The sequence below is a fragment of the Poecile atricapillus genome, chromosome Z (genome assembly GCF_030490865.1).
Source record: "Poecile atricapillus isolate bPoeAtr1 chromosome Z, bPoeAtr1.hap1, whole genome shotgun sequence".
Lineage (NCBI taxonomy): Eukaryota > Metazoa > Chordata > Aves > Passeriformes > Paridae > Poecile > Poecile atricapillus.
This window is the reverse complement of record NC_081289.1, coordinates 88,461,378-88,749,735: the sequence shown is the minus strand read 5'-3', so window position 1 is coordinate 88,749,735 and position 288,358 is coordinate 88,461,378. Positions and strand designations below refer to the sequence as shown.

Here is a 288,358-nt window from a genome sequence, read left to right as displayed (position 1 = left end):
TCCCATCTAAAACTCTGCTGAAAATCAAGACCTGTGAGCAGAAGGAGGGAGGAGGTAAGTTTGGAATTATGATGCTTGTCTTTCCAACTCCCTCTTCAAAGTGATAGAGCCCATCTTCCCTGGACGGGGCTGAACCTGCTTATCTATGGGAAGTAGTCAATTAATTAATTACTTTGTTTAACTTGTGCACACACCTTTTTCTTTACCTATAAAACTCTTCTCACTTTTACCTTTCAGATAGTTTCTCTCAGCCTGCTGAAGGGAGTGAGCGGATTTGTGAGCTGATTTGATAGCTTGGGTTAAATAACAAAAAGACCTGTTTACCTTTGGTAAAACGTCATGTGATAAATGTCCAGTAAATTCAGAAGTTAGATGGGATAAAGCAGCCCATTTTTCTTCTTTGAAATTGTCATCTCTTCCGAAATTTATACTAATGTAGAAATGGGTGGCATTCAGAAGATATAATTTCTGTTCTGATGTAACATTTTAAACATGTTTACTTCTACTTTAATGGCAGCTTTCATACCAATATACCAAACATACCAAACAGTAGTAAGTTTAAAATTAGGACAACAGCAAATTTTCAGCTTGTATATATTCAGCTTTGTCTTTTTTTCCTTTTTACTCATCTTTAAAACTCTGATTCAAATCTGGATGAAGGAATGACAAACATTTATAGCTAAAGAGACTCTGAGCAGTGTGGACTGCCATGGCTCCTTGGAAGAGGGAGGGTGTAGGATGAAGACACAGAGTGCTATAATACCACTTTAGTTCTGAACCTTCATATTGACAATGGGAAAAGTTCAAAAAGGAGAATTCTTTGGGAAAGAAAAGACTCAGTACAAGTAGGAATCCCAAGCACAGAAAGTTCTCAAGATCTTGAAAGCAAGTTCAAGCATAGAAATAAATATAGTGTTCAACCTGAGATCTTGGAAAAGGCTTCCAGACTAAAAGGCATAAGCAAGAATGAGAGTTTGCACATAGAAAGATACTAAGCTAAACAGTGGAAAGTTTTAAGGTTTTAAAGTTAAGATATAGAAGTAAAAGTAAAGTTAAGTATAGAAGTTAAAAAGGTAATAAGAAGTTTAAGGTATAACAAGCAGTTTTGTGTGTCATTATATGATTGGTTAAGAAAGTCGACACTGCGGCAAAGACGTATAAAACAAAATAATTAACTATTGGTGTGAAAGTAGAAACATTCTTTTGTGGCATTAGTTTATTGGCTAAATAACCTCTCAAAGACCTTGTGACCTGCAGTCTTGTGACCACTCACCAAGAACATCTGGTGAATGAGGTGAAGACATCCTCGGCCCTTCATGTCATGAGACTGTAGAAGAAAAACAACAAATCATGCTTTAAAATGTCTTTCAATGGTTCCATCTCTCTTGCAAAGTCCTGGTAAGCACAGTAGCCAGAAGATGCTACATTCAACCAAATGACACACTGAGCCAAATGATCATGTCTTGTGTGTAAACCCTGCTTTTCTTATTTTCATTGCTGCTTTGTTATGCTATCAGATGCTAACACTTGAAGCAAAATGTCCCATTAACATACTATAATTAAAAGTTTATTACAAGAGAAAAACTGTTTAGAGTCTTACTGTGACTTTGAAGCTGATATTAAATGCTTTCATTTAAAATTAGTCATCCTAGAAATTATATAGTTATAACATTATTGACTTCGTTACCAAACAGAATACAAGGCAACACAGAAAGGAAAAAAGTGTATTTTGAGTGTCTTTGTCAATTTGTCTGTGTGTGTCATGCTGGTCTTTAATTAAATAGATGCTGCTTCTGCTGAAGGACCTCAGCCTCTGTATCAAAAAGCTGCCTTAAACTGGCAGATATTAAAATCCACACATTTGCTTCAAACCTTGAAATCCTTTGGCACTTCACAAATCTTAATCTTTTAGCCTTTCATAGAAGTCTGTAAAATTCATCATTTGTACGTTTTAAATAAATTTATGGCAACCATTCTGTTTAGAGTATGACTATAGATAGATGGACAATAGCTCTGGAAAATCCTGATGCCTGTAGGAATTTTAGGTCTGTATTAGTATCTGGAACTGCCATCTCTCCAGCATAGCAGGAGATTTAGCTGCTTGTAAGTGATATTTAGTCCCTTGCCCTCATACTAAAATTCCTCTCACACTCATCTATTCCAAAGGCAGTAGTGCTTGAAAATATAGGGTATCAATGCCTTCTTTAAAGCTATCAGACTGTTCCTAAGCAGCAGTCCTATGAATTCTCTGCTAAGCAAAATTAACTTGACATCCACATTATTCTGAAAATACTTTTTTCTTCCTTTCCTGTGAATTTTATTATGTAGCATCTGCTTCAGTAAAGAAAAAAAATATACTCTCTTAAGTTCCTGGGTCAAAATACCAGGAATGTGAAGGTAATTGCACAGGGCTTGCAAAAATATTTACAATACTGTCAATTAAAAAAAATAAAAGTATTTCTTTTCATTGTTTTTTGAGCTGCAGTAGTCCAAACTCAGTTTTAGCATATTGGAGTAATATGTTCTTTGTCATTTTTAGTGACTAGCACTTTTACTATAATACTTGCTTTTTTATGTCATTTTGTTTATATTTTTTTTTTTTAATGAAGAAGACACAGATATTCTTCATATAATCAGAGTAAAAGAAGACATCACTTAAGTTTTTTCCACGACCTTTCATACTTAGAGCAGTACAGTGCCAGAGTGATGAAAAATTTCAATTTTTTATGAAATTCATAAGCTAGCAGGACTTGCTTTAGAAATGATTGAAAACTGAAAAAAGAAATTCTGAAATTTCCATGGGATAGGATATCTCTATATTCTCAACTTTACAAGGACTAGAGCACACTTTTATGAAGCAGTATGTGTATGAATATTTCTGTCTGCATATGATAGGAGAATGACAAATTTCGTGAGAGGATGGGAAGTACATTAACAAAGTGTCACATTTTGCTTTGTTCAGGTACAATACTGGATGTCATACTAACAGTTGTGTTATCCTCTCTTCCTATACATGGCCAGAGCTGAACCCAAGGTGATTATTGTTTTTTGAAATGGAAGTTTAAGGATAAAAATATATGCTTTATATTTAATATTAATAACCATAACATTCTAGAGTGAATTTACCTACTGTGCTGTGTTAAAGAGGGTATCGTGTGACACAGGATTGAGGTAAGATTGGAGAAAATTGCGTAATTTTGAAAAAGTTTTATTTTTTGTGATCTTTTCACCACTTCTGGAAATTGTGAACAAATATTCTGCTGGAATACATTTTCTTCAGCTAGTAAATTTATTTATGCACGCTCAAATAAAGGTTGTGTTTATAAAAACGGAAGGATTATTTTTATAGCAAAATATTTCAAAAGAGAAATTCTCAGTTTTTCATTAAAAGAGCAGTTTGTCATAAGACAAATCTTTGAATTACCTAGACTTGGGATAATATTGATAAATTGTTACAATGAATGAATCTTTTAAGGAAATTATACTTAATATAGTTTTAACTCATCTTTTGAGCTTTTCCTCACAAATAAATTGAGTGGACAAGTGCCTGTAATGTGGAAAGGCATTTAAAAATTCATTCAGATTAATAAATTCTATCTTTTAATCGTACATCATTTTGTGGTTGCAACGTCAGAAAATATAAAGATGGGGTATCATAAGAAAGAGTAAATTGATTTATAATTCCTAAAAAAAGCTCCTGAAAAGAAAAAAAAATCTATATATAGAGATGAAATGCTTTTAGATACAGTTATTGCTGATCATTTATGACAGGAGGGGAATCTTTACAGGTGAAGTAACCACAGGAAAATTGCCAAGCCATCATGTTTTATTAAATGCAACCCCCAAAACCAAGTCCATCAGTGTTTTTGCATGTGACAACAAAATCTCTTGCTCTGAAAGTATCAAGAAGCACTCAACAATGAATATGCATTTGAGAAATCATGGAAAAAAATCTGGGTAATTGCCATAAAATTAGAATTCAATCATAAGAAAATCTGCAGACTGACAAATTTTATTAGAAATGGAGAAGCAAAGAGAATGTTTAACCCTTACATGTTTCTCACATTCTGTCTTTAGATGCTTAAAATACTTCAAAAAATGTAGAAGAAAGGGCAAGCCATTGAAAAAAATAGATCAGCAGTAGATCAGCAGGTCTCATGCAAATACAACCATGCAAAAATATAATTGGAATAATTCTATTTCCTGGTTGGTGGGCTTAGAATTGCTACTCCAGAAGAAGCTAAGTCTGAAACAAAGTAAATGTCTAGACACTAGACAATTTATGACTAGAAGAGTTTTGTTCTTCAGTGAGCTACATTACTCAGCTGGCTTCGCTAGTGTTTGAAAAAAGTTATATCAAGAAATTACAAGAGAGGCAGGTAGATGTCTTGAAATAACAGAAATAGCCAGGGGTGACAAGGAGTTGTTCCATTATTAAGCTGTGAAATGGCTTGAAATCTAGCCCATGATACATCAGGGAGAAGTCAGGCTTATTGGTCTTTTACCTTGGCTGCAATTTGCAAGTTAAAAAGATGCATTAGGAGCATTAGATTGTTTCTACATTAGGTGTTTACATTAGGGTTACAAGCTGCTGCGTGTTAGAACATGAGATAACTGTTCAAGCATGTGTCTGTCATTACTGCCTCTTTTATCCTTCAGTTCTGCCCAGCCTATTTCTGAGGTAAAAAGTGTCTCTCTGACTGTAGTTTTACTGAAGCCATCCCTTACCCATGGCAATAGCAGTGACATCTTCAACATGAGCCCTTATCTTGGCTTCTTCATGCTTGACTGTGAATGTGACAGGTACACCAGTGAGGGCTTGGAAGAGAGATGAAAAAAATATATTCAAGATTTTGCATCCCATCATTATGTTCACATAGCCTTTACTATTTTGTAAGTGTATAGATAAGAGAAGTATTGTGAGAGTACCCAAATTAATATTCTTTTAACTAATGTACATCACACAATGGTAGAAACCACAGCAAACAGAGATTTGTGTCTTCTGCTTTTAAAACCAAATGAAATGCTATCCTGCGTAATTTTGAAAGTCAGTGAAACATAGGCTGCTACGTAACACTGATGTTTCTAGCCTTTGAGCTTATCAGTGTTTATTTTCAAGTTCATAGCAATTAATTATAGCCATATACTCAGACCTTTCTGCACAAAACCAACATTTTGATTAGCTGGTCTGTGGTTCAGAGCAATAGATTTCTTAAATTTTGTTTTAAATCTCAAGAGAACAGGTTTTTTTTCTTTGTCTGTTGAATTGCATATAGTAAAAACTTTCAATGTTTTTTTCATCCAACACAATGAATATTCACTTCAAGATTTCTTTTTTCTGGTGTAATGCCACAATATGAGTTAAAAATTCATTTTGTTTTCACAGCTGTTACTTTCTTACTGGATGAAAAATCTTTTTAATGATTCTTTTTTATACAATAGACATAAATTCGGAAAAATAGTATTTACTTGAAAATGTAAATTTTCAAATCATGATGTAACTTATGTCACCTACACTATTCTTGTCCTACAAATTTCTACTAAAAAGTCACTTCTACAATGACTGTCCATCTACAGAGCTGTGTCTCCCACATTTTCCCAACACATCAATTTCTTCTCCCTTTTCTCAGAAAAACTCTTTACCAGCCTTTACACACCTCCTCACACTCCCATCTGTCTCCTTTTTTGGGTGTCAGTGTTCTGTGACTGGTTTGAATTAATCAGTTTGTTTGCCAACTACTGCACGTGGCTGCCTTTTTCAGGTGATGACACAAGTGTCATTCTTCATGGGAGCAATTACTTTGAGTTTTCTTAATTAATCTTTTGAGTTACATAAGAGAGGAAAAACTTAATAATTTCCTTTCAGTGAGAATTTTTGTTATCAAGAAGATGAAAGAGTATGATTGAATAAAGTATGCTGCTTTAGGAGGACACGCTAAGAGGAGTCCTCCACTGAGGAACTTTTTTGCCCGTTAGAAATAAATTAGTAACAACAGTTTTGTTTTGGGTGTTTTTTTGCTTTTGTTGTTTTGTTTCGTTTGGGGTTTTTTGCAGTTTTTGTTGGGTTTTTTGGGGGGTTTTTGTTGTTGTTTGGTGTTTTTATTTGTTTTTTTTTATTTTTTTTTTTTAATTCAGTTTAAATTACTTTGACATTAAAGAGAGTTGCTGAAAGAATGAACTGATGAGGGAATTGGGGAACTTTTAGATACCAAATCAAAGATAAAGCTTTATAAATAGTTACTTACAGGAAGTTTTTTGCTAAACAGTATCAAGTTTTCAATAAAAAAAAAAAAAAATTAGGTGCCAGAAGGATAGGAACAAAAGTGTGAATTTATTTGAGAAAGAAAAGACCTAACACAAAGTAAAATGAAGAAGAAAAGAGAAGGCAAAAAACACCTCAGCATGGCAGTAATTGAGGTAAAGGTCAGGTGATCCAGAAGCCCCTTGAAAATAATAGATCTTTGGAACACTGATAGCCATGTACAAGTCAATGTGGAAGAAAGTACCACTGAATAAATTAAAACTCTTCTAAGAAGAACTGCCAAGGCAAAAAATCACTTTTTGAACAAAATGTGTGGTTTAGATGCATTTTCATCTTACCAGTTGTAAGTAAATTAGGCGTAACGTAACAAAATAAAGGGGCTATGAATAAACACAATTGTTACCAGATGCTCAGTAACAGTCAAAACTTAAGCTTGATTTGAAGGAAGCTGAAAAAGATTGGAGAGCAAATAATAGTACATAATTTCTCCCATCTACCTGAAACAAGTGCCAGCAGAAACAGCAGCCTGACAATTTTACCCGGAAGGGATTAGTTTGGGCTGCATTTCGTAGACAGGATGAGGCAGAAAAATAGCTACTTATGAATCTGTCAGCAAAGTCAAGTTTTTTATTGGAGAAAAAATAGCTTAAAATAATTTCCTCATGGTTAGATGCAAATATATTTGCTATATATTGGAAATACAAATCCAGGTCTTTATTTGTGTGGAAAGCAAAATCAGATGGAGAGACTCATTGAATCAACCTAAATTCACATCTGCAAGGATTCTTACTATGGATACCTTGTCTCCATCAAGGAAATTACTCACATCCTGTTTGATACATTTCACTCCCCTTGGAGAGCTACTCTATTGCAAAAGAACTCAATGAACTATTTTATTTCATTATTAAAAAAAAAGAGAAAGCTCTCTTTCCCCAGAGAAAATAGATGAATAGGAAATACTTGTTTTACGTATCTAGAGTAATATAGATGATTAAGGGTTGGGGTTCAGGAAAATCAGTTGGCAGATATTAGACAAATAGTGAAAAGTGAAGTAGATTCTATTCCATCATGCAAAAGGGTGAGCAATATAAGAGATGTACAGTCTTAAATGCAGAGAATGTGGGATAACAGGACAGAAGAAGGGAGCCATCTCTAGTCTCATTCATACAAAAAGAAATCATTACCAGACAATACTGAATCCTATGGACAGAAATGGTGGATACTGGCTTGTTCAAGAGACATTATTGCATGCAAGAAAAATTTGCCATTTTTAAAAGAGTTTCAATCATAATTTCAAATTACCCCCACAGATTTTCCAGGGAAGGTACATATTCCTGCACATTTTGTCTCCAAGCAACTGTCTTTCAAAAAAATATTTCTTAGGCTTTCTAAAAATAACTGTAACCCGATGTCAGCAGACTCCTAGAAGTCTGCAGGGTACTTTCAGTTGTAAGTTTTTCTAGCAAAGGCTTAAAAAACCAATCACATGCTTCTTTAGCATACTAACTTCTGCTGGTATGAGTAGTGGATGTTAGTCAAATGATATATAAGCTTTGTGGCCTCAGGTATTTTTTTGGTTTGATTTCCATCCCTTCTGATATTTCAGTGCAAGTTTTCAGAGATGTAGTGTTAAATGAAGTATTTTCTAAGATGGTTGTTCTGTATCTTTTGCCAACATCATAGAAAAAATGTTTTTGGGGAAAATGTTCCTCTGAAATATTTTTTTAAATCAATTTGAATTACTCACAGATTTCATGGTAGAGTTGAATCTTTTGGTATTGATTACAGTATGGTACATAATTGAGAAGTTTATGGTTTTGTTATATTAGCTTAACAATAGGTACGTCTGTTCCAGAAAAATTCCAGTGGTAAAAGCAAATGCAATTGTTACAATGAATTAGAGAAAAAGCAAAGTAATACATTATTATATTAATATTTATTGGAGAAAGAAATGCCAATGTCAAACCTAAAGCTAGAAAATATTGGAGAAGTGAACGCCTTCTAGACCTCAAGAAGAGTTTGGACAACACTCTTAACACACAGTATCAGAATGGGTGATCAATTCAGTAATTCTTGGGGCTGTTCTGTGCAGGGCCAGGAGTCGGACTCACACATCAAGGCTGATCTTTGTGGGTCCCTTCCAATTCAGGATATTCTGTGATTCTATGATTCTGTAGCCATGTAGCGGGGTAGACTGCTTGTCTGCCCAGCATGGGGTTGTTAAAGCTCTTACTCAGTTTTAGTTCTGCTGTTCCTGAATTCTAATTTGGTATTGCCTGTCCTTGGCTGGTAAAGTTCTGTGATAACATGGTCGACAGTGCTATTTCAAACGGGGTTATTTCATGTGGCCAAATATGGTTTCACTTCAGTTCAGTGAAGTCAGTTGCTCTGGGTTGAACAATTTCAGTTCCTACCGTACTGGAATGTATGCAGGCCTTTGACCTGTCATGTTACTGTCCTCTTAACATACTAAGTTTCACATTGTTTAGACTGCTGTAAAATAAATCGGTAAGCACATAGCCTTTCCAGATAAAAAAGTTCCAGGTATTTTTTCAGGATTCAAAACAGAAATCTTGGATATGAGTGGGACTTCAAGAATTACCCAATTGCCCCACACCATTAAAAGAATCCATGTAGAAGGCATAAAAAAAAAATTAAAAAAATAAAAAAAAAAAAAAAGTGATAATCAGAAGTATGAATTGATTTAGGTGTTAATGAAGTCTGGTGGATTTTGCCATTCTGCAGCTGATACCTTCAAAAGAGGCAGTACTGTTAGCTGTATGATTCCTCCTATAAAAAGGCGGATGTTTTAGGCAGAAAGCGTGACAAAACTCTGGAAGAAATACAAGCACTGAAACAGAAGAGAATGCTTTCTTTCAACATAACCATTATTCAGATCAACAAAAATGTTATCCTTTTCTTCCTTTACTAAGATGGTAACAAGATGTTCACACAAAGATGCAATAGAAATGTGGTTGCAGAGTTAACAGCCAGGTTGAACAAAAAGAAATAATAATATTTCCTAGTATTTTAATGTTTCCCGTATACCTTTTGATTATCAGAAAATGAAGATGACTTTCCATTTCTTTGTGGCTTATGAACTATTGAAGTCCTCATTTCTTTGGTAGAGCTGTACTGAATTTTCAGTGTTAAGAACTCATATCACAGTTGTAAACATGCATGAGCTGTAAAAAGAACTTTTAACTCACAGTAAGCACCATTAGAACACTTAAGGTATCATATTACTGGTTTTTATAGCAAACAAACAGAAAAATTTTAACAAGGAAAATAAAAAAAAACACTTAAAAGGAAATTAACAGGTGACTGTGCTTAGGCAGTCTCTACAAGTACTACTGGGTATTTTCAGTGATAAGAACATGACCAATCCAATAGTTTACTCAGTTGCACTGAAAAAACTGTTCATTTGTTACAGAAGGGTAAGTCTATGCTTTTGCAATTGATCCTGCTTCTTGTGCTTTGGTGTTGGATACAAACCTCCATACTCTTCTATTTTTTCATATTTCTCTCTTTTCCTTAGCCATTTCCTTAGCACAAATACATTAACAAAATAATTATAGTAATAAATTATGTACTCTTTGTACAGACTGTATGTTGCAGTTGTTATAGGCTCTGTAATTTAATTACTGTAATGTCTTGTGATTATCCTGTAGGCATCAGCCTCCTGTTTTTTGCCGTTTTCCCAATAAATAATCCAGCTGGCATGTATAAGTAGAATACATCAGCAATAAAAATTGATAAAGGAAATGACAGTATTTATGCTAAGCATAGTAGACCCACATTCCACCTTCCTTTCATTTTCATTTCAGACTTCAAATTCCCTCTTTCTTCTGCTGCACTCCACAAAACACTCTATCCTGCTTGTAAATTCTGACTCCTGGCAAACTCATCCCTTCAATACTCAGGTGACAGAGTAAAAAATTCAAGACAAAATTCGAGAAGACTTTTTGTCTTTCCATGATAATTTTTACCATGTCTACATACAACAGAAGGGCAGTAAATTCTGCAGTTAAATAGGAAAATTTGTAACAGGAGGTAGTTTGACCATACACAATTGAACATCTTCCACTGGAGCAGTAAAATTTAATATCCAGTATCCAAAGACATAAGGTATAAAATAGTAAGCAATTGAAAAAGAATATACATTCTAGAAATTACACTAAATATATTTTAAAATTGTGTTTCTACAGAGGTTTTTCTCTTTGCAATAAGTTTTTTTCCTTTAAAATCTGATGCCTTTCACAGGTTTGACAACTTAACTGTATGGTAGAGTAGGGAAGTAACACTTTCTCTTAATACACTGTGACATGGCACCAGAGTCCTGGCTAGCTGTGATGTTCACTCCAGCAGCGTGCCAAGAATAGGATGGGAATGGCCTGGGATGATGATGATGATGATCCCCAAGACCGAACCTCTAGAGACAAGTGCAGCCACTTGGTCTACAGTGGCTCTACCCAATATCAGGGTAGAGGCAGAAGGGAAGAGGAAGGCTCTTGATATGAGACTTCCAACAGGGATTTATTTAAGGACGGGGGAAAGGAAGAGCTTTGTGTTGGAAGAGTCGAGGGATCAAAGAGCCCCGAGCACCTCTGCACAGGTGTTTTTGTAGTGGGAGGTTTCAGGGCGTGGGTACAAACAATCAACCAATGGGTAGCCCAAGGGGGAGGGATGAGAGGAGGGGATTACAATTCAGGAATTAATGGGGATAAGGGGGAGGAGAGGGCAGGTTACATGGGCCAATGGGGCCTTGAAGAATAGGGGATTTCCAAAGGGGAAGTACAATCAGGGATTAGCTCAGCTGGGGATCGATGGGGAAAGGTCCAGAACAAGGGGCAGGGTTACAGTGATAGATAGGGAAGGTGCTGGAACAAGGGGCAGAGTTATAATGATGGGCAGCATAGTGGAGGATACAATTCAGGGGCAGACCAGCTCTGGGGGAGACACAGGTGAACACAGGAATAAACCATTAACAATAAAACTATTAAAACCATCACAGGTTACAACAGAGCTGTATTGAATGCTTAGAGACAGAATGGAACATTTTCCATATAACTGCGCATTGAGTCTTGGAAAAGCTTCATTAAGGCACTTAATACTTCTTTTGAAACCATGTAGTCAGTTTATTCTCTGTATGGCAATTAATTTGTGGACCACAAATAAGGATGCAGTAGAATTCTTTCAAATTAAATCTTTGTTAAACAATTTCTTTCTGGTTCTAGTATATCACACAACTGTTGAAATAAAATTAATTTATCTAAAAATGCCCCTTGTATGAACTCAAATAGCTCCACTGTCCCAACCCATGCCAAAGTACTCTAGATTAAGACTCTTCAGGAAAGAGACTAAAATATGAAGAAAGGGGGAGGAAGGGACAATCTGTGTGTTAAAAGTAATAACACTTCATCTGCCTCTTGCATTTCTTTGAGTAAAAAAACCCATTCAGAAAGGCATAGCTGTGACAGCATTCTAGCTGTTCCTGTAGTAAATTTTTCCTCCTTGCAAACAAGATATGCACACTCCAGTGAAGGGAAAATAAAATATAAACATTAATAAATGCTACAGAGAAACCTGTGGGGATGGTAGCTCTTAGGACAAGTTAAATATATACCTAAAAATGTGTCCTTAAATATCCAGTTTGGAGATGTTACAGCTAATGCATGGTGATTTCTTAGGATTCTTAGGATTAGAAACAATAAACAAAATAATAAACACAACAATAAACAAAATAATAAACAAAGCTCCCTTTTGTATATTTTTTATGCTACAGCAATAACTTATAGATGCATGTTATTTACAAAAATGCTTTAGTTTTGCTTTTAAAGAAATTCCACAAAAATTTATCAAAAATATTGTGGAGAGCACAAAGGAAATATCTTACTATAAGAAAGTCTGGTTTTTATAACCTCCGCTGCATACAAATCTCTACTATTCTCTTAAAAAAAAAAAAAAAAAAAGAAAAAAAAAAAAGTCAGAAACATTCCACAATTTCATCCATATACAATTTTGTCTTCCTGAAAGTCTTTGTGCCATGCATGAGCAAATACCAGAGCATTTTAGCTAGTGATAACAAAACCAGGATAGGTATATTTAATGAATTAAAAACTTGTAAAAAGAAATAATCAGATTACAATAATAATGTTAAACAAATCCACTGGAATTTCAGTGATTAAGGGAACATTGCCACAAACATAATCACAACAGTTATTTGTTCAAGTCCTAAGCTGAAGATACCTACACTGCATTTTTCAGTGAGTACCAAAACATTAAGCAGATATTTCAGAAGATTCACCCAGAAGAAAATTTTATTTGAAATGTTTGCAAAATACTGAAAATTTGATTTTTTAAGTTATTGAAACAGGAAACAAATGTACCATGTTATCTTTATGTCCACTTTCAGTTAACTTAACACATAAAAAAATTAAGTAGATTATTGCAGTGAATAGATTTTAACATGTTTATAAGGTGGTTTTGCCCTTATGATTTGGGGAAAATAAAAATAAAAAAAGTCAACCAACCAACCAAGCAACCAAAAACCAAAAAACCCCCAAACAAACCAATCAGAAAAAAATAATCAAAAAAAGCAAATTGAAACCCAAAACCCCATCCTCAAATTGCAAATAACAAGCGTTTTTGCAGAACCAATATGTTCCATGAATGAATCAAAAGCTGCAAAGAAAGCTCCATTTTGTGAACCAATTGCCTGCTATAAATAGGTCAGGCAGATATGGTCACAAGTCCCAGCAGCTGTTCCCTACCACTTGAATGTAGAACATAATATTCTCAATCTAGACATAAATGATGGCTGACTTTGGAACTATAGCAATCAAGCTAGACTTATGTTCAGTACTTATCAGTGCCATTTAAAAAATTCAGTGTCTGTGCCAATCTGTGCTTGAATGTTGGAAGTTTTTTATAGAGCTAATGCTTAGGTACAAAGGTACCAGTGCATAACTGTGGACCCCTTTGGCTGAAGCAAAGCTGGGTTCTCATTCTGCATTTTAAAGTCTTTTACTAGGTGAAAGGGAGAGTTTTCTACATACTTTTCAACTATTATCAATTAGAAGCTTAAAGTGTGAGTATTTTGTTCATTTCCAATTCTTTTCCCTTTTTTCTCAGAATGCTACACTTGCTGTTACCGGCAAACATAAAATAGGCTGGAAAAGTAATTTTGTATTTAATAAGAATGAAGAGTTGAGGAGAAGCTATGATGACAACAAAGTATCAAGCAACAAGCTTTTCAGAAAGCCAATTACTATGATAGATAACCTTGATATTTAATTATAGAATAATACATAAATAGTGCTTGCATTTTTTACTGTAGTTCACTCTCTACCCCCATGTGGCGATTTCTAAGCACCATTAATTTCAAAGTTATGTCAATATATTAGATAGATCTATTAATTATCACTTAAGCAAAATCAGCTAGGCTAGAGCAGACCTGCATTTCATGAAGGGATTTACTTGAATCATACTAGTCTGAACATGTGGCATTCTGTTCTGTATTTAAGGTTATTGCTCATAACCAGTCTGCCCTTCTGGACCACTATTCAGAATTTATAGTATGCCCTCAAGAAAGGATTTATCTTTTCTAAGGTCTCTGCTGTTGTTGTTAAGTCACAGTGGATAAGTAAACTGTTGCAGTATCTGTTAAACAGACATGCTGATTGGTGTTGACATCATTTTATAGTTATAAAATACATATATATCTGAAAATTTTATTGTTATGAAAACAAAGAAGGCCAACCATAACAGGCCCTAAACTGGATATAGAAAAGTCCAAAGTTTCAAAGTATAACAGTGCTTGTACAAAGCTATTTGGTAGAAATTAACTTTAGTTCATTGTCCTGCAAATTGGTTGTATTATCAACTAAGACCAAACAAATTTATTTCCAAGAAAACAAAAAAGGCTAGTAGTATATGGTATATGTCAATATATGTAAAATATTTGCTTGTAAATTAAACCTATAGATTTTCTAATCAGATCTGTAGAAACAAAAATAGTGGGAGATGTCTCCCAGTACTATGCACCTAACTCCACTTATAGTTTCTCTAGTATTTATGTGTCAACATAAATACTAGAATATTATAAATATTATAGAATATATAAATACTAGTGGTACTGAAACCCAGAAATTAAGTGGTAAATACAGGTAAATAGAGGTAAATACAACCAGCACACAATTCAGCAGTTTTGATGGAATATACTCAGCTCTCAACTGAACTAATGACTTTTATAATATAAATCTCCTTAAACATATCATCTTCAGTATTGCTTCTTAAGAAAGAGAAAATTCTACAAGTAGTGGTTCTGTTGGAGTCTGAAAGTGGTTTTTTTTGCAAAAAGAAAGGTGGAGATATTGGAGTCTGAGGCACAGAGTGTGCCCTTTTCTCTGATACCAGGCTCTGACATCCAAGAAAACACTGAATTTCATATAACATGAAATTTATGGGCGTGTTTTCATGGTATTACATGAAAACAACTGTTAAGTAGAAAAGCTAAAAGTGTGTGTAGATTAGAGAGTTTTCTTAAGTCACTGGGTGAAAAAGTTAAAGTTTAGAGTTTAAGCTAGTTTAGAAAGCAGAAGACAAGATGGAGGATTTAGGGTGTTGTCTCTTTTCCTTCTTTCTTCTTCATCTTCTTCTTCTAGAGGTTTTTGGGTAATAGTAGGTGATTGGATAGAAAATGCCGTAGTGCAGCACACAGATGATGGGTCATTAATAAAAATAATACACGTGTGTATTGTTAATTGGGTAAGAATAAGTATCAAGATAAAGAAACTGTGTAGTTTGGGACCATTTAGTGCTTATCAAGCTGAAGTAAGGCATATGATGGTGGGCTGAACTTGTGCAAAAAGGTCTGGGGAAGGTCTGCCAAGTTTCTTGATAACATCCTAATAAACACAAGAAACAAGATCCTAACAAGCTTTAGAGTTTTCTTCCTGACCCGGAAAACTGAGATAAACGGAGCTCCCTGTGAGGGAGTAACCCGAAGGAGCTCAGCTCAGAAGAGACTGAGAAGTGCAGCGATAAAGCAGCAGAAAAAGTTAAAGGTTCCTGCACAGATTCTTTCCTTATGAATGAAGTATGAAATGAAACTTAAATGAACCCCAACTACTCATGGCCCAGGAATGACACAAAAATGATATTCTGCCTCTGGACGAAAAAGTAAACTTGGCACTTGAAGAACACAGAAGTGTGCAAACATTAATCCTCATCCTTGTCTTATGAGTTCCATGAATATCTTTTGAGAGAGCTAAGATGCAATATCAGGGTATCTTTCAATACATTAATTTACGAATGTTTACAAATTTTCCTGTCAGTTTCTAGTACTGTTTTGCAGGCCTTTAAAACTAAACTTATTTCACAAGAAAATAATTAATTCAAGGAAATTCTCTTGAATCTAATTTGAGAGTTGTTTATAAGAAAATATACTTCAGAGATATCATGTCTTATTTGTTGATTAATGAAGACTTTTAAAATAAGAATTGAAAGCAGTTTCAGGCAGCATTGAAGGGTCAGCATGCTTCAATAATAGGACAATGTTTTTTAAAATCTATCTCCTCCTTTACTCCACATTTTGGATTTTTGTTCTACCTCTTACCTTCTTCACCCCTTCCTCCTCCCTCTCCTGCCCCACTTCCCTTCTAATTGCCTGCTTGTTTTGTGATTTGTTACTGATGGTTGAAATAAATTTATATTGCCTAGACAAGGACATTTCTTTTTCAAGCACTCCTAAAAAGATTTGAAGCATGCAGAGAGAAAAAACCATCTTTCAGATCATTGTACCAGTCATAAACCAATGGATATATATACATACATTTTTACAATTTTTTGAATCCACTTGCACATTTGAAAGATGTGCTGATTTGCAGCATTTACAGAGATCCACGCTAATTACTGTAGAAAGGAATTGAAATATCTGGCAATGATACAATGAATTACACTTGAATTTTTCAGGGATGTGAAACATAACTTAAATGATTTTGGACATACTTATAGCCTTAGATAAAAGATCAAGGAGTGAATACACAAATCTATATGGAGAAATTTATTCTCTTCTATATGCCAGTATTCTTGCCCATTTAGACTTTGGCTTTCCAGAACCATAAGCAAGGGAAGCTGAAAAGGTTGTGCTGATATCCATTAATTCTGGAAAGAATTCCAGTGTGATTTTTTTCCTTTCTGCAAACCAGTGAGAAATCTAGCAAGTATTCAGAAGTAATACATTTAAACAAAACTGAATAAAAAATGGGTATCATCATTCATTACTTCTTTTCTTTAATGAAAGATGTATAGAGCTGCTTATTTTTATTTTTAATTGGTATTGTTAATTTGAATTTTCTAATTGGTTTTAAACAAAGGGAAACACTGATAACATAATTCTTACATGGCTTCAATACACTCCTGCACATTTTATACAGAGTATACAAAAGTAAATTAAAAAAATAACCATAGCATTTCAGTTTGCATATAGCACTCAAGCAGTAGAGGCAATACTTCTATGCATTTAAAACAAAAAACAAACAAAAAGATTGAAAATGAATATAATGAAAAAAGGCTTCTACTCTACATGTACGTACAAAAATGTCACAGTGCATTCACAAAAAAATATATGGAAAAACCCATCTGAATCAGCTTTTTACAGACAGATATTTGAAACCCTGGTGTCAAAAAATCTGTCAAGCCTGAAGAGAGGGCAAGAGTATCTTGCTCAGTACTGTACCCTATTTGAAAGAATGCATAAATAGACACTAATATGTGATGATATGCTCAGTGGCCAACCTTAGGATAATCATATACTAGTTAGTAATAGCTCATATCATCAAAATATAATCACTCATTCCACCTGCTGTATGTCCATGACAGATATTAGAATTAATGATGACTTAAGGGAATAAAACACATAAGTGAGTCTATGAAAAGATTAGGAAATGCCGTAAGTTTTACATAACCAAGACTAGATTTACTTTGTAAGAATGAACCACGATAAGTAGCAAAGCAAAAAAGAAAAAAATCACAACAAAACAACAAGATGTGTTTAACACTATATAGTGACGGCTTATGCATTCACTGAGAGAGAATATTCCCATCTTTCAGCTCAAAATGTTACTCTGTCTTGGTGGTCAAAAGAAAGGACTTGCAACAAGCTAAAAATGGAAGTAGAGTTTTATTATCACTTTGCTGAATAAGTGGTTGCGCAGGAGGAAACCAAAAGAGGAGGCAACAGCATGAGAAACTATGAATGCTAAGCTGTTTTGTCATTAGAATAAAACCATTTGTAGAAACAAATTCTGGCCTGGTCTGTCTCTGAGTCTTAGACTTTTTTTAATGTAATCACTTTTTTTTCTTTTTTGGCTTTTTGAGGGGAGGCATGTGTACACATGTGTGTGTGTGTGTTGTTTGTTAGGAGCTTCTTTTATTAACTGCAGCTTCACATTGCAAGTCATGGAAAGACTCCAAGACATCAAACAGATGACTGTGCCACAAATGTCTGGAGTTAGATTGCCCATTTTTTACAAGAAGACAGGAGGCCCTAGAATTTCTAAGTAGAGCAAATTCAAAAACCAGTAGCATAATCAAAAGATGTTGGGAAAAAAATATAAAAATACTCAATCTAACTAGAATCACAAAACTAGTTTTCTATTCTCTAAATCTTTAAATGGTCAGGTACAACAGGAAAAATAGTTCTTCAAACATGTCAGAATACTGTATATATTTTAAAAAAATCATTTATCAATTTATTTTTAAAGAGGATGATGATATTGCATTATGAGAGAATAGAAACATAATGATATTATTATAAAACAGTTTTCTGCCCCTTCAGTCTAGCTATTTAAATAAGTTTTTAACTAAGAAAATTATAGTACCCTGAAGGAGGGCTAACATTTTCCCCTCATTTAAGAATGTTAACATTGCAACTAACTATATCAGCCAGTTCGACAATTCCTATGAAGCCTGGGCAGAAAGGCAGAGGAAAGAAGGATGACAGAACTTTGTCTCTGGATCCAACTGATGATTTCATGGCATAAGAAGAATTAAAAGTTAAGCTAGAACCAGTGAAAACAAGTTTGCCATATAAACATGATACTACCCACTGGGATAAGAAACACAAACACTCTTAATTAATTAACCTACCATATTTTCAGTATATCACTGTAAAAGCCAATGTGCTGGTTTCAGCTGGAGTAGAGTTAACTTATTTCACAGTGGCTGGTATGGGACTGTATTTTGGATTTGTGCTGTGAACACAGTGCTGATAACACAGAGATGTTTTTGTTATTGCTGAGCAGGGCTTACACAGAGACAAGGCCTTTTCTGCTGCTTGTAATTCCACTCTAGTGAGGCATTTGGGGGTGCCTGGGAGTTTTGGAGGATACACAGCTGGACAGGTGACCCCAACTGCACAAAGAAATATTCTAGACCATCTGACATCATGGTCAGTACATAAAGTGGTGACTTAATTCCTTCTTTTGCTTTGCTTGTGTGTGCAGCCTGCTTTCCCTATTAAACTGTCTTTATCTTAACCCATGCTTTTTCTGGCTCTTACCCTTCCCATTTTCTCCCTGATCCCACTGATGGGGGAGTGAATGGGCATCTGCATAAGTCTTGGCTGCTGGCTTGGCTGGGGTTAAACCATAACACCTAGCTTTACAGAAATTGCTAGCATTGGAACTGTCTGGTAGTCAAGAGGATTTCAGCAGTTGGAAGATAGACTCTCATGTGATTGTAAGGTGAAATAACAGTTGGGTAATTTGAAGACCTCATCAGTGTGTGAGTGTGACAGACATAACAAAATCAGTGTTCACCAATAGTGCTTCAGAGCATGAGAAAAAGGGGAGTTATTTCTGCAAGAAAAACATCTCTATTTGCTCCTTGCAGCAGTGACATACTGGTTTTCTATTATGATCTAAATACCCATGTTAAGTTTTATTGCTGTTCTTTCTAATACAATTTCCCTGATGCAACAATTACATAGGTCAGATGTTTCAAAAGAAGATGAGTGTAAATTACTTACTGCAATTAGAAATAACCAGCCCACACAGAAAATTAGTTTCTATGCCAGTGAAAGGTGGCTTTAGTCCCAGACACACAGCATATGCAAAAAGATAAGACAGAAAAGCATACAAACTCGTACAGAATATCAGAATAAATATTTCCTACCAGAATGCTCACATTACCTGAGGGCTCAGCTCACTTTAAGCCAACACAGATGCTTTTCCTTGAATTCTTCCTGTGCAGTCCCACATTGTTGTGTTTGCCAGCGCCAGTATTCATCCATCCAGACAAAGAGATGGATTTGAGGATTAATCTGACTGAAAGGTCTTGGTTTTTTTCCTTCATCAGCTTAGTTTATGACCAAATCAATTTCCTATCAAGCTCATCCAGCAGCTGCATGAGCTCCTTTTAATGGCAACGTACAATTATGCCAGCATAAAGCAACTGCAGAGCCTCGGAGGACTAATGACTCTTTATAACTGAAGAAAATGAAGATGACCAATGAAGAGATGACATCTCTCTATCGACTACAATAATGGAAAATAGCCCAAGCTCTTAAAATGGATGCCCTCATATAGACTGCATGAATGCAGTCCCTACATATAAACATCTCTCCCTCTTTTTTGGATTCCACGTGGTTGACTTTAAAAGATGTAAGCACTGATTACCACTATTCCATTGAAAAATGCATTTCCACTTATCAAAGAAAAATCAATGTCTTCCACTTTATCTGTGTGGGATCTTATTTTTTAATCATGAAAAATTAGTGAATAATACAAAGTTTACAGCTCTTCATTACCATGTTTGGAGTCTAAAAATATTTCCTCAACAATAAAAATTTAGTTGTGGTATGAGGATGACTTTAAAAGATGCCGGTTTCCTCACTCTTCCTTTCTGTCAAAAATCCCTGACATGGACTTTCCCAGTTGTGTTTAGAAGCTAAGTTAAGCAGATTTATTTTTTTACTCTGAAAAAATATGTAACCATTTCTTGGACTATTTCAAATCATTTTTAGATTATTTTGTCACTCTTACTTTATAAACCAGATAATTCTCCCAATCTTTCTTCCTTCCTTAACCTACAATTTTCTAGGAAGACTAGGCCTTCTTGAGCTAAGTCCCTGTATATAGAACATTCTGTCTTTCTTCCAGATTTTCCAAATATTTTAACAGTTGTGCCAAATTTCTTTCATAGAAAGGGTGTATTGTTCTGTACCTGTGAAAAACAGGACAGAAAAGTAACACATCCTTACATATAAATTTTCAATCCATCCTTCAATTAGTCTACAGAGGACTACCTTGATCTAGGTCAACAGTTTTCTACTCATGAAATCCTATAGATCTTACCCAGACTAATCCGGAGAACTGGTCCAAGTAGTACACAAACATGTGTACAGGAAACAGTCCATTTTAACCTGATATGAAAAGCCTCTGAAAATAAAAAAAGAAGTAAGCAGTGGTTTAAATAAACAAGCACGTATTTTTTACTAAGAGCAGCATTATCACTAGGACAAAACTACTGTTAGCCTATACCCTGACTACAAAGAGTATCTTAATCAGTCTACCCTTATTTTAAAATTATTAAATACTGAAATATTTTTATGTGTCAAAATTCATGGGTACAATAAAGTTTGTAACTTTTCCTTAAGTACTTTTTTGTCTAAGGTTGAAGAATATAGCAGAAAACAGAAGTTAAATTTGACGAATAAGTAAATATTTTTCTTTGCAACCCTAATAGTACTTTCTCCTTTTTGTCAGGATCTAAGTAGAATCTATAAGCAGGGCTCCTGGAGGGAAAAAAGAGTTAAAAAAAACCCAAACAAAACAAGAAACAAAGCAACACATAAAATATAGGTACATTGGTTTTTAAATAGTTAATATAATTAGTAGTCAGTGACACTACTGCACTCTATGTCATACACTCTAGCTTCTACACCTAGGAAGATCCTTCTTTCTGGAAGGAAATGGAATGTTTACCCAGGGCATGGAGAAAGCTGAGTTACTCAGTAGCATTAGGCTTCACCAGGAAGCGGTCCAGACACACCACCCTAGTCACAGAAGACTCAAAGGGACTGAGAGAGTGAAGAACCTCCTCCTTCGGAAATCAAATTCAAAACCATCTGAGAAACCTGAAATTCACGGAAACTGATAAGATGAATGCACAGGTCCTGAGAGAACCTCAGGCTAAGCCACTCCTCATTATCACTGAGCAGTTTTGGCAGTCTGGTGAAGATTCCACCATCTGGAAAAGGGGGAATCATGCTTAAAAAGAATGCCCTGGGAAACTACAGGCTGGCCGGTCTCTCCTCAGTGCCTGGCAAAAACATAAAATAATTTAGATTGCAAAAAGCTTTAAAATGATGGAGTCCAACTGTTTACCCAGCGCCACTCTCTTCATCCCTAAACCATATCCTCAAGTGTCATATCCATGTACATTTTGAACACTTCCAGGGATGATGACTCCACCACTTCTCTGGTCAGTCTGCTCCAATGTGTGATCATCTTTACAGCAAAGAGATTTTTCCAAATATCTGACAACTTGAGGCCATTTCCTCTCATTCTGTCGCCTCTTAGTTGGGAGAACGACCCCCACCTTGTAACAACATCCTTTCAGGTAGTTGCAGCAATGAAGGCCCCTGAGCCTCCTCTTCTGGCTAAACCCAAACTCCCTGAGCTGCTCCTCATGAGACTTTTGACCATGGAGCTGATCCTCCTGAAAACTCTGCTAAGACACATGGAAAGAACTAAGATAGTGATTGGTGACAGCTAAAGCAGCTTTACTAAGGGCAAACCCTTTAGGATGGAAGACAGCTCTATGATCACTAAGTCTAACCGCTAACCTAATCATGCCAAGTCCACTTCTGAACCATGTTCCTAAGTGCCATATCCACACATCTTTTAAATACCTCCAGGAATGGTGACTCCAACAATTCCCTCAGTAGCCTATTCCAATGCTTTAAAATACATTCCGTGAATAAATTTCTCCTAATATCTTTGTCACGGTTGAAAAACAGCATGGCTTTCTTTGACAGGGTTACAGAGAAATTGATGAAATGTACCTGGACTTGCAGAAAGCATTTGATGCTTCCCTGTGCACAATGCCCTTTGTCTCTAAATTGGAGGGGCATGGGTTTGATTGGTGGACCACTAAGTGGAGAAGAATTTATCCGTCACACTCAAAAAGGTATGGTTCAATATCCAAATGGAAGCCACTGACCAATTACATTTCTGGGGGTCATTACTGGTACCAGCTCTGCTCAATATCTCTGTCAGAGACATGGCCTGTTGGGCAGAACCCACCATCAGCAAATTTGTAGATAATACCAAGCTGCAGGATGCCGTCAACAACCTTGAAGGAAGCAATTCCAGTCAGAGGCACCTTGAGAGGTTTGAGAGGTGGGCCTGTGTGAACCTAATGAACCTCAAAGACAAGAGGTCCTACACCTGAATAAAGGCAATCTCAAGCCCAAATCAGGCTGTCAGGAGAATGGATTGAAAAATGGGTTGAGAAATGGATCCCTGAAAAGGACTTAGCAATATTGCTGCTTGAGAAGCTCAGTCAAGTGCACCCACAACCCAGAAAGCCAACTGCATCTTGATCTGCAGCAACAGAAAGGTGACCAGAGGGTTGAGGGTGGTCTGCTCTGCTTTCTTGAGACCCCACTTGTATTAACACATCTAGCCCTGGGGCCCCCTACATAAGAAGGACTTGGACCTACAGAAGAAAGTCCAGAGAAGGCCACAGAAATTCTTGGAGGCGTGGAGCACCTCCCCTATGTAAACAGGCTGAGAGAGATGGGGCAGTTGGAGATGAGAAGATGGATGATGGAGAAAAGAAGGCTTCAAGCAGACCTTAGAGCAGCCCTCCAGAACCCAAAGGGGACCTGCAAGAAAGCTGAAGAGTGATGTTTTATAAGGGCACATAGTGGCAGAATATGGGGGAATAGCTTTGAACTGAAATAGAGTAGGTTTAAATTAAATATAAGAGAGAAATTTTTGACTGTGAGGGTGGTGGGACACTGGGGCAGGTTACCCAGAGAGCTTGTGGATGGCTCTGCCCTGCAAGTGTTCAGGGCCACACAGGATGTCAATCTGAGCCTGGCCTTGTAAAAGGTGTCCCTGTCCATGGCAGGCGAGTTGGAACTAGGTGATCTTCAAGATTCCTCCCAACCCAAAACATTCTATGATTCACCCAGTTTAAGATACTATGGAGTAGAAAAAGTTTAATAAAGTCTTAGCTGATTGCCTTATGCAGAACTTTGAGAGATATGCAGAAAGTCAATAGTTTCTGATTCATTACAGAAAGACACACATTACCTGTTCTCAGAAACAATAGGAGAAAAAAAAGAGACAGCACTTGAATAAATGGAAAGAAAAAATTCAGTGCTTCTATCTGAAGTTATTGGAGGCATGTATATTCCCTTATACAGTGTGTTGTCCTTTAAGATCACACATTACACACTCATTTACAAAAATAAAGTTGGCATAGTATATCATTCACTGTTAGATGTCTATTTCCATTGATGCCTTCAGCTGAATAACACCTTGTTCCACAGATGGTCCTACTGCAGAAAGTAGTCCTACTGCAGAAAGATTACCCATTTAGTGTGAAAAAGGGCACTGGAATATCTCACTTATTAGCTGCGAAAATTCCACAATATTTTAATTTATGTTGACTTAATTTAGTAATTCTATGCACAAAATTAAAAGGTAAGCAGAAAAGCTATATTTCTTTCGAATGCATCAGAAGTATTGCAGTTTAAGATCTATATTTGAGTATGATTTGTTACATAGAGGTTTATAGACAGTATCTACAATTCTTCTCTACAGAATAAAAACAGTACTAACAAAAATCCATTATATTAGAAAAATCCCTGAATGACTTGAAGATTTGAATTGATTTTTATTCCTAAAAGAATAGGAAATTGAGCCTAAATATTTACCTCAGTTCATAAGGCATTTATATTTTGAAACAATTTTGTGGAAAACATAACATCATGCCATCATTGTTCAGAAGTTTCCCTACTCTAAGGGTCACACAGACAAGAGCAGCAGCTTGCTTGGGCAAGTTATTTATCACACAACTAAAAGAACCTGAAAGTAATAATTTTCAGGTGTATATGAAGGCCATAATACAACTATGACAAATTGTAAAGCTACCTGGAAATACTCTGAGCAGCTTCTGTATAAACACGATCTTTCAGTAAATATGTATTCAGACATTAGATCATCTGAAGTAATAACCATTATTGACAGCATTCTGCTTTCTAAAAAAATCATTAATTTACATGAAAGCTTTAAGGCACGTAGAGGCTTTCCTAGTATATTCTTCTGAGAGGAACTGGTTTACATCTGCACTGAAAAATAAAAAGTTACTATATTTTGAAACATTATCAAATTAAGTAAAATTTTTTAAAAGTTTTAAAAATTTTTAAACACATGCACAGTCTTTAAATTTTCTTTACAATGTAACGATTTTTAGCATCTCTCGTATTACAGTGTTAGACTGTAATCTGACTTTTTGTCAAATCATGTCTATCACTGAAGCAACACCAATGAATAATGGTCATTTCTGAGAAACACAAGATATTTCATGTAAAATAAAAAAAGAATCCAAACTGTTTTCTTCATATATACAAATAGCAGTAGGAGTTCCACATAATTTAACAAGACCACTTGGAAAGTAGACCAAATAGGCATGGTGCTGTTGAATCTGAGAAAGTGTATCAGGAATTTAATATATTTTGAGCATCACCCTGACACTGTGAAACAGTAGTCTAAGGATGTATGCACTCTTGTCAAACACAGCTTTAGAAATTCTGTCAGTAACAATAGTTGGATATGCAACCACTTATAAAGTACATATGGCATCAAAAAAGATAGCAGTAATTCTGCAAAAGGAAAATGTATGCACAATTAAGAGAAAAGTACTGTCTTCACTGTTATGTATTGCAACAATATGATTTGAGGTGCTAAATATTTCACTTACCTCTCTTTGGAATGGGATCCACTATAAAACACAACTTTCTAATATTTTGTTTGGTCTCCAAGTTTAGTCTGCTCTCTTGTACAGATTTACCTTTTCCTGTCCCCATTAAAAGCACTGTCATTCAACAGTCATCCACATTTCTTTTTTCTCTTTATGAAAACTGGTTTTCAAAGTTTAACAAGTATTTATTCATATAAAATAAACTTATAGTTTTGTGATAAGTGGTTTGTAATCAGAATAGTTGCCATAATTCTGATAACTATAAAAGCAAGTTGAGAGATGTCAGTGGAGCTAGCACATCCTTGCATAGATTTTTTTTCAACTCCTTTTATTTAAAGAAAAAAATGAATAGTGCCCTTTTTCAGTACAATACACAAGATACCTATGTAACATATTAATAACATGCTTTTAAAAGAGGAAACACATCCTTATTTTCTCTGCACTCTACTAGAGCTGACAACACAGCTTTTATTTTGTATATTTTGGTGTGTCAGTGTGATGACTGTTGAAAGAACAGAGGTTGTGGTAGATAATGAAATTTATCAAGGAAGAAATTGGAGAAATTAAAAGAAATTAAAAACTCAGTAAATACACAGGAGGTTGATGTAAACTGCTGTAAAGGTACTAATCAAGCTACCTGTAAAATAAAAACAACCTAGAAGTAAACACCTTTTTCTGCAATTATTGCCATAGAAGAACCACTTCAGTAATTGAAAATTTACTTTGCCTAAGGTCTCTTTTCATGTACCTCCTTACTGTAGACTGTCAGAGTCAGAGCAGATAGTACTTGTAGCTCCACAGATCACAGAATGAACAGCTTATTAATTTAGATATATTGAATGGTTGCTTAGAATTGTATATTGTATACAAGAAATGGTATGAAAATTATTCTATTCCATAGATAAAGAGCATGAATATACATTAAAATAATGACAAAAATAACAGTGAAAACTAATACAGCATGCCAGAAAGCAAACTCAGATACCTCAGATAAATTACTTTGACTGCAAGAATCACACACATAAAATCGTACATCAAATATTAAAATATTTTACAAAGAATATCCTGTTACATTACAAGACAGAAAGTACAAATATAACACAGAGCCCAAAACCACTATTGATTTTATGTTTCTGGAAATTTAATAAAATTGCAGGCCTATAAAACCATTAAGTATTTCTATACTCGCAGATTATCCAAACCCATGGCTCTGCTGGTAGTGTCTTATACATCTATAAATTTCATGTACTGATTTATGTGGCATAACTGAGTTTCTGATTACAGAGATTATGACAGGCAGAAAGCAGTCAGTCTTTCTTTAAAAGAAGAGGATTTTTGAAGATTATTTACTCAAAAATTTTTGTAAGAGTTTAGTTAAATAATGGGCACATTCTTTTAAATAATTGGTGGGTTTTTTAAAACAATACAGAAGAAGAGCTAAAAATTATCACTTTTGACTAGTTTGAAGTTGCAATTAATTGAGGAAATTTTTTTATCATCCTCTGTTAAAATCACTTTTTCAAGATAAATGTAGGCCCCAATAGCCATTTAATCAAAGATAAGATGCATATTCCCTTTCTATAGTCTGAAGGATCCAGTTCTTTTTTAGAAAAAAAAAAGGTGTGATGAAGAAAAAATTCTGAAGTCCCTGTTTATGAAAGTCAATCTGTATGTTGCTTTTAGATAAATATTATTTGTCAGAATTTGCTCTCCAACTTTATCTTGGGTTTTTTTTTGTTTTTTTTCCAGTTTAATAGCAGTATTACCTTTATATTCTTATCCCCTTTATGGAATCTACTGCTGTAGTAAACGTCAGAATAATCAAAGCCACAGGAAAATTTAAGGGGAGATGGAGTTCCTTGGAAACATAAATATTTCTTATGCCTGCAGCGGAAACAAAAAGTGTTGGATCAGCTGGCAGTTTCAACTTAATTAAGTTACCCAGATAGAAACTGAACAGAAACTTAACAGAAGAGTTTTTAAAACCTAAGAGGAATATTAGCAGAAGAAGAAGAGCATAACCCCAGCTTTATCGTGTATCAGTGAGCTAAAGACAGCATCATGTAACATATGGACACTCCTCAACTCTTTCAAACAGTGAAGAGTACAAAGCCCAGGGAATAAGGAAAAGAAAGCAGAGTTTTATACTCAAGATAGCTTGTCTAATCATCATAAAAACTGGGAGAGTAGTGAAAATATCAGACTCAGTGAGAAAAGTTATCTCTCTTACTGAAAGCAGGCAACAGCTCATGGGTTAATACTAACTGTAAAGGGTGATGAACCCAGGAGAGATCATATTTCCCCATACAGAAATACCTGGCACCAGACAAATAATTTGTTCCCTCTCCAAATATCCTTCTTCATTATTATATAGAACTACTTTCAGAGTGATTCAGAGGTTGACACACAATGAGTCCTCAGCCTTGAGAACAAAGAATCTCACAACAATCTTCCATTCAAGACAAAAAAAAGATTCCAAAGCACTTCATGTTTTTAACAGAAATGAGTGTGCAGTGGTTTGGAAATTACCTTTCAGTAAAATATCTGACATCTCACAAGATAAGATTATGATTTTGCTATAAACATGGAACATGCAAGGTTATTGTCTTATGCAACTTTGCATAAGAAAATTTAACTCCTGGTTATTGGTCACACAGTAAGAGCTGTAGATCCTTTTATCAGACCAAAGATTTCTCTCATTTTAGGTGTTTGAAAAAGGTTACTAAAAGAAACTACCAAAGGTTGGCTCTTAGAGTTTTTCTTTAGGAAAAAGAGAAAGAGGCACTTATCTATATGAAATCAGTCTTGTTAGCTTACAGATGATTTAAGGTTTCTTATAAAAGATTTAATTTTTTACCCATTATGAAAAATTCCCTGCTGCTGCTTTGTCCCAACTGCATGATAAGTTAGCAAAGCATGCATTTACCATCTGCTTTCTTTGCTGACTAGGGTCAGCACTACAGGTTATAATTTGTTGGTTAAAACTGAAATTTATTTCCTAAGTTGCAGAGAAAAGTTGCAGACAAGGTCATTTTGAGCATATACTCCACTTCTCACATTGTAGTCTGGGGCCAAGAAAGCACTTCTCAAAGCTCATCCTAATAGTAGCATATCAACTGAAGCACTGAAAGTGAAAACACATACCAGAAACATTAACTATTAATTCACAGAAAATTTTGTTAAATTTTCTGACCATATAAATTTGGCTTATTTTCTTCCACTATTATCACTGTAAGAGGACAGAATATACATGGGGAGAACAGACCTTTCCTGGCACGGCAAACCAAATAACATATTCCCTTAACGCTTTCCAGACTTTCCCCATTTCCATAACACTGTCTCTTTGTTCATTATCTTTTAATTTCCTCTCCACTACAGGACAAGGACATAAGTTTCAGGTTCTTCAAGAGTGTATTTATCTGAAACCTTAATGAATGAGGAAAGAAATTTTTGCCTCCATTTACTTTATTTTTAATTTTACTCCATGTACTTTACAGCTTTTACCTGTTTTGAGAGTTTCACTGCTATTCCTATGAGAAGTTATGCAAAGAAATCACACACTGTAGAGTGATTTCAGTTATGTTAGAAACTTAAACATGTTTAAAAATTAATAAAGAATGCAGATTCACAAATTAAAGTAATGATTTAACATATATGATTGTGCACAACATAATGATGATATAATAACATAATATATATGATAATAACATATAACCTAATAAAAATAATAAAAATACTGTATTAATGTACAGAGTGTATATATTATATATATATATAATTTATTATATAAATAAATAATAAAAACACTCTAACAGAGTAGTTGAAGGAGGACACTTAATATTTCACCCAAATGTCACAGTTTGGGGGTTGGGTTGTTTTTCTGGTTTCTGGGGTCAGTGTGTACACATGTGTATGGTTGGTTGGTTGCCTGGCTTTTTTTGTCCAATCAAAATAAAACAATATATATTCTAGATCCATGATTTTTCAGGCTCTTCTGTGTAATTTTAATAGGATAGAAATTACTGATGATTAAAAAAAGCATTAGGAACATCTCAGCAAGGGTGGCAATGAATAAGTGTGGCATCATTCTGCTCTCAAATAACAAAAAACTGATGAGGTTTTCAAAGCTGTCTTTGACAACAGAAGCACAACAAAAAAGGACTGTCAGGTCATGAAATGCTTTTCAAGAGCTTGAGATAACCACTAAGACTTTGTACAGGAAAAAATGTCACAATGTACAAGTTTACAATGGGATTTTAATTTAAGCATTACATTGTCTTAAGAACTGCAAAACCTTCACACTGTTATCTTCACTATTAGTGATTTGTGTTTAGCCAAGAGCCTCTGAAGCCAGCAAAGAGAACCAAAAGAGTGAATAAGAGCATGTTTGTTACAGCATTAATACAATACAGAATTATTGTAAACAATAGGGATCTCTAACAAATTACATTCCTCCCTGAGGGAGGTGGGGATGTTTAACCTGATTGAAAGGGGGTGATGGGAGCAGAGGAGATGGCCTTGAATTTTACCAGAGGAGGTTTAGTTTAGGTAACAGGAAAAAGTTCTGCACCCTAAGGGTAGCCTGGCATTAGAACAGGATGCTCAGGGAAATGGTATCACTGTCCCTGGAAATCCTCAAAAATCCTGTGGATGTGGCTTCTGGGAAAACATCTTAGAAGTGAACATGGTAATGGAAGGTTAGTGGTTGAAGTCATGAACTTACAGCTCTTTACCTACTTCAATGATTCTATAAATCTATGAAATATCTCAAGACTGCATTTTAAAGTAGGAATGTGATAAGGACAGACTTTTTCTCTACTTTTCACCCAAAATCATCAAAAGTAAACTTTCCTTACTTCCCATATTTCAGAAATGTTAATTTGACAGGCTTTCTAGTGTAAAATACTAAAACATGACTTATTGAAGAAATTCTGTAAATATTTAGGTACAGATACAATAATTTACATTGTCTGGTTAACTAAATATAACTAATTTTTATCTAATGATATCTAAAGTTCCCTTGCTTTACATACCTTTGAGATGTGGCCACTATGTTTTTTTCCTTTTGTACAAGAACAAACTCATTTAAAAACCACTGTTTTGTAGCAAAACAGAATTAAAGACTAGAATCAGAACTTCAGTAATCACAAAAAATATCTTGAGAAAAGCCATAAGAGTTCAGAGTAGAATTTAATCTTAATTAATAGCAATTTTTGAAGTTCAGTTGCCAAAAAAGAAAAGCTACATATGAACTAACTGAAGTAATTCTAATTAATAAAGAAACTGAGAGAGCAAGGTAGTCTGATATTCTGTAACTATTTAAGGTCTGTCTTTTAAACTTTAATCGTAGGGCTCATTCACGCCTCTAAAAGGAAACATATATTAAAATGTTTTGGGTATTTTCTTCTTAAATTCAGCATATTGGTTGGGGTAGAGGGAGTTTAAAAGTTCCAAAAGTAAACAACTTTAATGAGAACATACCAAACTCTTCTGTGAACTACTAATACTGAAATGATCAGAGGTAAATACCCCTAATGCACACCATAGCTGAGGAAATTTCTTCCTCGTTACTCATGCTGTATCTCAGTTGGGATAAATACTTTTTCTCTCTCTCCAACTTTAGCTTAATCACCATTTCTGATGATGCCAGCAAAAGTGAAAATTAAATCAATTTCCAATTAATAAATGATGAATATCTCATTGTTATGGCATTAGTTGCAGAAAAAAATTCTTCATTGGTTATAGAAAACTAAACTTCAAATTGTAAACCACCAGAAAATCTGTTTCCTTTCAGCAGTCCAATTTTTACTTTGTTTTACTTATTATGTTATTATTTCTGCACTTATATAAAAAATTCAACATGTTGCCTAACTTGGGATTAGAGCATGCACACCATGCAACTTCTTTCCAGTATATTATAAGGTAGCTCATCAATGAGCAAACTTTTATTATCTTATTCAAACCTGGTTTTGTTTTTTTTTTTTTTCTGAAACCATAATTTTTAAATTATGCTTCATACAATTGACAAAGAAATGCAGCTTGTATTTAAGGAGTTCAAGTACTGCAATCTTTACTAGCTTAGATATCTTTCAAATCATTAAAATTATTTAAAATGAGGAACTGGATTAATAATACACATTAGTCCTTTCTCCAGTACTTTCACACATAAGCCAAGACCACTTAAAGATATAACTTTGGATAAAATCTCCTTTGGTTTCAGATCCTGGTGAGAATATTTTCCTGGCCAGGTATTACCTTACTGTGATTTAAATGCAGGAATACCTTCAAATGGAATAAAGCTTTCAAAAAATAACATCAAAGAAAGTTAATTCTCCCCAAAATAATTTAAAAGCATATTTAGAATGTCTGGGCAGTAAAACCTTTCAAAAGAAATGGGTTATTCCTGTCGCCTCAGCTGGAACCATCAGTTTCAGAAGCAGTGATAATAACATAATTTCACAAAGAGCAATAATAATGTGAATTTTAAGTTAAAATAAATGTTACTAACTCTTTCTTGAGAAGACAGAAATGAAGTGCAAAAGCTGAGGCTAGGACATATAACACCACAGAAAAGGTATACAAATTGTGAAGGAGGTTGCCTATTTGTATTTGCTTCAGTCCCTGCCTATTCAGCTTGTCAGAATTGATGTGAGGGTAAATTACTCTCCTACATTTTCCTTTGTGTTTCTTTCTAGTCACAAGAAATCAAGATGTCTTCACATATAAAAAATATATTGACTCTGGTTTTAAAACTATTGCCACTCAGTGAGTAGAAGTTTAGAAGAAAAAATTCTTTAGCAAGAAGAATATTGTCTCTACTATATTCTGTACTATCACTGTGTTCACATATTTTACACAGAAAAATAAACAAGCAGGGAAAAAAATGTTCTCATTATTTCTCCTAATTTAAAGATTTCTAGTCCAATGTGTTTCTTTAGCTGGTTCTTGAGTACAGATTCATTCCACTCTTTCTTGACCTTTTCTATTTACTTGTTAATATAACTTAAAAATAAATGGCTTGATTAATTCCTAGTATTTTTTTACTTGTTGATCGTTATAGTCATAAAAATCAATATTGGTCCATTATCAGGGTCAGAAAGGAAGTAATGGTGAGAAGGGAAGTTCTTACTTGCATGAATAAATTAATGAAAAAGCAGTAAATGCAGAACAAATATAAAAAGGACAATATATTTGGAATATATACAGAAAAAAAATCCTAAGATCTTCAAATTAATTCAATAAGGAATTGAAAGTAGTTGCACATTTTCAGATAAAGACTATAGGTTTCACAGAGAAGAAAAATACAGATTTCAGCATCAAATCTTCCTAAACAAGTAATGAATGTGTAATTTGGTGTAATGAAAGCGGAATAAGAGTAGCAAGGGAATATATTATATATTTTCATAATTCCATAGTGTTCATTGACAAATAATTAATTATTCTTTGAAAATTATTTTTTAATTCTATTTTCTTTCTTCTCAGTTTTAGGAAATTTAATGAATACTTAAGTGATCTGCTACTTACACTCTGCTTATTTCCACTCAGAAATAAAATCAGAATGACTTAGGTTTTTGAAGATGGGATTGGCTGCTGACATATAGCTTGAACCACAAGCACAATGTTGATGACTTCTCAATTTCTTCTTCCATCCTCAAGAAGAAGAGAGAGAGGTTAGAGCTCAGAAGACCCCCTATTTCCAGTCTAGTACAACACCTGAACAGCTTTTGTGGTAGAATTAAGGTTGTAAATAGGTTCACACAAAGCAATCCAATAACAGGCACTCCGTTCCATCTTCTCCTTGGTGTTATCCAAATCCTCAGACCCTTTCAAGCTTTCTCTGCCTTCTTTCTGCCATTGCCATGCTCGTGTGAACCAGCATGGATGTTAATTAAGAAGCTAAAATAGAAGAGAATCAACTCTGTCTAAACTAACCCTGTCTAAACCATGGACTCATTCAATACTGGTTTAGCCACTTAAAACATTCTGGCTGAGCACCAGTGGCTCCATAAAGCAAGTGCCGGGAATGTGCAGCTCTCTCCAGGAGCAGACACATGAACTTTCCTTCAGAAGGCACAGGAACTTGTACCCGGAGCAAGTACCTGTTATTGAACAGGTATTCCTGTTCAGAAGGCACCCAGAACTTGTACCTGTTATTCAGAAGATTGCATCATGTATGGGATCAAAAAAGGAGCTGAACAATCAAGCTAATGCCCACATTTCGCTGTAATAAGATATTCTGAAAATGGTCAGACACCTTCAATTAGGAGGAAGCAAGTTCTGTAACAATTAATCTTTTTTTTTTCAATTGGTAGGATTAATCTTTTGAAATGTGTTTTTAAGTCAGGAAGTTAAAATTCACAGACAAGAATACCTTCATTCAAATTTTTATGTCAATTTGTAAGTAAACCTGTAATTTATAAAGACATCACTGCATCATCTTATTTCTTGTGTTTAATGCATTCCTCCTAAAGAAGGTAGTATTTCAGAGTATGAAGTACACTAAAAATAAAGGAGAAAAATATATTAATCACTGCTGCTCTTCTCCCTTCCTCCACTGCTGTAGTAATACTAAACATTTACCTCTGCTCCATTGCACTAGTTGAGGTACCCTACTGCATTTAAAGACTATAATGAGTCCACTTCTGAAAGTAGTGGTGTCTTAATGCAAATAAAACTATGACATCTTCCACATGATTTTGCTTATAAGTTTGATTTTGATTTTAAACCTCCCTCATCTTAAGCTAGAATAATCTCAAACAAATAAGGTAAAAATATTAAAAATATTAAAAATGAGGCAACAGCAGTTCCATAATTTTTTGCTTTTATTAAAAATGAACATATTAAAGTTATATGTAAAATATATTTAAAAATAGTGTTAAGTCAAACACTAAGAATTTTGTTTAAAGACTGCCCAAGAAGATCTATTTGATATTCTAATAGGATTAAAGATAGGACATTCATGATGCTGGGATCTTAGCATGCAATAATTTATTAAACAACTCTATCACACAAAGTCAAATTAAAATAATTTGTAAAAATTTTTACCCTATATGCCCAAGGACTTCATATCAGAATGAGTCTGAGTAATACTCATTAATAATAAGGTTATGAATAAAGTTCAAGATAATATTTAGCTGTTTCCTGCATGTAAAAAATTCTGCCAAAGGAGATGGATCACAAACCCCAGATGCACACTCACACGAATGGAGAAATCTGTATCATTGCCAGTTATGTCTCTCATCAATTTCAAGTCACTGCTGATCATGAAAATGACAGCAAGTATGACAATGAATGGCAGTACTGTGGAAATGATGAGATGTAAAACGGTTTGTAAAGGGAATCTTTCTCCCAAAAGTGCTAATTTTACATACTGGGTTTTTTTTTTGTTAGCTGATATCCAAATACACACACACTCTTCCCTTCATTTGTGATTTGCACAGCGTAAAAGAAGAGGGAAAACACAAGAGAAATACAGGACTGAAGGACAAGTGCAGCCTTCCACCATGAAATTTGATGTGTAACACCGCACAGAGCAAGTGGAAGAAAAGATTTTATATGGAGATTTGCTGTTCCTCTAGAGTATGTTCTATTTTTCCTCCCTTAAACCCTCTAAACAATATGCTAACGAAGCCAGAGTCCCTGGTTTTGCAAAATAGTATTTAAACTGTATTAAGGAACTCAGTATAAAAATCGATAATGTTTTTCTATCCCCCCTGTATTTTTACAGTGTTATATTTCTTATCAATGCCCTAAATATATTGCATATATCTGTCAAGATAAAGAGACTATATGATATGAATTTTGTCAAGTGTACTTTGACAGAATAACATAAATTATACATAGAAATAAGTAGCTTGTAAAAACTAATACAAATAAAAAATCTGTATCATCTGTCATCAGAAAAAAATTAATTCCACCTCAATTCATCCTCATCATGAAGGAGGCAGAGGGGGAAGTGAAAAAAGCCATTACACAGTAAATTACTCAAGATTCTTAGGACCAGAGAGAGATACAGCAAAAAACATACAGAAGAGGCAGATGAGTAGTTCGTCCACTTAACTGGTAGCAAGAGAGTTCTGAATTACATGCTCCTCAAATAATTTCTAAGCTTGTTTGCTCTTGAAATTAGTATAATGAGAGTTTAAATTAGGACATAAACAACCCTGAGAGCAGCTGGTAGACTGAATAAACTCTATGTTCTTCCCAAATGTCCCTATTACCAGAGTATCATCTCAAGAGAAACCACACATCTTGAATCACTGGCAATTTCTCTTCTGTGGCACAGTACAGAGCCTGGTAGCTTGCCTTCATTCAACCTGAACCTACAGTGGAGTTATTAGGACACTTTAAGAGAAATTATGAGTCCATAACGTGGCTTTAACCAGGAGCTATCCAAGCTGATTTATTGTACCTACCACTGCATCCTTCCAGACCCATACTTCAAATGAACGACTGAGGCCCTACTTCCTGGTTACTTGTAATAACAGGAGTTATGGACCTGGAGAAGAGATCCAGGCTTAGAACTGCAGAGGTGGAAACGTCTTCCAGAAATTCTTAATCAGGGACCAGATGGTCAAAAAATCTACCCTACAAGAGTAGATTTACAGTGAAATTCTTCTTATCAGTTTAGAGGTCAAAATTCATGTACCTATCATTCAGCTCATTCCAAGCTTGGGAATATGAAGGTACTATGACTTTGGAGCAAAATACTTCAAAATCAGTGCTTCTGAATTTGTAAGTTTTCAAGTTCAAACTCTAGGTCATGTTGATTAGAAATGTGTTTTTGTTCTGAGAAAATTCTTTATAGAAATAATTCTTATATATAAAAAAATACCTTTCCCTGTAGATGTGTATTACTCGCTCTAGTAGAGTGAGCATGTTCAGTACTCTTCACATAAGTGGTGTTTATTACAGTTCAATGTAAACCCACTTATTGTATGGCTGTTGCTAATTGCCGTCCTTCTCTTTCACTTAAAGTAGGTGTTCAAGGGATCTCCAGAGCTCCTTAGAGCTAGAGCCCCTATCCTCCAATGCCAAAAAATTGCTCTTGTATTACAGACAAGATATATGCTGCTGCTATGCTAATAGCTTCTCTTATCTATTTCAGAGTATACTGGCATGTTCCCAACTAAGTAACATCAAAGCACAATGTTAACATCTACAGTATGCCTCATGGGAGCTTGACACAGCAAATCTCTTCCGGTTCCTGGGACATTTTAAGTTACTGGAAAAAAAAAAAAAAAAAAAAAAAAAAGAACTGAAGCCCAGCAGCTTTCACATCCAGTGCTTGCCCTCATTTAAAATAGGATAGTTTATGTATCTATTTAATTCCAACTGAGGAAGAAAGCAAATCAAGCTTCTCATCTTCCCAGGTCCTCACTACAATTCCCATCCATTAAAATTTCTTGCTATTTCTTACCTTTTTGGCTTGCATTTTGCCTCGATCTTCTTCTCCCTGCTGCGCACCTCACACCAGACTGCCTTTCTGCAGCACCACCAGCTGCTGCCCTTAAGGCACCAAGCCACAGGCAACTGATGGCTCCTACCTGTCTGCTAATGGGAGGTAGGCAGAAAGGGAGGGGTCAGTACAGATCACTGCCAAGGCAGTGATTGCTGCCTTATTGTGATGAAACCACTTTCTTATTGTTTTTTCAACATTGCAGTGATGCAGGTGTGTAAATACAGTACAAGTCTTCAGTTATATTTGAGTCATCATAAAGTGGAGCTACAAAATTATTACTGGGTGTGAAATCTTCTTTATGGCAGTGTAGCAAAATAACCTGAGTTGATAGAATAGGCATGATAGAAAGCTGACCCAACATTAATAGCTTTATAATAGTTTTAGTGCTTAACCCCAGCACAACAAAGGAGGCAGGAAAAGAAAGAAGCTCAGACAAAAGTTTTCAATATCAAGAGAAGGAGAATACCTACTTACTCTTACTCTTACTCTAGTAAGAGTTTACTAGAAATTTGAAAAGTGAAGGAAAACACAGGAAACATAAAAAGTCTTAAAAGGAACTACTTTGTACTTCAATGTATTTTGTAGTCTAAATACTTTGATTACCACTGATTTATTAAGTTTACTCTGAATGCATAGTTGATACATGCTGTTATTGTGCCCTATATCTCTCATTCATTAATTAATCATTATTTAGACCAGTATTGTTTCCCTACGGATGCAAAAAATGGTCAAAAGCATGTTGTATATACTTCTTCCTCTACTTCATAAAGAGTAGCAGTGACCTAAATTAACTGTACTAAGACTAGAATTCTCAAAACAGCTTCATAATGCAAATAAGTTTTTTCAAGTTTTATTTGTATCAGCTATAATTGCAAAATTGCAACTTTAACTCCAGCAATTTTTATTTAGCGCCACATGCACGTGCTAAGTTGAATACCATTAATACTTCTTTTCAGCTTCTTCCATTTGTCTGTCATTCTAGTCTGAAGAGTACAGTATTAAATTATAAACCAGGTGGGTTTTCTTCAGACTCACTGTGGTCTTTTGGTAACTTTTATGGTAATAACATGTATAATAAGTATCTGAATTCCTAAATCTAACAGCAGAACAAGTCACAGTAATGATGCTTATTTTAGTTTTTTTTTTTAATTTTTTTCATGGGTCTCCACTTTCAGTTTTAGCCTGGTCTTTAGAGATGCCAAACATCCATTGACTGTGTTCACTTTATAGTACAAAAATTGGTGGTACACCTTCTATTAGGAGCTTTCAAAGTTCCTTTCACTCTCTTTCAGTTACTTTCATCGATTTTAGGGCACTCACAGAGTGAAAGGAAGATTTTGGCTGAGCCTGACGTAGAAAATGAAAACACTTAATAGAATCATAAAATCATGGAGATTGGAAAAGACCTCTTATATCACCAAAGTTTAACCCAGCACTGCCAGATCCACTACTGAAACGTGTTCCTATCTGCCACATTTACGCACTTTTTGTGCACAGTCCTTCCAGGGATTCCAAGTCCACAGTTCCCTAAGCAGCCTGATTCAATGCTTTCTGTGAAGAAATGTTTATTTCATATCCAATCTAATCCCCCCGGTACAACTTGAAGCTGTCACCCTCTCACTTACTTGGGAGAAAAGCCCTGTTCCTACTCAGCCAGACCCTCCTTTCTAGTAGTGGTAGAGAGTAGTAGAAAACAATAAGTAATAAGGTAATAATAAGGTCTCCATTGAGGCTCCTTTTCTGCAGGCTAAACACCCCCAGCTCCCTCAGACACTCAGTTCACTCCTCATGTGAGCCACACCAGTGTCAAGCACAGGGGGACAGTCACTGCCCTTGTCCTGCTGGCCACACTACTGCTGATACAAGCCAAGATGCCCTTGGTGTTCTTGGGCACCTGGACACATGGTAGTCTGTATTTCATCTGCATTCTTTCCCAGAAGAACAACAGCGTGTCTGTTATTTTTTTTTTAAAGGTTTCTTGTTATCTGAATACTAAATAAATGCATTTAACAGATCTAAATTTGAGAAAAATATGCTTTCATTTTAAATAGATAGTTTGAAATTCAGTCAGGTAGGTGAAGAAATCTTTTTTCACCTTCTCCCACCTCTAATTATGCGATTCATAAATAATATTTTAAATGACAGACATAGTTCATGATGGATTCATGCTACTTGTAAAGAAAAAGGTAAAAAGAGCAAAGATGTAACATCTAGACTATTCTCTCATTAAGAATTTGCATAATTATAAATAATAAACCCATAAACTAATAATTTTTGGGGAAAGAACAACCACATGACCTTCTCCTCACTGTCTTTTTCGTCAGTGAACTGTAGCATACCCTTTATTTTTACTTACAGTCTCAGAATTCAAACCTTAAATGTATCTCCAAATTTACACTGCAGATTTTTGATCATTTCACTCTTTCTTTTATCTAATAAATACCAAATCCTCTGTATTGTCTCAGAAAGAGAAACAAAGAAGATGAATATCACCTATATTTTTAAAGTCTTTATGTGTGAGAAATCAGATAATAACAGTTTACAGGAAGTGGTTTTGGAGAAACAAGGAAGGAAAATTAAACAACATCATCTATCAAATGAGGTAACAGATTTTTTCCCATATGAAAATTAAAATTTCATATAGTGCATGTGATGATACAGAAGTTCAAGAAACCATATTATCTATAGTCTAAGTGGAACTCTGTCTGATAAATCTCAATTAAGACAAAGCTGGAGTATTTTATATATATATACATACAGACAAGAAATGGATGGAAAACTTAATTTCCAAGATCCTGGATTTAATAAAGGTTTTCATATATTTTGGAACTGTGTTGCCAGGGCTGGATAATCATACAATAAATTTTATCATCAATCTTAACTAGAGAGTGATTCTCAAAACCTGGCCCCTGGGAGCAGCAATGAATAGAAGAAGATTTCTGCTTATTTGGGAAATCCATCTGGATTGAGTTTGAATTGGTCCATATGACAGTTTCACAGATCTTCAGATTTTTAAGATTTTGGGAATTCTTTGAGCTTGGGATTCAGCAGAAGGGAAGATACCCTAGTTATTGGTTTCTGTCTTGCCATTATTTATAAGCTTCCTGTCTGCTTCCACTGTAGTAAAACCACTGGCCATGAAGATTGTGAGGTTAATTTTTGTTTTCTGGAAATCTGCACAGATCTGTAGTCTAATGAACAGCAGAAGCCATGCAATAAGAAATGTTGGTCTGAAGGTTGGAGGTTTTGCACAGTATTTCCAGTGCAAATGAAGAATTGATTCTAAATCACTTGATAATGTTTTTGGAGCAGTCACAATGAGTAGTTTGATTCCAGTATTGTCAGTGGCAGTATCAGATTGAGACAACAGACTGTCAAATATACAAAGCTGGATGTTCTCACTGGGTATCAGGAAGGAAAACTTTAACTTACTGTTAAAGTTCCCGAGATAATTCCTGTTGGCCTGTGTCTGAAATGGAATAGTGACAAGGTATATTGTGCCCATTCTCTCCCAAGTAACAGTTTGGTTGGCTGAGGTGTGCTTTTCTCTCTACTGCATGAACCAGAACATTTAGAAACTGAGAGCCAGAATAATGATATTTTATAGAAATGGCAGAATGTAAACCAGCAGTGATGGTGGAAGTTCTTTGTGTCAATTTAGTTTGAATTTCAATGATTTTTGATTTGTTTCCTTTATTGTAGTACCTGATAGTACATTCCTTTATGATAGTACCTGACATATCACTACTTTGGTTTGAGACTAATTTTTTGTCTTATTTCTGTTCCTTAGTGTTGTTCTTCTCATTTTCTGAGCTGGATTTTTTAATGTGTTTTTCCCTCTTCCTCCTGCGGGAAGCACTCTTCAAATCTCTATCCGACACATTGAACATTGGACTCACAAGAGAGCTGGGAAGCGCCTGGAGCAACTGAATATGGTCACTCAAGTAGAAGGGAATACACTACAGCAATAGGAATGCCATGCCAGGATTTAGAGTCAACTGATATGACTAGCATTTATATAGTATTTCTTCTGACAGCTGGTGCCAGTGACTGACTTCCTAATTATATAATTAGGGAAATTTTGTTTTGAAATGTTTTAGACCTGAGAGAAAATATAGAAAATAAATCATGTCAAAGCTATGTACCTTACTTAGTTTCCATCTTTTGTGATGCAGCTTCGGCTGCTAGCAGGTTTCTCTCCCATAGAGGAATGTATTTCCACAACATTTAGGAGATTCAGCAACCGACAGCAGTGTGTTCACAAAAAGGAAGCTGAAATAGAAAATAAAGTTATAAAACATGCAGAAGAGCAGAGATGATTGTGGTCAATGACAGCAATGATCATTTATCAGGAAACCAGGTCTGGTACTGGTCAGTGTAGAAGGTAAGATTCAGAGGTGTATGCCATGTGTATGTGTCTGAACTGTAAATGCCCTAGCTAGTGTCAGGTCACTAGCTAGCCAACTAGCCAAATTTTTATTTAAATGGTAGTCTGAACTAAAACTGATGTGCAGAATTAACAATGATGGTCACACTGAAGAAAGCAGGAAGACATCATTGTTGACATGGACACAGCCACATTTCATGCTGGCTTTTAGTGATAATTAACCCTGTGTGAAAAAACTGGAGAAAGGGACCAAGTTTACAGTGGTAGGATATTTTGCTGCTAGAAATAAAATTTTAAAAGGCATATACCAATATGGCTGAAATAAAAAAAAAAAAAGCATAAAAACTATTGCATATTGGTGCCCTTCTCATTCATCCACTGTGTTTGTAGTCAAGATCTTAGATACGTAATATGTATGAACACATTCACTAGGCAGGTTTCACTCTCACAGGAAATAAACATCTAGTAGTAAAATTCTTGAAATAAATTATATTTATGAATAAAGTAGTATTGCAGTCTTTCTTACAGTTTCCAAACTAGCTTTGAGTGTTTGTCTTTTTATCAGTTTTTAACTGATACACTTTTTTTCTCCTATAATAGAAACTATCTTTCTATAGCATTGATGTTTTTCATGGTTAGTTGCATTTATCTGCTAACCCTCTAGAAAGTTCACCCAGAAATCAGCCACTCTAATCTCCTCATTTCTGAGGATTCCAATATGGTAGTCCTCCCTGGGTGCTAAACAGTCCAGAGATGTCGGGGTAGGTGTTCAGCAGACTGCATGTTACCCTGTTTTATTCACAATTAATTATGAGGAGTGTCTTCTTTGTAAATATTGAAGTTATTATTTTGGATCACATGTTTCAAGTCTTAAAATCATGATAGTTATTAGACATTAACTGGACTTTTGATGCTATTTGGATTCACTGAGTCAGCCTTGAGTTCTCTCTTCAGGCAGTGAAATGCATACTGAAAAAAATCCCTTTGGGAAAAATGAGTTTTCACATCACATTTTTTCTTAGAGTAACTACAAGATAATTTTATAGTCATCTGTACTTCAGAACTTTATCTGGTTGACTAAAATTATTTTTCTTTCATTTTCCAAAAAAAAATATTCTGACTTCAATCAAATAAAAGCTCAAAAATATTGAAAATGAAATGTCTTGAGAGATTAGTTAAAAAAGTTGAATTCCTTCTATTATTTGTCAAAATAGACAATTCTTATTACTTTACTTACTAAACATTGTCATCTTGTGGCCTGGGAGATATTTTGTGGTTTGTCAAACACCAGGAAATCTCTTCAATAAAAACACACAAATGGAGGAAAAAACAATAATTTAATTATTTAATTAAAAAATAATTAAAATTTAATTAAAAAATACTTCAAACCTATGTCAATAACTAAACAAGGTTAAGAGCTTCAAAAACATGACTTATGTACATAAGTGCAGTATATATAGGAATTATTGAAGTAACTGATGTAATAAGTTTTTGCATCCACACAATCTTATATATTTGTAAAGTTTCAAAAAGAAATAACAGTACAGAAAGAGAAGAAGAGTGCTCTGCTATGGATCATTATGGTAAAAGGAATGGATGAAATCACTTTTAAAGGATAAAGGATTGTGATATTCACACTGATGATGTAGATTACCTCCTGAATAACAGTGCAATCTTGATGCTTAGGAAATAGGGAAAACCTTGCCATCGGCAAAAAATGGGTGGTCTCTTTTGAGGTATGTAAATTGAGAAGCATTACAGTAATATTAGAGTTTTACAATCTGAAAATTATAAGTGAACATTAAAATATTTATTGTATTCAGTTAGGATGTCAAACTGTGGCAAATGTTTCTTGTACCTATCTGAATCCTAACTTTTCTTTATAACAATGGCTCATTACCCTTAACAAAATTGAAGAAGATTTAAAATACTATTTTTGGACAACTTAAACTGATGATTGTATCAAAGCAGCAGTTTATCTTTTTGTACCAAGGTACTTTAAATACTTTTTTTATGAGTTCTCCAAATGATGGAAATGCCACAAAGCCAGATTTGAAGTGAGGACAAAGGAGTTAGGCAAGATAAATGTACCGGTAAATATCCTTTTGGCAGATTCAGTTACACTTTATTGGAAAAGGGTTTGGGAATTTGTCACTTACTCCATTTAGCTTGCTCAGTTTTGATGGTACAGGTTGCTATTGTGTTGTGCTGCAACCAGATGAAAATTAAGGAATCACTGCATAGGCTTCATGAAGCACCGAAACTAGATGTAATTTTCATTTATTTTTTGAAATTTTTTAGCATTTTAACTTCACTGATCCTGTTTCTAATGGACTAAAATGTATCAACGCACCATTTAATGAAGCCTCTGGATAATAAGGTATGCCTTTTACTTGAAAGATGTTTTTTAAATAAATCAAATCAACCTTTTAAATACATTTTTCACAAAATATATCGAACTGTACATAAACCTTTCAGGAAATAAAATGTACTAGATCCTTTTTAATGCTTCACTGCACCATGAAACAGTCATGTAAGAATTTCTCTTGGGCATTACATAACTTATTATAGTGATAAGTTACACAAACCTTCAATGTTCATAAATATGAGAAAGATAATTTAGATTTTTTTTTTCTGGGTTGTAGTTTCTTAATATTTTGAAGCCCCAGAAAGCTCAGTATTGGTTTTACATATGACTGAAGTAGGCAGCTGTGTGTAACTTTATCTCACACACAATCCTGAGCATTTTAATAGAATGAGTAAAACTTAACTTCCCAAGTGAATTTTACGTCAGAAGTACAAAATAGCTAGCAGGCACAATTACAAGTTCTATCATGAAAGTTGTTTAAGATTATTTTATTTTAAAGCTACTAATTTTATGAAGGAGTTTTATTTATTCCCCAGTCTTGAACAATGCCTTTTATATATGTTCCTATATTTCTTAAATGTTCAGAGTCAACACTATCCATATTAGAGTCAAGAAGTATCTCACCATTCTTCGTAGTCCACATAGTGGAAAACAACTGCAGAAATTATCTGGATTACATTCCTGTTCCTTTCCAGAATCTGATCTCCTTGTTTCAGGTAGCCTTTGCTTTTTACACAATTATGACTGCTTCCAACATGGTACGTATTGTGAAAATAAAATCCTATTAAGCTGATCTCCATCTGTCCTTTTTTTTTTGTTTGTTTGTTTGTTTAGGTTTTTTAGAAGATTTTATAGTTTTGAAAAAGAAAAATATTTCTTCATTCATAGAATTTCTGTCTCAAAATCTGTCTCTCAGGTCTCTAAACTGCTAGAAAGAAAGCAGCAAGTGTCAAAGAATCTCAGAAAGATTCTAAACTTTTGGAGCTAAGAATGTTGATTTTTGTACATTTGTTCTCCAAGTCACTTTACATGCTGCAGATGGAGCAGAGAAACAGTCCAGATGTACTGGCCTCCCAGCAAATAAAATAAATATGGTGACATATTGTTTTAGTAATTTGTAGTGTTTATCTGGATCAAGGACAAGGTATGTGCTAATTCTCTTGATGAGGAAAGCCGTGAAGTTTCATCACAGCCAGATAAAAGGATGAACTTCACAGTGGTAAGGAGGTGAAACTTGTTATGCTGAAAACAACAGCTACTGCCAGGCCAAAGGTGATTTTGATGTTATTTCAAATATTTTGGAAGGTGGCATGAAATAAGTGATTTGAACACAGTCTACAACGTTGCTTTATTTTCTGTTTTTGTTGTTGTTTTTAAAAATTTTATTATAATTATTATTGTTTTGGACAATTAGCTTCAGTAATTCTGCAGTTGAAATTCACCAGTGCTGTTTATACACATAAAGATGGTAGTTAGTGCACATTCAGTAGAGTGACTTCAACATTAGTCTATAGAATTTTTAATAATCTGATATAATTTTTAAGTTGCCCAAATTTTCCTCCTTTCCTCCCAAAAGTTACAGTGTAAAATTTGGGTAGTGATAGCTACCACTACCACTGGAGCTTCATCCAACAACAAGTGGATTAACTATTTGAGAGTTTTAAATTTGGGGGCAGATTTTATTTTCTTAGAGTGTGTTTCTTTAGTACTGGAAATATCTAAGGTAATTTTGAAATGAAAAGTTACAAAGAGAGTCATAAAATATATGATTCTTCTGCCTTTGTATCACCTCATGCATTTCTAGTACTTTCACACTTTGAAGATTATTTTAGTTCATATGGTATAAAAGGGAGTTTCTACATGTAGTTTCATAGAGAGGAAGGGTAAAAATGTCTCCAAAATACTTCCAAGAGTTTTCTTGCTGACTTGTATGCATATTTTCAAATTTTTTGTCACAAAGAATATCAACATGATTCAGCAGTACTGTCTTTAGTTAATATTTCTGCTTTCCTTATTTAGTCAGTGGATAAGTATCTTCAGGGAAAATTGTCTGTTTATCCTCCAGGGGCTTGATCTGTTTATTTCTATTTTATTATGATTCCTTGTATGTTGAAATCTTACCAGTCTCGTAAGGGAGAAAGAATTTATGGAAGTTTTCCTAATTAATGTCTTAAGTACTTCCAAAAGGGTATAAAAAGGTCTGAGGAGCCTTTACTAAAAGATAGAAATTACATTATAATTTCTGAAGTGTAGCATCTTAGCAATTTTCAACCATTATTTTTGGGGAAAAACAAAGTTCATTATAGTATGCTTTTGAGCGTAAACAAAGAAGTCTGGCAGTAGGTCAAGATTTAATTCTACTTTTTTTTAATGCTTAATCTTCTGCCCTCCCTCTCTGAGAATCTGCAAGAAAATAAGCCATGATCTTCACACCATGGGCAAAAAATGGAAACTCCCTTTGGGCAGAAAATATGATAAAGAACTCCTTGAGGAAAATGTGATGAGTCTCATATTTTGTATTTACTGGCAATATACATATTTCCTTGACAGATGAAATATTTCCTTTCATGCCATTTTGAGAACCTGGCATGTAAATTACTTAAATGCTTGCTTAATTTTCTTAGAGCCATTTGTAGTACCAGCTCCAATACAGTGATCTTAGTGGTATTGTGTGTGTCATAAAGAAACAGATAGAGATTAATTATTTTCTGGAAATTCATTTTACAACTAAAGCATAAATAAATTGATTCTCAAAACTATTTATCATATTGAATTCCTTTGCAAGTGTTTCAGAAACTAGTATTTGATAAAAAAACTTGGCTTGTATTCTGTTATTCAATTGGGTAACATTTCATTAGCACCTATTTTTATATTCAGTTGAGTAGTCTTACTTATAATTCCATTTCAAAGAGCTTTTGTGAGAACAAGAGGTCTATGTACACAACACATATCTACAGGTGCCTAAATTCATGGTTTTTAATTCCTATAAATTATTTTTAAATCCATTATTTCATCCCTGCAAAAAGCTGTAACATCAAAGACATTGTGCTCCAACAATCTACAGGAAAACTAACAACTGTGTAGAATTAAGAATGCAAGCCTTTTTTCAAAGCCCCAAAAGTGTAGGGAACTGTTAAAAATAAGTTTAGGTGGCCTTGACCAGAACATAATATTATTTACAAAAAAAATCTGACCTTACAAGAGTTCAGTAGATACTTTAATTTTGAAACTTATTAACTCAGAGGACTCTCCAGCATAGAGTCTTTCAAGACAGAAAATTTCAGATACATGAGCTCCTATTAGTAGTTAGCAAGTGAACTGTCCAAAGAGAAAATAAAAATTACCTTGCATAGGAACATAATGCAACCTTTTAATTACATAATTCCACACCTTTAAGAGAGGAACACCATTTGCAATTGTCTACCACAAGTGATACAGTTCAATGCCACACGTTAAGTTTTGACAGCATTTTATTTAGCTAAAATTGGCATGGTGTGAAAGGTTTCATCATCATGTTGAAGACACAAAGGGGGACCATGAGCTGCATAACTTTAATCCTACAATGGAGGAAAAGCAGACAGTGCAGACTGGAGAAATCAATGAAGGTTTAGAAATCTTTGCATATGAGGATACATTTATTTTAAATACTGAAGTAGCAGATGGGAAAATTATTTTCCCTTATGTGTGAGATATGTGATGGGATATAATTATAAAGTGACAAAAAGTAGTGTGGCATTCATAGAGTTAATAGAAGACAGAGATGAGTATACAAAGTTAAAGAATAATATTGGGGGGGGGATTTTATTCTAAGGTGCAGATGTCGTTAAGGAGATGAAATAAAAAAAAAATAGATATTTTAGTATTTTATCAGGATGTCTTATTAAAAAAAAAAAAAAGCCAGACAAAATAAATCCTTGTACTAATAGTCATTAGCCAGAAGGAAATACATCTGATAGAAATGAGGATAAATGATCATAATTTGTGTCAATCTTGGGAAACAAAATAAAAGCAAAGCTGAAAATGCCATTAAAAACCTAGAATCTGTAGCCCCATCTATTGGCAGACCTGAGAATGCTTCTTATTAAGATACAATCTCCACATACAGCTAAGATAAAAGAAAATTGAGAGAAACCTGATTGTTTGGACACTGGTGAATGACTAACCACACTGGTACTATTCATCCCACCCTGCCTCTTTTGAGCCTTCATTAGGAGATGACGAGAATTGCTTCATTAGGAGATGAAGAGAATTACTTCATCTCTGCCATTGAAGAGAAGAAACAAGTAATGCTGGTGTTGAATTCAGACTAAACATTCTTGCACGGAACAGGAGAAAGTTAAGCCACATGTTCATAATAACTGACCTCCTACTAGGGAAGACAGAAGAAAGGACCAGGATCAGGAACCACTGGGAACAGTCTAATGATTTGGAAAGGAACTTATACACAGTGTAGGGCCTAGTGACAGCAATCATATACTTGTACCCTTTGTGGTTCCACCTAGACAGAGGTCTCTCTACCCTGGTAAGATAAGAGCAAGTCACTAATCTAAAATAAATCAGAATTTAAATTGGTCACTAGAAGTAATAAAACACTGGGGGCAGGGGGTGGAAATAAAAGGTGAAATAGACTAACATTCTGTTTATGTAACATTCAGTCTTTATTCTGTGTACTGCTTTTGATAGTACGCATGATCTTGGGTACCCTGTTAATTATTTTTAAAATCATGTTACCTTTTGAGCTTTGTGCAGTACTTTCTAGAATCAAATCAACTGAATTAAGCCAAAGTCTCTTTGGAGGTGTTGGCATTCTGACAGGCTGTTCACTGGGTTTAGTATGCTTCAGGGACATTGAGAAAGTATACCTGCTGTTGCTCCTGCTTCTTCTTTTTTAAGACATTGAATTTTATTTCAAAATATGACAGACTACAAAAAAACACACAAAACTCCAAACAAGAAAAGCCTCTCTCTTTTCCAGGAATGTCAGCTAAGAGCTAAGATACTTGTATGCAGTCTATGGTCCAATTAATATTAAAGTACTATATAAAAAAATTGAATAGTATTCAGAATAGAACAACAATATTAATAAAATACATTGAGTAATTAAGCCCTAAATACCATCTAGTTTGATGTTTACAGTCCTTTTCCTGTGTGTGTGGACAGAGATGTGGGATAAATACAGGTCTCCTGTACACTGAGCAGCTGTCTAAACCCATAGGCAAATCATCCCCCCTGAACATTTTCCTGACTAATGTCAAAACTTGGCTGATCATTCCCATTTCCCTTTTAATTTTTTTCTTCCTGGTTTTGCATTTGTTAAAATTTTCTCACTAGAAACAATGTGTTTTATTCAGAATAATTAAAAATTTCACTTTCATAAAGAAGGAATTCTTAAAACTATTATTTTTTTCTTAAAAAGAAATGGAGATGGATTCATGAGAGCTTAGACTGAAAGAAATCTTTCCTCCACTCCCAATTTTTCAATTCAGCCCTGACTTTTTTTGCTGGTCATTCCAAGTTCTCTCAGAATCATCTGAGTCACTAAACACTGCCTACATAGATGGTAGGAAAGAACTACACAGCAAGCAAGTCCACAGGACTCATGAGTCCTCAAGTTAGAACCACACTTTCTAAATATATTGTGAACAACAGTTACTTTTAATTCTTTTACTGGTCTCTGACATTACCATCACAAACGGTAATGTCACCCTAAATCCTTTCATCTTGCTGCTGCTAAAATGTATTGTGCCCAAACATTTGTTTTGGCCATTGTTCTTCTTACTTGAAGCAGTGCTGCACAAAAATGAAAATAAAAACACTTGATTAGGGTCCAAACATGTTCATGTTCTGTAATCACATTTAAAATTACTATAATATACTTGCTTCCTTCAAGAAAATCTAACATTTTAAAATATTAAAATGTGACAGAACAATGAGGAGAAAGCAGAGATTTAATAAGCTAAAAGAAAGTGAAAAATAGCATGCTTGCAGGCAAAATTTTCTATGAATTGCATTTTTTTTTTAGAAAAAATGAGAATGAGAAAGTCTAAGGGCAAAAATTATGGCCTGATTATGTGAGGTTCCACATATAAAATAAAAAAAAAATAATCAGAATTACACATAGTAATCAACGACCCATATACACAGTATACTGTATACACAGTGATTTCTACTTTCAAGATTTCTCATATGGAATTTCATTATTATGTAAGTTCTCAAGAGAACAACAAACAAAAATACGTATAAGGAATAATCGTGCACACAGGGATTACAGTGTGTAAAGAACCACTCTGTGAATAGAACTACTGGACTTAAAAAAATAGCTTGAATACAGTACATATGTTGTGACATTTTATACACTAAGAAATACTGACAGAATAAGACATTATTTAATATATTTAAAGAAATGTTATTTAAAATATAATTTGTAATGATAAATTTTGAAGCACAATCAAATATCTTCTTTTTCCCCATTTTTTATCAATGCAACTCACAAATATTTAATATTTTTCTGGAGATAACGGATCAAGTATAATGATAAATGGATAGTCAGCTGAATAAGTGGCACATCAGATATCAATAGCTGCAATTACTGTCATAATACTATGACGTTTTGCACTTAAGTCTTGTCCCTAATTTTCCTGTATCCAAAAATGGAATCATATTGGTCCAGTGTATAAAAGGAGGCAGTTTGGTTCACCAAACAAGATACTTTAAAAACATATCTCAAAGTTCAAAAAAAAAATAATAAAAAAAGAAACCTCTATATAGTAAGCTTCTACTAGCTAAAACCCTTTTTATCTCAGAAAATCAGTGAACTTGAAAATTCAGTAAATATACTTAGAAAATATAATAAAACCTAAACAAGATTATTTACAGCTACAATTCTATTACATGACATCAAAACCTTTTAGCAAAATCCTAAAGGAAAAAGATTATTTTTTTTAAATCTGACAAAACAGAGCTCATTTCAAAAACTGATTAACCTGAGTTGTGTATATACAAGCTGTAAGAAAAAAAAAGAAATAATAGGGCAAACATTTCCAAAAACAGCAACTTGAGATCCAAAGGATTCCTAATACTCTCAGTTTACCCAGATCTGCCCTTTTTAGCAAAATTATTTCATTGCTCTTTTAGGGTTCTCCAGGACAAATGGGGAGGGGGTGGGGGTAGAAAGAGATGTGGAAGAATGTATCTCTGTAGGATGCTCTTTCAGGTGAACCTTAGGAATGTTAATTTGTTACGTAAAAGACAAAAGAATTTATTTTGTGACAGATAGCAGATCATGTCTTTGGTGTTTATAAAGGACCTAGAATTTAGGATCTGTTTTCACAGGACGAATCATAAAAACAAGGTTGCCTTACTATTGTCTTTGCTCTCTTTTACTTTTCTAACTATGGCAAATTCCAGAGCCACATACATTCCAGAACCCTGTGCTCTGTCATGCCAGAATTCTCAAAATTTTCTTTTTCAGGCTCTGAGATTAAACTCTGATGCCAGTCTCAGAAGGACTGCAGAACTGCATTTTTGACTTCTTCAGTTTATTTTTTATAAGTTTGTATGAAAATTTTATGTTTGGATTGTTGATTTTTTTTAGATGTTAAAACTAACATCTCCCAAAAGCCATAAAGTTCTTCTACAAGGGAAAAAACTTTTTTCTCCCATATTATAAAACTTTTCTTATTTCTTCATTTTTTCTGCTAGGTAACTTGCTTGTGTTCAGCCATCTAGAAGACACGAACAGTATCTTCAGATATTGACCTAGAGGTTTTCAGGACAATGTCTCCTGTCAGGATGTATGAGAAAGTCTGAAGATGACACATCTTTTGTTTGGGAAGTCTGGTCAGCTGGGCTCTTCCAATTTCTTTTTTAAAGATATCTCACTGCTCAAGATAGGGTAAACTTGTGTGTATAGTGTAATGTAATGTGCAACGTAAATTGTAATCTTTAAACACTAATCACTCTTTCAGTAATTCTGAATCCCTACATTTCCAGATCTCCCCCCATGCCTCTCGAGTATTTCTTTTTCATTTCCCAATTAAATCATCTTTCCTTATTAATATCAGTAATTTTTTCAACTTTGGGATTTTTAACTTTTTCATGTTTTTTCTACTCATAATTTTAGACATAGAACTGTTTACAGACTAGTCTTTATTAATATTTCAAGCACTATGGAGCAATATGAGTCTTCTCTAAAAAAGCTACCTTCCTTAAAAAAAATTCCCTTTTGGATGGATAAATAGTGATTTATCATGCCATGTGATAAATTTGGAAAACAAATACCTTAGCTATTGGTAAATTAGTAATATTGACATTTGTAACTCCCTTCAGAAACAGTAAAAGAAATCCAGTATAAGTGTTATCTATTGTATATAATATTCCAGTCAATTTACTTGCTCTTAAGAAAAGAACCCTATGTAACAGTTCCACTGAGGAGTAACACATAAAAAATGTGAGATCAAACTCAACTATCCAAAAGTTGCAAATTTCACAATATCTTAATCAGCTGGAAATCTTGTAGAAGAATAATAGAAGTATTATCAAGCAAACTAAGATGTATAAGCTCAGTAAATTTATGCTATTAAATCTTCTCAGTAAGTGAAACTTCTGTTTAAGAATTTGTTTCTTGAAAATTTTAATAATGAAATAATTATTTTCAGGTCATGTACATTTTATTTTAGGTATTCATCACTTTGTCACTTACGATGAAAATTTTTCTATTGAAGTTGTGGAAGATGGAGGAATTTTTTCATTTTCTTTCCTCTCTCATTAATCATTCTTTCTTCTGCTTGATCTCCCACAGATTTAAACAGAATAATACTTGGTGAAAAACAGTGATTTGGGCACTTTTATGTACAGCTTAAAAAGTTCCAGCCAATTAATAATGTTTATGTTGACACAAAAAAGGGAATGCTTAGAGAGGACAAATCTTAAATATGTAAGTTGGTCTCCTGCAACAATAGAAACAATGCACATATAAGACCAAAAGAATTCAAATACACATGCTATTTTGTGATTCAGCTCATAAGAAAAGCTGTATGACTTTCTTCCTCAAAGCATATATTTTTATAAACCATTTGAATATGGCAAAATATAAGCTTAAAGAATGATGGTAATATGATCTGAGGTTCTTGTTTAGCACTTCAAAATATTTCTTAGTACTTTTTCAGTTTGCATTTTTCTGTTGTTGTTGTTTTGTTTTGTTTACTAGGGTATGATTTAAATAATCACTCCCTGGAAATTAGAATGAAGACTTTTTCCATGAATTACACTCACTTGTGACCAGGCAATGTGTTTATGCATGTCTGGAGAGATCATCCAGTATTTTATGGTATTGCCTTTACTGACTTTGTTCAATAAATTTTTTAAACCATTTTATCCAGTAATTTTGGTATGACTGATTCGTTATACTCTCAAATTGCATTATTTCGTGCCTGATAATTTATTTTATTAATTATTGAATATGTTGAAATTACATGTTTTTTCCCTCTCAGGGATATAGCAGGTTTTAATAATAGAATGCTTAAATAAAAAAAAAAAAAAAAATCTCACAAGGGAAAAAACATAGACATTGGACTAAATCTGTTTAGAATAAGGACTGTTTTGTTTCAACCTTTTGTTTCAAGAAGCCAAGATTGATATAGTTAGTATAGCTTTCAATTAGCTCTTAATATAGGTTATAATTACCAAACATGTAATGTAATGTAATTGCAATGTTAATGAGTAAGACTCTCAGAAATAAGTTATATTCAGGTAAGATTTCTTTACTTCTTTCAAAATTTGTATATGTGACATAAATTATCTATATTATTATCATATTTTAAAAAAAGCATATCATGCAAATGTTGCATTACAGTGCTGGCAATTTGTGAGTGCAAGTCTAGTAACAACTCTAGACTGTGTCCCAAGCCCCTTCTTTGTTCCATTTGTCATCCAAGATACTCCTTTTCAAGAAAACCCTCAACATTTAACTCAAGAGTCTCACCAAACCCTCACTAACGTGCTGAGGCTAGTTTCTTAGCTCTCAGACTCAGTAATGACTGAACTGCTCTTCCAGGAAGCAGTTACATGGAAAATCCTCCAAAAACAATGTGCCGAAGTTGCTAGGACTGTAAAGAAATCCACTTGCACATACATGAAAAAAGAAATTCCTGAATATATGCATATCAAGAACTCCTAAAATGTTACTTCAAGAGAAATTATGGGTAAATGAAAATTTAATCCTTTCCAAAGTTGTAACATGTCAAACTTTCCTATTTTAGTCATACAATATTGAGAGACTCTGACTAATATTTACATTTTAAAAGCATAGGAATTGATTCGAAATTTGGAGTGGATATCAAAATAAATAAAGAATGCTAAAATGTTAAATAAATAATCTAAGGCAGAATCTCTTCCACTTCAGCTTAGTAGCACCCCTACAATCACAACACATTAATAGTCATGAACCAGACACATTAATAGGCAGAACTTTTTGTGGATTTTATGAATAGAAAAATTCTGTGCTTGACTAGTTGACTAACATCAAAAAAATAGACTTTTTTTTAAAAACAATTATACTTAGTATACATTTGTCTTCTCTAGTTTTGTGCTGGTTTGACTTTGTCTGAATGCCTGGTGCCCACCAAAGGTGCCCTAACCCTTCTCTCCTCTGTGGACAGGTAAGAGAAAATAAAATAAAATTCTCGTAGTCTGAGACAAAGACAAGGAGAAATCACCCATAAATTAATGTCATGGGCAAAACTAATTTATTTACTCCAATTTACTTATCCAGCTTGTGGAAATTAATTTTCAATCAGATCAGAACCAGATAATGAGAAAACAAATCTTGAAAACACTTTCTCTCAATCCCTCCCTCCTTCCTGGGCACAGCTTTATTCCTGATTTTCTACTTCCTCCTCCCAGTGGCATGAAGGGATGGGGAATGGGGACTACAGTCACTTCTTCACACATTGTCTTTGCATCTGCCTCCCCATCGTTTGTAGGTCTCCTCTCACCCCTCCCCTACTCCACCACTGGTTTTCTCCCACAGAAGACAGTCCTCCATGAACTTCTCCAATGTGAATACTCCCCACAGGCTGCAGCTTTTCCCCAACTGCTCCATCTTGGAAGGGAAGGGATGCTCCACTCCATCCCACAGGATACAGTGTCAGGTCTTCCATAGGCTGTGTTGTGGTTGGATCTCTGCCAGGGAACTCCATGGGCAGAAGGGATACAACAATGGAACCCCATAGTCTTTTTCATGGACTGCAGTGGGATATCCACTTTGGTGCCTGGAGCATATTCTCCCCCCTCTCTCTTCAGTGACCTGGGTGACTGCAGTGCTGTTTGTCTCACACCTCTCTTCACTTTTTGCTGGCTTAGACAACTTCTGCGCAATAAATTTTTCCACCTCTTATTTTATCCCAGAGGCTCTTCCTCCACCACTGATGGGTTCAGCCTTGGCCAGCAATGTCCATCTTGGAAAGCTGTCATTGGCTCCACCAGACATGGGGGAAGCTTCCAGCATCTTCCCAGAGAATCCAATCCTATAGCCCCCCTGCTATCAAAACCTTGACATGCAAAGTCATACACTGCTGTATACATCTAGAATAACAATCTTCTAATAAAGAAGAAAGCCCTACAAAAGTGCCCAGATACTCCTCTAGTCCATTCCAGACAAATACACTCTAAGTCAGTACAATAAAAGGGACTACCTAATTCTTCACCCTGTTGCCATGGATTGACACTGGCTGGGTTGCCAGGCATTCATGAAAGCTGCTATCTCATTTACCCCTGAACAGAGGGGAAAAAATTTAATTAAGGGTTCATGCATTGAGATAAGGACTGGGTGATATCACTCACCAAATACCACTAAGGGCAGAAGAAGCCCAACTTAGAGACATGAAGTCAATCTATTGCTAACAAAATCAGAGCAGGATAATGAGAAGTCAAACAAACACTCAAAAATGTCTCCCCTCCACCCCTCCCTCCTTCCAGCTGTACCTCCTACCCTAGGGGCACAGGGAGATAGTGAATAGGGATTATGGTCATCACCTGTGGCTTCTCCTGCTGCTCAGGGCAAGGAGTCATTCCCCTCCTGCACTGTGGGGTCCCACTCAGGGGAGACAGATATCCATATACTTCTCCAATGTGAGTCCATCTCACATGCAGAAGCTCCCTGAGAACTGCTGTAATGTGGGTCCATCCCAGGACAAAGCCCTTCCAAAACTGCAGCAGTAAGCATCACTCTTCTGTGGGGTGCAGTCCTCCAAGTACAGGCTGCAACAGCATGGGGGCAGGGCCCCTTTCTCTCCACACGTCTCCCACAGGATCACAGCCTCCTCCAGGCATCCACCTGGCTCCAGTGTGTGGCTCCTTTCTGCATCCCTGTGATCCTCCATGGGCTGCAGGGGCACAGCTGCCTCACCATGGTCTGCACCAGGGGCTCTGGTGCCTGGAGGACCTCCTGCCCCTCCTCCACTGACTGAAGTCACAGTGTCTGAAGAGCTCTCCTCCTCATGTGTTCTCACTCAGCTCTTCACAGGCCAATATTAAAGCTGCACAACTACTTTTGTTTTGATTTCTTCTTAAATCTGTTATCACAGATACATTACCACCATCTCTAATTAGCACAGTCTTATCCATGTAAGCATGTCCATCTCTGGAGGCACCAGGGATTGGCTTTGCCAGACATGGTGGAAGCTTCTTGCAGCTTCTCACAGAAGCCATGTCTGTGAACCCCCAATACCAAAACCCAGGTCATAGATACCCAAAACATCTATAAAGAATGGTCAATAGATGCTCTCCTGGAGTTTTTAAACTCCAGACATAAATGAATACTGCAATCTTAAACCAGCAAATTTTGAAATAAATCTTATTCCTTTCCAACTGGACTTACATCTGCTTCACAGAGTATCTAGGAGCTACTGTATAAGAAGCTTCTATAAAAGATCAAAACCTGGATGTAAGAAAGGTAACATGAAAAGATATTTACTTTTACATGTACATTTTTTAGTATGTCAAATTTTTACTTCACACTGCTTGATTTCACTTGATGCATTGTTTATACACACAATTTATTCTATGTATGATGTTTCATCTGTCATATTTTAGTTTGTATAAATCATTGGTAACATGTGTCAACACATAACAACTGATATTGCTGAGCTTAAATGAAGAAACAGGCATAGCTGAAACCCACACTGTTGAATTATCCATTACAGCTATCTGCTTTTTGAAGAAATTCTGTGAAAAATTGTGCTATCTCAGGCTATGAGAAAGCAGCACAACAACCTTGCTCAGATCTCTGTGCAAGCTTCTCCCACGACACCGAGCTTTTCTGTAGGTACATCTGTCATGGTTTAAACCAGGCCATCAACCAAAGCCCACACAGCTGCTCACTTATGCACCCCTAGTGGGATAGGAAGAGAATCAAAAGAGTAAAAGTGAAAAAAGTTGTGTGTTCTCATATAAGCAATGCTCAGCAGTAACAAGCACCCTGAACTCTCAGCACTGCTCCCAGGACAAATCCAGAACAGAGACCCATATGAGCTGCTGTGAAGAAAGTCAACTCTATCCCAGCTAAGACCAGCACAACATACTAAGATCCTTTTGGGACAAATAAGTAGTAACTTTTAAGATCCTGACAAAAGCCTGAAGTCTATATGTTGTCGTCCGCAACCTCAGGATCACGTCCAGAGAAGCCGCAGGATTCTGGGGACCAACATGGAACACCAACGAGACGGGCTTCTGTTCATGAAACCATTTATTCAGCATGGGAACAACTCAGATCCAGAACAGAGAGCCCCAAACAGAGGCCGAGCAGGGGTTTTTGAGGGACAGAACTCTTGAGGGTCTCCACTTTTGAGGGTGGAGTTCAGGGTCAGGGACCACTAGAAATAGGACAAGGGAGAAACCCCCAGGGACTCAAACATAATCAGAACTTCTGGGATGCCCTTCACAAGGGGATTGGGGCGGGGTAACTTCATCCAGGGTTCACATGCCCATCCCCCAACACAGGGGGTCGAAATCCACATGCATGGTTTACAGCCATTCCTCTCCTTTCACAATGCTTATCTGAAACTAACTCTTTGCCTCCCTGAGGCACTTCACAACATCTATATGTAACATATTTGAAGCTAGATCGTAAAGAAGTGAACCCAGATATAAACTTATTAACAAAGGTGGGTTTTCTTGGGTGTTTTCCTTTTGCTATCCATTTTGTCTCCTCTGTTCCACTACAGGTTGAATTGTTCCATGACAAGTGGCGGGCTATGCTTCCACCCCCTCGGACAGCCAGTTCCAGGTGTATCAGATACTACCCCATGTGAAAACCAAGTGAGGTCTGCACTCAGCTGCCAAAGGAATTTGGAAAAACACATAGACAGCACCAATTGCAGCATTGGCAGATTTCCTGTCAGAGCTCTAGTGTGTGTGGCACAGCATCACTTAACCATACGTGCTAAAATAAACAATTTAGTTTCGATTCAGCCATTTTAACTTGCCTCAACCCTGGCCTCCAGGCCTGTCAGAGCCATGAGGGGTGAGGGTGTGCACCGGTGCCACTGTAGGGGCAAGCCTTGTCCCTGGGGAGCCTTCTCCTGGAAACACCTCACCTGAGGCTGTCAGTAGGAGACACTGGAGGAGCTTTTCCACTCAGGTCATGCAAAGGTCTCCATCGATGGGCAGCAAAGAAAGTTTGGACTGGACCAATGGTCTCCTGTCTGCAGGCATACTTTGGCAGGGGCTGGGTAAGTATAAACGCTAACTGCATCACTGTTCAGCGCTGCTGCTTGCTGGGGCCTGCTGCTGTTCCTTGGCTGCATCACTCCCTCCTCTGCTTTGGTCCCAGCCTGCATTCTGGCTCTGCTGCCCTTGCTGGTTCTTGCCTGCCTCCCTGAGTCCCTGACCGCCACCTTGCCACTTCGCACCGTATCTTTGCCTGGGCTGCCCTCATTCAACCCTGCCACCCCCATCCAGGTGCTCACCACAGCTCTGTCCACAGTCCCGGGCCTCCCCTCCGAGCACCCACTCACCGTGCCTGTCCCAGCCCTGTGCAGGCTGGTTCGGCCCTATCTGCGCACAGCGGCCACACCCTGGCCTGGGACACCAACAGCACTCCCTGACTCTCTGGTGGGAATGCCTTTCTTTCTGTTATAAATGCATATCATATTATTGGCTTTTTGCAAATATTATAATGGATGTTATACGTATAGGATTAGAAAATTTTGTTGTATTAATATAGTTTCCTTTATTTCTGTTATTGGAACAGAAATAGTGTTCTGTTATGGAACTTGGAAATAGTGGTATAATACAAATATGTTAGGCTATAACATGATATTAAAGCACAAACTACTTTTTTGGTTATATAACCCAGAGACTAAAAAAGAAAATAGTCAGAGACCCCCCTGCATCCTAAGATTATCTTGTCCAGATGAAGACAAGAAGTCCTCCAAGAACTCCACAAGAAAAATTTATGGCACCCATTATCGAAGGACATAAAACCTAGTGGCGTCTAGAAGATTGATCTATTGAGAAGTGGGGGCAAGGAAAAACTAAATAGAGGAACACCAAAAATCCTAAGAAGAATGTCTGAATATATATGAGAATTTATGGATATGTAGTAGGATTCTGTTTTTAAGGGACAACCCTTTGTTAGTAAGATGTGCTCTCCTGGCTGAATGCAGAGACACCCGGCCGTATCTGTATACTTTTTTATCTCCTGATTGTCTTTTTATTAATTTTTTAAATTCTATTTTAAAAAATATGTGAACCTCGTTTTTCACATTTCCTTCCATCTTCTCCCTCTGTTTCTCCTCTCCCACCATCCTTTTCCATTTTCTTTCCTTCTTTCTTTTCCCTCTTTTGTCCATACAACTCCTATTTCTTCTTGTTTTCGTTAGCAAAAATGATTCTCAGAGACAAGGTTTGCCTCGTTTGGCTTAATTTTGTTCCCTACCATCCATTATTCAAATAACTCATCACTATTTCCCCACGTTGGAATGTGACACCACAGCAAGACTTCAGTGAGGCTACAAGAGTCCACTGCTAACCTCAGCCTCGACCAGAATTTTTAACTGGCCATATGGGACTATGAAGTGAGCAAGTCCTGCTAATTTTGGCAGTCCAGCTGTTAAATCAAGTCCTGATGGACAAAGTCTTGAGCAGTGTGACATTGCCACTGGTGCATCATCATGGTGGCAATTGGTACCTGCTGTTCTTTAATTCACAGCAGGGCCTCAACAGAACCATTTCCCAAGAGGTCAGATAAGACAGCTGTTCACTCTTTTTTTGGTAGCTATACCAAAAGTTCATTGGTGAAGTATCCTTTCCTGAAGGAGTCTATGCCAAGGATGCATGAAACCCTGACCTGTGCCTAACAAAGCCTTTTATTTCTGTGTATCTCATATGCACAGAACCCACACAATTTAGTATTCCCACTCATGCCTTTCCTTCTCCTGTTCAAAGACAGAAACCCTATATTCCCATTCACAGTCACTGTCTGACCCTTGCACTGCTACAGCAGAAGTCTCTTCACCAGAATCCTGATGTAGTGGTTTAGATTTGCTAATTTCATTTTCTGGCCAATGCACCAAATAAATGTCATGTATCGCCCTGAAAACTCAGCTTCTGAGCTTGCTAACATAGTTTTCTAAAGACTTTCCCAGGACAGTAACTGTAAACATCGATATGTGTACATTCTTTCTGTTACACGTCTTGTGATGGGCATCTCTCATGGCCAGTGCAGTGAGAAAGTGTTATCCTGACCATCCAATCCCTGGCCATGGTCAGACGCCTATAAATCCTGGGGGGAAAAATTAACTCTTTTTCTTTCTCTCACCACACCTCGACCTGTGTCCGTGTGATCTGTTCATCTTCAGCGGCAACAGTCATGGGTTTAAAGCAGTAACTAAAAAATTACTAGAAAACTTACTTATTTCTTGTTGTGAGATATGGATTAGAACAAGAGCAAAACAGGCTTAAAACTTAAAAGGAATAAAGAAAGATTATTAACAAAACTACTGTTGCAGTCCGCAACTTCAGGATCTCATCCAGGGAAGCAGCAGGATTCTGGGGACCAGCATGAAACACCAACGAGACGGGCTCCCGTTCATGAAACCATTTATTCAGCATGGGAACAAACTCAGGTCCAGACCAGAGAGCTCTGAACAGAGGCACAGCAGGGGTTTTTGAGGGACAGAACCGAGGGTTTACACCTTTGAGGGTGGAGTTCAGGGTCAGGGACCAGTAGAAACACACCAAGGGAGAACCCCCCAGGGACTGAAACCCAATCAGAACTCCTGGGCCGCCCTTCACAAGGGGTTTGGGGTGGGACAATGTAACTCTTTGTCTCCCTGAGGCCGCTGCCACAAACTACGAGAATAAGAACACCAGAATAAACCTCCAGAAAACCTTTTTATCCCCCACTACCCACCATTCCCTTGTTCACATGACAACATAGAGACAAAAAAACTTTGGAACTTTGGTGTTTAAAACAGTCCCAATTCCTGCTAGAGTCTTTTCATCAGCCTTTGTAGAGAAACAGAAGCCTTCTGCTAATCTATGGAGTTTCTCACAAGAAAACAATTTCTGTTATAGCTTTCTATTTCTCTCATGCCAGCTACCTGGAAATCCTGCCATCAGTTCACTCCTCCCATTTCACATCACTCTGAGGTGTGTTATGGGTCAATGAGTCTAGGGATGTAATTTTTAAGGATGAGTTATTCAAAGGCAAATGTTCTCTTCATCTGTCTCTGTGAGCTTCTCTGGAAAACAGTTTTCTCATTGCCTCAAGTGGCCTCAAATCTTTGCCTCACTCTGTTCCAGCACTTCACTGTATCACAATTACTCTACCTTTTGCTCAAAATTCACACTTTGAACACTCCATTCCTCCCAATATACTCTGTCATGAATTAAAGGAGTTTTTTTCAGAACACTATTGTCCATTTCTATAGCTTTAAAAGAAAAATATTTCAGCTTATTAAAGCATCTCCTTATTCTCTCTTCCCCATCTAAAACTTAATTTTTTTCTTCACTGTCTTTGATGGTTTTATGATGTCGTCTTCATGTTGATTGTCTCTCTCTCTCTCTCTCTGTCTCTCTGGGAAAAAGGAGTAATCTGTACGTTTTATCTTGGTAGTAAAAGAATTAAAGTCTTGGAAAGCTGCAGATGTTCATGGTGTCAGGTTTCAGTCCAGCAGCAGAAACTACAAACCAAGCCAGGCCGGCTGGCTCCGTTTCTCCCTCCCTCGCCCTCTGCAGCCTTGTCTGGCCTGGATTGGTGGGAGGAGGCCTAGACAGAGCCTTGTTACCTTTTCAGAAGCCGGAAACCCAAAGAGATCAAGAGAACTCTGGCTTTACATCTTAAGGTGGTGTTCACAAGTTGATCTCACTTTTCAATGGTCAAAACTGCTGTTAATTCTTAGAAATGACCGATAATTGGTCAGGAGAAAAGACTCCCATCAGCCACCAGCAGCTTCAGCTTCTTAGCTCCCAAAGCTATCTTAAAGGTAAAGTCACCCCATGACACCTGAGTAAATTTTTTTCTTCATGTGGGGTATCAGTGATTGTTTTTGTACATCTCAATAGCAAGATTAAACTGATGGGTTTCTCATGTGGCGCCTTCTTAGCAGATGTCTTCCCCCTGAATTTTTGTACATGGGCTTCCAGGTTAAAGGTGTGTATGCCATCCCACTTACTCAAGTTATCCAGCTAGTCCTAGAGGATAAACCAGAGAGCACCATGCAGCACATGTCTGAGACTTTCTCTCTCACCAGGGCTCCATAGGGCAGCCCTGACAGCCAAAATGCTGTCCCAGAAGAAAAGAAAGGAGAGAGCTTTTTTCCCCCAAGATTTCAGAGCCAGGAAGATGTCCTTTCCCTAGATAGTATATCTAAATCTGGGCAATATATGTTGTTAAATTGTTCAGTAGCTGGTACATTTTGGACTATTTCCTCCACACAGCCTGTGCACACAGGCTGTCAGATATGGATCTTTGGAGACCTTGTTTTCATCTAGGTCATTGTAGAAGACTTTCAGCACCACTAATTTTCTCAGATACTGGATGTTTTTCCCAGTGATAGTCCACTTCTCTTGGTAATTCACAAGGTTTTCCTTGAATGTATGTCTTCCCTTCATGCTTGACAGGAACATCCTCCAGAGATTGCAAAGGGTTGCCTCTTTTTTATTTTCTGTCAATTTCATAGTCCCTGGGAAAGGACATAAATTATATGAAACCATCAATCTCCATGTCCATTGGTTCTCTTTCATTACTTGTATGACTACTGTAGTTCAGGTTTGGGTCCCTGTCTCAACTGATGCTCTTAGTTGTAGTTTGAATCTCTGTCTCAGTCAGGGTGTCTTCAGAGGCTGTCTGGGTCTCAAACAGCCATTCCAATAATACTGAACTGTGGCTCAATAGACCAAATAGCCTCAAAATTATGCTAGAAGCTGCTGGGTTTTATTGGGAAAGGCAATACCTTCTACCAGGCAGGGCATGAATTCACTGAGGTTATTGGGATAACAAATCCCTGTCTACGTGAGATGATAACCACCTGAAACACCCACCAAATACTTCCACACAGCGACCATCATGCCTAATGCCATGTTTTGCTTTCATCTCTCTCCCCAAAACTGTTCCCTCTTACACCAGGATGACATTGGATTCAGGAAACTAACAATAAGCTGACTGTGTTAATAGTATTAAACAACTCACCTAAAGGTGATCAAGAGCCTCAGGAGCCTGAGCATCAAAAATACCCACATCAATCCTGAGTTAGGAGGATATGTACTGTCATTCTGCCCACAACAAAGCTACCCCTGCACAGCTAGGCATCAATGGCAGGGCAAAGCATAGAGCCATTGTTTCTATTAATGTGTTTCCAACCTCAGCAAAATAAGGAGCAGAGCAGTGCAGCAATTAAACTCTGTGACCCTCACACAAGACTGTCGGTTAATAACTGTTACACTTGCAAATTCAAAACTGTCTCACATTGAGTGCTAGGAAAGGACTGTGGTGAGTTGACCTTGGAAGGCCACCAGGTATCCATCAAGACAACTTTAAATCCTCTTCCTAAACAGGACCATCAGACCCAGACTAACCTCAGAGCAGAATCTCTTACAGCAGCAGCTCTCTTCCTTGTTTCAGTCTTCTTAATGTCTCTCTAGGAGACATCATCTAGATGAGGACCTTCTTCTACAAGGTCCTCATCTTCCAGGTTCCTTCTAATCAGGCAACCTACCCCTTTTATCACACTTATCTTGATTAGTCACCCCAATAAGGGCAAAGCTGTTCCTCTTCTTTGGTAATTACTACAACTGTTTTATCTGGGGTAAGGTTGCCTGTAATCCCTTCTTCTACACCTACAGAACCTGTCGTAAAAGTGCAGAACTCAATATCCAGCATAACCAGAACAGAGGACTGGGGATACAAGCATCATAAAGTCACCCCAAGACAGGGAGAAAATAAGATGAAAAGCACATCGATCCCAGTGAGGGCAGTTTAATGAGAAAAAGCAAAGCATGTGCATGGAATCAAAGCAAAACAGCAAGGTTTATTCTCTATTTCCATCCAGCCTGAGAAGCAGGGCTCTATTAAATATAGCAGTTGCTTCTGAAGACAATTACCAAGAAAAGCCTCCCTCTCTTCTTGTCTCTTCTTTCTGACCAGAACACCATACAGCATGGAATATCCCTTTGGTGCCCTCCAAATCTCTTTCCCACACCCAGCCTGCAGACAGAATGGATGCTGTGCAGGTACAGCTCAGTAGTTGCCCAGATGCTGGTGTGTCAGTAGCAGCATTCTTGCTGCAAATACGGATGACATAAGAAACATAAGGTTTGCTAAGGGGAAAGTTAACTCCATTCCAGAGAGATATGGACAGATCCTATAAACTTTTAAAACTTAGGGCTCCTGTGAAATGACAATTTTTCAGATAAAGTTCACATCCTGATCTGCTTGTAGAAAAATACTTCGTTGTTTTTGTTTTTTTTTTCAATTTAGTCTTCTTCACCAAAAACATGTGCATGCCAGTGGCATGATAAATGTTTTTATCACTACATAATTTAAAGTAGCCTGAATAGCAACATATCAGCAACTACAGCCAGCTGCTCCCTGATGTCTTTATAATAGCTAATGAAATTTCCCACCAACATGAATTTTACAACAGCATTACATATCTCGCTTGCTTTTCCAATTAGCTTCATATACTTATTCTCACACCAGGGAAATGACTAGTGAACTAGAATGAGGTTTTAGACATTTTTCTTGCTTTCATTCTTCTTGGCTTTTGTTGAATTGTGGCTACATGTCCATGCAAAAAGTTGAAGATTTCCAAGTTTTCATCTGTAATTTTCTTCTTTTCTTTCCACACTGAAAAATCTCAGCCATGTTTTAATAAAATTTTACTATTTTTTTAATATAATTAATTGTTGTGCAATATCAAAGATGTGTTCTCCTTTGTATATGTGTATCACTCATTCTTTGCCCATCCTCATTTTAAGCAACATTCAACTCTCAGTTTGGTAAATTGGTAATCTTTTAATGTTGCTATATTTGCCAATATATTGCATATAGTAAGTTCTTGTTAGGTAGAATATAGAAACCTTTAGTGTTTTAATAATTATTTCCTACTGCAATAATTATTTCTTATAGGCAATACATGATATGTTTAAGATGAACTTTCTTGTAACAGTAAAGCTCCCTTGAATTTGTAAAGAAATAATAATTAATTTTCTAATAAATCTATTTTTTAATTAGCAGAATGTTTTAAATGAAGGACTTGACACTGCTGCCATTCACTTAGATGCACACATATTTGATATCCTTTGATGCTAAAATTATCAGCACAGTTAAATACAAGTTTCTAACATAGCAAATGGCTTGCTGCTGTCTCCAGTCATTCTGTCAAATGGAAATATGAACAGATATCTGATATCTGGATATAAAATCAACTTTTAAAATTGCCAATTATACCACATTTATTCTCAATGATAAGAACCCCACATGCCTCTTGTTGTCTTACTGCAGCTCCAAGCATTAGACAGAAACAAGAAAATAAAGTGTTCTCAAGATTCCTCACCACATCTTGGTAGGTTTGCAGCAACCTAAGCACGTACATCACTGGAGATTTACACTTGTGTGTATGCATATGTACACTACTGTGAACACATCCACACACACATCTGCATAAACCATTGATTTAACTCCTTTATTATTAGTGTCAAGTTGCTTCTTCCCTTCACCTCTGAGGATGCTAATTCACATAGAGTAATAAATTCCAATATTCTACAAAATAAAATTCTTATTATGGCTCAAGCTGTGCCATAAATTTTTTCCATATTTGATCTTTATTCTTTCTGGTGACAAAAATAGTGGTGATAAAATCTGGTGTATTTTTTACTTTCACTATGTCCTTAATTTTTTTTTTAATGTCTCATAATGTGTGTCTTTAATGGTGTTTAATGTAACCAATGCAGACCTCTCATATACCTCAAGAGAGTTTGATGTTCTCACTGGATGGAGAAAAACACACCAGTATTTTTGTGAGTGCACTTAGCCAAGACCTTTTTTCTGATCACATAGTGACCATTGAGACTTAGTGACCTTGCTAGTATGATTGAAGTAAAGGAATAGACAACAAAAGAGTGTTCAGTTACTATAACCTGTATTTAATTGTTGGCATTAAGACCTACACTTAATTAAAAGGAACGAAAGCATGGAAAATGAAATTATAATTTCCCCCAAGCATATGCTTTGCATATATTTTAATAATGGAAGGGAAACAAAGGCTTCAGGTAGATTTTTGGTCAGTTATCTCAAAGACTTGTCAATTCAGTATTATATCTGAAAGAGACAGGAACTGTTCCATTCATAGTGACTTTCAACACAGCAAGTCAGTAGCAGCAGTTGTAATTGTAATCTTAATGTTAGAATCAATTCAGAAGAACCTTTTAACACTGACTGAAAGAGGATGTCAGTTTTAGTCTTACATAGTCCATCATGGCAAGGGAGGCACTGAACCAAATCAGGAAGACCTGCTCTTTGCCTTCTAAAAAAAAAAAAAAAAAGAAAGAAAGAACTCACACATAGCCCCCAAATACCCAAACAAGCACAGAAAAGCAAAACAAACCCCTGACCCCCAAATAAACCTATCATCCCCAAAAAAAGAAAAAAAACAACCAAAAACCCCCAAACCAAACTCAGTCTATTTTATTTCAGAGCATTAAATAATTAAAGAGTATGAATTTTCTCTATAAATGCAACAAGTGTCAAAGTAGTGCAAAGCTGTGATTTTCACAGGAAATGTTATGTCAGAGAGCAGCTGAGGGAGGTTTAAGATAGGAGCTAGCAGTATTATAACATTTTTAAAAATAGTCTGCTGAATATTAGTAGTATTGTAGGTCTGAAACTAACACTTCAGCTCTGTCACTTTCTTAGAATAATTTCTTGTAATTGCTTTTGGCAGGTAATGACTTGCTGGTTTTAAATCTAAAGCCTGACAAAATTAATGGTTATTCAAATGGTAAAGATAAATGTTACTTCCATTTACTCTGGATCTAGACTTAACAGATCCTTCTTCTTAATGTATTGCTTCAAAGTTTCAATCACTACAATATGTTTGATTTACTACAGTATCATTCTTATAAAAAAGTCCACCCTAAAATCCTGATTCTCAGTATGACTTGTCTTTCATAATTCAATCACTTCTCAGGTTAAAGAGATAAACAATAAATAAAATAAATAAATAATAATGGAACTAAGAGGTAAAAAAAGGAGAAAGTTTCTTGACAAGATTAATGGGGAACAGAAACTTCTGTCCTTTTCAACTGTTGAAATACAACTCAGTTAATGTATTCTGGACAGCACACTGTAAGGTAAACTGATTTCTTTTCACATAGAGGCAGTAAAACAAGCAGAGAATAATAGAAAACTATTAAATTCATGGGTGATCTTATTCTGTCAAAAAATCAATTAAAAATAAATGAATATAATAAAATATTACATTTAATTCCAAACATAATTTTGGAATTATCATGAAATTCATGGTGCCTATGTTGATACCTGCAACTGTTTGTTCTGATAAACACAAATTAACTATAGACATCTTCCCCTTTACAAGCAGAATTGCATACTTCTACAAAAGCATCGCCATCTTTTTTCATTTATTTCTTCTTTTATAAGTACATGAGATATGAATAATAGTTAGATTACCTACTGCTGAAGCAGGCAATATTTCCATGAGGACAGAGAATGTCCTATGTTTAACGCATAATTATTTCCTTCTGGCAATATTCCTTATTAGGAATGTGAACAGCAAATCTCAGTTTAATCTTTGAGCTGCTGAAGGTTTTCATTTTAGACTTTCCTTTACACATCTTCATAAATGCAAATGCCTACGGGACTAATGCAAAGCACCATTTTATATCTGGGGTGAAGGATAAATCCTTCTGCTATTTATTCAGTAGCAGAGCCAAATTGAAAAATAAGGGACAATGGTTTTGAGACTAATAGTGAGGATTGTTTTATTTGAAACAATACCATAGGTTACTGAGCCATGCACTCAATGCTTTACTTGATTGAGAGTTTGAGTCAGTCCCACTCTTGAAAATTACTTTCTGAAAAAAACACCGTTTATAAGTGTTTTCAGTTAGGTAAAAAACACAAATTCATCAGAAAATTTAAGAGACACATTTGGTGAAAAATTACTCTCTGTATCTGTACAATAAATGTCTTGATTCTTATAAACAATTTTCTTTCTGAAAATACCCAAACAAACCCCACCAAAAAACCCCACAATAAGACAAACCAAAACCAACAACAACAACAAACCCCCCCCAAAAAAACCCCAAAAATCCCCACAACAAAAACCCCCCAGGACCAATGGAAACTCTCTACAAATGCCAGATAAGACCTTTCCATTATTTCCCATGATAGGCAGGATTTAATTTTTTAAGGGTTCTCATTTGAACCCCATCTGAGATGTAAGTCTGTACGCTAAAGAATCATCTAGTGATTCAGCCTGTGTTGCTGCTTCACCACACTCTACCCGTTATCAGACAGTTTGTTGGTATTCATACTAAATAGGATGGAGAGATTTTATGGTTGGATGTTCTTCAGTTAACAGCTAAAGTGGCTGAAAAGAAACCTTAAAACAAAACAAATCAACAAATCTTACGATAAAGTAAGTAAAGTTTTATTTTAAACCATTTTACTTGAAATTGGTAGAACTAGGGTTTTAGGATGAAAGCAGTTAATTAATAGGATAGTTGATTTATTTTTCACAAAGAAGAAATGACAGGTGTTTTGAAATATTTTGCAAGCAGCACACTGATCTTTGAAGTTTATGATCTTGAGATTGTACAATATATTAATTATAATAAAGGAATAATAGAGGAAGTGCATCTGACTCATAATAGTGAAAGCTTCACTGTGTAGTAGCTATAGATAATAGAATTATAAGATCATAAAAATGCTCTTTAGCCCTTTTGGATGTCACTCTAGCCTAAACTCCCACCTGAAGACTAACAGCCAGCAACAGATCAAATAAGCCATGGTTTTATCAAGATAAATATTTATAATTTTCAACCAGCCCAATCCTTATTAGGAGGTTGTCCATTAATTTCCATTTGGGTCCTAACCAGTCAAGTAATAACTGAGTTAAGAATAACCCTGTGAGCCTAGTGACCAGTTAGTTACATTCCAGCCTAACAACAGTCCATTCCTCCAGCCTCTACTTTCCCCAGTGAGAGGGCCATGAAAATGATGTCATCAGCCTGGCTGAGGATATGGTATCTACTGTCTTCCTGCCTGTCTAAGCAGTCACAGAACACAACCAGGCTGGTCAAATATGGTCCTTTGTAAAGCCTTGGTGACTGTTCATGATTACATTATTGTCTTCTGTGTGACTGAAAAAAAATTTACAAGGCAGTGTACACTGTAATCTCCATGTGGGAGATTGATTGATTCCTGCTTTGGTTGCTTGTCATTGCCTTAAGTAAGTGTATTCAAAGTTATTTTTTTAAAGAGAAGGCTCAGGACAATGGCATTTTTAAAGCTGATTATAGAGGATATTTAATCAGACAGCGTATAAGGGAAAGGAAGATTATTTTCAGACAGAAAAAAGCCTTGAATTTCTAATATGCAGAGACTGATCACTCATGAAATCTCTTTAAGGATTTTTTTCTGTATAAATTAAAAACACTGAAAATTGCCAACTGAGAATAAATTCTTGTGAGTGCCAATACTGATTCCTATATTAATCTTAATTACTCACCACGAAACAAGATTTTGAAAATAAATCTCTGACCACCCTACAGCAATTTTTTCTGAAGCTGTGCTGTACAAAGTGGCTGAGTCACTGGTTTTTGGCACATTACTTCCTAGAGTAGGAAAAAAGTGTTGGGACATTCACATGTAAGCCAGAGAATATTAATCCCTTCTGATGAGGCACAGCTGGCTCAGCTATGCAGGCATGGGAAACAGTGGTTGTTTCTTAGAACGGGTCATAAACCAACCCCTGAAGCACCCCCAGACTCATTTCTGGGGCCCTTGGTGATCACCAGAGGACTGTCCATGCTCCATAGTGTTGCAACAGACTGCCTGAATCTCTTCCCACAGGTGGAGGTGGCTGGCATTCCCACCTGAATCTGAATATGTATTAACCAAATGAAATTTTTATTTTGGGGGCTCCCCCACCTCTGACAGATGAGGACTGAAATCACTTTAATCAATGAACATTGAAATTACAATCATGGAGTCTTGTTGCTGGATTCACAGGTAGCAATATTTTTCCTCCCCACTATCTACTCTTGTGTTTTCCTTTCCTTCTTTAACTTATATATTTCCTTAGAGAAATATATAAGTTAATTTTATATAAGTAAATTTTATACTTTTATATTGCTATATTTTTACAGATAATAAAAAAAATCACCCTTTTCACTGCAACAAAATTGTTCTAAAATAAACCTGCTGTGTATGTACACACACACACTCCCACACACCCCCCAGTCAGTGTAATTTCACTGTAATCTGCTCAAAGGCAGCTACTAACAAGAATCTCAGTTATGCCACCTCAGGGGTGGGCTGTAACACCCAGGCTGAATCACCATCCCTGGAGGTATTTGAAAAGCACATAGAGGTGGCTTTGGGGGATTTGGTGTAGTGGTGGACTTGACAGTGTGAACTTAATGAAGTCAATTATTTTATTATAACTGCTTTTCCAATCTAAATGATTCTATGACTTTATAAAGGAGCCCTTAATAACTAACAGATTCCAGCAACAACTGATGTTTTCTAACATTTGTTATCATCAGGGTGGACAAAAAACTGTCTTGTTTTAAGTGGTCCTGGTGGACAGAGCCTGCATGTGAGCCAGCCTTGTGATGCTGTAGCAAGAAAGACAGATCTGTCTTGGGCAGGCATCTGCAGGGTCATTAGTGGCAGAGATAGAGATGTGGTCACACCACTCAATGCCAGTCAGGCCAGACCAGGGGTACTGTGCCAAGTTCTGGTCCCTGCAATTCAATGGTTGTGGACTGTCTGGAAAGGATCCAAAAGAGGGCCAAGGTCAAAGGACACAGAACCTATCCTATGTGGAAAGACTGAAGAAGTTATGTCTCCACTAATGGAGAAGACAGGGCTGCAGGGGACCTACTCACAGTACTACAGTACTCGAATGTCAGCTTCAAAGGGGATGAGAGGCTCCCTCTTCATAGGTGCCACACAGAGACAAAGGGAAATAGGCATAAGCTGAAGTGAGAGAGGTTTCATACTGTCAGAAAAAAGCATTTTCTTTTTAGTGGGAGAGCTGCAACCTCCTCCTCTGGGACATGGTAAAGTCCCTATTCCTGAAGATTTTCAAGATGCAATTAAAGAGGGTGGTAGATATTTTCATATAGGTTCCCTTTCCCACAAAAGCCTGGACTGGAAGATCTTTTGAGTTCCCGTCCTATCTGGGATGTTCTGTGATTCTATGAACAAATATCAAAATACATCTTAGACTTCCAGACATGAATTCAGTGCCATAATCCCTTTCTATTTTTTTAAATTCAAAACTGGTTAAAACCATATGCTTCACAAGCGAAAGTATTAGGTAATTGTTCTGTGCTTATAAAGCAGTTAGTATAGTGAGAATTAATCTGCAATGTGTTAAATTACCCAAATAACAAGACTGTTGAAAGAAAAAAAATTATAACTTGTAACCTTGTAAATATTCTTTTTTAAATAAATTATTTTATATTCTGTAAGTCATGTCATATAAATCCTTTACTGTCTGATGATGCATGCAAATAAAGGCAAACCAGTTTATTAAAATTTTCCATGGTTGCCATTTCAAAATGTATTAATTAAAATAAGCAGTCTAAATGAAAATTTGTCCATTGTTTTGAGGAACTAAAAAAATAGTTCCAGACTTGACTGAGCTCCAGCTTCCTACTCATCAGGCCTGCTTCAGTGCTGTGTTTAATTTTAAGCATAACAGTGAACAGCTAGAACCTGATATGGATATAGTAAGTTTCCCTGTTTTGTGCGAACAAATTATAAAGTTAGGCATTTGGTCAGTCCAAAGAGATCCGTTCTGAGGGTAGAGCAAAGTTGCAAGGAACACATTACTGTCCACATTATTCTTTTGTGTGTGTGTGTATGTGTAGTTCTGGTCTTTAGCTTTTGATTAGATGTAGGAAATATCTGGTAAGGATAGGCTCCATTATAGAATAACTAGTCCAGTCTCTTTGAAGCCAAGAATTATATCTGAAATCCTGACTTGATTCCACCTTTATCTGTCACCTACTAAAACTAATTTAAAATTGTTGAGTAGTCATGTCTAAAAAGAAAAAAATATTATTTATCTTCATTACCTTTAAGGAAAAATAATTGAAAGCATGTAAAAAGATAATGAATGCTCTATAAACCGTTCATTATATCCTTATGTAGTATATCTTGACACACGACCAATTTTGTGAGCCATGATTGTCCCTAAGAGCTAGAGCTGTTGTTGGAAAAAGAAGGATCTCAAAAATTGATTAGACTTATCATTTGCTTTAATAAAAATGTAATAACATTTACATGAATTCTTTCCAAGTATTTCCAAGTACAATTCAGTGTTCTTTCCAAGAGCATGCCCAGTATTTAACTCTTATATAATTTCTGCTGCTGCACTGCTTATCTTCTTCTTACTCTGCCATCATGTGAGTCCAAGGAGGAGTTTAAATCTACTAGGGATAATTTTCTGTGGATTTTACACAGTCTTATTTTTGTTCAATTATCACTTTCATATTTTTCTTTGCATTTTATCTACATCCCATTTTCTCTCTCAAGCTTCTATGACTACTTTTATTCATGGCAAACCAACACTCTTTCCTTGTTTCTGTTGTTTCCTTGTTTCCTTGTTTCTGAAGGGATTTCCTTTCTCCCTGAAAAATCTTGTCAACTTCATGTAAGAGTAAAAGGATTTTCCCCTATAGTCCCAATAGTAGAAACTTATAATTTTCCGTCCTTGTTATTTATTGATGGGATATATGCAAATGTATAATGTGGAGAACTCGTTCCTGATGGTAAAAACACTGTGTTTCTCAGAGTGGTAGCAATGTGGGTATTTATAAGGATAATGGTTAAGGGGAAGCATACAGCTTCTAAAGTAGAATGGGGCAAAATTCTCAAATATCTTCGACATTAAGCTACTTCACAGCTATTACAAAGAAATTCACTTGTTAAAAGATTGCAGAGAAAAACTGCTAAACTGTACTACTTTAGTTAAATTTTTGAGGGGTGTAATAATGGGTAGTTTAATTGAATAATAATAGTTTTTGCTTTCCACAGATTTTTTTTTTATGAAAAAAGAGAAAAATGGCCATCTCAAACTAACTCTGGTTCAATTTTATGACTTTATTAACATTGCTGCTATAAAATGTTAGTTTATGTACCATTATATATGTATTATGTATAACCATATTTGTACCACAAAGAAAATTCTTTTAGTTGCTTAAACAAATAGGCTATTCACAACGAGTATTTTTAAAATTATTTTCAGATATTTATGAATAAATAGATTATATATTGACTTAGTATATATGGATATCATGAATACATGACATTCATTCCAGGCAAATTTTATAGCATTTTCACTACAGTTTATGCAGTGGCTGTGGAATCCAGGATAAATCATACCTCCTCTTTTTCTGCACTTGTGCTTTTGTAGGATTCACATTCAGACAAAGGCAGCTCAATAACTCTTCCTTATCATTCTTTTTCATTGATAAACATTAAAAAATAATAATATCCAGCAGGTGCAATGCATCAGGTGAAATTCAATGTATTCTGTACATTGAATGTTTCAGTCAACTTAATTGGGTTTTCAATTTTTATTTATCATCGTGATACAGGCACTGCATCTGCCTATCATCAAAAGAACACTTCTGATTAATACTGTCCACTATTAACTAACCTTTGATTGGTGTGGCACAGAACACAGCAAGAGAATGAAAGTGGTATTTGTTTCATATAAAACTAGTGAACTCTAACTTCCCCCTGCCGTATTTAAGGAAATAAGCCACCCTACTTCTACAGCCAAATTGCTAACTCAGCAAAGAATGATGCTACTGGAAAACAAACCAGAAAACAAATAAAGAAATAAATCGAGAAAATTAATGTGGACCTTTTAAAAATTGAGATTCAAAATTATGTTGCTAAGTTTTTTTTTTGAGAAAACTAACGGAACAAAAACTGGAAAACAGTAAAATTGTGCCTTGCTGCTCTGCATCAGCCATGGTAACTATAGTCTCTTTCATCAGCCATTTCTGTATTTGGCAATGCAGATTTTGTTTTTGAGCTTTTTCTTAACAGTATAAGATTCTTACAATTGGCAAAAGCTGAAAATGCTGTCAGGGAGCATAATTTCCACACAAATTCATGAGCTTTTAAATTGCAAAATTTCTCTTCTAAAGTCCATTCTACATAACATGAACTCAAAGCAGATTAAGGTGAAGGAAATAATATCTCCATGCAGACAAGTCTTTATACTGTTTGTTTGTGCAAATCTCATGAGACATCATATTATAGTCTAAGGGTCATGCAAATGAAGCTAGTCTCACCATCACTTTTGTCTTTGATTCCTAAATATACATTGATGCATGAATATCTCATACTTTTGTTTGGTACATCTTTGACAAAAAAATAAACAAAACCAAAAACAAACAAACAAAAAACCACCAAAAAACCACACTTCTCTCTACAGGCAAATGTTCTGAAAAGAAAGATCTATGTCACTGCATATTTGCAGGCACAGATTAAATATTTTGGTGTGGTCTCATGCATGCCTGAAAAAAACCAAAATCAAATGATATCACTTCTGCTCAAAAAAAACCTCAAAAACTGCAGGGATGCAGTTTCTATAGCATGATCAGTACCTAACACCCATGTGTGAAAGTTCTTTGTTTACCTAGGATCACTGCAATTGTACAGCCAACAAACAACCAGGTCCTTACTAAGCATCTTGACCACTCAGTACAGTTGATACTGAAGGCCCTGCTCCCTAATCCAAAGTGTGCACTTCTTTTCCTCTCTGTGAACTCCCTAGGGATGTTAAGAGTCTGAATCACTGAATCAAGAGTCTTGATCAATACACAAAAGGAAGAAAATGCAAATAAAACTAAATCAAATCAGATCTATATTAAAAATATCTTGAAATGTTGCATTAATTTGTTGTTGGTAAATATGTATATTCACACTTGGTCTTTATCTTGGGCAGAAGAAATAGGAAGACATTGCTTTTCCAGGCTTTTTGTTCAGCCTTGTCAATGAAACATAGGAAGAGCTTGCTTGAGTATTCTCTTATCACACATTTCATTAGTGATTTTTTTTATTAGGTCCAGCTGCACATTCCTTAACAACAAAAGAAGAGAAGAAAACATCCTATATAGCCGGTTGTAGGAAGATATTTTGGATGCTTAGATACAGGTGCTATTCAACATACAGTATGCTTTGAAATAATAAATATTAAGTCCTCTTTCTCTATGCTCTTTTTGTGCAATGACTTTTAGAGAAGATCTCACACTTTTAATAATAAGATTTGTGTGCATAAATCCTAAATTTTTTTGAAATGTGCCTCCAAGGAACCATTGGCCTTTTCAACGTTGCTTTGCAAGTGTAAAAGACTAAAGTCAGCCTCAGGGCCTCTCTGAATAAACAGCCTTTATTCAGCCTCTGGGATAGTGGAAAGGAATAGATGCTTTACTGGAATGTGAAGAGCACTGGACCACTTGGCTGTACTTCAGTTTGTAGACACTAATTTAGCTGAACCAATTGACGTTATGAGTCTTGATCTCCCCTATTTAGCTCACTTAGTGTGTTCTCCCACTAAGTGTCTCGTGATGGGCACATGGGAGCTGTTTCCTCCCAGAGAATAAACATGGCCAGACTCATCACAGCACAGACATCGTCAGTGCTCTCCACTCACCCAGCAGCTGAGATGTCTGCACAGTCCTGTGACCTACCTGTATGAACCATGCCTTTTTACCTCCTCTGCACAAATCTTTCCACACTTATAGGCACTGAATTACAGTTTCACCCTTATCCAGCCAGGTACCTCAGCCTAAGCAAAACACATAAGCGCTAAGCAGAAAATTAACATTATTTTTTCTACTGTACTTATTTATTTATGTTTTTCTCTTTAGCCTCGTTACAATGACCACAGGTGGTACACAATACAAATTTGCACACAATGAAGTCATTTTCACTTTTTTTTTTTTTATTTTTACTTTTACTTGTATTAACATTCGAGTTTTCATGTCTGTTATGCTTTGTAATGAAAACTCTATTTTGAATTTTAATGTCTCTGGTCTGGTGAGTGAACTGTGCCAAGTATTGTTTTGCAATATAAATAGTAATGTGGAGAGCTGAACATTTTAAACCCTTAGTTTACAGATTTTCTCTCATTATTATTAAAATGTATAATCCAAATTCACACTGAAACAAGGGGGAATTCTTCTGCCTGTTCCACAGACTGAGAAATGGCTTACCATGACTTATCTTTTCCAAATGAACATCCAGAGAAAGGTAGACTACTTTTCAGGAGATTAAGCAAAGATTCTGAATTAATGTGTTAAATCTACTGAAATTATGTCCTCTTTCTTGGCATGAAAAGCTAAATCACAATAAATGGACTGGAATACACTATATTTTCTCTTAGGAAGTTCTTCTTCTTAATTGACCCTGAAAATACAAGCAGTTACTTTCCTTCCTATTGCCATAAAACAGAATGTGTAAAAATACACACAGCTGCGCTGTACTTTGAGTCAAGTCTTTGCCAATTTATTTATATATATATTCTGGCTTGTATGAGAGGGCAAGAATACTAAAAGGCAGAGAAAAGATTGTTCAGTAAATTCAATTTATGTCTCATACTGATGACCAACATATAAAATTCTCCAGTTGCTTAATATTTTTTGGATGAGAGAATTTCACACCCAAATTGCATTTGTCAGTTCACAGCTAAGAGATAGCTATGAGTATTACATATTTTTGTGCAATTTTTCAGGTTTCATCAGACCGTACCTTATAGTATAATATTTTTGTAGATGTTGTACAGATTTTTTTGTCACACTATTCACTTTCATTATTTCACTGAATATTAGGCACAACTGAAGATTTGAGCCTTGGGGCCTTAAGATTTCCTCCCCCCGATTTTTATTTTTATTTCTTTTGAGGACATACATCTAAAATTATATGATTTTCAGTCATACAAGTTCACAAAGTGTCCATCAGACTGTGAATTTAATATACCTCAGCTATTCACAGATAATCAGCAAATAGAACAGGCAAAGTGAAGATATGCTCCTGCAAGGAGAGCAGAACAAATGTGTGCAGGAGTCTTCATATGCCATACCAGAGACATGCATATGTGTGTGTGAGAAAGGGAAGTGAAATAGGCCAAAAGAGCACAGTTGGGCTACTCCTTCCCTTCACAATCTAAATCATTATGACCAGGTAATTACCCGTGAATCAGGTTTTGCTCTGTATTTGATAGAACTGGAAAAGGACTTCATGTTAATTTTTTTTTTTTTCTTCGCAGCTTACCTGTTTTAAATGACAGTTTCTTTGGAATAGATACTTTAAAAATTATTTGCATGTAGAGTAAATAGTGTAGCTAAATATCAAGGCTAGTTTGTCAGCTTACTTTAATTTTACACCAGGATTTGAATTTATCTTGATGCTGCTACTACTAGAGTTAGCTGAGAGGAGGGAAAAAAAAGGATTTCATTGCACTGCTGCAGTGTATGGCTTTAAAAGACATGTTCAAACCAAATTAATTTACCTCTGTATGTTGTTTAGACAGAATTGAGACAGAAGAGAATGTTATTCTTGAGAGACTCAGGAAACACTCCTGACTTCTTTCAGATTTCTGTTGTTAAAGCCAATGACATGTACTTACAGCTGGAGTGATTTACAAATGTACACAATTTAATCCATTGCTTTCGGAGTGTTTTTGTATTTCTAAAGAAGATGAGATATCACACATTCTTGAGCTCTTCTGTGCGAAATCCAAAATCAGCAGTATTTAAGCAAGTGTCACCTCTTGTAACTTTTTCAGTTACCTTGCACAGAGAGAGTTCACTGTGAGCAAAGATGATATTGCTACAGATATCATAACTTTTGCTTACTTGGATAAAACTGTCTCATGTAGGTTTGTGAAAATGATTATGTTTTCCTCAGATTCAGCTCATGAAATTTTTCTCACCTTAGTAATATCTTTTTGGGAGTTAGGAGTCCACATCATATTCTCAATCACTATGTCACTTTATAATAGACTAGATAAACTGTTTTAGAGGGCTTGCTGACTTTGGGAGTGTCTTTTTGGATCTAGTGCCTGAGATCACAGTTACGTTGCAATAGATTTTGTAAATGACTCCATTAAATAACATTTTAGACCCAACTCCGGTAGACTATCATGAATAATGTGGCTCACAGTGCTTGTAATTCCACAGACAGATGTGGCAGTGCTGAGATGAATGACATTTTTGCTAAGATAACCTGAGGTTCTACAGAAATATCTAACCCAAGATGTCTAAAAAATAGGAGCTTCAGAGGTTGGAGTGTCTCCATATGAGAGGGAGGAGGCATTTTTCTCTCAATTTAGGATTGCTTGTTTGTTTTCCCCATGCTGTGTTTTTGTGGGAGCTGATTCTCCTTACCCGGTTGAAAGCAATTTTAGTTATTATTTTTTATTTTAATCTTCATATAATTTACTCAGTCATGAGGGAAATAGGCTTTCCTTTTTAATCTATTATTCTGAATGCACAAAATATTAGATCCCCTATAACATTTTTTTATGGCCAGAAAACATGATAAATGTGGATAGACTAAAGCCAGAATGCTGTGTCATGGATTTGATTGGAACAGTTTAATCCCCTTGCAGAGCATTTATAAAGATGTTAAAGAAACATGGATGCAGAAAGCTGTTTCAATGAAATCTGCAGACGTTTCTGAGCTGAGCAGATTTTTCAGTATAAAGGAGAACAACAAAAAGAAACAAAACCAAATAAACACCCTCAAAGAAAGGAGAATACTACTTAATAAATGTTAACCATTATCTTGCTATACTTGCTATACTAGCACACAGTCTTAGGCTGTTCCAGCTTTTTTATACATAATTTTCTTTTAATCTGAATTCTTATAGCATGTAGTCAATAAGAGGAAAATGGATTGTCTGAAGATAGTGTGAAGGCAGAAAATTAGACAAAGTTTTAAAGAAACATGAAACCAGATAACCTCTAAAGAAGTTAAATGCCAGATTAATATTCACCTATCATTCTATTTAAGAAGGAATTGCCACTGTTTAACCTGTTTCAATGTGAAAATGGGAATAGTTTGGTGCATAGAAATTTATTGCAAAATTGAAAGAAGTCATGATCTTTAGGTAGGAAAAAAGCTCACTTAAAAAATTTTAAAATAATCTCTCAGCATGAAAGCAAGAGAGTGCCAACATATATAGAACAAGATATCTTGGGAATGGCATGTAATACAGTTCAAGAATGAATATTCAAAGCTACTAGAAATTTGTACACAAAAATCAGCTCTGATGAAGAAGATTTCTCAGATAATATTCCAGAGCTAAAATATGCAGACTCAAATATCAAGCTGAATTTTCACTTAATTTCTACGGTATATATACATCTGTAACATATGCTTTGCAATTGAACTTTTTTTTTATTAAACTCTGATTATCTGTAAATGATCTCAAATAAAAATTTTAAACAAATTAAGTCAATCAGAAATATACTTTAAAATTATTGTTGGGCTTGGTTTGGCTAATGAGCTGCAAGCTTAGTTATTCACAAACTGAAGAAAACACATTTGGTCAATGATTCAGCTCAAAGAATTGTTTTTAGTTTGGCACAGTGCAGTTTTCTATAGTGGAATAGCCCTCCATTCCCTGTGTGTGATAACTCTTTTTTGTTTTAGGAAAACTGAATATCCAGTTGTCTTCAGGACTTTTAACCCTAAGAAAAAATTCTTATATCTCTGCTTTTTCACCCACAAGCAAAGCACACCTGTCCAACTCTGTTAAAAAGTCCTGCATACTTAAGCAACTAAGGCAAAACCAGGCATATTCCCCAAATGACTCGATCTTCTCGAGTGTGGCCCGGCTAGCTCAGTGATGAGGTTTCTCTTCACTCGAGTTTCGAGCCAGCATATGTTTGTGGGGTTCACTGATTTTCTTCAAGAATTCAAGTCTATAGAGCGAGTAAAGAAATCAGGGGGGGACTCTCTCTCTGGTTTGCATTCCACAGTTTATTTCTGTGAAGGGGAATCCAAAGGACGAGAGACAAAGGATTTGGGGTCTGGGGGGTTTCTTTTAACAGGGTTTCTCGGAGGGTGGGAACATCAGAGAAAGAACCAATTATTTTTCTCAGTTAGTACATCTTACAAACTTTCTACAAATCAAGGTTACACACCCCAAGATAAGAAATAACAGACACCAACTTCTTCAAATGCTCACAAAGGTGTAGGAGTATTCTCCACAGAGGGGCAGAAGGGGAGAGAGGGGGGGCTTGGTTTCCTGGCAACACAGGGGGGAAAGAAAGGGAAGGTGAGCATGCTCTCCCAGCTTCCATAGCTCAGAGGCATTCTGGGACAGGAAAAACAAAGTTACAAACTTCTGTGTTGGAAAAAAGGGTCTCTCTTCTCTCAACCCCGTGCTTTCCTGGGCTAAAGAAACTTCAAGCAGCTGGAAATGCCAGCAGGGTCCTCTCTTTACTCTATCCGGCCTCTCGCCGTGGGGCTGAGGAGAGAAACTTCAGTAACCATGGTAACTTGACACCAGGTAAACAATTAGAAAGAGAAGCTGGGGGGGGGGGGAAATCTCAACTAAAAGATGAGAAAAATACATTTCAAGCTATCAACTACAACATCTCCCCCTAATTTTTTCTAAAAGAAGGAAGGGAACTCGGTTTTACTTCTTCAAACCAAGGGGAAGGGGTTTGGGGTGTGTTGGGATTTGGGAATTCTACAGCATTTATCTGAGGTACAGGAAAAATTAACTTGGTGGTGGTGATAACACACCAACGTTACAAAACAGAAAACATAATCAAAACAACAACAACAATTGCAAAAAACCCTAAAACAGTCCAAAAAACAGAAGACAGCCATCCCGAAAATCTCCGCTGGGGATGGTTTCTTCCTAAAATACAGGTTAACAAAGAACAAAAAACATTAGCTAAATTCATCAATAAACAGATTCAACAGAGGAAAATCAGGGTAGAATGGAGAATCCGGATTTCCTTCTCCACCCAAATACCTGTTTGTTCTTTTAACTTTTGCCACTAAAATATCAGGGGGTCTTGTGGGATGTTTTTCAATGTACGGTTTTACCCACCTCTGTGGGACCCACCGTAAACCCAGGGGTGTTGATACACAAGCGTATCCTCTTCCCCATGTCACTAATTTGTAAGGACCTTCAATTTTTCCACTCTCAGGGTCTCTCATCAACACTGGTGGATGTTCCTTGATCTTGTGTTTGCTATGAGGGGAGAAATGCTTAACCACTGGGGGGTTTTGATCTTCCATAGAACAGTTTAAAAAATTGAGAGTGAACAGGGCTTTGCATAATCTTTCTTGTGGTGTTAACTTTACTTTGTCTTTCCATTGATTTTTCAAAACTCTTTTGAGTGACTGGTGTGCTCTCTCTACTATTGCTTGACCTGTTGGAGAGTGGGGGATTCCTGTCTTGTGTCTCACTCCCCATTCTTGCAAAAATTCCTTAAACACTTTCAAAATATATGCTGGTCCATTATCTGTTTTAATTTCTTTAGGGATTCCTAGCACAGAAAAAGCTTGCAACAGGTGCTTTGTGGCATGCACACCTTTTTCTCCTGCATGGGCTGAGGCAAAAATTGCTCCTGAGAAGGTATCAATAGATACATGTACATATTTTACCTGTCCAAATTCAGGAATGTGTGTTACATCAGTTTGCCATACTTCACAGCTTTCAAGTCCCCTTGGATTGACTCTAGCACCCAGGGATGGCAGAGCTGTGCGCTGACAGTGGGGACATGTGGCCACAATGGCTTTGGCTTGATCTCGTTTCAGATTAAACTGTCGAATCAAACCTGGTACATTTTGATGAAACATTTCATGGCTTAATTTTGCCTGTTGAAACAGGTCAGGGAGTCTGGCCAGCCCAACAGGGGCAGCAGCCAGGGAATCAGCTCTGTCATTCCCTTCTGCTATGAAACCAGGTAATTCCGTGTGCGACCGGGTATGCATAACAAAATAAGGATGTTCTCGATGGGACACTGCATAAATCAATTTTGAGAGCAATTCAAACAAAGTTCTGTTTGAGATCTCCTTGAGGACTGCATTCTCTGCTCTGGAAACTACTCCTGCTACATAAGCTGAATCAGTGACCAAATTGAATGGTTCTGAAAATCTCTCAAATGCTCTAACCACTGCTGCTAACTCAGCAATTTGAGGGGAACCTTCTACGTAATCAATATCTGATTCCCACTGCTGCGTCTGAGGATCCTTCCAGGTCATTACTGACCTTCCGGATGCTCCAGAAGCATCAGTAAAAACAGTCAAAGCCTCAAGGGGCTTCTGACTCCTCTTATCTTTTGGTACTAAATTAAATTTTGAATTAAACAATTTGTGTGCAGGGGCATGAACTGAAATCTGCCCAGTAAAATTCTCCAGAGCAATTTGCAGGGTCTCTTGATTCCTCAAGAGGTGCTCAAACATTTCCCTGGTCATCTTCACTGAGGAGGTTTCTTCCTCAGAGAGACTTAGGGGCAAATGTATACATAAAAAATCACAACCAGCAAGTTCTCTTATTCTCAGCCTGGCCTTTTCAACCAGCTGGGCCATCAATTCCTGTGGCCTTGTAATATTTTTGGATCGATGGTGACTGAGAAAGACCCACTCTATGATAATCAAATGGTCTTTCTGGTCCTTGTCCCACTGAAAAATCAACCCCTGAAGGTGTGGCAATTGCCCCATTACAATAAATTTGAAAGGCAGCTCTGGATGGCATCTATGTGCCTGTCTCTTTTCCATCATGCTGCTTACCTTCTCTAAAGCATCCCTGGCTTCTGGAGTCAGTGTCCTTGGAGCACTCAGCTCATCTCCCCCTTTCAATAAATTGAAAAGAGGGGCTAGGTCATCAGTGGCAATGCCTAGCCAAGGCCTAACCCAATTCAGTGTTCCACATAGAGAGTGCAAGTCGGCTAAGGTTTTGGGATTGCTGTTAAAAGCCAATTTCTGAGGAACAATTGTTTTTGCAGTGATTTCCAGACCTAGGTATTTCCAAGGAGGTATCTTTTGTACTTTTTCCTCCTGAAGGGTGAGTCCTGCAGTTGTTAAAACTTCGGTCACCCGGTCCAGTGTGGACTGGAGCAGTTTTTCCTGGGGGGCACACACTAGCACATCATCCATATAATGCAGGATGATGGCTTCCCCCATCTCAGCTCGCACAGGGGATAACAAGGCAGCAACATACCATTGACAAATCACAGGTGAATTTTTCATCCCTTGGGGGAGGGATTTCCAATGAAACCTTCTCATTGGGGCTTCTCTGTTGAGGGAAGGCACAGAAAAAGCAAACCTGGGGGCATCAATAGAGTCTAGAGAAATTTTGAAAAAGCAATCTTTGATGTCAATCACAGCCAATTCCCAATCTTGAGGAAGCATGGCAGGAGATGGCATTCCTGTTTGAAGAGGTCCCATGTCCACAATGACTTTGTTAATTTCTCTCAGATCATGAACCAATCTCCACTTGTCTTTCCCTGGCTTTTTAATGACAAACACAGGGGAGTTCCAAGGGCTAAAAGTAGGTTCAATATTGCCTTGGGCTAATTGCTCATCTACTAACTCATTTAGCGCCTTTAATTTCTCTTTACTCAGCGGCCACTGGGGTATCTAAATTGGGGAATCTGTGGTCCATTCTAGTTTTTGGGTCTGGCACTTCTCAGTGGCCGCAATCAAAAATCCCGAGGTGTTTTCGGAATTTCAATGCGGACTCCCCATTGGGACATGACATCTCTTCCCCACAGGGGAACCTGGAAGTCAGTGACAATGGGGCGAATAGATGCTATTTTCCCATCAGGTCCTCTAATCTGAATGGGTTCCTTTGATATCTTGGCCAATTGGGCTCCCCCTATACCTTGGATGTGGTTAACCATCGGTTGCAGTTCCCATTGCGGTGGCCATCTCCTTTCAGGGATGACAGTCACATCTGCTCCTGTGTCTATCATGCCTGTCATTCCCATGCCTTCACTACCTTTTTTCAAATGGCATGAGATGATGGGTTTGTTTTCTCCCACTGCTTGAGCCCAGTAGATCTGAGGTGCTACATCATCTACTGGGATCCCTGATGGAATGGGAATAGCTTGAGCAATTACTTGCCCTTGTGCCAGGTAGAATGGTGGGTTGATGCACCGTACCAAAAGGATGAGTGCATCCAAGTCAGCTGAAAGAGTGACAGGAGAAATTTCAATCTCTGGGGGTGTGTTTTTTGTGTCCCCAATAACAAGAAACTTACAATTCAGGTCAGGGGTCAGTTTTTCCCTCAGCGGGTCAACGGAAACAACCGTCCAGTGACGAGATCTAAAAAAATGATCTTTCACAGTGAACAATTTGAGAGGTAATTTTGGCTTCCAAACCTCACAACCCTTGGTGTTATTTCGGTGGCAGAAGTCAGACCTGTGAGAAATGTCACATTTAAGAGTGTTATCACATTCAATTTTCCCTCCACCTGTGACCTCTATTCCACTTGTGTCTCTGCGCGGAATAGACTCGCGCTGTGTATCTAGTTTTTTTGGTTCTGAGGACCCCCTCCCTTTTCCCAGTTTCCCTGCCCTTGCTTGTTAGGATATGGCACTTGGCAGAACTTTGCAAAATGTCCTGGCTGTCCACACCGATGACAGGTAAATGGTCCCTTCGGCTTGGTTGGCGATGGCAGAGTAGGTACAGCTGTGGCTGCAATCCTTCCTGGGGTTCTCTGGGAATCCTCAGTCCTTGGCACTGAAGTGCTGATTACATCCGTACACATCTCAATCAAAGTTGTCAAGGTCGGTGGTGGATCCTTCGGCAGCATCCGAATCAGTGCTTTGCAGGCTTCATTCGCATTCACTCGAGCCATTTCCAACAGCAAGTCAGAGTGCAGGGTGGTATTCTGCACTTGTCTTTCAATCTGTACCTTTAATCTATTCACAAAATCTACAAATCTTTCATCAAAACGTTGTTTAACTTGAGCATAGGGAACAACAGATTCAGAAAGAGGAATATTGAAAAATGCTTTCTCTGCAGCCTTCTGTATTTTCTCTCTAACTCCTTTTGGCAAATTTTGGGCCTGGTCAATAGGTTCACTCCAATCACCTTCACCACATAAATGATTCATGGTAATTATTTTACCCCTTTCATCTAAAGCTTCAAAATCACTGCTCAGTAATTCTCCCAAAAGGGTTTTCAACAATCTTTTCCAAGCCCCTTCCCAGAGCAAATATTCTCCTGGGGATAGAAGGCAGGAAAACAAATCCTTCAAATCATGGGGAACCAACTGGTTGGAGGAGAGGGTTGCCTTTAAAAGACTTTTAAAAAATTGGCTTTCCTTTCCAAACTCTTTTGCTGCTTTGCATAATTCCATTTTCAATCGAAATGACATTGCATTCCATTCTGGTAATGCTTCTCCCCTCCCAGAAGTTACAGGTGCTGCAAAGAAGGCAGGCCTCTGTTCCTGGTTTGTCCCTTCACCCCCTCCCTTCTCCACACTGTGTGAGCTGGAGGGAGTGACCTGGGAGCCAGCAGCAGAGAGAGGGCAGGCGGGGTTGCAGGGGGGGTAGGAGGGGTCAGGGGCGGGGTGCCTTGGGAGGGAGACACCCCTGAGGGGTGGGGCTGAGGCAGAGGAGGGAGGGTCTGGAGGACCAGGAGGGGGGAGGTCTTGAGGGAGGAAAGGGTTGAAGGGGGGAGGGGAAACAAAGGGATTGTGGGAAGAAGAAGCAACCCGAGGGTCGACCATGTGCTCACCACCATTTTGAAGTTCCTGGGCCCTTTGTGTAACACTTGGGGGGAGACTCACCATGTGGTCTCCTCCATCTTGTGTACCCAAAAGATCACCAGGAACAAAAGGAGAGGGATACTCAGGATAAAGAGGGGTAGGAGAGGGAGCTGGGATGGGTTTTAGGGAAAGGTTTCCAACAGCTTGGCCAGAGCTCCTGGAACAGGGGTGCTGAGAGGACTCCCCCAGCTTAGGGTAACAGGGTTGAGGTAAAGAAACAGGGTTATCAGGGTTAGGATTGGGTAACCTTTTTTCTTCTTTCTCAATAAGTGTTAGTCTAATCAAAACAAACAAATGGATTACTTTCTCTGCTGAACTATCTCCAGCATTCACAGATTCAGTCAATTTTGTCCCCACTCTGTTCCAAAAGGAAACAGAAGTTACATCTACAGGAGACACTTGAGGAAAATTTAAAAAAACCCAATTCACTAATTTTTTCACTTTTTTCTTAGAAAATGGTTTCTCTCCAATTTGCAAAATGCCAATCACTTGATTAAAAATCCCCCTTTGTGCTACAGACAGTCTTGCACCCATCTCTGTGATCTCACCTGTCCGTCGCAGCTATTTCACCAATGGCTCCAAACTGCTCTGCATCCAGAAGTTTCACCTGGGATGGGACTCTTCTCTCACCCACTCCCTCTTCACCACTTCCCCCCTTTGGGGAATTCAGTCTTCAGAATGCTCCTGCCGTTGTCTCGCTCTCAAAAGCAGCCCCTTGGTGCACAGGGGTTCTTGCTTTTCTCCCCAACACGTCTTCCACTTAGAACAGCGAAGAAACGCTTCTGGGGTAGATGTCGTCCCAGCGGTGGTCAGAATCTCACCTTCCGTGGTTCTTCGGTCCCCTTTATTGAGGGACAGGCCAGCCCCACGTTGGGCGCCATCTGACTCGATCTTCTCGAGTGTGGCCCGGCTAGCTCAGTGATGAGGTTTCTCTTCACTCGAGTTTCGAGCCAGCATATGTTTGTGGGGTTCACTGATTTTCTTCAAGAATTCAAGTCTATAGAGCGAGTAAAGAAATCAGGGGGGGACTCTCTCTCTGGTTTGCATTCCACAGTTTATTTCTGTGAAGGGGAATCCAAAGGACGAGAGACAAAGGATTTGGGGTCTGGGGGGTTTCTTTTAACAGGGTTTCTCGGAGGGTGGGAACATCAGAGAAAGAACCAATTATTTTTCTCAGTTAGTACATCTTACAAACTTTCTACAAATCAAGGTTACACACCCCAAGATAAGAAATAACAGACACCAACTTCTTCAAATGCTCACAAAGGTGTAGGAGTATTCTCCACAGAGGGGCAGAAGGGGAGAGAGGGGGGGCTTGGTTTCCTGGCAACACAGGGGGGAAAGAAAGGGAAGGTGAGCATGCCCTCCCAGCTTCCATAGCTCAGAGGCATTCTGGGACAGGAAAAACAAAGTTACAAACTTCTGTGTTGGAAAAAAGGGTCTCTCTTCTCTCAACCCCGTGCTTTCCTGGGCTAAAGAAACTTCAAGCAGCTGGAAATGCCAGCAGGGTCCTCTCTTTACTCTATCCGGCCTCTCGCCGTGGGGCTGAGGAGAGAAACTTCAGTAACCATGGTAACTTGACACCAGGTAAACAATTAGAAAGAGAAGCTGGGGGGGGGGGGAAATCTCAACTAAAAGATGAGAAAAATACATTTCAAGCTATCAACTACAACACCCAAAGAATTAAAATTGGAGGTACTTCTGCAAAACCAGCTTCAGCTTGTGGTCCACATATTGTTTTTCAGGTTTCAAAACCCACCAAATTGTCTATTCATTCATTTTCTGAATGTTGTTTCGTGAAATAGTGAGGTTTTCTTTCAAATGTGAGATTTTAAACAAACGAAGCTGCCTAGATTTCACAGCTTTGTTTGCTCTGTGGTATCACATACTGATTAATAAAGACATAAAAAATTATGTGGACATGTGGTTTCCTGGTTTTTATCTGCCTGGGGTTTTTTCAGTCACTTACAGTACTGGATTGTGCTTCCCCTCTCACCAGAAAAAACAAAGACAGAGGCAGGCTTCTGAGAAAGATTACATGCCCAAAATCCCAGCAATTTGGAAACCTGTTGATACCATCCCTTTGAAGTCAGCTCTCCAAAACACTGTGGCAGTGTTTTACAGGTCCCTACCCATGGTAAACAAGACACAAAGAAAGGCTGTGCAATCCAGGCAGCACCAGGAGAGCCTGACAGCTGTTGGGAAACTGGTTGTACATTAAAAGTCTCCTCACTCTCAGCTGAGGGAAGTTTTATAACAACTCCTGGCTGTGTGCCACCCTCCCAGGGCGGACAGGGTCCTGTGGGATGGCACTGAGGATGGAATGTGACCAGTGTCCTGGCAAACAGCAGACTGGGAATGTACTGGGGTCCAGCTGGGATCACCTCCCTACTGTTCACCCACAGCATCACTCACCATGTACTTGGCAATTCCTGTTCACCTCTATCAGGCACAAACAATCAGTGTCTGCCTTTCAAAAGTAAACTACTCCTGTATCAAAAAGTGAAAAAAAAAAAAAATTCAGAGCTTTAGAATAAATTAGATGTGATTTTCTAGACGCTACTGGGTCAATATGGGTTAGGTCAATGAGGAAACATAAGCTGGAGTCTTTGGAAATCTTAGTAACCCATTGCTCAGCTGCTCACACCTTTTTTTTTTTTCTCCTTAAGTCTGCTTGGTATCACAACAGCAAATTTTATCATATTTTACTTTTTTTTTCTCAAAGCTTTGCAAAACTTCTAACTCAAGCTCTTCTGTCAGTTCAGCAGTTGCCTTCTTTAAAAATGAATCAGTCTTTGATTTATTTAATATTAATCTAAACTTGTGTTTTAGCCAGAAATTGTGTAAATCTTCAATGGATTTATTCATAATATATGCTGAGACACATTTTTCCATCACTTCAGACTAAATATTAATGTTTTAAATAATATCAAGATATAAAACGGTTGAAAACCAAACATAAGGAAAACACTGAAAAGGCTTTGTTAGGACAGCAGTATGCTAAATAAATAAAGAACAGTGTGTGAGAGAAGAATTATGTGCCACATAATCCACAGTATCAGCTGGAAAAGGAGAGGAAACTAATTCAGTGCTGGCATAAGTGGAGAACAAGAACTGATGATACATGAAACAACAAATACGAGAACACAGCTAGTTTTCACCAGAAGAAAGCTGTCGGGTTCTCCAATGATTTGAAGGGTTCATGGGAGGAGACTGCCTCTGTTACTGCTGTGATCACAGAATAAACTAAAACAACCAGCCCAATAGTGAATATTTCATTTTTACCTTCTTGCTTGTCAAGTCATTTTTCTATTCTTCTGAGCTAAATCAAATTATTATGTTATCAGACAAGTAACACAGAGAGGGTAAGGTGAGGTTGTCAGGTAGGAGAGAAGGAAACAGGAATGCACCTCAGTGGAGGAAAAGATGTTAATTTAGCCAAGTCATCTTATGGAAATACACCCTCAGGGATTTGTTTGCAAAACCTCTTCACAGAAGAGCCAAGTATCTTCTGACATGCCTAGACCAGCGAAGGGCAGGATTTTCACAAACATTTGCTGGTTTCAATGGTAAAAGTTGCAGAATTTTATCCCATGTAGCTCTTTTCTTTTGATAGTGGCAAAAAGTTTTCTGAACACAACCTGTGACAGAAAAATAGAGAGCTAGCTACTGTACAGTTTTCTATTAACATTTTTACCCTTTATGTGGAACAGAGCCATGTGTATTGTGTATTTGCTGCCAAAGACTTCCACAATAAAAATCACGTCCGTCAAATTTAAAGATTTCATAAATATTAGCACTTCTTTTATTCATTACCATAGTACTCACTAGGAGCTGGGAAAAGCTGATTCGGGTTCACACCTGAAGCCAGAAACCTATTGTGTTAGCTGGATGCATGCTCTGATCTCTAAAGAAGTCTTCTACTTTCAGTCTTTACAAACTCCAGGGCTCCTCCTGGCTCAGTTTACTTAAGAAATTCTCAGAATAATCTGAGCTAGTAAGTCACACAGTTTGTGTTTAACACAAAAAAATCCCTTGAATACAACAATGTCTTTGACTGGAGCACAGATCTGGGTCAGAGATGTAAGAGGGCTTGTGCTGACTGCTGTGGGCAGAGGCCAAGCTTGTAGAGGAAAAAAGAGAAAACCCTCACAAAGCCTGGAAAAGCAGAAAGCATGTGAAGAAAGGAGAACTTGAGAGCTGAACAGGAAATTATTTTTGTGTGCTATTCCAGGATTTATTTAAAATATTTTGTAGAACAAGAATAAACTATTTTTTTTCTCTGATTTTATACCATTGTTTTTCAATGTTATGTTGTATTCATTGTTATGTGACAGTAGTTATTTCATTTGAATGAGACAACCCCTCATATATATCTTAGTTTCCTTCCTGTAAATTTGTGAGAATTGAAATAGAATTTAAAGGAACTCTATTCCCAATTTGAATAGTTAAAATCAGGAAGCGACCTCTACTGAAATACTTTATATTTTTACAAACTTTTTTAGAAAGTAGCCATTTTAAACAATTTATAAGTGTAGAAGCTTGTAAATGCTGTACTTGAACTTCTTTATCCTAATGTTTCTAAGCAGACAAAGCTTGTATTTCTTTATTTCTAATTTCTGTGTGTAAACTTGGTAATTTCTTAAGAGCTGTACAGTTGCATGAATACCTTCAAATACTCCACAAAATGAGAATGTTACTAAGAACTAAGAAATGTGTCTTCATAGTAAAAAACAATGCAGCTATTGAAAACATTTGGCTTTGTATTTTGGAATGTTGTTCCTCTTCCCTAGTTCATTCTTTTCCTCCCAGTGCCTTAATCTGCCTGAAATGGTGTCAGTAAAAAATCTGCCATGTGTTACTGAATTTCATTTCTTAATAGCCCAACAAAACAATTGATCCTGGATATGTCTCTGCTAAAATGAAGGATGATCATTCTGAGTTGTTCATCCAGACTCCAGAATACACACTTTTGTGTGTGACTGATCCGTTTTTCCACTTCTTGAGAAAACAATCCATAAGTCTTCTCCAGGAGTGCCCTCACTGGGGTCTCCAGATTGTTTTTACTTGAATTTTAGCTGTGATACATTGCAGTCCTTAGGAAAGCTCTTTGATTTTTTCTAAAAGTTTTCCCTGAAAATGCTATGGAAGACAGTTTGACTGAGGAGCCAGAATAGAAAATGTTTTAGCCAAGAGATGCCCTGAGAAAATATTTTAAACAAGTGAGTTTTACATGTAAGCCATCTTACCTATACTTGCTGTTTTATCCCATTTTTTTTAAGGCAAACATGCATTGGTATTTTGCAAGCCAAGTGAAGGACCACTTCCTGTATGTTCACTGCTTGATCTTGCAGAACCAGCCTGATCAAAGCAATGCCATGTCAGATCAGATCTAGAGTCAGGAAGCACACATTAACTCAAGAATTACATCTGAACTAATAATCCCCAAGTCTCAACAGTGCTCCAGAACTGTAACATCTCTGCACCATATCTGGACCTAACCTAGATTACACCTGACAGCTCAGTGCTTCTGCTTTATTTTGCCATGTATTTTCAGGGTATGGTTAAGATGAATGAGGTCCACATCCCATACATATCTCTGCAATGACATAATGCTGTCAGTTTCTTTACATTTCACAAATCTTCCTCTATTTTAGATTAGGGGACTGTTTCTGTTCAATTAAGCTTAGTATCTTTTTTCCTCCTATCCAGTGCCTGTGTGTCTCCTTTAATGACTACCTCAGTAGAAAATAACTTACCAAAACAAATATGAACACAGAAGCAGGCATTGTGTTCATTAAATTTAATTGACTGTCATCACTCAAAGTCACCAGTTTCATCTTGATGCCTTCCCATTGATTAAATTAATTCACATTTGTGGTAAAGAGCAAGCAACTTTTAGAGACCCAGAGGCATTTATTTTTTTCCATTTTTTCCACCTTTCTCACTGAGGGAAGCTGATGCAGATGTCAGTCATGGCAGAAACTGTCACAGAGTACCATGTAACAGAATGTGTCACTCTTTTGAAAAACAGAATCATGGTGGCCTCCTAAGGCAACAGCACTGCTTGTGAGTGCTGGTACATGCAGACTTGCCAGTTGTGGCTGTAAAGGACAGGCAGTCCTTAGCAAGCTGCAGCTCAGCTGCATTTGGTGAGCTCAAACTGTTTAATGCTGTGGAGAAATGCACCTCTGAGTTTATATTTTACTGTTTGTACTGCTGGAAGTGGCACTTTACAATGTATGGTTTTCTTCTGGCACATCTATTGCATGCTGCAAAATTTTGTTTTCTCACAGGCCACTGCAAGATACAAAGCATTCATTTCAGATGCTGAGGTAGTTTAATACCATTGATCAAATGGTTTGCAGTTAAACTCTGGCAGCAAATAAGCTCAGGCACAAGCTTTCTTTAGAGGAGTATTGGCATCGAATTTTATACTAAGCAGTGTGTCTCTGAATTCAACATGTGGGAAATATTTCTGATATCTGATGTAGTTTCCTAGAGCTGCAAAGACTTTGAGGTAGCAAAGGGTTTCTCAATACTCTATTTTTGTGACACTGTGATTACACGCCTTCAAAAATTTAATGCAACATAAAGATGTGAAAGCATTCATAATCTTTCTTTTTCTCTCCCCACTTGAAGCTACCTGTAACCACACACTGGTTGCAGCTGGAAGTCTAGGTGCTGTATGACCCTGTTTTTTTGGTCAGAATGGTTTTTTATGCCTCAAACATTTCTATCACTTATGTGAAAAGCTTTTGCAGAATGTGGTGTATCTTATTTTGCTGCACCACTGTAGCTCAGTTGCGATCCAGAGAATATAGCCCATTTTCTTAGGGATTCTATATCTATCTATCTGTGTAGCTTGCAATTTCAAATTGTGTTCATAATGAATAGTCCTTCTGGAGAAAAATAGATTAAATTGTGCCCTAAGTTACACCAAAACACATCAGTTTATCTCTGTGGTCCTCAGTGCTACTCCAAGTATACTTTAGGATAATTTGGGGCATGCTCCTTTATACAATCCACTATCTCTGTATGATTCTCAAGTCACTGTTTACACATGTTCATTATATTAAAATATACTTCAGATAAAGGAAAATTATCATATAAATAACTTCCAGTCCTCATCTACATCCTTATTTCCTACTCATCTAGGCTTTTTCTTATGACATTTTTGTTCAAGAAATCATACAAAGCTTAAATATATTCATTATTATTTTTATGTGAATGGATTTTATGAAACTTGGCTAAAATAATAGAAACAGGTAATGAAATGGGCTAGTAAGGACATCCCAAATGAAGTGAATTAATTTCTATCTGAGCACTGCAGTGTTTTGAGGTGGATATTTAAGAAATGTACAATAGTATCACATAATTTTAACAGTTGCTTTGCTTCCTTAGGAGAAAAGAGAATTTGACTTGCATGCTAGTATTTCCTCTGCTTACTCTTAATGTGGAAACTGTAGTGGCATCAGTGAATAAAAAGAGGCCAATGTAATTAACAAAAAATGTGGCATAGGTTGATTTGAATTGACAATAACATACTGCTATTTTTCCAGTTTAATTTCCACTGGGATGCTACATCTAACCACAGTCACATTGCAAACTTCAAAATTTGGGATGCCTGCCTTTTTAATCTTTACCCCCACCTCCTTCCCTACCTGCCTATCAAGGTGGCTGCAGCACGCCCTGTCTCCATGGAGCTTGGAAACTTTACTCACTGAGCCCTGTAAGTCAGATGTGGCTGGTTATGGCCAAGGGTTCCAAAAGTGAGACAGGGAAGCAGGTAACACAATTCCACAGGCCTTGTTTCCTCGGAGAACTATGCGGGAAGCCAAGAGAAGAACATGAAGTTAAGTGAAAATAAGCTAACCTGTGGAACCTTAAAATCCATGTGTCAGCTGATTCAGTACAGACAGACTTTAAGCAAAAGGTGAATAATTTGAACAGTATGTGAGGTTTTTTCCAAGATTTCAATAAAACCCTAAAACCTATACTAATTTAAACCTGCATAGATTAGCATGTCAGGGTCAAACCTGTACTTTTTAAAATCACTACTAGTTGCTGTTTAATCTGTGGTGTTTTTATTCAGAGATTTAAAAGATGGGTTGGATTTTATCTGAGCTGTCATGGCTGGCTGCTACACTGAAAACAACGCAAAATCTAAAATAAGCACATCTGGATTAAAAAGATCAAATATGAAGTAAAATAATCTGAACTAATGCCTGCTCTGCTTGGTTTGCTGAAAAGCATAAAAATTTTGGGAATGAAGGACTTTTGGTTACAAAGTCAAGCTACCAGATTCACTGTGACAGCATCTGGATGCCAAGTTTTTCTTTCTATGCCCTGTCCTTTACTGTGACATGATCCATTCCCTCCTGGAATCTATACTATCTAGTATATAAAGAGAGTTATTCTGAACTCTTGATAGGATGACTAACATAATTTAATTGTTTTATGGGCTATGTGCTTGGTGCTAAATCACAGCAGATACAACTATATTACTTTTACTTCCTCTCTGCTAAACATTTGCTTCCATAGTCATATGTTTAAAGTTGTATTAAGACATAGAATGGTCTCAAAAGCAATATTCTTCACTGAAATACACTTAGTCATAAATAAGGAAGAAACCCTGCCCACTTTCTAGTCCTTAACATTATTTTAAAACCTATGATATCATTATATTTTTGGCTGTCTATTTTAATAGAAAGAATTGAAACAGGTAACTTCCAATATTTGTTCAATTTCCTTATAAATGGATGCAGTTGTACTTCATCCTGGCCTGGAAACACCAGAACCTTGGAGAAAACTGAATTTAGGTGCAGTGTTCCACCTCCTTGCCTCAAGGAACAATTGCAGGTTCTTGAATTTTGGGATAACACTACTCCAGGGCACAAAGTGACCACACAGAATCCAAAAAAGAGAAAACAACTGTTACACTGAAAATGTTCTGTAAGTAGTTCTCAGCAGTCATACTGAATATTGCCAGCTAAGCTCTTGCATGTTGACTTTTAAAATAAAAAGCATAACCACTTGCAGAACTAAAATTGGGGTACAAGAGTTCCTTGGTCTCAACAATAATAGTGGAGGCTATATCTGGGTAATCTTTACCTACAGGATTAGAAGTCAATGAGAATGCTTTCCAAAGCATACTCATAACCTAATCAAAATGTGGGGAAGAAATGTTTATCCTTTCCAGCAAGTCTCATGGCTATTCCACAGTGAATCAGGTGATTTATTTTTTTAAGCCATTCATCAACATCCTCTTCTGAACCTTCTGCACTCAGTGAGAAACAAAGCATTTTAAACATTTTAATCTTGGTGAAATAGACCATTTCATAAGGAACACACCAAAATGGATGTGCTTAACCTATGAATTTAAGAAAGTAAAAATTCTTCTGCTGTAAAAACGGTAGTGAGGAACAGCAAAGTGTTTTGTTTGACAGTTCACATCCCAAAAGGGGGACAGCTTGATGCTATTCACATCTTCAAAATGACTAAGCAATTTTTAACATGAAAAAGGAATATTTAACAAGTTTGCTGTGTGGCTTAAGATACCTTAAGAGGCGGTTCAGCACCTGAAATCCAGGAAGCATATCAGCATATTTAATGAGATAACACTGCACAGACCACCAGAAAATGCTCTATGGATCGCATATTTGAGATGATACTTGAGAAACAGCAAACTGCCTGAAACAAGACTGAAACACACAACTTCCATGCTGTCACACCACAGCAACGGCCTCAGCCTCTCTTCTTCATACACTGGTAAAACAAAGTATCTTGGCTGCACACTGAGATGACAGATTTTATTATGGCTCTATTGTACACTCACTGCAAAGTCTCCAATACATTATGCTTTCAGTTTTGTTCTCTTTACAGGGAAACTATATTACAGTTCCATTAATAATCTGTTAGTGAAATTAAGGGCTCAAAGCCAATGAAAAGATAACTGTTGTTATTACACCAAAAGATTTATGTAAGAACATAATGGGGTTTTAGCATGAAATAAACACTTTTTAATAAAAGGATGATGATGTCCTAGGTTTGTCGAGTAGTGTATTTAAAAAATTAAAAAATAACTTGCAACTGCACTTAGAGTAAGTTCAGTTTTAATGTTAATGTCAGATTATTTAAAAATACTCTTTAAAAAAATAAAATTAAAAACATCATTTAAACAGGCTGAGACAAGAGGTCCATGAGCCTTTCAGAGCTGTCTGTAAATTTGTGATGTACGGGGGGCCAGCATAGGTCCTTATTTGAATAAGTCTTATCTACCTGCAGTATTGGAGCAAGATGCTTTAGTATCCAGTATCATCAAAATATCACTGACATTCAGGTCAATTAAGAAATTTTGATTAAAAGTTGGTTTTGTTTTTTTCTGTAGCATTAAAAAACATCACCTGAGATTAATCCTGTTGAGGATTGTTGATGTATTATTATGGATTGATGCTGTATTATTTGGGGGTCTAATTGACTCCTGCTCTGAAATCTCCTAAGGACTATGGAATCATACTAATCTGAAAAAGTACAAGTTCTTTTCTTTCACATTCAATCTATACATGACTTTTTAGCTGCTCCTTACTGTCAGAATATATTGGAAGTTTTTTTTTTAAAGGTAAAATTGGAGTGATTTTGAAAATCTTCCAGAGACAAAAACAGTCAGAAGAGAGGCAACATTCATTCAAGGACAAACAGACAAGAACCTGTTTCTTCATAGGCTCATTAAATTCCCATTCTTATTCAAATGCCCACATGTGTCATGGGTGTGCAATGTGCTGTAACTTTTCACCCAGTATGTAGCTGCTATCTTGATGAATGTGAGCAAAACACATTCTTGATTAAACTTCAACAATAACTCAGGACTCAATTTTTTTTTTACTTTGGAAACATTTTTTACTCAACAGGACCTGGAAAATTAAAAGGCTCTTTTTTACAAAGAAGTGATTAGATAGAATCAAAAGAAATGGAGGAAAATTATTTTCTTGATGGATAATTTGTAAATAGGTAAATTTGTAAATATGTAAAAGAGAGTAAATTTGTAAAATAACTAATAGCAACTGTTTTGTACTTTACATTTGTCAAAACATACATCAGAAATGTTTCTCGCTTGGTATGAAAGAAATTTAGTCCAATTCCAATATGACTTAATAAAATTAATCATGATAAAATTAGTCTCCAAATATTTTCATGTGCCAAGAATTTATTTTGATGGTAGACCCACAAGCTCTAGAACTGTAAGATTTTCTTCTTACTTAAAAAGGACCTGAGGCTCAGGAGTACAGCCTTCCATCAGTTTTAAACTGCTACCCATAAACCCAAATGCAGATCCTTTCTTGAAGGTGATACACATAGAGTGATGAACTACTCAGTGCTGCTATACTGCTGAAAGGCTTCTGTGTGCATTTGGAACAGCTGAAGTTAAATTACGTTTACAGATGTGATAAAATATTGAGCACTTTTTAGAGAATAAAGTAAAATTAAATGGTACAAATACAACTGAGATAAAGCCAGATGATTTTAATTTGACACAGTGTTTCCTTATTCTCCCATTATACATAGGTACTCAAGGTGCATAGTTTATTTTATTTAAGTTTCTATAATTAAGACGGATGGAATCTGTACTTCCTGAATGCCCTCTCCTATGTTGCAGGATAGTTTAAAATCCCGTTGGGTTTTATTGCTTGTTTGTTTTGTTTTGTTTGGGTTGTTTTTGTTTTGTTTTGTTTTGTTTTTTCTTTTGGCTGGTAGTCTGTTTGGGTCTTGTTTTGGTTTGGGGTTTGTTTGTCTGGGGGCTTTGTGTGGGTTTTATGTTTTTTTTGCTTGGTGGGGGGTTTTTGGTTTTATGGCAGGTTGAGAAAGTAGTAGTGATCAGTCCTAATGTCTTGCAAAAACAGTGATGCTGATTGTTATTCTTCTGATAATCCACTCTCACCTTGCAGCTTTAGAGTTATATTACAATAACAAATCACAAGAAAAAATAAAATCTAACACACAGCTGTCACTGTAGGAATGCTGGATATGAGAAAGTAAATGGTAATGATTTATTTCCAAACAATAATAGTACAACCAGATGCAGAAATTCAATTCAATACATTTTGCTTTCAATATGTATGTAGCACAACAGGGTTGAAATGAGTAGTCTGGTTCCCATATAGTACCTGTAGCTTGAGAAAAGATGTGTATACTTAGATCAAATACCAAAATAAATTGAGCAAAAAATATCAACGTAGGCAAAGAACTTAAACCTGTAAATAAACACTGGGGTCTCAGAACTTTTCAATTAGAAATAAATGTGGTGGTGCTATCAGGGTTTTTGTTGTTTTTTTTTTTTTTCTGGTGGAATTGAGATTCAATAAAAGTTCTATTTGTTCAAACAGGCTTGCCTTCCCCATATGCCTTTTAATTAGTATCCTAATTGAAATTTATTAATTTAATTACTTTTCCCACTTGTCCATCCATCAGTGTTGGCAAAGACAGTCTTCCTATTCTGTTTCTGGGTGCTGTTACTGCTCTTCCATTTAGTTTCTTTTACATACCCTCCTGTGTGCATTGAGTCAAACAAAGCCTTTATATCCAGACTATTTGAAGCCATACACTTTTCAATTTTTGGCTTCATTTTATCCTGAATTTATCCATTAAGACATATATTATTTCTCAGACTCAACCAGAGAGTTTTCTCTCTATGTCAGTGAAAGACCCTAGTTAGTATATATGTCATTTTCAATAATGTCCTTATATTTATCTTTCTGAAATACTGTTAAATAATTTGCCTTTGCCTAGAGCTTAGTTTGTCCCAAATGATTTATGGGTTTCTCTGAGGTTCCTGGATTCTAGCAGTATATAAGACATAAGAAAATATGCTATGGGAAAAGTGGATGTGGAATTTGAGGCACAGGAATTCTTTTAATTCAGAGTATAAAAAGAGGAGGCCTATTTATTAAGCTCTGAAGTTACTAAAGATGCTATTAAAGGTATATCCTTTCCATATGCATAGTTGCTAGCTTTCAGAAAGTTACACTTTTGGATTGGTTTTTTTGCCTGCAAGTGCACGACATCTTTAGCAAGACATTCAGTCTTCTGTTGCAGTAATTATGTTAGAGTACCTTTAATTGTCAAGGACAAATTTTTTCTTTTTCTTTTTCTTTTTCTTTTTCTTTTTCTTTTTCTTTTTCTTTTTCTTTTTCTTTTTCTTTTTCTTTTTCCCTTCCCTTCCCTTCCCTTCCCTTCCCTTCCCTTCCCTTCCCTTCCCTTCCCTTCCCTTCCCTTCCCTTCCCTTCCCTTCCCTTCCCTTCCCTTCCCTTCCCTTCCCTTCCCTTCCCTTCCCTTCCCTTCCCTTCCCTTCCCTTCCCTTCCCTTCCCTTCCCTTCCCTTCCCTTCCCTTCCCTTCCCTTCCCTTCCCTTCCCTTCCCTTCCCTTCCCTTCCCTTCCCTTCCCTTCCCTTCCCTTCCCTCCCCTCCCCTCCCCTCCCCTCCCCTCCCCTCCCCTCCCCTCCCCTCCCCTCCCCTCCCCTCCCCTCCCCTTCCCTTTCCTTTTCCTTTCCTTTTCCTTTCCTTTTCCTTTCTTTTCTTTGTCAGTCCCTGTGCTTGCTTTAAAGGATGACACTCTACTTACATGAGAAGAGCATATTGCCATTTATGGTGACAGTAAAATTTTCATGTGTACAAAAAATAAATTTTCTTTCATAAATAAATTTATTTCATTTACCATTTAAAGAATTTCAGCAGCGGTTTAGCAGTGCTAAAAAATGCCTCTTTCTGAGTGGCTTGCTTATGCCATTAGCTCACAAATATTTATCCAAAACCCACTCTAATCAAAGAAATAACTATTATGGATTCCAAGGAGTAAATAGCCAGGGATTCAGTGCTTCACAGTCAGATTGAGACTCTCACTTCTAACTGTCAGCAAACATATTCTGCCTTCAGATGACTGTGATTTACATAAGCACTCTCTGAGAAGTATTTATTCCTGGAAATGCAGTCTCATGAACACCCAGAAAAACCCTCAGCAAAATTTCTATATTGTATATTGGACAAAAATTCATCATATGTCAGACAAAAAATTGTCATATGTATTCCAGAGGAAAGTCATCCTACTTTTTGTACAGTACAATATTATTGATTCATTAATGTTGCCTCAGGAATACTCTTTACCACAGTATGTATCATGTCTAATACTTGACTCCAATACTTGTCATGCCATTCTTCAGCAAGATATTAAATAAAATGAATTGCCCTTGGCACAATGACAATGAAGATAAATGTCAAAACTGCTTCATCCAAAACTAAATAAAAAGTATCTAAGCATGCAAGTGTGTGCAATCCTTGTGGCACTAAATTATGTATTATCTAAGAATTTCAAACATCAGAATTGCAATTTTGTGCAACTTTTATCCAACACAAAGCATGTTCCTATAAATATAGATCTATATGTATAAAAAACAAATATCATTGTAAAAAAAACTTGCATTATGATGCCTTGCTTGAGCAAAAAGAAATAAATTTGAATATTATATTAAAAAATGGACAAACTCAAAAAAGATATGAGGTTTGATTAACACTGAAACAAAGATAACAGACAAGAATTTAAATGGATGAATCTGGTCACACATATTCTTGGTATCCAAAAACTTCAGATTTCTCAGCAAAATTAAAACACTTTCAAAATAAGTGTACCATCAAATTAGAAGACCTTTCAGACATCAGAATAAATATTAGTGTAAAAAAAATCATTATATTTAAATACCTAATGGGTAAAATTTAAAAACTGATACTAATAATAACAAAAAAACCCCTCACAAGACATCCCCCTGGAAAACTGATTGTTTCTATGAAGATGAAGCAGTACATGAAAATCCAGCAGGAAGAACAGCAGGTGATAACTGTAATCTTTATCCTTCTGTATCTGTGTAATAAGTACACTTTTATCAGATACACGAGTCCAGCAGGTAGAACAGAATGTATTACCTCTGCAGTTCAAGCAGTTGAAAATCCCTATGTTCTTCATATTTTTGCCTGCAGTTCTAATCCTTCTGTCCTTAGAGATGTCATTAAATTGCATTTCCTGTTTCAATCAAAACTAAAATATCATCCCTGAGGGATAACACTGATGCCCATTTCCTATAAATGGGGGTCTGAAAAAAAATTCAAAGAAATCTTTTAGCTTAGAAAGGTTCATGTTTAAATTATATATTTTGAGTAAATACATCTGCCCATGTCTCTGCTTTGTCAATATGATCCCTTCAAAAGGAAAATATACTGGTTTATAGAGTGGGCTCTAAAAAGACCTGTTAAATATTAATGCAGGCAAGTAGAGATGGCAACCTAGTAATACTTGTTTGAATATAAAAAATATGAAAAGCTAGGAAATTGTTACTTTCTATCTATCTAGGTAAACTTTTCTTTTTTAGTATTAGTGTAGTTTTTTATTATGGCAAATGTAACAAGGCCAAAAAATTGTTTTTTCCTATATGTGTTACAAGACCCCTGGTAAAGAGCAGTGCATCTGTTACCTTTAAAGTTTATGCTCCATCCACGAATATTGCCCTAAATTGATAAATTTTTTTAAACATGTCCATGTTTGGTCAAAATTTATCTCAATGATCTGGAATAAAGGAAGGATTAATCTTAAGTAGTTTTAGTTCAAGTTAAATGTCTAATCTAAATCAGCTTCCCATCTGCTCATGCTTCATGCCAGCAGAACAATGTCTATCCAGAAGATAACTCTATTTCTCACATAATAGATCTCAATGAGAATGAAATATTTTTTCTCAGCTCTTTTCCTACCCACACTTTACTGAGATCCTTACAGGAAAATACAATCCTAATTCCTTTTTAATTCAGGAGCTATTCTACAAGTAGCCAAACACACGGTAATGACTCAATCTGCTGTTGACTAGGAAAAAAAATAGTGATAAAGAGAGAAGGTCTCATTTTAATGTAAGTAAATCCTTTAACATTATATTGTCAACAGAAAGTAAAAATAAAGTGAGAATAAATCATATTTATACCTGTGGCAGGACATATATTTTTTCACCCTGTTAAGTATCCAGATTAAGTTGAACTCAAGTCCCAAACAAGTTCAATTTTTCTGCCCTTGGTACTGATTTTGTCCACACAGATAATCATCATCTACTTTCATATGCATAGGGGTTAAACACAAATTAATTAAAAGCAAATTCAGATAACGTATTAAACATATGAAACTATGCTTGCCTGAATGACAGACTATTTTGTTCTCAAAGCTTCATTCATCACAAAAGACAATATTCAATGTTTTCAAATTTTTTTAAATCTTCCTGCAGTAACTTGATCAAAACATTTATACCCTTAAAAAGTCTGACAACCAGGTATTTCCTGCTGAGTCATCCAGCTGTTTTGAGTGGCCTCTTTGACATTGTTCATTTGTATCATAAGAGCAGGACACAGCTCTCTAAAAATCTGATTAGTACATCACAAGTGTAACTTTCACATTTATTGGGATCTCACTCACCTTCTTATCCGATGTTCCTCACTCCCAGTGGATTACTAAACTAGTAATATTTACATTCCCAGCTTTATACCCCTTTTGACAACTTCCCTCCCATTTATAGAAATGTTACCTAAGTCATGCACCTCTCTACTTGAAAACCAAGCATAAATTTTTCCTGCCAGGTTACTGTCTGCATCACAACTGCTAAAGATGAAGACTATGAGGTATATGGTATTCACTTCTTGTCCTCTTCAGTTCCACAGCACTGCTGCTTCCTGTAGACTGAACTCATTGTCACCACAAGACTGCTCCACAAGCCTGCTGAGGGAAGGTAGGTGGTACAGAAGGAGCAGAGAAATGTGTTATGTGAAGAAAACTCCTGACTGAGGAAAAACTGGTGTGAAACCAAGGAAGTGTCTGTGGAGGCCCTCTGGGTCTAGGTGTGGGAGGATGCAACAAGGATGATGTGATAGAGAACTATTACAGCTTGCCTGACTAAGATGACATCTCCATAGCTGTCTAAAGACAATTAAGAGGAATCCCTTGCCCAGAGCCCTTGGTCCATTAGGAGGGATCTTGACCATATGGACACCTACTGAAAAAGTAATACAAACTTTAAGCATCATGGAAGGGTCTTCAGAGCACTGCTATGAATTTCCAATGTGAACTTGGGCTTAGCCAGGGAAATACTTTGTTTGACTAGCTGCTCAACAAGAGAAAAGCTTGTGAGTGGGATTGCAGATGTTAGTTTGGGTTGCAATGATCAGGAGAAGATGAGATCAAGATTTGGAGAAAGGCAAAGAACGTAAGACATGGACTCTAGACTTCAGGACAGCAGATTTTGATTTATTTAGAATATTGCTGATTAATACCCTTGGAGACTCCTACAAGGAACATCCAGAATAGCTAGCTGACTTTTAAAATATTATTTGGAGCTCAGGAGGAAAGGACCCCCTCATTAAAGTAGACCAGAAATTTCTATTAAAGGCCTGAACCATTACGCATAGAACTTGAATGCTTGAAATCATAAAGGAAGTGAAAACAAGGACAGAAATCAAAGGAAGATTGTAAAAGTATTGCTGTTATGCAACAATACATATTCATGCTGTTTAGGATAAAAAGGCCAAAACCTGATTAGAACTAAAACTAGCTAGGAACATAAATGTAACAGGAAGAGCTCCCACAAGGATGCTAATATCAGAAGGAAATTCACAGAAAATACAAACTTCTGTATGGAAGAACTAATTGACTGATAGATTATATGGAAAAGGCAGAATTATTTAATGACATTTTCACCTCAAAGACTAGTGTTTAAATTCTGCACATATCTGTCTTATTTTGGAAGCAGGCTTACAAAAGACCAAGAAGCTTGGAGCAACTTTAAAATGCTGAACTTAAGTACAGGATGCCAGATCAAAATTGACCTCAAGATATCAGAGGTGTTGACTGCAGGGAATGCAAGGCTACTATCCTCCATTAAAATTCATGGTAATCAAGAAAGGTCCTCAAAAACTGGAAAAAGGCAAATATTATATTCATATCAAGACAGAAGGGAGACCAAGTGAACACTAAAAAAAGCAGCCTCACTTTTTACACCAGAAAGTTCATAAATAGCATTCATTTGGAATTAATTTCTGAACACACATAGAAAACAAGACAATCAAGGGAAATACACCAAGATTTACCAGTGGCAAATCATGCTCTACCAGTCTTAATGACTACCAGCATGACACATGGGATCAGGGACCTGGATTATGACATGGAATGCAAACTTGACAAACTTCTGGATGATGTTAAGAAAAGTGACTGACGTAATGAATGACAAAAATTAATGTCAGCAGGATCTGAGGGTTTTGCATAGAGAAGACTCATTACACTTAGGTGGAAGAAGGGCCAAGCTCTGCACCGAGGATAGAGTAGGTGTGGCCAGTGGAGAGTGACTGGATGAGCTGCAAGGACCAGGCTGAAAGGACTTGAGGGTGATAGCTGACCACAAGACCAACAATGTGCTCTTGCCCTGAGCTGGATGAACTGTGCAGAACTGCAGCAGAGCCTACAGGGGACATAAAGAACATGACTGACATGGGAAGACTGAGTGAAAGGAGCTGTTTTTAGTCTGGAAAAGTTAAAGCTAAAGGCCATGTTTGAAGAAGCAGAGATAAACGCCTTGCAGCAGTAGCAAACAATAGAAAAAGGATTCTAGAAGGGACAGTGGCCTTGAAGAGCAAGGTGGATGGATCATGTTGTATATATGGAAAAATGTTTTCATGACGAAATACAAGGACTCACAGAAAGTGTGGCTGCACCATCAGAGAAGGTTATGAAGTCAAAGCTTTGGCTGATCACCTCCAAAGCAAACCCAGAACACGTTTTAACCAGGAAGACATCCTAACTAGAATTTCTAGCATTGCTTAGCTTCATTTACCCTAACTGTTTGAAGGCAAACAGTACCCAAAAGTTTGAAGGCAAAATTATGATATATTTTTTACTGTTTATTAATTCATATTCTGTAGGCATCAGTTCCAGGAACCTAATGTTCATTGTGACCTCTCCTTTTTCATGTCACAATTTAGATCTTTTAGTTATCTCTTATAATGCATTTTCAGTTTATTTGTGACTGTAGCTTTCCAAAACAATTTGAATTTGCTTACCTTTTTGGTTTTATTTTTAAAAATATCTCCCTTTTGCTACTCTACATTTTATCATTGTTTGTTTACTGTCTTCCTTGCATACAACAACAACAAAAAAAGTAGTTTTAAATCCCAATTAAAGACTTGTGTAAGTGTGAGGTAGGATCCTCTACAATGTAAACGAAAAGCAGTAATTTTGCAAAGTGAAAAAATAGTTTAATGATTTCATTAAGTTAAATTAATTCTATTCAAAACAACACATGGTTAGTTCAAATAGAACAAAACCATAACCAGGCAGATGGAAATACTTCTCATCCATTTTTAAGATACTCTAAATTAACTTAGAAAACTGTTTAAACAGCCAGTAGTAGAGACAGTGTCTTTAGTTACCTTTTGCACGTAAATACCATGCATTTACTTTAACATAAGATAAAATCAGTACAAATTACTGATTTAAAATAAGTCTGTTAACACAAGATCCTCCTGCAATATCTGCTTCTCAGTAAAAAGAAGAGGGCATACGATCAACATAAATGAATTCCCAGTAGATTAATTAAGTTAGTTTTACAATGTCACAGTGACAGCTGTGGCTTGAAAAGAGAGGAATGAGATAAGCAGAAGTTGCTTTTAGCAATACAAAAGCAGTAAGCATTAGAGAAAAACTGGAGAAAAAGCAATAATTTGTTCTAAAAATAGATGAAAAACAATTTTAAAACCAAATGTGTTGTCCTATTTCATCAACAGTACCACAACTGTAACAATGATAGTCACAACAGTAATAAATATTTTGCTCACTGAATTATAATAATTAGAAATGCACATACTTTTGCAGATACAACAACTTTAAAACATATTTCTCTACGAAAAAAGATCTCATTGTACAATTTTTTTTCCACAATGTATTTCTGGCTGTTGCAAAATCTGTTTAAATGGAAACAAATAATAGGCTAAATCAAATAAATTTCATTGCATTCTACATTACATACAGATTTTGGTTCATTTATAATTTTAGATGGTCTAGCAATTTAATTTTCAGGTGTTTTAAATCCTATTGACAAGGTCTTCAAGTAATACATTTTAGGTATTAATCTCTCTAACAAAATAAAGTGTCAAATTCTCCACTATAAATAATGGGTTTTTTAAAAATGCCCAATTGCTGTCAGTTTGGTGGAAATGTGTAAAAACTCTCCAGTTATTCAAATGTAGATGATTCAAAGGGAGTTTGATCAACATGGGGCTCAGATTCTTAAAATCTAAGTTTCTCAATCTGATTATCCAGGTGGTTTCTATTCACAACTTGCAATGCAACTACATGTATTGGTAAAGGATATTTATTTCAGTGATAAAGTTAAGGAAACAAATAAACAGACACATGTTTATTTTAAATGAACATATAATCAGCACTAATCAAAAGATTGCAGGGGTTTTTTTTAAATCTGGGATGTTTTACTTCCTGAAACATTAATCTCTTGCTTGACATTAGTCCTCCTAATAACTACACATGACTATTTAAATCTCAGTAGATAAACCTCAGTGTAACACATTACTGAACAGGTGAATTATTAAAAATGACATAACTTCCAGAATATCATCCCTTACCTGTCCGAGGGATTTAGGGATTTTTGTGCTTTCCATATGAAAACTCTTATCTGGTTTTGCTAATTTCTTTGTGCCTCTATAAAGTACACAGTACCCATTGCAAAAACAGAATTTTCTGCCCCCTGGTTTCAGTTTATGTAAATGGAATATGCAAAAGCAGCTGACAGTGATCCAGAATACACATGTAGAAATTCCTCTTCATTATACTCACCCTGACACCAGTGGGTCTTCACTGAGGCAAGACCAGGATCACTTCATTTAGCAGCTCTCAATTACTATTTTTCCTTTTCACAGCTCCTAATTCCCATAAACTTTCAGCATATGCAATATGTTTTGAGTGACAGAGTCCCACAGCTTCCTGCCACATTGCTTAAATAAAGTTTTGTGTTATTTTTGAGCTTCCCAGTGGCTAGATTTGTTTGATGTCCCCTACACACTTGATGCCATTCATGATCTTGTCACTTTACTTCTCTTTCACACCTTTGCTGAGCTGAAGAATTATTGCCCGCTGTCACCTCACAGACAGAATCTAACTGTACTATTTTATTTTTCCACCTTTTCATTCATTCTCTGAAGCTTTTTCAATTTGATCACTTTTTTTTGTTTGTTTGTTTTGTTTTGTTTTGTTTTGTTTTCCAGTCAAGAAACTGGGCATAGTATTTAAAAAGTTAAGTATCAGGGCCACTGCATATCTATTGATTGATACAATGATATATTTAATGTTCACTTATTTTCTGTGCTGCTTTCCTAATAAATGCTAATTGCACACCTGCATTTTTTTCTGACCTCTTAAGCACAAGACCAACATTTTCATAGAAACATTTAACTGCTAAATATAAAGCTAAGTGAAAGACGTAAAATATAAAATTGTTTTCATAACAGTTTACATTTATCCTCATTGAATTTAATTTTTAATTTTAATAACCAGTCATTCAGGCCACTCCTATTTAACACCTTTAATAACTTAATATGATTACCAAATTTACCAAATAATTATACATTACTTTTCCAGCATATTCACATGTTCAAATATATTTTAAGACACATGGATCACAGAATATGTCCCCTGGAACTTCACTCTTGGCCTCTGTCACCCTGTGAAAACTGACACAAAAATCACTATTTTCTCCAATATTTTACACCTTTTTGTGAGTGCAGCAACTTTCCTCTAAGCCAGCTGCAGTTTCCTCAGTGTTTTCTCTTTGCCATCTGTGCAATTTCCTGTGGTTTTGGTAATATTGACACCATTAGATGCATTCTAGCTCTTTCTAGAAAGATATTATTATAGTTTGAACCCTTCTGCCCCTTACTGATTTAATGGACCATACTCTTTCAATCTAAATGGCAACATAGGTGCAACCTCACATCTCAAAAGCTATCAAAATAGCTTTAAACAACGAATTTCACACCACAGGTACAGTTTGGCTATTTCATCCCTGACTGTCTTTAAAAATCTTAGGTGTATATCCCTTCATTTTGTTCTGTACCACCTCAAACTGACAAACCATGACTTCACATGAGCTCCCCCACAAAAATTCATGTGTGAGAATCTAGAAAAGTCCTTCCACAGCACGAGCAGAATTAAAATGTTACAATTTTGTTCCTATACCTTCTCCTAAGTGCTTCCTTGATTATCTTTCAGCATTACAGACTGACACCCAGACTTCCCTCTGTGCTGTTGTAGAAACAGAATTTCTTAATTTGCTTTTCTTTCAACTATTGTAGCTGACAAATCTCTTAAGTAGCTTGGAACTGTTTTGATTAATGTTGCTCTGGGCTTGTTTGTTTTGTCTGGTTTGTTTTTATTTTTTAATTATATATAGTCTTACATTTAGTCCTTACATTTTCGTTAAAAATCTTCAGCTATCTGAAGGACGTCTTGCCCTCAGTAGCCTCTGATAGCCTGCTGATTAGCCATGCGGCTTCCCTTTTACACTTTCTCAAGCCCTTCCAGCTAAGCAGAATGTATTTGTTCTCTGCCTTCAGTAGTACCTTAAATAGTCTCTGTGCCATCTGCCATGACTTAACCCTCTCCCAGATTCTCCTGAACAGGAGTCCCTGGTTATAATTGTCTTTTCTGAAGTTCAGCCCAACTTTGGGGAGATTTCATGGCTTTCTGGCAGCTCTGCAAGGATATGGAACCTACAGAGAGAAGTAATTTGAACAACATCCACTTGGCTTTTGCTTCCTCTCTCATGGCATCTTCAACAGTCCAGTGCATGAAAATCACTGATTTAGTCTGATAAATCACTGATTTATTCCTCCTAAGATCCAGCCTCCTCCCTTGGGGGGAGCTCCAGGGCAGAGTGATGGTATGCTCTTTTAAAAATTTAAGTGCTGAAATTATGTCTTGTAGACACATCTAGAACTGTCAGGATTTTGTTTTGCACACCTCATCCTTTCAAACCTATTTTAAGTGGCTTTTCAGATGCTAGCTAACGAAACAATGCACTATTACTACACAATTATTTCTGTAGGCATTTCTTATATGCATGACACATAAAAGGACCCATCAGTTGCTGTAAAGTCATCTTAGTTGAAAGAGTTCTGCTGGTCTTATCAGTATGCTTGGATCGACAGAATGGAAATAACAAATTTTTTTTTGCTGTTCAAGGAGATAATCTATCTCCTCTGGTTTTAAACTAGGAAAAAGCATTTCAGTGCTAATTATTTGCCAAAATTTCTGAAATTCCGGGTTGAGATGCTATCTCATGGGAGTATCTGTACAATATACAGACATAATCTCAATTGATATCCAATATTTAATACCTATGTAAAGATTTAAATTAAATCTATGAAAATCAAGCAATCTGGACTTTTCCCAATGACAATGGTAGTAAAATAAGACGTGATACATGACATTGTATGATTCTGCATACACCCTGAAATTTACTTTCCAGCATGAAGTCCCAGTTAAGCAGAGGCGCAAATAACAGCACATCATTAGTGAGACCTCTGGTTTGCAGTGTTATCTTCCAACTACATCTGTCACTGAAATTAGACCCCCATGTTGGTATATGTTCATAATTTTTGCATCACACATGTTACATAAAACCACTCCTGGGACCAAGTAATTATTTTTCAAATCTCATGTATTTTTCTGAAGAAAACTGTGCATTTTTTCAGGTGGATTTTGTGCAATAAAAATTTTACACACAAGCTGATCTAGAACTCAGCATAGCAGAAAAGTATTTGCAAGTAGTAACAAATTATTCCACTGGATTTTTATTGGGCTATTTTCAAATACAGATGAATGCATTTTGTTCACAAAAATAAAAGCTTTTTCAAGTGTTGTTATTAGGCAATAACGGAAGTGTTCAAATTATCATTCCGAAATTTTCTTATTGTTTCAATAATGTTGTCCCCTTCTTAAACAACTGAATACTTGTCTCAAAGAACAAGTTCTCCAATTTTAAAATCTAGATGATCCAGAAATGGAGGAAAACCAAGCCCATGCCAGTTGTGTGTCTGAATAATGTATTCTAATGACACAGAAATGACATCACAGTAAGAACACTATAAGCCAAAAGCTAAATTGTGTGTGAACAAAACACAGCCATCATTCTTTAACAAATACAAAGGTTGCATTTATCCATTGCACCAAAGGAAATTGACCACTAACTTCCATAAAAAGAGTCAAATCATAAGATCATTCCAATCTTTGTCATATGAGGGAGTCTAACATAAACCTACTTCATTTTCTGATTTCCTGACAAACTTCAAAAGCTGCTAATGGCTTCAGAGAGAAGCAAAGACAGAGCTCAGGCCTTTCACCAAAAATACAGTAACATGAGCATCTTTTGCAGTAACAGGACTTGTGGCACTTACTTCAGCAGAGCTGGCATTTCATTCATGAGCAGGTAAGGGTGCCATGCGTGAAAACACACACACGAACATACACACATAACACTTGTTAGTACATTAGAGCAGAGTGACACATTTTTAAGGTATCTGCCCTTCACAAAGTTAACCCACAGAGTATTTTAAATTAATTTTTGTTGTTGAAAGGTATTTTTTCTTTTAGTGAGCACTAAAATGCTTCCATAAAGCAATAAACTTTGAAAGAAAAGCCTATTCAGCTTTATGACTCAGATACATATAACTGGATTTAAGAAAAATGATTTAAATGAACTGGGAACCAAATGCATTACTTTTAAATTACACATAGGCTAATGGACTAAGGAAAGAAAGGAAAAAACCATTTTTATTCAAAACAGCTCTAGTATTGAAATGTTCAATAACTCTACAACAAATCACTGCATTAGATGGATAACAATGGATGTTCTTAACTGCAAACTGTAGATTGTTCTAAGAAACCATCTTTTATTCTGTAGCTTTTCAAATTGTGAGCAAACAGTATCAAATTCATGGTCTTGTCAGTATGCCGAAACAAACAAAACACCAAACAAAAAGCTTAGCGCACACACACACCCCAGAAAAACCTGACCCCCCCCCAGATGACTAAACCAGTTTTTGAGTAAAATGAGACAGCTGGCAAAAGGTCTCTGTATAATTTGGGAAACCACCATTATTTGACTACATTCATTTCATTCTTAAACATCCAAATTTTCACTTACTTATAATAAAAACCCTATCCCATTATATATTTAATTTCTTCCTGTGGATATTAAAATAAACTATGTTCTGAAATTAAGAGATAAAATACCTCCGTTTGTTTTCCATACATATTTGCCTATATAAATATACTTCATAATTTTACAAATTACAGTATTTATATTAAAGCTTTCATTCAGCAAATCATTACAGCTTAACAAGAACAAACAATCCCTGTGTTTTGGTTCTGTCTTTAAATCACATTAGGAGATAATGAAAACCAGCCAAAATGAGTGACTGAAAATAATACAAACAAAACATTTATTTAGAAAAATAAACTGAAAATGTTGCTTGTCTGTTAGATTTCTCCATGAAGTATAGACAAATGGCTAGAAAAATTTTATGTCAAATACATATTACAAATGACTTCTTTAGCAGTAACTGGGACTAAATGTCAATGTTCAGTAGGAACATTTTTTGATGTATAATTCAATAGACTAAATTTCTTGGCTGCTAATATGATAAAAAAAATGGATGCTATTAAAAAAGATTATATCCCCTTTTTAAATACACCTTATCATGTTGCTGCTTTTTCATATATATACATATGTATATATGTATGTATATGCATGTATTTATTTCATCCTAAGAAAGAACCATAGTCCTTTCTGTGAAGAGATCCCCATAGTGAAAGAGAGCATAAATGTCTTTCTTCAGTTTTAACTTTTTAATTCCTTTTGGAGCCCTGGCAAAGTATAGCTTGTTGTGGTCAAAAATCTCCTGGGGCCATCTGTGCAAATGGTGGCACACATCATTACCCTGAATGGAAGTGACAGTGCAAATAACAGAAGTGCATTGAGATGCAATCTCTAAGAGCGGAACTTCCTCAAAGTTGGGTGAAGGACAGGAGACACCATCCTTTTAAGTGACTGGGCTTCACTTATGCCCTGCTCCTGTATGGCTTTGAATATGTACAAGGGGTGACAGAGCTCTTCTTCCCCACAGACAGTAACATTCCTCTGTTACAATAAATGTATCCATTTTCTGAAATTATGTAAGTGCTTTGTTTCTCCTTTTGGCTATATATTGAAATATTTGTTGATGCTGGCTGTACCCATAAAAAATTCATTGTTTGGTACTCTGGCTGCTCAGCACAGAACTCAGGTGTCAGGCTTGGAGACAGCAGTTTCTGCAATGGGGTGAGACATTGAGCTGTCTTATCTTTCTTTCCCACTAAATGGAATTTAAGGCTGTGGCTTTTGCCAGGACTCAGCTTGTAGCTGTCAGATCTGAGAAAGATGATTCAATGCAGATTACACTAGTGATCAGTTGTGCTCTGACTTCAAGGTTTTTTCCATTCTCCACTAAGGGTCAGCTTTCCTGGTTACTTCTCAGATCTGGCCTGCAAGAAGTCACAATGATGAATCTGATATGCAAATTAATTGACGTGCCTCCAAATATAGGTATTCCTTCAAGCCTGAAGGTGCTGTTAAAAGAAAAGAAGGGCAAAGTTATAAAAAATGTTACTTTAAATAGACAAGTTAATAAACAAAACATAATTTTAAATTAGCATTCCATATTCATGTAAGCAGGGGTCCAGAAAAATAACGATATTTTGAAACTTGATCTTTTATAGTTGCACTTTATTATGTATACAAGCCTTGGTTTTCTGGTAAATGGGTTTAGCTTCAATGCTGTCTTTGAAATCACCTTATTTACATTCCCTGTGAAATCTGGACTTTAATACTTTTTCATAAATTAAATAAAAAGTGAACTCAGCAGTTCCTCATCTGACAAGTAAGTTTTCTAGTCACTAAAATATTATATAAAATTCTGATTTGAATCTTACACATTCCTTTTTATAAAACTATTTTAATTTGTATAAAACACTAATAATGCTGCAATCTAATGCTGAGATTAACTGATTTACTGAGTTTTCCTAGCTTTATTTATTAGGCAAAATAAAACAGCAGTATATAAAGCAGTATCAAAAAAAGAGATCTTAGAATACTTACCTGTTGGTAGCTAGGACACTAATTTGGATTAAAGGATTAAATTCACACCTCCTGAGGAAGGGAACAACAATTTCCTCATGCAGTTTTGGTGATTTACACCTGAAGGTACATACTTCAATGAGGAGGAAGATCATTTCTTTCCCATTAGTTTTTTGAATCTAGCCCTCATATATATTTCCTCTTATTTCTTACTTGAATGATTTAAGTTAATAAAGATTGTCAAGGGGTAGGATGGAATTTCACTGTCAGACAAAAAAGGGAATCTTAATTTGGTGTAATGTAAGCCCTTTTAGTTTTTTCCCCTCCAGCAGTAACTGAAAAGATAAAATATTTAGAGAAACTTATTTAACACTCAGAATTGTTAGAGTGGCCCAGTGTAATCCAACAGTCTGGCAAATATGGTATAATAAATTTGTGATACAACTGGCTTAGCAGGAAGCTGTTTTCCTACTATTCAGGGTTTGACTCACATTGTTAATGAAAAAGAAGAGTGTTCTAAACATCTGTTAGCAGCTTACTTTTAAACTGAAGACAGTCTTCATATCACTAAAACCACACATTTTCTCAGCTGTCACAGTTTCAGGCTTCAATTACATTTGGGCTAATGATTCCTGTATTTTATTATCTCATAAAAATCAGCAAAAAAAAGACAGTATTACCCTTGAAAGCAGCTTAGTTCTCAGGAACAAGATGAATATGATACAACTAACATACACTTAAAACAAGGATAATAATACTCACAAAAGAGATAATGCGAATAGTATTTGTTATCAGAAAACAGTTGTTCCTCAAACTTAGGTTCTGAATACACCAAAATACAATTCTGAGCACTGTAGACATGAAGAGCAATATGATTTTTTCTTTTCCTCTGGGATGCAACTCATAAACATAGACAATATCATGCTGTTGTAGTTTAATCCCAGTCAGCAACTAAGTAACATGCAGTTGCTCAATTACTCCCCATCACACAGAGGCCTGGGGAGGAGAACTGGGGAAAAATGGATAAAAGCAAATAAAATTAAAATATTGTAATAATAATGATAACAAAAAAAACTGTAAGGAAAGTGAGACTACAAAAAAAAAAAAAAAAAAAGAGAGAGAAATAAACCCCATGAAAGACAAGTGATACACAATTCAATATTGCTCACCACTTGCTGACTGGTGTCCAGCCGTCCTCAAGCTGTATGAGCAGCTCCCACCCAACTCCCCCCAGTTTATTGTACATGAGGTTATGGTATGTAATATCTCTTTAGTCAGTTTGGGCCATCACTCCTGGTTTTGCTTCCTCTTGGCTTCTTATGCACTTCCTCACTGGTAAAGCAGAGGAAACTGAAAAGTCCTCCTTTTAGGGTATGCACTACCTAGCAACAACCGAAACATCAGTGTGTTAATCAACATTATTCTCACTCTAAATCCAAAACACCACTAAGAAGAAATTAACTCTATCCCAGCCATACCCAGGATGATTGCTTACAAAACCAGGAAATGATTTATCAAGTATACTTGAATTTCTCCATCATCTCTCTCACCGACTTGTCAACCTACACAATTCAATTAATTCAAAGCCATACAACCACGTGGCATCCACCCTCATTTCATCAACATTCTACCAAGGAAGAAAAGACTGCCTTTTTTCTTTATAATAACTGTGCTAAAGAGTAAAACTATGAAAATATTTCATACCTTTCCACATTAATAAAGAATATGTTCAAATTAAAAATTATGGTTAAACTTACTCAGCAGAAAATTCATTAGGTAGCAATGCCTGCATTAAAAAACCAGCAGCTCCTCTTGCTACCTTCACCAAAAATCCATAATTGCAAACCATTATTGCACACATGAAAAAGTGAGCAGCAAGAAAAGAAAGTCCAGACACTGAAAGTGCCTACTAACCACAGATTCCTGTCCAGAACTGTCCAGTTTTTATTCCTATAGTCTTTACTGTTGTTGATAGCAAGGCTCCACATTCAGTTCTGTATATTTAATTCATCATTACAAAATAATTTTGTTACACCATACATTGTCAATAACCTCACAGTAAAAAAACCCTGATCTCATTAAAGTCATTATTAGGAAGCTAGGGCTCAGACAATTTACCGGAAACCATTTTGTTCACTCATGTCCATTCTCCTTTTCAATACTTAGGCAGCATCACCATGTCATTCTCTTCCTTTCACAGCATGAATATTCAGTCTCAAAAGCCAGAGAAGCAAAGAAACCAATGTTGCTGTTCTCCCCATTCAAAACTAGATAACCACTCTTCTGTAATAAAAAAAATGAGTTTTACTTCTGTGCATGTATTACCTAAAAACCATCTATGTCCTTCTACTTTGCTCTTTTTGTCACAGTCTTCTTAAAAACTAAAAGCAAGCCTAATCCCATCTACAAAGACACCCTGCTTCTCATCATGGCCATGACCACACTGTCTCTGGAAAAATTGCTATGCAGAACCCTGTGGATGGAAAATGTTAAGGGACGAGGCTACGCAGGAAAGCCTCCTTTCAGCCTCAGACCCATGAAATGGCCATCCCATTCTCAGGTACAGAGAAACCACTGCATTTACTGTTCTTTACACAGTGACCAATAAATGCAGTGGCATGATTGTAAGACATTAAGAAAATTACAGAGAACACATCATCAACATTGAAGTGGTATGTGCAGTGATGATGCCAATGATCACAGAAAGGAATACTTTTAATGAAGCTTTCTATGTGGGGCCTCGTGCCTTTTGTCAAGAAAAAAAGGAGAAAACAACTAGGAAATGTACTTCATGTTCAATAGAGAAAGGGTGATTAAGCCACATAATTTCCACATCATTTTAAGTCTGGTAAAAGCAGCTGAAAGACTAGCCTAAAAAAAAAAGCTTCATTATTTGGGCTATTTTAGCCCAGACAAGTATAATTTAGACATATGTTATTATGTGTCTTAAGTACATGGCAAGTCAAGGCACATGCTAAGCCATTAGTTGTACGTATTTATTTAGGAGTACAAAAGTTCCAGCAGAAAAAAAATTACAAAAAATCATATAACAATAAATCTTCCTAAACATAATGCAGATATCTTCTAGATAATGTTTAAATACTAATGGCATCAGTTAAGTTGTCTGCTGTATAAATTAATTATTCCGGAAAGATACAGAAATACTTAGATTCAGACCTGGACTATTTTATTTATATTACCTTAAGCATTTTACTCTTTTAGGTAAGAGAATTGCTATGCTAATTCCCTTAACAGCAGAATTACTAAAAGCAAAGGGAATGCTTCTCTAACGTTTTGGGGATTTTTGATAGTTTCTATTGTCCAAGAAACCCCCATCATGATGCACATTGAGATATCTTTTTCAGTAAAAAGTAAAACTCCCAAATCTAAAGAACACAGGAGGCTAACAAATCCACCACCACACTATTTTTGTAATTGTTCCTACTTTTTTCATCAGAAGCTTCAGAAAATATATTTATGTGTGACTGCCCATCCTAGTGTTTCAACCATAAATAATTTATTTGTCAATGAGCAAATAAGAAATCCCAGTTGCTTACTGGAAGTTTATCTTTCCCTTTCCAAGCTTAGGAAGAGATTGAAAATAGCCTGAGAAATGAAAACATTTACACATTAGAAATGAAATGTACACATTTTCCTCTTCTTCTTTACACACTACAATTCATTTATCCATTGACAGCGCGTAATAGCTTCTACAATGGTGTTCTTGTGATCTCACTAGCCTTTCCTAACAACACTTCCTTAATGAGATTATAAACTTCATTGTCATTTCACTATCTCCAGAGCTTTCCTTATACATAGTTCTATAAAGATAATCCTGAATAGAAGCCTATAAATTATGTCAGAAAGTATGCGATGAAAGTATTTACTAAATATGGTTATCCAGCTGAACTTGTAACTGTTCCAGTGGTGCATTTATAGATGTTTACTGTCTTTGTCTGCTTGCACAGAAAAATGAAGGCCTCCAGAACATTGATTCTGAGAGCTACTGTAATTTTTTATAGCAAGAAGTATGCAATCAATGTCAGAGGCAATGTACCTATCAATGTATGAAACTCATAAAATCCCGTTTGTTACTTATGAACTACTGGCAAAATTAATGTGGTGCTTGTCCCAGTCAGCTCTCAAACAGTTTAGATTTGAGAGAAGTAATATGTAGGACCTACAAAACACAATCAAGCCTCTTCTTTGTTTATTTGGTTTTTGGTTTTGTTTTGGTTGTGGGATTTTGTTTTGTTTTGCTTTCTTTGTCCTTTTGTTTGTTTGTTTGTTTTGTTGATTCCACTAGTTTCTAATACAGCTGATATCTAAGCAATCAAAGTTACCAGGTGACAGACACCAGGCATCTTGACATCATAGGAGTCAGTAACTTACATTAAGGGTTGCCATGATGAATGCAAAAAATGACAAAACCCCAACTAAAAAAACAAATGCTAATAGAGAAAAGAATGGCACTCGAAAAAGACCTAATGATGTATCCTGGGAAAACCTGTCAGTCTTGTTCACTGGTCAGAAGCACATCACATTTCAAAAGAAGTAAACACAAATTTTAAGATGAGTAATATGTACAGGATGCACAGAAAGCCTGTCTAAATTATAATTCCTCAGACACACATTTGGCAATGACAATACATTTATGTTTACCATTTTCAAGTTTTAGAAACATTTTTATCAGGTAATTTTTCTTTACGTGGCTTTTTTTTCATTTTCCCTTTTGGTCCCTTAGGTGTTAGAAAACTGCTTTGGCAGTAACAAAATGTATATTTTAAGACAGAATTGTTTATGCCAAGTGTGAATGTAGTCCTGGAGAGCTTATTTATTTTCTCATGACTTTTTAGATATATTATAGTACATCTTTCATGAGAAAAGCATGCACAAATATTTCTGGGAGGGTGATTTTGATTCATTTTGTCTCTCTGATAGATGTTTAATAGCTCCCAAAAAATTATTTTCTCAAAAAGGATCTTGTGCTTAACTAACTTGCATAAGAAAGCAAGAAATTATCAAGTAGAAATCATCTTTTTATTTGTACTAGAGTATAAAATTTGAGCAATGCATTCCATTTCAAATTAAGAAGCCATAGCTTGTCCCAATATTTATTTACAGACAAGCTTCTGACAAAGATTTACTTAAAAACCAAGTTAAAATACACATAAATGCTTGCTTATCAGTTGTTGTAATAGAATATATATGTCTATATATAAATTTAAACATTTATATGTATATTTATGCATTATTTATGTGTCTTGTGTATACATATAATGTACATATAGACATATTAATTCTCTCTTTCTTCTGCTGCTTTGGGCTAGCTGCAGGACAAACCTTGGACAATGTCCAGAAGACAGCAGCCAGTTAGACTGTAGTTTGCAAGATCACATCCGCAGCCACGGCTCAAGTGGCCACTGCAGCTGTGCCAACAGCAGCAACAGAATTACATTGGGTGGGTGTCTATACAGAAGCACACATACTTCAGCTTAGTTTCATGCCTAGGAAATACATCCTAATGATAATATGGAAATTACTGTGAACTGACAAACACTTTCATGTCTGGGGGTGGTTCTTCAATAGGAGATATCAATTGTTTAGCTATAAGTTCATTTAATATGAAAAGTAGCATTGCTCCATGAGGGGGTTATGAAATAATTTGTACTATATGCTCAGTAGACAATAATCAAACCATAAAGCCAGTCTTGCAAATGAAGCACTTCACTCTGTAAAAGAAAATTTGGCTGCATTTATGGTTTGGTTGCAGATTTTTTTTTGAGATCCAAGCAATAATTTTAATCAACATGTTACAAGCTAGCATTTTATTTCACTCTGTCCTTTTCAGGCTCTACAGATTTCTGTTTATTTTCAGAAGCAAATACTCTGAAATATTCAACCTACAAGCCAAAATACTATAAAAAATAGAGTTTTGATGCTTCTTGAAGCTTGGCTACCCTTGTGAAACAAGTAAGCCCTACAATGCTAGTGGTGAACAACAACTTGTTTCTTCAGCTTCCTTCCCTGAGTATGGAGGTTTGCAGATGAATGTCTGCCTAAACCTGAGGCCTACTGCTGCTTTCCCAAATTAAGGCTGTGTATCTGAGATGCTCCAAGGGAATCTCCTATTGTCCAGGGAAACCACTTATTCATTTTTACTGCATTTTTTTTTTTTTAAATGTAAGAGCTAGTTAATATGTGATACTATTTTCATTTTTCTACCCTTATTTTTTGCCCAACTTTTCATGCTGAGTCAAAGCAAATTTCCTTAATTACTGTGAACTCATATCTGTGTCCTAGAGGTAGAAGAAAGATTAGTAAGAAAAAGAAATTTTATTTCTAATGATCAGTGAAATATAGGTAGTAAAACACTTGGGAAGTTGATTAAAAAGCTTGTCTATGTAGTTGAACATAGGCAATATCATAGTAAGTAAATACTGAAACAAAAAATATCAAGGATGAAGCCGGTTCGCATTTGGAATTACTGACAAAGTAAGTCGTGTACAGTATCTAGTGCTGGGAAGTTCCTTATCAGTGCTGCACCTATTACCTCTTCAATTAATTTGAGGACCTTGCCATCACTGCCTTCCAGTTCTTAGCAACAAGTAAAAAGATGGAAGGTCTCACATGTAAGAAAAGACACTAGCACCCTGTATCCCATGTAAGTCAGTATTTTTTCTGTAAAAATTCAGATTTCCTGTGGTATACTTTTAAAAAGTCAGTTCCTGGAGCTCAGTATAAAACAGAAAACAGGATGATATTAATAAAAATCCCTATGAACCTACACTCAATGAACAAAAATGAATTACTTTGGTATAAAGCATAATCTACATGACAAAGGAAAAAAACCTTTTATCAGTCATTGAAAGGGACATTAAAATCATTGCAACTGGAAGTTCACACAAAGCAGTTAAATGCTTTAAAAGACTTGCATCTGCTATTATTTAAAAAAAATTATGTTTCAATTTTTAGAGTTTAGAGGTTTTTGTATAATTTTATGTCTTAAAGTGACCTGTAAATGGTTTGAAAATCATCCTCCCCAGAGTACATCTTCCAGTTGACAGGTGTAACCTTTTCTCATTCAGCCTGAAGCTAGGAAGGATAGATGATAAGTGAGCTGGCAGCACTCCACCTCATTTTTTTTTAAAAAAAACCCACCCCAGCTATATGGGTGAAAAGAGACATGTAGAACACAATGTAACTATCAATATTTCTGCCTTTTTTTTTTTTTTTTTTTTTTTGACATTTACTGATCTTTCATCTATTTCAAATTACTCAAGCAATCCATCAGCCTTGTAGGATTAGGCCTACTTTGCAAGCCAAAAGGACTTAAAAGACAGAAGGAAAAAGCCATAAATTCTTTGATGAATTTTTTACTGCAGTTTTCCTGTTGAGAGATGAAATAATTTGTGATTCTAGCTAACCACTCGTTGTTCATTACCACGTGCTTTACAGGATTTATTTTTTTCCTTTGTCATTTGGCAGAAATATTTTGCCACACAAGAAAAAGTATTAATTTCACTGACAGGAAATATATGGGGATCACTGAAATTACATTATCCTGTTCTCCCTAAACATGCCAATGTGACTAAAGGCATACAATGATTCACTATTAGTACTATTCATTATTATTCTGGTTAGTCAAAATACTCAAATTCAATTCTTTTCCTTAAAATAGGCTTCTGTGATATTGCTGGACGCTGGGATCTTCTGTCTTTGTTTCTAGGAACTTTTAGCTACTAGAAATTATTGAATAGCTCACAACTGAATCTTGGGCAGAAATCTATAAATGCAGTACAGGTCCTGAGGCAAATGTATGCAGCTTACTACAAGTCCTCATGCTTCAACAACCTATTTTGGGAAGACTTCCCACCCACCCAAACACAGCCCTTTTCCAGGACAAGGCAGAATAGAAAGGGTTCCATCAACTGCTTGAGCCTTTCTGCATTGTGAAATAAAAATACTAAAGCTTCGACACAGTCATTTACCAAGCCTTAACCAGTTACCTTCTTGAGCTCACAAGAATATCATGGTATAAGGAAGAAACTGAATATAAACCACAGAGGCTGAATATAGTTTTAGATTGGAAGGTGAAAAAAAAATCAGGTATTATTTGGTATCTTCATATGTGTTGTACTTTCAGCAACAAATATGCATGAAAGAGATCAACCTGGCATGACATTTACATTGAACACATTTGAAAATCACCTAATGGAAAACAATATGTATTTTATGGGAATGTTAACCTTGAAAGGAGCTCTAATTTTTCATTGCTCTACTAGAACGCACGTGCTTTCAGGATTATAAAAATAAATACAGGAATTTGTAACTTTTGCAAGTATGCAATGATTCAATGCAAACTTTCCTTTTCAGGGGTCAACTTTTATTTCAACAGCTCTTGCCAGTGCCTGTCTATGAAACAAGAGTTAGTTCTGTGCATCCTCTCTTAAAATCTACTTACTAGCTTTCTTACCCACCACTCAAACACAACAAAACACATGTAACTGACATCAAAAAGGCAGAAATAACAGTTTATCAGAAATATCAGTATTTATATTCTTCTTAGGCATTCAGAATTACACCTTTTAATTTATTTTGAATAATCCTAGAAATGAGATTCCAGATAATTCCAGATATTCCATACAATATTCATAAAAATATTGTTATGTAGGTGTGATATAACGTTGTATGTGTTACACACCATGTGACAGGAGCGAAAGGGGAAGGAAACACTGCTGAATCCATAATTTGGATAATTCCCTCTGTTCCAGTAATAATGCACTCTGATTTGTTTTGGTGGTGGGTTTTGGTTTTTTGAGTTTTTTGTTAGTTTTTGTGTGTGTGTGTGTATGTGTGTGTGTGTATGTGTGTGTGTGTGTGTGTGTGGGTCTGCAAAGAATTGTGTTTTGGACAGCACATTGGAGAGAGGAAGTATTTACCAGAAATTCTTACCTGCTTAAAATAGTAAAGAAAAATAAAATGGCTTGGTGTTTCTCCTGCATACTCAAGGAGAGAAGGTGTAGCTTTGGCCTGATTAAATTTTCTTCGCAATTACTATTGAAAAATAAATTATTCCTCACTATCACTTTCCCCTTTTAAATTCATCTAAGCACCTCTTAACTCTTAATGCTTATAAGGGCATCTAAGTAGGAGCAATACAATAATTTTTATTCAAAGAAGACTGGAATGCTTGTTTTTATGTCCAATCCTTGTATCTTGTAGCCATAAATAAGTCCCGGATACTAACCTGAATCATCTGTCAATAACTGGAATATCATAGTTACTGCTTGCAAAGAAATACTGAACTTTCAAAATACATTCCCTAGATTAAAAAAAAGGCATCAATTTGTAAACATCACTGAAAGTAAAGATGCTAGATTTACTTTTGTAAACTGTTTTACCTGTGCCATAATAATTTTCCAATAAGAAAACAAGGAAACAGAAAAAGAGGAAGAAATATAAGAAACTCTTAGCATTTGAGCATATGAATCACTGCACTAATCTCAGCTGTAACTCAGCATCAGCTGAAAGATCAGTGATGATGTAACAAAATCTTCATGTACCATATCAAAACTGCAAAATACATGAGGGACAAATGAAAAGCTGACAGCTCATTTCTGAAAAGCCTTTTTCCACACCACCATCAGACTCCATTTTGAGTGAAGTCTTACCACTCCTCCCACCAACACAGAGTGTGTGCTGAACACTAAATTGCTAGCTACATCCTTCTGAAATCTTCTATTAAAGTCTCAGGATAACCAAAATTATTTTACTTTGAGAACCAAATTTTAGGCTATTTTAGGGAATGTCTAAACTTACTCCAGGAGAGAGCAGTTGAAAAGAGGCTCAGCTGCCTCTGCTGCTGCAATGAGTGTCAGGTAACTCCACTCATCCACAAGAGAATATGGCTTTACTTAAAGGGCTGGGGGAGACAAGTTAAAGAGTCAGAAGACTTCACCTCCTCTGTAGTATGTGAGAAGTCAGCTTCTGGTGTGACACCTGAAGATGAAGGACACAAAGACAGAATTTGGTGAGGTTTTCACTTGCTGTTTATGACTGTTGAGAAAGCAGAAAAGCTGTCACGAAGCATGACCTGCCTGATGATCACATTTGCAGAGGCAGCAGCTCAGGGTCTGGAGGAGATCTGATGGCAAACTGTGGCTAATGGGGAGGTTTTAGAGGTGATGCCCCAAACGAGTGCCCTTGTCAGTGCATACATAACTGCTGGACACACAGAAGAGGGTGTGTTTGTGGAGGCTGCAAAATTTCTCTTGCAAAAGAGAAATTCACTCCTTCCTTCAGGAACAGGATACAGTAGATGAAAAAACAGATACTCTGTCCCTTCAGTATGATAATCATACTGCTTTTCTAAAATCCAACCATCATCTCAGTACTCTTTTCTTTTGCAGCATCTTCCTCTACTAAAATCTCCGAGCAGCCATGAGCAGCTGAAGCCATTCTGCTACATACAGAAACACAGAGTATGCTTCAGACACAGGGAAGCTGCGAGTTTAAAATGCCTCAGGCAGAGGAAGCAAGTCAATTTGGATTTCTCTTATCTCTAGCAACAGAGGGCAAAAGAAAGGCAGTCTATAAACACCATCTCCTTCTCCAGCAATTTGTAAACCTAGCACATCTGTCCCATGCTTTATTTATGAGTGAATGAAAAACAATTGGATTGTGTCAGATAGAATATCTAAACGCTGAAAGGAATGACAGATTTTGGTTTTTCATTTTGGCCATACAAATACACAGCTCATGTTTACTTTCACTATGAGTCAAAATCCACTGTCATTCCTTAGAGTTATAATTAAAAGGATGGATACAAACAAACCCTTTGCCCCTGCTGGCTTGTTTTTCTTGAAACAATGCCATCTCAGATGTTGAAAATATTGTAAAATTAAAACTGCCACTTTTTCTTTTTGATGACTTGGACTCTGATCTCAGGATCAGTACTGTGTTAACTTTATTTCTCATGTTTCTAATTTCAAGGGAAATGTCACCATAGAGCTACAGATAGCAACCAAAGCAGTGAACCTTCTATCTTGCCTGTAGGCTGAAGTCAAATTATATACTAGTTAAAAAAGGGAATTACATGGCATGCAAGGATTTTCTACAGTAGAGATTAGAGGTGAATAATTCTTTCCATGTATTATTCTCCTTCCTTTACCCAAAAATAGCTCCCATAAATAAGAAAGTTCAAAAACTGCAAACTATTTAAGAGTTTGCTGAACACTGTATTGACTGATAAGGCTGCATCAGAAGTAGCTGAAGGGTATATTTAGAAGTTTTAATTGAAATAAAAGTCTTAAAATATATTAGCTGTTCAGACAGTAATTATTTTATAAATCTATGTATAGAAGCAATACTAATAATTTTATTTTTATTGCAGCTGTCCAATAGTGGCAGTACAAAAGCTTAGTTGGATGATGGTATATCAGGCAATTTTCTTCCCCTTTAAAAAATAAGCAATCAGGAAAAAGTGACATAAAGGCTTTTCCAGAAGGATCAATATGCTCTTCATCTTGTTTAAGACAGTAGCAGAAAGTTCTCTCTCATATAATCACAAGATTAAACATACAAACCCCCTTTGTTTAATAGAATTTTAAAATAAAGGCCTGTTAAGTGAGACGGAATTTGAAGGAAAATCCAAGGAGGTTATTTAAGTTTTCTGTATTTAAAAAAAGGTAATTCCTATTGTTCCTTGTGTAACCTGCACACAAGTAATGATTAATAAAATTTAAATTTCTCACATAATTTTCCAGCAATTACAAAAAGTATGTTTAAAAGTATCCTAAGATGACATATTCCCAGTGAATTAAAGCTCTTATATTTAGAAATTGCACTTATTCATAAAAATATTGGGTGCCTTTAGATACTTACAAAAATGCATGGGTATTTAAAAAAACTAATTTTAAAAAAATCAGCTTAGGTAATCATTGCTTGGTTTAATACTTTTACAATAGATTTATTTATTTCACTCCTTCTGTCATACCTTACTAGTGATAAATTGATGGGTTTTGATGAAAGATACAGAAGTAAAATTTGTATTAACTGTTTTGTGCTGAGTCATTTATGCTCCATGAGACCTAGTGCAGATTGATTTCCACCTTTCAAACAAGCCTGTAATACAGAAGCTACATGAAAGGAAAAATGCACCTATCTTTGGGTTTTTCTGCTCTCTTCATTGTGGTGATGCCTCAGAACACGTAGACACCTCCCCATCTACATATGCCCTGCTGACAGGCTGACAGTACAGCCTGGACACTGGTGAGGTACCTGCATCAGGAAGAAACAGATCTACAAGGGCTACAGACACAGGCCCGTGGCAGAGAGAGGGATGACTTGTACTGCCTCTTTGCAGGCTCTCCAGAGTGTGTTTACACCACCACCACCACCACCATGGTGTGCAGACACAACAGCAGGCGGGGCTTGCTGTTTCTGCCTCAACATCTTGCTGTATCCCACCTGCCTGGTGAGTCTCCACTCCTTTGAGGGCAGGCAGGCTCACAGACAAGGTGCAGCACTTCAGTATGGTACATGCTCTTACTCGAGAAAATCACACTCCAAAAAATTCACAGAACTGACAGTGAATACTGTCATTTTACTTCTTCTAGATTTACTGGAATATTTCTATCAAGGCATTGTTTAACAAAGGTGAAATTTGCTCCTTGAAAAATGCAAATGTGCTCTCAGTGGAAATGTATATTAATAGTCTTGAAAACTTCTCAACACATTGATCCTTACTGCTACTGTTACATGACTACTTTGAAAGACTAGAAGACACTCCAGTATTTTTGACCTTTTCCAGAAGGGTGACACTGTTATAAAACATTCATGCACAAATGGGTCTATCCATCTAATATCTCCGGATTTGAATACTTCCATAGGCATTTATGATACCAACATTCTAATTCTTAATTTAAACTGTGGTATTTTTCTTTTAATTGACATATAATACATGTGAACTTGTCACACATGAAGAAGCTGATAGTCTCAGAATGGATTGTTCCAGTTATGCAAACTTACATAAATTTAGGTGATGCTAAAAGTATACTAAGTTTCTCTCAACAAATGGAATTTTTTTCTTTTTATTCTGTGAGACATCCAAGTTTATAGCAGTCCTCTCTTCAATTTCTCATCCATACTAATTGTGCTTTCTGCATGGCTGCCCTTTGCTCTTGCCCTGTTCAATACTGTTGACTGTTCTGACAAAGTTCCAACAACAAAAGCATACTTCCTACCTATCATATGCATACCTTCTGCCCACAAGTTTACTTCAGTAAGGACTTACAAAATTAAAACATTCACCAGACACACAGCCAAAAATTCAACTCTATTTCCTGTCATAGTTTCCTCTTTGTTATGAATTCTCATTTATTTTTTCTTTAGAAAAATCATTGAGACTTTCCTCTAGCTTCTTTCTGCAGCTCTTGAAGAATTTCTCAGCCAATATTGACTCTGTGTGGGGTTAGAAGCTGATTTTCACTGAGAAATGTGTTTTGTTTAACCATGTAACATGTATTAGAGTTGCTGAAAACACTATGGTTTTTTACAGCACAAACATTACAATACAATGAATTTACATTTTTTCTCATGGCTCAGTTCACCCTCAAAGCAAATATAGGTTTGTGGAAGAAAATTAGTTAAACAGCTTGTTTTCTTCTCTGATAAATTATATGCCCTGCTTCAATTTAAATAATGAAAAGAAAAAGAGATATGCTATGTCTAAGTAACATTCCTATAGAATATGGAATTTATAGGTGTATTTCACACCTAAAACAAATGCACTAATAAAAATACATTTAATCTGTATTTCCAAGTCTTGGTGGTACTTTTTTCCCTGTTTCTTTTCTAAAATGCAAGGTTAATTAGCAGTAACAATGCAAATTGGCCCTGGTGTCAGATGTCACAGCATTAATTATTACAGAAAATACATAAAACAATGATACTTAAATCTTAGTGCACAGGAGAGCCATTCATTAATTTTAAGAAGGTTTTAGCAAGGAATCCTAGGTTGAACATAAAAACTAAGATGAGATTTTAATGTCTCTACATCATTAACTACTTTAGAGTGTATTTCAAACTCATAAAGCTATCTCATTTTGTACCCATGGCAGAAATCACATAGCAGGCCAGAACTTTCTAAATAATGTATTTAATAATTTATTTATAGGATATCTAAATGCAAATAGCTGCAAAGGATTTAAAAAGGTGCTCTCATATCTAACCCAGGGTTTAGTTAAGAAATGCTTACACTACTTAAAATTTCAATGTTTTAAACTTTCTATAGCTTCATCTAACCTACAGAGATTAATTGTAGCATTTCACAGTACTCTTAGGAGATACATTTTCTTTATCCCCTACTTAATTTCAATAAAACCTGTTGAATGCACAGCTAACTGTTATTTTAAAAGTGATACGAAGGTAATGTAAGGCTCTTCAAAGCAATTTGTAAAATTATTGTATTTGCTTAAGCTGTCTACCTGATTGAGTGGCAAACTGGTAACCTTATTTCTGTCTAGACATTAAGCTTTTTACTGATTATATTTCTGCAAAACATAAATTTCAACAACCTGAAGTGCAATCAGTGTGTCTAAGGATAAGAATTTGTAGATGACACAAGATTTGTACCATCAGAAAAAACACATGATCATACTACATATCTGTAGTCATCTTTAAATGTTATCATTTTTGAACATCAGTATAGAAGCTGCAAAAAAAAAAAGGGGTTTTCTTCACGTTTGACCTTAACCATTCACATTTTCATAACAGGTATTTTCTAAAAATAATTTTATTTATTTAAGCACTATTATCCAATTCTGATCATAACCACATGGCTGTAATTGGTTTGTATTTATCCCAATTTCCTGCATTTTATACAACTGTTGACATAACAGACCGTGACTCTGAAAGATGTTCTGGGCTACAAACCACACATTTCTTTCTTCATCAGAGAGACACAGAGGACCAATAACGTGTCATTTTTAACTAGCTGTCAGCTGAAAATGTATATTCATTTTAAGCTATTTTCTCAGGAACTGAAATTCTAGAAGTTTCTCCTCCAAAAAGCCTTGTCCTTAAGAACTCAGAAATGTGGACAATCTGAAGTTCATTTCTGTTCCAAAATTAATTTCCTCCTGTGACCAGACTTGCTCTTAAATTCATCATCATTAACACACCAAACCAGTTATACTGTTTTCTATCTGATCCATCTGGTTCCCAAGAGAAGGAAAACCTTTGTGTTATTCCCATCCTACTGGTGATCCTGAAATGAGAGAAATGCTAAGATATTTACATGCAAACAGCTGTGCACTGTTTTTGCCACAATCCCTCATATCTCAGGCAAAAAATTCATCCTACCACTTTTTTTGAAGGAAACTGCAAAGCTTCTTGTTCAGGATGTGAGTATGGTCTGAGAGGCTTCAGGGCCCCTAAGAGTCAAATGCCACAGCCATGAAGATGCTGCACCACTCTTTTCACAGTGATTTCTTATACAAAGTATTAAATGGAAAAATTCTCTGTTGAACTTGCCTACACAGCCTGTAGAGAGAAATCTCAGATATCCTTTTGATTTTAAGAGTATTCACAAGATATGAGCTGCAGAACCAGCCCAAATGGTACCAACTTATCTGCTTGGAGGACCTTTTGGGAGCAGACTGGATTTGGAAAGATTGTATACCCTCATTTCTGAGGGTACCTTCAGTGACATCAACTGCAGGAAGTGATCTTCCTCTGAGAAGCATCTCCCCCAAATTTCAGTGTACCACTGAGCCAGGACAGCAAAGAAGCAAAGACACAGTGAGGTGATCAGCATAGAACAATTAAATCATATGGATGATATTAGAACTGTAGTCTGTAATATTACTGTCAGGGAAAAACAGAATGCCCTCCACAGCAAAGTGAAAAGCTTGCATATTCAAAAGCACAAAACAAAGCTGGGAAATGGTAACTACTGGGAAATTAAAATATAACAGAAGATGGAGAAAAAGCCTGCTTGGGCCAAGCTCTATTTTGATTTGCATCATAAGTCTCTAGGACAGAATTTAACCTGATTGTACATATACAAATACAGGTGTAAACCAATCAAAACCATTTTCAGAGAATCTAAAGTTCATATCCAGAACAAGAGTTGCCATGGGTGAATATTTCTAAAGAAAAATTGTTACACATACCAAACAGAAATCTCTAAGACACAAGATAGTACACAGAAAGAAAGTAACATATTGATCAGGATTTTACTTTGCTTTTATAGGTTAGGTATAATCATCCAACTGAGAGTGTGATCTCTATTAGGCATATTCCATGCAAAGCAATTTCAACTAGACTATTCCAAATATTCAAGACAAGCAATCACTCACAGTAAAACTGAACAGTAAGAACATCGCCCAGTCAAAATGAAATACGGCAAAACAAAAAAGGAAACAATATCTTTGGTTTTGTTCCTAGATATATCTGAAGTTTGCCAATAATTATTATGATTTCAGGTAGTGATGTGATACAGACACACTGCTTTACCTTAGAAGGCTCATTTTAAGTTCACCTAGCCCTGTGTTACATGCCAGAAATAAACCTGATAACACAGATTCCCAGAAGAAAACACAAGTACAAAATTGTAACTTACTACCTTGAAATGTCTGTTTTAGTGACTACTGAATACTGGAGATGCCTTTACTCAATAAAAGCTGCCGTTTACAACCTAATGTGTTTTGGGCTTTGTAGATAGGCAAAAGACATTTCCAGGGCTGAGCCACTTTGCCTTGATGATATTCACAGTTGGCTGGGATTTAGAAATAAGCATTCCTCTACATATTTTCTCTGTGAACATAGATTTTAATAGTAAAACTGACCAGATCAAATCCACTTTTTTTTCTTTAATACATCCAGAGAATGCACATAGAAAAGAAAGGAGAGACTTGAGAGATGAAAGTAGATTTTAAATGGTAAAATATCCTTCTAGTAGTAAGAAAAGCAGTATTTCTTTCCCTCCTGTGACTGGATTTTAACCCCGTCTTCTATTAGAAGACAACCATGATTCCAAATTACTGTATGAGACTTTTCCCCCATTGCTTTTGTTGAAACTATGCAACTTTTTCAGAAAATAATGCACAAGTCATTGACAAAGAGACAGCATGACTACAGTTAATTACTCATTACAGACAATGGAAGGACCCTGATGAAAAAGGATTACAAACAAAGAAACACATTTTATACCAAAATAGTCTTGTTCTCTCTTCATTTCTATCCTAATACTGTGCTATCCAGAAGGATTTTGACAGCTACCCTAGGGCACTAAGCAGAGAAATTACAAGCAAAAATGTTTTCTGAAGACCTGAAATGGGATGCAGTTTTCAGGTGGATTTGTCAGCACGCTTCCTAAGCAGAATATGCTTCAGACCCAAAAAACTCTTCCAATTTTCAATGTTAGGCATCAGTAGAGCTTCTATACTATGGTAACATTTGAAAAATGCAATTTGGGTCTTCTGGATCAAAATAAAAATTATTTTGAACAAGTCACCCCTTGGTCAGGATGTACCTCAAGGCCTCCTCTACACTCAGCATTATTTGGTGGCTTCGTACAAATCAACAATCCTCAAAAAATACTTTATTCACCTTTTTATTTTACTTAACAAGTGCCTCTTTCTTGAAGTCTGCCAGTGCAACAATACTAAATGTTCTCTGTCTTTTCAAAAATTTTCATTCCACATGCCCAAACATCTTTCTCTGCAGCACGCTTTGCTCTTCTCCCAAGAGGCACAATCTGCCCCCATAACTTGCTGAACCTGCAGTACCTGCACAGTGCCCAAAATATATGAAAGGACAGACAGAGCAGTTATGCCAGCTGTCATACAGACACATACAATGTCCTAACACAGTCACTGCAACTTACCTTGTGGAACTAAAGAGCAAGAAACAGTAGTCTCATCATGGAGTCAAGCCCAAGTCATCCATATCAAGGACTCCACAGATTGTATTCTTCTTGACTTCTTCAACTGGTAATTTTCTGAGTACTTGCAAGACACAAGTATGGCTGGTATTTCTTGTAAATGCCTTTTTTATAGTAATATAAGCAATATATGCTGTATATCTTATATTGCAATATAAGAAAGCAGGTAGTATTTCCCAGGACCTACTGATAATAAGTAACTACCTAGCTAACTAGTGATCGTAACTACTACTATAGTTATTATAAATATTTTAACTATATATAATTACTATTATAAATAACTATAGAGCTAGCCAGCTAGACAGGAGCAACAGAAAAGGCAGAATAATGTTTTCCTCAGGTGCTTCTCTAGATAAATTTTCCAGGTAACTGAATGCCTAAAGAGAGAATCTAGATTAGGGAAGCAATCTAGATTAGGTTTAATGTCAATCAAGTCACTGCAGTAAGAGACTTGGGAAGCAATTGAGTGCTCTGATTCCACATAATTTCCACCTATTTGCATTCATCTCTACATGTAAAGTGCCTGAGCTGCTGTCCATAGTAATTTAATCACCACCATTCCCAACCTTTCATCTAGCTTGAACATTTTATGAGCTAGCTATGGGATTATTTTATGCAGTTGTGATTTTCTCTCTCTGCAAGGCAAATGAAAGTGCAAAGTAAATGAACACTTTCATGAAAAACTATTCTACAAGATCTGCTGCTATTTCAGAAATTGCAATAATTTTCATCTCTCAAAAGAACGAACTGCATCATGGGTTGCTTTATTACAGGTGATATTCCAGACAACAATGTTTGATGCTGCTGGAATATAGTAATATTTGCAAAGCAATTCTAAGTGTGAAACACTTTTGAAAAATGTTGAATTGCTATTGAGAAAAATGGACTCAGAAGTGACTAACAGTAATGTAACTTTATCTGTTCCAAAAGTTTCCAGCTTTTTTTTCTTAAACAACATCTTGCTCAAATTTTTGTAGTAATATGACAAAGTTATCCTCTATGTAACTTTCGTTAGTAAATTCCAAAAAGGAAATACATCTCTTAGGCAGAAAAGGTAACCCAGACAAAAGCACTTTTTTTTGACCAAGTTATTTTCTACAAGGCACTTGTCTCTCAAAGACCACCACATCCAGCCACTAACTCCACATACTACTAAATTAATTCAGTGGGCCTGAGCTTCTTTGCGCTGATGTCCTGGTTTAGGGCAAATTAGGGAAAGAACCTCTGAATGGGGTCCCTCCAGAAAACAAATTCAAGTGGTCCCTCCCCCAGCTGGTTTGGAAAAAGATTTCCTTGGAGAAAAGTGGAAAATGGTATGTAACATAAACAAGGCAATCCAGGATACAAGCCCCAGTAAAGCCACCCAGTAAAGTAAAGTCACCCCAAGACAACTCACAGTATCAATGAATCTTTTGTTCAGGACTGGAAAGACAGGCATGTCTGTGCTCAAAGACATTAGTATGGGAAAACTCTAAGAAGGAATAACGGAATCACTCGGTTGGAAGAGACCTTAAAGATCACTGAGTCCAACCCACCCCTAACACCTCAACTAAACCATGGCACTGAGCGACATATCCAGTCTGCTTTTAAACACATTCAGAGATGGTGACTGCACCACACTGCCCAATCAGACCATGCCAGTACTTTATCACCCTTTCTCTAAAAAGCTTTTTCCTAATATCCACCCCATATTTCCCTTGGCACAGCTTAAGGCTGTGTCCTCTGGTTCTGTAAGTTGCTGTCTGGTGAAAGAGACCAACCCCCATCCGACCACAGCCACCCTTCAGGGAGTTGTAGAGAGTGATGAGGTCACCTCTGAGTCTCCTTTTCTCCAGGCTAAACAACCCCAGCTCCCTCAGTCATTCCTCACAGGGTTTGTGTTCCAAGCCCCTCACCAGCCTCGTTGCCCTCTCTGGATGCGCTCCAGTGTCTCAATGTCCTTCCCAAACTGAGGGGCCAGAACTGGACACAGAACTCCAGGTGTGGCCACACCAGTGCCCAGTACAGGGGGAGAATGACCTCCCTGCTCCTGCTGGCCACACTATTCCTGATACAGGCCAGGATGCCTCTGGCCTTCTTGGCCACCAGGGCACAGGGCTGGCTCGTGTCCAGCCAGCTGACATCAGCACCCCCAGGTTCCTTTCTGCCTGGGCAATGTCCAGCCACACCATCCCCAGCCTGTAGTGCTGCAGGGAGTTGTTGTGGCCAAAATGCAGGACCTGGCACTTGGACCTATTCAACTTCATCCCATTGGACTCTGCCCATCCATCCAACCATTCCAGGTCTCTCTACAGAGCCCTCCTCCCTACCAACAGACCAACACATGCTCTCAGCTTAGTGTCACCTGCAAATTTACTAATGAAAGACTCAATACCCTCATCCACATCATCAATAAAAATACTGAACAGGACTGGCTCCAGCACAGACCCCTGAGGGACACCACTGGTGACTGGCCCCCAGCTGGATGCAGCACCGTTCACCACCACTCCCTGGGCCTGGCCAGTTCTTAACCCAGCAAATCGTGCTCCTGTCCAAGCCGTGGTCTGCCAGCTTCTCCAGGAGTTTACTGTGGGAGACATTGTCAAAGGCCTTGCTGCAGTCCAAATAGACAACATCCACAGCCTTTCCTGCATCCTCCACCAGGAGGGTCACCTGGTCATAAAAGGAGATCAGGTTGGTTAAACATGACCTACCCCTCCTAAACCCGTGCTGGCTGGGTCTGGTATCCTGGCCAACATGTAAGTGCTGCATGATGGCACTCAGTATAAACTGTTCCATAACCTCACCAGGTACTGAGGTCAGGCTGACTGGCCTATAATTATCAAGATCCTCCTTCCCACCCTTTTTGTGAATGGGAGTCACATTGGTCAGAGAAGCTGGTAGTGTCACTAACTAAAACCAATGAAAATCCTAAATGGCTTTATTCACTGTTCCAGCTATAAACAACAGTGAGATATGGTACTAATGACACAGCAACACAGTGTTTGCACTTCAGTTCACAAAGAAACACAATTAAGAATATATGAGGTGGTGGAAAGACTGAATCAACTGTGGAAAGTTCTCAGTGAAGGGCCTGAATGCAGAAACTCACATACTTATAGCAGGTATCCTTAGAGAAGGAAAAGAATGATGCTAAACATGACCTGAGACAATATTCTGTGTTAACACAGTAATAAACACAGTTTGCAAATTTCTGAGGAAAATTCAGACTTTTCTGAAAAAAACACTTAATATTTTTGCCACTTTTCAACTAATTCAAGAAAATTAAAACCAAACCACCCAGAACCACTGCATACATGAAATAATTCCAATATAGCTTTCTACAGCTTGCTAATTCTGAAACAGCATGGTATACACATGCATTAAAACCTACCTTTCACAGTGCATTAACCTCTGAGCAAAAACAGTTTAAATAGATGGTTTAGAAAATACATAGTAATAATCTCAAACATACCTTCTGGAGAGAACTTCACAATTAAACTAGACATTATTATCAATATCTGCCCATTATTGAGCATGTTCAGGGATGCTGAATCAGGCAGCGACTTTCTAAGCCAATTTGTATTAGGTCATTTTAGTCACCTCCAATCAGTTCATTAAGATAAAAAGATCAGAAAAAAACTGAAACTGGAAGGAACAGGTGCAGTCCAATCCATAGCAGAGCAGACTTTAGACTTAGGTCAGGTTTCTTTAGGCCTTGTCCCAAAGAAATTTGAATCTTTCCTGGGGCTCTGCATGTTTCTGTGGCATGCTGAGCCTCTGCCTTCAGCACTTACCAGCTCTCAGCACAAAAAATGTTCATAAATAACTCTGCTTTCTGCTACTTGAATGCATAACTGTGAAAAATTCCCAAGTTCTCGGAGTGCTCAAGGCTGGGTTAAATGGGGCTTCAGGCAACCTGGTCTAATGGAAGTTAAATTTTTCAGGTATATAGGAATTTAAACTACAAAATAAAAATATTTAAGAAATAACAACCATTCTGAATTAGGAAGCAATCCCAGTTTGATGGTAACTCCTTCCCTGTTTCTTTTAATATGATAGGAAAATATATTAAAAAAACCCACAACTCTGGGAAAAAACCTAAAAATAAATGTAACAAAATAATTACCATAATAAAATATACATAAAAACTATGAATATCAAGGATAATCCCATTAATGGAAGTTAATTTTTAGTACTCAGAAAAGTACAGGCCTTGTTAATTTAAAAATCTGCATGAGCACTACATTGCTTGGAGAATTGCATAACCTGAAAAAAATGAGTTTGGTCCAGAAGAGCATGTATGAATATCTGCAAATTTACTTTGCAAGTATTTTTATACAGTAATACAACAAAGTTTATGAATTTATCAAAAAATACTTCATCTTTTCTGGTGGGCTGGAATGAGTTTTGTTAATTTATCCTCCTTTATCCTTGGGATTAATCCTAGAAATTTCTGTGGTGCACATCTGTCCACTTGATCACTACCAATCTTTGTGTACTCCTGAAAAGTGACAATCTGTCTTAATTCTGGAGGATAATCTGTTACAGACTTGTCACAGCACATTTTGTCAGGAAAGAGCATTGGGCACTTCATGCACCTGGTGCCAAAGGCTGGACCCTGGGAATCGCTCTCCACCACTGCCCAGTGACTGTGGCAGAACACAGAAGTGAAGCACCTTTCTTTGATTCTCCAAGATGCTTGCAAACTTACATGTTTCAAACTCACGAGCTATGCTGCAGGCTCGAAAAATTTTCTGTAAAGTGGAATGTCTGATTTACTCTGCCAGCTCTGTCTAGGAAGTCTCTCTGTTTATAAATAGTTGAAATTTTATTATGCTGATTTCTAATGTTTTCTCAGGCATTTTGGAATACCTGTCATTTGAAAGTAGCTAGTTTTAAAAAAAAAAAAAATTACTTAATTCTTTTAAAATCTTATCATCCTGTTCCTCAACTATGTGATTAGGCCATCTTTTCCTAATTATTACATAAGCTGTTCCAGACAGACCTTATAATATGACTGCCACCATTTTCAAAAGTTAACTAAATGTAAAAACAGTTCTTAAGAAACCATGTTTTTATAACTGGGCACAGAGCTAAGATTTCTATAACAAAGACAGTTAAATACCCTTTTTGTTCTATTGTGAATTAATATTTTTAAAGAAATTGACATTTCTATTTTCTTTTAAAGAAGCAGATTTCTTTTTTAATTTTTGTGAGTGTAGACCAAAATTGTCATTCACCTTCACCTTAATTTTAGAAATGCAATTTTGCATTATCATGCCCAACTCAGTGAGAAATTCTACTTAACAACAGCACTTCACATAAATTTTAATATTTAATAGGACTCTTTATTTTTCTAGAAATGGCAGATTTATGTTAAACCTTTAAAATTTCAGAAAAAACAGGCAAAATTTAAAAGCAATACCCTTTTAAACTATTCCAGGTGATTAACTGAGAGGAGGTATCCAAACTTGACAAAATCTACAGTAATTAATGCTCCAGAGCTCAGGGAAACTTTTTCATTGTACTACACGACAGAAAAGGCTAACTTATATTGTGGGAAAGTTGAATAATGATTTTAAAGTTGTAAAGACCAAACATTATATTTGTATAAATGGTTATACTTACACCGGTGAAATCTCTCTATTTCTGCAGGTCCTGAATTTGGCTACAGGTCTGTACCCACCCAGGCTCCACAGCCACAGACTATTTGACATAGAACAGCAACAAGCAGAAACCTACTGCAGACGCTACAGGGTTTTCACAATGAAACAGAGTCTAACTTCTCCTTTGAAGTGCATTGTGCAATTACAGAACAGAGCAGCACAGCTATTTGTGGCTTTAAACCTTCAGCAACACTTACAGCAGAGCACAGTGAACATGAAATATCATTGTGTCAGATGAGCACATGGATTTCAAGTTGAAAACACTAAAAAATTAAATTACGTTTTTATGTGATTCGTGGTGGATCAATTGCAATTCCACTTTGTTGAACATTTAACTGAAGCATGAAATATTTGGTAAAAATGTGTGAAACTATGGATTCATTTATCAGCCTCCAGAATGGTCCAGTACTTTTACGGATTGCTACATAACAAATTCCAGCAAAACAAAACTCCCCATTAGCCAATAAAATAAAATGCAACAAAAACAATACTACCACCACCAAAACCCAACAAGCAAAACACCAAACCAAATAACAATATTGTGTTTGTAATATTTACAGCTGGTTTATCATTAGGCTTCATCTACATCTAAAAAATAGATGCTAACACTACCTATGAGTATTTGCATATGAAATCATAAATCCAAAGTACAAAAGGAAACACTAATACTTCATATTACTTTCTTTCAAGAGGTAATTTTGGGGGAACAAATAAAGCAGTGAATGGTATCCCAAGAATAAATTTCCAGGATAAAATTTTTTATTTCTGCAAAACCAGTATGATAATTCTATTATCTTTGAACAAAACAATGGTAACAGGGTGTGCCCATACTGCATTAAATTTGATATATATATACAGTCCAAATGAACCACAAATAGTTTTATGTAGAAAACACACTGAATGCTTAAAAGTATTGATTCGTTGAAAGGATGAAATTAACGGTATGCAAATTTGAGCAATTAAACCATAAAGGGATAGAATACAAATGGAAAATAAACAAAGTCTTTGGGACCTTCAAAACTCTTACAGATGGGAAGGATCAGGTGAGGACCACCTCCCCAAGGTGAGTGAGACCTGTTTGCTTCAGTATCACCACAAACAGGATAGCATGGAGTTGATGCACACTCATCTGGCATTTTGGCATTATCTAAAAGGGGAAAAAGCAGCAGAATTTTATTCCCAGTACATTAATAGCTTTGGAAGATTCAAAGTCATACATCCTGTTTCACTGAATGTTTCAATGACCAAAAATGCAATTTTCCTTGTCTAATGAAAATCAGAAGTATCAGTTCAGCTAAATTACATTTTTGGTTATCTGGGATATGTGGTTTAGCACTTAGACCAGTCCTGGAAGTAGCTTTCAAACAGTGTAAATATAAAGAGCAAAGCTGGCAAGTAGTTCCAGTTAAGTTCATATAAAGTGCTCCTTCTATTAAAGAGGTACTTGAACTATTATGGAATTGTCCAGGTTTCATTTTACCAGGGATTTTTCTTCTTACTTATGCAGTTCTGTCACTATACCCTCAGAATCTATGTAATGTTTTTATGTAACTAGTCACTGCCACTGCAAAGAATCCTTGAATCAATACCTCAAGCTGAAGCTTCTAATTCTACACTAGATATATGACTTTTTTCGAATGCTTATCTTTGTGCTAAATTATTATGGTGTGATTTAAATGGCAAAAGACTTGGATACTTCAAGTATTGTTTTGAGTCTAATCAGAAACATTATCTGGGAAAAATCACTTCATGTGTTCTCACTGTAAGCAATTGGGTACGTGGCCTCGAATATATCCGATGGCCATCTGATGACCTCTGTTAGTAAGATTCAGCATTAAATACATTATTTATTGCAGCCATTGGCTAGAGCTCTCTAGAAGCAATCCTGTAGGAAGTCTCACAGCACCAGAGACTTGCTCTGCCTCACTACACTGTGTTAGCAACTAGCTTCTCTGAAGTTCCACGAGAACACACTTTTTCAATCTGGACTTATGAAAAGTAGCTATAAAATAATTTCCAAAATCTTAATAACTTGGCATATGATGAATGAGGTATGCAAGTGCAGGGGGACTCTGCACCTTTGCAGGGGCTAGCCCTGGCATCAACACAGGCTGGGGAGTGAACGGATGGAGAACAGCCCTGCTAAGAGATATCTGGGGTGCTAGTGGATGAGAGGTTACATAGGTGATGCCAGAAAGCCAAACATGTCCTGGGCTGCATCCAAAGCAGTGTGGGCAGCAGGGGAGGGAGGGGATTGTGCCCCTCTGCTCTGCTCTGGTGAGACCTACCTGGAACCCTGCATCCTCCTCTGGGGTCCCAGCACAGGAAAGACATGGACCCACCTGTTGGAGCAAATCCAGAGGAGGGACACAAAAATTGTTAGAGGGCTGGAGAACCTCTCCTGTCAAGAAAGCCTGAGAGATTAGGGATTGTTCAGCCTGGACAAAAAAGTAAAGGGAGACTTGATTGCAGCATTTGAATACTTTAAAAAGGGGCATACAAAAACAAATGTGGACAGACTTTTTAGTAGTGCCTGCAGTTATAGGACAAAAAGTAATGGTTTTAGACTAAAGGAGCATAGATTCAGGCTAGATATAAGGAAGCTTTTTTTATGACGAGGATAGGGAAAAAATGGAACAGATTTCTCTGAGTGATTATGGATTTCCTATCCCTGGAAACATTCGGTGTCAGCTTGGACAGGGCTCTGAGCAACCAGATGTAGCTGAATCCATGCCAGCTCATGCTAAGGGTTTGGAATAGATGATCTTTAAAAGTTCCTTCTAGCCGAAACTATTCTATGGTTTGATAGTATGACTGATACACTGCAAAATATTAAGAGACAGATTCAACATGTTTCAATATTGACATCTTAATGTGGTAGTGAGTGAAAAAAGAAATGTTAGGGACATTAGACATCACCTGCACAGATTGTTTTTAGCTGAAGCAGTAAGTAAGATATGTCAATCTCTCCCTCTCTTTTCCTTCTTCTTGTCCTTTTGTGTTTTTCATCAACCACCTTGCCCAGTAGCTACTTCATAAATGCATGATTCTAAAAATTCTTTCTGACATCTGTTCCCAATTCATCTTTGTTCATGCCCTTTTCAAGCTCCATATCCTATCATCAGTACATTGGGTCCAATTCAACCCTGATGCAATAACCTAGGCACTGGCTCTAGGGATGGTTTTGGTCTTTTCTATTCAGAGGGTTAATTTCTGTCTAAGCTAGTTAAAATGATATTTCAATGCAATTCCCTTTTAACTGTCATGTTCTATAAGATGCATCTGTACTTCTATAATTTCCTTTTACTCCCAGGACCACTTCTATGGCTTTTATAAAATGTTATCTACTTTATGCTGCACTTCTTCTATTTGAAATCCCAGCAATGCTCTTAGCTTTCCTGTGGTTATGTTAGTCATAAAAGTTCAAAAGAAAACTTCATGTTTAATCAAAGGACTTCCAGGCATTATGAGAATTAAAAAAAAAAAAAAATAGCACACACACAAAGATACAGAACAAATGTCCTCTGCCCATTCCTTGCATATTCAATAGAAAACCAACGAAAGTTAAATGTTTTATCATTTCATGTCACATGCCTTTCAGGAAAGAAACTTTGTGAAGAGGTCACTTAGAGATTACCTGTAAACCTAACCTAAGGTGGGATGTCAGACACTGATGATGAAGTCAGAATATTTTCTGGGTTAGCTTGTTGTTCTTGCATTTTTCTTCCATTCTTTTTTCTTCACCTCTACTTCACCCTCTGCCTTCCACTTCAGTGTGGCCCTTCCTTTCATTGCCTCTTAATCCTGCTTATCCATCTTCTCCAAAGTTCTCCCTGTTTCAGCCCTGCAATGGCATGACAAGGCTTTGACAATGGCATTTGGCCATGTAATGCTGTTTCTGAGCCGTAAATTAAGGTTTGGGCCTTTGGAGGGGAGAGTAGGCAATAACATCCTATTGTTTTCTGCAGTACTTGCTGCAATCAGCAGCCCCTTAACAAATGCAACCCTCAACAATGCCCCAGGTTCCAACATCTGATGTTTAATAACCTTTGACAGGTGTTAAAGGGACTCCAACCATAACTGCCCAATAAAATTTTATGTCTTAAAAAGGGCAAGAAATCATAGCTTGCAGTTGTTTGCTACAACACTGTTACGGACAGATATGCACACAGAAATGCTTACAAATGTTTTTAAATTTTTCATGTTTGAAACAGTAGCAAGCTCCTCCATTCAAGTTGGAGCTTTGGCTTTTTAAAATAAATTATTAAAGCATCATTCTAAAATTATGTGCCCAGAAAAGAGTTTTGTATTTTGAAAGCTTGACCAGAGGAACATTTTTTTCCTAGTTTTTCCACAGTTATGTTAGCAACACTTAAATATTTGCTTCCATATAAATATGGGCATGACATAATAACAGAAAAAAAAAAGTTTTAAAATTTTATCAGTAAGCCAAAATATTTGCTCTGTTGTAAAAGCTTCTAATGCAAAATGAACGTGGCACCTGTATAGTTTGGACAGCCAAAGAGCTCTCTGACAGTGAGCAAAAATGATGAAAAATGAGTCTGTAAAATTTTTGGGTTTTAATATCTCAAGTCACTTTAAGCTCTTGGGTTTGGAAAAGCATTACTAAGTAATGAGAAATCACCAAAACAATTCTTCAAAGGAAAGAAGCCAAACAGACTTTTCACTGTTGTGCATCACAAGAAACAGATGGTAAGTGATAAACAAATTACCACAATAAATTCGACCCATACCAAGAAACTAGGGACTAAAGTGAACCACTAAATCCCATGTCTCTGTGGCACATGACCTGTTCACCCACTAGATGCATTCCTCTCCCTTTCAGTTCCTCCAGAAAAAAGTCAGGGAAAGTGTATTCTAATCATCCTTCCCCTGCACTCTTCATCATCTCTTTGCACTTCACTGCTGTCTGCCTTCAGGTGGATTCAATTTGCCCAAGAATTAATTCTTCTGGCTCGGTTCATGCTGTAATTTATTACCAGTCTTCACAAAAAAAAAAAAGAGAAAGCTGTGAGGAAGGTCAGGTCTACAAAGGTTAGCTACATTAACTATATAACATTGTTTATAAATTAAATTTGTACTGTAGCATCCAATAGCAATCACATACAATTGCAACCAAAAATCACGTGTTCTGCTTGCTTATAGTCAGTGCAATTTGTAAGGTTCCTCTGAAGATACATAAAATTGACCTTGGGACCCTTATTTAGGAAAGGAAGAGGCAGTTCTGGTTCTATCACAGATAAGAGATTATACAGTATATAATTTCATAACCAAACAATACATATACTGAAAGTTTTCTGAAAAATCAGTTTCTGTGCTATGATCCTTCTATTTAGTCCTTTCAACATAAAAGAAACAGGAGTTGCTCTTTTAACACAGAATAAAATAAATATGAAATTGAAATGTGAAGAAAACTCTCTTTTGATTTTGTTTGTGTAACGCATTATGGAAACAGACCACAGCGTGTGCCACTGCATTCAAGCTTCATGCTGTGGATATATTTGAGAGCTTGGGCCTTGAGAAGAAAAACCAGGTAGAGAAGGTAGGCCAGCCTCTTCCAATTTCCATGCTACACCAAGCCATAATGATGGCATCAGACTCATGTTAATGGAGAGTGCCCTTTTTTGCCATCACACAATACCTAAGCAAATCTGTATGGGAAGAAATGCTGAACGTGAATTGCACTCCAGCTGCTGTGACTTCCACCTGGGCCAGGCTTGGGCAACAGAGCAACTCCACCAAGGCAGTGCCAGCATGTGAACATAAGTCCCTTGGTGAGTTTACCTCAGCTGGCCACCAGGTGCCCACCAAGTCAGTCTATTGCTCCCATCCTCAACTCGATGAGGGGACAAAATATGTCAAAATGCTAATGGCATGAAGAGATAAGGACAGGGAGATCCTTCATCTGTTACCATCAGAGGCAAAACAGACTTGACTTGAAAAATTTGATCTACTGCCAATCAAAGGCAAGAGTGGAATAATGAGAAATAAGGACAATATGTTATCACAGATGTGCACCAACATTGTTAACAGCTCAGCTTTGGTCAGCAGCAGATCCATCTTTGAAAAATGACTTTGTCTGACATGGGGACAACTTCTGGCATCTTGTCACAGATGTCACCCCTTTGCCACATAAACCGAACATATGTGGTAACCCAGCCTATCTAAATTTGGGGCCCTAGGAAATCTGCAACTCTCCTAGTCCAAGTCTGTACCAAAAATTACAAATCACTCCCTGGCAAAAGCAAAGAGCACAGCAGTGTCCTTATTTTGTCTTCTATTTCTATGCACTGGTTTCCACAAAATGAAAATGCAGGACACATAGGTCATTGATGACCACATATGGTCTTATCAACACATCTGTGATACCATCTTCCATCAGATAGCAAAGACTCACAGGATAAATTAGAGAAAATACAAACCATAGAATTCCAGAATGGTTTGTGTTGTAAGGGGCCTCATAGATCATCTACTTCTAACTCCCCTGCCATGGACAGGGATGCCTCCCACTAGACCAGGTTGCTCAGAATCCCATTCAAATTGGTCTTGAACGCTTCTGAAAATGGGGATCCACAACTTCTCTGGGAAACCTGTTCCAGTGCCTCACCAACCTTATAGTAAAGAAGTTCTTCCTAATTGTTACCGCTGAAGATGAACGGATCACACGGACGCAGGTCGAGGTGTGGTGAGAGAAAGAGCAGAGTTTATTTTTCCTCACAGGATTTATAGGCTTCTTACCACGGCCAGGGATTGGATGGTCAGGATAACACTTTCTCACTGCACTGGCCATGAGAGATGCCCATCATAGGACGTGTAACAGAAAGAATGTACATATATTTATGTTTACAGTTACTGTCCTGGGAAAGTCTTTAGAAAACCATGTCAGCAAGTTCAGAAGCTGAGTTTTCAGGGCGACACCTAATATCTAATTTAAACCTACTACACTTCAGTCTGAAGGCATTAGCTTTTGTCTTGTAATAAGTCTTTCTCCAGGTTTCATATACACTCCGTTTCAGGTACTGTAAGGCTGGAATTAGGTCACCTCAAAGCATGCTCTTCTCCAGTTCTTTCATTCTTTCCGCTTAGGAGAGGTGCTCCATCCTACTAATCACCTTGGTGTCCCTGTTCTGGACTTAGTCCAACAGGTCGATTCCTGTGCCGGCAACCCCAGAGCTGAATGCAGCAGATCCCTTCCAGCTGGGGTGTCACCAGAGCAGAGCAGAGGGCCACAATCCCCTCCCTCCCCTGCTGCCCACACTGCTTTGGATGCAGCCCAGGACAGTTTGGCTCTCTGGGCTGTGAGTGCTCATGGCTGGGTCATGTCCAGCCTCTCATCCACCACCACCACCAAGTCCTTCCTGGGGTGCTCTCAAAACCTTCATTCCCAGCGTGGACTGATACTGGGGGTTGTCCAAACCCAGGTGCAGCAACTTGTGCTTGGCCTTTTTGAATCTCATTAAGGTCCCACAAACACACTTCTGGACCTTGTTCTGGTCCCCCTGGATGGCATCCCATCTTCAGGAGTGTCACCGCACCACTCAGATTTGCTGAGGGTGCACTCCATCCTTTTGTCTATGTCATAAATGAAGATATTAAATAACTCTGGTCCCAGTACAGATGCCCGAGGGCACCATTTGTCAGTGATGTCCACTGGGACTCTGAGCCATGGACTACTACCCTCTGGATGTGACCATCCAACAAATTCTTTCCATCTAACAGCTGATCTGCAGAATCCTTATCTCTCCAATTTAGAGAGAGGGATGTTGTGAGGGGACCATGTCAAAGGCCATACTGAAGTCCAGATAAATGGCAGCTGTAGCCCTTCCCTTATGCACTGCTGCAGCCACTCCATCACAGAAGGCCACCAGGCTGGTCAGGCAGGACTCACCCTTGGTGCAGCTGTACTGGCATCCTCTAATCATTTCCCTGTCCTCCATGTGCCATAGCAGAACTTCTAGGAGGATCTGTTGCATCATCTTCCCAGACATGGAGATGGGGTTGACATGTCAGTACTTCCCAGGGTCCTCCTTTATACCCTCCTTAGAGATGGGTACAGCAACCATTTCTCCTGTCACCTGGGACTTCACCTGGCTGCTATGAATTTGTTAATGTCGTCAAGAGTGGATTGGGAAGTCCATCAGACAATTTCCTCAGGACTCCGGAATGCATCTCATTTGGTCCCAGATTTATATATATTCAGGTTCCTCAGGTGGTCTTGAACCTATTCTTCACTTAGAGTGGGAGGGACTTTGTTCTCCCAGTTCCCATCCTGCTGTCCATCCAGTTGAGACTTGTGGGAAGAGGGGCTGCCAGTGAAGACAGAGGCAGAAAATTTGTTGAGTTGTTGAGTGCCTCAGCCTTCTCCTCATGAAGAGCTGATGTACAGTCCATAGTTTTTCCAATCAATATACACGAAACAGAGTGATACAAGTTTGTCTTATCAAACCGACAATTTCCTGTTAAACAGAAAGCTAATACAATAGCTTTCTGCTCTTCATAATTTATAATACGTACCTTTCTTCCTAGGATTTTATAGCAGTATGATAAAGCTCCCTGCTTTGTATTTCTGACATTTAAAGCTTCCACTCATAGATCAAATTTTCCTTGAAAACACAGCACAAAGCACAGGTGCTGAAAGCTCATGAAATATTCATTTAAATACGATTTAAAAGATTCATTGCATGTCTGAGAGAAAAATAATTAATGTCCTGCATGCACGGTTAATGAGTGATAGGAAAAGAAAACTCTTAAAAACATACTAGTATATACAAATGCTTTTCTAGTAGTTTCCTGCCCGAGTCTGTGAATTCAGACAAGATCAACAGTGGAGTTTGTTACACTGGCAGTCCCCCTTCTTAGAAATCAACATGTCAATTTATTTACAACCTTACTTCTTATCCCCAGCCTCAAAAGAAATGACTGAACACCATGGCTTCCTGTAGTTGGAGCTGAGTATCAAAAGAAAGAAGTGGATGAAAATAAGCAATGTATGTAAAAAACACATTAGTACTAGAAAATTTAAATGTTGAGCCTTAGGCTGATACGTATTTATTAATCTGCTGCAACAATTTCCTTGTTTAATTCTTCTTCTACCTAAGTAATACAATTCAGGTTTTAAATTCTGTTTCCCACTTGGAGAGTTACCAAGTGGGAAAGTGATCAGAACTGACCTCAGATGATACAAAATTGTAACATACTTGGACTGAGGTCCTCCATTTTCTGTACTCTTGTACTGAACACTGGCATAATTGGCCTGCATATCACTGTGACAAGTTCAAATCAGAATGACAATAACCAAACAAAATAGATGCACCTTAAGACCTCTAACAAGACAGTGTTAGCTGCTGGCTTTCAGATGTAGACACTTCTTATTTTTTTTAAATTATTTTCTCATCTCTTCTGGCCACAAAGACATGATAGCCTTTTCACGCAAATAAATAATAATTTACTCAACAAATTGTAACAAAAGATTTTACTACTAAGAAAAATAGTACTATCATAAAATGAGGACTATTTCGATATTTACAGCTCTTTTGCAAGTTTTGGCAAACCCCAAGTTTAAATTGTTTTCAAATAGCACAGCTGGTCTCCAAGCAGTGTCCAACAAGAAGTCTGCTAGTTAGACATGATCTTAAAATACTACTCTTGTACTTAAAAATTAGGTCATGACAGGGAAAAAGAATCATCAGTCTCTAAATTAATCAGGATCATACTCAGTTGCATATACAGACTTCAAATATATAAATTACAAATTATGTATTATCATAGCTGTATTTCCTCACTTCTTCAGTAAGTGTGACTACTGGTGTTAAAGACAACTATCAAAGAGTGATATACTTTATCAGTAACATGACTGAGCTTACAAAATTATTTTTAATACCTTAATAAAAAAATCTGAATTTATTATGAAAAAAAATATTTTGGGTCATGAAAACAAATACACCACAAAAATCTGACCTATTGGCTTACCCAAGCTTTCCTGAAGAGATTCGTAACCAGTGTTATTAATCAGTCACCAGGTCAATACAGGTACATACCTATGACAGCCTACACAACCTGTTGGAGGAGTCTTACATTTTCTTTTTGTAAGCCTTGAACTCTTTTTGTCAAAACTCATGGGAGCCCCGAATCTTTATCCAATGAGTCTCTTTCTCAGACTGTTCAGGAGCTATTGATATATGTTTAACAGAATTCCACTAAATTTATTGTTTTGTTGATTGTTAATTTCATTTTTTTGTATGCCAGTTTTTCACTATTATTTCAATTGTCAAAATTCCCCAGAAGGTGAAAATGTGACCACGACTAATGTATTTAAAGATGCTAAAACATATTGTATTTTATATCACAAAGAAATATTTTTTCTTTCCCTTTTCTTTAATTTTTCTTTTCCTGGTTGGTTGGGGTTTGTGGGATTCTGTTTTGTACTGGTCTTTTCCTTTTCCTTTTCCTTTTCCTTTTCCTTTTCCTTTTCCTTTTCCTTTTCCTTTTCCTTTTCCTTTTCCTTTTCTTTTTTCCTTATTTTATTTTTTTTTTAAATTTATTTTGAAGGAATAGAAAACTGACGACTAAAAAGAGAAAAGAAAAGTAAGAATACAAAACTTCATTGTCATACTTGCTAGGAAAAAAAATAAGAAAAATCCCCCCCAGAAACAAAGAAAGTCCTTAGCAGAAAAAAAGCTTGACTATTATCTTACTAATGTAAATGAGTGGTATTTTTCCTGTTGTAAAAAATCCATTTGTGTTTCATTCATATCTGTAAGGATTATTCTATAGACAATAAACATCCACCAGAAGTTCTTTATGTATTTCTTACTTTACCAGTAATATGACAACTTTGTTCAGAAATATATTATAAATGTCTCAGAAATAGGGTGCTAGATTTCCTTAATTCTTATGAAAAAGTCTGTTGTACTAGAAGGATTCATTAAATCACATGGTAACACAACTCAAATTTTTATTTTTATTGTATTTTGTCCTTCGTAATTTTGGTGAAGCCCAACAACATATCTGAAACATAGGTAGCAGTGTACACATGAAATTATTTCTCCTGCATTCTTTTCCTGCTTTGTAGAAACAAATCAGAGTCAAAAAACAGGTCAAGGAAAAGCCCACATCTCTGTGACAAAGTTGATTCTTTTTCCACTCTCACAGTCTGACTGACTGACTGATTTGGGAGATAAACATTGCTTCAGACAGTCAGGGCCAATCAACTGGTTCACTGCGGCACTGCAAAAATGTTTGTAGTTGACTTATATGGCTGACACAGGAATGATCAGCAAATTTGGGTTAGGATGTGTTTCCCAGAAACAGAGAAGGGTTAAATAAAGTTACATCAGTACTGGAATTTGAAGTGTTTTTTTATGGCTGCATCTAAAGACTGATCCTGAGATCGATACCTGCATAGCTGACAAGCACTTTGGCTGCCAATGGGTTTGTCATTACAGTTTATCTACGGTACAGCTGTTCTGCTGTAGATTTTCCACAGAGATACAGCAAGATGGTTTGTTCAGAAATCATAATTCTAGGCGGTAGAGAAACACTTACATATATATTCATAAAAGCCATCCAACACATTTCTTTCAAGTCACCATATAAGTAGGAGCAATTCATTAACACTGAGCAATTTGTACAGAGTTGTGCCTGTCTATAAAAAATAAAGTTTGACATTTTAATTTTTTCATTGCTTCTGGCATGCTTAACTGATTCTTTTCATCTCTCTTCTCTGTCAAGTACAAAACTGCACCTGCTGGCTACATCAGAAAAGTATATTTTTCCTCTGTATTTTAATGAAAAGTGTATCAGTTCTTTTAATGGCTAACAGTGAGAATTAGAGTGAGTTACTCTGCCTTCCTGCTTACATCCAGTATTTTCCTTAGACTTGGTATGTCTCCTTTCTAGAGAAATCCAGAATTAATTAAAAGACTTCATACTGTGGATTACTGACTACTTTTCCAAATAAGCTCTTCTTATTGTGAAAAATTTTAATGTATTTTGTATTTAATGTATTTCTCATCTGATTTTATTGATTCAGACAATACCTATATTTTTTTTTTGCAATATTAATGTGTCTTCTGCTGCTAGAAACATTATTTCCACTGAATTAATGAATAAGGTCCCTATAAACATTTAGTCTAAAGCAAATAAGAAATTTTTAACTTTCAGTATGAAATTACTTTTCCTTTTTCTGAATTTGTAATTTGCACTTTTTCTGAAGATCAATTACAAAGAAAAGATATTTTCCAGTAACAGCTCACTAGATCTTAGCACTCTTAGTCACTGTGAGGGGGCTGACCCTGGCTGGATGAAAGCCCATGAAAGATTTTCTATCACTCTCTCTCCTCAGCTGGACAGGGTAGAGAAAATGTAACAAAAGGCTGATGAGTTGAATCAGGTAAAGGAAGAAATCCCTCACCAATTACAACTGCAGAAAAAACAGACTGCATTTTGAGAAATTAATTTATTACCAATCAAATAAGAGTAAGAAAATAACAAATAAAAACTAAATCCTAAATCATCTTCTTCTACTCTTCCCATCTTCCTTGGTTCAATGTCACTCCTGATTTCTCTACCTCTTCTCCAGGCTAAATAACCCAAAGTCCATCACTCTTTCCCTCTAGAGAAGGTGTTCCATCCTTCTGCTCAGTTTTGAGGCCCTTCTCTGGACTTGCTTAAATAGGTCTGTGTCTTTTCTGTACTGAGGACTCCAGAGGCAGCTCCAGTATTCCAGTATTCCAGCAAACGAGAGGAGGAGAGAATCATTTTCCTTAACCCATAGGTCACACTTTTGATGTGACCAGGATATAGCTGGCTTTCTGGGCTATGTACACACATCACCAGCTCATGTCTGAACTCTGATCTGCCAGTGCCCATTAAGTCCTCAGCAGGGCAGCTCTTGATCTGTTCATCCTCCAGCCTACATGGATACTGGGGGTTGACATGACCCAGGGGCAGCACTTTGCACTGGCTTCATTGAACCTCATGAGTTTCCCATGGACCCACCTCTCAAAATTGTCCCTCTGAATGGCATCTTGTCCTTCAGGAGTGTCACCGCACCCACTCAGCTTTGTGTCATCTGCTGAGGGTGTACTCAACCCCTTCATATATGCCATCAATTAAGATACTAAATAATACTGATCCTGGTACAGACCCCTGAGGGTCACTTGCCACTGATTTCCATCTGTACATCAAGCTGTTGACCAGTTTCCTTTTATTTGGATGTGACCATCCAAATAATTCCTACTCCACTGAACAGTCTACCCATATCTCTCCAATTCAGAAAGAAGGATGTTGGAGAGAAATTAGTCCAATGTCCTACAGGAGTCAGATAATGTCTGTAGCGCTTCCCCTGCCCACTGATGTAGTCTCTGCATTGTAGAAGATCACAAGTTGGTCAGCCGTGCTGTCCTCCATGTGCCTTGGCAGAGCTTCTAGGAGGATCTGTCCCATGATCTTCCCAGGCACAAAGGTGAGATTGACAGCTTGGTAGCTCCCAAGCTTCTCCTTTCTACCCTTTTTTAAGATGGGTTGGTTTAATGTTTCATTTCCCTTTTTCTGGTCGCCTGGGACTTCCCCTGACTGCCACGACTTTTTGAATATCATGGAGAGTGGGTTGGCAACTACAGCAGCCAGTTCCCTCAGGACTCTAGGATGCATCTCATTGGGTCCCAAGACTTATGTACATTCCGGTTCCTTGGGTGCTCATAGACCGGATCCTCATTTACAGTGGGATGGACTTAGCTTCCCTTGCTGTCCATCCACCTGAGAGTTGTGGGAAGAGAGATAGGCCACTGACTGAAATCAAAAAGTTTAGTGCCTCAGCCTTCTCTTTGTCTGCTGTTACCAGTTTGCCAGTCTGTGTTCATCAGGGGCTGTACACTTTGACCTTCCTTTTCTGTCTGATTAACCTGTTGAAGCCCTTATTATTCTTTGCACCCCTTGCCAAGTTCAGCTCTCACTATACCTTGGTCAGGAAGACCTCACACCTACACAACTAGGCAATGTCTCCCTAAAGTCTTCCCAGGATACCTGTCTCTGCTTCCATTATTTGTGGATTTTCTTCTTTCTTTCTTGTTTAACTAGCAGGTTTTGATTCATCCATGCTGACCTCATGATCTGCTTTCCAGATTTCTTAAATGTGGGGAATGAGAGCTCCACACACAGATCTTCCAGTCCCGTCCTGCTCCCTTGTCCCAGTTTCCTAGGTGTGCCCTCAATTAACTTCTCAAAGAGCTGAAATACTGCTTCCCAAAAATTAAAGGTGCTGACTTCACCCTTCTCCTGACCCATGACTGGTACTGAATTCCCCCCCAACTTGCCTCACCTTCACAGCTGTCCGTAAACAACTGGTATGAAGCCCTGAAATCTAGGGACCAGGGAAATGAGAATGAGGATTGAAGTTCTTCTGGAATGGAGGGGTTGCTAGGGCAGGGCAACCTCACCCCACACTGTGACTTCCTGAATTAAATAAAAAGAAGGGTAGTAGCTGGTGGCTCCCTTTTGAGAGGAATGGAGGGCCCAATATGCCGACCAGACCCAACCCACAGAGAGGTGTGCTGCCTCCCTGAGGCCCGTGTAAGAGACATCACCAAAAAACAACCCAGCCTGGTACAGCCCACTGATTATCAGCCTCTACTGGCTTTTCAGGTAGGCAGCAATGAAATCCCACCAAGAAGGCTTCAGAGAGTCAAGCACTTCCCCAGGGCATTGAGACAACTGGTCAAGGGATCTGGAGTACAAGCTGTGTTCTCTCTGTCCTCCCATCTGCAGGGAATGATGGGGTAAGAAACAGGAAAATCATGAAGAATAATACCTGCCTTAGACACTGGTGTGACCAGAAGAATTTTGGGGGTTTTGATCACAGGTCAGTTTATACAACACCAAGCCTACTGGCAACAAGTAGGGAAAAATTATCTTAGCTCAGGAGTTACCAGGATTTGTTGAGAGAGATTTAAACTCGATTTGAAGGGTATAGGGACATAAACAATTTTTTAACTCCAGTATACAATCATCACTATTTGCAAAAAAAAGGAAAACCAAAATATTCCGTAGGCATTAGAGATTTATACAGAAACACACTATCATAATGTTCTGGTTTTCACATGCTAATTTATCCAAGAAGACCAATACACACAACTTTTCCTTAGGAAAATCAATGCTGAACTGGAAAGGAAATAAACACTTCTATGAGAATTTCTGCGACTGACTGTTTTTTTTCTTACCTCTTAATATAATCATCATATTAATCTCACCACTCAGGATTTTCAAGTAATGATAAGAACCCTATGTAAAGAAAAACAAGCTCTCATATTGATGTTGTTATCATCATGTAAGCAACACTGAGGAATACACTTAAACACATCTGTTGAATATCTTTTTTTTCATAATCTGCCTATTATTTTCCTTTCTTATGCAATTTTCCCCATTATTGCTTGCAAGATTGCATGAGAAGTTAGTTGAAATGTCAGACAAACAACATCTAGAGACAGCTGTAATATCAGAAAGGTCTTACAAAAACTTTTTTTTTCCTTAATATAATTTACAAACAACAATAAAATAGATTTTGCTAACTTCCTTAAAGGACTGTGCATACACATCCAATATTTCAGATATTAAAGAAAAACCTCTTGTCATGAGAAGAAGATTCAGCAATTCCTGGACCTTCACTCTTTATCTTTCCCGAGCAAGGCAGCAGAATGATTCTGGTTTTACTCATTCCTCAAAGCACTGCACTTGGCTGGCTATCGAATGCAATTTATGTTCTACGTTTTTCTCACTTGTCTATAAAAGCCATTTTCATGAAGCAAAAGAGACATAGTCCTGAAATAACAAACCCAGCCCCTCAAAGTATGGAAAGTTCTAGTACACCTTCATCATACCTGCATGATGGTTCTCATCTTATTTGTATATCCTGACAGGAGAATGATTACCTCAAAAGTAAGAAAACCCTTGCTTTAAAATTTCTGAAAATTTAGCATTAACAAAAGACCAGGCAACTTAAATACAGCCATGCTTCACCACTGAAACAATAGAGCTCAGCTGATGAAGACAGTGCAGATATAATTTCTTAACAAAACTCTCCCACCAGGTAGCAATGACAACATTGTCATACATGAAAAAGTGCAAGGGCACAGAGAACAGGAGCAGACTTGCCCGGATGACTCGAGCACGGGTCTCTCTCCTGCAGCAGGATACATGGTCAGGTCCATTTATCCCAGCAGCTCCAGTCTCAGATAACAAGAGAGCTCTTTAGCCAGCATGAGTTAGAGACATGTTAAATCATTTAAGATCAGAAATGAAAGTCAGCTTGCTTGTGCTCCCCAGAGCTATCCCAAGATGGATTACTACAAATCCCTTGCCAAAATTATGACTGATTGAGAAACTTGCTCTGTTAGGCTATTTGCCACCATAGAACAGGCGATGGGATGAAATCCCTTCTACTTTTTTCCCAGTTAAAAGCCATCAACATGTAACTGCTACCAAAGATGAGGATGTACAGCAGTTTGCATGCACTGCTCCACAGAATAGTGACCCACAGGATACCACCAGTGCTGCTGCTGCAGCAGCTTCAGCGATGGTCCGTGCTACAGAAATTTTACAGATGCAGAGATTTTAGGCAGCAGCAAGTAAATACTGCGTGAGATATATCACAAATATCCCTACAAAACACAATGTGTTTATATAACAGGTGCCATAATTTTTTACAGATTGGGTATTTTAGTAATTGTGATTTGCAAGGTTTACCATATACATTTCTACCACATGCCTTTGTGCATACTTCAACTGCAAGACCTTTCTGTGCTTGTGAGCATTATGCTTTCAATATTTTTACTAGTTTGAGCAGTGGATAGGTGTTTTGCTTCTAAACACACACATACAGCTACAAACATGGCTCACAGCACATATACAAATAGGGTGTGAGAAACACTGCCTCTGCAAAAATATGTGCCCAATACTCACGCCTACTTTAAGACTACATCAGACAAGTGACACAGCAACCACAGTATGATTTTATATGCACATGTAAAATTACTGTTTGTGGCATGACTGAAAGGGAAGTCATAATTAGAACATGGAAAGAAAGAGATCTGAGCAAACATCCATGAAAAAATCTCTCTGGCCATTGAAGAATTCATAGTGCTCTCCGCTGCAAAACCAATAAACAGGTTATCTAAAGAAAGCTAATATCAAGAGCTGTAGTGTACTTGACTTATTTCATGTCGTATTTTAAAAACAACATTGATTTAATAATAAAAACATTGTTTAATACTTGGAATTCTTTCTAGTTATTAAGAAAAATGGATGATGTTAGGAAAGGTGTAACAACTCCAGATGACGAGAAGGAAGAACAGTGACTTTTACCAGATGGTAGAAAGATCCATTATCTTTTTGAATATTCCTACCTTATGTCCTTCAAAAGGATTGTTACTGGATTTTGCTCTCCTAGTTCTCCTTTCTTGCAATGCATTCATGTGTTAGCTTTTTTAATGAATGCCATTAATACAAGTTAAGTAATTTTCATTTCTTATTCTAATTTTTCAAAGACTGTCCCCTTCATTAAATTGATAGAAATTAACTTCTCCTATTTGCATTTGAGAAGTCTAGATCTGGACAGTTTAGATTTTAAAATACCTCAGGGAATCAAAGCTAGACAGCAGACTGAAGTGATGGCAAACACTGAATTAAAGCTCTGAGTACTGTTACTAGACATTAATTTTTTTCAGGTATTAACATATTTGCAAAACACTAAATGTTATCTCAGAGAATATTACATTTGCATTACAAATGCAGACAACTCCTGTCCAGTTCTGGTTAGTTTACTGAGTTTTCCTCAGTAAGATGTGAAGAATACTGTTTTGTAGGTGTTCAAAAATGATTCACAGACTTTACATTCCTAATATAAATGTAAAAAGTACTGCTGGCTGAATACACTATTGTATTTGTCATTATGCCATTTCTATTAGCAGTTTCCGAACAGTGCTGCAAAATTTAAAGTTAATTGATTACTACATTTTAAAAGTTTACCTCTTTTAACCTTTATTTTATTCTGACATGTTATTAATGTGAAATTATTACACTGATGAAAATACCTTGCAATAGGACACAGGCCAGAGACATTCTCATTAAAACATAATTGATTCAATGTTTGTACTATGATTTAACAGAGACCTTGGAACATGTTGTATTAAAGAAAGCCTGGGCTGTCAAACTTTGCAGAAAAACAATGTTTTTCCAGCACATTTTGAAACTGCATTTCTGGCCAAAGAGAGAATTGCATTTGAAAAGCTGCATCTTTTCATGGCACAGCCGTATCATATGAAGGTATTCATGAGGCATGGGGAAAGAGACAAGAAAGCACTTCTGAAGGAGAAGACAAATAATGAGATGCAAGATGTTAGGTACCAAAACTGATCATTAACTGCTGAAACTTGGATGCTGCTTAAGCGTTCCACAGCTGAGAACTGTAACAAAACTGAAATTTACATGTATATCAATGCACATCCACTGAGTACAGCATCCAGTTAGGAGGTGCAAACATGTTCATGAGACTTTGGCAAGTCCAGAGGATAAATGCTGTGCTCTACTATCAGAGGTGAGCTCATACCAGAAAAATTAAGCCAAGAGCTTATGTAAATATATGTGTGTAAACACATATGCACCAAACCATAACCCCTAAATGACTCAAGTGCTAGTTCCTTTAATATTTTATATGCAATATTTGATTTTAATTATCTTATTTTTCATACACAGTAGTTCGTTAAAGAATGAAAAAAAACCAAACGAAAAACTAGCTCATAACATGAGAATGATCTGTATAGTAGTGCTGAAGTAAGGACAGCAGGAATTTTCTTTTTAAAATAAAATTTAAAAGAAATTGCAGCTATGCAATGTGGGTATGTCTACACATTGTTCCAGTGATTTTAAAAGTAGTTTTCCACACAAGTGCAAGGGAAGTGGTGCACAGTACCAGCAGGTGAGCAGAATCCACCTGCCAAAAAATTGATCTGGATAGCAAAGATCTCACACAGATGCAGAAGGAGTTACTGCCTCCTGCTGTGAGTGCCTGGACTTACTGCTCTTGGCAACAGCTCCCGTGGGATTAACAATAGTCAAACAATACCAAATGTAAAGTGCATCATGAAAAACACATGGGAGGCATGAGGGGAAAGCAAGATTAAGAATTTAAGATGATTTCCTTTCTTTGCCTTTTATGCAGGGAATACTTCATGAAGCTTTAGACCCTGAATGTGTTTTGCACAAAATAAAATCTTTGCTTACTGCAAAGGTTTGCAAATAGTAGTTATCTGATAGGACTTTTGCTATAATTATTCTTATAATTTTGGTTTAAATACTAGAATACAGGGAAGGATATGTATCTGCTTAATACCCATTACTAGATGTAAATAGAAATTAAAATCTGTTTTTTTCTGTTTTGCCAAAAAGTTTTACCTTTTATATTTCAGGTGGAATAAGAATAGTTTTTTTAATATAGCACTTGTTGTTGGGCACTGAGATTATTTTGGCACGATTTTTGTAAATAATAGATTTATTATTAGATTTTCTTCACTGACTGGATGTTTTTTTAAACTCCAAGTCCCGGCAATTCTCTTTGTGAGAATAAAAGGATGTTCTCTCATTAAATAATTAAGAACACTGAGGACTTTTTTTCGACTAGTAAGAATATTAATTGGGTTCACCATCAAAATGTGATAACATGTAAAATATCTTGTTTTGCATGTTAATGTTCCATAATTGCACAGAGCTTTTCAACTTCAAAGCTCTTTACATGAATTAAGTGGATGTCCCTGGAGGCCTTAAGCAACATTTACTTTGCCTTCAAAAAGAAGATTTGCACCAGACAAAAGCTTTGTGAAAAACACAGGACTAGGCTTTGTTTTTTCAGTCTACTGCCTTTGCACAGTGATATAAATCACAACCATTTTGCAGAGGGAGAGAAAGGGGGAACTTAATGGGACCATCCCTGCTCATCTCAAAATTCTGTACTTTACTTCAGTAGCGATGCACTGAGCAAGTAAGAAGCAAAATGCAATTCAGTTTTTCCAGAGCGAGGCCAAAATACATTTAAATTATTTCTTTATTTCCCCACCAAAGACCAAGCTGCTGAAAGTCCACTGATTACCTCCTACTGCAACCACTCCACATATAATGAGTTGGTCAAACACTCATGAATCAAAAAAAAGCATTTGCTATAATTCAGCCAAAGGCTGTTACCTGGTACTCCACTTTGCTTCATCAAAAGTCATTTGAAAAGTCACAAAACCCAGGAGACAAATGGTTATTCCCTTACGTCAGATAGACTGAAATCTACCACTCAGTATTTTCACACTGAACTTTCTTTTCATTGTCTTTTAAACCATGCTACAAACAAGAAACTGCTACAGATGTTTACAACCTGTGTGCTAAAGAATGGGTATTTTTTCAGCACCCTTTGCCAGAAGGGTATTTTTGGTGGGTACAAATAAAATCAATAAGTATTCCTCTTTGTACTTACCCTGTGAATTTTATGCCACTTCACTGGACACAGGGTGTAATACACTGGGTCTTTTTATTGCTCAAGTAGAAAGTGCTCATTACCTATTTATGTTTATATATAGGAAAAAACAAAGAGTTATTACAAGGGGCATACTTCACACTGTTGTAGTGGTTGACTTCCTCAAGATGGTCTTCTGGGGTTTTGGCGCATTTTGTGGAGGCACAGTTGCAGGTCTCGGAGGAGGAAAGCTATTACTGGGACTTATCCCCAACCCTCCATTTTCCAGAAGGAACGGAGGCAACGGAGGTGGAGGAGGTGGCAGAGGAGGGCACTGGTGTGGCAGCTTCCCTGCAACCCGGGCCGGCTCGCTGTGCAAGTGCACCTCCCTGTTTTTAATGTTATACCGAACGTCACAGTCGGGGCAGTAGCCGTGGTACTGCACTTTTTCACTGAACCGTACCCGCTCCCTCGCTCCCGGCTGAGGACACCGCTCCTTCTCAGGTCTGTGCACCAGAGGCTGCATCACGACTTTCTCCAAGTTACTGTTCGGAATACAGCACATGTCTCCGTTGGGGATGCGGCTGGGCCCGACGGGCAAGCCCCCATTTCGCAGCAGGGTGCCGTTGGTCTTGACTGGGTTGGCCAAAGGAGGCAGCCTGGGAGGCTCATCACATTTGACAGGTGTCAGTCGAGGGGGAGGAGGGGGTGGGTTCGGCTTCCGCAGCACGGTGAGGATGGCAGAGGGGTGCGCGGGGGGCTTGATGAGGGGCACGTTGCCACGCACCTTGACCTTCTCCAAGCTGGAGGCTGTTGTGCTGCTGGAGCTGCTGTTCAGTGTGTCTGTTTTGGAACTGTCTGTCATCTCATCCTCCAGCTGCAGATCACATGTCAGTGTGTCAATCTGGTCAACCACCTGCACAACAGCCAGAGTGAGAACAGTGAGAAATGCATACCTCACAGAAGGCACAGAAAAACAAAACCATTCTCCACAATCAGTCTGTCCTCCCTAGAACTGAAGCATCCATTTTTTTTGGTCTTTATTTCTTTATTCTTGTCAACGTAATAAAATAATCATAATAAAAATGATGACAATAATAATGACAGGGATGGCTACTTTGCTAGCTCATCACCTGAATACAAGAGAAATAAAACTTGAAACAGTCTAGAATGAAAATCCCTTTCTTTCCCTCCAGGGTTTACTTGGCAATATCATAGTGAGTGAAGTGTAATGCTTCAGTATTATGCTTTGCCTTCCAGTGCAGGAGGAGAAAAATCGTTCAGCTTTTGCTTCTACATGACAGCTTCTGCCCCCAAAAATTCTGCGGAGTATCTTTTAGCTCTGACCTTTCAAACACTCTAGATTTTAAATATGCATTCTCTATATAGGTGATAATATACACCTAGAATCATAAGTTTGATACACAATTTTCTGACAAATTTTTTAACATAAAAGAGACTCTGAGAAAAAAATTCTCTCTTGCATTATCTCCCTTTATGAGTACTTTCCGTAAGATCTGAAATCCTCCAAAATAATCCTAAAATAGCATTTCCTGAAAGAGAAAATGTTGCTTGGTTTCCACTTACAAGTATTAAAGAACTCAAGCACTTTATTTGAAGTTTTCCATTACCTCCCAGAATTCTGCTTTTTAGATTCTACATTGTTAGATCTTTTCTAGTCCTCAAATCTCCTTTTTTCTACAGGCATGAAACCAACAGTGCATTTACTTGGCAGAGAAGTTTTTCATATGACAATTAAAAGCCCTTCCTGAAAACTGCATTTAACAATTGGAGTTATAAGCTATGTGTAACTACAACAGATACTACAGGATGCACCACTAGAACACATTTAAAAACTGATCTCTGTCCTTCACAGCCTCACAGGATGTACAAAAAGTAATCAGTAGCTGAAATGTTGCTGACTAAATTTGGTGCATGAATAAAAACCTGTGCCATTTTTTAGGGTCCTTGCGGAAGATCTTTGATGTCCTGGAAGAGGCAACCCAATACATCTGAAATTACACCAGATGTGGCCATTGTGCCACAGACACTTTCATTTCTACTTCCTGCTTCCAATAATTTGGTGCTGATATTACTGATTTCAAACTAAGACTATTTGTAGGCATATGAGCCATATATTAACTGCAAAAAAAGTGAAGCTCACTACTGAAGGCAGTGACTCTTTATTCAGTCAAACCAGTCACCCATTGACGTGCCCAGTAGTAAGAGGTAAATAATAGAAGCATAACCACCATAAAATGAAAAAACTCTCCAGCTTTCACTGCTCATACAAAAAGCTGAGTTGCATAATACAAAATTCATAAAAATTCATATGCAGCAAAATTCAGTTTAGTGCTTTCCTTCTAAAACCAGCAAACATGCAAGTAAGCATCATTCAGAGAGCTTTCAAGCATCTTTGAGAAAACTTTACAATACTTTTTCTCTAAAAGACCAAATAACTCATTTATTCAGTATTCAACCCCCCATATCATGTTGCATATAAATTTCTACTTTTTCCACAAAAAATAAAGAAAAAATATACTTCTAAACAACAGACATTGAATTTCTAAAATAGTAAGGACTTAAAAAAATTATTCTAGAAGTTGAAATGTACAGTTGAACTCTAGTAACTGTCAGTCAGTCCCACACATCCCCCCCAAGGTTCAGCATATAAGAACTCTTTAGAATTCCAGAATAGGGGTAGACAAACCACATCTGTACCAAAATTCATTGCAAGACTGACAGTTTACAGGTGAAAAAACTTCACCTTCCATTACATAAGCAAAATGAGGCAGAGAACACCTCAGAAGGCAACAGGAACAAGGAAAAGAAAGTCAAGTTCTGAACTGTAAGCCTGAAATTTAAACATCCCTCTGTAAGCTAAGTATGGATTTGTGTAATTATTAAGGTCTGCCTATATATTTCTACTAAATATCCTACTGCATCCTATCATATTTTGTTAAACTGTAAGAGTGATAGAAAGGATCAATGCAACATAAACCAAAGAAATTCCTTCGCAAGCAAAGAAATAGAAAAATTATGCACTGCGGAGCAAAAATTTTTTCAAGAGTAACAGGAAAGTCTGTTATGAACTGTCCTTCAAGTTAATGACTACAGAGTTTATCTCATGCCTTCTGGGCATATGTGTAGTACCCATCAAAATTTTTTTTGTCACTTATCCGTTTGTAAAACATAAATCCAGCATGAAATGGCTCTGACACAACAACACAGTTTATCTGTCCAGATTCATTCCCACTACGAGCTGTGATTCTGTGCACTGTTCTTTTCTTTCACTTTTTTGTCCCAGAAGGTAAAATTCAAATAAGACGAAAAAGCAACATAAGAACCCATGACTAACACAGTGAAATGAAAAAAAGAAAAAGAAAAAAGTATTTTGAGAAAAAAAACCCCAGCCCTTGTTTCACAATGCATCTTCTGTGGAAGTAAGAGAGAATATTAATTAAGAAAAAAAGAAAAAGGAAAAGCTACTCTAGTTGTGCAGCAATGTGTCCATTTTTTCAGTTCTGAATAAAACGGGACTTGATTTACATGTAAAAATACTGGGGATACATAATTTTATAGTCCAAGTAGCTCCTTAGGTATTAACTAGATTAATTTAGCTATTAACTCTTCAGATATGACCATTTCTACTGTGCCAGCAGTATCCTCAGGCTTCAAGCTCTGTAAATCCAATGTGATACTCCTGAATGAAACAGGACATCAGTTTATTCTTATTCTGCTTTCTGCGTTGGTACTGGACAACTATACTAGGTACCCAGAGTTGGATTTCTCCATCAAAATGTAAGGTTACACCCTTAGCAACATGAATTTGGACTCAGAAATTCAGCGCAGCAATTAACAGATCATGGAGAATTAATCAGTAAAATCAAGTTCAGGTAAGAAGGAAAAAAATACTATTTGACCCAAATTAACAACAAAAACCCCAAGACCCCAAAAACCTCACTGCAGTTGCAAACAATTTGCAATTCACAGGTATTTTACAGTTAACCTGATCCTCACTGTTACCAAATTTGTATATAAAATTGCTTAAAAAAAAATAAAGCTTGCAAAAAGTATTGCTCTTCCACTGAGGAAACTCAAACTGCAGTTCCTGTTAAAAGGAGCTTCAGAATCTAGTCCAAGAAAAAGTCTTGTGATTATTGAAAGCAGCCTATGCTGACCTGATATTTTCATTGTCTGAGCTGTACTTTTAAGTTCTGTCTTGTTTTTACCTCCTCACTTGTAGGCACTTTGTGGGAAAATGTCCTAACTTGATTAGACTAATACTTAGAACTCCACATTTCTCGCAGGATGCCAGGATCTCATTCCCAGAATCTAACTTTGTAATCATAGGAATGAAACATGACACAGAAAGTAACATGTACTTGCACTTCTTACTTGTATCCCTAAACCTCTCTGAAAAGTGTCTCTGCAATTAGTCACAAACACTTTTTTCACTGTTTCTTTGTGTGATTATCTATTACACATCCAAAAATACATCTGTGGAGAGTTTTGTCTCTTTACAATAAAGGCATCATCAGGTTTGTTCTTTCTCCTGTTTAAAGGAAGGTACCAATGTTCAGTGAATATATAATCCACTAATCCACTGTTTGCCCTCAGTCTACCACAGACAATTGTTGAGCTTTTTTTGCTACCCTTAAATAGAAATGCAAATTGCTTTTCAGGAAAGAAATTAATATACATTTAAAGATTCATGAGTTTTAAAGTTCACAGAAGTAAAAAGTTGTAATATTTCTTAAGATGTCCAGCCATTTGCATTGTTTTTTATGTTGTTCAAAGATTCACATGGATTTACAAATTAGATTTCTTTTTTTTTTTCTTTTCTTTTTAAATTTTTCTTTTTTCTTTTTAATTACTTTTTCTTTTGTTTTTTCTTTTGTTTTTTAATTACTTGCTTCTGTACAGGCTAGTAGTTCTCAAAAGAGCTGCATAAGCAGAATAGAATTTACGTGATATTACTTCTGAGATGGAATAGGTATAATTCATATATTGCTCTTTTGTACTGCATCACAGCAGTGTGCAACTATGAGATTTAAAAAGAATTTTTGCTGGAAGTTTACTAGAAAATGAATAGCTACAGACAGATGCTGAATTTGATTTTAAATCAACCAAAATCAAATCATGCCATGAGACTAGCTCTTGCTCTGAAACAAAGAAATTAGTGGTAAAATGATCAAAATTAGGTGGACAAAATAAATGGAATTAAATGTATTTTTTTTTTATCTTTATTTCTAAAGCAATGCTAAAAACTTGCAAAGTTTGACAGAGAAAATTATTGCACTTTATGTGCAAAAATTAACTACCTGAGAAGCCACAAAAAAAAAAAAAAAAATTAGAATAAAAGAGCAATCAGCTCTACCACGAAGACTCTGCTCTTGCCTTTAATTAAAGGACTGGGAAATATGCTATATCAGTAGCTCTAACGTCTCATGACTGCATCTCTAATCCTACAAGAAACTGTTGACTTGCTATAATTAGTACTGGAATCTTCTAGACAAGCTGCCAAACTATTTACATTCACATCACTTTAGCTTATTATTTCCTGTACAGTTATTAGACCTTTGTTGACAAAAGATGAATGAGTGTCCAATATATATGGGGAACATGAGATTAGCTCAGCTGGTCAGATCATGATGCTAATACCACCAGGGTTGTGGGTTTGATCCCTGTATGGACCATCAACTTAAGAACTGGCTTTGGTGATTTATGTGGGTCCCTTACCACTCAGAATATTCTGTGATTAGCTCTGTGATATCTAAGGGCACAAACAAAGCCTCTTCCTTACCAAATACCTGTAAATCTAAAATTACTCCAGAGTTATAAACAAATGAACCATAAGTCCCTGTTAACAGTAAGTGAACCAATATCTCCCTTTACAGTTTATGCTGCATAACAGCAGAATAAGAATCTTTTTCCAGGTGCTTGTATTTCAGCTTCAGTCAATCCATGGTTGTATCTTTTGTATTTTCCTACAGCAAACTTCTCTACCGTGTCACCTGTCCCTGTCCCTTCCCCCAGAGAACACAGCTTCCAGATCAAGAAGAAACAGAAGCAAAATTAGACGAGAAACAAGTTTATAAAGTTGTGCAAGCTAAAAAGTTGCCAAAGGAAAGCAAAAGAAAAGCTGTAGCAGGAGAGACAAGTGGTCTACTTAGTACAATATGGTGAAAAGTTACAAAAAGCAGGTGCTCTGGCAAGAATACTAGAAAAGTCACACAGAAATATTTGTGTAGAACCTTATCCCATTCTCAAAACATTTCTCACTCAAGAACTTCCTAGCAGATTTTGTATTAAGCAGGTCTTGATATACTTATCTACAGTGAACGTGTCTATATCTTCTTGAACCTGCATCAGCTTTTGTCATCCAAAATATCCTCCAGTTACCCATCTTCATCATACGGATATGCCACCTATACCTCTTTCTGCTTGAGGAAAAAAACAGATGTTTTTATAGACAAAGTGCTTAATGAACTTGTATAATACTCAAGCTGTAGCTGTTTTGCAAAACCGCAGCTACAGAAAGCTTCTCAAGTCTTGCAACTGGGTTGTGGGCTGGTTTTGTTTTTGTTTTTACAGTGTATCCATCAGCATCTTCATATATGAAGATGTATTAATAAGTAATGTCTGTTTATGCTAAAATACTGTAACAAAGCACTGGGGATTAATTCAGTATTTGAGTAAATACAAACTTCCAGGCAGATTAATTCAGCTTTCTCTTGCAGTAGTATCACAGCAGCTCAGTCACTCACCCTGCTGCAGCAGCAAAGTGCAAGGCTGGTGGGAAGCCTGTCAGTGTTAGGGCATCTAAGAGATCAACCCCATCCTAAGCCAAGTTACGCACATGAAGTCATTGTTGCCACCACAAAGTTTTGGGTAAATACCTTAGTAACTTCAGAAAACTAGTATGATGCTTTGGAGTACACTAACACACTGTCACAGAATGGCCTAGGTTGGACAAGGTCTCAAAGATCATCTAATTCTAGCCCCCTGCCCATGAACAGGAACATCTTCCACTAGATCTGTCTGCTAAAAGCCCTATCCAACCTGGCCTTGACCTGGCCAGGAATTAAGTTCCCTGGGCAGCCTGCTCCCGTGCCTCATCATCCTCACAGTAATTAATTTCTTCCTGTGATATAATCTAAACCTACTCTCTTTCAGTTTGAAGCTATTCCACTTGTACTGTCACTACATGCCTTTACAAAAAGCCCATCTACATCTCCCTTCAGATACTGGAAGGTTGCAATCGGGTCATCCCAGAGCCTTCTCTGCTCCAGGCTGAACAATCCCCATTCTCAGCCTTTCCTAGCACGAGAGGTGCTCCATCCCTCTGATCATCTCAGTGGCCCTCCTCTGGATTTTCTCCAGCTTCCTGTACTTCCCCACTACAGGAAGGACAGATCTATGTCCTTCCTGTACTGGGGACCCCACAGCTGGATGCAGTACATTCCACCTCACCTTCTGTACATAAATGAAATTAAAAATGCCTAATTTTCAGTGACAGACATTACTCAATTGTTCTCTTACATTTTGAAGTAGACCGAACACCAAGTTAGGCTTGAAATAAACATGTAAATGAAAAATTAAGACTATGTTGGGCTCTTGAGAATCTAACAAGGGCCATGAAAACTCAGCATCATGATTCTGAATTAGCAGTTCAGGGAAAGCAAACTGGGAAGCCCACATTCAAAATATTTTCTTAAAAAAACCTTTCTTCCATGAAGAAATAATAATAATAATGTTGATGATGATGATGATGATGATGACGATGACGACGATGATAATAATAATATTAATAATGATATTACAGCAATCTGCTCCCTATGTTCCCCATTAAGAATTTGACATAGCCACGGTAATTCCCCTGAGAACCCTTTTGGATGAAGTCTCATAGGGATGCTGTTTGACAGATCAGAGAGAGACATGAAGGCAGATATGTAGCATGCATTCATAACATGATGAACAGTACAATTACAATTCTTGTTACACACAGAAGAATCCTGATAAAATTATGACAAACAAACAGAAACCCTGAGAAAATCAAGTAACAAACAGAAAAAAAAAATCCTTCTGAGAAAAGCAAGTTCAAATAATATTTGTAACAAAAAACAACTGTTCTAAAATACTAATCAAAACAAGTCAGCATTCCTTTTTAATGGCAACAGAATTTCACACTTCCAGTAAAATACTGGAAATGAATGATATGAAATACTCACATCATTTCATACTTGGCAATATAAGATAATAAATAACTTCACTAAAAAGAAAGGAGATTTAATCTGTTTTGTCACATCTAGATCATCAAAGAATGATGACACTTGTCTCAACTCTGGCAAGCAATGCAATGATTTCACATGTAGCTTGTTACCCAGGCTGAAAGACAAACTGCAACTCAGGCTCAGCACTGTGTAAGCAGAGCAAACCAGTCCATGGACTTGAAATAGCAAGAACAATGCGTGTCTCTACGGGCAGCAGTGCTAACTAGCTAACCGAGTTAACCCAGTGCTACCCTGGAATCTGTTCAAAGGCAGATTGTGACAGCAGCAAGTAGATCTGGTACAGCTCATCCTGAACACTGAAAAAAAGACTCAAAACTAGGGAAAGAAATAAAGGGCTTTTAAGCACCAAAGAAATGAATGAAGACAGCATTATAAAGTATAAAGAAAATTTGAATTCACGACTCACAAAGAAAACTGAAATTTAATGGGATATTAGTGATTTTTCCTCTACTGTTAGACTAATGCAAATTATACTCCTTCCTTTTTCTTACTCTTCAAATTTAGGTTTGACATGGTAAATGTAGCCTGCATGACTATTTACGAAGAATATCCAAATTTTATCTTTATTAGATAAAGGATAAAAGATTATCGTTATTAGACAAGAAAAAAAAAAAAAGGATGAAGCTGGACATGCCAGACATATATTTGATATATAATTCTGCATAAAATTATTTTACATTCATTGACACAAAGAAGGAAATTTAAAAGGCGAACTGCTAATCAGCATTCTATGCTTAAATATGCATGTAAATAAAAGTAAAAACTCTTCCCCGTAGAAAACTCAGGAGAATTAATATCGAATCCTTGTTTATATGTTTCAGTAATAGTATCTCCTTCCAGCTTACTACTTCTTTTCTTTCTCAAAACATGTAAAAAAATTGAAGACTGCTGCATGTTGACAAAAACTAAGGAATGGTTAATCTGTGCATTCTCATTATTGCTAATGATTTCTGAATAAACATGTTGTTAAACCAGCTGTAAATGCAATAGTACAAAATCTTAGAGATTTTAGTCCCTGCATAACAACCCTTGATATAAACAGTCATTTACAATGACTACAAATACAGTGATTTGCCTAATTAGAAATCATATTAATTTAAATGAATGCTAAATATTTGTCCAAGCTCTTAACTAGTAAGGTAAACAGAATGCAGAAGTTCCTAAAAGTATGCTAATTAATGCTAACCATGGAGACTGTGGAGACTAAAAGTTCTTTTGTAGGATTAAAAAAATCACATATTTTCATAAATACTTTCTTAGGTACGCTTTTCAAATACATTAATAACAGCTATTGTTTAAAAAAAAAAACAACAATCAAAACAACAAAACCCTTGTAACATTATAGCTCTGAAAAATAATTTTAAATATTTAGCATACCCAAAAGGAATTTGCTGAAAAGCTGATAAACAACTCCACTGCAATTCTTTTGTTAACGTTAGTCTTAAGCATGGGGTATATTTTTCTGATTTTAAATAAACCATCTCAATATGCAGAGTATTAATTGGCACCCTTCCTTTTCCTCTGGCCCTCTAAAAGAGACTCCAGAAGTAAATGTTTATTAGCCTTTTGTACTAAAACCAAAAAAAGAACAGCCAATATATCTTTTCTGAGAACACGTTAGCCTATTGGATTTTTTGATTTAATGGATTTTATTAGTAAAATGCTTCTTTGAGTCTAGATGGCCTCTATTTTCTCGTATTTCAGCACCATTTAGGTTACAGCTCCAAAGTTTAAGCCCAAATGAAATGTGCAACAAATTTACATTAATCTCAATGTACTGCTTCCTGTTGGACACTTATTAAAATGCCCTTTCAACAGAGATGAACAGATCTAGAGGATTTAACTGACTAGACACTTCTAACTAGTCCTTTTGGCTTCAAAGCATGACCCTAAATTGCACAATCCACCCCACTGAGTTTTATTTTAATTTAAATATCAAACAAATACAATATTTAAAGCAAATTTTAAATTAAGCGGCAGCATTCTCTCCTTTTTAGACTCAAAAAAATGGAAAGCCTGTTAATGCAATAGACTTTTCTTCAGACATACCTGCAATATTCTTTGTGTTGATAAGTCCTGTCCTTGAAAGAAGTTCTATTTATGCAACAGGCTGAACTATCTGCCTGAATAAAAACAGTGCTATAGGTAAGGATGACTATTATTAGAAAGTTTGTAATTTTTTCTGCTGGGAGGTCTTAAATGATCAAGCTCCCACCCCCCCTCACCCTCCTGGTGAGCTGCACCTAACACCTGGAAGTAAGAGTACTACAGACATTGTTCCAAGAATGCGAGAGCACTGAATATTTTGCAATAATGACCCTATTGAAGGCTTCTTGGAACTCAGTCTGACCTTTTCCATCTGGAGGTACTGAGCAGAATACATCACAGGAGATACTCCATGGGGAGCTTACACCACTAGTAAATAAAAGGAATCAATCAGCAAGCTCTGTTAACAGAGAGAAACACTGCTATGAACCATAAAGGTCTAAAATGAATACATGGTTGCCTTTTAATCATTTGTTGCTCCAAGTTAAATGACCTCTGCTCACTCTGCATCACAACACATTTAAGTAATTTAATTAAAAGAATATTTTATCTTAATATTTAAGCATACATTTTTTTTTCAGATTCCATTCAATAAAATGCTTCATGGGCACATGAGAAGTATATTAAAAAATAGTTTTATTTCATTTTTGGTTCTATATGTTAAAATTTTTTCTGTTTATTAGACAGCCAAAACTGAGCCCTTCAAGTGATTATGACTAATATATTTCAGACAGTGTAAGCAACCTGCAGCTAAATATTTTTAATAAATAATATAATTAAATTATTTATAATAATTACACATTCACTTTAGCATAATAGGATCATTGTCAAGAGAGCTGTTTAACAGAATTTAAGCCAAGCAATGTAATGGTATATGTTTAAATAAATGGTCAGTTATTTTACACTAAAAGCTGAATTTAATCAAAGTCACTATTTTTGAGTTCAAAGAAAGCCATCTATCTGCCTTCCTGTCCAAAAAGAAATTAATAGATACCATAAATTGAGAACACATGATAAGCAAAGGTGAAAGAGCAGAGTTTGCAGATAATGTTTGCAATGAGATACACCCCCCCCCCCCCCAAAAAAAAACAAAAACAAAAAAAAAAAAAAAAAAAAACCTAGGAAATCTCTAGCTCAGGTATTTCCAGCACTTTTGAAGGAGATAATCATTTCAGTGTGCCAAAATACAGTACTACAGATCCTTTTTCAAGTAAAGACTATTAAATTTCTGTCCTTATAAGACCATTAGTTCATATTTTTGGCACAAGTGGCTGCTGCTCCAGTTGTGCTTCTGATTGCAGATCAGCTAGCTAATAATGCAAGAAAAGAGAAAGTTTTCTTTGCTTTTGCATAACCAGCAAAGCTGCTGGGTCTGCTATGCCTGTAACATACTTACACTCCCAGCAATACTGAACTACTAAAAGACAATTTGGGCATCACACAAGGCACATGGTGCTGTACCCAGTATCACAATACTGTGTTTTTACTGCTGGTGGTCCAGCCCCTCTCCCGTGTATTCAGTTCAGATGCTTCTGCATCTGTTGCATAGGTTTCCCTTGGATATACTTAGTTTTGCTACTTTTAATGTAACAGAGAGGCATGACTTACAGATGTATTAATGAAAGGCTGAAGGTGAAATTCTGAAGAGGTCTGTTTTCCTAGGTATGTCAATAATTGCCTTACAGAAGTAAACTACAGTAGTAGGATACATTGTGCAGAGAGTAGAAAACCATTTCCAAACAGATTTACAAAACACAGTGATGCACAGGGTGGGGGAGAAACTGTCCGTCTCAGTCATGCAAATAACAAACTGCAGTCAAGATTCAATACAGCTACCACAAATTTCCAAATCAAAGATAAAGTCAAAACGATTCACTCCTTTAAAAGGCTTGTTGATGCTCAGCCTTTGAAGCTTGGTTTTGCTTTTTGGCTTTCCTACAAAGCATTTTCAGCTGAGTTAGCATCTTATGAAAAAAAAATACGGAATATTTATTTTAAAGTTATATATTTCATTAATTATTTCTATAATGATTTTGACAATATAAGGAGAATCTGATCCAAAACCTCAAGAGAAGAAGAAAAAACCAGCTGTCTATATTTGCTGCACTTCCTTTTGCAATGTCTTTTGGGATTTACAAGACATTAATACTTTTTCCTTCCTCTCCCTTTCCCCTCCCCCTCTCTCCCTCCCTTCTTTCTTTCCTCCCTCTCTCTTCCCTTCTCCTGCATCCCCCCTCCAATATATCAAAAGTTCTGCTCAGGTCAATTACACAATGCCTCAAGTACTAAAACATTTCTTTGACTGCCATACACATTACTAATCCACTTTGAAGAGTCCTCACATCTTGTCCTTATAATCCTCAATCCCTTTCTTATAACTGTAGTACTTGTGGCAGCAGGAATGAAATGTTTTGTACCTAGTATTTTGAAGTGGTCCTTAGATGTAAAGATGTCAAAAGTGGGATTTTTCCAGTGGAGCTGCCAGGATGCACAGAGAAGCACTAGAAAGACAGATCAAGTGCCCCCTTCTGCTGCTATCCTATGGAGGTCATCTTGGCTGGCTTTGATTCAAAGAAAAATGCAGTTCCACCACTCAAAAGAACATGGTTGGTGAGAAGAGATGTTAAGCACAAGAGACCTCTGGTGTTGTTGAAAGATACCATGAATCTCATCAGATATATTGCTGTTTAAAATGTTATCAGATAGCACTGAACAAATAGGGCTATTACGGAAAAGAAAATTATATGGGCAAGCTTCAAAGCCATATCTCATATTTTAATATTGAGAGCTATTATTCTAGAGCCAATATTTTCATTTTTGGCAATGCAAACGTAAGTTGCTGTAGACACAGACCCAAAAAATGGACCTGAATACCAAGGCAAAAGCATATCTTTTTAACACAAGAACGTGCTGCAAAATGTGTGAAAAATATAATCTGTGTTCGGAAAATAAAGTGATCCTGAAATGTCTAAAGAAAGGTAAGTACTGAAAATTATTTTAAGGTTTCAAATGTACATTATTAAAAATACTACGGACTTTCACTTAATTTTTCAAAGGCATAATAAATGCTTTGAGTAGGCTCAGTCAAAAGAACTACATTTACATAAGTGCTGTAAATTCTGAGACATTAGGCACCTTTATAAGAGAGAACACAGCTAGGTAAGTTGCATTTTCCTGGTAGGAATTAAGACATTTCTTTTGGGTTAGATGTAACATATGGAAGACGATAATTCAGGGATAAGGAAAATTTAACATTAAATTAAATTCTGTGAGTTCTGAGCGATGCAGTAGATGAAATTGCTATGGCTCTATCCATCATACTTGAAAAATCACAGCAGTCAGGTGAAGTTCCTGATGACTGAAAAACGAGAACTCTAATCCGCATTTTCAAAAAAGGGAAAGTAGGAGACCTGGGGATATACAGGTCAGCCTTACCTCTGTGCCAGGCAAGCTTATGAAGCAGATTCTCCTGGAAACCATGCTAAGGCACATGGAAGACAAAGAGGTGACTGGAAAGAGCCAGCATGGCTTTACAGAGGGGAAATGATACCTTCTGTGATGGAGCTACAGCACTGGTGGATAAGGGCAGAGCAGTTGACATTGTCTCCCTCCACTTATGCAAAGCTTTGGACACTGTTTCACATGACATCCTTCTCTCTAAATTGGAGAGAGGTGGGTTTGATGGATGGAGCACTTGGTGGATAAACTGCCTGGATGGCTCCATGGAGAGAGTTGTGAGAAACAGTTCCTTGTTCATAGAGACCTGTGGCCAGCCGTGTCCCCCAGGGTCAGTACTGGGGACAATACTGTTCAACACCTCTGTTGGTGACAGGGACCGCAGCATCAAGGGCAGCCTCAGCAAGCACCCTGGTGTCACCAGGCTGTGTGGGACAGGGACATTCCGGAGGAAAGGGGTGCCAGCCAGAGGGACCTTGGACAGGCTTGAAAAGTGGGACTATGTGAACATAAAGAAGTTCAACAAAGTATAAGTCCAAGGTCCTACACGCACATCAAAGCAATTCCAGACACACCCACAGGTTGGCTGGAGAAGTGGTTGGGAGAAGCCCTGTGGGGCAAGACTGGGGGGGATGGTTGATGGAAAACTCCACAGTGTGTGCTTACAGCCCAAAGCCAAATGTGTCCTGGGCAGCCCCCAAAAGCAGTGTGGGCAGCAGGCGAGGGAGGGGATTCTGCCCCTCTGCTCTGCTCTGGTGAGACCCCACTGCAGTGCTGTGTCCAGCTCTGGTGACCCCAACATGAGAGTGACATGGAAGTGTTGGAGCAAGTCCAGAGGAGGGACATGAAGGGGAGAAAGGGACATCCTTTCATCTCCTGCAGCACATCCCCTACAAAGGCAGGCTGAGACAGTCGAGGCTGGTCAGCCTGGAGAAGGGAAGGTCGTGTGGAGACCTCATGGCAACCCTGCAGGAGCTGAAGGGGCCTGCAGGGAAGCTGGAGAGGGACTCTTCATCAGGAAATGCAGTGACAGGACAAGGAGTAATGGGTACAGGTTGAAAGAGAGCAGGTTTAGACTAGATGTTAGGAAGAAATTCTTCACTGTAAAGGTATTTAAACCTGCAACAGGTTGCCCTCCTGAGAAGTAGATGCCTCATCTCTGCTCACATTCAAGGACAGGTTGGATGTGGCTTCCAGCAACCTCACACAGTGGGAGGTGTCACTGCCATGGCAAGGGAGTTGGAACTAGATGATCTTTAAGGGCTCTTCCAACCCAAACCATTTTCTCATTCTATAAATAAGATTAATATTCTAGAGATACAATTTTGTATCTTTAAATTACTGCCAGCTAATACTTTATTGGTACAACTTTAGTTGTACCATTACTTACTAAATATTGCTATTTAATATCTGTGGACTGTGAAACACACCAACTACCTTCTTAACCGAAAGTACTAAGGAAAATGTCAGGAGATAAAAAAACCTCAGCCTTAATGTATAAGCAAGGATCACAGCTGTTTGTACTATTCCTAACATCTATTCAGTTAAAACAAAAGCAGCTTTACAAAACACCACAGACATTGTTAAGTGTACAGTGTATTTTACACCTGCTGTCAAATATTTATAATATATGCAGGTAACCACTGGTGACCACTGTATTTTGATTTTTCTTTCCTCTAGGTTAGTAAAATCCAAGGGTGAAATTAAATTTTTAGCCTAACAGTTACAATAATGGCCTTTTTGCCCTGATTCATTACCAAAAAATGGGTCCACTGTTGATTCCTCTCCCCATGCTTACAGCAGGTAGTTTTGTTGCTCCTGATAATGTATTTTTAAGATCAAATATTTCCCCCTCATCCAGATAAAGAAGTTTAAAAACACCATGATGATACTGCAAAACCAAAGCCATTAAGTTAAGCCATTAAGCCTTTAACCTGCTCCTATCCATTTAGACATAATGTAGCAGTAGAAATAATACTTTTTTTTAACAGAAAAGTAAAATCACAGTTGCTTTGAATGTAGTTTCTGTGTATTCACATACTACATAGGTCATCCTAAAGGTCACACCAAACAGAAGTCTGCCCAGTGGTTTCTAATTTCCACCTCTGACTACTCATGTAACTGGTGTGTTAACTCAAAAAAGGAGCTGCTTCTTTATGTGGTACCTTTTTTGTCTTTACTATTTAGTTCTCATCCATTTACACTGCATGCTCTGGAATAAGGGTTACACTTCTCATATGCAATCCTTCCTGCAAAATGTGTGCTAATCTTACTATTATTCTGGTACACTACTGCAGAGCGGAATGCTTTTGGCTAATAAAGTTGGCTAATAGGTCCTCTCAACAGTAGGATAAACAAAACACTTACAGTCAAGTACCAAGTGTAGATGTTCTAAAGTCCAAATACCCTTTCAATTGATATTTCCTTGACACATCTACATTGGAACATTTACTTAGGGAAAAAAAAATAAAAATACAACAACCAACAACAAAACAAAACACTCGAAATTCCCTGCATCTATCAACATACTGGGGAGCTATTTTTTAGATAATATCTATTGTAAGCCACTGTGGAAATTACATGTTTTCCAGAGCCGGGTGTAAGTATATGACATATTAGGCTATATAAGACTAGAAGTCTCCATGGCAATTCTGAACACATCAAACCATTTATGACCACTAAGTGATGTTCTCACAGACACTCTATCAGCACACCCAGCACTGCTTGGGTTGTAGATCTTGCTCACATTCAAACATTACTCATATCTGCCCAAGAAGTGATATAAACCACTTGTCCAAGAACCCAAGCTTCAAGATGAAAGCAGGATCACTTTTTTTACTTTAGGAAATCCGAAATAAATATACATATTAATTGAAAGGTTAAATATTTCCCTGCATAAGAGTTGTAGTACAGACAAGAACAGCTGAGTTTGGTGCATTACAGAAAATACTGCTTTTTCCCACAGAGGAATATCAGAGCTTATATTGAGCATTTTTTCCAATGAATAAAAATAAACACCACCATGGTGCCTCAGTGACTAGCAAAAACAATTATATTCTACAAAAACTTGCATTCATTTCAAAGCAGAAATTACATCAAATATTATAAAGGAACTCCGTATGTTGAATCCATATATACAAACAGTCACAGCAGAAAGGTAATGAAGTAAATTAAGCATTAAAATTGCTCAGCTTATTAATGAGATTGCATTGTGTGGGCTGCCTTATGCCTTATGTACAAAAGGAATTCAAAATTTCCTGCACTTCTGACACACAAAAATATAAATCCCAGAACAAGAATAAGGTAATGTACCACACACAGGTACTCATGGTAGCATTAAATAAGCAGAGAGTAGAAGACAGAGAATATAGGTTTTCGGTTATTTTTTGTTGTTGTTCTGTTTTTTAATTTTTGTTTGGTGAGGTTTTTTTGGGAGAGTTTGTCTTTTTGTTTGGTTTTTTTTTTTGAGTGTTTTGGTTGGTTGATTGGTTGTGGGTTTTGCTGGGGTTTTTTTGTTTGTTTGGGGTTTTTTTGTGTAATAATTATGAAATCATAAAAGTGATTGTGGTATATAGTAAAGATTTTACTTCTACTGAGGCAGAAAATATTCAGGACTCTCAGAAGCTTAGCGAGGAAAAAAAAGCCTTATGTTCAGGCTATCTAGTTGCAGATTATAGACTTTCAATTAGAATAAACTGAATTAATAGGCAGAACAGAGTCCTAACATCTAAAAGATTAAATCTTTAAAGCATTACAACTGTAGTATGATTTGTTTAAGAAAGTACACTCACATTACAGATAATGAAACAAAGTTTTAGTACTCTCCTTAATTAAATCAACCTATTTCTATTCACTGACATCAGATTCTGATTCTGCAGATGAAAGTAGGTTCCTTACTACCAGTAAGGATAATCTGAAAGAGTGGCACTGTTATCTCAAAAAAGAGAAAGAGAATAAAGAATGCATCATGATGATATAAGGAAAGCAATAAAAAGGGGAATCCATGAGCCAAGATGCTGTAGAGACACAGAACATGTTCATTCATGTGGACAGTTTTTACTGATGGAGTGAAAGAGAGCTGCAGAGCATAAGATTCTGTATTTTTCTCACTGTAGTAAAGAGTGAATCCTAATTAGGAGCAAATTCACTAACACAGTTCTTTACACTGCTATTAATAGCCATAGAGTTATCTTTAATTCCTCTCTGTGAGGGCAGAGTTTAAATATGAGAATTCATGAACGTAAAAATAAATAATTCCAGGCTGTGGAAATTGATCTTCCAAAGAATACATATTTAAGAGTCTGTAATTATCTGTTGTATCCATAATAAACCAGGAGATTTTACTGAAAACTATACATTAGAGTTTAACTGAAAAAAAAAAAACCCTAAGCTTGTCTAGACACTGGAGTGCATCTCACTTTCTGATTAACATCTTTGCTTACAAGAAGAAGTATCTTTTTTTACAGTAGTATCTTTGTAATCCTGGCTGATGGTTTGAACAAAGTACTCTGGCTTTCAAACATACAAGAGCTTTACTAAGCAAGAGGAAAGAGAAAAAGGAAAAGAATTTTAGGTTTATTTCCTTCCAACATTCTGACCAGTAGTATAACTCCTTTACGTATGTCTCTACCTCCTTCTTTCAGTAAAATGAAAACTTTGAAAGAAAAAAAAATTGCACTTGCTCATCCAATTTCTTTACTAAAACCAGATATTCCAACTTCTCATTTTGTGCATTCTACCAAAAAAAAGGTGAAAATTAATTCTTATGATCTCCAGTGTCAGGGGAGAAATCATTCCTTTCATCACAGAAAATGAAGACATAGCTGTCTTTAATCCATGAGCTATGAAAAGTTTCGATCAAAGAAGCAACATACAATGAAAATCAAATTAAATTCTATTTTCTGTTGACTCACATTGCCTTCTCAAATATTTTGAAATCTATTATATGCAAATATTGCAACTATTCATTACACTGCCCACTTCTATTATATTATTTTTAATCCTCCACCTTGTTTTGATTAAACGTGTGATCAAAATTAAACACAGTTTTCACAATTTCAGTATCTGACATTTCAGACATGTATTTGCTTTTGAAATCTTTCACTGCTATCTTTTGCCAAACTTTCCTGCAGTCATGGGTTTGGTAAAAAATATTTAACATTTGAGCCAAAGCAAGAGCAAAACCATGTTAGTTCAAAGCATAACTGACATTTACATTGGCCAACTTTGGAAGCAGCTATGGCTTTACTGAATAAAAATCACATTACTGGAATGTACTAATAAAAGAAAATGAATGCTTTTTCCATTGAGCTCCTGTTCTGGTCACCAGCACAAGCTACTACATTCATGTTCTTAAAATTTGAACATGGATTTGAGAATTGTGGTTGTTGCCACGACATCAATATTCTAGATTGCATCACTCTGAAGTACAGCAGTAACTGCTCTAAGACTACTAAAACAGCCACTAAAGCTTTCATACACAACAGCACCATCCAAGTAGTGACTAAAATGTAACAACCAATCAGATTCCTCAAACCTTAGCAATTATTAGCAGCACCAAACTCTAAGAAGAAACAAACATGCTGCTGTGTTAACAATGTTCCATGCTTCAAAGCTACTGGTCTTAATCTCCCAAATAGTGAGCATATCATTGAGTGGTAGATAATATTCTTGCCTTTCCAATAAACAATAAGAGACTAAGCAAGAATGTATCTTTGCATGGGAAAGTGTAACATACCTGCTTATCTTGGATGTCTGATAACTAGAAACACTGAAATAGGGAGATTGAAGGGAGAAAATATCCTGCAGTCATTACAGCTATATGAAAGTAACACTACTACACAAATCACATATATGTCCTTACATCCTCTTTCTCACTTTTGCAAGTACAATACTAACAAGATGATAGAAGGAAGACTTTGAAGAGCGAAACTTCTAAAAGACATGCTAATCTTTTAATTTAACGCAAAAACTCTCCTGAGGATGTTAGGAATCCATTACTGTTGGAAAAAAATTCTGTTGATCATCTGAATCTAAAGTGGCTGTGATATACTGTGAAGCCCTGGCAGAATGAAACCCCCACCTTGCCCTGTTCACCACCCCTGTACCAGCACTACTTACAGCTGACAGGAAACACAGTCACCTTTGCTTGTGCCCAAGCATCCCCCATGCTGCCCACCCTGCAGCCCACAATGTACCACAGAAAGCCCCCTCCAGCGGCCCATGACAAAGGGAAGAGAGGCTTAGAAAAGTCTTTGCCAGTCAAGAAGGCAGAAGACTCCACTGTAGCTTTGGAGCTACTTCAGACACCAAAAGTCATTTGCATGAACTGAAAAGTAAGTAGGCAAAATCTCCAGTCACCAGGGTTCATGCTGGATAAGCAATACTTGCACACTTTCCCCCCCAACGCTGGAATTCCCAGCTCTGGACACAGCCCTGCATTTTCTGTTAGTTCTCCTGAGATACCTGGGAGAGGGATCTGGCGTCCCTTACAAACTGCTACTCTACTGAAGTTTCCCTTGTACCATTGGAACAAGTTTTGGGGACAGAACAGTGGATAAAAAGATTCTTTGTCCCTTGCAATACCATACATCTTGACCAGGATCAGTTCTGAGGGAGGATTCTGTGAGCATGGTTTTTACTAACTTCTGAATCTTACACTGTAGAAAATAATTTGTACCGAATGAAAGAACTGTCAGCATAAGAAAAGTTCTAAAAACTTATTCAGTGCTGAAAAATAAGTATTCTTCTAATTCAATTTTTAATGCCCTGAAAATGACATTGTATCAAAAGACAGCTATATCCATTTGACAAATACACACAATTTATTGTGTTTAACATACAGTATAACTTTAATTACTATTCTGAAGAGTAGAATAGATGTATTTGAATTATCTTGGTTTATTTTGTTTGAATTAAACATTGTTTCTGATTTTTCTCAGTCTGCATTTGTATCAAATACTACTTCTGATAAACTGACAAGGATTTTTTTACTGATTAAATGAACTTCAGAAACAATTCCTTACTTTCCCACACCACCCAAACATCTTGCTTGCTCTTCCTGCTGTTGTGTAATTTTTGTTTTTTTAATTTTATGTGAAGTTTAATGAGACTATGAGGTGTTGGGAGTGATACCATGTTACAGAAAGAAGCTAGTAAATAAATTTCAGTGAGATTTTCTGCAGCTGAAAAAGAGGACTCTAGAAAGTTGGCTGGGCTATGTGAAAGGTTTTGTGTAATACATTACTTGGACTATTTTCATTCACCTTCAAGAGATGAATAACTGCCCAAGCAGAAGCCATAGAATTATGCAAGTTCACACACCAGTGAAAATGTTACATTTGTCAAAGTAAGTGTTTGACTAGGTGTTATTCTTAGAGCATGAGAGAAAAATGATCAACATTTTTGTGCTTCCACTCCTAGAAATGCTGGCCTAGTACTACAGGAGAAAAGTATGATCTGGGTTTATTTCCCTGCAACACTTCTTATGTACCAGAGAAGATTTATGTAAAAAGACTAAAGGGTACACAGAACAGTCACTACTATTTCCTTAGAGAAGATATAGCCAAACACAAGTTAACTTTTTAATATATTTCATTGGTCAAATGGCATTTGTGAGGTTACTGAAAATGAAAATAATTATCCAGGCAATTCACAGGAAAGTTAGGGTCCTGACACAAGGCTCAAAGCCCATTTCATAATAAAGACCCTATATTTTAGGAAGTGTTGACTGGTTGTGTTTGTCCAGGGATATTGTGAAAAGCCAGGAATTGTAACTGTTTTTAAATGCAACAGGACTGGGAATAAGCCATTTAGAGTATTTCCTCCTTACTGAATATACTGCTTCATCTCAAAAACATTAATCCTTACTGTATTTGTCTGTCCTGTGTATGACAAATGCAGTTTGTCATAAAACAGGACTACTTTTCAATTTATACGCCTATTATATATGGCATTTTATGAACACTGACACAAACTCATATATAAACACATCAAGAATTCAGCTAATTTCATGCAATTACATGCAAAATAATAGTCTATAGAACTACAAAATGCCTAACTATAACAATTAATGAAGAATGAACCGTCAGGAAAAATTCTAACTAGTGCTAGTGATGGGGAACATACTGTCTCACAGAAACTAGCTTGTCACCAATGAAAAATAAAATAAACCCCCTTTCTTAAAGATGCACATTCTTTTCAGAGTATGGTACGTATATATCATCTCTATGTGGCAGCATATTGGATCATTTGAGATCATCTAAATTGCTTTTGTAAAGTAAAAGTAAACTTCTGAGAAGTTTGTAAACTATTAAAGCACCAAATAGATCTAAGAAACTCCATATATAAGGCACCTAAGGTCTGATTCCCAAATCTCATTTGTAAGGACCTGGGCAGCTAACAAGACCGGGCCATAAACCCAAGCAAAGAACCTGCAGATTTGGTGCAAACAAGGCAATAAGGGGAACAGTGAAGTGGCAGGAGCAGCAGCTGCTCCAGGGGGAACTTCTAGGCTTTCTTGTGCATTACCTGTATCCCCTGAAAAGGCTGCCCCATGCATACACTGAGGCAGACACCATCATAAACTTAATTAGACAACAGAAAATAATTTTTTTAAAAAAATACCACTGTGCCTTTCAATATTTTACAGCAAGGGAGACGGCAAGGTGGAAAGAACCAGGTCCTGGGAATCGATGGGAGTAATGTGGACAGTGCCAGTACAGGAAACAGGAAAATTGCAGTGACATTCTCCTGCTCTAGAGAAGAACTACCAAAACTAAAAAGCATTTTTTTCCCCTTTCTCTCTGTGCATCTTATCACACAGAATATAATAAAAGTGTATGCAGTGATGTCAGCCATGGGAAATGCTTGTAAAGGCACAGCAGTTTGGGACATTTAAAAAATAAGCTTGACAAAGCACTGCCAAGACCTTATCCAGTAAAATTTTAAGCAGGATCATCACAAAGGACTTAATAAGACTGATTTCCATATTTGAGGCTAGAGGTCCATGTTGACTACTAAATGACTACTTTTATAGCAACAGCATAAATTACTCCAATTCCATGCTTAGATCTGTATGTTGAATTCACAAAGAGGCATTTATTAATTCATTAATACTTGTGATTATAAATGACCTATTTACTCATAGAAGTTTATGAAAAGAAAATCCAATGAGTTCACCACCAGAAATACTAAGTATATCAATCCATAAATTTTTCCTCTGAACATCCATCCACAAATCCAGAAGAAAATTCCTCTGCTGCTCAAAATCAATGATAGTTTAATGTCCACCATGAGAAAGACAATCACACTAATCTTTTGCTTACTCTTGGTGTTCCTTACGGCCATTTTCCACCTCAAATGACAGCCTGAAACACCAATTTCTTAGAAAATAGCTAAGGTTTACACTAAGACAGACCTCCACATGAAACTGCTTAGAGTGGTGTGTCAGGCAGAAACTTGCTGAACAGGGCACCATTCCTCATAATTCCTTTTCTTTTTCATGTTACCCCCTGGAAATATTCAACAATGCCCGGAATCTTTGTGGAACAGATATAGAAAAAGATAGTTAAAACTTCAACAATTGTTATTTGATAAAAAGCACCATGCTGCTTCTATTTTCAGTAAGATTTAAAAATCAGAATCAGAGGAACACCCCCAACCTCCTTCTGTTTTGGGATGAATAGGCTCATAATCACAATTGTTGTTTTCCAAATAAACTCTAACTTTACATGTTACAAAGAGTATGAAACTCCCTGAATGCTTCAGTATGACTGTACCAAGCTGAAATGCTTGTTTACCCTTTTTCTCCTTTCCTTTCTTGTTCCTCCTCTATCATTGAAAAGAAGATTTTAAAAACTCAGCTAGGAAGGGTCCCAGCACAGGATAATCTACAAACCAAGTGAATTAACAGGACATAAAGTTTAACTCCAACAAGAATTTAGTCACTGACAGCAGGAGGCCAGTGAATATACCCAAAATGTGGTGTATTTGGACCAGCATTCTCAATTCTGGTCTCTCATCCCAAAGATGACACAGTGGAACTAAAAAAGGTAGCTAGAAGGGTAACTGAAAGGGCAGTGAAATCACTTTTGTACAGAAAGGAAAAATAAAAAACCCTAGATAGACTAAGTTTTTTCAGCTTGGAAAAGTGACAGCTGAAGGAAGATTTAATCAAATCACAAACTGCTATTCACCAACACCTTAGTATGAGTGACTAATCTTTTTCCTATTCACCACTACCAAGGCAAAGATTAGTCACTTGCTCTCATAATGCATAACGTAAGAATCTAGATGTATCAGATCAAGATGTAATTCCAAAATACAGCATCAGTAAAACTCTTGCCTTAGCTAAAATCAGCCATTCTTTTATATTTTCTACACTCCTTCATTTCAGAAAATCCCTTAGGAAAGTTGAAGTGTAACTTGAATGTTTTCAATGGATTATATGTTCTCCATTAAATGCCTTTTTTCCTTGCAGGGAAGAGGAGCTGGGGAAATACACAAAGTCCTAGAATTTAAGGTAAATGTTAGGTCTCCAGCCATGCACCATTTTTGGGTGACTTCTTCACCCAAAAAGGCAGAACCATGACTTACTGAAACAACCTGCATATTTGGGGAAATTAAAGACCTATAAGTCCAAGTTTGTTCTAATGAGTAGGAGAGTCATTCTCCTGTGTGAATAAACATTAAAAACACAAAATAGGGAAAAGATAAGAGTGAACACAGCTGCAGATAATTGCACTGTCAAGAGGTAAGACAATGTTTGGACGCTTACTGATTAATTGGTGTGTCCAGCAGCCCCCATCAACCTTTCCCCTTGAGAACATGCAGCCTAGAGACAGATGTCCATCAGGATAAATGGAATAACATGTTTGACTACACATTTCAGATGTTAAAATTGATACAATCAGCTCATTGTGAAGAAGCTATGTGTCAGTTCAGTTCATCTGCAATACCAGCACACCGAGGAAAACATTGTTTGAAAGAAAAGGCATCTAAGAAGAACACTACTTACAGTATATTTACTTTATTTATTGTAACATTCACTCATGTAAATTCATTCACATCTTAAGGGAACATAATTATTGCAGCTTAACACACAGAAATTAACATACGCTTTTATTTTTCATATCTTCAGAATATGTGGTAGCATAAAGCATATTAATTTTCTTGCTTTTTATTTTTTTTTTCTTTAATGGGAAGAAGCAAATAGAAATAATAAAAAAATAACAGAAAAAACAACAAACAAACTTGATGAGTCATAAGTTGATGATGTGAAGAGATAAAGTCAGTGTAAGTATCAAGTACCTTTAATTTTCTGTCTCACATCTCTTTTACAGGTTTGCTGAGCTGGCAATAATTTCTTAGACTTCATCTTACAGCTGGTGAGCTTCAAGCCACCCTTTCCGCAGAACAAGTTATGTAAACACAATTTCTGTACTTCTTCCATTTCCACTTTATGCAGCAGAGGGGAAGAATTGTATTACTCCTGAAACTTTTATTTATGTATGAGAAGAAAAAGAAGAGTGATCTTGATTGCCATTTCTTTTTACTCCGGATTCTTGTCTGGTAAGTCTAAAGATTCTTTTTCCAATTGTGTTCTATGCCTTCCCTTGCCTAACTTGTTCTGAATTCTTAAAAAAAATCTCTATTTTAAATGCCATAATTGAGTAACATTATATTCTGGGAAATATGCCCATGAAAGGAAGATCAGGGTGCCTTGGCCTTAATGTACAGGAATTATCCCTAAAGATGATTCAAATTAAAGGCAATCATTCCGACTTTAATTATGAAGTCCCGCTGACTGACTTTCATTTTGGAGAAACTTTAAATTATTGCATTTTGAGGCTTCTTGAACACGTACTTTCACATTTGGGAAACATATAGTGAGTGTTACTGATAGCCCAAAGATGCCTGAAAGTAAATACCACAGTAGCTCATTGGAAAGAAAACCAGTAGTGAACATACTTGGAGGGTAATAAGCTGGCCATCATGGTCTCTTGTTGGAAAAACATAACATTTTCAATATTATGAAGAGTACTAAAGTACTGAAACAAATTGAACAGATGAGTTCAAACAGTACAAGCTTTGCTTAGATGGACTGACTGAATGAATGTGCATCTGACTTCTATTCACATCATGTTGATTGTAAAATAACAAATGTGATGACTGCATGCCTCAAACCTCCCAAGAAAGAGCTGGTCTTTTCCTATTGTCCTACTTTGCTTGAAGCATTGCTTTCCTTATGTTTTTGTACAAGGCAAGATTTCTTAATTTTTTTTGTTCTGTAATTTTAAAAAAATGTACTTGAACTCAGGTTTCCAAAATAATACTGACTGGAAAATAGGCTAAAGAGTCTCTCAGGAGTGCAGAATCTTCTCAGAATCTGGCTGCGCATTCAGAAATATGGATATCCACATAAAGGAATACCTGACTTAAGAGGAGTGCAAAATGAGAAGCTGGATCTTTGGGCATATTAACCACTACAACTGAGCTACAAAAGCTAAGATTTCTTAGCTTACATTAGAATAAACAATCCTTATATGTCATTGTAAAATTACCCAATTAATTTCTCATGCATGGAAATAAAATGTCCCATGAATCTTTTTACTGGAAAGGCATTTCTAATGTAAAAATATTAGTGAGCACGTATTTTATAAATGGGAGCTGATAGTAATTATCATCCTTGATATGATTTATTATTTGGCCTTATATATTTGTTGACCTCGACAGAGAGGTCAGCTATTCCAGTCTCTGGAATTAAAGGCATGAATTTCTCATTAAATAACATTAAAGAACTTTAATTTTTTCTTATAGCTGCAGGGTACCCTAGCAAATGGATTTAGAGAGAGTAGAACCTAATTTCAGTCAGATGCCACAGGAAAAGAGGCTTTTATGTATATTCAGTTTGTTTACTATTCGCTGATTTTTAATTCTACATGAATGGGAAAGCTTACTTTCAAGCCACAGAAGCTCTCCCCTCAGCTAACAGCCACAGGACTTTTGTACCATGGTGGAATAAGTAACATTTCCTCTCATCCACCTGCCTGTTACTTATCCTCCTGAGAAAGGAGTCTAAATTCAGAAATCTTCCTGGACTGCACCGTAGCCAATATTGTGACTAACAGTGTTCCTAGTTGCACAGAAAAAGATTAAAATTTAGTAGGTGACATCTGTGAAATTTCAGTTCAAGTCAGAAATTTAAGAATCACTGCATTAAAAAAATTTCATGTACTGACAAAAGGAGAAAGTCATGAAATCAAAAGAGTTGCCAAATTTTATGAAGATACATTCACAATGATTGTTTATGAAAAAAACAAAAAAGCTCAACATGCAATCAAAAAACAAATGTAAGATGTGAGATCTCTTGAAATTCCCTGTAAAGGGCCTTAAACATATTGTTAACATTTCTTCAACCTCACAAGAAATCGCAGCATCGGTCCCAGCCTCCTAGGAGGCAAGGAGATGACAGCAGGGAAGTTGCAGCATGTGTGTGTTAGTGGAGCACCCATGCCACAGAGGAACTGAGCAATCTGTACACTATCAGAGGTGAGAAGAAAGAGATGGACTGTCTCCTCCAAGGCCTTCTGACTTCACAGGCCTTAGCCTCAGGAGGTACCAAAGTCCACAATTATCTAAGCAGGAGTCCCATGCAGAAAGGGGCTGGAAGCACATAACTTCTGGTGGCTAAGTGACTGGAACAAAACTCTGCAGAGAAGGATTTGGACACCAGGCTGACCATGACCAAGCAGTGTGCCCTTACAGCAAAGACAGCCAGTAGTCTCCTGGGAATTGATCATTCCCCTCCACTCAGCACTGATGAGCCACAGCTAGAGTCCAAGACACAGTGCTGGGCTTCCTGTAGGAGACCGTGGGTCTTGCTTGAGTTTTTGTTTAGATTTACTTATCTGTAAGTGATTTGCAAAGAATTCACATAACATGGCAGGAGATGCTGCCTTGTTTAATACTAACTTGGCGAATACTGAGATTATATGTGTTTCAGGCATAAGAAAAGATTGTTAAAAAAAAATCTGTTAAATGTTTTGTTGTTCTAAATCTAGTTTTAATATAATTATTAATAACAACTGTTCAAGAAGCAAGGCTGGAAAGATTTGGAGCCTCCATTTAAGTTTCTATTTGAGGTACTGTGCTGTAATCCTGCTAGAAGCAAGATGTCCCATGGCATTACATGTACATCCTTCATTCACGGACATTGCAGAAGGGTAGAAGTGACCTAGATCCAGTGCCACTGCACACATGATCCTAACCAGCTCTGATACTCACAAGAGGAGAGGTCAGTCAAGCTGGCAGGAGACAAGCCTAGGTTTCATTTATATGCCAGTGAGAAGAGACAGAGCGACCAGCAGAGAGGCTGGAGAGGTTATAGCATGGATGTCAGAGTCCGTGCAACAGAAACAATTAGAGTATTATGCCAGTAGCTTCCTCTATGAGCAATGAGAGGAAAACACTGACAACATTTTATACAAATAGACAGTATCTGAAGGATTTTTAATTTTGTAACAAAAATGGATGACTCTCACCTAACTGTATGCAAACGTCACATTTTGTCCCTGCCACTAGGACAAAGCCTTAACTAGCACAGTAGTTACATACCAATGTAGAAAGTCTCAAAACTGGATAAATTTGGTTTTGGATACATTTGGATAAAATTGGCTACTAACTTGGCTGATGAAGCAGTCAATTGCTAGACTGATAGATCACCATAAAAAGAGCCCTACTCTTAGGGCTCTACTTATCACTCTAGATTCAAAAGGTATTTGAAGTTACAGTTAAAGGCATCTTTGAAATGCTGAAGAATTCAGCATCCAAAGGCAGTCAAAAACCTAGTCATTTTTCAACCTACCAAAAGGGATGACTTATTCTGATAGACTGGAAGCAGCTTTTTGTTTTTGCAGGCTTGTATTGCCTAGAAAGCTTTTAATCTTGAACTATACATTTCCTGGACCTAACACTATTTCTAAAACTTAGTTCCATTTAAGACTGCTGTGCAGAACCCAAAAGACAATCAAGACATAGTGGGGTTCAGAAATGCCAGAAGAGATCTATATTCTGTCATGGACACAAATCTGACATTTCTTTCCACCTGAAGAATGAAGTGAAAAAAAACAACAACCATTTCTGACATTAGTGCTGTTTCATTTTGCTGAATGGCAAGACACTGTACACATCAACTGGAGAGGAGACTTTATGTCTCTTCTTTTTAATTTTACATATTTGTCTTTTGAGGTCTGGCACAGAAATGTAATGGAACCTCTAAGTATAATGAAGCATTATTATGAACGCCATAAATCATATTTTAGTGCTGTGGATTGACAGACCATATTGAGAATTAAAAAGGAAAAAAAAAAAAGCTTGGGAATACAATTGTAGGCTCACATTTTAAGATGATTAAAACATCTCCTTCAACTCGGTTCTTGTTCTGGTATTCCTCAACATAATCACATGCACTTGATATTGAAGTTCAATTGCTTACCACTATTTTTTCTCAGCATGGGAACTCCTGCATGTCTGGAATATATCCATAAATTTTTAACACATGACCCATGTCCTTATTAGTAGATAATATAGAAATATTTTCAAATATACTCTCTGCTTTGAGTATGATTTAATTTTTTCCTTGAAAGTGCTCAACTGGATTCCCATGGTACTTTTTTTATTTTTAAAGAATATCTTAAAAACCCTAACTGAAAATAAACAGCTATAGAGAAAATAATCTATTTCAGAGCTACTGGATCATTTTAATAAAAATGTTAACATTTTTCTTAAAAGAAGAGATAAATGGATTCTATAGTGTAATTAAAAAGCCTCTCTAACGCGACTTGTTCATGAAAAGTAGTTAAAGGTGTCCATAAATTACAGAACTGATAAGCACCTTTGGTCACTAAATATACAATAGCTACTGCAATTATAACCTGTCCACATACCTTTGTAAAAGAACCTCACATATCAATTAAAATTATCATTTAAAATAAATTATAAGGGAACTAAATTTTAACATACAATTACTAGTTGTTTGAGGTTGATTAAAGCAATTTTTGGATTCTTTTTTACTCTAATGAGTGAGTTTTTTAAAATCTAAAGTATGCCCTGCTTTCTAGGCCCCCAGAAATCTGTCTCATCATCTTTGCTGTTAAATTTCTTACACTTGATTGGAATTGCTCTCCTTGCAATTTGCCTGTTGTCCCTGATCTTTTTTTTATGCATGTCTGGGAGGAGTCCAGTTCCACTTTCTTCAAAATCTCCCATTAGGTAGCAGAAAATGCTCACTAGACAGCCTGTGTCCTCCTTTAGCCTACTCTGCAGAATGAAGGAGCATAGTTCTCCCAGTCCCCTCCTCACGCTCCAGGCAATCACCTGGAAAGCTATCTGGGCTCTGCTCAGTTTGTCAATGTCCTTCTCATATTGGGGCACCAAAATCAGACCCAGGCAGCCCAGATGTGCTCCAACACACACACACACTGCATCTCGACTAAGCATTTCTAGTTTCAAAACATTTTGAAAAATCAGTTTCCTTTCAGATAGCTGGTTATGATTGGAACACAGCATTAATTTTAAAAAGCAGTTAAAACTGATGTATATTACCACAAGTAATTTTATAGAGTTAGAGAGGAGACTGGGAATGACGCCAACAGTTGATTTTGAGAAAAATAAATCATGTATATAAAAGAGTGATAAATACAAAGCCTCCTCCTCAAGCAAGTCTGCCAAACTGAATTTATCAAAGTAGCATTTGTCAAAGAAAAAAAGAAGAACAAGAGCAAACACCAAGTGCAGGAGAACCAATGTGATTTACAGAGGCAGTCAGCTTTAGCCTCCCTCAGGTACAAGAGACATGATTGCAAGAGCAGAATTTCTTTGGCTTCAAATTGCTTTCGGAAGCAGAGACCTCAGAGACTGCTGCTGACTGAACAGAAGACCTGTAGGCGTATTATGAAGCAAAAAGCATTTCAGATGCTCAGCAGCTTTCATGGGTTTACTAGATATTGTTTGTAACGTGTCTGGCCGGCATTTGGGATACATGCTTTGAATGCTGCACAACTCCATAGCTTTGAGCACACAGGTGCAGTTTAGGTGATGCTGTAAGAAATACTGCAGTTTGGAAAGACATTCAGTTCACCTACACAAGAAATAATCCCAAGAGCAAGGTATTAATTTTCTCTGCACAGATAAAACAACTCAAAGCATTAACCTAACAGCACCAGCGTTATCAAAAGATTTCACAAAGAGAAATTCCTGGATAGTAATGACACATTAGTACACCGAGCAGTTTTTAGTAATCTTATTTGATTATGCTTCATTTTTCTGAAGTGTTTCTTGGGTTCTGCTTGTTTGTTTTTCTTTTATTTTTGTACAGTAGTTTCTTGGTTCAGTACATTCTTGAATTTTCCAAAAGCAAACTCTTAATGATTTATATCAATAATGTATTGAGTATTTTAAAAAAATCTCACTGATACACTGGTTCAAGTTCTATAATTTACATTAAAACTTCCTTGCCTGAGAAGCTGATACTTCTCACTGGAATTTCAAAGAAGAGTTTTATACTGTCATAGACAAAGCATTTCTAACTGTACAGCAATATCCATCTGTTCTTCTTGCACTTAAGAAAAATAGTTGAGAATAGAAATAAATCTTTTATTTCAAGAACCTTGAATTTTTTAGGTTCAGAAAGCATTGAGAATTTTTTACACACTTACTGTTCATCATTTATAAATTAAAACAATTAACATTGCTGACATTAAAAAAAAAGCGTCAGTGGAAAAGTCTTTTCCTTACATTTCAAATAGGAATTCTTGCAAGCCACTGACAGGTCCTCCTTTTGTGAATTCTTTGATTTTTCCAGTCATCTTTCTGCTTCCCATTTTGCTGCCTGCATCTTTCCTTTTTATACATTTAATATTTGCATATTAAAGAAACTCCAAACCCTATTAGTGTTCATGGTGCAAATAATACATAGTTTTGAATAAATACACTTCAGAATGCTCCCTGAGATTTAGTCAGATTTTTCCTGATTGTCAAGACATATTTTATAAGGTCTCTAGCCATTTATACTCCCAGGAAAAAAAAAAAAAAAAAAAAAAAAAGGCAGTTTGAAACACAGCATATGGTTCTTAGACAGATTCTATTAATACAGCTTCACAGGATGCTGGTACGTACACAAAACTGGGTAATTTCAACATGAAAAAGAATGCAGCAGGTCAGCAACAAAATGTTCTGTGTTCAAAATAAGAATTTTGCATATACCAAGTAAATACCACAAACTCAAGTAAATATCATAGTATCAAATAACTACTAGCGGGATAGGTACAAAGTTGTGAAATTTCAACCAAGATCCACTTCTTCCCTTACGGTTTCCACAAGAAATATGCTTTATCCCTTCTTTTGTCAGTCTCCCATAAGAGATTAGGTTCTCCCATGCCAATGTGCTTCTCTATTTCAGTGTCTGCCATCCTGAGAAGCACAAACTTCATTTTCAGCCAAAAGGTGAAATGCAGAATTTTCGAGGTTATTAGCCTTCCAAAACTCTTTGGCTTTTAATGGCAGCTAAAATATTATCCCTATTTTAGCCTTTGATAGCTTCCATTGGCAGATGCTGATTTTCAGGCAGGAAGTTTATGACTGCCTTGGCAGCTCGGGGATTTGTCATTTCTTATTCATCATTTTCTGCCATTCCCAACTTATTAATAATGAGATACTCAAGAAAGAAAGACAGGTGTCATAAAGATTTAAAACCTGCAAGAGAGACTTGAAATTTATTTCAGTAATATTGAGGCATTTGATATTTCCACTGAATTCTCTAAACTTCAATCCAGCAATCCCTAGTTTGGAGAACTCTCACACTTGAGCCTACCAGTCAGAACAGTCAGTACACAATGCTACCTGAGTTTTAATTATGTTTAAAGATCTTCAAGGAAATTGCTAGGCATATTCCAAGATCTCACATTTAAATAGCCATTTTTATGTAATATCTGGTGTCCAAAGATTTAAAACCAAGTTCTATCACATTTTTCTTAAACTTTGTAAAATTAACAATGACAGAAAATGGTAGGAGAACATAGGAATTCCTGAGGAAGGCTAAAAGCTATTAGTCTTTAACTTCAGAAGTAGTATTTGGTTTTATAGTAAGACATTTCTTTATCACCTGGACTAGAAAAGAAACCATTAAATGCTATTACTGTCTGCTTTCTGTGAAATAAATTACATCTTTACAGCCAGCATCTCAGAAACCTAATTTATCTAATCACGTACAAAATGTTAGCCTTAGTATTGTTCTGCCTTTTTTGAAAGCATTCTCCAATACTGTTCCCATATTAATATTTTAAGAAAATGTTTATAAATAAAATAAACCCTTCTAAAATAAATAGGCTGCATTCTGTTTCCTGTTTTTTACTGAAGAAAACCATGAGTCAAGATAGAAAAACACGTAACACTGGTGTCTCAAGAGCACTAGGAATTCAGAACAAAGGAGTTCAGTATGTAGAAGCTCATGACGAATCACCTGCAAGACTTTCACTATTCATCCCATTGGTATAGGAGAATCAAGAATCTTTAGACTTCCCTCCACCAGTAGAACAATTATGGAGAACCGTACTATTGGATTTCACTATTGCAATTTGTTTTCTACATTAAAATATTCAAATCCGTAAAATCCCAAGATCCTGTGCCCACATAAAAGAATCCATATATTTGGAGAAAAGAGGACAATTACATAACTGTCATGTACAATTGTCTAATTTTCCTGGGGAGACAATCAAGAGTCAATTCACAGGCCATCAGCTGACCTAAAGAGTACAGACATATCAAAACTCAGGGTTCTGGGTTAGGCTTTTCCAGATATGAGAGGTGTGATTTTTATTTTTAAGTGGTACCAACTGTCTTGTCAAAGTGCATCTGCCCCATTTACAATTGGGTTAAAATGTGACTCCTCTAGTGCAATCTGGTTAGCTGATTCTCATGTGTAGGTAAAGAAGAAAAACATGGCTCACTTTTCCTCCATCCCCTAGTCCATAGCAATAAGCTCTTTCGTACAATATCTGTTAGCAAAACCACTGCTGTACAGTAAATACAGTTTTAATGTAGTATTGAACACAAAGCTATCCTATAATTACAAACTTCCCAGCCAAGATATGCCCTATTTTACTGAAAGCATGGTTTCACTCAAAAGCCTTCAAAGAATGAAAATACTTCAATATGTCTTATCTGCTCTCAGAAATGGTTGTATTCATTTGAGAAAGAAAAGTCTTCAGCAGCAACAACAACAACAAAAGAGATACATAATTCTCAGCTCCTGAATTTTGTAGATGGTGAAAGACTTAGGTTCACCTCAGGTGTAGAAACCCTAGTAATGAAGGGTAGGTTGGAAAAAATCCCAACATCCTTAAAGCCTGTAATCAGCATCATGAAAACAAACCTATTGCTTGAGAAAGTGGCAACTTTGAGAATAAAACACAAATATAAAAAAAGGGAAATGGTATTCTGTGGAATAGTGGTTTTGTTCCTGTTCTCTGAAGTTCAGGGATCCTTAAAATAAAGGTGTTCATCCTATTTTATACCTATCAAACAGCCTAAGAATCATAGAATATTTCCCAGCTACTTGAAAGAAATTTCCTGCTCATTTCTGTATGACCTATAATCCCTCCATTCCATGGCCTCTGGTTACTCCTTCTCACAGAGTTATAGCAGCATCTATATATTTCAGTATATAAAGAGAAATTAAGCCTACAATTATACAGGATACACTTAAGATTACTTTCACAAGAGACCTAGTAATTCCATTTGGTTCAACAAAATTGTGAAAAGACTGCAGCTGAAAATAAGTCACAAAAAACATGAGGAAGGACAAGATGCTGAAAATCACCTTGAATGAAGATATAGACATGAACCCATCAACAAAATTTTTAGTCCCTGTAGGGGACAAATTAGAATTAGAAAATGTAGGGCTAATGTGAGCAGGACACTTCAGAGTCCGCTTGTTTGACACTGCAAAGCTTCCTCTGTTTTGTCTGAACACAATAAAAAAGACTCATATTGCAGGACACTATTCTGAAAATTCTAGAAACACTAACCACATAGCAAGCTTTTCAATGAGGCACAGGACACTTCTGGTCTGGACCATTTCCTACAAAGAACAGGGCCCAGAATGATCACATTTTAATTCATCTGCAGTTTCAGGCAACCTAAAGAGTAAAACCAAAGCAGTCCCATGAAGTTCTAACATTAGACTTTAATTATAAGAATGGAAACAGCATGAGAAATCAGTATGGAAATACAACCATTGTTGGAGTCTGAGATACAGACTGTGTGCCCTTGCTTTTAATATTTAGTTCCAGGATTCAAAGAAACACTGAATTTCATATAATATGAAATTCATGTGCATGTTTTCATGGTGATACATGAAAACAAATGTTAAAGTTAGATAGGAAATGTGTAAATGTGTAGATTAGAAAGTTTCTTAAATCACTGGGTGAAAAAGTAGTTTAGAGAACAGGAGACAAGATGGAGGATTTAGGGTGTTGTCTCTTGTCCTTCTTCTTTCTCCTTCATGTTCTTCTCCTAGGGGTGTTTGGGTAGTAGTAGGTGATTGGGTAGAAAATATCACAGTGCAGCACACAGGTGTTAGGTCATTGGGTCACTAAGAAAAATAGCTTAGTTGGCATCTGTTAATTGGGTAAATGGACATATAAAAGACCTTGAAGAAGATCTTTGTTAGCCATTTTACCCCCTTTCTATCATAGCGCACATAGCTCCTTGTACCTTGTAATACTGATAAGAAAAAATAAACAACTGAGACCTAACGAAAAGAAAAAACCGCCTCCCTCTCATCAATCTTCAGTTCAAAGGGAAAAAGAACCCAAATCTAAAAGTCCATAAACAGACAAACCATCACCTATGTTTCTGCAGCATTATGACTCACAGGCTTCACCACTCTCAGGTCCAGCAGACATGGACCAATCACCATATATATGATTTTGTTTGTGTAACTACTATGAGCTTTTTCTTTTATGAATCTTGCCATAAAGCAAGCTTGAAAGCTAGTGATGTACTGCCCATGCTCTGCTGTCCCACCTTCAATCATTTCTAGCCTCTCTGTGTTCAGTTTCCTATTCTTCTGCTTTGGTGCATTCCTTTAGAGCTGATATTAATAAAACTTTTTAGATCTACTTCTCTTTACATGAAATGTGAGGGTGATGCTTTCTGTTTAATAAAAACATAACTTTGATGATGCATATCTCTTCTGCCTTTGAAGTTGTTACAAGCTGCAAAATGGCAGAGTTTTTGAACCCTTCTCTTATTACCATACCTCCACCAGGCCTTTAATTGCTTCACAGTTGGCTTTCATACTCATTTAAAAGAGCTCCTGACTGCTAAGAATTCTTCAAGACTGTTATACAACAAATTACTCATCGTATGAAATATGCATTGCATGTGCTTTGTATTGTCACTCTGTAGCCTTGTGACTACAGAATCACCAGTGCTAGTAATACATGTCCTAATGACTCTGAAAGGCCTTGGGACTTGTAAGGCTTTGTCTAAGTATGTCTTGACTTGCACAGAGATTTGGTTTTGTTGGCTTAGCTATAAAAGCCTAGATGCCTACTGTCTACTTGGTTTTTCTTTTAATTTTAATTATCTTAGAATAATCACATGGCATAACCGTAATTTTTCTATAGTTGGCAGTGACAAGCAGTTAGACTAAGCAAAATTAAATACTTACGGCCCTGTTAGAATGATGTCATCTTCATTAAAAAAAAAAAAAAAAATCAGCATGGTGAGGCAACAGCAGCCTCAAAAGTGGGGAAATGGGATGAAGTACAAAGGAGTATGAGCACAGTACCACAGGAATGGGGTAGAGGATTACAGTGATGATACTGGAGCTATAAGCAACCCTCTTGCCGTCAAGCTGAAGTTATTAAAAACCTGGGATCTAGAAAAAGAATTATTCTTAGGGGTAGCAAAGGAACAAAGACCAACTATCCAATATACAGAAAACACACAGAATGTATCAAATTCTGACAGACCAATAAAATTGAGCCTGGTGTAAAGCGTGGTGCACACATACCTCAGATTTCAAGGAAGGAGAATGAGATCCCAGCAACATCACAGATTCCTTGGCAAAGAGGAGGAAGAAACATGCACTACGACTGTCCTGGCACACAGTATGTGCATGTTGACAGCTTGCTTATACCAATATCACCCACCCAAAACTGCAGCTGATGACCTCTATCACTCACCCCATGGTGACAGAGGTTGAACATAACACCAAGGAAAGGGCAAACAGGAGGAATGGTGTCTTTAAGAACTGTAACAATATTGTTAAAAAGAACATATGTCAATTGCGCTGACCTGCTACAGACCTCAAAGTTCCTTTCTCCCACTGCACTGCAGACTGAATTTTGTTGATTTTGACTGGACTAAATGCTAAAACAACTGTTTATGCAGATTTTGTGTGCAGTCAGTCTCTTGATATCTGGTTCAAAAATTCTTTAAACTGGAGAAAAACTGTTTCTGAAAGATGCAAATTTGTCAGGCTTTAAATAAAACTGGCACTGGTAAGGTAGCTCATAAAATTTAATCAGAATTCAGATTCCCAATTGCAAGGGCTGAGGCAGACACACTACTGCTTTTAGATAATCTTGCTAAAACTCTCCCCAAGCTGTTGCATTGTGTGGGGAAGAGGGCATTGTCAAAAATTAACTTTGAGGCTGTCGGTGACATAACTAAACACTAGCTTGTGAATGCCAAGTTTAAGGCTATACTTTGTAAAAGGTTTTCACTAATCACCTGCCAGCTGCACAGCTACGGAAGAGGCCCTTTGCCAGCTAGGAACTACTCTGCAGTTACTATTTAAAACTAAGTGTGATCTTTCAGAAAGGAAAAGATTATGAAAAAAACAAAAAAAAAAAAAAAAACCACAAACATAATCTGGCATACTTAAAATACATCTACAAGATGCAGAGCAAACCCTTGCCAGAAAAGATAGCAAGATTTTCCCTTTCATTACTCCAAAAGACATATAATAATCACTAGCAAATGAGGGATTAATGCAGAATGGCTACAACTCAGCCAAAGCCTACACAACCATACAAAGTAAGCACTCCCATGAGCAACCAGCAATTCAGTCCCACCAACAGACCAGATTGTGGAAGCAATAATACAGAGGGACCATCTGAGGACACATATCCCACCAAAGCCGAATCCAAAGCTGTTTGGAAACACAGAACATTAACAGGTGAAGCAGGGTCCGTCTCCCTCCCTATGCAAATCTGGCAGAGACTGCACATTTTGAACACGGATTTCCATCTGTGCATGTCTCTAAAAGGTGGTCAAGAGTTTACAGATAATACATGCCTACATACAAAGCAAGTAAATTACCTCCAGTATAGTACTAAAGGCAGCCTAAGGCAACTTCCTCTTTAAGAAGCAAAGAATAGTCCTAGTGAAAATGCAGCAAGTATCCTCTGGAGAGTCAAAATAGGTCACCTTCTTCCCTATGTACATCTTAGGCAGAACTCAGAGAGGTTCTTGGGCAGGCTCCTGCAACTAAAAATAATGTCTGTGAAGCAATATGACCACTGCCAGTCTCAAAATAAGGTATAAGATACCAGGCAGGGGCTAAAATATGGTGCAATATATATTATTATTCCTCAGCACCATTGCAGGAGCAAAGGAATGTATAGGAATACACGCCACAATGGAGAAAGGCAGAGGTGAGGCAGCAGCAGCAGCTTGTTACCAAAAGCAGAACAACCTGTTCGTGAGAAATTCCAGAATTCATGGGGACGTAAACACTGTTTAAAAATACACTCCTCCTCAGCATCAGGGAGAACTGAAGCTAAACATTCATTAAGAAGCTTGACAAAACTGCACTTAAGATTAAGGAAAATGAAAAATCCCATCATCTCTCCCTCAGGGTATTCTTCCTTGCAGTTACTGCTGCAACGGCAGCTCACATGGATATACCAAATCCAGCTTAAAATTGCTAATAAGGTCTCCACAGTAACACACAGCTCAGCCTTTGCGAATCATCTCCATGGATAATAAATTGGTTATATAAAACTTGGGTGGGTTTTGCACCTCACATGCTCTCTGTGTCAGTACGGCAATGCTGCTTGCAGAATCTAGTGCAAGCCACAGAGCTTTTTAGACACTTACTAGAATAAAAACAAGAGAATTCAGAAGATGGTCACATTTAAAACCACAAGAAAACAACCTGGCAATGTATTGTTGTGTGACTTTAGTTTTGGTTTGGTTTTTTTGGGGGCCATGAAGATTTTCTGTCCTGTGAAATTGGTGTGGCTGCATAGGAGCCATGGGAGAGAGTTGAAGTCTTCCCCCACTGCTCGCAGATTGATCAGAAATCAATTCAAGATTGGTGTGTCTCCAAGTAATTCAAACTGCCATTTCCAGCTAAAACTTCTTTCCTCTGTATCATAAAAGCAGTAACCAGAGGGTGCCAATACGGCAGCCTCACATGTTGCCAGACCAGCATCCTGCTGCCCCTCCCACATTTTGGGAATTTGCAAGCTCTCCTAACCTTCCTCTCATGCTCTGAGACCCCACACATCAGAAAACACTGACCTACCCCTGCTTCAGCTCCATGTGGAGAATAAGTCACAGAAAAAGCACGAAAGTGTAATACTTCACTGCCCTGAAAGTTTTGCTGCACTCAGGACAAAAGATGCAATTTTCCTGATCCAGACATGTTTTAACTGTGATTCCTCTCTCATTGTGTCATTTGCTTAACACACATGCTTCTCACATGGGCCAGCACATCAATAGGAAAAAGAAGGAATACTGTACCTTGGATAATCATCTAAATCTATTAATAATAATCAATAAAGGTTTATGATATTTTATACAGTCGTAGACCCTCTTGTAAAAAAAAAAAATGGAAACAACTATTTAATTTGTATTCAACAAGCAACTTAATCATCATTCCAACATCACTTTAGGACATAGTACTTTGCAAATTAGAATTGTAACAATTATAACAGAAATATTAGTTGAAAAAGACTGGTTCTGCTACACATAGCATAGTGTGTGTGCAACACAGGCACAGAAACAGCCACCACTTTAAAGACAGCATATACCTGAGTAAATACAGGGTCATAGAGAACATATATAACTTTATAAGGAAAATCTACTTGTGAGATTCATTTTTTTTAAACAGAAGAGCAGTATTTCTTGCCTAGCATAAGCAGTACAATTTGCTTCAAATACCCATGCAATTAATTCAGTCTTCCATAATTTCTTAAGGAAACTTATATTAAGAATTATTACTCCTCATGCCTTCTTACATTTATGGTTATTTTTTTTAAGGAAATGCAAAGAAACCTACAGCAAAAGAACTGAGATTTGAAAGCAATCAGTACAGACACAACTTTGGTCAGTTACCTGGTCTTTCAAAAACCATGAATCTGAAATTATTTTAACACTCACATCTGACATTTACATGGACAACCACGATTTTGTAGGGAAACCCCCCCATTCCCAAATATCAGTTATTTAAAACATGACAAGTTGACTGCACTGCAGATAAGTACAAATTAAGTATTAAATGAATCTTTCTAATGGAAGTTTAGAGAGTATTAAAAAGAATGAAATCACTGTCCAAAAGTGAAGTGTCTGTCTAGCTACATGCACTTTGTTTCTTAATAAGGCTTGCTTATTGTTTTAAATTATAAACCTGCAAGGATTTTCTTTTGAATAATAATGATTGGCTTCAGAGATGAATGATATTTCTCATTTCACCTTTTCCCGAAATCAAACCTGTGGAAGTTTTAAAGTCCATCTCAGAAAAACTACAGTTTCTTCCAGTTTCTCGGAAACTAATTTATGCATTTTTGTAAGACTATCAAGCCATTTTAACAGTTCAAATGAGACAGCGCAAAGGCATGAAACTGAAAAATTGAAGCCAGACTTCTTAACCATCTGGCTGAGAGCTCAGAAACTTTAAGTTTAATTGTAGGTACTGCGGTCTAGATGCCTGGGCTGTAATTTCTTATACTGGTTAGGTATTGGTGGTTTGTTTGTGGTTTTTTACATCCTTGATACAAAACACCAGGAATTTCACCTTCAAAAAATTCTCATCATGAACTGAAGTGACAAAATACAAAACATAACGGCTGGCTGGCAAAGTAGCAGTTGCTGCCAAAAATAGTGGACAACTATATATCTAATACAAAATTTATTTCTGCAGAGAAAAGTCTGACCCCAATGTCCTGCTTCTCATGAATCTTATTCTTTCTCAATTTGAAATAAATAATATAGCAACATACAGTTGTCTACTGCACTTTGTTGTATTTTCTTTTGTTACCCTTCTGTAATGTTGCAAATGCAGACATGCTGGTAGAATGCAAAGAAGGCAAATAAATAGGAATCCAAATAACGTGAAAGAATGGAGAACTGTTCTTCCTAGCAGAGTGAATCACAGACCACTGAAGGAGGTAGGTAGGCATATGGCATTACCTTTTAATGACTGTTTTGAAAACCTGTGATGTGAGATGACTGGAAAAAGATGAAAAAAATACCTACCTTTAAAAATTTACACTACTACTCCCTGTAAATTCTCTGTAAATCTAAGGAACTAGTGGAAACCCCTCAATTCCTAAAAAATCTACTGAAAGAAACAGTGAAACTCACTACTTCTAAAGACAGACAAAACAACAGACTGATGAGTAATAGCAAACACTGGCTATTCTGGTCAGGAACAAATCATGTCAAAACAAATCTAATTTGCTTCTGTTACAGGGTACCAAGTATAACAGATAGGAAAGAAACAAAGATGCAGTAACTTGTGGTCTTCTCCGCATGTGTCATCCTCCAAGTTTGCTATGAAATCACAGTCTGCAACAGGTGCAGATAAAGTTTTATTACACACCTACCCCCACTCCTGTGGGTTTACTTGAGACTAGACGAATTAATGATGAAAACAATAAACTTTTCATCAGACGAGGAAAAGGGAGAATAAGATGTCTCAGAAAAAAAAAGAAAAATCTAGATAATATCTATTGCATGACACTGTCACATGTCTTCCAAATAGATTGTGCTACAGAATTCAAGCATGATGTTTTCCTGCACAATGCATCAAGGTTAAAAATACCCACATGATACTGATGCTGTAAGCACCTGAATTATGCAAATACACTTCTCCCCATTTTTCTAAGTAGGTCTCCAATTTCAGGTACTGGAGCCCAAAGTAAGATGCATAAAAATGTGAAGGTGTCTCCATGTCAGAAACAATGCCACACCTAGTGTCTTACACAGTCCTCCTCAGTCACCCCACAAGTTGAAGTGCAGGATAACCCTGAAGACCAGAGAAACCTGAAACAATGATATTGGCACCCCGCCGTCACTCCCAGAGCCGGCTGACAAGGGAAAACTTGCTGCAGGTATTCACAGACTCCAAACCACCTCGGTACAGGCATCCCACCACACCACCAGCAAAACTCACTGGAACACAGTACCAGAACACCAGCTGTAAACAAGTTGTGACCACTCCAGAAAAACTGACCAAATCAGACAGTTGACCAAATCAGCTATGTCGCTTTGTTCTGCCACCATCCTGCACTTTACGTAACAAGGCAGAGAAAGGGAGACTCTCCTTTTTTAGATCCACAGGCACTGGCAATTAAGTTGTTTTGTAGAACAGGGTTAGAATTTAAATCACAAGCTGAGGATGTGAAATAGGTAAGATGCAAGACAACAATGTGCTGCTTCTAGATAAGAATATGATCAGCTGGACAAACATAAGATGAGGAAGAACCAAATAAATCAGAAGAAAGGACTTTGGACCCGCAGTTAATCATTTATTAGTCATCAAAGGAGATTTTTAAATAACAAAGCAAACAAAAAAAACCAAAACAAAAGAAAAAATAAACAAAAAATCCAAACATCCCACTACCAAGAACACTCAAAACTCTCTCAAATCCCCGTTATACTAGAAAGAAGCTACAAAAAAGAAAATGTCTCCACAATCGCTCTAACTTTCAAGGTGTCTCTACCAATGCCAAAGAATTCAAAGCTCCAGCAACTTCCTGGATTCAGCAATGCCTATAAACTGGTTGTTACCTGCTCCTGAATTAATGAAGCACTTCATAAGCACTCTTCTCCTTAAAATATATTTACCTCAGAAATTATAATACATTGAAAGGGACAGGATTTTTAGCAAAAGGATAAAAACACATCTGATACACAAAGAGAAAGGACTAAAGGTAGTACAAGAGCTACTAGAAAAAATATACAGGAATATGGGTTGTCCTTTTCTGTAAAAAGTATGTATATATTTTGTTTTAAATTTCTGGTTCCATAGTATGATAGAAAAGATGCATCTGGAAATCTGCAGAACAGTAACCTCAGCTACCTTAAAGCTTAATCAACTTCTAAGTGCAACAAGTCTCCATGGAGTATTAAATAATAAGAAAAATTTTTTGCATATGGCCATGCTATATGAAAGAATTTTCTCTGCTTTATACTCAGTATTCCTGGTACATAATAAATCATACTAAGTAAAACAATTCCCCAGGATACTGTGGTATTCTCTCTTTTTCTGAGATTACGCTACCCTGACAGACAGATTAAAGTGCTAAGACAATTTCTGTACTAATCCTTGGAAATTCTTTTTACCTGAAAAACACCTAAGATACAATTGAATCCTGTGGCAAACTTTGAGCCAAGAGAAATATTAACATTTTGTCTTATCTGACTTTGTTAAGTGCAGATTTAAATTGTCTATATGCAGAGGGCTTTAGAAGAATCACTGAAACAAAATAAAATTAAAAAACTCTTCATAAGACCCTTGGCTAAATTCAGAGACTGTAAGAGATGGAGCACCAGATGTGAAGCAGGGTAGATGGGTAGAAGAGCTTACTTAGAGGGTCACAGGATGTACAGGATCACAACAGGACAGCTAAAGAGTTCATAATAAAAGACACATGTGCTACAATGACTGAAACACTAAAATAGAACCTATTGATTTGGCTGTTGTTTTAAGTTGAAAGAGAAGAGAACAGAAGGCTCCCTTTGAGCATGGCAGTGCCATGAGCCACTGCATAGCTGGCATAGCCCCACAGTGTTAAAAAAAAACAACTTCCTGACTCTTAACATGTTCAGGCAACAGTTTGGCAGATAGAGCAAAGAATTTCTGTCACCAGGTAGCCTCACACACAGCACAATTACTGTGCTCTGTCCAACCTCCTGTGCACACAGAGGAGGAAGGAGTCTGATGCCAGAATTAACATATACCAGCAACAGGTCTGTGTCATGGGTTCTGCATTCAAAAAATACAAGTGATATCTGAAGCTTAACTTTCTGTTCTTGAAGCTGTTGCAGTGCCTTCTGATTCTGGAGGAAGCATTCTGGAGCAGACCTTCTCTCCATGCCTGTCCCAAATTCAGAAGAGGAAAAGAGAGAACCTGAGCTTTTGTTGATCAGACATAAATTTTACTTTGCCATTTGTATTAACCACAGTTTTGTACTAGTAAAAGTGGATGGATGGAAAAGCACATCATCATGTCAGCATCTCACAAACAGAACACTTTCCTGGCAAGTGTCTCTACACAGCCTTCACAGTTACATTAGCAGAATTCTGCACTTTCAAAGTCAGGTAAGAATGATATCCTTAAAACATAAGTTCATATAACTTCTGAAAGAGAAGGAACAAGAATTATTCCCCAAACAGATGAATGGCTATCAAACTTAAAATCATGTAAAAAACAACTTTGAACTTCTAGATGATTTTTTAAACGCTAATACAGTCACAGTAAGTACAAGTAAGTGAGTAGTGTCTCAATAAAAAGTGGTTTACTATTCTTCACTTATGCATCTTCTTGATTTGTGACCTTTCTTAATTAAAAAATTGAGTAAAACATATGGAAACTTCATGATAAAAAGTGACTTGAACTTTTCATAGACTGCCATCAGCTCTCACCATTCTGCCACATAAATCTGCTAAGAAAATTTTTTCAAAGATCAGTTAAAAATAAAACAACTACAGGTTGAGAGAGGTCAAAATGAAGAATCTCTTGGAGATACATCTTTCTGGTTTGGCTGTCTGTATACTACACATAATGTTAAAGACTTAAGAACAGCTGCAGCTAACGGCAGTCTGGCATGGCAATAAGGAAGGAAAATTTTGTATTCCACTTTAGGAAAGAAACTTTCTGCCACAGCAGAAAGATTCAAAAGTGGAATGAGTGTCAGAATAGGATCTCATTCAGAAAGCCTCTTGCATTTCATTAGCTCTGAAAGGTGCATGACTGACAGATCCAGAAACAATATTGTATTTCTACCCAACACAAGTTTGACACAACTGGAAAATATGCCCCAGAAATTTCACTGCCTATGTACTTCACTTCTGACTTACAGAGAGGCCAATTCACACTTTAATCTTAAATTCCTTGTTATCTTTATTAAAACTGTCAAGAAGAGCAAAAATTTGTCCCAAAAAGGAGGAAATTCTCAGATACCATCAGCCACCTGACCATAACAAATCAAAGTAAAATCATCAGGCTGTTTTACCATATAACAATTCCCAATGAGTATAAATCTAGATGTCATCCAAACTACCCATTCTTTATGCCGAATAATCAGCCACTAAGCCCCGTAAGACTGCAATCTCTACATCACTATCTCCTTTTATGCTTTTCTGATGTTTACTTCTTTTCTTTTCTATAGCTCTCTTTCCTACCAGTCCTGCATATACCCAGCACAGTACATTTTAAAACAGAAAAAGGAATTGGAATGTTTGAGAACCGTTTTCCAAAGCTGCTGACAGATGTCCCTGAATGGAAAACTGGAGTGAATAAAGCCACTAAACACCTAAGAAGTGGAGAAAAAGCAATCTGCTTAAAGTGCATCTAAGAGGACTCCATTAAGAAACCTTTGTAACAGTAAGGGCAATGGAACACTAAACCAACTGAGACTGAGATCAACTCAGTATTTTGTTTAGCCTATATAATTTCAGAAATTCACAGAAGACGTAATTTTGATCCGGTCTTAGGGCATAGAAAGGGGAAAGGATCATTTCTTACCTTCCCTTTTGATTTCAGAATTGGAAAACTAAATTATTTAATTCATTCAGGAGAACATATATGAGAAAATATGTTGAGTACAGCACAAAAAAAGAAATTCTTTTAAATGAGAAAGTCTACAATTTTGCTTACTACTTGAGCTAAGCTTCTAAGACTTTGTGCATGTGTATGTACTGTAAATGCTGCAACAAATGTACCTCAAACACATTTAAATTTTGGTAAACACAGCTTGATATTGATAAATACGCAGACCTACATCATCTTAAAGGTACTATCACTAAGGACTAAGAAGGAAATAACAGATACTTTAACAATACAGAAAGAAATGCTTTGCCATTTTGGTGATCCTTAAACATCAACAGACGTGCAACTCAATATACAAATATATTTCACTATCACATATGTTCACTTGAGCCAAAATTCTCAAGTTTTCTTTACTCTTTCAGGGACTAAAGCATAAAAGATACAGTAGACCAGGTAAATAGCTGCAATCTTGTCTTTTTGTAGCACTGGACTCAAGCAGATCAGACTCAACCATTTCTCCTGTAATGCTGGTGACTAAAAGAGGACACGTATCTCCCAATCTACCAATTTTCCACCAACTTTCCTCCCTCCCAGTATTTCTGAGTAAATTACCCCATCTGGGGTTTTTGCACTTAATAAGCCTGCTGCTTCCCCGGCCACCAGTAGCACATGGCTTCTGGATCCATGGATGAGGTAAAGTGCTCATTTAATCAAACAATGGCAGAAACATCTCATCAGACGCTGATTAGGTATCTGCGCTAAGAATCTTCACACCAAGTACAAACATAAGCATTCAGAATTGAAAATATCTGCAGCAGATGACAGACAACACCAAAATGGTGGCTAAAGCCTACCGTGGTTTCCCTCGGCTGCAGCCTTTCCGCTCTCTCCTCTTTTTGCTGTGTTCCAAAATAAATCCTCCCACAAGCAGAAAGCAATTATCACTGTTATTTTTAGACACCACCTCCCATGCACTTCCTGACATTTTCTATAATAAAGTGATGCCTCTGCTGATTGTGAAAGAAAGAACTCACACTAGGAAGGAGCTGGACATCCTACCGGTGGCCAGGAGGCAAGATTAAAACCCACACAGTACCAAAAGCATTTTTTCCTGACAACTTTAGCCCTGTCCCATCTGCTGATTGTTGCAATCCCTAGTTAAATGTACCTGCATCTCCTGAACTGTTACACATGGAGCTTAAGTACTCAGGTCTGTGCGTTTCTTGCTTGTAGCAGCTTCCTATCTACTCCGTGCAGCAGGGCAGAGCACAGAGGTCATGAGGCTCCCTCCACACATACAAATGCTACTTCTTCACAGAGCATGAAAAACCTGAGATCAAGGCTTACACTACAGGAGCTGCTAGAGAAACACAAATAAATAGATCTCAAAGAGCATCCATCATACATCAGCCTTTGCAACTGTATTTTCTTTAGCGGCTGCTTCTGTACCCAGTGACTTTGCATCCATAGCACATCTACAAAGATGTGCTCAAAACACTTACACATAGAGGCAGAATACCTTGAGGGACACTGAAATGTGAAAAACTTTAAATTTTCACTTTAACAAGTCACAAACAGTGAAATGTGTTTAGATAAACATACCACCAAATACAAAATACATCAATTTTCTAAGAAAAACTGAGAAGTTTATGTAAATTGTACAATATAATATACAATTTACATATAATATAAAAATAATATAATTAATATAATATAATATAATATAATATAATATAATAAATATAATGTAATACATATAATGTAATACATGTAATGTAATGTAATGTAATATAATGTAATATAATGTAATGTAATATAATGTAATGTAATATAATGTAATGTAATATAATGTAATGTAATATAATATAATATAATATAATATAATATAATATAATATAATATAATATAATATAATATAATATAATATAATATAATATAATATAATATAATATAATATAATATAATATAATATAATATAATATAATACAATATAATATAATATAAATTGTAAAAATTAACTGAGCTGCCTTTTCAATCCATAGCTTGTGAAGCCATTTTTCCTCTTCCATCCTTGATCAAATGACTCTCTACAAGCGGTCTTTAAACAGAATCAGGTTAATCGAAAAGTTAATCAATAGCATCAAAGAACAATAAAAGCAAATCATGACATCATGCATGATGTCATGATTTGAGAGAAATACAAATTAGTGCACAAAGATCTCTCCTCTCCTTCTTTTACATAAAATTGATATACTCAAGTAATTTCTTTTTAAAGTTAAGAAATCAAATATTAAGCATCTTTCTTCTTCCAAATATTAAGCATTTTCTATCTGCAACACCCATAAGCCTAAATTTTAGATGTTTTTCCTGCAAGCTTATACAACAACAGAATTTGACTCTTCCTGATCATTGTTAATTTCAGCAAAATATGGAACATTTGTAATTTACCATCTTTAAACTTTATTCAATACAAACCACTAGGGTACTCATAACTGCTTAGGGGGTTACCAATCAGGGACAATTTGCTCAGATTGAAGTGAGACAATGACAGGCAGCAGTTTTCACTCCTGTGCTAAAAATAGAGACAAACCCCTCCCAAATCAAGCAAGAAGCTTTTCTCTTCAGCTTACTTCCCTTTTAGCCAAGCTTCCTTCAGCTTTTTCAATATCTGTTACAAGTGCAGCAGAAAGAGTAAGTAGTTTTCTTGTACGGACAACTAACCTGGCCATCTCTAGATGCACTCACGCACTATCTACATTTTTCTTCTTAGTTGTTTCACTTTTAGAGCTAGGAAGAGCCAGCAAATACATTCACACTGACATTCTCCTTTTCCTTTAATACTTATGCTTCAATTTTTATATTCTTGAGTACTCTGTGTCCATTTTAATGACCAGGTATTATTATAATGAAAATTAAGGGTTTTATGAGAAATTAAATCTGAGGAAACAGGTAGGAGAACAGGAGATGCCTTTTGAAATGGTGTCAATCAAATGATAGCAACACTTTTGTTTCACTTGTTGCAAAGTTAAAATTTCAAATATCAATGAGAGGGCCTGAATTTCCAGCTCAGGTTTGATTTACCAACATATATTGGCCACAGAGTACTTTAGGTTGAAAGGGATCTCAAAGATCTCCTAGTTTCTATCCCTGCCTTGGACAGGGACATCTTTCATGATACCAGATTGCTCAGACCCCCATCCAAAATGGCCCTGAACACTTCCGGGAATGAAGCATCCACAATTTCTCTGGGCAGCCTATTCCAGTGCCTCACCACCCCCACAGTAAAGAATTTTTTCCTAAATTCTAATCTAAACTCTGTTTCATTGTAAAACCTCCCCTTGTCCCTTGTCTCGTCAATACATGCTCTTGTAAGGCGTTCCTCTCCATCTTTCTTGTAGCTCCTTCAGGACAGGCAAGGCCACAATTAGGTGACTCCAAAGCCTTCTCTTCTCCAGGTTGGACAACCCCAATTCTTTCAGTCTTTCATCATGTAAGAGGTGTTCCATCCCTCTGATCATCTTGGCCTCCTGTGGATTTGCTCCGATAGATAGGGAGGGAGGCAGGCAGGAAGGCGGGCGGGAAGGAGGGCGGGCGGGAAGGTGCGGGAAGGGAAGGTGCGGGAAGGGAAGGTGCGGGAAGGTGCGGGAAGGTGCGGGAAGGTGCGGGAGGGAGGGAGGGAGGGAGGAAGGAAGGCAGGAGGGCGGGGAGGAAGGGAGGGAGGGCGGGGAGGAAGGGAGGGCGGGCGGAAGGAAGGAAGGAAGGGAGGAAGGACTGCCCTTTGTCAGCGTCCTGTTTCGGCGTCTGTTCATACAACTGTGGATGGCTCAGTTCTCAAATCCATGCCAGTTGCCTACGACCATCTGATGGAGCTGCAGTTCAGCTGATTCTCTGCTGGAGATGCACCACTGGCCTGGGTTTGACATTAGATTTACCCATATTTCAGTCCTGTATGGGAAAAGGGACCTGAAGTGACTGAGTACTCCTGTAATTTTTTAAGATCTTTTAAATTCTGCCATATATATAACACCTTGTTCTGCTAAATAGAAAGGGCAGTTCTCAAATTTAACAGAAAACTGCAGTATTTACCTGCAGAAAAAAAACCAAAAACTTACACACATTGTCATATTTCTCCCACATAATCTTTTCTAGTTGCATATTAAAATTTTCACATGATACCATATCCTTGCTCAACTTCTAGCTAGGTTGCTCAGAAAAATCCGATCACTGTTCTAGAAATGCCTGGTAAATTACTATAATTTCAACATGAATTTTTCATAGGAGTGATCTTAAACATCTCTGAAAAGGTATGCAATGGATCAAATCATCACACATCAGTAAAGATTATAAGATGTATCTATTTTTAAGTTGCTAACTAGTTGAAGAATCAGACTAGACATTTTGACTGCTAACTACAGTTCAACATTCATTAGTAAAATGTAATGCAAAGATTTTTTTTTTTTAAAAACACTGTATCTTCCACATAGGTATCTCTGTAGCTGAGAAAAAATTATCTCAGTTTTTTGCAATGAACACTTTGTTCCAGCAGCTGAGTTCCTGTAAGTTGTCTCCCAAATGAAATACTGCAAGCACATGGCCTGGTTGTGGTATCAGTGTATCATTTTTAGAAGTCCAAATTACTTTCAGCCAGAAAAATGCATGAAGTTGCTCTTTATTGCTACAATAGTTCTTTAAAAAACACCCTATCCTTTGATTTGCAGGCTCTTAGGAAAAGGAGTAATAGATTGGTAGAACTAAATAAATGATTGATTTCACTGTAATGCCTTCTGTACTTTTACTAAAAGCCAGAATTGCCTTGAGAAAGTAGCAATTAAAAAAAAAAATCTATATTAAACTCATGGAAATCAGTTGAAGATGCAATGACACAACATGGTGACATTTCTTTAAATGCTCATTGCTTTTATTCACTGACAAGTCCAAATTCCTCATTCTCACTCTCACTTCAATCTTTTCTTTTATGAGTTCATGCTTTAGGCATTCTAAAACCAAAACTTTACACATTTTATGAGGAATTCAAGTTTGCAAAAACAAAATGCAAAGGTTCTTTATGACTTTTTTTTTTTTTTAACATCTGCATCATCAGTCTTAAATGCTATCAACAGCTAGTCATCTATCAAAAGAAAATTGCACTTTCTTCAGCAAACCAGAGTTCACTTCACTGGTGTATTTGCCCTCAATCCAAAATAACATTCACCACCTCTGTTCCCCTTAGGTGGCTCTCAAGAAGAATTGCTCCCTTCAAGCATTTTGGTTTTATATGATCATTTATACTGACTTTCAATCAGCCCTCCCTGAATCTGGAAAGATCTGTCCACCCTCTGTCCACACGTGCTAGAGCAGCTGAAATGGCTGTCATTATCAGCAAATTTGCAGAGCAAAATCTTACTTCCAACTCATCATTTATATCAAACAGCTTCCTACTTTCCCATATCTAGTGAACATATATCACAGAGGTTTAGTCAACACCTCCTACTAGACCTTCTCTAAATCTTTGTGTCTCCTATAACAAAATAATTCTCAGGCTCTGTCATCTGTGACGGTTTTTCAGATTTCAGTCAAGAAGTTTCTTGTTTTATAAGGATCACAAAACTTTGCTTGAAGTATGTGATGATAAGCGCACAAACTGAATTTTAATCAATCCATCTGCTTTATTTTTGAGTTGTTTTTTTTTTTCCTTTAAAACTGCCCAAGAAAATCAGCATCTATATTTTCAACACCTAAAACTACAGGGGTTACAAATACTAACGTAAGTTCAATTAACTTTCACTCAGTTCTCCCTTCATTTTGTGGTGATTAGGTGCAACAGTTTGAGATAATCTTAATAGGTGTTTGTCAGTTATTTCTATTAGTCTATTAATCTATACAAAAGCTTTATTGCTTGAAAAATCAAATCTATGCCTTAATAGACAATATACATCTATTTAATGGTTGCAAAATACACCAGAGATTATTTATCTGTGGGGTTTTTCCAGTTACTTAGAGTCTTTGCTTAATCACAGTATTTTTTTCAGTTACCCTGTAAAACTTTTTCTCCAATGGACACAAAAAATATACTTAATAGAAAACAACAAAATTAAATCTTTCTGCGGAGCACTAACACGATGGTTCAATTAAGTGCCTTCGAATCAACGTGCACAAGATCTTAGGAATGTTTAAACCATGGATTACTGGTATAATGGACTACACCAGCTTGTGTCAATTCCTACTTATGCTACTTTAATCAGGATTACCAGCACAGGAAAAGCATCAGACCTTCAAAATGCCTATTATGATGTATTCTGTAAATGAAACATTTTCATAAATGCTAATATGGTACTGTTTAAGCATTACATTTTATGCATCAATGCTCCCCTCCAATCTGAGTATAAATGATCCATTTGAACACTACTGTCATAAACATGCACACTAAATAATTTAAACATACAATATGGTGTTTTGTTTTTTACTTACAGCAGCCACAAATATGAGAGCTACCTGAAAATTACTCAAGAGCAGCTTTCTCCAGCTTGCAGAGAAGAATTTAGGTATCTTTTGCTACATTAAAAGTACTTCACTTCCCGGTTTAAATTTCATAATTAAGTTTTAAAAAAGGGATTTATTGAAATGGAATTGACTATGACAATGGAAGATGGAAATATTCTAACTAGTTTATTAACATCTAACTCAGTTGTGCACTGCCTCTGAACAAATGACAAGCATACCAGACACATCAATCCGCACTTAAATACTGTGTTTTCCACAATGTCTGGCTATGCCAACACAAGATGAGACAGGTGACTGTGTTGTATATAAAATAATATTAAGGTATGTATTTGTGTGACTTTTAAGTAAATTACAGTAAAATTCTGAAAAATGCTCCACTGGTGATCTCAATAAAAGAAATAACAAAAATTCACTTGAGAGGGAGGTTATGGCAGCCAAGATTTAGAAAGATGGTCTGCATACTAAATTATTCAAATACTTAATTTTACCTCTGGAAACTAAATCAAAACTAGTGATCCAGTCATGACTCTAAAGCCTCTCAAGAGAAGTAAAATGAAAACATTAGAATTTGACAATGCTGCATTCCAATTTTTCATGTCTTGCATTTAAGGTGAATCCCACTTTATCTCTTCTTACACAGTTCTCTTAGCTGTTTAACTAATGACTCCACAAAACCATCAATATTGAAAATCTCATTTGAGTACTGAGTATTATTATACTCCTAAAAAGAGAGAAAAAGTAGTCAGCTTCCAACAGAATAAACACCCCAACAACCTAAATATATTAGTATTCGATATTCACAGGAGATCTTAATATTCAGAAGAAATACCACAACAAGCAAGAAAGTGTAAAATTAACAACAAAGACATCAAAGGCTATCTTAGTATTTTTACTGACAGCTTTTGAAGTCGAGAAATGACATTTCAAGCACTGGAACAGGCTGCCCAGGGAGGTGGAGCAGATAATATCCCTGTGAGTGTTCAAGAAATCACAGGATGTGGCACTCAGTGCTATGCTTAGTTGACAAGGTGGTGTTCTGTCAAAGGCTGGGCTCAATGACCTTGGAGGTCTTTCTGAATTGCAATGATTCTATGAAATATCAACTTCTTAACTTGCTCTTATGGATCTCACAGTTGACCAAAATATTTTATTCACCCACTCTTGGCACCAGACAGAACTTTTAAAAAGTGGGTTTGGCCCATTGCCAGGTCTTGCTCTGTGTGAGATACGTGCCATAGCAGCTCCATGCGCTTCTCCTAGTCTTTTTTATTATTAACTTCTCTTACACTAGTACTCCATCTTTCTGAATAATCAAAGTAAATCAGAGCATGCAATGCAGAAATCACAGGTTTCCACATTAAAAACAAACAAACAAAACCCCCAGATACAGAATCTGAGTATTCACAAAGGAGAACAGAAGTTGTGGAAACTACTGATTTGTGCAGTATTTATCTGACATTTTGTAGAATGAGAACTAAAATGGACATTTTTTTTTTACTTTGGCCTAAATATGCCCCCAATCCATAACAACCACAGATTTCTCAGGTTTAGAGAGGGTTTTTTTTTGTTATTTGTTTGCATGAGGTTAACACAAATTCTGTAAGAAGGAAAACTGAACAACTACTCCAATTCAATCACATTTTCGTAGCATCAGTAAAAAGATATTTTCTTTTTATAGAAAGGGATAAGTATTAAACTGTAAGTATTTTCATTATAGAAAAGGTAACATATAGTTCTCAACATCCAAGATCTCAGCAAAAGGCATCCTTTTTGTACTAAAGAACAACTACTGTCTTTTCACTAACAGTGAATCACCTTACTCCAGATGAGAGTTTAGCTCCTGGTAGAGAAGACTGGTTTGTCAGGACTCAGAACATTTACACAAGTCTGCTTCAGGTGCTGCAGCTGCTGTACCCAGATAATCAGCAAAAAAGTTGCAAACCTGAGTTTGGTACATCTATAGTTTTAATCCAGTGCTTTGAGCATTTGAACCACATATCTTCAGCGCACCTTCAGGAAAGTCCATTATTTTTCAATGGTTTGGATATGAAGCTTGAAATAGTGGACAGCAAAGGCAACCACATCTTGCATAAAAAGAACAGGATTTCCTTGCCTCTATTCAGCACCCATAAGACTACTGAGTGCAGTTTGGGGACTGTTACCAGTAGGAAACATTGATAAATCACAGCTCAGGGGAGGCACACCAACATGATTGTGGCTGAAGCATTGCCCTGTGAGGGGAGGTCAGGGGACCACGGCTGGTTCAGCCTGGAGAGGGGGTCAGCTCCAGGAACACCAAACTGCCTCAGCGCCTGTGAGCGACTGCCAGGGAGCTGAACTCTTCACAGCAGGGTGTGACAGGAGAGTGAAGGGCAGATGAGACTGGGACCAGCTTGAAGGAAACCTTCTCCTGGAAGGACTGAGTGATGAGTGGGGGCTCAAGCTGCCTGCTGCTGTGCAGGTTCCTTCCCTCCCTCCCTGAGCCCCCTGGTCAGCTCCTTGCAGCAAGGACCTGATAGCCAGCCCCTTCCGAGCTCCCTGCCCACAGGTCATCCCACAACCCTGCAGCCAGAGGCAGCCGTGGTTCTGCAGGTGAGAGACAGAGGCCCTTGGACACAGCCAGAGGATACAGCAAGGACAGGGAGCACCCAGATCAGCTTCACAGGTTTTAAAAACATGCAAGAGCCCAGAAAGTGGATTTCCTGACAAGTCTAGGAAGTGGCTAATGTGTGATGTGCGGATCAATGCTGGCATAATGGTCGAGAACTGTAGTTTGTGCTTTCAGTGTTGTTAAAATGTACAAAAAAGATTTAATGTTCGTAACGGTACCATTCCGCAGTGCATTGCACATGCCATGCTTCATCATATTTTACCTGACACTCTGCTCTCAGATACAGGTTTATAAATATGTTGAACAGAAGAGAAAAATCCTGCTTTTTAGAGAACCTCCATTTTTCACAGTACCACACAGTCCTCCATTTATGACATGGATCACAGATACTGATATACCTAGTTGTTTTTGGATTCAGCAGCTAGTCATATATGGGAAGACCAAATAAATAAATCAATTAAATAAATAAAGCACCAAAAATAAAATACCTGCCTAGTAATTTCTTCTCAGTGACCCACAGAGGCAGACCAGAAATACAGATAAATAATTCTATTCATAATAATTTCACTTTGTATAACAGAAGAAAAAGGACCCATTCATTTTCATAAGCATTCAGAAATCTGCATGTTTCACCCAAATCCTGATCAGCATTTTCTTTATGTGTAATCTCCACTTTCATATGTAGCAAATTTCACCACACACTAGACACTCTAATGGCTCTATATCTTAGCTGATCCTCTTAGTCTCTCCATCTTTTCCACTTTGAAAAGCAACCTAAAATTGGACACTGTGTTCCAAATCAGTTATTTCTAACCACTTTCACATTTTAGAGTTTCAAACTCCCTCTTAACACATTTAAGAATCCTACTTGCACTGTCAACTCCTGTTGTTAGATGTTAGTTAATGCTTAGATCAAGCTGTGATGTTTTCATTGAAAGTAGTAGAAACCCTCTAAGTATTGCAATTATTTAATGAGTATCAGAGGATGATGCATGCATGTAAGTGGATGTCAAGGCAGAAAAAAAATCACTCTTCCTTAATATCTTAAATGTATTAGGTCCATTTAATAATAGTTCAGTTCTGGTGATATAAACACTGGATTTTCATTGTTGTTGCCAGACTGTATTTTTCATTAACAGTATAGGCCAAATAGACAACTGCAAGAACTGGGACACGACAACCTAGGACTGACTGTAAGAAAACATTTCCCCAGGAGGACACGGATGTGTTGGCACAGGGACTGTGCCAGAGACTGTGGATCCTCAGGTTGAAGCCTCAGGCAGACTGGTCTAACCCTCTGGCTGACTCCACTGCAAGCAGGTCCCTCCACCAGACAGCCCCCAACCTCCCAACCCCCTTCCCCAGTGAAGAAGTCCTGTGTTTGTGACTTCTTATTCCAGTGCTGGGCAAGAGGAAGAAGCTGCCCTTAAATCTTCTCATGCCTTGAGCAATAGCAAGAACAACCAGTGCAAAGTACTCACTTTCCTTACAGACAATGGCTTTCCTCCAGGTACCACAATGACAGGTACCAGACCTTTTTGGTTTTACTTATTGGTTTTACCTATTGAAAAAAAAAAATCACTGTGACATCGAAGGACCACTCCAGTTTAAAATGAAGCATGCCACCTCTAAAATTATGATCCAATTGATTTAAATTAAAAGAAATGGAAATGACAGATGCTTTTTATGATTACGTGAAAAGTTTGTCTAGGTTGAAGTTTTTTTCTATAGTACAAAAGTTAGGCTTATAATTTCCTAGAGTTTCCACTACTTCAGAAATTTGTGTACAGCACTCCCTTTTGCAATACAACATTGTGCTAATGACTCTATGCTATGCTGACTCTCTGCTATTGGTCTCCTCAAATCAGATTTACTTACAAGCACTTGAGATCGCATCTAGTATGTCACAATATACTTAAAATAAATCTTACAGTGCTATCGATTTGCTCTTGAGACAATTTATAGAAAAGTCTTTGTAGAGGTGTGGAAAAAGAAAACAACGCATACAAATCTAAAGGGGATTCTACAAAAAAGACTGATCTATTTTCATCAAGTACTGCACCAAAAATATCTTCAGAAGGGCTGTTGGCTAGATGAAAGTCATCAAGTATTAAAAAGAACAAAATACAGCAGTTAGAAAGGAAACATACAAGTCATTTGAATTATGATTACCCCTGGCATGATGTTAATTAATTACCATAGAAGTACCAGTGTAACATTTTGGGGTTTTATGTAAACATCATCTTCCAAAGTGGATGCCTTTCTTTCTGTATTTGCAGCAAACCTTCCATTTTTAATATAATTTTTTATACTACTTGAACTCAGGTTTTTCTAAAGGTCACAATTCTCTGTTTTCAAATATAAATAGAGTTTATATTATACTTTGAGGAGCTGAAAAATTAAGGGATTTAGCACTGGTGTACACTTAATTCATGAAACATTTGAGTTTCAAATACATTTTTTTTGTATCCAGGTAAAGCGCAGACAACTGACAGTGACATCCTCCCTTTCACTTATAACTAGTATTTTGAAAATTCTGTCTTTCTTGATAACTGTTGGCTTGGCTGGATGGTTGGTTTCATTTGTTCGTTTTTTTAAGGAGCAAAGCAAGTGACAGTGCAAGTACTTAATTCTCTCTTCTGAGATATTTGAATGAACTTGCAGGAGAGAAATTCCATGACTAATTCAGCTCTTGAGAAGACAAAGGTTAATACTCATGCAATGTGTTCTCACACTAGTGAGAATTACTTTGATATTATTTTATATGTATATATGATAATATATATATATTTAATTACTTTGATATTACTTTGAACCTCACATTCTGGTATCTAACCCATAAGGTGCATAAACACAGTCTCCTTTTCCTGGTGGGCTTTAGGGACTTTGCTAGGGCACAGTCAACTTCGTTTTATGCCTTATTATAAATACTAATTTATTATTTACATGAGTTCCTTTTGACCAATCAAGGAAACTTACAAGGTGTGGAAGTATAGTTATGACAGACAGGACTTAGTGCCTCACACATATGTCTGCATATTTAGTCAAGTGACGTGATACAATGATTTGACCAGAATAAACATTATGGAGATGATTTTATACAAACCTAAAATGTGTCATTGACTAACACAAGGCAAGCATCTGTCTAACTGGGGTGATTTTCATATCACATCTCTGAGACAAAGTCTTGCAGAGCTGTACTAATTCATTTATAAGGCAATACCATGTCTACATATATGGAGCAATTATACTAATATGGAATAATTACACTAACTATATATTACATACATATTATAGTCTCTTCACTGAGGCTTCATGATTACTATTCATAGGTTTATGACAAGTTTTAAGTAATAAATACAATCCACACTTTACTGCATTTAGATTAAATATGGAAAAGTGATTAATGATAGCATTTAGGAACTGTACTACTGGAGAAAATAAGGCATCTCTGCTCTGAAATCTACAGCTGTAAGTCTATCTGCCATGCTACCCTATGTAACTGGTGCACTTCTGTGCCACCACAGCTGTCCCAGATGCACACATATTTGCAAGTCGTCAGGAACTTCTTTTTCCACATATATACATATAGAATAGAAGCCACTGAACTAATAAAGTCTCTCCAAGATGTGATGATACCTGATTTGCAGTTCAATAAACTGGGAGGGGATATATTAATGTTCTCTAAATTGATATTTGCCTTGGCAAAGGTATCATTTAGAGGAGAGTTAAAATTACATAGTACCTATATTAAGGATTGTTTTAGTAAATCACAATTGAACCATTGGGTAAAGCAGGTCATCTAAATCTTTACTATATTTTTCAGGCAAGACTGACATGACCCACTTTCTGTCCCTAAATCAATCTCACGCTCAAGCTGTGGCATGGGTAATCCATTCAGATATCTGCCTCAGCATATCAAAAAAGGTATAAAGGAAATAATCTTCAGGAAAACAAGCTCTGTTAGCTTAAATCTGTGTATGACAAGTGATGTGAGAGTTAAAGGAAAATAGATTATAAACAAAAAAGTCATATATTGGAATGTGGAACAAGTTCTCCAGTAACTTCTTCACTTCCCTTTGTTTTTATCTTAAGATAAAATAGATTTATTTTCATATAAATCTCTTTTTTATTAAGATAAAAAAATAATACAGAGACCCAACAGAGAACAGGACTATGAGGTCTAAAATATTTAATCTGAGCTTAAACTTAACCAAAAAACCCACAAAAAAAAAATTTTAAATAATTTTCATATCAACGAAATGGTACTTAGCAAGGAGCAATTCTGTTTTGTCAGCTTTGCATATAAAATATGTAATGTAATTTTAGATCTGCAACAGAGTGGGTCCTTACACTTCAAGAGGCATTCACATCTTTGAAAGCAAATTAAGTTACGCTTGTTTGCCAAGCTTCCCACTGTCTTGCCCTATAAAAAACAAATGGGACTGTATACTTCATCAAAAAGGCTTGATATTCATCTTTTCACACAAGCAGTGTTTGTGTTTACAGATCTTTTCCAAAGAATATAATATGCTGAGACATAAAATGTAAGAAATAATCATTAAATTAATTCACAAGTACACCTGCTGAGGAAAAAGAGGAGTAAGTACTGGAATCTATCCTTAAGATTGGATCTCCATTAAGAGTCTCAAACAAACCCTGAACATAATTGAAATTATTTTGCAAATCAGAGGACGGGTAAGGTTGGAAGGGATCAGAGTGGCTCATCTGTTCCAAGCTCCCTGTTGAAGTAGGGCCTTCATTGTGGCTTTAGACTCGAATTAACATAAATGCTGACAGTTAACTAATTGGCAGATGATTTTTTTCTCTACTAAAATGTTAATTATCCAGTGCTGAAATTGTTACAATTTATGATTTAATAAGCTACCAGGTCGGACACCCCTACTGTCTTCCTTCCCAAATAATTAGGGTTTATCGAATTTCACCGCATTTACTTTATTTACAAGATATCAAATTGAAATTGTGGAGTATTTTTAATGAAATAGTCATTTAGAATAAAATCTTAAAATAAGGAGCAAAGAATGATGAAGAAAAATTCTGTATTCTAAATATTTGTGAGATTTAGATAATATTGACCCATACTATAACAGTTTAGGTATTCACAGCACAGATGAAGCTCTGCAAACTTAAAGGTTTAAGGCAAATAAGTATTTTTATTTTTCATGGCCAACAAAGAGAAAGAAATGAGTTACAGGTTTTTTTATCTGGGTTCCCTAGTTTTATGGCACTTTTAGTCTAATTAAGGTAAAGCGGATTCTCTGAAATGAGAAGAGTAAGTTTATCTTGTTTGTTTTTAAGAAAAAACAGGTTCTATTAAGGAAGATGAAAATTACAATGATATAAAGGCAATTCACTGTAAGTCATGTCATATTTTCAAAACCTTAAAAAAATACCCCAGAACAAAGCCAGGTATTCAGTCACTAAAATACCATTTTTTCCTATGTATCTTTGGTCAAACAGTCCAGAACATCCCTAAGATACTTATTAACCTAAGAAAAAATAATTCTCAAAAATTACTATGAATATTTATATTATAGAAACAACCACTAATACTATAAAAACTAAAATCATATAAGATTAAAAGAGGGGAAGGAAAATCACACTTAGCAACTTTGAGAAACAGTGAACATCTGAAAGATTCATCCATTTTACTTAACATTACACTGAAGATAGTCAGCATCCCTGACATAAGATCAATGGACGGAATGACAAAGTAAAAACTGTGTTCAGAAAATAAATCTTTTTTAGTTATGCCTGCTATCTTTTCCATCCCTAACCTTCTAAATCAAGCACTGAACATCTGCAGTACTCTGTGAAAAGATTAAATAGTAAAAACACACATTTGCTGCACAGACAGAAGTCCTTCAGTTTCTATCTGCTAACCTGCCTCTAATCATACTTCTAAATGACAGATATATGTCTAAACAAATTTTCCTTCACCATCATCCTCACACACTGTCTTTAACATATGAATTAAGAAATCAGGAATTACAAAGATTCCAGATGAAGTCATTCCACTTTATAAATTACTAAAAGAACCTGAAAAAACACCCCAACAAACCACACCACCAAAAACAGCACTCCATGAATGGAATCACAGCACACTATTCATTGCTGAGCAGAAAACTGGGGATTCCAGAAGCTTTGTGAAGAACAGCAACTCTCTCCAAAGTGCTCTGGCTGGCCCAGGGAGCACATGGAAAGCTAAGCAGAACCTACTTTTCTCCATGTTTTGTAATGTCTGGAGTATTTTTGCCCAAACCACTTACCCTACGAGGATATAAAACTTTAACACTTCCAGTTGCATTGAGAACACTGGATGCAAATCAGGAGACCCAAAAAGCTGCCTGGAAATATGTAGTGCAAGGTCTGCCTGCTCATTGACTTGCAAGTGAGAAATTCCATGCAGAAAGCCCCCTATGCAACTCCCTGCAGACTGGGTGTGTCATTGCACCCCTTCCAGATGAACAAACTGCACAGGGGCTGTTGAAGGGCCTGCCAGGCCAGGCAGGTAAGAGACAGAGGACAGCCTGAGGAACAGCATCCTGACCCAACATCATCACCTCTCACAGTGGACAGCAACTGAATTCCTGGAAGAAACCTGATCCTGTTTTTATGAACATCAGATTGTGTTCATCAGTTTGCCAGTTAAGCTCAGACAGCACATGTGGGATGCAAAAGAAGCACACTGTACAGCTGCCTGCCTCAACAAGTCCCACCAGGAGGGCAGTAAAACAGCCAGGATTCATATTCAGTGCTCTGTGGAAGACAGCAATTTCGCCTTTGTGGGTTACACCAAGTATTCCAAACTGATTCCTTTTCCTCTCAAATAGCACTCTGTCTTTATACCTCACTATTCATTTTTTATGCTGCAAGTTTGGAAATCTTGCTCTGGAGGGCTAAAGACATTTGCATAAGGATCTCTGTCTCAAGATAAATGTTTTTAATTATCACAATAATTTAAGACTTTTATTGAATACTACAGAACAAGAGAATTTTTCAGACATCCATTTTTAATGTATTTAAGTGAAAATTAGCATAGGAAAAAATGACATTTTGCCAGGAAAAGGAAACACAACGATCACCAGTAGGTTCCCATAATCTTATTACAGAAACATGCTATGGATTGGACTAAATCACTTCAAAAAATAGTATGATAAACAGAGGTGGAATTCACCAACCCCATAAAGAAAAGATGATAGAATCACAGCTACTCGGGACTGCCAGTCACATTAAAAAAAAAAAGAAAAAAAAAAGTTACAGTCAATAAATTGCTTAAGGACTTCCAAAAGATCTTACATTTTCCAAACCGCCCAACTGACATGCAGTGATGAAAAAAGGCAGTGATGAGCCTAAGATGGTTGTTTAAATAAATAAGCCAGGTTTCTATGAGTATTTATCTACATCTGACAATAAATTATATGCTTACAGATGGTTCCTAAACTAAGCTTTCAAACACTACTTATTACAACATAAAAATTGTCAAACCACTCCAGAAAGCTGAAAAGTATTTCCTGAACAAACATTTCTTATCAATTTCAAGGAAAATGGGAGGAAGGGTAATTGCAGAAACAAGATGCCACTCATACAATAAGACATATAAAGTCTAGACAAGGAAAGTGAGGCTTACCTCTGCCAAAACACTTGGATAATTAAAACCACTAAAGTTGTTTTCAAAGCTGTGTTTGTATTTCAGCCATGCTCTTCCATATCCCCTTTCTTTTTCTATCCCTGCCTCAAGCTAGATGAAACCCCTGGGGCGGGGCGGGAGGAAGCATTTCCCACACACATATCCTGCACAGAGACAAAATCTGAGAATGAACAATCACACTTAAAAATACTTGAAAAAATAAATATTTCTAGCTGACACATTTTTATAGGTTCATCATTTTTTAATAGGGTTCTTAGTGACATTTGTCTGCACAAGGCACTGGCTTGACATGGTGGTGGTGCTTACTTCACAGAAGCAAATTAAGATGGCTTACAGCCGTGCTGAGAAGTCACAGAGAGCTCACAAAGGAATATATTCATAAGGGTGAAGAGTAACCGCCTGAACTTTCTGAGCTGACAGCTAGAGAACAGCAACACAGCCAAAAGAAAACATCTTCCAGCTGCAAAAAAAAAAAACAACAAAACAAACAAACAAACAAAAAATCTCTACTACAATGCTGGAAATACAAATGCTGGGAGTCTCAATGAACAAATTAGCCCAAATTACAGAAAACAATATTTTTCATCTTCCCAATGAAAATTAACTTATACCTGAATTTGAGTTAGGTACTTTTTCCATGTCATTTACAGAACACCAGCTAAACATTAGCTCAAATGCATTGTATTTTATTTTTAAGGTTTAATAAGATTTCTAGAGCTGACATACAGCAGTTGAACTACGTAAGTGAAAGGACACATTGGTACTATCAGTCTGGGTTTCATCCTTAATAACACTGAATTTATTAAAAGTTTCAAGGCAATTATTGACCAGTGATACACTAGAATTCTTTAAAAATTAGTAGGCAGCTGGCAAATTTCACAAACAAAAGAGAACAAGAAGAACATCCATTGAAACAGGCAACCTTTAAATTTTTCCTAATTACTCACATACTTTTTGATAAATTAAGTCACTTTGAATTAATTCAGAAAGGATTACCAAACAGCATTAAGCCAATTTCTTTTCGTTCCCTTAACTAGAAAATAACATATAAATTCCAGCACAGAAAGGAAACTGAACTGAAAATAATTTTAATACAGGCTCTTTTGCTAAACTATGTCTTAAGTTTCCTGTTGTTCTTCCTCTATATTTGAATAGCAACTAAAAAATATAGTATTATAGACTGTACAGTAAAGTAAATAATTAGAAAATGCTGGTGAGTGATACAGAATAAAATTATTTTCTCTATTTAGAGTGATTCTAATAAGGTTCAAACACATGAATCTTTGAAAAAACCCAAAACTGAGAAAATTCCATTTCAAATATTCACATTTCTCAGGATCCAATGACAACAAAAGTTAATACAATAACATAATGATTGTGACTGGACCTCTGTAAGTTAGGTGGACCAACCCCCTCCCCGCCCCCCCCCATTTGTCCTCTGTGCCCACTGGCTCTTTGAAGGAAAAGAAGCATTATGCATTCAACTGCATGATGCACAAAATACAGCTAACATATAAATGTTGGTAACTAAATTCATGCTGCATCTCTTTAGGTCTCATTTCCAGCAATTTTCTGGTAGCCTTAGACTCCTGTCTTTACTCCTGCTCTTTCACCCATCCTGAACAGAAAGTAGCTGGCTAAAATAATTTAGCATTCATTTTGAAGTTATGCCAATACATATCAGTTTCCATCAGTGGTCCCTTGCACCAGAATCCTGCCTTGTGTGTGACATAAATGGCAGAAAGCCAACAAAAATGATATTGAATACCTGGGACCTGTGCACAGACTGTGTTTTGAAACATACAAACAGGTGTGATAGGTTGTGGCTGCACTAAATTTTCTCTCATTAAACACTCAGAGGCCTTGAAATAACTTCAAAAATGCTTCAAACTTGTTTTTGGTATAACTACCATTCAGATAAACTCACTCTTACCAAGTTAAATACAGAATTCAATTCACTACAGACAGCATTTAACAATGGTTTAATCACTATCTTCTTATCTTGCCATACAAGAGCTTAGCAGTACAGCTTCAGTAAAATTATTTTGCTCCTCAGTGTATTCACGTTGTTAAATATGTAGAAATTCACTAAATACTTCACCATAAAGAATATTCTGATTTGTGCTCTACTTTTGACTTCCACAAAGTTCTTTAGCTGAAAAACAACAGCTGTAAAAACAGAAACTTACAAAATTAATTACAAAAAAAGGAATAAAAATTTCATACTTAAAAAACAATCATGAGACATTAGGCTACTGAAAATACATGTTTTCAACCTTCCGACTACTGAACATGATCACTAAAAATGCAATAACATTTAAAATCTACAACCTTCACAGTTATTTTGCTCATTATCAGCTTTTCTTTCCTCTATTTAATGCCTGACCCTTTCTCTCCCCCTCCAAAAAAAATGAATGAAAGTAATATCTTTTATTTTCCTTTGTCTGATAACTAGAAAACAACCTCTTAATCCAAGATCTGATCTAAAAGCTTAGTACTTGACAAGTTTCTATTAGCTAGCCATTTTTTCTTTATGTGGAAAGAGAACAAGAGAAGAAAAGAGAAGCCATTTTTAAAAGCATTCATTTTTTTCTTGCTCTACCCTTAGCACTTATTTTCTCAGCATTAGCTTCCAGAAACTCATTTTTGTTTTCTCAGCCTTTTTCTGATGACAAGTCATGTTGTGATAAGTCGTATCAGGCTGCATCAGTCATGCAGCAAATACACTGAAATGCTGAAAAACACTTTCCCCCTCAAAGCCATACTTAACTGCAGTAAAGAATTTAAAAGGAGTTTCACAGGAAAAATCACACCTGCATGGTCTAGAAAAAAAAAGGTACCGCATTAATGGTGAATTTGAACTCTACATTAATTCTGGTTATTCACTGGAGCTAAGCACAATTCATTTCTGATGCTTGTCCAGGACCAAAATTTCAGTCTGTCTTTTCAGTCTTTTGTTTTTTTAAAGCCATTGGATAAAGAGGGGATGTCTCAAAATGGATCTGCATAAGGCAAAAGCAACAGATTCTGAGAATCTGAGCAACAGATCTGTACCTACACACAAGTAAACCTAGAAAACATACAGTACATCACATACTTCAACATATCTCTTCCAATAGCTGAAAAAATGGGAAAAAAAACCCAATTAACAAACAAGGTATTTATAATATCTTGTAATAATAAGTTGGAGAACAAAGATCAAAAAACAGCAGCCCTCATACAGGGAAGACATCAATGGCATGTTCCAAGAATTTTATAAAATTAGGATCTGTAAAACAGTCTCCCTGAAATAGATACTACATACAACCTGACACATAACTGTAAAATTCAGGGGGCTTATGAATTTCACCTCCAGAAACCTTAAACGATGCAGAACTCACTGCCATGATATGTGATGATCACAGCTGGATGTTCTCTTGCCCCATCTGACAACTTCCTCCAAAGACCATTGCTTAATGATCCTGACAGAAGTCATTCGGTCTCTCCTCCTCAGGGAAACTCTTCACAGCCTGTTGGAATTATTTATTGGCAAGGCAGGGGGGGCTTCTGAGATCCGTGACCAGAAGACCTGAGGTGTAGCATTACATCAGAAGAGGAACTGGTGAGATTAGTGCAAAAATGTGCTACTTGCCCTAATACACAGGATATCTTTACCTTGGAATAAGGAGCTGAAATAAAACCCACCAAACCAACTATTAAAATTCAAAAAGCCTCCAAAATTCACACCAGCATCTTAAAAAAGAAGGAGTTTGAACAGTACATTTGAATATATGCACCTCCAGTTCTTCATATCCCTTAGGTCTTTGCAGGAAAGACACTACTTCACTGATGATAGCTAGGGGTTTTGAAATCCTTGGCATTCACCCACCATGAAAGTGGTGCCAGGAATGACATGTGACACTGAGATTGAGGGTTGGAGATTTTAAGAAAACTAGACAAACAGAAATCACAAAACATGTTATTGCTTGTAAACTTGAGGAAACTGAGAGTGCAGACACACAATAAAGGAGCTGGAGTGTTTGGGGATGACATTATTTATGACAGAAACTGAGTTGGGCCAGGCTTGAGAGAGAAAAATTTCTGCAGTTTATAGTTTTGTGGTGGGAAAATCGTGGGGAAAAAAAAGTCAGTGATGTCTTCTGTCCACTACAATTTCTGACTTCACTAGAGAAGGCAATAATTAACTGGGAGCAAGTAAGCCATCAATAGCATTTCTAGTATCAGTTCTTGCAATGCTGCAGTTACTTGTTCTGAGAGACAGATTCTGCAGCCACTAAGAAATACAGGCTTACGTTCCTCAGGACAGAGTGACTACTCATGGAGGAAAGACAGCTGTACAAGTTTTTTCATGATCTGTTACATCTGTGTACTATGCTGGGCCCTCTTAATCACACACTGCTGAACAGTTTTCATAAACATTACAGGCTAAAAAAATCCTGTTATGATCTGACTGTAGAAAGCTTACAGCAACTGTAAAACTTATTGCAACATCCCTTTCCCAGACCTCGAGAAAGATAAACTTGCCTCAGCCAGAACTATCCTCAACATTGTAGGTATGATGGCTAATCTAAAGTCTTTTTAAAAGTGTTTCCTTCCCTACTGTACCACATTTTCAAGCATTACCTGCTTTGTTTTCCCTTCCCTATCCTCCACTGTGAGCTCTCATTCAGCCATGCAGCAGGAACAGCAATAGAAGCATATCCATGATTATCCCACAGTGTTACATTTTCAAATGAAAATTTATGACCTTTCTCCAAAGATATCCCACAGAGGTAGACTGGATATATCCGCAGAAGACCATTATCTTCCTTCTATCTCCTCATACAAAATATGCAAAAAGCCACAGCTGAACTAATCATATTGATTAATACTGTTTTTCTGTGCTTCCAGTTAATATTCACCCAATGATTTTTGTCTTATTGTCACACTGCAAACAATTCCTCTACAGTATCTGGTGAATAGGGTCCTGATAGATAGCCAGGTAATAGAAATCATTTTGCACCACATAGTATTCGGGGAGCAACCTGTGGATTCCTTTCCCTTCATCACCCAACTGTGTGAGTGTATTCCACACTCCAGCCTCAGACATTTTGTTCTAAGCAGCAAGGTAAATACACACACAAAACCTAAGAAGCTTGGTGGCAAGGTCTGGTTGTCCCTGAAGCAAAATTAGAGAGCTGTGTGCAGACTCTTGGCTGCTGTTTTCACTTTTGCCTTGTCCTCCTGAACCAAAATATTTCTCATCTCAGAATTGTAAAAGGCCCAGACCATTTTATTTTCCCATCCTCAGCCCATCCAGGACCCAAAATAAATCAATACTTCAGATCTGCTTCCCTGAATGACATGCTGTAGCATGCACATGCCCACAAGATAAACACACTCAATGAATTAAAAAAATGGTGAACTTGTTCAACATAAAACACTTTGTGTACACTTCTCAACTGAAGGGACTTAAGGCACCACACATGAAGGTTTAAAACTGCCATTTCTTGTCTATTTCTGAAATTTACACACTCAACTCTTTTGACTTTGCTTCTAGTTCCATCACCTCCACTACTCCAGATACTTATGCCTTACAATGCAGATGTTAGGGGGCTCTAAAATCAGTCAGTTATCAATCAAATTCACTTTCAGTCACAAAATAATTCAAAAATCACTTTTTTTTTGGAGAAGTGTGACACAACTGATTTAATATTACTTCTCTTTCCTGTCAGATGTTAGTGCTTTTCTTATAAGGACTGAATCTGACACTGTTCAGGCTGCTGACTTTAACAGCTTATCAGACCTACTAAAATAGTTGTTTTATACTTATAACCACAATCTTCTGTCTCTGGAGAACAGATTACATTTCAGGCAAGTCAGAATGAGCTTCATGCCCTAAGAAAGTCTCTTAGTTCCCAGCATAATGCCATCACTTCAGTGCTGACTGCCACATTCCAAAATACAAATTCCTTCTGCAAGGAAATCTGCAAAATGTCCCTTTGAAACTGCAACAATGCATTTGTCTAAACCTGTTCTCACCTACAGCAAACTCAACCCTAATATCCTCCCGATTACGAAACTGTAATAACATTGAAGATGTCTAATTCACTGTGAATTAAAAAGACAAAGCTTTGTTAACACTGTAACCAAAAACCAAAATTATTATTTTAAATTTCAAGGAAGAAAATATTTATGGAAAAATTACCAAGGGTGCTATAAAACTAATGTCATTGAAGGAGACGGGGAAAAAAAAATCTTGAGTCACACCAAAAAGAAACCTGACAGGCATCAGCCCAGCAGGCTGAGCACACATCAAATTTGCATTATTCAGCTACTGACCTAGCAGACTTTCCATTAGTCAGCAAAAGCAAAGATCTTAGAGCCTCCAAACTGTTTTGAATTAGATCAACATCAACTGCAATAATGCCAAAAAGTGTAATAATGCAACTGAAATAATGCATATCATTGATAAGACATGACTCTGATTTTCTTTTTTTATTTTGCACATAAAGAGAGAGTCCTTAAATTAGAAATTACAGCCTTTACCTATTCCAAAGTCACTAGTGGAGCTTACAGTCTAGAACAGCTTCATGTTTCCTAATTATGACAAGAACTTACACCACATCTTGCCTTTAGTATAGGGGTGTCCTGTCAATCAGAGGTATCCCCTATTCTGTTGTACACTCAATTTAGCCTCTGGCTAAATTTAACACCTGGGTGCAGCTGCCCAGGTGCTGGCAGATAACTGTAGGGTGGCCCCTGTGAGCAGAGACTTTGTGCCAGCATAGCTCTTCCAGCCAGCTCCAATGGACCCACCACAGTGCACTGCTGAACTCAGCAGACCAGATCATAGAACCACCAATTGTCAAAAGTCACCTTTAAAGGTCAGCTAGTCCAACTCCCCTGCAATGATCAGACAGATCTTCAACTAGAACATTGCTCAGAGCCTCATCATACATGACCATGAATGTTTACAGAGATGAGCCACCTACCACCTCTCTGAAAAAACTTTCCCATTGCTTAACCATCCTCATGTGAAAACTCTATCCTTATATCTAGTCAAAACTGATCTTCTTTAGTTTAAAACCGTTACCCCTTGTCCTGTCACTACAGGTCTTGCTGATAGGAGGTGTTCCATGTGCTGGATCTGAGAATTCCCTGCAGCCCATGACAAAGACCATGGTGAAGCAGCTGGCACCTGCAACCCATGGAAGTCCATGGTGGCGCAGAGACCCATCTGCAGCATTTGGAGAACCCCATGTGGATAAGCCCTGAAGGAAGCTTCATCCCATAGCGACCCCATGCCAGAGCAAGGTCTCAGTAGGAGCAGCAGCCTGGAGCCCACTCAGGAGCAGGTTTTCTAGCAGGACCTGTGACCCATGGGGGGACCCTCGCTGAAGCAGTCTGTTTCTGAAGGCCTGCATCCCATGATGAGGACCCAAGCTGGAGCAGAGAAAGGGCATGAGGAGATAGGAGAAGGTACCACAAATTAGGAATTGACAACAACCCCCATTACCAATCCCCCTGCACCACTTTGGGGGAGGATATAGGCTAGCTAAGAGTGAAGCTGAGTTTGGGAAGGGAGGTGCTATAGGCTTTGCCTTTGCTTCTCACAATCTTACTACATTTTTAATTGGAAATAAATTAATTTCTCCAAGTCTGTTTTGTCTGTGATGATAGTTGCTGAGTGGCCTCTCTTCAAATCTTGACCCACCAGCTTTTCCATCTTCTTGTCTCTCCTGTCCTGGTGAAGAAGGAGAGTGACAGAGCAGCTAGTGTCCACCCAAGGTCAACCCCCAAAGACTGTTTCCCTTCTCAGTCAAGTAGATTTGCTGTCATAAGAACAATGCAAGAATAAAATAACAAATCCCCAGAAAATAATTTTCATAGCATTCTTAGGATTTTAACTTTTATAGAGTAAATTACTGTGTTTTCAAAGGGAAAATATTTCACAAGGCCTATATTTACAAATAAAGTCATTTCAGTACCGCTTTAAAATTGAACTGTCGTTAAAAAAATCAGAAACCTCTACAGGCACTGCAATTCTCTTATCTCAGGCAAGGGCCAAAAAAGACTACACACACAATCTAAATCATCCAGACTGTTAAATAGTCACTAGAGACAAACTATTTAGCACTTAATGAGATAAAATTAGGAAGACTAAATCTAATTAAGAGTCTTTTAAAGAACAGTCCAGAAGTGGTTACCTCTTCACAAAATTTGTAGTTATCATCAAAACCGGAGAAACACAGATTTTTGAAACATCAAAGATTACTTCTGACTGCAAAAATGTTTTACGTTTTTAATTCTCCCAAAATTCCTTGAAATTATAATTAAAAAAATATGCAGCAGATTTGCACCTAATAAATTTACACTGATAAAGACAAGGAGAATATAGTACCTATTAATGGAAACACAGTCAATTCTAGCACTACTGTTAGGGTTTCTTTAGACTTGGCAGCAGCAGTTTAGACTTCCCTGTGCTAGTGAGCTCTAATAAATTAGTCACTGATTTAGAAAACTATGTCAGTTATTGAAACATCCCCCTGTCCTTACTTTGATGTTACCTACAGGCTTAAAATTCCATGTGCGACAAACTCCAGCATTTTACTATTGTAAGAAATCCTTCCTGCCAAGAACTATAAGCTGGTTCATATCTTCATTGGAAATAAAAATGAACTGTCTTTGAATTCAGCTTCAAATTAATGACAAACTCATGTCTGAAACAGTAATGGCTTTGGTACAGAATTAAGGCCTTTCTGCATGCCCAATGTTCCTGCAAGTGGAAGTGAAACTTACTTTCAAATACACATTACAGAATCTATTCTATATTTATGGCAAATAAACATCTAAAGTCTTACACAATACAGCAAATTTCCTCATATAGCCCTGTTCCACACGCAGACTGCAGGAAAAGTAGCAGAACAGTGGCATCAGCAGATCTGATAATGTGCAGAAGGATGGCTCTGAGGAGGCTCCATGATTTGAGTGCCTGGAACTGAAAGAAGTGCCTTGGACTACATCCAAGGGTGGGCACTGATCACACAGTTAGGATTTTGTTCTGAGGAATAAACTTCTATCAGCATTCTTCAATATTCTATTAAGGAATTAGGAGTTACGAGAAGACAGCTGCTGAGGATGATACCATTACTGGTCCCTGTGCTAGCCATTTAGCCCAACATCCAGATATTAATGAGAGTTTTGGATTAAGCTGCTACAAGATGTAGAGTGATTTATAAGGACTATCATTCTTCATCCTCAGTTTTACTCAGATTTCTGTTTTGATAGGTGTTTGTGCTTTCCTGTTCTGTGCCTATGTCTGGCTGATCTTGGAAAATGGAACTCTTTAGATTTAGGGATATTCCCAACAGTCCTGCACTAGTTATTCAAATCATGTCTTTGAACCATCTGTAGTTGTTTCTACCACTAGATGATGAGGGAAGCAGTCAACTTAGTACCACCCAAAGCTGATGGTAACTTCACAGAGGTATTTCAGCTACCCTCCATCTATTCCAAACATTAAGAGTTTCCATCATCACCATCTCCTTTCCCTAGAAGCCATTTCTCTCCATGCTGTTCCTGATCCCTCCCATCTATATATTTGACTCTTTCTGTCCAAATTAACTAACATAAAAAACTAAAAAATACTTCAATATGAACTGATTACAATAGTGTCATTCTGACAAGGAGTTCTGAAGCGAAACAAACTTTGTAACTTGCAGTTGTATTTATTTTATTAAGTTTCAAGAGAACAACAATATTTTTCATCTTGATCAAAACCATAAGCAGCTGCAGTTTTAAAACCTCTGAAACATGTAAATGAATGTCATATGAAGTACTGTAAGCAAGGCTTGTGATACTGACTATTCAATCACTAAGTTGCAAGGACAGAGAAAAAAGATGTTTTGGAGTGGAAAGGTGATTATGAAAGAAAGAGAAGCGATTTTTTTTGTTTGTTTTGATGAGGTTATTTTGTAATTATTAGCATATAGAAAGATAAAGAAGCAGTGGGGAACAATTAATGTAAATCAACTAGCTCTAGAGAAGAGAATGAGTATACGCTACATTGCAAACACATCAACCTTATATACACACAAACACTAAGGGATCTTTTTAATGGGTCTCTAAGCAAACATTGCTTCAACCTTGCTAACGTCAAAATTATTTTTGAAATTAAAACATAGGTTTCGTATTCTGTGATCATGATTGCATATCATGATGTAATTTATGATTTAAGGTGTGCAGGTTGGAATTACCGCACATAACAACATTAAGAACAAAATCCTTATGATTAATACTTCAGGTATAAACATTGTCTCTCCTGTAATCCTTCTGGTTGGATAATTATTATGGTAAGAATAAAACGAAAAACCCTAAAAAATATTTCGTCCAAATTCCAATAATCTTTCAAACAGTCAGACTTGTCAGGAACGTATTTGAGAGCCAAATACAGGACAAGACTGAATATAAGATGCACATACACCTATGTGAACCCCGCATAAATCATCACTGAGTGGACGGATTGGGACACACCATCCCTACCTGCTCACAAACCACCAAAGCACTCTTGCTTTTACATACACCTTTTATCTTATTGGTGTTCTGATTAACTGCTAGAATTTGACCCTTTAAATTTGTATTTATTCAAATCTGTTTAAAGGTGCTGCCCTTCAAGAAACCTCCTAAGGTTGAAGACCTGATCAGAGAATCACAGAATCAACTAGGCTGGAAAAGATCTCTTAGGGTTGTTTAGCCTGGAGAAAAGGAGACTCAGAGGAGACCTTACCACTCTCTACAATCAACTGAAAGGAGGCTGCAGCCAGGTGGGGGCTGGTTGCACCTGGTCTCCTCTCCCAGGTGCAACCAGTGACAGGACAAGAAGACACAGGAGAGATTCACATTGGGCATTAGGAAGAATTTCTTCACTGAAGGGGTGATTGAATGGACTGCCCAAGGAGGTGGTGAAGTCACTGCCCATGGGAGGCATTTGAGAAGAACCCAGATATGGCACTCAGTGGCCCGGTTGATAAGGTGGGACTCTGAGATCTTTTCCCTCAGCTGCTCCTTATTGGACTTGTGCTCCAGATGCTTCCCCAGCTTCACTGCCCTTCTCTGGACGAGCTCCAGCACTTCAATGCGCTTCCTGAATTGGGAGGCCCGGAACTGGACACAGCACTCAGGGTGTGGCCTCACCAGTGCCCAGTACAGGGGTGGAATTGCTTTCCTGCTCCTGCTGGCCGCACTATTACTGATACAGGCCAGGATGCCACTGGCCTTCTTGGCCACCTGGGCACACTCCTGGCTTATGTTCAGTCAGCTGATAATCAGTGCCCACAGGTCCCTTTCTGCCTGGGCACTGTCCAGCCACTCTGTCCCCAGCCTGTAGTGCTGGAGCCAGCACTTCATCTTGTTGAAGCTCACATTTCTGGACTTAGCTCATTGATCCAGCCTGTCCAGGTCCCTTTGCAGAGCCCTCCTACCCTCCAACAGATTAACACTTTCCCCCAGCTTGGTGTCATCTGCAAATCTGCTGATGGTGGGCTCAATCCCCTCATCCAGATCATCAGTGAAGATACTAAACAGGACTGGGCCCAACACTGATACTTTACCCATGAGGAGTACCAAAGCCACACTGGGGCTTGCAGTCAAAACCACAAATGTTTAGCCTCTTTACCACAGAAAAGGCAGAACATATTGGCTTATGAAAATCATGACACATGAGTACTACACCAAAGTCCCACTGAACTGTGACAAACTCTTGACAGAAAGGTGACATAAGATAACGCTAATACTGTTTCAGTCCAATTGCGATCACACATTCACCTTTTGACATGGTTTATCACTTAGCATCTTATGTGTATCTTGTATTTCTGAGACCAGTCATGCAGTGATTTCTTCTTTTTATTTTAAGCACAACATGAAGACATAAGGAGAGAATAAGACATACAAAGGAAATAGACACTGGCAAATTTAGCACATTAAACCCTAGGACTCCTCTATATTTAATCCTCATGGCTGTGAAGCTTCCCTTCAAAAATTCAGGGTACAGTGGAAAGACCCTACAGATGTGGCTGTTATGTAATGCACTGTGTAAATACACTATGCATTTGAACAAAGCAATGTCTTAATGTGTTATTTGTACAAATTGTTCAAAGAGTTTGAAACTATTCTGATAGGAAGGAGAAGGTTCTAAACAGTATCATTTAAAAGGCAGACAGTGATGGTATAAAGCTATAGAACACAATCTTGCATGTGCTGTAATGCTACCATTTATCTGCAAGACAGATCTGATGGATGCTGTAAGAGCAAAGTTTCAAGCTCCTGGAAGAAAAAAAATTGCAATAATTATCCATAAAAGCTTAGTGGAAAATTTTCTTCCATTGGTTCTGTTAAAAAGTAATTAGCGCCTGTGCAACTGCCAAAAATTGGCAATTAACATTGCTACATAGGAGAACACTGGCACTTAATCTAGTTAGTGTTCTCAAGGATCCTCTAATAAGGACACCAGATTCTCTAATGTACTAATACTATCTGTCTATCTGTCTATCTATCTTAGGCAGTTACATGGCTCCTATTACTATAATATATAAGCATTTAACAATCTTCACTGCAGTTATTTTTACAACACCCTGGCGAGGTCATGAAATAGAGTCAAATCAAGTGCTCAGATGTGGAGCTGAGTTTAGGCTATAATGTTACACAGCATTTAATTTACAAAATCCTTTTTCAGGACTTATTTCTAGGTGCACTACACTTGTAATAAAACACACAACTAGGTCAACAAAGAAAAAATTATTAACTTCAGAGTTTAATTTCAAATTTAAAATCACATTTAGATAGGATAATCAGTTTCAAGAGAAGAATTTACTGAAGCTCATGTTTAGAGCCAGAGCCAAGGCTTGTCTTGCATGTTCACTGTAACAACAATTCCTATTTCCCACTGAATTTAACTAATTCTCATTCAGCTAATCAAACTGCAAAGATGGTCTTCCTAGCATCTGAACAGATGCGCATGCAATAGAAGGACATCAACAGTCAAGCAAGAAAGTTGAAAATAGTGCTCTGAACATGCCACAGTGATTATCTAGAAAGGTGACTAAAGGATCCAGTTTGAAAGATACGTTTAATAGAAGCCAAACAGATAAGACAGCGTACTTATACCTGTGTGTTTACAAAGAACACCCAGCAGTAAACGCATATCAAAGCTGTGCTAAACTCTGTTTTGCTTAAAAACCCTAACCTAAAAACACAAAAGCTATATAAAAGTCAACACAATAACAATATAAGTTTCTCAGTTTTAACTGCTGTTTTAGGCATAATTTTAGCTATATGTAAGCTAGCAATTTGTCACCTCTAAATATAACAAAAAGTAAGGGAAAAAACCCTCCTTTTCCCGTATTTCCAGGCTGTGAAGAGGCTTGCAACATATGTGAAACAAAATACATCACTGACTTCTGGTTTATACTGCAACACAATTCAGGACTGAAAACCAATTTGGAGCAGTAGCTAAACAGTGTCTTTCCTAATGGTGTATTACACCAGAAGCTGCATTGCCTTTATATACAGAAATAAAATATTGATGTTATCCAGTGAAAGAAATAAGGGACTACCAGAGATAAAGAAGGAAAATATTTGTATCTTCATTTTTAGTGTCCTTTTACTACATAAAAAGCATACTGCATGGAAACCAAATGTACCATGGAAATAACATAGTGTGTTATATAGTTCACCTATAGAAACTACTTCCTTTTTCCAATATGCTGTTTTTCCAAGAATTTCAATTTAAAGTTTTAGAAAGCATCTACCCGAGCTTCTTGATGGCTTTGCTTAATTAAAATTACAGTAAAAGACTGTAATTTCACAGTACACACTGTGAAGCATGAGGAAATTGCTCTTTTTTTTTAAACTTTTCTGCTGAAAGGGACCAAGATCATCCATGATGAAGGAATAAAAGATTCTTCTTGAGTGTCAAAGCATGATTAAAGGTGATTATTGATCTAGTTAACAAAGTAAAAGTGCACATTTCATCAAGAACATGATACATTTTTAATGAAAATAGTTTAGATTATCTTTGAGAAATAATATAAAACAGGACTGAAATTTAAACAAGGAGATTTATATAATTTAGATTAAAGGAGAAATTAGGAGTAATTTCCTACTGCAAAAATTTTTCAGTAGGAAAAAATGTTGATTTAATAACACTATGCAATTCAGATAATTTAAAATTAATACTTACAGTTACTTTATTCAACCATAATTGAAGATACTTCCCTAGCCTGATTAGACTCCTCAGATTCTGAAATACTTTTAAAATAGCTACCTGCTTATACTTGACACCTTTGAGATCAGTGAGCATTACATGAGCACTACAAGATCCTTCTCTGAAAAAGGTTCTGAGAACACAGAAAAATGAAAATACAATCACAGAATCTCAGAAGCCTTTGGACTGGAAGGGACTTTAAAGGTCATCTAGGTCCACACCCCCTGCCATAGGCAGGGCACCTTCCATTACACCTGATTGTTCAAACAGAAAGCTGAAATCTCCTCCCTAAAATACAGTCAGCTTTTTGGTGGTATTTTCTACTTTAAAGCATACTGATTTCAACAGCACTTCAGCTGAGAACACTTAACAGACAAACTACTACACTTCACAATTCTGTTAGCTAATTTCACCTAGCTGTGGATTTGTTTTGCATAAACCATCTCAGAAATTGCCATTATCAGTAGCCTTGTTTCAGTCAGGGATCTGGTTTTAGACGCTGGTTTCCATTATCTGTGTTTCAGTTTTCCTGGATCACTTAATTAGTAAAATTTTGCATGCCTTTAGTGTCCTTTCTCCTGGAGTCTAAACCTTAAATATTAGGGCAGAAATTAGGACAAACATTGACAAAATTGTCCATAGAATTTTAGCTGAAGCACATGTATTTGTGGTCCAGACTTAGGAGTTTCAGCTATGACCAATGTGACTGAACAGCAAAGGTCAAGCTGGCCTGATACTAAAGCAATATCTTTTCGTAAGAGAGCTCTGAATTATTGTGTTGGAAGATACAAAAGCAACAGAGACTTAAAAAAATCCCTAAAAGGTGGTAGGGGGAAGATCCCGTAGCCAATTCAATAAATTAATTTCAAAAATGCACTGATCCTACCCTTGCCACACAGCTTGGTGATACCACAGGAAATTACTGACATCAATGCTTATCTTGTGTGTTTCTTATTTTCTGGCTTGAAATAGTCATATCTGATTTTTCAAAGATAAACCAATTTCAAGTGAAGTAAGATATAAAGTCCTTAATACACAGAAAAATTAGGTGTTTACTGATTTATATTTGCCACTTTCCAGTCTTGTATCTGTGAACTGGAGATAAAAACTCCTCACCTCATAAATGCATTATGAAAATAAATTCATTAAACATTTATGAGAGTTTCCAGCACCACAGTGACATTTATCACAGAAAAGGCCAATACAAAATTAATTATTAATTCAGAAAAGCCCTGAATGTCATGCTATGTATAAGGCAGGGCTAACACACCAAATAATTATAGTGGCATAGTATAACATAGCTAATTACTAAGCATGAACAATCACAAAATACGCTGAGTAACACAGTCTTACATGGGAATGCAACAGAAAACTCCATCAAAACTTATTAAGAAACCATTTTAAGAATACATAACTTAAGATGGTGTTGCATCTCCTAGTTTAAAATGCAAACCAAAATAGAGGAAAAGACCAGTTCCATCATCTGATACTATGCTGACAGTTGTGTCATGTAGATCACTATAAGACCACTGGTACACAATGAAACAAGAGAACTGACACTCATGATATGATATGATATGATGATATGATATGATAATATGATATGAGGGATCTCAAAGACTGAGGCACCTTTTACTAGAGGTTACTTACTTATAGATCAAGGTGTGAGAAAATCCAGGATACTGGGAGTCTTTTAATTCAGTACTCTGAAGAAAAGTGACTTTAGTACATGGATTCTGCTCAAAACTCTCAAACTTCCAGTCAGACTTCTCTTCTTCCCAGAGCTATCTAACACGCACATATCTGGTCACAACTTTACTACAGTACTGGTATCTCATTTACAGTTATTTTTCCATACTTCTATGACAACCTTTCCTTATGCAAAGGTGAATTTCACATGCAATTTAGGTGCATCACAACATCTTAACCCCAGTTTATCTTCAACCTTCTCCTTTCACTGGAGGTGTATGCCTCTCTGCACCAAGAGCATAGCAGCATGGCTTACTCAGGAGAGGAGGGAAAAAAAAAAAAAAAGGAATCTTGTTACAGCAGCTCAGAGGGAACATTTACATCCCCTGGTCATGTCAGACAGGCTTCTGTGATCAAAAAACTATACTCTAGCAAAGGCTAGACTTCTTTGCTAGAGTACAGAAAGGAAGCAGCAGGGGGCTGGGTGTGGGGGAAAGCTTTCAAGCATGAAGATGACAAGCATGATCAAAACCATGACGTTTTCCCGGGCTTATTGCTCTGAAGTAGATCAGCTACTTAGTGTAAAAGAAAGGTTTTTTTTAAAAAAAAATAAAATAATAACAGCATGATGCAGAACTCAGCACTGAAAAATTCTGTCTGAACTATTCGACCTTAATAAAGTAACTGAAGGTGATATTTTATAATGGGAAGCACCTGGAAGCTAGTGATGTGTTACACTTTCTACAACATTATGTTTGTCTTCAAAGCAAAATTAAATCAACAAAACCAGGTAAACTCGTCAGAATGGCATTTTATGCATTTGTAGTAGTACACAGCTGCTCTGGACAGTGCTCCTTTGACATGAACATACAGCACGCTATAGCAAATTGGTCCTTCTGACATTATTTAACTTCACAGATAGAGTAGATTTGTACCAACATGCAAAGACAAGTTCCAAATGTCACTCCCTCACAGAAGAACACCACTTAAATTGCTGTATTCAACTATTATTACTCTTACTTTTGATGGGGTATGGTGATATAACATTTCCCAGATCCTGTAATAAAGGCCAGAAGACTGGCGAGAGCAGAAAAAGGGGAAAAATTATTAGATAGGTCACTCTAGTCCCAGCAGGGCGTTATTCACTGGCCATGGTTTCACACCAGATGAAACCTAATCCTCCAGAAAGAAAGGAAACCTTATGAAAGTTCACTGCCCTGACAAAGTATTAAGGTGTTGCCACAAAACAGGTCAAGACACCTAACGTTAGTTAATTAGAACCATTACTTTATCTTAGAACAAGGACAGAATTTATGACTTGTAAGTAGCCTTTGTTTACTCTAAGATGGAGGGAGAAAGGAGAGGGAGAAGATAAAAAGATATTTTGAAATATGCTTTTGGAAAATAATCATGGTCTGAAAAAAAAGGCTGAGAAAATTCAGTGAGATATGCTTTCTTAATGATGCAAGAATGTGATGTTTGAATATCCAAACAACAAAATATTGACAAAAGAATCCTGAAAGAAATAGAAATGTAACTCCATTAATAATAGTAGATCACTACCAATGTGGAAAAAAAGTGGGCATGTTCCTTCAGGAAAATAAGAGTGGCAATTCATGATTATGAAAAGGAGGTTTTTACAGGAAGTGGGGAAAAAAAAAGACTAGCAAGGATAAACTTGAGTGAAAATCTTTCTGAGGTTGTAGTCCTGATATTTCAGATTTCCTCACCAGACCATACAGACATTGCTCAGATTCTGAAGATCAGCATCAGTTTTCTTCACATTTTCTCTTGCCTTTTTCAACTAATCTTGCAGGCTCAACTTCTCTAATATATATTTCTGGAACAGTAATTTAATAACACTACAGTATTGTAATCATAGTTTCATAAAAATGCTTGGTAACTAGATGTCTTTGAACCTAGTCCACAGAATCAACTTCACTGTCCAGTAAAGAACTCATTCACTGGTACTGGTACTTCTCAGCTCCAAATATGTCCATTAACACCTGCAGCATTACCACTGCTAATGGTAATACACGAGTATTCCTGAGGGTAAAAGCAGACAAATGCTTCTCAATCCTGCTTCAATAAAAGATTATACACACACAGACCATTTCAGACCCTGTAAAAAGAGTAATCATAGAAACCCGGGCATACAATAACAGTAGATTAACACATTTAGATGGGAATACATAAATAAATAATTTTGAAGCCCTAAATGCATTTAAAAATTTTGAAGCATTTAAAAAAATACAGCCTTTGACAAAAGACATTAAACAGGACCTGCCCCATCACTAAGCCCTCGGGAACTCCACTGGGGTTCACCACAACTCTCTGGGCCCAGCCATCCAGCCAGTTTTGTAGCCATCAATTAGAATACCCACTGCACTCCTGCAGAAGCCAGTTTCTTCAGGAAAATACTGGGGTTGATGGTGTCAAAGGCTTTACTAAAGTCTAGGTAGAAGGAGATGCTGAAGAACAGAGATGCTTTTCTATGCCTTTAGAGAATGCCCTCTCCTTAATTCTGTCTTCTCTCATGTTCAGTGCATAAAAACTCATATTCTTCATATTATATAGCAGCAAAATGTTCTACAATTTAAGTACTCACCACCTGGAAAGAGAAGGCCAGGTGAACTGCTGATTACTGTTTACTTAACTTGCTTCCTGGATATTAGCAGTAGACTTGTGTCATGAAGAAAAAGTAATGGAACGCCTTAACCAGACTTTGGCTGATGTCATACACTATTTTTATTAATTACCCTGTCACAGAAGTTGCAAATGCTCTCACTAAACTTGCTGATGCAGGAGACCTAACAGACAATATACAAGGCATGAAGTAAATCTCTAAGATACTTAGAAGTGGGATAAAATTCCCCTTGTGCATTATCATAACCATGAGGAGAAACTAAACATCTTTGTGCCACAGACTGGAAGTCAAGTAGTTCCTAGAACTCTTTGCAGAGGGGTTATAATGGAATGGCTACCAGAAGGCAATTTTTTCACAAAATAGAAATGAAACTTCAGAATGCAGCAAAATACAATTCCAGCAAAGTTCTGATTAGATCTCACCTACAGTGTTGCACACATTTCTGTGAAGAACCACTCCACAAAATAGAGCTAGGAAAGCTCAGTTTCATCAAATGGAAAGAATCTACCAAAGAAATAAAAAATAAATATATTCTTTACTATTGTACCAACAAACATGTACAGCTAAATGAAGAAATATTCAAGAGCTACCAGAGCCGAGTGGCAACATTAGCAAAAAATAAACTGCAACAGTCTTGGTATTGTTATTTATTTGTCATTATTTATTTGTTTGTCCAATGGAGTTGTTGGCCTAGATCAAACAATTTTCAGCCACAAAAACATTGTACTGAGACACTTCCTGTCTGCATTAAATGGCCATCTGCAGTAACAAGCATGTGAAGTCTCATAAAATAGCTCCTCCACTGGAAGAAAACCCTTAAGACATGCTACCTGCTAGAGCACTACACTGGGAGAAAGCAAAATGCTGGTGTCTTGTCCTCTAGCCATACAGGCTACCACTCTAATACTACATTCTTCATGGAAGAATTATAGATAAGTGTTGGAAGTCTATCGTCTGTAGTACAAAAAGGAAACAATTTAATCTGTTCAAAATAGATATTTAATTATTAAAAAATCATCCTGATCAAGATTTAATTGCAGTGTATCAGCACATATGTAACAGATAATTTTGTTTCACTATGTACAAGAGATCATGCATTTAAGGAAGACATATCAGATCTATAATTCAAAATGACAAAAATGATGTCCCATTCTTGATAAACTAAATTAAACTGCAAAATAATAGATGAACATGGCAGAAGTACTTTGCCTGTACAAAACAAGCTGTTATTAAATGAAAACTTGATTTTTAGAAAATTAAGGATCAACAATGCTCCAAATTCCCTCTGGGCCTTGCCACTCTTCCAAAGGATCGTGATAAAAAAACCAAAATCTATTTGAAAAGCTGTCACACAACCAGGGCATCTGTCCTAAAACATGAGATGTCACTGTCAGAAGCTATGAAACCTAAAAAAAGGCCCATTTCACATTGAGCAAATGATTCACAAGATCTCCGAGATTTTCCTTTTCTTCATAATAGATTACTATTAACTACATTTGACTCCATAATGCAAAGCATCAAGTCAAACTTACTTCCATTTTCCCAAAGAAAGAATAAATTCAGAGCATTATTTACTAACTTTTTATCTCAGTACCCTGTTTTATGCCTCCGATTGACTAATATCTGCTGAATATACAAATTCAGAAACAATTTTTATTCTAAGCCAGATATGAACTTTTAGAAGACTATCAGATTATGGGAAAAATAAGTAGGTACGTTTAATATTTTGTTGAAATTATCATGAAGTAGCTTCTGTTTCCAAGATTATGTACAGTAAATAAACTCTGACTTTGATAGAGCTGATTTATTATTTTTTTTTTAATTTGTAAGAAACTTGAAGTAGATATTCATGATGCCTGGCAAGAGCTCATTTCCTAGAAATAGCACACAGCTGTCATTCATTGAAATATAGTCTCTTTTTTTCTAGGAGGATCATCTCATACCTACCTCTTGTACTTGCAATCTTGCAATAAACACTCAGAAAAGATTCATTATTTAACAGAAAGTTTCAAAAATACCTTTAAGAACTTTTAAAATTTAGAAGATATTTTAAGATTTTTTTTTAAAGGGCATTTCCATAAATCATCTGATACTAAATGTAAAATTTCTATGCGTGTATAGTTTTGATCAATCTTAGACTAGTTTGTTTGTATGCAATGAATTTCAGGCTGAAGTAAAATAATGGGAACTTTATTATTGCAATTAACACACATTACTGTCTATATAAATACTGGGGCTCTAATTTCTCCTGAAATTAGGTATGTGAATCTAAGAAACCAACTTTGCACACAAACATGTACATCAAAAGTCTGGAATGGCTGGCACTGCTTAAGGACAACAGCCAAGCTAATACAAGATGGCACAGCTCTATCAACGTCAAAGCTGCATCACATCAGCAAACATTCTGCTTGCTAAGATTTAAGACATCTAAACAAAATAATTAAGTAAGGTGTTTGTATATGATTTAAGTCCTCACAATTCAAACATTCTTTTTTTATGATTTTTTCCTTTAGTAGACCAAATCAAATAATCACCAACTGAAAAACAAGCACACGCAAATCAATTGTCAACAGGGAACAAGAAAAAAATAAAAGTAATAAGCTCCTCCTCCTTTTACTTGAGCAGGAACATCCCGGATTGGCCAAAAACCAGTTTTTTCTAAGTCTTTCAGATTCACCTTTCCACCTGTACTTTGATTTCAAGGAACAGAAAGTTATTACTTCAACAGATGGAGATATACTTGTATAGTTTTACAGTCTTAATAAGTTATCCTAATACTGTATTCATATACAGGTTATTTCTTTATCCAAATGCCATAGTGTTACTGAACCTTAAAACATGCCATAAAGTTACCTAGAAGCATTGAAAGCCAAATATGTCTAGACTGTACCACCCTAGATACCACAGATAAAACTCCTTAGCACTAGCAGATACCATCTGCTATGATGAACTTACCTTATTCAAAGCATCTCTGCAGTCATCAGTAAAAACACAGAGAAAAAAGTACAGTTTAGCTGGTAACTGAAAATCATTTATTTAAGAGAACAGCTATGTACTATTTTGAGAAAAGATAGAGCGAACTTTAGAAAACAATGTTAAAATAGTCTATCATGGATGGCTTTTGATGTTGTAATAATAACCAGTTAACTTGAATCCAAACAACCACTCTCAGTTTCTATCTACATTAGATTAGACACTGAACTAAAAAACACTACTAACAATGAGTCTACACATGAGAATCTCCTAGTAGCACACAGAAGATGTGAGAGGAGAGCAACTGAGATTCTAAGACAAACAGGAGAGTCACCTGAAATTTTTAGGACTATCTTGAAATTCTGATACTGACTTTCATGCATCAACTTTAAAGAAAGGAGAGACAAACCCTCTAAGAACATAGATAACGTCTGACAGCTCCTAGCAGTGAGGTAAATCAAGTTACACAAACAGGGGTAACTATTACGAGCGAAAAAAGAGGAAAAGGGCTAGGAAAATAAAACAAAAATCCTCAGAGGAATGGAAGGATTACTATGAGATTAGCATAGTTAAAATGAAAGTGAAAATTCAGAAGAATAGGAAAAATTAATCTGAATTGTTCACAAAGATAATCTGAATAATCTGAATAATTACACTGGGTTTACACCATTTGAAGGTGTGGAAAAGGATGTATCACAGTTTAGTGCAGAGATGCAATGGGAGTAGTCACATTCCTATAAAAGCATTCCAATCCCTTCCAACCATCACTGCCCAACATGACATAGAGGCTTACAGTGGCTGCACTCACAAACACCAGCTCCAAGCCCTTGGTGTATATGAATATGTTACATTCATACAAGGAGCTATACTGCAAATATGTTGTTTATTGTTCTGTCTGAAATTTAATACAATCCACCTTCAGATCACAGGCAGTGAAAAGTTCATAACCACTTATTACTGCAATTTTAATGAAAAAGTACACAGTATATTCTTCTGCTAATTTTAAAATTTCAGCTAAAAAAAATGTTTATGGCCTAGCATTTTTACTTAATATATACCTGATTTTTTGAATCTAAATCCGAAATACTGCAGGTCTAGGCTCCCAAGCACAAGACAGATATGAACACACTGGAACTAGTCCAGAAAAGGGGTTGGAAGGGGCTGGAGTCAATGGTACATACTTCATTAGAAGGAGTAAAGGAGACAATAAGGGGCACAATTAGAAATACAGCCTAACAACGAGACCATAAAAAGGGTGATTTGACACTGAAATAGGTAGTCCAAAAAGGTTGCAGAGTCACCATCCTTGAAAATATTCAAGAACAAGATAATAAGAAACCTGTTGTAGTTGACTCTTGAATGGGTTGGACAATTTCTAGGGGCCCTTTTCAATCTCAACCAGTCTGTAATCCAGTATTAAGAAATAAATACATCTGTTTGGATTCTTTGTCCAATAACTATCGAACTTTCAGTCATTAATTTAGCTGAAAATCTCAACAAAGAAAGAATTACACTTTGTTTTATTACACTGCAGTAAAGAAAAAACATACTGACCTTGACGTTTAATATTTTCACATATAATTTTATACAGAAAGGACACTGTTACATGGGTATGAACCAATAAATTATTATGGAGAAGCAAGTCCAAACAATTTCTTAATGCTTTCACCTTGTTAAGTTTATAGACTATACATCTATCAGCCCACATAAGCTGCCTGCTTTTACACAGTGGAATTTCCAGTAAAGTATGAAATGTTATTAGCTACCAAAATTTTGAATATTTTAAACACTTATGTTTTGCTGAACAAAAAGCTGAAATCAAGTTTTTGGTATCCCATTGAAGTCAGGGAGCCTGCTGCAGCTCGTCTCACCTAATAAACTTAATAAATACATAATAAACGTCTCACACTATTTTCCTAGGTATTAAGTTTTATCTTCTTCTCCTACTTACAAGGCAAATGATTACACGGCAAGTAAAGATGTCTTACTCTGATTCTACCTTGAAGCTCTTCACTCAAACAACTAGACCATGATAAGTTAGAGGAACACAATACCACTATGGGTCCAACACTAGAATAATGACTGCGGATTTATAAAAAAGTAATGGGAAAAAATTTTGAAAAGCGTTTCAAAATTACAGGATTTTTCACATTACTGAGAAATAATCTTCAGTGAAATCTGGAAATGATTCAATGTCAGTGCTCTAAGTTTTCACAATGCAGTATGGCACATGCTGCAAGAAACAATGGATGGGTTAACCTTTAAAGACACAGGAACACACTACAGTTTTTGCAGAAGCAACGACTGATGATACTACTGCTGTTCAGAGGTAATTGCTCCTCACTGCTCCATCACCTATACTGCAACAATCCCAAACTAAACCAGAACGCCAGCGACTCAGCCACCAAGCTCAACACACACAACCTGACAGAAATCTCTCTTGCAGTGAGAAATCTGCTGGAGGAGATTCTCAGCCCTTCCATGGGGTCTGTTTTTCTTCTTCCCCTGGGTACAGCGATAAATGGCATTTTGAAGCACTGCAGGTCACTGCAGCAAGAATGACCAGTCAATTTTGTACAGAGATGGACAGGAGCTGTAAGTAGGAGGTATGTATAGGCTGTAGTCCTTTATCACACATTCACACCTAAAGAAGAGGTAGCATTTTACTTATGAAGAAAAAAGTGTACGTTAACTGCTATTTGCTGCTTCTATTGAAAACAAAGAAAGAACAAATAAACAAAAGGCCAACTATAGCAAAGAAAAATAAAGGCCTGTCTACATTTAGGTAACTAGGTTAGTGGTAACCTACACAGCTGTCAGACACAGGCTATGCGGGAAAGAAAGCAGACCAATTGCAAAAGACAACCCTTTACTCTCTCTGCCTCACAGCAGCAACTTCTGCTGAAGCAGGAAAAAGAAAAAGGAAGAACCTTCACAAGATATAAATAAGCTACTCTGTGAAGTCATTGAATATTTTCTTCTTTTCACCAGATTTTCAAAGAATTTTCTAAGTATATCATTAAGAGGAGACTGAGCCATCAATATTTTGCAACTCTAAAAGAAATGAAAACTGGAAGAGAATAGTGATGCTCATTCACAAAGGTATTGTGAAACAGGCACTGTGGGAAAGCAATCTAAACTCAGGGACAACATCTGCACCTCTCCCACAGCTCTCCCAAGAGCTGTACTAATTAGTTGTGCACAAGACATGTGTACAACACATGCAGTAATTTGGCTGGAAGTTTTTGACTGGAAGTAGGAGAGGTATTACAGAACTTTGTCCAAGGTGAGTAATGCAAACAGAAATATTGTATAATTGCCAGAAGAGACTGTCAAAAATCTTCAAAGCTTCAATGACAGTTCAACCCAGTCCTTGGTGTACCATAATGCACTCATACACATGTGTAGCAGCAATTAAATGCTCTAAATTTTGAAGTTTAAATAAAAGTTATGCAACCCAAAACTAATTTCCATCACTCGAACTTAGTTTTGTTCTTTCCAAAGTCAATGTAAAAAAATCAGACTGCAGCAGACTGAAGTTTGTGCCTCCCTATTTCTGTTTTCCATATCATGATCAGCAGTGCACAGACTGTGTGAAATTCAGATTTTACAAAAACATACATATTTCCACTGTGGTACTGTTTTTATTTGAAAACTGAATTTATATATGCTCTATTTAGCTCCTGGTTGCACAATACACATTACTATCAGGAGCTCAGTATTACATATAAGGTCTGAAGTAGTTGAATCTAAAAATAATACAGATAGCACAAATTAGCAGTCTGCTTCCCTGTCAAGTATCTTGGTATCAATAAGCAACTCTCTATAGGTACACTAGGTAGTCTTCTCACGGGGTTTCACAAGACAATTAGTAACTCTTGGTATATACGGTTACAAATCAGATGTGGAGCAACCTCACCCTGTCACGTATCGGCATATAAATGTTTCTGACCACCTTAACACATGGGGTCTTTTTTTTTAAGGTTCACAGTTACCCTTTAGCTCCATTAGTTTAATTGACACGACTAGCATAAGCGTTTTATCTTAGTTCATTGCAGGTTTTATTGTCTATAACTGTGTAAATGCTTCACAGACCACAAAAAATAAATGGAAAGAAAAAAATAAAATACAGTTATTTGCAATGACTATTTATGGCTCTCTTTGGACCCCTGGGCAGATCACAATAAAGTTGCTGTGCAGTGCTTCTCTTACATAATGAATCATACTCTGCAGTCAAACATCCAGGTACAGTACATGACTATACCTGGCACAAATGAATAAGTGTAACAATAAAGTAGAAAAAAAAAACCTGCTGCTGGAGAGATGAGCAAGTTTTGGAATAGCAAGTGCCTTTACTCATGCAACACCTTGATCCTGGTATCTGACCTGGATCCCAATCCCAGCCACAGCAAAAAAAAAAAAAAAAAAACTACGGAAAAGCTTCAGTCCTTCACACACCTTACTGACCAGGATCTTCATATGCAGATAGTGCATGCACCGAAGAAAAGATTCCAGAAGGAGCACTGTTAAGAGGGCCTGGACCCCGTACCCAGATAAAAGTAGGGCATCTGCATTTAATTGGATTTCTAATGTTAGGAACACATATGCACAAAAAGTTCTTCCTTCAAGTGCTACTACCCAGCAAAAAACAGTGGCAGGTCCTTGACTCCTGAACAGAATCCAAAGAGGTAGTAATCAGGAGAAGAAGGAATGGATTAACATGTTTTACTATTTTTCTTCCTACCCTTAGGTTTCTATATAGTATTTCCCATAACTATGCTGCAATAACTCCTTGCCTCCTCCTCATGCAGCAATATGAACAACAACCATTTTTTTATATTGGTAGTTGCACTGCCTGCACATCAGAGATACCGATACATGATTGACTATTGCTGCTCCAGTCCTCTTGGTGGACCTGACACCTCCTAGTTTCTGGTTTAAGAGGCAAGAACTTGAAGTACCCTTCTGCCATCTGGATAGTTACCAGAAATAGAATGAAAAAAACTGGTGGTTGAAATTGTAATACACTTCTGCAGTCCTGATCCAGAAATTAAAACCACAGAACACATGACCGGCCCTCACTTAAGAGAGTGATGACTGGCCTGCTTATGGAATCAGGTCGTTTATCCTATAATGAACTTTGTCATGGTGTTTTGGGGGAGGGGTTTGGTATCTGCTAGTGCCATCATCACTTAGAAAATATTAAGTAATGCCAAAATTATATAGATCATATCTTTACAGAAAATAAACACATCGGTTAGATGATAGAAGATTATGTACTCATTCTGTCAGCAAGACATTTTCACAGGATTTAAAGCAGAGGAGGTAGATTCAAATGACTGGAAATTCACTGATGTATGTGCAATGCCTCTGAGGACTTCTGTTTCTCCTGCACCTCCATTTTGTAGTATTCTTAACACTGGCAATAGCTACACAGCTGCTTCCTTTCGATAAAAGGTTGGAGCATATTTAGCCAATTAAAAGCTATGCAAATGTCTCATAACTTCCAGGAATTTGTTCCGCAAGATGAATTTTTATTATTACAAAAAGTATTTATCAAATTATTTAGTTAAGTATTTCCTTAATGAAAACAACCACAAGACTACAGAAATGTGTAATATTATCATAAAGTGTGAAAGCAAGGAAGGCTTAAAAATTATATTGTCATTACTAAGGTTGTATAAATCTGTGCCCTGCTGTTCACAGGTGTACATGTATATCCCCTACAATCCCTTCTGAAGTAATCAGAGGGCTACATACATCATGCATTTTACAATAGCTTAATTAGCACACATCTTTTGATTTCCAATAGTACCTTACTTAGGTACCAGACAGAAGTATTAGTTCCAAAACAAGACTTATTAATAACAACCATCCTTCTAGACAAACTCCAGTGAGAAAGGTTCCTTTATTCTCTTAGGGAAACCAACGTGGAAGGCTCCACCAATTAATTTTTAAATAGTCTGGACTGAAGGAATAGAAAGTGTTACTCAATCCTCTGGAACCCCTTTTATTTTTCTTTGGAATATTCATCAAATAACAGCAATTCAAACCCTTTCAAATCCAATTTTCAATGCAAAAAGACATCCCATTGTTGCTACACACCCATGCAAGGAGACAAAAGGGCAAAGCCTCTCCTAAATTTACGGCACCCTAGAGAAGACTAGCCATACATCCAGCTCAGACTCTGGACTCAGCACCACTTCATCCTTCTGTGTCTACAAGTCACCTCTCTTCTCCATCCTCAATCTTCTGTGGTTACCTTAGCCTAAGCAGACCAGAACAATAAATAGGGGGGAGAGAGGGAGGGAGGAAAGGGATGTTGCACTTCTGAGACACAGTAACTCTTATAATGTATTTGTTTTTAATCTGCATGATTTAGCCACATGCTTCTAGACAGTATTTATAAACTTCATGGTTTGCCCATCTGGGTTTAACATCCCATCCTCTACCCAGCCCCAAATTTCCACTTTTTAAAAACATAAAAAAATGTTAAAGAACCAATTAGAAAAAGGTTCAGAACATAGGGCAGATGCAAGTACGTTAATGTAAGTAAACCATAACAAGCTAAATGTCATAAAACATACAAATACTCTACAGCCATGTTACTTACTGTTACAGAGCAGTTCATTTTGAAGCAACATACTGGTATTTCATTTTGACAGTACTATGAAATCTTAAAAAGAAGACTGAAACATAGTCATGAAGTCTATCACAATAACTTAAGTGCTCCATTAAGAATGTAATTGTAATTCACATTTAAAGGTAACAAATATGTAGGCGTGAAAAGAAAAAAAGTATTCTAAAAATGATGTAAATCACAAAAAAATTAATGTAACATTGTATTTTCTATATCACAACTAAATATTACTGAACTATACAAAAAAGAGGCTAAAAAACTTTCATGTCCTACCACTGTACCTGAATTGAAAACTTTTTAAATAGTAATAAAAAAAAAAAATGAAAGGCTGTTCCCAGTATACTATATTACCCATTTAAAAAAAAAAAAAAAAAAAAAAAATCAGAAAAGGTTGTAGCACAACAGCTGGGCTGCAGCAACACCCTGGGGGAAAAAAAAAAAGGCAGCAACAACATTTCCAGAAATATAGAAATTGCTCTATTTCATCACTTCGTCCAACAGTAGGGAACCTAAATGAAGCACAGTTATATTTCTATGTGTAATACACCAAAACTGACTATAGACTAACTTCCTGTAAGCTTTAACAAAGATCCTGTCAGTGCTTCCTAACACCTACAAACAACCTGTGAAAGAGACTGGTTATTAGCTCATAATATTGCAAATTAACTCACTTTTACATAAAAAGTATACACTGTAGTTATGTCAAGAGTTTTTGTGCAGATTTAGCCCATCCTATAAAGGCAGACAAACTAAAGGTAGGTAATCAGAGGACAAACTTTTGCAGACTTTCCAAAACAAATGTCACATAAAGTGTGCTTAACACATAATGAAAATATTGCAATCAAGCAGATGGTATGTGTATGCAACTCATACTTGATGGAGTATCAGAGCTACGGTCTTTACAAGGCATATTTGGTGAAGAACGTTAAAACCTCATGTGTAGTCAGAAACAAGATGTAACTATTCTTTTCACAAAAATAGCTTTATTTTCTCAAAATACATGCTATTGGCAATTCTTGCACTCTTCAACAGGTACACAGTACTTAACAGCGTTACAGCTCCATTTCTCTACAAGTTTCCTTATGAAGCAGAGGTAAATCCAGTTCTCTTTTACAGATGCAGTCAACCAGAACGGACAAGTTTGCTTAGATAAAACATGCCACAGAGTAAATGATGATATACGATCTCCACTTACAGCGGTACTGTTTGCTCACTAGAAGAAAGCTAGGACTGATTATGTGCTGGGAACGATTTACATTCATGGGACAGAACACATTACATCCTTTCCAGGTCCTGAAAATGTGCTGCTGCAGCAACAGAAGCCAGTTTACGCTGTCGGTCTAAGAAACGTTTAAAGAGCTGCTCTACAAACATTGTTTATTTCCATTTCAAAATACCTCAAAAAATTACAAAGCATAGTACAGCAGCACATCAAGAAAAAGATAAATTATAGATATATTTTTTAAAAAGAAAAAAAAAGGAGAAACATAGAATTGTGAGTGAAAAAAGGGCCTAACAGCTCTGATTAGTGAGCCGTGTGTTTATACATCTTTCAACATTATACAAAGCACTGGGTGAATTTCAGACTGCCTCAGATGGCCAAAGACTGTTGAAAGAAACTTGTTGACAATGCTATTGAAATAGAAAACTAATATTTGATGGCAAAAAAAACCCTGTAGCTTATTATAAAAGTCAAATATAGGATTACAAAGCAATACACAGAGATTCTGGACTTGCATTCCGGTGCATAATCTAACCATCTGTCGACCAGTTGTGTAGCAAAATCAAGATAACCTGGAAATCTCCAAAAGGACGGCTAAATTCTTTTCCTTCAGCTACTGCATCTCCCTGCTTATGAACGTGCCCGCGGTAATCGCACTCTGCCTGCAGATTAACCTAGAGGAGATGACATCCGCCACCCGCAACAGAGATTGCAAAGGCAATCTTTCGAGATAGGGTCGATAAGCAGGACGCCCGGCTCTCGCTGAAGCAGGCTGCAGAGGCTGAGGCGGACCTGGCGGCGCCGGGCGCGGAGCCTCCGCCGAGGGCGGCGCGGGGCCCGGGGCCGCTCAGCCCTCACGGCTGGGGAGAAGCGAGCGGCGCTGCTGCTGCGGCTGGCGGCGAGCACGGCTGCACCGCGACACCGAAAAGTTAAACTCGCCGGAGCGGGGTCGTTCCTGAGTCCTTTCCCACCGCCGGGACGCCGCCGCGGCTCAGCCCGGAACCGGGCAGCGCTGCGGGTCCCGCTGCTCCCCAGAACGCCTTCCTCGCCCAGCAGACACCTCCCAGGAGAGGCAACCCGCCCCGGGAAAAATAAAACTCCGCGGGGTGCTCTGAGGTGGGGAGTCCCCGAGCAGAGCCGCGGCGCAGTCAGGGGAGCACGGCTGGTCCCGGGGCGCACGGCACTGGGACACGGGCTCCAGCCCGCTCCGGGCCGCGGCGATGTCCGGCCGCCCGCCCGGGGCACGGCGGGGAGCTACCCGTGCTGGTGCCCAGCCTGGACACCAGTTGCTCGACCGCGGTGAAGAAGCGGTAAAAGGAGCCTGGGGGAGGCAGCAGAGCTCCGGGGGAAGCCGGACCCCGGCCTGCGGGCGGTGGGGCGCTTGCCCCACACGGGACAGACGGAGGGTCCACCCGCGCAGCCCTTCGTTCTCACCTCCTTAAGTTCCTTGGCGACATCTTTCAGGTCCCCCAGGACTAATTCCAAATCCTCCACGATGATCTTGATCTGCTCCTTCACCTTGGCTTTGGAGGCTGCCGGCGGCCCCTCGGACGGCGAGGAGGAGGAGGATGCGGTCCCTTTGGACTGGGCGGACATCCTTCGGGGCAGCCCGGCGCGGCCAGCGGGGCACGCAGGTCAGGCGAGCGCGGCGGCCGCCGGCCGCCCGGCCCCGTCCCTCCGGCTCCCGGAGCTGCCGCAGCCGCCGCCGCCGCCGCCTGCCCGCCCGCGCATCCCGCGCCGGGGGCGCCGAGCCGCGCCGCGCTCCGCCGGGCGGCCGCGCTGTGCAGCTGCCATCGGCTCCCGGAGCGGCACGGGGGCCCGGCTGCAGCCCGCCGTGCGCCGCGCCTGCGCCTCGCCCCGCCCGCGCCCGCCCCGGCCCGCCCCGGACCCGGCTCCGGGAGGCAGCGGGGGCCGGGGGAGGAGCGCTCACCGCCCGCGCTCCTGGGGACCGGCGAGGCCCGGCGGCTTCTTCGGAAGAGATGCTCTCCCACCTCCTCGGTGCCCGAAGGCCCCTGGGGGCGAGAGCACTGTGCTGTGTCTCCCAAAGGGTGCGCGGTGCTGGCTCGCGGCGGAGCCCCACGCCGTTGTCCCCGGGAGCGGGACGGGTCGCTCCGGGCCTGACGGGGAAAAGGTCAAAACCCACCAAAACAGCCCCCCAAAAGGAAACGCTTCCCGTGCCTGGTTCATTGAAGTAAACAGCAACAATGGTTCTGGTGACAAAAGTAATTTTTGGAGGGGTGACACTCACAGCCCTGTAGTGTTTAGCGACCGGTTTGGCTCGTTTGGAGTGTACGTGGCTCGGTTTGGACTAAGGAATGAAGCTATGGAAGTACGCTGTTGTGTAAATGCCAAATCGGTAAAAGGCGCATACATGTCCCTGCTCACCTGTGTAAACTGCACTGCAAAAACGCAATAATCAGTAGACCCTGTTCTAGTTGGTAAGTAAAGGATGCATATCACACCTTATAGAAATAAATGAGGCACATGATCCAGAGTATCTTTCACGAATATTCTACCAGTCTCTTTCTCTGAAATACCGGCCAGTGCCGCTTTTGAACACATACTATACTTCCTCTATTATTCTTCAGTGATCAATCTATGGAGCAAAATGAAGAGATTGTAAGATATCACTAACCTCTGGTGGTTTTTCATTTTACTGCAAAAAAGTTAAAAGGAGTCGGTTTAGGTATTTCTATTTCCCACTAACTAAGAACAGCAAGCAGAAGGCATGCATCCAAGTGCCCAAGTCATGCTTTGAGCATCACCCTGCATGGCTGCGGCTGACTTGGATGTTGTAAATGTTTCTGAGAGTTTTGGCAGCCGGAGATGTTTTAACCTAGCTAAAGCAGAACAGGAAAAGCAACCTTGCCCAGAGCAGTGTGTCTGCACGTGGTAAAAATCACACTCGGTGGCGAATAGTTTGTCTCTGGGAAGATTGTGGGACTGGGATATGAATAGAGAGGGCCTGACAACACCTGTTACTGCCTAAGATAAAGTGTAATTATCTTTCCACATTTTGCCACTATCAAATTTGTGATACTTGGCTGAAATTATATGTTAGTGGGTATAGAATTTAATTTTTTCCCCAGGTGTCTCAAAGACCATTCAAACAATTTCAAGGAGGCCATGTTCAAGAAGACCCCATGTCTTTCCTGTCAACTTTTCTCAAGTCAAATGGGAGATTTCTTTTTCATCTCACTAAGTGAAAGCTTTTCCAACACTGACTTTTAAAAGCATTCCCTCTGGTTATTTTTACTTAACTGTTTTTATATGAGCAACAACATCATATGATTTTTTAAGCTGGCTAAGTCACAATTTCCAAACTGCAGTCACCACTAAATTAGAAAGAAAGCAACCCACAAGTTGTTGAATAAGTTTTAATTAATGTGTTTGAATATTATTCCTCAGGGGTATTGTATGAACAGAAAAAAAAAAAAAATTATGAAAAGCTATCAGTGGAATTATCTATGCAGAAACCAGCACGTATCCAGTTTATAATTAGAGAAAAAAGTCTATTTTGTGACAGAAGTTAAGTACCTGTGCTGTACAACAGTATATACTAGCTATACATAACATGGCTTACATAGATAAGGGCTGGTTTCTTACTGTACAAATAATTATCATTGTCAAAAATTGCTACCAGATTTGCTGGTACAAACAGACACTGTAATTTTATAGATTGTCTCTGTATAAAGTGTTGCCATGTCTCACTGCTAAATATTTTTATTTTAAGAAGGAAGAATCGATTCTATCGCATCAGTTAGTTTTAAGTCACGACAAGAGTTCACCCACACTCCTGTGGTTATCCAATTCCTGTAAGCCTGTGACCATCTTTGGAGACTTCCCAAACTTTTGAAGATATAAGTCAAGTTCATTTTCCCAATCCCTCTACTTTTGTAGTGACATACTTCTAAGAGCTGTGAAGGATTATACTGTGGCTGATATTTTTTACTCATTCAAGTGCCTGCTTAGCCCTGAAAAATACTGACAACATTTCTAAGTTCTGAATAAATTTTATTGTCCTATTGGTCTTTAAAGCAATTTAATGCCTTTAAAAATGTTCTATAACTTGCCAAACTATGTCTTAGTTAATGATAAGTCCTTTCACACAGCAAAGTTATCTATTAGTCATTTTAGTTCTTTTTCTTCTGTCTCTACATAAAATGGTATTTATTAGTGTGCTGTCAGTTTATTATTTTTATAGTCTATCTGTCTATACCCTCACAAAACCCAAACTGGCTAATCAGGGAAAGTAAGAGTAATTCCTTACTGGAAGTCTGACCTCTTTATAGTGTTAAGAAGATGCAGAGGATGCACAAGAAGTCTCCCCAGAAATCATGGGGGCAAAAGTTATTTAGAAAGTAAAAATCTTAAGACATTCAAAGTGCAGTTCACTGATTTTCAGCTAACACTTGAAATCCAGGAACATTTATTCAAGAAAGAACACAAAAACCCACACTTACATTAAATGAATACTTAGTGAGGTACCATATCACTGTCAGCTGTGATCTCAATTATGTTTGCAAATTGAGTAAGGCTTGCAGTAATTGGGAAGGACCTCTCTTACAAAAATCTATCAAGATGCTGCAAAGTTTTGTTTTGGTGATTCAGTAGATGGCACTTTTCCTTCTGGAAAAAAACGTCCTATATCTCAGACAAGTGTTACAAATAGAATGAGCTGCATTCACACAAAGCAGTGATTTTATCGTGCTGTTTTGTTTATGCTGTTTATTTTACGTATGGAGTCACTAAGATTCGGAAGCTATGCAGGAAACCATGAGTAATCATAAAATGTACATGAATCACAGAAATTATTATGCATGAGAATCAGCCACAGCATTAATATCAGAAATGTAATGACTATTAAATTTAGTCACTTGTCTCATATTAAAAAAAATAAAAAAAGCCCCACATGCTTGCCTGCTTGGAAGGGCTTCTTTAGTACCATAAAATCTTTGTAGCTTTTTTTTGTATGAAAATAGAAACCACTTTACAGATTATATATGTATATATGTAAAACTACATCCCTGTGTCCTCCAGTTGTTAGTATTTCATATAAATTCATTAAAAAATAATTTGCTGTTGCCTGATGAAGGTATTTTGTTTGACGTTTGGGCTGTTTATCAAGGCAAAAGTTCCATAAAGCTTTTTATATCAAAGAAGATCTGGATGTTCTGGTTAATTTTAAACATTGTGAAACTTTCTGACTGAAAGCAAATAATTTACAAGGCAAAAAGATGTTGTAGAGGAATATCTAATTTGGTGAATGATAAAATAAAACCTTAATTTATTTTCTATCTCTCTTTAGGATTTGTCCTTAAAGGAAATATCCCACACATCCATATACAAGTTAGGGAAGCAGTGAAACAGTAAACTTGTCTTTTTCTTGACAAATGAAATTGTGGGAAAAAAAACCTTAGATCAACTGCCAGAGGCTTGAATGTTGGACACATACTATTTAAAATGTTCAATAAAATCTTCAAAATTAATCATAATTAAATTAAAACAATGGGATAAGATAGCAATACCACTAACTTGTATTCCACATAATTGTTAAAGACAGATTTTCTTCTTTCATACTTTTCATCCTAAAACAACAGTATGGTAATCCTTTTCCAAAATGCTCCCATATTTAACTGAATATTATGTCTTAACTCCTAGATAGATTTTTAATGGTTATGATAAGAAACTTCACTCTGGCTGCTTATGTTCCAAACCGTAAAGTCGAAGTTCATTTGCATAAAAGCTCAAAATCTTTTCAGGTAAATGAAAAAAAACCCAAAAAAACCCAAAAAAACCCGCCCAAACCTATTTCTGATGGTGGTACAGTAAAATGGCATTTCATTCTTCCACTTTTTTTATAAACAGGTTATTCCTTTAAAAAAACCTCAAGGTCTCGCAAAGTAAAAACCATACTTCTGGATTCAGTTTGCTCATTTCCAAAATGTAGCTAGAAAACATAATGAAGTCAGGACAGGGGCAACATCCCCCTTTGCACAAGTACTTGTCCTACTTCTCCACCATTTTGTTCATTAAATTGATTCAAAATACTACATACCATATGTATAACATGAAAGTCATATCTTTCTATCAATGAACAGATACTTCTCATAATGATTTACATATTGGTAAACATGGTTTAGGCTTGATTATTTGTAAAGCAGAACTCTAGGCATGGAGCCAAGAAACTGAATACAGACCTTAAACTATCTTATTCTCCTTTCAAAGTAAAGGTAGAGCAGGGTTTTATGAAATACAAATCTATTTTCCTTGCATGTTGTTTGTAATTTGTAAAATGAGAATGGCAATAAAAGCTACTTTTCTTATCTGGAAAAATTCTTTGTTGAGTGATGTTGTGAAATGAAAGAGCAGTTATTATCTTCTAACTTAAAAACATATATGCAGTAATTTCTCTATTAAATATGAATAAAATGTATCCTGTGCATTACTTATGTTCAGTTTCTTCAGCCTGCTTAGGATGGAATGTCACATTTATTAACCCAGTTTATAGAAAATCTATATTCGTGTCTCTGTATTGAATGCCAGCTCACAAGATTTACTACAGCTTCATGGGGAAGTGCTGGAGGATAAAGTCCTTCTTTGACTCAGTTCTGTTCCATCAGGGTTCCTTCATAAGCTGTGAACCCATTCTGCATCTGGGATATTCCTCAGGAACTAAATTGCAGTGGGCTTTTTTCTCCATGAAATTTTAACTAGTGGTAGTTCTCTAAAAATGTCAAAAGTTCTGAAAAGTGCACAAGAGCAAGAATTTAAACCATTTTCTCCAAGCTAGCCCCTCAGTGTCTAGATAAAGAAATAGAGCATCTAATAAAAAAAGGAGAATTAATTATATATGAGATTAGTTTTAATTCAATAAAGATACAATTTTCAGTGTAAAACTCAACCACATACTGCCTATGGATTTAGTAAGATAGGATAATAAAACCAAACAGTCAGAATACAAGTATCTAGAGGTGATGTGAACTTTGTCAAAGTTACGTGACTTGTCATGTGGATTTTGTGAATTTTGTCCAACCATATTCTACAATGACTTTCAGCATCATGTAAATTCTCTGTGGAGTTCTTTGACTCAGAAAAGATCCAATGTATAGGCAAGCAGAAAAAACAATCTATTAATTGAATGTGGGAGAATAACGAAAAACTAAACTATATGAATAGAGAACCTTGAAAGATGCAAAAATGTATTTGGTCTCGCCGTAAGTAATCCATTCACTGTCTTCTGCTGTGGTGGAAAAAATTAACAGAAATGTCTGTCTTAATGTGACTCAATAGAGTATTATAGGGGAAAAAATATGAAATGGGCCAGGCAAGGAAAAACACACTTATAGCATGCTTATTGCATCTCTCCTGCTACTATCTCCCAAAATGCTTTTGAGGTGCAGTAATGAAGGGAGATAAGGAATATTTTTTTTTCTCTTGAATATGTCTTGCATAATTTCTTGGAAAGAATAGAGGTTTCCTTTCCTTTTCAAAATGTAAAGTATGGTGGTAAACAAAGTGGTAAAACTGAAAGGAGAAGGTCGGCCAAATACGTTTCTGCAATAATCCTCAACTAATAGTTTATATTAGTAACTTTTAACATTTGTTTTTTCAAACTCAGATATAGGAAGTTATATATTTAAGTTTACCAAGATTAGTTTTTTGTTTACTGGTTAACTGTAAGCTAACAAACTGGTGCCTTTTCTTCCCCCTAAGGAGCCGTGGGTTGGTGTCAGATGCAAAGTATTTCCTGTGTAGGAAAATCCTTTTACTGCTGGTATTCACTTCAGTAGTACATTATTGCAAACATCTGGAGCACAGCAGAAAAACACTGTCTGGATTCTTTCCTAAATCACCTCAGTAAGGATAGTCTGAGCTAGAGAAATGACAGAGTAAATAACTAACCCAAACATGGAAAAGGACTAGAGTACAGTAGCAAGAATACAAAGGTAAAAGATGCAATTCTTTAACCTGAAGACCCACAGTGGATTTATAGAGCCTTTATCTCAAAGCTCACTCCAGCTACTGCAATTCAATAAACTATTTCTTCTGTGTCATAAACCATAAAGCAAAGGTGAACACTCACACATTCAAGGCTTTAATTTTAGATTGATGAATTATCTATTGACAGACAATGAATCTCTGCCAGTCCGTCCTCCACTCCCCAGATTCAAATTATGCTAAAAGCCATGGTGCAAACAAAGAGAAAGAAGACAGAAACATAAATGGGAAGGATCTATTACTCACTGATGAACATTGGGCTGGACTGTGTGCATGCCAAATAGTCCCTTGATGTACTGACTCTTGTCCAAGATAAGGCACAAGAAAACACTGGTTCTGTCCTCACCTTGCTGGAGTGGACTTAGGACATTACAGACCCAAGCAGCCGGGGCACCAGCTAGAATCTTCAAAATGATGAAAAAATATTCTCATTCTAAATTCAGATAATTATGGTTTTAAATCTGTGAGCTTTCCAATTTGCTAATATCATCTGTTACTCATGTAGACATTTATGCTTTTACTGTGTGGTTTTTTTTTAATTGTTATTACTTTAAACAATATTTTCTGTAAAAGGGTCTCCTTGTGAATTTCCACCATCAATTTACCTGGAATCTGTTACATCATTTCTTGTACTCTCTCAAGACCTATGACCTATCTTCAAAATGTCAGTTGCACAATGATGCATTCAGATATTCTATCTAATACCTCTCTGAAAAGTCATGTCAGGTATTTTCAAAGAAGCAATGTTTTCAGTGGATATCCAAATGTCCAATCCACCAGCCTAATTCAAACAAACTGGCATTATTATTTACCTCAGCTTTGAATTTGTTCTGGAGAATTTGCAATTCTTTACAGTTGCTCTGTGAAAACTCACAATTCCCCTTCTCCCTAGGTAAGAACTATTGCTAACAGAAAACTTTGGATCAAGGGCATGCCTTTTGTTTCCTTGATAATTACCACCAGTCCATTATCAGCTAGTGATTTAGAAGAAAGAGTCCTAGAGCCTGTGAAATCTGGATTATAATCTCATTTGACAAGTAAAGAAAAAGCAACACAATGAAAACACATGAAAACTAAGACATAAACAACTTTTTCAGGTATTTGAATATCTATTTGCTTTCAAAACAATGGAATAGTTTCTGATATTTTTAGCAAGCATCAGGAAAAAGCAGCAGCATCCCAGTGGCAGCCAAAGGCACTTCTCTCTCTTTTTCTGGGTTTTTTTAAACATGACATAACATTGCAAAAATTAGGAAAAGAATCCAGCTCATAATGAATTTTTCCATTCAAATATAGACTGCTTTTTCACCAACCAAGCCTGGTAACTTTATTAATAGTAATCACTTGATTAGTAGGTAACATGTAGAGAGAGCAAAACAGGCTAGTTCAACTTTGAGAAAAGTTCCAATAATTAAATTTATAATTCACATGCTTGAGTTTTATTACCTGAAGGTCTGACTCCCAGTCCAAGACCCTGGTTTAAGGATGGAATCAGTTTGGTCTAAACATCTGCAAAATTGTTTCATGACAGTCTTTCAGTAGGCCCGATCTTGTCTTTTAGCAGAAATATTAAATTCCTATGAAAGCCAGATGACAAGAAAACTGTCTTAAATTCCCTAAAATGTGCTCTGGTTTTATGCCACTGTCATTTGGTTCTGTGGGAATTCAACACCATACACAGGCTACTGTGTTAAAGGGACCTTATCTCTAACCCAGTACACATACACTTCTGTTCCTGAGGTCTCAAATTATACTGTTGTTGTGGTCTCAAAGCAGCAACTAAAAAAAAAAATTACTAGAAAACTTACTTATTTCTTGCTGTGAGATATGGATTAGAACAAGAGTAAAACAGGCTTAAAACTTAAAAGGAATAAAGAAAGTTTATTAACAAAAACTACAAGAATAAGAAACCAGAATAAAACTTCCAGAACAACCCTTTTCTCTCCCACTACCCAACCATTCTTTTGCTCATATGACAACATAGAGACAAAAAACTTGGGTGATTAAAATTAAAATAAGTTAAAATAAATTAAAATAAGTCTCAATTCTTGCTATATAGTCTTTTCATCAGCTTTTGTAGAGAAAAAGAAGTCTTCTTTTGTTAATCTATGGAGTTTTTCCACAAGAAAGCTATTTCTGTTATAGCTTTTTATTTTTCTGATGCCAGCTGCCCGGAAATCCTGTCATCAGTTCACTCCTCCCATTTCACATCACTCTGAGGTGTGTTATGGGTCAATGAGTCTAGAGATGTCATTTTTAAGGATGAGTTATTCAAAGGCAAAAGTTCTCTTCATCTGTTTTTGTGAGCCTGTCTGGAAACAGAAGTTTTCTCTTTGCCTCTTAAAGGCCACAAAATCTTCAACTATTACTTTCCCCCACCCCATTCCAGCATTTTACAGGATCACAACCACTTCACCATTTGTTAAAAATCCACACTTTGAAACACTCTGTTCCTCCCAATATACTCTGTCATGAATTAAAGCAGTTTTTCAGAACACTACTGTCCATCTCCATAGCTTTAACAGAAAAATTTTCAGCTTAGTAAAGCATCTCCTTATTTTCTCTTCCCCATTTAAAACTTAATTCCTTTCTTCACTGTTTTTGATAGTTTCTGGTGTCTCCTTACATGTTAATTACTCCCTCTCTCTCTTTCTCTCTCTGGAAAAAAGGATTAATCTGCAAGTCTCATCTGGGCAATGAAAAGGTTAAAATCTTGCCCAGGCTTTGTAGATGGTAATGTGATCTCTGCCGGAGCAGCAGCTGGAGTTGTCTGCGATGGAAGATTCTTCATGGCTGCTCTGGAGAGTGTGGTCGGTGTCTCAGCCTGCCACAGGTCAAGAGCTTTTTCTTTCTTAACTCGGCAGTTTCTGGTGAATTCAGTCACAGCAAAAACTGCAGCCGAGCCAGGGAGCGGCCTGGCCTGGCCAGAGCCCGGGGCAAGCCCCGCAGGCCCCATCTCCCGGCTGGGAGCCGCGGCAGGCTCAGCCCAGCCCCTGCCCAGGCAGCATGGGCTGGGCAGGGAATGGGAAGCCAGCTGGATCTCTGTTACCTTTCACAGCCAGGGAACAAAGAGACAAAGAAATTCCCAGGCTTAGGTCTTAAGGTGGTGTTCACAGGTTGATCTCATTTTTCAATGGTCAAAACTACTGTCAATTCTTAGAAATGGCCAGCTGTTGGCTGGGAGAAAAACTCCCATCAGCCTCCAGCAGTTTTAACTTCTTCAGGTGTTTCTCTTTTTTTTCTTAAATGCCAGTCTATCACGACAGTCACTCTAAAATTATATTGCTGAATACTTCTATCTAACTAGTAAGTATACCTAAATTAATTTTGCTACAGGTTTAAAGTACCATATTTAGTAATTTACCATATACATCTCTTCTATATTGTTTTTCATAGCATAGAAAAATAGTAAATATAATTAGTATTGAATATTGTTACCTTAAAAGGTCTTAAATGGAATAACTTTATTCTGAAAAGAAATTTTAAAAGTATAGTGCAGTGAATGGAAAAAAAATTCCGTATATAATTTACAATCTGAAAGGTGGTGAAAATCCTGGGTTTATGCATTTTTTTGTGTAGGAACAGCAAATAGGCTTTTCTGGTATCCAAAGATTAGTAAAGGAAGAACAACCTGATTTTTCTTTCACCCTTGTTATTACTCAATCTCTTAATATTTGAAGATAACATTTTGAAGTTTTTTACACCAAATCAGATTTCATCTAGAGATAAAATGGTGAAGATCAGAAGGCTTAATATAAATATGCTCATTTGTGCCTCTCTGATAATTTCTATTATATTTTCTGCACTTGCAAAATAACTCATCAGTAGTGTGCTTCACAAACCCAGAAAGACCCATTTAAAATTACCTTTGTAAATATGTGACTTCAACCTTGTCAGTATTTGAATGAAAAAACAGTCAAACAAACAACAAAGAAAGAGCTACAAAGGCAACTTCTTAAAACTGCTTAAAACAACTTTGCAAATTGTCTGAACTTGTTGATTGAAGTCTCCATAAATATTTTATAGGACTGACCTTCTGCTTCAGAAGTTACTAAAACTAGGGGCACTGGAGGCAAATACAATACTACATTTGTGTTATCTGATAAAATGGATGATCAAGCCAATGGTTAGACAGTTTACAGTTAGTTTGGTCTTCCTCAACCTACTACAGAGACCATTCCTTCCTCTTCAGTGAAGTTTGAAGGAGTTTTTTCCTTGCTTTGACAGATACTGAAATCTATATGCCCTTTCCTAAATTTCCATTTCACTGTGCCTTCTCTTAAATTCACACATGAACCCAAGTTGTACAGAAATTGCTGGGCTGATAACTTGCATTTATGATTTTGGGATCCAAACATTTTGGTACTGCACAAGGCAAGTAAAAAAAGATTGCATTTATAAGCTCAGTTCAGTTGTAGAAGCCAAGGACCTGAGGTCTTGAGGCCCATCAGGTGAAACTGATTTTTAGGAGTGTGCTTAGACTGGACAGACTGCTCTGTTCTCAGTTTACACCCAAGTCGAGGCAGAAGTCCTTTTACTGTTGTGCAGGTTGCATAAGGGAGTAATATATCTATGCAGGTTCAATCAGGAGAGAGAAACTTGTAACTTTTGCCTTGTTTAAGATTTTTGACACTTACTTCTGTTTTCTGTGACAGGAAGGATGTAATTATTGTGGGTGTTTATTGAAGAAGTGAGGAAAAAATGCATTCCCATTCCCACAATCCTCTCCAACGATCATTTATTCTGAAGTGTTTAAATTTTTATCAAGCCTTGGCTTTTATATGATGATGCCTTTTGAAGCTGGTAGGTCTGTTGTTATGGTGCAGGAGTTTATTATAGCTGAATTGTTTTGTGCATGTCATAAATTCTAAGTCTTTGCACTCACCAAGCTAAGGAGTAAAAGATGAGTATAAACTGTACAATAAAAAGAGATCTCAATATCAAATCAATATAAAATATCATGTCTTTGATTTGACATCATCTTTGACAGGACTTCATACATGTACAGATACAAAGAAAAGATTCTCAAATCAAGGTGCAAAAAATTTCTGTACAGAATTAACTGCTATAGCTTTTCTTATGTATCATTTGGTCTGAGGTGACTCAGCTTTTTTTTTCCACAGCACTGCCAAATTACTGCCTAACAAGCATTAGAAGTCTTGGTAACTCAGTTTCTCTTAAATTTTTTCTTACAAAAGATAAGTATGATAAACTATGAGAGTCAGAGTTTTAAGATCTTGTATTTACAATTGCTTTTGGTTAGCACTTGTTAAAATATATTCACTATCATAACTGTGTTTTATTTAACCCTTGTACCACTTCCCGTTCTTGTAGAAATTAAACACTAGAGCAGGGAGTAGATATGGGACTTTGAACGCCTAGCAAGAAATTCTGATATATGGGATCAAAGCCTCACAAGCTCTGAAAGCCTTTTAACTGATGCTTACAGATTGGCAATTGGCATTTCTAAAGTTTCTAGACAGCTCAAAAACCCCTCAGTACCTCAGTCTATTGAAAAGTGCCCTATGGACTTCGGAATAGGCTTTGTCACACAAAAGCCATGTACTGGATCCACTGAAACAAAGAGGATCAACTCCAGAACTCCTGAAGAGCAAGGCCAAAAGCAGCCCGACGCCACCTGAGACAGGGGGGACAGAGAATTCCATGGCTGTGTGCATGCTGGCCCCAGGAGGTGTGCTTGACTTGCAGGCAGGACTCAAGCACCTTCTAAATAGGCACCTGAGGATACAGATTCTTCCTTTTGGAGCAAGGCTTCTGGGCTTCCCTAAGAGTAGTTACTTAGATTCCTAGCTTTCCTAAGTACCGATGCTTGAGAGGCCATAGACTCACATTTGGGTCACACCTGGCAGATATTCTGTGTGGAAATGAGTGAAGATGAGTATTAATGATTTGTCACACTCTTTCCCCCTAGCTTCAGTGGTTGAGATGTCTAAAAACCCAGGATTTACAATTTGCAAGTTATGCAAAAACTCAAACATTCTTTTGCATCAATACATTGTCAATTGGATAAAACTAACCTGATTCTTCAAGGCCTACTTCAACTAACATTCCCGATTACTGGGTCTAGTACTAGGTCAATTTGCCTTTTAAGGATTGAGCTGTTTTCCTTTAGAAATTATTATATCCTTAAAACTTTTAAAAAAACTTTAAACTTTAAAATAGGAAACAAAGCTTCATGAAACTAAGTATATAGTCTCTGTTTTTGCCTGTTGTCAAATAATTTGGGTACTATTGCAACACCCTGATAAAAGTTGAGAATAGCCTCTAAATGTGAGAAGAAAGTCTGTCAACCCAATATTTTTAACTATTTGGTTGGTTGACACACTTAGTGAAATGAATCATATGAGAACTTGAGCAAACAGACAACATGGATTTTTACTAAAAAGATAGTTCCCTTCTTAGGCTTCTGCTTCCCTTTAATGCAAAGCAGTTGACTTGAGGAGAAAAAGCATTGGCTCTGCTGTGTGGCAAGGTGGGATACTTGAAACTTTTCAATATCCTGGCATGTCATTCTTTGGAAGATGTCCAAAGTACTCCTTTTTTATTCCAGCTGGCATGTAACATACTCTTTCCACTGTCAAGACCCAAGAAGGTTTACTCAGAAAGTGTATAAAATTTAGTTGCATAAGGAACAAAAATATTTTTTCTTCTTTTAGTTTTCTTCTTTTTTTTTCTTTTTTTTTGGTCTGATGACAGTATTTCTGTCTCCCAAAATAATTTTATTCATAGGGATTTGTTCCTTCTAACCTCATTCTAGTGGAATTTTGAATACTTAAGGAGAATAATAAACCTTGAGGTTGTGTGTGTTCATATTGTAATAATTTTGAGATTCTTTTATGCATTATCTTCAGTTGAGGTAACACATCAAGAAGAAAAAATAAAGATTCATTTTACACACAAATTCTAATCTACTCTAAAAATTGAATTCATACAATGGCTAAGCTATAATCTCTAACAGTTTTATTGAATAAAAGCTTTTATTTTCGATCAAAATTACTGGCTATCTATGAATATATTATATCAAATACTGAATAATACACAGAACAGACTTTTGACAATGATAAGCAGGTCATTGCCCTACTCTTGAGGCTGTAAAACCATACTGCTATCTCCTCCTTATGACCTTAGTAATCTTTGTGAAACTCTGAAGAGCCCTCCCGCAACTCAGAGTGACTTCTGGACTCCCTTCCACAGTTCATATAGCTTGGAGTTGATGTTAGAAAGGGTACTCAGATGAGAACAGACCAAGAATGTCTTTGGAATTATTTTTGATGAAGCAAAATTTTCCTGAAGTCTGTAGAGGTAAACTCCATTAAGATATTAAAATATATAATCTTCCATCTGTCATGTACAGATCAGGTTTCAGTCTGCTGTTAGATTTTCAGAGAACTCTTCTACATAGTATTTGTGCATTGAGTAGAAAGATGTGTATTATAAAAAGGCATAATTGATTATATTCCTGAATTACTAGCATTTCTTATTTAAAGACACCCTCATTTTCAACAAAATGAAGAATATATATTTTCCTGAAGAAACTGTATTTATCCTTTTAGGAATATTGCTTCTGTCTGCCCTCTGACAAATTTTTGTCAGGTAAAGCTGGTGTCTGTGGTTTTTTAAATTTTTCAGGAGAAGAAGATAGGATTTCATTAGGAAGGACATGATGTTGCAAGCTAAAAAGCTGGCTTGGTTGATGTCAGCAGATAGGGATAAAGTGGCAGTAAATGACAGCAGCCAGGGAGCGTGCTTGCAACCCAGACAAGAAGATCTGAAGGTGTCTACTTAACCAGTATCCTGTTTCTGAGAAGAGCATCTGGAACATTGCACCTAAATCCCGGTGGGATACAAGGGTGATCTGGCAGGGTACTTCTGCACTTTGGGCCTTGAAGCAGACTCAGTGAGCACTGAGGAGGGGGAGGAATGAGACTCTGTTGTCTGATAGAATAGCTTCAGAAAATAAAGTATTTCTGTTTCTGCAGCTGCAAATAACAGTACAGTGGATCACCTTAAAATATGAATATGTAGCAAATACAATCACTCATTTCTTTCCTGTGACTAATGTCCTCTGTTCATTACCATACCGGTTTTAGAAAAATAATTTTGCTGGTTCTGTTTATATTGTACAAAATTGTACCTATTTCAGATGGGAATTTGACAACAGAGATGCTGTCAGCTCCTTTAAAACCCAGGAAGAAATTGAAAGACCTGGTATCTAACCTAAAACCTGCCTCAGAAGGAGACTGGATATCCTCAGACAGACGGATAGTTCTAATGACAGTAACTTCTCCTATCTCAGGCTGAATGAAAGTGGGATAAGCATCTTGTATGTATGCCTTTTTTTCTAAAGTTGTTGAGATCTTGAATTCCTATTTGAGATAATTTTTTGCTTGGAGCAAATCACTGAATGTATAGCAAGAAGTAGAGAAGAGGACTAAATACCTCCCAGTTTAGCAAGTGAACTGTGGAGTACCAGCCTCACAAATGCCTAGCTATCCCCCAAATAGGGAGCTTGAACACCAAACTCAAACCAGCCATTTCTACAGCACATCAATGGTCTTCCTTCAATTTCTGCCATACTGAGTTTAAATTGTTTTTGCAGACCTCTTCATGATCTTCCACTTCCTATTTAAACAAGCTTTTATTTAGATTAATGTCTAAAATCTTGATTTCAGAAAACTATATTATCAAACACCATACTTACCTAAGCAAAGTATTTACCAAGTAGATTTAAAAGACATCTCAAATTTAAAGTGTTAAATTTAAAACATGATTTTAAAAAAATACTGAAAGCATTAGTAGGACTTTACAGTAATACCCAAATAATTGTGTCAGGACATAAGTGCCAAATAAATTAGTATTTTAAATTCTTAAATTAATAAGGCAAAGTCTTTTACATTTGAAAGTTCACACTTTCCACTTCCACCATCCACACTATCCATTTCCTTAGGTTTTAATATTTTCAGCATTATTATGTAAAATATTTATGCTAGCTGAATTAAACTTCAACAAATTGTATATGTTCCTTGTAAACACATTTTACCAGCACTATATTTCAATAAATAAGGAATGCATCCTCTTGTCACAAAGAGTTGTTCCAACAACTCCAGCTATCCTAAATCACACTTACAGTGATTGAAGCCATCTAATTTTCACAAAAAAGCAGTGGAAAATTAATTTAAGAACACATTTTGTTGCACATATGTTTGCAATCAAATTGTTGTTTTGAATTACTTAATTAGAACAGTTTGTCATATTTTCTGGAAACTAGCATAATGGTAGTGTTGAGACCACAAAAGTCAGAGAGGGATTAAAAGGACTGTGAGTGAAAGGAAAAGAGCAAGTGTTTTAAAATTCACGGAGTTTAACAGTTTTGGAAAAATTCATCATCAATTCCAGTCACACATCCCTGTGTGTGAAGACACATATATGTTTTCTTATGGTGAGAATTGTAAACTTGTTTTTTTCAAAGTCTTTCATCCTCAGTAAACTGTAATTACAAAAATTGTAATAGCTCAATAGTTGAGCTATGGTACATATCTCACTGTGGTACCACACAGAACAAAAGAAAAACATACAGTCATTGCCGTGGCTTTGCCTCCATGGGATTTTCCACTTGGAACTTTAGTTACCAACTGTGTTCCTCAGAAGTCCTTCCAAAACATTATGGGAGGAAGATTGAGGGAAACATCACAGCATGACAAACATCAGTTGTGATGATCAACAAAAGTTTCTGGAATTCAAATTAAAGTCATTCACTGTGTCCTTTCAGACATGTTTGAAACCAGACTCTGACCTGCAGGCTCTCCACACTCACATGCCTAACTAACCAGCAGTTCATCTTGAGAGGAATTTTAAAATCCGCCAGACATAACTTTATTTCCTCACAAGCTCACTAACTTTTACTCAAATGTATCATCTTTTATGTTCCGGTTTCATGGTATCAGCATTGACATGGCCATATCACAGAGCCCCACTTCTTCAGACACATTCATTCATATTTAGATAAAAACTGAGGTACTGAACACTTTCTTTGCCTCAGTCTTCAACAGTGAGACTGGTTAACTCCTGGGAAAGTCTACCTAAGTCTACCTACTTAGCTGGTAGACAGGGACTGGGAGCAGACTAGACCTCCTTCTATCCAAGAAGAGGTAGCTAGTGACCTGCTGTGTGGAATATGGAGTTATATTTGTTGAAACTGAACTGCCTGAAAGGAGGCTGTAGCCAGGTTAGGGTCGGCCTCTTCTTCCAGGCAAATGGGCGACACAAGCCTCAAGCTGTTCCAGGGGAGGTTCAGGTTGGACATCAGGAGGAATTTAATCATGTAAAGGGTTGTAAACACTGGAACTGTCCAGGGAAGTAGTGGTGGTTGAGTCCTCATCCCTGGATGAGTTATTCAAGAAAGAACTGGATGTAGCATTTATTGTCATGGTCTAGTTGACAAAGTGAATTCAAGTCAAAAGTTGAATTTGATGGGCCTGGAAATCTTTTCTAATGTAAATGATTCTGTCATTCTTTGATTTATATTTTCTATTATAGCTCTCAGGTCTCTTTTAAAGTAACTCTAGGATATGAGTATCATTTGGCTAAATTAATGAGCAAAAAAAAATACATTTGTATTTTCCTTGCTCTTACACAGACTGAGGAGATATATTTTTCTAATTTTTCAGCAGCTGAAGCTCCCACCTTTTCAGACCGTTATTACTGTCTTCTGCCAAGACAGTTCCCTTTAAACATGCTGTCACAACAGCACCATCACACAAAAATATTTTGTGTTTCTTTATACAGAGCTTTGTGTTCCGTAAATATCTAACACTATCATCATAATATGGAAGCTTAACCACACATTGAACATACATCCAAATAATCAATGTAGCTCAAAGCATTTTAAACATCAAGGAACAATACCCAAAGAATACATCAAAGAATAATACATGTATTACTGGGCAGCTCCAAAAGATATTTAGATATTTTAAAAAAAATCTGATCTCTCACAAGATGCTCATATTCATTGAGAAAACTAACTGACATTGCAGAACATGAAAATTAGAAATGTAAGTGTCCTTTAGAATCTCAGTAAATACTTGCATACAAGAAATTAATGAAAAATGGAAATTTCTTCCCACCAGAATTTTACTATAAAGAACTACCCTACAACTGAAGAGAATTCAAAGCCAGGAGTTTCTTTGCTGTTTTCTGAACTCTTGCTTTAGAACCAGAAATCAAAAGCAGATTCTGTCCCCTTTTCCCCTTCCAATTTTAGTATCTTTGAAGTATGTTTTCAATTCATTTGTCTTAAGACCTTTTTAATGTCACACCAATTAGTCAGATAGGCAGATCGAGAGCTGGGAGAAAGCATACACTTGGTTATCACTAAGAATGAAATTCTCTATGCTTTCCTGACAGACGCATTTTCCCTCCTTCCCCTGTAAATGGAAAAAAAAGAAAAAATAAGAAAAAAGAAAAAGTGTGAGCTCTCTTGGGACACAGTAGAATTTGACAGAAAATTTCCATTCAAATACAACTTGCTTCACTTACAACTCAGTGGTGGGAATTTATGTTTTGAAGCTCTATATATAGGTTAACATTGATTTGATTTGGTTTTTTCCCCCAAGTGTAAGAATAAAAAACAATTTAAAAGAGTCAACAATCTGCAGCTACAGGTGTGTCATTAGTAAAATGCAAACACTTGAAATTATTCAGAAAATAAATCAGATATAGCACAGCCAATATCATCATCAGTGTCTCTTATGTCCTTTTTATCAAAAACTGAAGGTGTCTGCCAGATACTGACTAAAATATTTGAAATTTTTTTGCATAGTACTCAGAATCAGTAGTGAGTTTGAATCACAGATGGAGTGAAATAGAGAGCTCTTGTCTCTGTCTTAGTTACATATGTCTTTACTCAAACAGAAATTACAGTTATCATGTCTGTAGTATGGCTTTTTTTCCCCATCAGCTCAGTCTTTAGATTAAATGCTTCTCTGGTAAGGAGAGATGGTTGTATTCTTCCTCTCTCTTCTCTTTCCTTTAGTCTAAATTAAAAAATATATTCTGAAGCTTACTTTTATTTTTATACCCTCTGGAGAGAGAAGGAATTATATTAGAATTTAAGTGATGGAGAGCACTGGCAAGACTAAATCTGTTTTAAAAGGAAGAGGCTCAGGAGAAAAATATTAACAGCATGAAATAAAAAACCCAAACCACTTAAAACCAAAAGAAATTTTCAGGATAATTTTTAATTCTTGTGTTCTCAAAAGCAGCTGTCCTTTCAAGAAACTGGCCACTTTTTTGTTTTTAAGGAATCTATCTGACTCCAAATGAAGCATTTGTTTCTCTGTTTCTGTTTTGAAGCAGAAAACACATGACTCCTGTTTGATGCCTGAGTATGAAAAAGGCCAACAGCAGCAGTCTGTTAAGGAAGAGATGATGTCAAATGGAAATCAGTGATTATTTATTCTTGAGGCTAAGTAGTAGGGGATTTACAAAATGAGTAAAAAAATAAGGGGGTTTACGTGTCAGCAGGTTGTATTTGTCTCCGATTGTTATGTTTCTTGAAACGTCTTCCCATGTAGCTGCCAGTGCTCCAAGAAACATAGCTAGTTAAATAGATGAACTTTTCTAAGGTGTTTATACTCAGCCCAATGTGCATTTCAAGTTTGTGAATCTTTGGGAGGTTTTTCAACAAGAAGTCTGGTAGAATTAGTGAATAACTGCTGTAATAAAGATCAATTAGAGAATAAATTTGCTATTCTATGGCCTCAGAATCATAAGCACATATTGACTGGGCTGGGAAAATTTTAATCTTCCAAGTCTGATACTTTTTCTACATGATGCTGACTTAAGAGACAATATATTAGCATGCTGTCATTGCACATAAGCTCAGTAAGCTTCAGTGGTGCAATAAATGCCAGATCCATTAAACAGAGAGGAGACTTCACTGATATGAAGTAGGTTGGTCCCTTCTCCTTGTGTCATATGCAGTCTTTGAGATTCAGGGTTATTAAAATGAGGTGGAAAGACGATGGTGTACTAGCACTCCATGAGTCTGTCTAGCTGAATCCTAAACTACATCAATAATGAGATTTTTTTCTAATTTTGATGAAGATGCCACATGAAAATGCTTAAAGTTGTGGATAGATTCTACAAGAGAATATTTTAGGTGACTATGTAATTATATGTTGATTAAGCAATCAGACATCCTGTTCCTTTATTATTACATGCTATTAGACTTGTTGTCTAGAAATTGTCCCACATATAGTAGGAAACTTATTTAAGACAGAATAATAGTAATTTTAAAGGGTGAGGGCGGGACTCTTGCTTATAATATTTTGGCTTGGGATCTCTGGGGAAAATAGATATTGAAGTGTTGAAATTGAAGAGAGAGGCCACAGGGCTAGATTTCTGTATCTTTCTCAAATTTTCTCTGAAATTTCTCTTTATTCCTTTTTATTTTTTTAGTATTAGAATATAGAATTGGCTTTAATCCAGGAAATTCTTCTCCTCTAAGAGAGTGCTTGGGCACCTGTTGCTGAAATGGATGATAAGCTGCAAGTCATTTCTAACTGAACATGGGAAAAGAACAAGCTCAATTCATTATGATCATCTATGGCGAGCTAAATAACAACTTAGCATCCTCCTAAAGAAAGACCCTAGGCATTAAATTAATCTTACTTCAAATAAATATTCTGCAGAGAAATGAAGACCTAACAGTAGACATGTGGTAGTGGACAGTACTTTGCTTATGCATACATTTTGTTAACTGTTTCCAGAGAGAACAGTGTAAAAATGAAGAGGGTGGATTTAAAATAAAAAAATTTCCACAACACAGCTAGCCAATATTAATTCTGCTGGACACACTGGAAAGAGATATATTATTTTGGTGCAGAAATTAGAAAATGTTTTCCAAGCTTCCAGAAATTATTGACGTTTTCCATATAGTGACAGAAAGCAGAAAAAAAGGTTGTAAAAGTAAACGAGGTTTTATTTCTTATGAAATATTATTTTTTAAAATGCATTCTAGACACATTCCAAATTGAGCAATATTTTGCAGGACGGATACTTCCCATGTGTAATGGATCCAGACTCTATCTCCACCAAGACTAGTGAAACTTTACATTTAAAAAGTGATAAAAAATTGCAAGCAGGCTATCATCCATTGTCTTTTAATTTTTGATGCATATGCAAAGAGGTCATCAGCCTTCTGCAAACTAAAAGGAAGCTTTTTTAAAAGAGAATGTCACCTCTAATTCTTTATTTAGCTTGTGTTTTCTGCCTTCCTGGGTGGGAAAGTTAAGCCTTTAGAGCCCACAGAATGGAAATTGTTATGAAAATATGAAATACTACAACTTGGAAATGTTCAAAAAAAGATTTAGCACGGTTATAAATCAGATCCAGCACCTGTTTGCTGGGTACTTGGTGACATATTTCAATTATATGATTGGGATATTGCAAGTAGCACCACATAAAATACAAATGTTTGTTTGATGGATTGGGCAAAACAAATTGTTAGAGGATAAAAATGTTATCCCAACCAATAGGCTGATAGAGCTTTTGTAAACTGCAGTACTAAATTAGAAAAAGCATCTTGTACTGTGTTCCAGAAAACTTCAGATGATCTCCCATGAATGTTTTTTTTTTTCTAGTGAACATTATTGTCTTGACTGAAAATAGTATTTTTGACAGAAACAAGACTGGACCCCATTTTGGAGGAAAAAACCAAGCATGCTATTACTATTTTCCTAATGTAATATGAAGCTACTGCCAAATGTTTAGTAATTGACCATTTAAGAAAAAGGATTCCCCTAACTTCCCCTATATATAATTTTTGTGATAATCAAATCCCCCATGAGAAAAGGCAGAGAAAGAAAAAGAGATAATTATATATGTTAGTTTCCATCAGGTAAGATGTAGAATTTTTCTTCCCATGACAGTGAAGATATTCAAAGAAAAGCAACGAGATGATATGTCAGCTGTCAGTGATAAGCAGCTCCAGTTCTACCATACAGATATGACAGGACTGGGAGCATACGGTGTTATGTCCTGTGAGTAAAAATGTAGTGGCACTATCAAAGTTCCTCTACTCCAAGACATGAGGTCAAGTTTTCACTACAAAGACAAATTGCTTTTTCTGAAATATTCTGGGTATATTCTGTCTTAAGTATTTCCATGCAAATGCTGGATTTGCAATAGCACAGTAGGTGTTTATCCCAAACCCAAGAGATCTGAATACAGGAAACCAGGGCATCAGCGGTATAAAATGTCAGCTGTACTTGTATCCATCAGCAACAGAATTACAGTGGTTTTCTTACTTTAGTATATATAAGAAAGAGTTAACTTATTTCATTTAATCCCTGGCAGAAATCAGAGAAATCCACTTTATTGTCAACTATTATATTAAGCAGATACCTGAATGGTTTTAATCCATTAAGTTCTGTTCCACCCTTTCATGCACCATGTTTAATTTCGCAGAAGTCCATATGCTGCAAATGCACTCTACAGGCACCTGCTTACAGTACAGACCCCTGCAGCTGGAACAGGATGTGGGACTAGAAATAATTTCTCCTTTCAAACATTTCAAGTCAGACTTTGAGTAAGCCTCATGTTCTGTGAATCCTACACAAGAGATTTACGGTATCTACACATTAGATCATGTGAGTGTCCACAGTCTACCACATGTTAACATTCCCTCCACGTTGTCAAAGGAGTGTGCAGTGCAGAGTTCTGGTCCAGGGTACAGACCTGCACCACTGTTTCCTCTCCTGTAACCTTCATCTATGTCCTGGGAGCCTGGTTTCCAGGCCACTCACTGATCATAAATATCTTTTCGCGACAGGACACAACTGCATTGTTAGGCTTTTCAAAATGTATGTAAACCAACTTTGGCTAAGCCTTAGGATCAAGCACAGAAAGACAACAAAGAAAAAAGTGTTTTGAAGTATTTTAAGAAGTATCTGTGCCTTCTTTTCTCAGTACAAAAGTCTTTTAAATAACTGTGAGAAGCAAAAAGAGATATTTCTGGCAGTTATATGTAATTCTTTCACTCTGAGTATCATATGATCAGTGCTTGAAGTGATATCTTTGAGTGGTTTAAGAAAGTATAGATTCTTTATCGATCTAAAAACTTTACTGATTTTTTTTCTGGACTTCATTTCATCAGAAAATCCCTTATTAAAAAAAGACCACGGTGCTCCTATGTCAAGGTCATGGGTTTGATCCCTGTACAAGCCATTCACTTAAAGTTGGACTTTGTGATCATTAGGGGTCCCTTCTAACTCAGAATACTTTGTGGTTCTGTGGTTCTGTGCTAGTTACTCCAAAAAATAGTATCTTCAGTAAAATATTATTCAGTCCATGAAACCACAGGGAATCTATATGAAACTGTATGAAACTCTTAGTGCCCTGCACAGATTTGCCTATGACATGATAACCATCCTCCTTCTTTCCTAACCCAAAACTCATTTAGGGTCACCTCAAGTACTAGGGGCCATTTTGGCTGCCACAATACAAAAAAGACATATTTATGAGAGGGGTGTGCAAAGGAGGGCAATGAAGAAGGTGCAGGGGAGGGTAGGCCAGACAAAGGATGACTGAGGTCACTTGGTCTGTTCATTCTGGAGAAAGGGAGACTGAGGGGAGACCTCACTGCAGTCACAACTTCTTGTGAGGGGAAGAGGAGGGGCAGTGGTGACCCGAGGAAATGGCCTGAAGGTGTGCCTGGGGGGTTTAGTTTGGATATTAGGAAAAAGATTTTCACCCAGAGGGTGGTTTTATTTCCGTGGCCCCCCAGGGAAATGATCACAGCACCAGCCTGACAGTGTTCAAGAAGTTTTTGGACAATGCTCTCAGGCACACTGTGCCATGCTGTGGCTGTCCTATGTAGGACCAGTCATTGGACTTTCATGATCCTTGTGGATCCCTTCCAACTTAGGATATTCTATTCTGTGAAAAATCCTAATTTTAGATACACGTTTTGCATGTCTACTTGTTTTATCCTCTCACCTGTGAAACAAAATGGCATTCTGAAATATGTCATTTCTTTGTCTCCTCTACTGGAATTTTCATAGCTATTTTACTAGTTAATTGTCTTATTTCTCTGCCTATTTTACTTCCCTGCTGCTCACTGTAAGTATACTTTATTTAAAGAAATCTTTATAGGTGGTTGAAATATACCCTGTAATTCTACACTCATTCTTTCCTTTTGGTTTTTAACATTTTTATGACTCCTAATGTTCTCCCTTTCCAGATTGTTTCTGTTACTTAAAAACCTTCTGCTTATTACTTATATTTTTTATATCCTCCAACCCCTTTGGCCTCTGTTTCCCCATTTCCTGTCTAAGTTTAAAAGGAATTAATTTCTACTATAACATCTACAAAAATATTTCTGTATTTTCCAGTGTTCTGATGGTGACCTCACAGATATGAAAGGATTCAACAGTAAGACTTCAAACACTTTTCAGTCATCTGCTATGCTATGAGTTTTGGATGGATTCACTACCATCAATGAAACGTATCATTTTTTTGCACTATTTTTCTTATGCTATAGTCTGGCTGCATATATCTACAGCTAAATGTTACTTAAAGAAATGGAAAGGGGGAAAATATTCAGGGGACCGAGCACAGGTTTTGTGCTTGCTGCAAGTCCTGTCTGTGGAGTTAGCAGTGGTCCCTGACCCTCTGAAGCAGCTAATTACCAGTGTCTGTTCCCCAGCTCTGCATGTATGAACTCAAAACAATGCCTTACCTTCTTTTTTAGTGGCACCCTTTTGGTACCTGCTCTGTGTCAGATTGTGAGATGCAAACCCTCAAAGTACAATCCTCAAAGTAGTAAAATCCTATACTTTATGGATCAAAATAATCATGGGTTTAGGTTCCTGATGGAACTTGCCACACAGTGGGTATCTTGTCATTTAAAAAGAAAACTCAGGCAAGAAATTTTATTACTTCTATGTTATTCTTATCTCTGGTTTTTAGTTTTGTTTGTTGTTTTTTTCTTTTTTTGGAGCTGTGTTGTGAAAGCATTTATTAAACTGAAGTTAATTTATTATGGGGCTTTTAGGGTGCTATGGTCCACACATTACTCATTTTTTATATTCATTTAATGGAAGTAAGAGGTTTTATTTTGAATTAAAATTCAAGTCACCATTGTTGGGGTATTTAAAAACTCAGTCAATTATCATATCAAGAAAATATCATCACAGCATCTTGGGTGTTTTCTACTTTGTTTCAGTGAATTTTACTTCAATTCAAGGACCAAGAAAGACCACTGGTCCCAGGTTGCTATGCCAATATTACACAAAGAATTTGGAAAATTCAATTCTTCCAGTTCAGTTTATTGTTACAACATCAGCAAATAGTTTCAGTTGTCCTGTGGAGCAGGCACAATCACGGTAAAACATCAGTGTAGATGTGTACAAAAAGCTGTAATTACTGCATTGATGTTTTGGGAAGGTGAACACAGGTAGACACATTTCATAGTGTTTGCTAAGAAAGAGGAGCAAATAAGTTTAAAGACTTTCCCACAGTCACTTTTCCAAAGCACAAAAATATAAAACCTGAGACATAAATATGACTCTAAACAAAAACACTCTGAGCACACTGTCCCTACATAAAATATAGCAGGATACAAAAATCAGTCCCCATCAGATGACAACTCTGAGATACTCTGAAATCATATTCTGAAAAAAGAAACTGTGATGGAAATATAAATTTACATGATGATATACTATATTTCTGTGTGACATGGATGCATTTGCATGATAAAATCTCAATTATTGTATTAATAAAGATGTATCTTTAATGAGTAGATGCTCCTGTTCTGATTGCACAGTGACAGACATTTTTCTGTGTATATTTGATTTCCTTTGTTTGAAATAAAAAGTGCAATAATGTAATTTTTTTTGTTTTGTTTGGATCAATAGTGTCATAAAACTAAATAATTATGCATTAAATTTCCCATGATAAGCAAGAAGTACTCGTTACATGTATTCGGACAATAATTTAAAGACATTAAATATGTATGATTATTATGAGTGTCCTGAACAGCTATTTGGATATGTTCCAGAAGCAAAATTGTCTCTATTTCTGAATAAAATTATTCAGATTAAAAATGAGGAGGAATTGGAATTCCAGCAATAGTTCAGTGCTTCTCTAGTGGCTGGAACTAGATGGTCTTTAAGGTCCCTTCCAACCCAGATAATTCTATTGCTCTATGATTCAGAGCCATCAGTCCTTCCTTCCTTCCTTTCTGATAAATAGTCAATCAAAGATGCCATCTGTGAAAATTAAATGGAATATATTCTGGTCTCTGATTTAGAAAAGGAAAGAAAAAAGGCAAACAGAGGTGATTTGAGAAAGCAGGTTAACAACCACCTTAACATGGAAAAAGAAAAACTAAGGAGGTAGAGTTGGACACTGACAATTGCCAAACTATAGGGTCATAAATATGCAGAAAGAAAAGAATCTTGGAAGAAATACACATATTCCTGTACATCCTTAAAAATGGTATCTGCAGGTATTTTCATAATAGTACAGAAGCCTCAGGTTCATTACTCCACAGCATCAGATTAACATCTTTATCAAGGTGCTATACTTACAATGTGTGGACTACTCCTGTAAGGTGAATGGACTCTGCTCCTGTGGAATAATGCACTATTGTGGAATAAGAACAAACTTTTTTATACCTAGTTATCAACAACAGGTTGGAACACCTCTGAAGCGTGCTCTTTCAGATAGCTTTGGCATATATTCAGGGGAAAACATGTCATCTGCTTGAAAAAGAAATCTCTTTGTCATTTATTAAAAGGCTTGTAAAACACTATTCCTCAGAGGATGATTCACATAGCAAAAAAAGACTGAGGGACTGAAGAAAAGTTTTTAGTTAGGGGCAGCTTCCTCTTAGTCAAAAAATCATCTCCCTGTCTCATTAAACTAGTCATGATTGAACAGCTCGGCAACCATTTTGGTTCTAAATAACCTCTACTTTTTCATTAAGGGAGCTGTCAGAAATGACCATAATCCCTAATCTGCGAAAATGTTCATTAGTCCTCTCCAACTCATCCACATGGTTGGCCAGATTTCTACCCTCCAAAATTACAGCAATAAAACATGTCATTATGAAGAGGGACAAAATTCTCCACATCTGATGCATGAACATCTGCTGTTTGCAACCTAGATGAAAGTCCTCTGGTTTTGGCTCAGTGACAGTGAAGCTGTGATATCTAGGTCTCCTGTTGTTGGGGGACAAAACTTAGTCAGTATGTGAACCAGCAGCAGGGTTTAGATAAAACAGATTTAACCAAACAAATAATAATAATAATAATAATAATAATAAAATCCCTTAACCTTTCCATTTTTCCTCAACTATTACTTCCATTTGTTACTATCAAGCAAGCTTTTAAGATTTCATCCTGGGAAATCTTACCATGCTGTCATGAACAACATAATCTTATTATCTGTATGAAAACAAAAAAGGAAATAAAAATTTCTTGTTTATAAAAGCTGTATATACATCTTTTCCCCTCATGAAAGCAAGAAATTGCAAGGTAAAGACAAAGAATCAACTTTTATACTTTTTTAAGGACTTTTAGGTGAATGTGACAGTTAACAGAGAAGAATAGTATAAAAATATTAATCACGCATTCAGATTAGTAAAGGGATGTTTCTCTATCCATAAAAAATTATTTACAAATTGTATTTTCTCAAAAGAACATAAGATTGCCTTAATATGGAATCAAATCAGTGAACTGGAAACTTTTTCCTTTAAAGATTTAACTTTCCTTGAGGTTTGCTGTCCTCTGTTCTCTATTTAGTGTGCCAGATTTAAAGATTCAGAGCACTTACTAGGATTTCAGGATTTCAATTCAGGAAAGTCACACATTCTGTCTTATAACTCATAACAGCCATGGTACTAGCCCCATCCCATGCTAGATATCTGGGAGATGAAGATGATATAAAACAAAACACGATTACCAGTATCATGCACATCAAAGGCCAGGCTTGAGTATCTGCAAGGGAGCTGTGCATTACTCTTTAAATAATCATCCAGAAAACTACTTGTTCTAGCAATTAATCTGTATTTTCAAAAGTCTTGAAAAGTAGAAGATTTGGGCCTCAGAAAACTCTGAAAACATTTCAAGAGTTCAATCACCAGAAGAAATATGAACATATTAAGATATTTCTCTCTTTTCTCCTCTGTCTTCAAAAAGGGTAGATAAGAATGCTTATATAATCTCTAACCTGTAACTCTAAACTCTGTACATATGTTATTTTGGGGCAAAATAAATAAATTCCAGATTAAATCTTCTAGCTATAGGAATCAATCAGTTACTAAAGTTAGAGTAGGTGCATCTAAAGATTCATCCAGTGGGTTTCATTCTAAGATTTAGTAAAAATAACCAGTGCTTGAATGTGCAGTGTTGAACTACCATAGCCAGACATGAGCAAATGCCACTAATCAGAAAAATCCAGGCTAGATTCAGCATCACATAACCTCCATTTCAGAGCATATTAACATTAGAGCAAAACTTAGCAATTGATAGGATAATTGCAAAAGACCAGGTAGGTTGTCTCTTTTCCTGTTAGACTCTTAAACCTTTAATTCAAAGCTATTTTTGCAGATTATTATGAACGGCTGACATTAGATTTCTAGATCTCTTAAACTTACCCTAGCTTCCAAAAAGGGTACCTAGGAGCTGTAATGGTCTTCCAGTCTTTGGAAATATTCTCAAAGATTGCTTTTTTAAGATGGGATAGTCACAAGTCTGAAACTTTCAAGTTGCTTGTGTGCCAGACAAAAGGTTCACCCTGGAACAAACCCAGAAACCTAACTTCAGATCCCCGAAACTGTGACATTTTGGAGAGCTGTAATGCAAACAATAACAAACCCCTAGATAAAAAACACCTCAAAACAAGCAAAAACCACCATTTTAATAATTTGCTCATTTTCAAGATGATATATACAGATTTCTGTGTTGATTGAACAAGGGAATGTACTGCACCAGGATACTCAAAGTGAATTTTCAGGGGATAAGGAAGGTTTCTGATTGGCTTGCTGGTACACTACAAGCATTCTGTATTCTCTATAAGTGAATATCTCAGACGATTGTTTAGCAGATTATAAGCACCTTGCTAGATAGGAGAGTGGTTATCCCATTTTCCAGAGGAGACATGAACCTCTGGTGGCCAGCAGGTACCCAGCCCTGCAGGGTCAGAATTGAACATAGCTCAACATTCTTTGTTTGCTGAATAAATGAGAGATAAATTGAACTGTCAAAAATAAAGACAGAAGATAAAAGCAAAGGTTTCATTTGGAAGTTTTGCACACACTTGTAAGAAGAAATTAGGCCCTTTCATAATCATTCTCAGCTTCAACTGAAAATGGAAACCAGTACCCCCTTGACCCTACACTACACACAAATATACATGACAGACTATAATCGTAGTGTGCGGTAATATTAGAATTTCCTTATTTTTCTAAATCATGAGGCAAAAACTTTCCTGAAACAAGGGACAAAGTACATGACCTTTTCTGAGGTCTTGCTGTAAGCCGAGTGAGGTACAAATGACTGGAAACTAGCACACATAGCAAGGCTATTTTATTTTGTACCATCACGTTCTCATATACTTTCCTCCAGGCTGCATGGCTCTCTTTTTAGAGCTCTTGTTTTTAACTTGCTGCACACCTATTTTTAACTGTATGGTTCTACAAACACAGTTAGGTTATTTGTGCTACTAAATAGTGCCTGAGTGTTATAGTTAAATTCATTCTTCCCTTTGTAAATGCTTCAAGACAGAATTACCAGTAGTATCACGTTTTGGAACTCAATAATGGAGGGGAAGCCAAACAGGGCACCATATTACAGGGGTTGCAATTTTGAATTCATAAATATTCAGGTGTTCCTGAACTCTTTGATTTTTTCCTGAGCTGTATCAGTGTAATCTATTAATCTGAAGTGGGATTTAATGTGCCTAGTGAAACAGGAGGGGTTCGTTTACATGAATTACAGTCAACCAAAGAAAAAAAAGCACTTTTTCCTCAAGACAGGCAATTATTAGAAAAGAAAATTAATATATTTATTTCATAGAATAGGAAAATTCTCATTCTTACAAAACCCATCTTCAGGATATTCTTTCAAAGGATGCCACGGATGAAAATATTGGTTTTACTGTGGTAGTGCTGTAGAAGTTTCACCTATTTTCTGGCAATTTTATGGTGTTCTTCACAAAGAGGTGCATGGAGGCCTTAACTGAACATGACTTCTTCACTAAGAGTGCTTCCAAAGGATGCATTTGAGCCTGGGAGAAAGTAGGGGTATGCTAGAAAGAATATTAGGAGTTAAGTGAAAGTGAGACTTCATTAAAATGATAGTTGATGGAAAAATGGAAAGGGAAAATGGCAATTATAGGTCTATTGCTGACAAATTAAAAAAAGCAGATTAGATTAGTGAAATAACCATAGGTTACAGGGTGAAAATAAAAAGATAAGAAATTACTTCTTGTAGCAGAATTCTGACTCGTCTAAGCAAAGCCACGGAAAAGGGTGCTGCAAAAACAGAAATATAATATGATAAAAGTCTGGAGGAGAGTTTTAGCCATATGGCTACTTGGGAAAGAAATATCCATACCACCCACATCTGAAGTTATTATACTCACAAAAGCATCAGGTTTTTGAGCATGTTCCAGATTTGAAATTCTAGAAATTGAAGAAGAATGTCACAACCACATTATATATTTGAGTGATAGGCTGGATGGTAGTACCGTCAATGCCAATCAAGAAATAGAGAAAAGGGAGTGAGAAAAAATAGAAGGCTTTGATTAGACAAGGAGAGGAAAGGAGAAGAGAAGCTGATCTGCAAGTTGTTGTCATAGAGATATTCATTAAGTTCAGGTTTATAGATTAGATCAGATATAGAGAGAAAAATTCAGGAATTGCTTGAAGAATCATTGAATTTCCTTCTGATGCTACACAGGTAGAAGAACAGTGATAAATACTGTAGATGATTTAGTAGATTGGACAGAGTACTGTAAATCAATAAAGGACAAGGAAGACCACAAATAGTTTTGGATGAAAATTAAAAGCAGTTTTGAAATTTGCCAAAGAGAAACTGTCTTAATAAAAATTCAGGTAACTGAAAAAAATAAAAACAACACAGGGAGCTAAATTAAAGAAGTTTCCAAGCACAGATGCAAGACCTGACATAGATACCAGCAAGAGTTTTAAATTTCCTAGTATATGAAAATACGCAAGATAATTAGGCTATTATTGCCTGTTATTTGTATAACACTGATAATATTATCAATGACGCTCTCTTCCAGAGGAGCTAAAACATATAGGTATCATACAGCATACCAAGTAACAGCCACCATTAAAATTATGCCACCATGTTTGAGCACTCTGTTGATAAACACTTAATATGACTCTATCCCAGATGAAATTAATGAATTAAATGAAAAAATGTAAGGGCATCATATCTAGTTTAAATATACATCTGCACTATATGACTTTTTTTGTAGACTGTTATAATCTCTGTACATTTTTAGAGATACGTTCAGTAGGAAAAAATCCAACAGGGTAGAAGGTGACCAATTTGAAAAACAGGTACAATGTAAGAGTTATAATCAGGAGATAATTGTAGTGTAATACTTTCCAATACTGCAGTTTAAAGTCACTGACAGTGATCCCAAATGTAGAAATCTGTTGGTTGCAAAACATGTGCAATACTGCCTTAACAACTGTTTCTTAATAACCCACCTTAATTAAATGTACACTGGATATTAATTGTCACGTCCCTATACATTGACATATCTGAAAAACATGGCTTCACACTCAGCAGCAGACAAAAAAATAGCCCAGAAAATACTGTACATCACTGGGAAGGGAATGGAGAACAAGACAGAGAACATAATTTGCTCTATTAAAGACCTTGCTGCGCCAACATTTTAAGAAATCTGTGCAGCTCTTATTTCTGCATCTAAAGAAGGACATAATGCACTTAGAAATGTACAGAGACAAAAAACTAAAATAACCTCAGGATTAAAAAAATGCCTTGTGAGTTGCTACTGAAAACATATTAATTCTTTATTTAGGCAAAGCATAGCCTATCATAATATATATGATCAAGGTTTACAAAATCTTGAAAGCAGATAAGGTGACACCCACTGACTTCTACAATAGCTAAGGTTCAGTCATTGAAAAAAAAGGAAAACAGTTTAAACAGTACATAGCACCTAAGAAGTTTTTGATGAGGTATCACTGGATTTAAGCATGCACTATATGAGATTATGGAAAATCAGTCCATAAGAGAAAACAGAGGTGTAACTTCCAATGTCCAAAATACAACATCTGTAGACATTGGCAGAGGCAAGTACCACAGACCATCCAAACTGGTTTGCCTTGAAAGGTCCTGCCAAAGGAGCACTCCCCCTGTCACTAGTTGGCTGAATTGCTCTACTCACCCAGAGGGTCATGTCCATAATGTGAAGGTTTTTATTTGAGCTAATCATGAACATAGAAGGTAGCGCTGAAATCCAAAAACTGACTGATTTTTTTGTAGCCGAGCTGTGCTTTACAACCCCAATGTCCATTCTATCTGGCACAGTATCAAAAAGACCTGTACCTAATTGTTTAACATCTCTGATTAATTCCAGCATTGTAACAACGTGACTCCTGTTTTCTGAACTCTGGCTTTATTTACAGTTGATTTTGCTTATGGTGGGATTATGCAAAATGGCATAAGTAGAATAGGCCTTTGCTAAGTTGCAACCTTCTGTTGCAAACTCATTCTACAGCTCTTGACACACAAAAATTTGATCATGAGTAGTACTTAGAAATAGATTTCCACATCATTTCCATTCCTTTATTATAGATTTCCCCTAATTAATTAAAAAAAATCAAAACAAACTGGAAACAACTATTCCTTGAAAAATTTTGAATCATCATGAATGATATTCAGATAGGGGCTGTTTTCTGTTGTTTTTTTAACTTTTGCTTTCACAAGGCATTTCTATCTGGTTATGGCTTCCTTGCTTTTCCAGCTGGACAGCTGATCAAAATTTTAACACTTGTTTTAAGAAATTTTCTTCTACCATCTCTTTATTCCTCCATATCTTATTGCTGATGATTTTGTCAAGGATGCGACAGATCGGTTTTTTAACAAACTTATTTTCCAGGGATTTAGAAACTGTGATGGTCAAGGCCATAAATCAGGCCAAAATCTTCACTGATACTGTACATTTTTATGATTATCTACACATAAATACATATAATTTTATTTTAAAATTATGTAGAAAACAAAACATTTCCACTTGATACCTCTAAGTTGATGCTGAAAATTCTTATGCAGGTATGAGTGGTTGCACTCAACATATAGTCAAACACACTTTATTTGGCTCAGTTTTCTTTAAAAACACTGTAGCTATTAAAAGAAATTTTAATAAAAGGAATTGCTAAACTGTGATATTAAGTGCTATGGTTTAAAAGGCTTATTAATAAATTCGAATGTTTAAATCCCTTAAATTGCACAGAGTGTTAAACCTCACTCAGTAGTCTGTCCTTGCTTTGGGTATTGTGCCTGTGAGGGATTGGCAGTTCTCTACAGAGGTCTGTAGAAATGCAAGAGTAAAAGGAGGAAAGATTTTCAGCTCTCTGTATTTTAGAACAAATGCCATCTGGACTAATTTGTGAACACTGCTTCAGTTCAGCTCAATACACAGGGAAATATCTGAGAGGGAGTATGGTTATATAGAGGAAAGCAATTGACCTAACACTAATTCATATGCATTAGGAGCTTTCACAGTATTTCTTAGGAGATTCTCTTCAATAGGTTATAGTATGTTTGATTAAGGTGGCGCAAAACATTTGTCTAGCTGAAAATAAATTCACAACTTTAAAACAAATAACTTGTACATTTGTCTTCTGATTTTAGGCAGAGAGGAATTAAGGTGTTGTAGATTGCATCAGCTGTTATGGGACTACATTTTGGATCTGCTTGGATGTTGCTACATCTCTTCAAAATATCTCTTTTATACAGGCTGTCCTTACTAGTTAGCCCATAGCCTAACTTTCCCAAACAAATTATGAAGCCAAAACTTTTTGGGCCCTAAATAATAGCTGTACACTTCCTATCACCATCTGTTGGTTTTGGACGCAATGTAATATGTTGTGCTTCCAGCAGGTCACATGTGCTTTGACTATCAATATGGCCATAGTAAATTTTTCCTGTAGTCCTAGAAATTACCTAATGAAACATCAAATTATATTAGGCCACATACATTCACGCGCTTTATTTAGTATAAATATATGGTAATTTCAAAATAAACTTTTACATGGAAATATTGAGATGTTGCTTATTGCAATGTCAGCTTTGATTGTCCCTGATTTTTGAAGTGCAGTGGTAGCCAAATGAAGAAAAAATAATACTCTTTTAACATGTGAATAATTCAGATGGAAACACAGGCTCTTGCTGGTTAGCTTCCTATGCCAAGAATGAATCTCAGCTGTTTACTAATATGGAACAAGAAGAAGATACCTCATGTGAAGTGGGAAAAAACCCCCATACTTCACAGGAGTTTCTAAAACTGTAATTGCATTAAAAATCTAAATTGCAGCAATACCCAGAGAATGGCTAATAAACTTTAACATATGGATCTCATTGTGATTTTATCACTATGCTGTAAACAAATTCTGTTCTTAATTACAGCAAACAAGCTATTGCAATCAGATGTCAGACACTGCAACAGGGATTTCACTTACACTGTACTATGTATAAGCAAGAGTTATCTAAAGAGAAGTATTGTTGATAGGAAAAGGACAATATTTTTAAGGTATTTGCAGTTGTTATGTCTCCAAGCACCTAAACATCTTTAAAAGTCTCTATTTCATAATAATTTCTTGCTGTGGAACTGACTGAATCGATTCTGAGATTCCAATCAGTAATAAACCTTGACAGGACACCTGAGCAAGCTTTAACTGACAACACAGTTCATTACTGATTTACTGTGGGGGGAAAAAGTATTTTTTTTTTTGACTGAAAATTAAAATTATTTCACAGAATCAATAATGTTGGAAAAATCCTGGAGATATCAAGTCCAACCTGTGAACTAACACCACTTTGTCAGCTAGACCACTAAGTGCTACATCCAGTCCTTTCTTTTACACTACCTTCCTTGGCAGCCCATTCCAATGTTTAACCACCCTTTCTGGGAAGAAATTTCTCCTAATGTCCAATGTAAACCTCTCCTCATGCAGTTTGTGAGTAAAGACAAGAGCAAGAACAATGATTAGAAGTTTCTGGGGGCCTCAGAGGTGTACTTTAGGACTTTATTCAAAATATGGCTGTCTACTAAAATTTCATTTAGCAAGTGACAGGTGGCATGTGGGCCAAAGCTCAGTAAAATCTGTTTCTGGTCCTCAGGAATATTCCTCTCCAGAGAGAGAACACTGTTGAACTGCATCGGATGTCTGTCTATGCCTTGTCCAGCCTGCAGAGAATTGCTAAAACAGGCTAACTTTTTCCATGTACAATTAATATGTGGGTCACTGCTGCAGCACTTTATGTTGGTGAACACAGCTTACAGAGGGAGACATTCACAATTCAACAGGTGATTTAAATGGTCATAACTCATTCAAACCAAAACAAATTACTTCCAGTATAGGATTTCTTGGATGAGTTTCATTCTTATGTCAGATTTCTTGCAAGAGTCAGCAACTTTCAGAGGTATGTTCAAAAATAGGTCAGTTTTTTATATTGCATAGATCTTACTGTTTTCCCCCACTTGCACTCAGAATTACTCTGAAAATACCTAGGCTTTTAAAATACACTGAAAGGCAAAAAGCAAATAACACAAGGAAATATTTAAGAAAGGGTTTAGAGGGAAAATCGATAGACAAGTTCATTTAAAAGAGTAATTATTACCTTGCTGTTTTAAAGAGGGCAAAATATCCATTTGATTGCAACAGGGTTGCTTGATTTATTCCTTTAACTGCTACTCTTCCATCTTCTTACGTATTTTTTTTTTTCATTTCACATGTTTTCCAGAGGTGTTACTATCAAAAATATTAGCTGATTAGCTATGGCGAAAGAGCAATTTTGCATTTTCTTGGTGGCAAAAGGCATGAAAGTAGTCCCTGGTGATTCTAGGCCTCAATATCTCCTGGTAAGACCAATTAGTGTGAATCTAAAGTTCCTAATATGGGAAGGAAAGTCTGCGACAAAGGAGACTTCCTCTAAGAGGAGAAGCAGGTTAGAGAACATTTATAGAAATAGAATATACTTAGGTTCATGGGACTTGATGGGGTGCATCCCCAAGTCCTGGGTGAGCTGGTCAGTGTTTTCATGGGCCACTTCTGAAATAACACAAAGGACAAGGATGCTACTGGGAATGGCCAGCTGAGACTTGTGAAGGAGGAATCCTCCTTTAGCAACCTTACAGGTTTCTGTGTTGAGTTGACCAACCCAGTGAATGATGGAGTATAGCAGAGGTTTCTTACACTGCCACTAAGCACCAGCATGTTGGTTTTCAGTTTTCAGTCTACCTCACTGTCCACCTATGGGGCTAGAAAAGCTACAAAAGGAGGGCTAAGGAGAACCTTTATCTTTTACTGTATGTCAGGGAAAACATGATGATACAGGATGAGGAAAGGGCTGATGTACTCAATACATCCTTTGCCTCAGTCTTTGAAAGTAAGACCAGTTGTCATCAAGGTACCTAGCCCCTGAGCTGAAAGACAGAAATGGGGAGCAGAATGAAGCCCCCATAATCCATGAGACAATTGTGAGTGACCTGCTGTGCCACTCAGACTACAGAAGTTTATGTGATTCATCCAAAAGTACTGGCAAAAGAACTCACCCAACCACTTTCAGTCATTTATCTGCAGATCTGCTCAACAAGGGAAGTCCCAGGTGACTGGAAGTTGCCATATCTGACATCCATCACCAAGAATGGTTAGAAGGATGATTCAGGAAATTACAGGCCTTCATCAGTACTTTGACCTGAGTGCAGGAAAGGTTATGGGGCAGATATGGGCATAATCCCTTGTGTCATCAGGCACAAAAGTACAGAACAGCCAGTGGGTCATGGTTTCAACAGGATTTCAACACTGTTTTCAACAGCAGTCTTCTGGAGAAATTATGTTAATGCCATGGGAAGGTACACCTTGGATACAATACAGGCTGGATGGCTGAGCCTGGAGAGTGCTGGTGAATGGAGCTAAACTCAGCTGGCAGGTGGGGTTCCCCAGGGCTCAGAACTGGGTCCAATCCTGTTTAACATCTTCAGCAACAATCTGGACAAGGGGATCATGAGCATCCCCAGTAAGTTTGCAGACAACACCCAGCTGTGTGGGAGTGCTGGAGGACTAGAGTGCTAGAAGGGCTCTGTGGAAGGGTCTGCACATATAGGACCTGTGGGCTGAGGACAACAGCATGAGGTTCAATAAGGTGTTGAGCTCTGCCCTGGGGTCAGAACAACCCCACACTACAGGCTGGAGGAAAAGTGTCTTGAGAGCTGCTCAGCAGGAAGGGACTCGGTGGTAGTGGTTGAGAGCCAGCTGATACGAGCCAGCAGTGTGCCCAAGTGACCTAGAAAGCCAACAGCATCCTGGCTTTCAGCAATTGTGTGGCCAGCAGGATTAATCAGTGATCATTCCCCTGTACTGGTAAGGCTGTACCTGGAGTGCTGTGTTCAGTTTTGGACCCCTCACTTCTGAAGGGACATGGAAGTGCTGGAGCATGCCCAGAGAAAGGCAATGGAGCTGATAAAGGAAATGAAACACAAACCTTACGAGGAACAGCTAAAGGAAGAAGGGTTATTTGGCTTCAAAAAAGAAGATTCGAGCACTTTATCACTCTGTACAATTACCTGAACGGAGGTTGTGCTGAGGTCGGTGCTGCTCATTTTTCTCAAGTACCAA

General features: G+C 36.9%; 1 protein-coding gene across 2 annotated transcripts; it reads right to left on the bottom strand.

Annotated features, from left to right (window-relative positions):
• Positions 1 to 109,823: 109,823 nt before the first annotated feature.
• On the bottom strand, positions 109,824 to 251,163 carry PRR16 (proline rich 16). Of its 2 annotated transcripts, none has more exons than XR_009276043.1 (3): positions 250,864 to 251,163; positions 157,380 to 158,274; positions 109,824 to 112,743 (listed from the first exon to the last, which is right to left on the bottom strand). XR_009276043.1 is itself a non-coding variant. In XM_058826052.1 (3 exons), exons 1-2 carry the CDS (start codon positions 251,023 to 251,025, stop codon positions 157,516 to 157,518), a joined length of 921 nt encoding a protein of 306 aa, XP_058682035.1. In that variant the 5' UTR covers positions 251,026 to 251,163; the 3' UTR covers positions 109,824 to 112,743; position 157,515. The 2 variants fall into 2 exon arrangements, 1 of the variants encoding a protein (XP_058682035.1); XM_058826052.1 differs by having other exon boundaries at positions 157,515 to 158,274.
• Between the last annotated feature and the right edge of the window lie 37,195 nt (positions 251,164 to 288,358).

Coding starts and splice junctions, on each gene's coding strand:
- PRR16 (XM_058826052.1), bottom strand. CDS start 251,025: ATGTCCGCCCAGTCCAAAGGGACCGCATCCTCCTCCTCCTCGCCGTCC. Junction 158,275..250,863: donor TCGCCAAGGAACTTAAGGAG/GTGAGAACGAAG, acceptor GCTGTTGTGCAG/GTGGTTGACCAGATTGACAC.